The following is a 276,036-nucleotide window of genomic DNA, read 5'->3' on the forward strand; positions in this document are numbered from 1 at the left end:
TGGCCAAACAGTTCTAATTTTGTTTCATCAGACCAGACATTTCTCAAAAATTTTTCCTGAGGTCTTGGCTGATTCTTTTTGATTTTCCCATGATGTCAAGCAAAGAGCCACTGAGTTTGAATGTAGGTTTTAAAATACATCCACAGGTACACCTCCAATTGTCTCAAATTATGTCAATTAGCCTATCAGAAGCTTCTAAATCCATGACATAATATTCTGGAATGTTCTAAGTTGTTGAAAGGCACTGTCAACTTAGTGTATGTAAACTTGTGACCCACTGGAATTGTGATATAGTGAATTCTAAGTGAAATATTCTGTCTGTTAACAATTGTTGGAATAATTACTTGTGTCATTCACAAAGTAAATGTCCTAACTGACTTGCCAAAACTATAGTTTGTAAACAAGAAATGTGTGGAGTGGTTGAAGAACGAATTTTAATGACTCCAACCTAAGTGTATGTAAACTTCCGACTTCAACTGTAGATAGCTATTACACTCGCATCTGTATCCTCTCACTCTCTGTTTAAGAGGACTTATTCCAATGAAATGCTCAACTCGTAATGAGACTAAATTGGACAACTATTAGTAACTAAATAGAGAAAAGATAAGTTACAGTTCTGAATGGAGAAAAGATGATTCTCAATTAAGCTAGACTTTTGTAGAAATGTTGAACAAATGTATATTGTCTTTGAAGAGGTGAAATTACATTAATCAAAGACAAATCCTGGAGAAAATGTGCTGAAAGCACTTGAGCTTGAAATGCATGCATCACTTTTTCTCCCCCCACACATATAGGATTTATTTAAACGATTCTGTCGGCTTCTCTCTCTCTCACACTTTCTCTCTCTCTCTCTCTCTCTCTCTCTCTCTCTCTCTCTCTCTCTCTCTCTCTCTCTCTCTCTCTCTCTCTCTCTCTCTCTCTCTCTCTCTCTCCATCTCTTCCTTTCTCTGCCCTTCTCTCTTTCCCTTTCTCTACATGTCCTCTCCCCCCTCTCTCTCCCTGTTTCTCTCTCCTTTCCTCAGTCTACCACTCTTTTGCTAGGCATTGAGTGAGTGTCGTAGATACACCGCCAGTCCTGGCCTCATCAGGGCCGTCCATTTAAAGCTAATCATGCATGTGAGTGCGTCAGTATTGCAGGGACCAGCTAGCTCCTCTCTCTCTCTGGGGGCTATCTGTGCCTTAACAAGGCACTTCGGCGTGACGATTGTGTTTGCGCAGGGGAAGATGGGAACTGAACAGACACGGATGGGCAAGTTTGATGAAGGAGCGTTTCCCAACATCTCCTTTCAGAAAAGAAAGAAAGAGAGAGAGAAAGAGAGAGACGGAGGAAAGAAGGAGAAAGGTGGGGTAGGGGGCTTTCTGATGATTAATTATGTTTGGGTTTCCCAATTAAAATGGAAAATTACTGTTAATCAACCTGCCAACTTGGTGTGCTGCGGTGAAGAATGGTACCAACGTTTTACATTACATGTACAGGAGGATGTACAGCAGTGAATATCACTTAAAGAAAAATGAATAGTAGCATACACACACATCATAATTCTTCAAATGGAATTCTTATTCAAAATGACAGTACATTATGCACTGAAACTGTAGAGATAAATATATATAAATTGTGCCGTGGGCTAATTCAAACAAAGCATTGCTATGCAAATGGACTACAACAATAGCAGTGACATGCTGAATGAACATAGGCCATGAGGGAACTGAGAAGGAGACACTTTCCTGTCCCCATCTCCCCTGGCTGGGCTCCCTTGTGTGAGAACGTCACACACACATACATGTGCACACACACACAAACATTCATACAAGTGTGCAGGAAAAGCTGATGAAGACAGAGGGGGGAGAGGGGGAACAGAGGAAGCAGTGTAACTCAGGTACAGTAAGAGGAAAGAGCGAGAGAGGAGCCATGTTGAAGTATAGCTCAGAAGGGAGAGGGAGAGAGGGAACATAAGTATAGCTCACACATGAAGAGAGAGGGAGAGAGAAAAAGGGAAAAGAAGAGAGCTGAAATCACAGAGGAAGAGAGGAAGAGTGAGACAGGGAGCTGTAGCAGATAGTAGCCCATGTGTGCAGTGCGGTGCTGAGGAGGGGATTGGGATTTGAGGAGGGCCCCAGTAGACCCCTGAGGCTCTGTACTCCTCCCTTCTCCTCAGCAAGGGGCTCAGGGAGCACTCAGCCCAGCATCCTCCCTCCCACTGGCAATTTGTTTTCCTAACCCACCAGAGCCTGGTGCTACCACTAGCACTACCACTACCGCTGTTGCTACTGCCCCTCTCTCTCCCTTTCTCTCTCTCTGACTTCTTCTCCCTCTCTCGCTCTCTCTCAGTCAGGGCCCTTCTGGGGAGCCCAATTAGGGCCGTCTCCCCCACACGAAGATCTACCCATGACTCCCCGCTTCTCCTCCTCGTCTTTTTTTAATCAAATAAGAATCCTCTTGAGGCTAGTCCTTGTTTTAAGGAGACGGCATGCTGAATTAAATTTTAATTAAGGAAATGCTAGCCTTTTAGAAGACATCGGAAATGAATGGAATTGAGAGGGTGAGTTGAAAGCCACCCAGCAAGCATTGTTGGGTGCTTGTCTGTGGGAGTGTTTGTGTGTATGTGGGGGGTGGAATATAAATCATATTATAGTGCCATTATTGGTTCAAGTAGAGGTTCATCATTGGAATAATTTGATAGATTAATGTCATATCATATTTCATTACTATATATCAGACAGAAATAAAAACAAATATTCTGTGGGATAAATATATATTATTTTTCTGGTACTTACTAAATATGTCAACAAAGTTAATGGACTAACATCAAAGATGGAGGTTCATCCACTCTCTCTACCTGGTATTGTTTAGTTTCACTGTAAATTGAAACGGTATCAAGTATGACCAGTGCCCTTCTCTGGGAATACGTCGCCATCTACTGACAATCATGTGAAATTACTATTTAGCTGAGGTATATAATATCCTTCTGTCAGAGATAGCTAAACCACTTAGTATATGTATTAATTCATTAACATATTTTCACCTTCCAAAAAAGCTTTGTTAATGCACGGTACTTTACCTTGGCATTATCTTTCATTATCTCTGCAGAATCTAGGAGTTCCCTCACCCTAATTTTGGGATGGCAGGTAGCCTAGTGGTTAGACCGTTGGGTCAGTAACTGAAAGGTTGGTAGATTGAATCCCTGAGCTGACAAGGTACAAATATGTCATTCTGTCCCTGAACAAGGTAGTTAACCCACGGTTCCTAGTCCATCATTGTAAATAAGAATTTTAACTGACTTACCTAGTTAAATAAAAATGTACCTTCTGTAATAGATCAAGCTTGTTCTTCTAGGCTGAGGTTTTGCCATACGCTTACAATTATTACATCTCATATCTCCACAATTGTTTAGGGGGAAGGGGTCAATTTCAGATAGGGTCTGTATGTCAATTTCACAGTTAGCAACCGCAATTTAATCACCGGGGGGCGCTGAAGGCCTGACTGATAGAGTGGCCTAAAATAAATTGAGCTGGCCAAAGCCCTATGACGACAGTGAGCTTCAGGTGGATCAGGTAGATCAGATGGATCCTTTCCCCCTGTCAGGGAATTAGTCAACACAGACAAAAGATTCACTTAGAAGGGTCTAATAATAGGGACTACACTCAAAGATGCGCATACTTTCACAGGGCTTGTCAGGACCCGGTTACGAACCCGGGTCTCCGGAGTGAGAAACAGTCACTAAACCAACTGAGCCACGAATAGTCAGCAGAAACCAGAAGATGAGGCAGACACAGCAGTACTTGAGACGGTGTATTTAATGAAGTAAAAAGTGAAGTTCTTCAGGAAAACATGTAACTCCACAACCTCAAAAGGAATTCCACAAGAACAAAGGTAATCCTCCAAGACAAAAAGGTAAATCCACAAGGTGGAAGGTATAGCACAAAAAAGCCTCAAAAGATACTTAAAAACAAACAAACAAGAACAAAAAACAGAATTCCACAAGAGAGTCCACCAGGATCAACAAGCGTTCACAGAGTACTAGGGCTGGGTGCTAACATACAAACACAGAGCAAAGAACTGAGGAAAACAAAGGGTTTAAATACAATCAGGGGAAACGAGGCACAGGTGCAAATAATAATGGGGATCAAGGGAAAACAAAAGGTCAAAAGGCACAATGGGGGCATCTAGTGACCAAAAACCGGAACAACCCTGGCCAAATCCTGACAGGGCTAAATTCTAATATGAGAGACACATATGCAAAACTTGGATTTTTGTGCAAATGTGAGACCTTGTCCCTGTCCCTAAGCCCTTATTTCTCCTCTGAAAGGAATGCCATTTGGCCATTCGGCAAACACTCCCCTGAGTCAGATATAACTAGAGTACATATTGTGCATGTAGCCCTACATGCAGTAGGTGGAGAATTCTAGAAGTGATTGACATGCCTGGTAGTCTATGATGTGAATACAGTGATTGACAGGGCTGGGAGGAAATGGAGGAGGACCTTGAGGGTGCAAGAATAATGCCTGGAAGGAGTCCAAGTCATCTGTGTTAGTGGAGGAATGCAGTGCCCATGGCACTGTTGCCCCTTGAGATCTTGACTCCTCGCCGCTCCCTCTGCTTGGAGAAGCACCCAACATGGACAGAACCCTCCATTGGCCCTCCATGAATATCCTCACCCTGGTCCACACAAAGTCATGCCAGGGGCCACAGCAATAGGACATTCTCCACAGTCTTCAAAGTCTCCCCAAACCCATTCGTTACACGAGCAAATGTTATTTTACTGTACACACACGCACGCACGCACGCACGCACGCACGCACGCACGCACGCACGCACGCACACACACACACACACACACACACACACACACACACACACACACACACACACACACACACACACACACACACACACACACACACACACACACACACACACACACACACACCTATATATCACTCAGCTAAAATAGGCCTCTCTTCTGTGGAGATGAGTTACTGCCGTCTGACACAACAATGGTCACCTGTTTTCCACACAAACATATAAAGCGTCGCCAGCACAACAGCAATCCATATCTGTACAACTGAGGTCAATAGGAGCTATTTTCTCGCTTGACCGTTCAGTTTGAAGGGCTTATGTTTCTATCAAGAATCTGGTGTTTGGCTTATACTACCCAGACACATCTGTGCTGCCAATAGTGAAATACTTTGGTCCCAAAATACTATTTCAGAAACAAATGTTGAGCTGTGAGCACAACTGAATTGCTTGACAAAAGTGAGCTATCTTGAGTGTGCAGCTGACTTCAGCTGTGTCAATGTTATTTAATGCAGTCATTGCTGTAGTGGTTGCTCAATGCTCAACTCTCTAAAGAAATATCTTAGGGGGTGATTATAATGTTTAATTGTGAGACAATGCAACAGTTTAGTGTTCAACAATGCCTGCTATGACCTCAGTGCCCTTATCCGATCCAGTCATGGTGTCCAACCCTCCTATTAGTGAAAAGCCCCACCACAGCTGTTCAAAGCCTCTCCTTCCACACAAACTAGACAAGGGCATCAATTCATTACCGTGGTAATCTAGCGGGCTGAGATGCGGCGTTGCACATGTCCTAACTACACTCTTCGAGAGAAAAAAAACACTATCTAGGAGAACCCTTTAAATAACTATTTTTGGCTCCAAGTAAGACCCTTTTGGGTTCCATGTAGAAGCCTTTCCACAGAGGGTCTACATGGAACCCAAAATAGGTCAATCTGTAACTAAAAAGGGTTCTCCTATGGGGACTGCCGAAGAACCCTTTTGGAACCCTTTTTCTAAGAGTGTACAGGACCAGTGAAGTCTGAGGCATTCTCACATATTTACAACTACCCATAACCCCCCTCCAGCCCCCTCTCAAGGATAGGTGCCAGGTTTGAACTTCTAACCGTGTCCCCTGCTTCTAAGATAGTGTGTCACATAAACTGTTCAGAGCCACAGCACCCCTGCATGGGTCAATTACAATGGGTGGCTGGGGGCGGTGGGTGTTAGTCCTCTATATGGCTGGCATGCCTAGGGTAATGTCTAAACATAGTGCAGGTGGGCAGAAGAGCCAAGTGTTTTGCTATATAAGTAACCAGGGTCACTTTTTAGTGTTCTCTCAAGAGTAAGTGAACAACTGAGAAACTCCTAACACAATGGTAAGAATGACACCTCCTTCACTCTCTCCTCTCAACTTGTCTCCATCTTCACCTTGAGGTTAACTAGGTGTCTCACTTCTATGGTGTCTAGGATGCTGAGAGTTCTTGGAGTAGCTAAACTTACTTCAGAAGTAGACAGCTGTTAATGTTTTTAAATGCATTTATTCAAACTCTATTAATAGCCATGTAGTTTTGTGACTGGATGCTGTGTTCTGTAGCTCAATGTAAGATGTTCATAGTTTTTGTTGTGCATTTGAAATACAATCCAGTAAATGATGACCTATTATTTTTTATGAAATATAACAGTAATTATATTATTATTGTTATATTACTGTTATATTACATGATACTGTCAAAACTTCATAATGTCACTGTATGCAATCTGTATCAAAATGTATGCAAGCTGTAGCTATTCATCATAACATCAAATAACTTGTCATTTTCCTGTGTACCGATGTAGGATCTTATTTTGATCAAACTGTTGCAGGAGAACTTTACATTGAAGGACATGTAAACATTTGTAGTGTATTTTAGGTTTAAAAAGACTTCTGACTTCTGACGTTCAGAAATGTCTAATTTCAACTTTTAGACTTGATTTTCCCTTACGAAAAAAATTATGAACCCCAACAATAATGTCCATTAATTATAATCCACATACTGTAATAATTCACATTTCCTGTTGCTGTAGGATTATTTTCCTGCTGTAGCAAACTGTCTTAAATTAAGATCCTACCTCTGTATCTCAGGCACCCAAGAAGGCAAAGAAGAAGGCAGCAGAGGCCAGCTCCAATGTGTTCTCCATGTTTGAGCAAGCCCAGATCCAGGAGTTCAAGGAGGCTTTCACCATCATGGACCAGAACAGAGACGGTTTCATTGACAAGAGTGATCTGAGGGACACCTTCTGTGCTCTGGGTGAGCTAAGGCTAATGTTAGTAACTCTGGAGATTTCCCTTTGCATTATAAAAGGGGTGGGTGAGGTTATCATCCTTGGAGAAGTAGTTGCGCAAGGGATAATCAACAAGGGCTATGCGATCTATGGAGAATAATGAACGTGAGTGGAACTAACCTTCCACGGAGATGCATTTTTTTTTCTCTCCAGAGAACGCATAGAGACCCGGGTTGACTATCCCTTGCGTAACTACTTCTCCTTGGATGTGGCTACAATTTAACACATTTGGCGCAATAAATGCGTTAATTTGCTGGATGAAATGTGTTCGACATCCACTGAAGTAGCTAGCAAGCCAATCAGACAGCTACAGTAGTTACCTTGGTAACCAAACAGACTTGCTAGTTTAGCTAACCAAACCATCAGCCCTAACTTGCTTTTATTAAAACCGAATTCAACAATGACAATGTTTCGATTCGAGTTTTGCTTTCAAAAGCAGCTCTAACAGAACATGTAAGAATTAACTATAGCCATTGAATTCTAGCCTGCTGATAGCTACCATGCATAGGTGTGCTAATGAGTATGCACGACGCAACGTGCAGTGCCTGGATACAGAAGTAGCTAGCCAGTTAGCTTGGGTGCTTGACTGCCATTGTGAGGTCAGAACGTTCGGGTCAACCCTACACATCGGCCATGCGTTCTGAACGCTCAGAGAGCGACACGTTTTGATTTTAGGAACAGACAATCTGACAGCACAGTTGCAGTCACCAACGCTCTGGATAACATAACAGCCTAACCAGCTCTGCTAGGGCGAGTAATGTTCAGTGAGCTGTTTATCAACTTTCAAAGCAAAATTACTTCCCCATTGTTCCTCAACTGTAGTGTATTATATACCATTTTGTTGCTCTGAGTCTCTACTTTTATCCAATGTAAAAAACACCATTTCAAATGTTGCTACATAAGATGGATTTGAGCCTGTCGGTCACATATTGGCCATATACAGTACCACAAACCCTCCGTGTTGGGTCATGCATAAGAACAGCCCTGAGCCATGGTATATTGGCAATAAACCACACCTCCTCTGGCCTTATTGCCTAATCTTGAATGCTGATTGGTTAAAACCGTATTTCAGCTGGTGTCAATTCCACAAGTTACCACTGGCTAAATCTGTGACATTAAAATGCCTGTTTACTCTGTTCAATTTTACTGCACAATCCACTGCCTCATCAGCCCAGCCAAGCAATTTATAAACTTGATCTCCATTATGAAAAGCATCTAGACATTATCTCACATTTCTTTTAGACTAACATCTAGTTTTCAACAGCAGAGATCTGTATTAAACTTGCTGTCTATCTCTCCAACATTTGCAACATTGTTTCAATATTCAAATTCGATTTCCAACTGTCCCATAGTAATGACGGTGTCGGGAGTCAGGATGAGACAGACAGGCAGGCAGCGTTTCTCAGCCAGTTGAAATCATGAATCTGCTGCATCCTTTTTATGGATATATACAAGGAAATAAAACAAAACGAAGTGCAGCTAGTTTGCAGTCTTTCCAGCTTCAGTTTGAAGTAATCGTGTTAGCTGTGTTGTTGGCTAGGTCTTCTGAACAAGTGTCCTGAGGAGTGAGAAAATGTTCACGCCTCATTAGCTCATTGTTATGGATGTTTATCTTGTGGAAGGATGAAATAGTATGAATAAATTAATAAAAATAACGTTTTTAATCAATAATGTCAGTCATTATTTGAATATGTTGGTAACCCGTTGTATAACAGTGATAACAACACCCGTGCCAGTAGGTCCTCCAAACACCGGCTTATCGGGCAGTATCACTTAATTATAAACGGGTTATCAGCGTAATTATACCAGTAAATACATGGTATATGGTCTGATTGATATACCACGGCTTTCAGCCAATCAGCATTCAGGGCTCAAACCACCCAGTTTTATAAAGTAAAATAATGCACACTATAATGCCCTTTAAGCCAATCAGAAAAAAGTATTCAACAATGCCATGGTTTAGAGTAGTTTAACACACCCTCTCTCCTCCAGCTATCTCCAATGAGACTGTTCTAAAATGTATTTAGAGAATGACTGATCCAAGCAACCATTTCTGACCATAAGACCTGTGCTGCTGTACTTTCCCACTTTCCCCACCTGTCACGCCCTGACCTGAGAGAGCCTTTTTATGTCTCTATTTTGGTTTGGTCAGGGTGTGATTTGGGTGGGCATTCTATGTTTTGTTTTCTAGGTTTTTATGCTTCTATGTTTTGGCCGGGTATGGTTCTCAATCAGGGACAGCTGTCTATCATTGTCTCTGATTGGGAATCATACTTAGGCAGCTTTCTTTCCCTGCTATATTTTGTGGGTAATTATCTTTGTTAGTGGCACTATAGCCCTGTTAAGCTTCACGGTTGTTTTGTTATTTCTTGTTTTGTTGGTGACATTTTATATAAATAAAAGAAAAATGTACGCAGACCACTCTGCACCTTGGTCTCCTTCCAACGATGGCCGTGACACCACCTGGTCATGTGAGTGATCCCAATTAACTCTGACCTGTATCTCTTCCTATCCTGTGTGTCTCTGCAGGCCGTCTCAATGTGGGTAATGATGAGCTGGACGAGATGCTGAAGATGGCCCCTGGACCAATCAACTTCACCATATTCCTTTCCATGTTTGGCGAGAAGTTGAAAGGTCAGGCAACACCCCTGTATGGCCGACTAGGGCTTGCACATGTCATCGTGCATCACATGTAAACAGAAGCATTATGGCTAGTTAATGCTTTACAACAATCATATATTCAGACAGACATTAAGAACTAGAATTATAATGAGGCAAATTACTACGGTATTTTCCTTAGTGACCTTTTCCCACGGTGCACTGTTTAGACAGACCAGCTTTATGTCTGAAACATGTGTCTTCTCTCAGGTACTGATCCTGAGGAGACCATTATTAACGCCTTCAAGATCTTCGACCCCGAGGGACAGGGAGTCCTCAAGGGAGAAGAGTAAGGATTTTATGAACTCTAATAACATCAAACATTGAACCAGTACCTGTAGCTCTTTTCTCATAAAGTTTTCATTCAATAGGGTTTTCTGTACATTTGTTAAGCCATCCCTTTAAATACGGTGTACCTTTTAATTAGATTTGTCAACAGACTCAAAATAATACATTGAGAGAACTGGGTCAGAATATAGGGATCAATAAAATAAAGCCATCTATACATATTCATCTCCGTTTCCGCACCAACTGGTAGATAGTCTGATCATCTAGATTATTTAGCCACATTTTTGGTTTCGGAAAGTAACTCAGGTCTGAATCAGGGTCTACAGATGTAGGATCTTAATTTGATCACACTTTTGTTGCTTAACATTTTCCTGCACAGCAGGAAATTCACACTTTGTAGTGTACTTTAGGTTTTAAAAAGTCCAAGTTATAATTTCCACTTTAAAATGTCAGACTTGATTTGCCCTAATGAAAAATGTATCAACCCCTACAAAAAAATGTCCATTCATTATAATTCATATAATAATTCCTATTTCTGTTGCTGCAGGATTATTATTAGCCAGTTTGCTACAGCAGGGGAAAAAATTAAGATCCTACATCTGTAAGTCATTAGCTACACTCTTAGAAAAAAGGGTAATTTGGCTGTCCCCATAGGAGAACCCTTTTTGGTACCCTTTTGAGTTCCATGTAAAACCCTCTGTGGAAAGGGTTCTACATGGAACACAAAATGGTTCTTCAAAGGCTTCTCCTATAGGGACAGCCAAAGCACCTTTTTTTTCTAAGAGTGTACTACAGTAAGGCTGTAGATTAATTATTTTATATGATTCGATTCTAATCTATTGAATCTCTCTTTTGTGAGTGCTGATAATTATCCATCAGTGATAGCGTCGTTAGTTTTATAGTCATGGATTATTGTAGAGCAGAGACCTTTTCTTGTAGAATGTTGCAAGTGTTTTTGGAAATAATTAAGGAAGAAAGTGTAACTCCTTGGGGTCAACTCTGTTAAAATAACACCCTGTCGCGTTTGATGTGCTGTACCTAACGAATCATAATTTTCCCTTCCAGGATCAAATATTACATAATGTCTCAGGCGGACAAGTTCACCGAAGCTGAGGTAATGTCCTTCTCTCAGGTTTCTGAGGCTCAGTGCGATTTGGGTTTGGAATCAGTTTTCAGCTGTGCTAACATAATTGCAAAAGGGTTTTCTAATGATCAATTAGCCTTTTTAAAATGATAAACTCTGATTAGATAACACAACGTGCCATTGGAACACAGGAGGGATGGTTGCTGATAATGGGCCTCTGTACGCTTATGTAGATATTCCATATTGTAGCTGTTTCCAGCTACAATAGTCATTTACAACATTAACAATGTCTACACTGTATTTCTGATCAATTTGATGTTATTTTAATGGACAAGAAATGTGCTTTTCTTTAAAAAACAAGGACATTTCTACAGTCGGTGACTCCAAACCTTTGAGCGGTAGTGTACATGTAGGTGGAGTTATTAAAGTGACTATGCATAGATAACAACAGAGTAGCAGCGGTGTAAAAGGAGGGGGGCAATGCAAATAGTCTGGGTAGCCATTTGATTAGATGTTAAGGAGTTAAATGGCTTGGGGGTAGAAGCTGTTTAGAAGCCTCTTGGTCCTAGACTTGGTGCTCCGTTACCGCTTGCCATGTGGTAGCAGAGACAACAGTCTATGACTAGGCTGGCTGGAGTCATTGACAGTTTTTAGAGCCTTCTTCTGACACCGCCTGGTATAAAGGTCCTGGATGGTAGGAAGCTTTGCTCCAGTGATGTACTGGGCCGTACGCACTACCCTCTGTAGTGCCTTGTGGTCGGAGGTTGAGCAGTTCCATACCAGGCAGTGACGCAACCAGTCAGGAAGCTCTCGATGGTGTAGCTGTAGAACCTTTTGACGATCTGAGGACCCATGCCAAATCTTTTCAGTCTCCTGAGGGGGAATAGGTTTTGTGGTGCCCTCTTCACGACTGTCTTGGTGTGCTTGGACCATGTTAGTTTGTTGGTGATGTGGATACCAAGGAACTTGAAGCTCTCAACCTGCTCCACTACAGCCCCGTCGATGAGACTGGGTGCATGCTCGGCCCACTTTTTCCTGTAGTCCACAGTCCTCTCCTTTGTCTTGATCACATTTAGGGAGAGGTTGTTGTCCTGACACTACACGGCCAGGTCTCTGACCTCCTCCCTATAGGCTGTCTCGTCGGTGATCAGGCCCACCATTGTTGTGTCATCGACAAACTTAATGATGGTGTTGGAGTTGTGCCTGGCCGTGTAGTCATGAGTGAACAGGGAGTACAGGAGGGGACTGAGCACACGTCCCTGAGGGGCCTGTGCTGAGGATCAGCGTGGCAGATGTGTTGTTACCTACCCTTACCACCTGGGGCGGGCCATCAAGAAGTTTAGGATCCAGTTGCAGAGGGAGGTTTAGTTCCAGGGTCCTTAGCTTATTGATGAGCTTTGAGGGCACTGATGTTAAACACTGAGCTGTAGTCAATTAATAGCTTTCTCACATAGGTGTTCCTTTTGTCCAGGTGGAAAGGGCAGTGTGGAGTGCAATAGAGATACCACGTCCTGATAATCCATCTGGCCCTGTGGCCTTGGGAATGTTGACCTGTTTCAAGGTCTTACTCACATCGGCTGCGCAGAGCGTGATCACATAGTCTTACGGAACAACTGGTGCTGTCATGCATGTTTCAGTGTTATTTGCATCGACGCGAGCATAGAAGTAGTTTAGCTCGTCTGGTATGCTTGTCACTGGGCAGCTCTCGGTTGTGCTTCCCTTTGTAGTCTGTAATGGTTTGCAAGCCCTGCCACATTTGACAAGCGTCAGAGCCAGTGTAGTACGATTCGATCTAGAGCACTGACCCATTCTAACTATATATGTACAGGAATCCTATGTACTTACAGTGACCTAATGCAGTACTACTGAGTCCCTTGGAGACCATGGCATTTCTTTCTTAAAAGCACATGGATGTGTTCACAGATATAACTCACATTAATATTGCATGTGTGTTTACCATGGCTTGTTTTCATAGCATAAAGCAAAACCATGAGTGGAGATTCCTGTCTCATCCAGGCTTACTCAAAGAAGGCCTTATCCTGACTTGACATGCATGTGTGTTCACTTTTATTTAAACTAAATATACACCCCAAATTCAGCTCAAAGGGCTAAGTTAATGTATTGTTTCAACCCATGACCTAGCGTGACCGTTGTGTGCTTTACTCGTCTAGGTCGAAGACATGTTCACAAACTTCCCCCTGGACGTCGCCGGCAATCTGGACTACAAGAACCTGTGCTACGTTATCACCCACGGAGAGGACAAGGAGGCGGAGTAAAGGAACCAATCACAACCTTCAAATCACCAGACCAATCACCTCTGACAGCCAACAACACATCATCACCCTTTCCACATCTCACCATTCTGACAATAAAAACATAGTAAAAAGGACTATGGCGTTGAACTCCAAGATGAAGGTGTTGAAAGTGAAGAGTTGATTGGGGTCAGAGGTAATGCTTAACAATGTATTCTATATACGGTGGGAATAGCCTTTTGCATATTTCAGACACCTTCAAGTCGCAGGGGTTCACAGAGGTTAAGGGAAGAAGAGTGCCATAGGAATACACAAAACACCATGCTTCAGATTGCCCTTACATAATATGAGTTTGGTGACTGATTCAGATTCATCCTTTGTCCATTGTGTTACAGTACATCACTGTTCACAGTATTTATGGAAATTCATAGGAATTTGAGACTCCGATAAGACGAGCAGCAAGCCAAGGTACATTACATTGTGCATGTAAAATACCACAAGTTATACTGAAGATCAACATAAGACAGGTTCTTACATAACTTATATCTACTCAAATGAGGTACAATTTAAAATAAAAAAATATTAAGGCAAAAATCGTCTAATTTGTGTCTTAAAATAGGCTACATTTACAATTCCATATGTTCACTAGAGCCATATCAATGGTGCAGAAAAAAATGAAGACAAATCCCAATCAGTCAATATTATAGTGAATTTTATGAAAAGAACGTTCTTCAAAATACTGGGCCAAGTCAAACAAACAAAAACCTTTTTTAAAAAAGGGGGAACGTACTGTAAAACTGAACCGTTTTCAAAGATGAAGAAAAACTGAAACTCACAAATGAAGTAATGAGTCATGAAATTGTCAGAGACATGCTGTAGGGAAATACATAACAGTTGAGCTGCAATAATAAACTGGTTACACACTCTGCAAATGAGTTGGCAAGGACTCCACACCCAATATAACAATGGTCATATGAGAGCATCCAACACAACCACATTCCATCTCCAATCCACCAGACGTTTATTCTATTCAACCTATTTATACATGTGGTTTTCAACAGGTGAGTTAATAACTCCAGACTGAAAGAAAAGGTGAAGCTAAAAGTAAGATCAACGGGTCAAACGTTATTTTACAGTTGGCTATTCAACAGTTTCACCTGCTTCACCAGCCTACTTGTTGAAACAGGACTTTCAAAGCAAAAGCGCTACCTAGTGCTACAACAATTAATGTTACCTCAAACCATGTGAGGCAATGTAATCTGATATCAACATGCATGTCCATCTGCTGCAATGATATGCATCAGTGGCAGATACAATATCCCCTACTGCATCAGATACAAAATCATTACTATAAATATAAAACCGAAACAAAACCAATTTATTTCCCTGTTGTGTTCAAATCAAATTCAAACCATTCAAAAACCGAAAACAAATCTTGTAAAAAACAAACAGATATGATTTAAAATCAGTCATGATATTCTTACTGAATACAGATACAACTGTAATATATTTATCCTACTGGCTATAGTATCTCCTTTTACCCTTGGTAATCCTACAGTTCCCAACAGGAGTATGTCATTGAGAATATGCACATGTTGAGACCAGTACCAGCACCAAAGTTACACAATTACATTTAAATAACATGACTACGATAATGACACAGTACTAAAAGTCAATGTAAAAAAAAAACATTATAAACAGGCCAAATTCAAGGATCTGAGTAAGAATTCTGTGATTCATGAGTATTGACTGGTCATCCACTCTGACCCAGAGAACACATGGTACATCTATCTCAATCTCTTACCCAATCACTGTTCGTATACAAACCATGCTCTACTACACCCCTTGGCAGGACCATCTATTTGCCCCTCCTCCTCACTCTTTCCTCTCCAATCAGCTTTCTGTCTCCTGTGGTGAGAGAGTGGAGCAGGGTTTGGGGTCCTGCCCTTTTGTTTTTAAACATGGGCACCAGGTCTGACAGGATGTCCAGGCCAGAACCAGATTCTAGTGGGTTTTGTGAGAAATTACCAAAGAGAGAGAGAGAGAGAGAGAGGGAGGAAAGGATTGGGGATGGAGACAGAGTGAGATCAATTTAATCTCACAACCAGGACTCTCCAATACAACATAACTTGTCACTGACAGACACAGTGATTGCTTGGAATTGGACGCTGTTGTTTTCTGAGTAAGGGTGTGTGTCTCTCACCGTGAATGCCGATCATGTGCTCCAGAATGAGAACCCTCTCAGCCAGGATCTTCAGAGCCTCTCTCAGCTGCTGCAGCCCCTCCCCCTGGACAGAAACACATCACTACATCAAGTTCAGCTATCAAGTTCAAATTCAGCTTCCATCAGGAACTATATGTGAAGGTCTAATACATTTATCACAGAACAATTACGGTATAATGTATAACTACTAAATACTACTACTGTGCTACTATTATGACTGCTTTTTCATAAGAGTGAGGTATTGCAAATGTGTCTCTGTGGACTATTAAATCATATAGAGGAAATGTGTAGGGTCACCTCAGCCTGGGTATCTTCTGGCTCACCCTTTGGCCCTGGTACACCCTAAAGACAGAAACACAAATGGAAAAAACACAGGTGGTTGGCAAAGATAACAATTTGTATATATGTTTAAAAGCAATCAACTTTTGTATCCTCACTGTGTACTCACTGGCTGGCCATGTTCTCCCCTGAGTCCTGGGGGTCCCTGTGAGGAGACAGACGCTGTATGAGCGATATCATGTATAGACTGTACATAGTGTGGAATTCCCATAAAATAGAGTCATCTTTATTCAAGATGGTCACTTTAAAGGCAGCCAAACCTCACCCTTTCACCGGAGTCTCCTTTAAGCCCACGATCCCCAGGCTTGCCTGAGGGACCAACACCAGCCTGGAACACAGAGATAGAATTTCTTGCACTATTCTCCCATTGACATCAATGTATGATTTACAAAAATAACAAACACATACAGTGGGTTCCGGAATTATTGGATCCTTTGTTAAACATGAGATACTAATAAAATTGCTCAGAGAAAGAGATTGTGTTTAACAAGTAAGAAAGACATCTCAAAAAGATAGTGGTCTAAATGATTAGATCCTCTGTTTTCGAAACTACAGCCACTGGCATACCAGACATCCCTGCAGCCCTCGCAAGGCAGGGGGGCCCATGAGCTCTGGGAGCCCATGCACCTGTCATCAATGTCAATTTTTATTTATTTAATCAATCATTTTGACAGTAACCCTCCAAAAAGTAATTAATAAACCTTTCTAATTTCCATATGTACTAGGAAGCTAAGAGTTTGTTTCTTGGGCTTCAGGAATGTGCCTGAAAAAGTGATTCAAATTTACTGATTTAAAGTAAGGGGATGTCGGTGAACAAATGCCATGGTCAAGGCTACAACGGTGCCCGTGTAATTAGTAGAGTTTATTCAGGTGTTCAAAACTGAGAGACTAATTTTTCATAGGTAGTTATTTAGTTGTTTTAGGTGCAATATTGAGTCGAGTTTTAGTTGCAATATTCCATTATTGCTGGTATATCTTGGCATGCTTCATACAAGACTACGTTTAAATTGTGTGCAGCGCAATGGACATACACTTAGTGTACAAAACATTAGTGTACAAAACATTATGAACACCTGCTCTTTCCATGACATAGATTGTCCAGGTGAAAGCTATGATCCCTTATTAATGTCACCTGTTAAATCATTTTAGATTAAGGGGAGGAGACAGGTTAAAGAAAGATTTTTAAGCTTTGAGGCAATTGAGACATGGATTGTGTATGTGTGCCATTCAGAGGGTGAATGGGCCAAAAACATATTTAAGTGTCTTTGAACTGGGGTATGATAGTAGGTGCCAGGCGCACTGATTTAAGTGTGTCAAGAACTGCAACCTGCTGGGTTTTACACGCTCAACAGTTTCCCATGTGTATAAAGAATGGTCTACCACCCAAATGACATCCAGCATCCCTGTGGAATGCTTTCACACCTTGTAGAGTCCATGCCCTGACGAATTGAGGCTGTTCTGAGGGCAAAGGGGTTGCAACTCAATATTAGGAAGGTGTTCCTAATGTTTTTTACACTCAGTGTATAATGCACAATGTCTCAGGAAAGTCTGGGTTGACTAGCCGTAACATACATGTAAATCCGAGACCCTGAAATGAGTATGATATGTTATGTTTGGTTATATAAGATACTAGGTCACTTAAGGCAAAAACGAAAGGAGGGTGGTTGGTCAGAGTGGATGGGTGGGCGTATAATGCGAACGTCTAGCAACCCAAAGGTTCCGTGTTACATTACATCTCATTACAGACAACTTTAGCATTTTAGCAACTACTCACTACTTTTTAGCTACTTTGCAATAACTTAGCATGTTATCTAACCCTAACCCTTCCCTCAACCCTAAGCATAACACTTTAACCTAACTCCTTACCTGAACCCTAACCTAGCTAATGTTAGCCAACTAGCTAACGTTAGCAACCTATCCACCTAACTAACGTTAGCCACAACAAATTAGGACTCGTAACATGTCATACGTTTTGCAAATTCCGTAACATATTGTACGAATTGAAATTCGTAACATAATATACAAATTGTAATTCATAACATACATGAATTGTAATTCGCAACATATTAAATTCATTGTAATTCATAATTCGGTTGTTGGCTTTCATCAACAAGGCAACTCCTATGACTAATTGGGAATGGGACGCAAACGTAGAATTGATCACCCTGTCGCTGGCCGCCTTTGGGGAGGGTGTATAGTGTGAAAGGCTGAAACACCCGAGGAACCAAAGGTACACTACTGACGATGCGCTCCCCAAATTTCACCAGGCTCACTGTTCATGAAGTCTTGGAAGTGCTTGCACAGATAGTAACATCTCATCCTGTGTTCTTGGAATCGTAATATATCTTATGTAATGGATGATGGACATCCACATATTAATGCATACCATAAGAAACGTAACATATCATACTAAATGGAGTGTCGTGGCTTTACCTTTACAGAATAATATGCAATGCTTTGACCACGTTGGAGTTGGCAATACTTAGTATAAAAAACAGTCTTCTGAGAGAAAGAAAGAGAAAAAGAGACACAGACAGAGAAAGAAGCAGCAAGGAGGACTTCAGGAGACCAGGGGAGTCCCTCAAGTTGGATTTAATTTACCTTGAATATTGCAGCCCATTTGTGTAGGCTATTAGCCAGAAAAAATTCGGACTACTTTTCCCCCTCATTATTAGGCTATTTGATGTGTAGTTTTTACTACAAAGTTGATAAATAGCAGCTAAATACGGAAGGCTATACAATGCATTCAGAAAGTATTCAGTCCCCTTGACTATTTTCCAAATCCTTATTCTAAAATGGATTCATTTTAAAACAAAATTCATCAATCTACACACAATAACTCATATTGACAAAGCAAAAACATGTTTTTAGATTTTTTGCAAATGTATTGAAAATTCAATTTAAAAAATATCACATTTATATAAGTATTCAGGCCCTTTACTCAATACTTAGTTGAAGCACCTTTGGCAGGGATTACAGCCTCGAGGCTTCTTGTGTATGATGCTACAAGTTTGGCACACATGTATTTGGGAAGTTTCTCCCAATCTTCTCTGCAGATCCTCTCAGGCTCTGTCAGGTTGGATGGGGAGCGTCACTGCACAGCTATTTTCAGGTCTCTCCAGAGATGTTTGATCGGGTTTAAGCTCTGACTGGGCCACTCAAGCACATTCAGAGACTTGTCCCGAAGCCACTCCTGCATTGTCTTTGCTGTGTGTTTAGGGTTGTTGTCCTGTTGGAAGGTGAACCTTCACTCCAGTCTGAGGTCCTGAGCGCTCTGGAGCAGGTTTTCATCAAGGATCTCTCTGTACTTTTCTCTGGTCATCTTTCCCTCGATCCTGACTAGTCTCACAGCCCCTACCGTTGAAAAACATCCCCACAGCATGATGCTGCCACCAATATGCTTCACCGTAGGGATGGTGCCAGGTTTCCTCCAGACGTGACACTTGGCATTCAGGCCAAGGCCAATGGTTTCATCAGACCAGAGAATCTTGTTTCTCATCGTCTTAGTCCTTTAGGTGTCTTTTGTCAAACTCCAATCGGGCTGTCATGTTCCTTTTACTGAGGAGTGGCTTCCGTCTGGCCACTCTACCATAAAGTCCTGATTGGTGGACTGCTGCAGAGATGGTTGTCCTTCTGGAAGTTTCTCCCATCTCCACAGAGGAACTCTGGAGCTCTGTCAGAGTGACCATCGGGTCCTTGGTCACCTCCCTGACCAAGGCCCTTCTCTCCCGATTGCTCAGTTTGCCCCGGCGGCCAGCTCTAAGAAGAGTCTTGGTGGTTCCAAACTTCTTCCATTTCAGAATGATGGAGGGAACTGTGTTCTTGGGGACCTTCAATGCTGCATAATTGTTTTGGTACCCTACCCCAGATCTGTGCATCGATACAATCCTATCTCCGAGCTCTACAGACAATTCCTTTGACCTCATGGCTTGGTTTTTGCTCTTGAAATATTAAAGAAGAGCTGCATGCTCTAGGAGCTCAGATGCAATAATTTAATAACCTAATATCCAACATTTCGACAAACAAGCTGTCTTCATCAGGGTATAATGACAAACACTGCAGGATGACTAGTTTATATAGTGTCAAAGGACACACACAGGTGTCTGTAATCATGGCTGGGTGTGGCCTGATAACATTGGTTAATTCTCATATATTAAAATAGCATTCAAAAAACATAAATGATTGCATACGATCATAGATACAATTTGGCTACATAAGCCTACAAATATTTACAATAGCAAAATCACAAGAATGGCTTCAGATCAAAGTCTAACATGCACTGTCAACTGTGGGACCTTATATAGACATTTACCGCAGGTGGAATCCAATCAAGTTGTAGAAACATTTCAGGAATGATCAATAGAAACAGGATGCACCTGAGCTCAATTTTGAATCTCATAGCAAAGGGTCTGAATAGTTATGTAAATAAGGTATCTGTTTTTTAGTTTTAATAGATTTGCAAACATTTACAAAAACCTGTTTTCGCTTTGTATTATGGGGTATTGTGTGTAGATTGATGAGGTTTTTTAAAAATGTAATCACTTATAGAATAAAGCTGTAGTCAAGGGGTCTGAATACTTTCCAAATGCATTGTATAGTTAGAGATAGTAGACTACACTGTATATTGAAACAATCCCCAGTAAGCTATTGTTTTGAGGATGGACTGATTGTCTTATTTGGCATTAATAGATAGAAAGTTATTGTGCATAATACCTATCTAGGGTGGGAGAGAGCACGAGGACAGCTCATGTAATGCAGGGGAGGGTGCTGGAGTATTGAAAACAGGGGATCCAATACAAATGTTGTATTACTTGTTAAACAAAATCTCTTTCTTTGAGCAATTGTACTAATATAAAATAATATAATTGTTTAAAAACAATTGTATACAATGTAGCTCAGTATGTTTTTTTTGCTAATCTTTATCAGGGGATCTTATAATTTAGGACACCACAGTCTCAAATTAGGATTCTGCTGCAGGATGTACATGAAAGTCCAATGTTATACATACGTTTCTCCCTGGGGTACCTGGGTTTCCAGCAGGCCCTGTGGGTCCCGGACGGCCTCAGGAGTTGGAAAATGGAGATTATAGTTTTCCAAAATATTCTGACAATATCCACTTAAAGGTCCCACTTGGTGATTAGCTGATATGGGGAAGTAGTATTATATTTTCCCCTAACTAACATTATGACACTATTATCATTATGACTTCATGGTCATGCCAGCGGGGGTGTCAGTGTTTATACCTGGGGGACCAGGGGATCCGGTGGGGCCTGGGGGACCGGTCACAGCTCTTTGGTTGTTCTGTGAATGGAGTGCAGCTTCTTCATCTGTAACCAAAACAAAAACAGCCATGGGTTAGGTGCAACAGGTGCTCACTGTGCTCTAATTACATACTACATGTATGTACTACATGTATGTACTGCATGTATGATCTTCAAGTTTGAGTTAAGAGTACTTCCAATGTTTACATACTGTAGCTCTGGTGGTATTTTGGGTTGTGAATTATTGTCAAACATTGGAGATGATAGGTTGTCTTGGTTGGTTGTCACTGTGGGTGTGTTGTGAGATAGTGCCACACTCATCATTTTCATTGGTTGAGGTAGGGATCAGAAACTCTGGTTAGTTCAGTATTCCACTGCAGAGAGGGATCATTAGGATATTATTGGGAGCAATGCCACTGGAACTAATTTCTGGTGCACTATAAACTTGTCTAAAATAGACTAAATTAGACTACTTCCTGTAGTGATCCCCCCCCCCCACACACACACCACTCAACTAAAACAGGCCTCTCTCTCTCTACTTCTCCTCCTAACCTCAAAATACCTGCAACATTGAGGTTTGACTTGACAACCTCGCCTTGCCGTTTATTGAGCAGTTTCTGGCTCCGAGGCGGCCCAGGGTTTCCAGACTCAGGCTGCTGTGCTGACAGGTTACAAATTGGGTCTGATTTACAGCAGGCAGACTGCAGCCAGAGCCCAGGTTTAAACAAAGCCAGCCCACCACAATAATAATATACAGCTTTCCATGACATCCGAGTGGGAGCATTTTGCCCTCTGCTGGTCAAAACGGGGAAATGCCTCAGATGGAGGTCAATGGAACATGTCTATAGACTTCTACAATTTACAATTTTACAGTCCATAGATTTTAGCCAAAGTCCTCTATTAAATGTTACAGCATGAATTAATAAGGCCTACATATTCTATATGTTTCGTTTCATGAGGTCATTGTCTCTCTAACACTCATACATTACTACCACTGACTGCCCTCCTCCCCTAGTGTGCATATTTATTTCCGGATGGAACCATTATTCACTATTAGACTTCACATGTCTCACAGATAATAGTACTACAGGAACAAGGTGATAAGGCCACTCCAGCATTACAGGAACATTCTAGTCATCCATACAGCAGTCAACTGAAATCTGTCTGAACGATCATTATCAACTTTATGGTGACTCACTATTGACTGATAAGATATGTATTTTTGCAATGGAGACATTATCGGGTATTTGGATCCACTAAAACCTACATGATAAAACCTAGATTACTTTTTCCATGGTCTTGTGAGGGCTCAGTATATATTATAGCTCTTGGCAGACCGGTTGCCTGTTGTCCATTGAGGGTTCTTCGTGTAGGAATAGAGCATTTTAACAGGCAGAGATAGGGCTGTTCCACTGATGGACTTCCCAGATATGGGACACCTGGTGAGACTACACTTTGCATGTCAATTGGCTTTAACGGTGTCATGACATATTTTTCTTTCTTCCATAAAATGTTCCACAGGTGTAAGAGGCTTGTGGAAATAGGTGGGAGAGTAATGCCTTCCAATATTATAAATTGATCGTTATCAGTCATTTACTATTGAAACAAGGTCTCCAGATATACAATATGTTTGGCAGATGGCCCTGATGTTACGTGGGGTGGACTCAGATGAGGAGACAGGGATAAGGTAACTAAGGTATTTATTGAAAAGTGGGGGGGGATGCGGTGCAGGCCAGGGGGAGCTCGGGCGGGTAGCAGGAACTGAGGCTGCGGCAAGGGGAGTAGGGGCAGGGTAAGCAGGTCCGGAGCGGAATCCAAGGAAGCAGTAGAGTGAGGGTCCAGGGCAGGGAAGCAGGACAGACGAGATGAAGGACTGGCGACAGGGACCAGAGTCAGAGCGGACGGAACTGTAGCAGAGAGAAAAGCAGTGTCAGGCTAGCGAAAAAAGGAACAAACAGCTTGAAATGTAGACTGACTGAGCAGAGGCTATGATCTGGCAGCGTGGAAGTGGCAAATCTGAGTATTTGTCAAGGTCTTGATTATGGAACAGGTTGCAGCTGGTGGGGATCTGCTCTGACTCCAGCATACCTGTCTCCACTCACACAGTCAGATACACCCACACAGAGAGAGGGAGAGACCACTGGGGGAGTGGTGGCAGGTTAGGGAGACATAGGATGAGGTGTAGAGGGCATGGCAGATGTAACAGCACCCCCCCTACGCCCGACCAGGCTTATCTGGGTGTAAGTTATGGAAATCCCGTAAGAGTGAATGGTCCAGAATGTGACGGCGGGGCTCCCAGCAGTGCTCCTCAGGCCCGTATCCCTCACAGTCCACCAGGTACTGCCAGCCGCAACCCTGACGGCGCACGTACAGAAGCTGCCGGACAGTATAGGCAGGATGGACATTGATGAGCCGAGGGGGTGGAGGAGCTACTGCAGGAGGAGACAGGACTGGAGCAGACAGGTTTAAATCAGGGATACATGGGAGGTAGGATGGATCCTGAGAGTTTCAGGCGCACCGCAGAGGGGTTAATGACACGGTTCATCTCAAAGGGACCAATGAATCGGGGCGAAAGTTTATTCGATGCCACTTTCAATGGCAGGTCCCAAGAAGAGAACCATACCTTTTGGCCTGGAGAGTAGACTGGAGCTGAGGCACGGCGACGGTTGGCTTGGGACTGGGTCCTGGCAGAGGCACAGAGAAGAGCAGCCCGGGCCTTCCTCCAGGTATGATGACAACGGCACATCTGGTCATGGACAGAGGGAACCGCAACCTCTTGGGCGGGGAACAAGGGAGGTTGGTAACCCAGAGCACACTCGAAAGGTGACATACCTGATGAGGCGTTGGTTAGGGTGTTGTGGGCATATTCAACCCAGGGTAGCTGGGCACTCCAGGAGGAAGGGTTAGCAGAAGTCACGCAGCATAGGGCAGTCTCAATCTCCTGGTTGGCCCATCCGGTCTGGCTATTGGTCTGGCCGTTGGTCTGGGGGTGATATCCAGAAGACTGACATTGATACCAAGAGCTGAACAGAAGGATCTCCATATCTGGGATGTAAACTGGGGTCCCCTGTCAGAAACGATGTCAGTGGGAATGCCATGCAGACGAAACACTTGGGATACCAGCAGGTCCACAGTTTCCCTGGAGGACAGGAGCTCGGAGAGGGGAATGAAGTGAGCCGCTTTGGAAAATCTGTCAATAATGGTGAGAATGAGTGAGTTACCGTTTAATGAGGGAAGGCCAGTGACAAAGTCCAGAGCTATGTGTGACCAGGGGAGACTGGGTATGGGAAGGGGGTGAAGCACACCGGAAGTGGGTCTAGTGGAGGTTTTGTTCCGGGCATAGACCCAGCAGGCTGAGACAAACTCCCGGGCATCTCTCTCCATGTTGGGCCACCAAACGCGCTGCCGCAGGAAGGTTCCGGTTCATACCAGGGTGACAGGTGAGATGGGTAGAATGGGTCCACTGAAGATCAGAGCGAACAGAATCAGGAACAAACGGAGCATTTCTAGGACCGTTACCCGGGTCAGGCTGGTTTTGCAGGGGCTGGCGGATATGAGACTCGATCTCCCAGGAGACGGAGGCAACGATGCAGGTGCAGGCACAATGGAATCTGGCTCGGAACCAGTGTGGTCGGCGGTAAACTGATGGGAGAAGGCGTCAGGCTTGGCATTCCTAGAACCGGGGAGATAAGTGAGTGTGAAATTGAATCTACTAAAGAACAAGGCACACCTCACTTGCTGGGAGTTCAGACATTTGGCAATCTGGATGTAGGACAGGTTTTTGTGGTCTGTCCACGCGATGAAGGGGAGTACAGAGCCCTCCAGCCAGTAACGCCATAACTAAAGAGCCTGCTTAACTGCCAGGAGTTCACGGTTACCAATGTCAAAATTATTCTCTGCAGGTGAGAGCTTATGGGAAAAGAATGCACATGGGTGGAGCTTCTGATCAGAGGGGGAACGTTGAGACAGAACAGCATCTACCCGGTGTTGGAGGCGTCCACCTCCATGATGAACTGGAGCTCTGGGTCTGGCTGAGTGAGGAACGGAGCGGAAGTGAAGCGGCGATAGGGAAGCGGCCTCTGCCTCAGTGGTCCAGCTGAACAGAGTAGAGGTGGAGGTGAGAGGGGCTGCCAAACGGCTGTAGTTGCGACTGAAACGTCTGTAAAAATGGTCAAACCCCAGGAAACACTGTAGCTACTTCAGGTTTGAGGGCGCAGGCCCCTCTGACTGCCATGAGTTTGGCAGGGTCCATACATAACTCCCCCTGTGCAATAATATAACCCAGGAAAGACAGAGGAAGCATGGAACTCACATTTCTCAGCTTTAACATAAAGCGTATTCTCCCACAGCCACTGGAGAACGTGTTGCTGGTGAGCCTCTGGGTCCTTAGAAAAAAATCTGAATGTCATCCAAATTGACAAAATGAAGCATCCAATCACATCCCTCAGCACATCATTGACTAGGTTCTGGAAAACAGCAGGGGCGTTAGTAAGACCAAAAGGCATCACCAAATACTCAAAGTGGCCAACTGGTGTCTTAAACACAGATTTCCACTCGTCCCCCTCTCTGATGTGGACAAGATGGTAGGCATTCCTGAGGTTGAGTTTGGTGAACCTCGTGGAACCATGGAGGGGGGCAAAAGCAGAACTGATGAGTGGCAAAGGATACTTGTTCTTCACCGTGATATTATTCAGCCCACGAAAGTCTATGCACAGCTCCAGTAACCCATCCTTTGTATTTACAAAGCAAAAACAGCACCGGAGAGGATGAAGGCCTTATAAGTCCTGCATCCAGGGAACCAGTCCATAGCCTCGTGCTCGGGGCGAGAGAGGTTATACAACCGGCTACTGGGGAGAGGAGCTCCAGGCAGGAGGTCAATGGGGCAGTTGTATGGTGAATGAGTAGGCAGCGACAGGGTGTGGTGCTTGCTGAAAACAGGAGCTAGATCGTGATACTCAGGAGGAACTGTTGACAGGTCTGGAGGTTCTTGAATGGACTGGGGCACAGACAAGGCAGGGGCAAGGGCAGGATGTAAACAATTAGAGTGACAAAATTAACTCCAAGTGGTTACCATTCTGGCGATCCAGTCGATTTGAGGGTTGTGCAGCTTTAACCATGGATGGCCAAGAATCAGGGGAGATTGAGGGCAGTCAATTATGTGGAAACTGATCCTTACCGGGGTGGTTTCCAGAGAGATGCAGGATGACAGGGACGATTCTCTCCCAGACATGGACGAGGAGCTGTCCGTTGAGAGCGTTGGTATCGAGGGGTGAATCGAGTGGAACAGTGCGCAGGCCCAACTGGGTAACGACACCACGGTCTAGGAAACTCTCGTCGGTGCCCGAGTCGATGAGAGCAGGCAGAGGAAAGGCTCTGCCACACGAGGGTGCCATTAAGCAGGGGTCTGGGGGTAGATGGCCATGGTGATTTGGCTCAACAGTATATCCCCCACTACTGCTGAGCCACCTCTTTTGCTGGACACAGGGAACAGGTGGAGACAAAGTGACCAACCTGGCCACAGTATAGGCAGCTCCAAGTGCTGATTCACAGCTGCCTCTCCTCCGGAGAGAGACGGGCCCGGCCGAGCTGCATGGGTTCAGGTTCTGGAAGAGACTTGGGAAGGGAGGCAGTCGGGAAGTAGAACAAGGCGATGAAGCAGATGTTGTTATGGGTCATGCAACCTTACCTGCCCTCTCCTTCCGACGCTCACGGAGATGGTTGTCGATGCGGATGGCGAGAGAGATGAGCTCATTGAGTCCATCAGGCTCATCCCTGGACACCAACTCGTCCTTGATGGTCTCAGTGAGAGGGTTCTGGAATGCTCCCTGAAGGGCCTACTCATTCCAGCCGCTCTCAGCGGCAAGGGTGCGAAACTCGACCGCCATTTCAGCGACACTATGGGAGCCTTGATGGAGGAACAGGAGTCATTTAGCGGCATCCTTACCGCTGACAGGATGGTCGAAGGCTCTTCATCTCCTCCGTGAATCTGGAGTAGGAGGAGCAGATGGGAGTCTCTCCCACACCGCTGTGGCCCAGGGACGTGATGCTCCACGGAGGCAGCCAATCAGGAAGGAAATCTTGGCCCGTTCACTAGCACAAGAGTAAGGCTGTTGCTCAAATACTAGTGAACATTGTACCAAAAAAGCTCTGCAAGTTCTGAGGTTGCCATTGTAACGCTCGGAAGCTGGAACAAACGGTTCACGGGGTGGAGGAGAAGGACTAGGGGCTGGTTGTGAGCTCTGGGTGAAGGTTCGGTCCTGCAGGTCAGAAAGGCTCCATGTAAACTCCTTGACATGCTCCAGAAGGGTTCTCAGGGCTTGGTCATGTTGCTCGAGTAGGGCGCCTTGGACAACAAGGGTTTGGTGGAGAGGATCTAAGCCTGCTTGGTTCATATCTTTTGGCCAGAACGTACTGTTACGCGGGGTGGAGCAGGTGAACCCAAGTGCAGACTCAGACGAGGAGACAGGGATAAGGTAACCAATGTATTTATTGAAAAGCGGGGGGAGATGGGGTGCAGGCCAGGGGGAGCTCGGGTGGGTAGCAGGGAACCAGGAACTGAGGCTGCAGCTGGGGCAAGGGGAGTAGGGGCAGGGTAAGCAGGTCCAGAGCGGAATCCAAGGAAGCAGTAGAGCGGGGGTCCAGGGTAGGGAAGCAGGATTGACGAGATGAGGGACTGGTGACAGGGACCAGAGTCAGAGAGGACGGAACTGTAGCAGAGAGAAAAGCAGCGTCAGGCTAGGGAAAACAGGCACCACAGGAATAGCAAGATCTATGTAGGAACAAATGGCTTGAAATGTAGACTGACTGAGCAGAGGCTACGATCTGGCAGTGTGGAAGTGGCAGGGCTGAGCATTTGTAGAGGTCTTGATTATGGAACAGGTTGCAGCTGGTGGGGATCTGCTTTGACTCCAGCATACCTGTCTCCACTCACACAATCAGATACACCCACACAGAGAGAGGGAGGGAAAGAGCACTGGGGGAGTGGCGGCAGGTTAGGGAGACACAGGAGGAGAACGAGAGGGCGTGGCAGGGGCAGATCTAACACCTTAAATAATGGATATTTCAAATTGTCCTAAATGTCAAACTGTCAATGGCAAGAAAGAGGTCAAAAATCACACAAGACTCCTGAAACACTTTCAGAATGAAACATCAGTCATACTAATGAATGTGGTATCCCTATAGGGCCTATGGTTTACATTTCTTTCTGTAGTTCTTGACTTAAATTCATTGGTGTAGCAGGCATACTTACACTGGCCCAGCTCCCTCAGACCAAATGCATCTGCTCTGTGAGAGAAGGAAGAGGCTGGCCCCAGAGGCCCCGCTGGCCCAGGTACACCTCTCTCCCCTTGGGCTCCTCGCTGGCCCTGGGGCCCTGTGGGAGCCAGAGCACAGGCAGCCTCAACACAACACAACACAACACTGTCCTTACACATCTAATGTGTGAACATGCACATGTGCAAGTGTCAAACTGCTTTGTACCTTTATATTTGATTTAACCTTTATTTAACTAGGCAAGTCAGTTAAGAACAAATTCTTATTTACAATGACAGCCTACTCCGGCCAAACCCGGACAACGCTGGGCCAATTGTGCGCCGCCCTATGGGACTCCCAATCACAGCCGGATGTGATTCAGCCTGGATGCGAACCAGGGACTGGAGTGACGCCTCTTGCACTGAGATGCAGTGCCTTAGACCTCTGCGCCACTCGGGAGCCCCAAGTGATAGTGTATGGGTGAGATACAGAGGTGGGGGGAAGACTTATACCTCTGGGTCCCATGGGTCCAGGTTTCCCTGCTAGGCCTGTCTCTCCAGTGCGTCCAGGGGGTCCCGCCACACCTGGGAGTCCAGCTGGCCCTGGGAGGCCTCTGGCTCCTTGGAAAACAAACGATTTAACAAATCTGTCAGAATTCCACCCGATTCAGACACTTCTTTAAACATTTGGTGCACTTTTCTGAAAATCTATAACACAACAGAGTCAAACAGTTGCCATATAAAACTATGGAGGAAGAAAAGTGAATAGTTAACCATCGGAGGTTCAGTGAGGTCCTGCTGTAAAGCGCCTCACCTGGTAGTCCGATTGCGGGGGGAGTGATGGGGGTGGGTTTGGGTGCTCCCAGTCCCACCTCGTTATCTGATGACCCATCTGGGGAGTATCTGAATAGGAGAGGTGGTGATCCCGCCTCCTCCAGCAACACAATCTGACACAAAATGAAGGAAGATTAGTGTTCAGTCCTGTTGAGATAGGAGCTAGATTTTTGAGAATATCAGGTCTCATTACATTCATGTACTGTATGTAATACTGTTTTAATGACAGGTTTGGTTGCTGCAAGATTACCTTGGATTCCAGCATACTCAGTCTATCATTCATATCAGCATAGCCAGTGCAGTTCATACACTCTAAGGAGAGAGAAAGAATGAGATATAGGTAAGTAAAGTAATAGAGTGTAGCATGTTGCTTCAAGTTAGAGATACTAGATTAACTCTCAAGTTGGCAAAAACAGGTAAGACTCACATCTTTGTCCTTTCAATCCATCCATACCAATTAATGGTGCATCAATGTGCAATAATGCAATTCCAATAGTAGGAAACATCAGAAAAGACAGGCTTGGTTTCGCATAAGAAGACACACATTTCCTAAGCCAGACTACCACAAAAGAGAAAACAAACACGCACTGTGTTGGCCCAGACTGTGTTGTTTGTAGAGAGAGAAGGTTTATGTAGTGGCTGAGACATTATGAAGTGAGCCAGTCAAAGCAGAAGCACATTTCCAAGGTGACACAGGATGGATAGACAGCAACCTCCCGTTGCTTAGATGACATATGGGCTGGAAAGAGGGAGAGAGAGTAGGGTGAGAGAGGTGAGAGATGGAGAAAAAGACAGAAAGAAAGAAAGAAAGATAGATAGATAGATAGATAGATAGATAGATAGATAGATAGATAGATAGATAGAGGAAGAGTGAAAGAGAGAGACGTGAAGCTTTCCTGGCAAACTCCCTGACCATTTATCTTCTCTCTTTGCCTGAGAAAAAACCCTTCCCTTCTCCTTTGCAAATTCTACCAACTCCTGGCCAAAGTGTCCTTCTCTGTCAGTCTGACACTTGGCATATGCCATGTGTTCAGACTGCACTGCCACTCTGCCCCGCTCCAGTGCCCGACAGAGACACCAGCCACAGATAAAAACATCTGCTAAAGTCACTTTGGAATATAAATGGAATACATGATATATTTTATTATTATATTATACAGTGCCTTGCAAAAGTATTCGGCCCCCTTGAACTTTGCGACCTTTTGCTACATTTCAGGCTTCAAACATAAAGATATAAAACTGTATATTTTTGTGACGAATCAACAACAAGTGGGACACAATCATGAAGTGGAACGACATTTATTGGATATTTCAAACTTTTTTAACAAATCAAAAACTGAAAAATTGGGCGTGCAAAATTATTCAGCCCCTTTACTTTCAGTGCAGCAAACTCTCTCCAGAAGTTCAGTGAGGATCTCGGAATGATCCAATGTTGACCTAAATGACTAATGATGATAAATACAATCCACCTGTGTGTAATCAAGTCTCCGTATAAATGCACCTGCACTGTGATAGTCTCAGAGGTCAATTAAAACTGCAGAGAGCATCATGAAGAACAAGGAACACACCAGGCATGTCCGAGATACTGTTGTGAAGAAGTTTAAAGCCGGATTTGGATACAAAAAGATTTCCCAAGCTGTAAACATCCCAAGGAGCACTGTTCAAGCGATAATATTGAAATGGAAGGAGTATCAGACCACTGCAAACCAAGAACTGGCCATCCTTCTAAACTTTCAGCTCATACAAGGAGAAGACTGATCAGAGATGCAGCCAAGAGGCCCATGATCACTCTGGATGAACTGCAGAGATCTACAGCTGAGGTGGGAGACTCTGTCCATAGGACAACAATCAGTCGTATATTGCACAAATCTGGCCTTTATGGAAGAGTGGCAAAAAGAAAGCCATTTCTTAAAGATATCCATAAAAAGTGTTGTTTAAAGTTTGCCACAAGCCACCTGGGAGACTCACCAAACATGTGGAAGAAGGTGCTCTGGTCAGATGAAACCAAAATGGAACTTTGTGGCAACATTGCAAAACGTTATGTTTGGCGTAAAAGCAACACCCTGAACACACCATCCCCACTGTCAAACATGGTGGTGGCAGCATCATGGTTTGGGCCTGCTTTTCTTCAGCAGGGACAGGGAAGATGGTTAAAATTGATGGGAAGATGGATGGAGCCAAATACAGGACCATTCTGGAAGAACCTGATGGAGTCTGCATGGTTCAAAAATAAACATATCCAGGTGTTAGAATGGCCAAGTCAAAGTCCAGACCTGAATCCAATCGAGAATCTGTGGAAAGAACTGAAAACTGCTGTTCACAAATGCTCTCCATCCAACCTCACTGAGCTCGAGCTGTTTTGCAAGGAGGAATGGGAAAAAATGTCAGTCTCTCGATGTGCAAAACTGATAGAGACATACCCCAAGCGACTTACAGCTGTAATCGCAGCAAAAGGTGGAGCTACAAAGTATTAACTTAGGGGGCTGAATAATTTTGCACGTGCAATCTTTCAGTTTTTGATTTGTTAAAGTTTGAAATATCCAATAAATGTTGTTCCACTTCATGATTGTGTCCCACTTGTTGTTGATTCTTCACAAAAAAATACAGTTTTATATCTTTCTGTTTGAAGCCTGAAATGTGGCAAAAGGTGGCAAAGTTCAAGGGGGCCGAATACTTTCGCAAGGCACTGTATATTATACATTGATTATGCTTGTGGACGTGCTTATTAATAAGTGGCCTAACAGTTGTGTTTTTTCCTCCAGTTCTCTTAGTAATGAATGTGACATCAGTGTGAAGGTGGTCTAATTCATCACCTTGTTCTCAGCTCATTAGGAAGGTGTGGTGTGTGCTGGGATTGGGAATCATGGAACATTGCAGACCTGAGGTGGGATGCCAAGAGACAGACAAGGGAATGTGACGACTTTATCAACAGATCAGAAAGAGACCCTAAAACACATTATTACACTGTTTGAAAATGTGTCTACACTGTTATTTTAAACTTAAATCCAATTGAAAATTTCACAAATCCAATTGTATTCACAATTTGTTTTTAGGAAGTTTAGTTGCTGTCATGTACACAAAACACTGCAGTTCATGAAGATTGTTCTAAGCATAGGCCTGGCATTTTCTTGATCAACCACAAGGATATTGTCAATTCCCAATCCTCTCTCCATGGCTATGTTTTCAATCTTGTAAGAAATATAATTCCTACATACAGTATCAGTAGATTAAGGAGACAAAGGAGCTGATCGTGGACTACAGGAAACAGAGGGGCTAGCATGCCTCCATCCACATCGATGGGGCTGTAGTGGAGAGGGTTGAATGCTTTAAGTTCCTCTGTGTCCACATCACTAAGGAATTAACATGGTCCACACACACCCACACAGTTGTAAAGAGGGCACGACAGCACCTCTTCCCCCTCAGGAGGCTGAAAAGATTTGGCATGGGCCCTCAGATCCTCAAAAATGTCTACAGCTGCACCATTGAGAGCATCTTGACTGGCTGCATCACCGGTTGGTACAGCAACTGCAAGGCACCCGACCGCAAGGTGCTACAGAGGGTGGTGAGTATGCCCCAGTACATCACTGGGGCAGAGCTACTTGCCTGCCAAGACCTCTATAACAGGCTTTGTCAGAGGAAGGCCCCCCCAAAATCACAAGACTACTAAACAAGACTGCTAAATAGCTAACCAAATGGCTACAAGGACTACCTACATTAACCCTTTTTTACACTAACTCTCTTGCACACACTGACGACACACACACACACACACACACACACACACACACACACACACACACACACACACACACACACACACACACACACACACACACACACACACACACACACACACACACACACACACACACATAGTTAGAATGGGTCAGTGCTCTAGATCGAATCGTACTACACTGGCTCTGACGCTTGTCGGATGTGGCAGGGCTTGCAAACCAATACAGACTACAAAGGGAAGCACAGCCGAGAGCTGCCCAGTGACACGAGCCTACCAGACGAGCTAAACTACTTCTATGCTCGCTTCGAGGCAAATAACACTGAAATGGCCATGTTCTGTTATAATCTCCACCCGGCACAGCCAGAAGAGGACTGGCCACCCCTCATAGCCTGGTTCCTCTCTAGGTTTCTTCCTAGGTTTGGCCTTTCTAGGGAGTTTTTCCTAAACACCGTGCTTCTACACCTACATTGCTTGCTGTTTGGGGTTTTAGGCTGGGTTTCTGGACAGCACTTTGAGATATCAGCTGATGTACGAAGGTCTATATAAATACATTTGATTTGATTTGAAACATGCATGAGAGCACCAGCTGTTCCGGAAGACTGTATGATCACGCTCTCCGCAGCCGATGTGAGTAAGACCTTTAAACAGGTCAACATTCACAAGGCCACAGGGCTAGCATGACGTGTACTGCGAACATGCGCTGACGAACTGGCAAGTGTCTTGACTGAGATTCTCAACCTCTCCCTTTCCGAGTCTGTAATACCAACATCTTTTAAGCAGACCACCATAGTCCCTGTGCCCAAGAACACTAAGGTAACCTGCCTAAATGACTACCGACCCGTAGCACTCATGTCTGTAGCCATGAAGTGCTTTGAAAGGCTGGTCATGACTCACATCAACACCATTATCCCAGAAACCCTAGACCCACTCCAATTTGCATACCGCCCCAACAGATGGAACTCTTCCAAGTCAAGGTAGGCTTTTGGTTTATTCATTTATTGCCATCAGGGACTGCCGGTGTAACTGTTACTGACTACACACTAACGTTACTGCATGATTATAGTGGGTTTACTTACACATTAGTTTTATTAGCTATGTTGACTAGGATGGTACTTTAGCTAATATAGGGATAACAATGTAGGTTGTGTGTATGACATGCTTTGGCATGGAAAGGTTATTTTGACTGGTCACATACAGCTGATGTGTATTTCACTGTAGTTCACAAACGAAGGGAAAAGGTAAGAGGAGGAGAGTGTATAATGGCAAGAAGGAATACAACGTAGCTGCTAAGAAAATTAACTGTGATTATTTTTTTTTATTTCACCTTTATTTAACCAGGTAGGCCAGTTGAGAACAAGTTCTCATTTACAACTGCGACCTGGCCAAGATAAAGCATAAAACAACAACACAGCGTTACACATGGAATAAACAGACATACAGTCAATAACATAATAGAAAAGTCTATATACAGTGTGTGCAAATGAGAGAAGATTAGGGAGGTAAGGCAAAAAATAGGCCATAGTGGCAAAATAATTACAATTTAGCAATTAAACACTGGAGTGATACAGTAGATGTGCAGAAGATGAATGTGCAAGTAGAGATACTGGGGTGCAAAGGAGCAACAACAAAAAAATAACAATATGGGGATGAGATAGTTGGATGGGCTATTTACAGATGGGCTATGTACAGGTGCAATGATCTGTAAGCTGCTCTGACAGCTGATGCTTAAAGTTAGCGAGGGAGATATGAGTCTCCAGCTTCAGTGATTTTTGCAATTCGTTCCAGTCATTGGGAGCAGAGAGCTGGAAGGAAACGCGGCCAAAGGAAGAATTGGCTTTGGGGGTGACCAGTGAAATATACCTGCTGGAGTGTGTGCTACAGTTGGGTGCTGCTATGGTGACGAGGGAGCTGAGATAAGGTGGGGCTTTACCTAGCAAAGACTTACAGATGACCTGGAGCCAGTGGGTTTGGCGACGATTATGAAGTGAGGGCCAGCCAAGGAGAGCATACAGGTCGCAGTGGTGCGTAGTATATGGGGCTTTGGTGACAAACCGGATGGCTAACCCTGCATCCAATTTGCTGAGTAGAGTGTTGGAGGCTATTTTGTAAATGACATCACCGAAGTCAAGGATCGGTAGGATAGTCAGTTTTACGAGGGTATGTTTGGCAGCATGAGTGAAGGATGCTTTGTTGTGAAATAGGAAGCTGATTCTAGATTTAATTTTGGATTGGAGATGCTTAATGTGAGTCTGGAAGGAGAGTTTACAGTCTAACCAGACACCTAGGTATTTTGTAGTTGTGCAAATATTCTCAGTTGTAGTTGTCCAAATAAGTCAGAACCGTCCAGAGTAGTGATGCTAGACGGGCGGGCAGGTGCGGGCAGCGATCGGTTGAAGAGCATGCATTTAGTTTTACTTGCATTTAAGAGCAGTTGGAGGCCATGGAAAGAGAGTTGTATGGCATTGAAGCTCAATAGGAGGTTAGGTAACACAGTGTCCACAGAAGGGCCAGAAGTATACAGAATGGTGTCATCTGAGTAGAGGTGGTTCAAAGAATCACTAGCAGCGAGAGCGACATCATTGATGTATACAGAGAAGAGAGTCGGCCCGAGAATTGAACCCTGTGGCACCCCCATAAAGACTGCCAGAGGTTCGGACAACAGGCCCTCCGATTTGACACACTGAACTCTGTCTGAGAAGTAGTTGGTGAACCAGGCGAGGCAGTCATTTGAGACACCAAGGCTGTTGAGTCAGCCGCTAAGAATGCGGTGATTGACAGAGTCGAAAGCATTGGCCAGGTTGATGAATATGGCTGCACAGTATTGTCTTTTATCAATGGCGGTTATGATATCGTTTAGGACCTTGAGGTGAACCCATGACCAGCTCGGAAACCAGATTTTGCATAACGAAGAAGGTACGGTGGGATTCGAAATGGTTGGTGATCTGTTTGTTAACTTGGCTTTCGAATACCTTAGAAAAGCAGGGTAGGATAGATATAGGTCTGTAACAGTTTGGGTCTAGAGCGTCTTTGAAGAGGAGGATGACCGCGGCAGCTTTCCAATCTTTATGCATGATCAGGGGTGTATTAATTCCGCCGATTCTGTTGAAAAACTTTTATGAAACGGAAGCAAACAAAACTCGGATAAAAATACCTGAATCTTTCCAATAGAAACTCTCATTTGCAACTGTTGGACTAGTGATTACACCTAAATAAGCTAGATGCATGCAAGAGTGTGCAAGGCGGTATAGAATGTGTCACTGCCTGTCCATGTGTCACTGTCTGTCATCCCAAATGTTTCTCTCAACCTGTGTGCACCTACATATTAAACTTTCATTCATAGGCTAAGTTGTTGCAACGTCATGATGGTTATAGGGAAAATTTGATTATCATGTAGTAGGCTTAACCTATCAATGTTATATAGAACTGGGTGAATGGTATATGAATAACAGTCATCCAACATGTTGTAATGGAAATAAGGTCATCATAAACTCAAACGTTCATTAAAATACACATGCAGGGTATTGAATTAAAGCTACACTCGTTGTGAATCCAGGCAACAAGTCAGATTTTTAAAATGCTTTTCGGCGAAAGCATGAGAAGCTATTATCTGATAGCATGTAACACCACAAAAGACCCGCAGGGGACGTAAACAAAATAATTAGCATATTCGGCGCTACACAAACCGCACAATAAAATATAAAACATTCATTACCTTTGACCATCTTCTTTGTTGGCACTCCTAGATGTCCCATAATCACTATTGGGTATTTTTTTTCGATTAAATCGGTCCATATATAGCCTAGATATCGTTCTATGTAGACTGTGTGATAAACGAAAAAAAATAGCGTTTCATAACGTAACGTCATTTTTTAAAATTCAAAAAGTTGACGATAAACTTTCACAAAACACTTCGAAATACTTTTGTAATGCAACTTTAGGTATTAGTAAACGTTAATAAGCGATCAAATTAATCACAAGACGAAGTGTTTTCTATAGGGATCCATCTTGAAATACTGTCCGTGTATTTCTCAACCAAAATATCCGGTCGGAGACCGGAAGAAATGGGCTGTCTCTTGTTCGTTTGACCAAGACACAAATCCTAGGCAAATGACAAGACTGTTGACATCGTGTGGAAGCTGTAGGTACTGCAACCTCAGCCATATTTAATGTCTTTCGCCCATAATAATGGGTTGAAGCGGCGGATGGATATATTTTTCCACTTTCAGTGATCAGATTTTCCTGCACTTTTCAATGAAACGCATGTTCTGTTAAAGCCACAGCCGTGATTTCATATGCATATACTATATTCATATGCATATACTATATTCCTGGCATGAGTAGCAGGGCGCTGAAATGTTGCGCGATTTTTAACAGAATGTTCGAAAAAGTAGAGGGTAGACTGAAGAGGTTAACCTGAGAGTGTCGGGTAATCACAGTGAGTTTATGCAGTTCCTGCCCATCCAATCCCACCTGTGGTGGTTCCTGCCCACCTGTGGCATTGGGGTTTTCCTGGCTCCAAAGGCAGGCACAATCCCCTGATCGACTGGGCTATAGGTTCAATCCTGGGTTGGAGCCCATTTTGCCATGGGCATTGCCTGAAGTTGGCGCTGCCTGCCCCGGGACGTTTTCCTGCAGGCTTGGAAAAAGCCACGAACCTCTCTGCCATTCCCGCGGAGTACCAGGACCTCCGGGAGGTTTTTAGGTCTGTGAAAGCGTGCTTCCTTTGCATCAGACCTATGACTGCGCCATCAACCTTCTCCCGGGCACAACACCGCCTCAGTGGCGGTTTTATTCCCTGTCAGGTCTGGAGACCAAGGCGATGGAGACTTATATTGAGGACTCCCTGGCTGCAGATGGTATCCATCCTTCTGCCTCCCGCGCCGGCACAGGGTTCTTCTTTGTCGAGAAGGTCAAAACCCTTCATCCGAGTATCGACTACCGGGGCCTGAATGACATCACAGTTAAAAAACGTTACCCGCTTCCACTCCTTGCCCCGGCTTTCGAGCTTCTCCAGGGGGCTACCATCTTCTCCAAGTTGGACCTCTGGAACGCCTACCATCTGGTATGAATCCGGGAAGGGGATGAGTGGAAGACCGCCTTCAACATGGCTAGCGGACACTATGAATGCCTGGTGATGCCATTCGGACTGACCAACCCTCCTGCTGTGTTCCAGGCCCTGGTACATAACGCTCCCCAGGTCATGTTGAACCGGTTCGTATTCCTCTACCTTAATGAGATCCTCGTGTTTTACCACTCGGCTCAAGAACATGTCCTCCATGTCAGACAAGTCTTCTAGCGTCTTCAGGAGAACCAGCTGTACTTCAAAGTGGAAAAATGCAAATTCCATCACTCCACCATCTCCTTCCTGGGGTACATCATTGCTGCAGGCAACATCCAATTGGATCCTGAAAAGGAGAGAGCGGTGGTGGATTGGCTGCAACCCACCTCCAGAGTGCTGTCGCAACGCTTCCTGGGGTTTGCCAATTTCTACTGCCAGTTCATTCGTGGCTACAGCACCCGGGATTTCCCCCTGTCAGCACTCACCTCTCCCAAGGTCCTGTTTACATGGTTTCCAGCTGCAGACCAGCCATTCTTGGACCTCAAACACCAATTCACTACCGGCCCCATCCTAATCCATCCTGATCCGTCCTGGCAATTCATGGTGGAGGTCGAAGCCTCGGACGTTGGAGTGGGGGCTGTCCTGTCCTAGCGTTCGGCCCAAGACCAAAAGCTGCATCCTTGCGCTTTCCTCTCCCATCGTCTCAACCCCACGGAAAGGAATTAAGACGTAGGTAACCGGGAAATTCTGGTGGTGAAGATGACGTTGGAGTGGAGGCACTGGTTGGAGGGGGCGGAACACCCATTCATATTATGGACAGATCACAAGAACCTGGAATATCTCCTCACCACCAAGCGCCTAAACTCCAGGCAAGCTCGATGGACCCTGCTATTCACCCTATTTAACTTCATCATCTCCTACCGCTCGGGGTCCAAGAATGTGAAGCCGGAAGCGCTGTCACGCCTCTATTGCCCCACTGCTACACCATTGACCACAAGGAATAATTACACAGTAAACAAAGAATAACAATGACGTACAAAATAAAATGGCTATATAAAGGGAGATACCTAGTCAGTTGTACAACTGAATACATTTAACTGAAATGTGTCTTTGCATTTAACCCAACACCTCTGAATCAGAGATGTGCGGAGGGCTGCCTTAATCAACATCCACATCTTCGGCGCCCAGGGAACAGTGGGTTAACTGCCTAGCTCAGGGGCAGAATGACAGATTTTTTACCTTGTCAGCTTGGGGATTCGATCCAGCAACTTTTCAGTTACTGGTCTAACTGCTGAATCGAATCCCCGAACTGGACTTAGGGGTAGATGTAACATAGTAAATGTAAATCCGAGACGCTCCAATTGGTATGATATCTTATGTTTCTTATGGTATGTATTAATGGTATGCATTAATTTGTGGATGTGCATCATCCATTTCATATGATATGTTACGAACTACAATTCGTATGATATGCTACGAACTGCAATTCGTACAAAATGTTACGAATTTCAATTTGTACTGTATGTTGCGAATTTGCAAAACGTATGATATGTTACAAATTCCAATTTGTCATGGCTGACGTTAGCTAGGTGGCTAGATGGCTAACACTAATGTTAGCTAGTTGGCTAATGTTAGCTAGGCTAGGGGTTAGGGATAGGGGTTAAGGTTAGGGCTAAAGTTAAGGTTGGTAATTGCAAAGTAGCTCAACAGTAGTAAGTAGGTGCAAAGTTGCTAGATGGGTTGCTAGATGTTCATCTTATAAATTGTTATTGAACAGGCCTTTCTAATTGACCTGGCCGGGGTATCCTGGAATGTGATGGACCTCATCCCGTCAGTAGAGGATGCCTGGTTATTCTTTAAAAGTGCCTTCCTCACCATCTTAAATAAGCATGATCCATTCAAAAAATGTAGAACTAGGAATAGATATAGCCCTTGGTTGACTCAAGACCGGTCTGCCCTTGACCAGCACAAAAACATCCTGTGGCGTTCTGCATTAGCATCGAATAGCCACCGTGATATGCAACTTTTTAGGGAAGTTAGGAACCAATATACACAGCTAAGGCTAGCTTTTTCAAACAGAAATTTGCATCCTGCAGGACAAACTCCAAACAGTTCTGGGAAACTGTAAAGTCCATGGAGAATAAGAGCACCTCTTCCCAGCTGCCCACTGCACTAAGGCTAGGAAACACTGTCACTACCGATAAATTCACAATAATTGAGCATTTCAATAAGCATTTTTCTACGGCTGGCCATGCTTTCCACCTGGCTACCGCTACCCCGGTCAACAGCCCTGCGCTCCCCACAGCAACTCGCCCAAACCTCCCCCACTTCTCCTTCACCCAAATCCAGAAAGCTGATGTTCTGAAAGAGCTGCAAAATCTGGACCCCTACAAATCAGCCGGGCTAGACAATCTGGACCCGGTCTTTCTAAAATTATCTGCCGAAATTATTGCAAACCCTATTACTAGCCTGTTCAACCTTTCTTTCGTATCGTCTGAGATTCCCATAGATTGGAAAGCTGCCACGGTCATCCACCTCTTCAAAGGGGAAGACACTCTAGATCCAAACAGACCTATATCTATTCTACCCTGCCTTTCTAAGGTCTTTGAAAACCAAGTTAACAAAAAGATTTCCATCCATTTCGAATCTCACCGTACCTTCTCCTCTATGCAACTTGGTTTCCGAGCTGGCCATGGGTGCACCTCAGGCACGCTCAAGGTCCTAAACGATATCATAACCGCCATCGATAAGAGACATTACTCCAGCCACTTTAATAATGGAAATTGATGGAAATTGATTTTAAAAAATGTATTACTTGTCACGCCCTGGTCGAAGTATTTTGTGTTTTTCTTTATGTATTTGGTCAGGCCAGGGTGTGACATGGGTTTTTGTATGTGGTGTGTAGCTTAGTGGGATTGTAGCTTAGTGGGGTGTTCTAGGAGAGACTATGGCTGTCTGAAGTGGTTCTCAATCAGAGGCAGGTGTTTATCGTTGTCTCTGATTGGGAGCCATATTTAGGCAGCCATATTCTTTGGTTGTATTGTGGGTGATTGTCCTGAGTGTCTTGATGTCCTTAGTCTGTGTTAGTTTGCACCAGTTAAGGCTGTTTCGGTTTTCACTACGTTTATTGTTTTGTAGAGTTTGTGTTTTGGATTCGTGTTACGTTGTGTAAATAAACATGGATCACAATATACGCGCTGCAGTTTGGTCCGACTCTCCTTCACCATTAGAAAACCGTGACATTACTAGCCCGTTTAAACAATGCCACTTAATATAATGTTTACATACCCTACATTACTCATCTCATATGTCTATGTATAAACTGTATTCTATATCATCTACTGCATCTTGCCATCTTCATGTAATACATGTATCACTAGCCACCTTAAACTATGCCACTTTTATGTTTACATACCCTACATTACTCATCTCATATGTATATACTGTACTCAATACCATCTACTGCATCTTGCCTATGCCGTTCTGTACCATCACTCATTCATATATCTTTATGTACATATTCTTTATCCCTTTACACTTGTGTGTATAAGGTAGTAGTTGTGGAATTGTTAGGTTAGATTACTCATGGTTATTACTGCATTGTTCAAATCAAATCAAATCAAATTTTATTTATATAGCCCTTCGTACATCAGCTGATATCTCAAAGTGCTGTACAGAAACCCAGCCTAAAACCCCAAACAGCAAGCAATGCAGGCGTAGAAGCATGGTGGCTAGGAAAAACTCCCTAGAAAGGCCAAAACCTAGGAAGAAACCTAGAGAGGAACCAGGCTATTTCTGGAACTAGAAGCACAAGCATTTCACTACTCTCGCATTAACATCTGCTAACCATGTGTATGTGACAAATAACATTTTATTTTATTTTATTTGACATTACTGTGCAGCCGTATTCATCGACCTGGCTAAGGCTTTCGACTCTGTCAATCACAACATTCTTATTGGCAGACTCAACAGCTTTGGTCTCTCAAATGATTGCCTCGCTTGGTTCACCAACTCCTTTTCCGATGGAGTTCAGTGTATCAAATCGGAGGGCCTGTTGTCCGGACCTCTGACAGTCTCTATGGGGGTGCCACAGGGTTCAATTCTCGGGCCGACTCTCTTCTCTGTATACATCAACGATGTCGCTCTCGCTGCTGGTGATTCTTTGATCCACTTTTACGCAGATGACACCATTCCTCTGGCCCTTTGTTGGTCACTGTGTTAACTAACCTCCAGATGAGCTTCAATGCCATACAACTCTCCTTCTGTGGCCTCCAACTGCTCTTAAATGCAAGTAAAACTAAATGCATGCTCTTCAACCGATCACCTGCCTGCCCGTCCAGCATCACTACTCTGCACGGTTCTGACTTAGAATATGTGGACAACTACAAATACCTAGGTGTCTGGTTAGACTGTAAACTCTCCTTCCAGACTTACATTAAACATCTCCAATCCAAAATTAAATCTAGAATCAGCTTCCTATTCCTATTAAGCATCCTTCACTCATGCTGCCAAACATACCCTTGTAAAACTGACCATCCTACCGATCCTTGACTTCGGCGATGTCATTTACAAAATAGCCTCCAACACTCTACTCAATTAATTGGATTCAGTCTATCACAGTGCCATCCGTTTTGTCACCAAAGCCCCATATACTACCCATCACTGCAACCTGTATGATCCCGTTGGCTGGCCCTCGCTTCATACTTGTCGCCAAACCCACTGGCTCCATGTCATCTACAAGTCTCTGCTAGGTAAAGCCCCGCCTTATCTCAGCTCACTGGTCACCATAGCAGCACCCACCCGTAGCACGTGCTCCAGCAGGTATATCTCACTGGTCACCCCCAAAGCCAATTCTTCCTTTGGCCGCCTCTCCTTCCAGTTATCTGCTGCCAATGACTGGAACGAACTGCAAGAATCTCTGAAGCTGGAGACTCATATCTCCCTCACTAGCTTTAAGCACCAGCTGTCTGAGCAGCTCACAGATCACTGCACCTGTACATAGCTAATCTGTAAATAGCCCATACAATCTACCTCATTCCCATACTGTATTTATTTATTTATTGATCTTGCTCCTTTGCACCCCAGTTTCTAAACTTGCACATTCACCTTACGCACATCCTACCATTCCAGTGTTTAATTGCTATATTGTAATTACTTTGCTGCCATGGCCTATTTATTGCCTTACCTCTTATCCTACCTCATTTGCACATGCTGTATATATATATTTAACTGTTTTAATGATTGTATGTTTGTTTATTCCATGTGTAACTCTGTGTTGTTGTATGTGTCGAACTGCATTGCTTTATCTTGGCCAGGTCGCAGTTGCAAATGAGAACTTGTTCTCAACTAGCCTACCTGGTTAAATAAAGGTGTAAAAAAATATTCAAACACGCAACCTTATATTCCCACCCTGACCAACCACCCTCCTTTACTTTTTGCTTTAAGTAACTGTGAGCGGACCAAGTAATTGAGCGTCACTCTAAAGCAGAAAGGTGGAATAAATGAGTCAGGAGTAGGTTTTCTTGATTGAACACAGTTCTCTATTGAGGGCATTTGGTCAACACAAACACTCCAACATAATTAATGAAAATCTCCCAAGGAAAAACATACATCTTCTTCTCCAGATGAAACAGGAACACAATACTATTATCTTTAAACTATAACAAAAGTCACGAGATTGTCACCATCTTAGTGGGTCTTCATGGATAGCTCCTCTGTGTCAGTGGCCATCTTACAGAGATAGTCCCCCCCCCCCCTCCTCTGCTGGTTCCATACTCTCTCTTATAGGCGAAGGAGAATATGTCATTCGTACCGTCAGCTGTGCTTAATTGCCTCTGGTTACCTTGTCTCCTATGCCTTGTTGGGCTACTATCTGCGAGCCCAGCCTGCCCTCTGGTGGTCCTTCCACATCACCTTCTGTCTTGTGTAATCATATCAAAGGTAACATATCATGCTAATTTGAGTGTCCCGGATTTATGCTTACAATGTTACATTTAGTCTATGATAGCAGGCTGTTATGTGTGTGTTTGGTGGAGCTCTGTGGTGGCCTTGGCAGGTTCCATCAGAAGCCTGTGATCTTGAACAGTAACATGACATTCACACACTCAAGCTGCCTCTTGCGTTGATGCAAAATCAAGCACCGAAGACACATGTGCAACTTCCCCCTCCCACACACATTCAGATTGCTATATAATGACTGCCAGGAGGCCAGTACAGACAGAATGGGGATATTTCTCATGGCATAGATACTGCAATAACAGTGTAAGTTTGTTTTACTCACTGCTTTAGCACACTCTGCCAACCCTAATGTCCTTATTGTGTCTGAATCCTGGCTTAGGAAGACCACCAAAAATTCTGAAATTTCCATACCCAACTATAACATTTTCCGTCAAGATAGAACTGCCAAAGGGGGAGGAGTTGCAGTCTACTGCAGAGATAGCCTGCAAAGTAATGTCATACTTTCCAGGTCCATACCCAAACAGTTCAAACTTCTAATTTTAAAAATTAATCTCTCCAGAAATAAGTCTCTCACTGTTGCCACCTGCAACCGACCCCCCTCAGCTCCCAGCTGTGCCCTGGACACCATTTGTGAATTGATCGCCCCCCATCTAGCTTCAGAGTTTGTTCTGTTAGGTGACCTAAACTGGGATATGCTTAACACCCCGGCTGTCCTACAATCTAAGCTAGATGCCCTCAATCTCACACAAATCATCAAGGAACCCACCAGGTACAACCCTAAATCTGTAAACAAGGGCACCCTCATAGACGTTATCCTGACCAACTGGCCCTCCAAATACACCTCCGCTGTCTTCAATCAAGATCTCAGCGATCACTGCCTCATTGCCTCATCACTGTCAAATGCTCCCTAAAACACTTCTGTGAGCAGGCCTTTCTAATCGACCTGGCCCGGGTATCCTGGAAGGATATTGACCTCATCCCGTCAGTTGAGGATGCCTGGTCCTTCTTTAAAAGTAACTTCCTCACCATCTTAGATAAGCATGCTCCGTTCAAAAAATGCAGAACTAAGAACAGATTTAGCCCCTGGTTCACTCCAGACCTGACTGCCCTCAACCAGCACAAAAACATTCTGTGACGGACTGCAATAGCATCGAAAAGTCCCCGCGATATGCAACTGTTCAGGGAAGTCAGGAACCAATACACGCAGTCAGTCAGGAGAGCAAAGGCCAGCTTTTTCAAGCAGAAATTTGCATCCTGTAGCTCTAACTCCATAAAGTTTTGGGATACTGTAAAGTCCATGGAGAAAAAGAGCACCTCCTCCCAGCTGCCCACTGCACTGAGGCGAGGTAACACGGTCACCACCGATAAATCCATGATAATCGAAAACTTCAACAAGCATTTCTCAATGGCTGGCCATGCCTTCCTCCTGGCTACTCCAACCTCGGCCAACAGCTCTGCCCCCCCGGCAGCTAGCCCAAGCCTCCCCAGCTTCTCCTTTACCCAAATCCAGATAACAGATGTTCTGAAAGAGCTGCAAAACCTGGACCCGTACAAATCAGCTGGTCTTGACAATCTGGACCCTCTATTTCTGAAACTATCTGCCTCCATTGTCGCAACCCCTATTACCAGCCTGTTCAACCTCTCTTTCATATCGTCTGAGATGCCAAGGACTGGAAAGCTGCCGCGGTCATCCCCCTCTTCAAAGGGGGAGACACCCTGGACCCAAACTGTTACAGACCTATATCCATCCTGCCCTGCCTATCTAAGGTCTTCGAAAGCCAAGTCAACAAACAGATCACTGACCATCTCGAATCCCACCGAACCTTCTCCGCTGTGCAATCTGGTTTCCGAGCCGGTCACGGGTGCACCTCAGCCACGCTAAAGGTACTAAACGATATCATAACCGCCATCGATAAAAGACAGTACTGTGCAGCCGTCTTCATCGACCTGGCCAAGGCTTTCGACTCTGTCAATCACCATATTCTTAATCTAATGACTGCCTTGCCTGGTTCTCCAACTACTTTGCAGACAGAGTTCAGTGTGTCAAATCGGAGGGCATGTTGTCCGGTCCTCTTGCAGTCTCTATGGGGGTGCCACAGGGTTCAATTCTCGGGCCGACACTTTTCTCTGTATACATCAATGATGTTGCTCTTGCTGCGGGCGATACCCTGATCCACCTCTACGCAGACGACACCATTCTGTATACTTCTGGTCCTTCCTTGGACACTGTGCTATCTAACATCCAAACGAGCTTCAATGCCATACAACACTCCTTCCGTGGCCTCCAACTGCTCTTAAACGCTAGTAAAACCAAATGCATGCTTTTCAACCGTTCGCTGCCTGCACCCGCACGCCCGACTAGCATCACCACCCTGGATGGTTCCGACCTAGAATATGTGGACATCTATAAGTACCTAGGTGTCTGGCTAGACTGTAAACTCTCCTTCCAGACTCATAATAAACATCTCCAATCCAAAATCAAATCTAGAATTGGCTTTCTATTTCGCATCAAAGCCTCCTTCACTCACGCCGCCAAACTTACCCTAGTAAAACTGACTATCCTACCGATCCTTGACTTCGGCGATGTCATCTACAAAATGGCTTCCAATACTATACTCAGCAAACTGGATGCAGTTTATCACAGTGCCATCCGCTTTGTTACTAAAGCACCTTATTCCACCCACCACTGCGACCTGTATGCTCTAGTCTGCTGGCCCTCGCTACATATTTGTCGCCAGACCCAGGGCTCCAGGTCATCTACAAGTCCATGCTAGGTAAAGCTCCGCCTTATCTCAGTTCACTGGTCACGATGGCAACACCCACCTGTAGCACGCGCTCCAGCAGGTGTATCTCACTGATCATCCCTAAAGCCAACACCTCATTTGGCCGCCTTTCCTTCCAGTTCTCTGCTGCCTGTGACTGGAACGAATTGCAAAAACGGTTGAAGTTGGAGACTTTTATCTCCCTCACCAACTTTAAACATCTGCTATCTGAGCAGCTAACCGATCGCTGCCGCTGTACATAGTCCATCGGTAAATAGCCCACCCAATTTACCTACCTCATCCCCATACTGTTTTTATTTATTTACTTTTCTGCTCTTTTGCACACCAGTATCTCTACCTGCACATGACCATCTGATCATTTATCACTCCAGTGTTAATCTGCTAAATTGTAATTATTTGCCTACCTCCTCATGCCTTTTGCACACAATGTATATATACTCCTTTCTTTATAAAAATAAATAAATTCTACTGTGTTATTGACTTGTTTATTGTTTACTCCATGTGTAACTCTGTGTTGCTGTCTGTTCACACTGCTATGCTTTATCTTGGCCAGGTCGCAGTTGTAAATGAGAACTTGTTCTCAACTAGCCTACCTGATTAAATAAAGGTGAAATAAAAAAATAAAAAATAAAACATCCTTTTACTGTTACAAAAACATGCTGTTGGTTTTTGTGTGGTTGTCATGACTGTGGAAGGGCATCAACGTCTGCAGCAGTTGGATACAGAATGGAACCCTTTCTAACTTTGAAAGTCTCTCTTGCTGCATGTCTACTAACAACTCAAGGATTATCTTCAAGTAGCTCAAAATCTGTAAGATTTGAGTTCCTCCTAAAAATGCGATTGTTTTGGCTTTGGCGTGCCATTAGACTCTCACATAGGCAAGATACATGACTACCTGAGCATCCTATAGCAGCCATGCTAGAGGAACATCTGTCAAGAAAGTCGTATGCTTCAGTAGCTATACAGTAACCAACACAAGAGTCAAGAGTCAGGAAGAAAGGTGACAACAATGCCCCTAAAAGAGGTGACTCACTTGAGATGAAGGGTTTGATACTGACATGTCCATTACTTTCACTGGTAACAACCCAACAAGAGCTATTTGCTTTAGATTAGCTGGTTGATTCAAGGTCCGACACTCATTTGGTTCCTATCACTCATATATAATGTGTCATGAAAGGCACTCTGTGTGATTCACTGTAAGAACATATTTTTTATAGGTTATTTTCCAACCAATAAAGGTATACTTCTACCTTGAGTGATTGTCTACAGTCCACACACATGGTTACCTAGACAGTCTGCATAGAAAAGTTCAAAGAAAGAGACAGGACAGGAGATGCTGTTTCAGCACTAAAAGAGTAGGCATTTTGGGCCTAGAGAATGAAAGATAGATGAGCAAAAATGACAAAAACTGAAGTAGGGCGATTGGTTGGGGTGGGTGGGCGAGTTCCAATCTCATGAATGACAACTTTTAGCTAATTAGCAACTTTTTAACTACTTAGCATGTTAGCTATTCCTTCCCTTAACCATAACCCTAACCTTAACCCTTTTAGCTAACCCTTCCGCTAACCTTAACATTAACCCTTTTAGCTAACCCTTCCCCAACCCTAACCCTTTAACTTCTTAAGGTATAGGGGGCAGCATTTTCACTTTTGGATAAATAGCGTGCCCAATTTCAACTTCTTGCTACTCATACCAAGAATATAATATATGCATATTATTAGTAGATCTGGATACAAAACACTCTGAAGTTTCTAAAACTGTTTGAATCATGTCTGTGAGTATAACAGAACTTATGTAGCAGGCAAAACCCCGAGGACTAACCGTTCAGATTTTCTTTTTTTAGGTCTCTGTCTGTTCACTGTAACACTGTAACACTGTTGAGAGTTGCGCAAGCCTTACCTATCATACGTTTCTGTAAAATCATAACATATTGTACGTTTTCCAAATTCGTAACATATAATACAAATTGTAATTTGTAACATTATCATACAAAATGTTTGATTGACATCCACAAATTAATACATAACATACAAAATGCATTTTTTTTTTTTGATCTAGCAACTTTTCAATTACTGGCCCAATGCCCTAACCACTAGGCTACCTGTCACCCCCTAACATATCATATTAAATGGAGTGTCTCGTATTTACGTACAGAATAATACAAAATGCTCTAAAACCAGGTTGTGATGAGAAACCCTCAGCCATATCCTGACCTGAACCACAGAACCTCCTCCTGCTGCTGCCTCACAGGTCGAGGGTGGGGGCCAGGATGGGCAGAAGTGAAGAAACTGGCTCCACAGAATAGGAACAAACTTCAAGAGTCAAAGGCTGTAATTTGGCATCATACCTTTGTTAGGCAGACAAATTTCAGTGCCAGTACAATATAATTTCAACTATAGGATTTCCCCCAAATTCCTATGACTATATGAGGAAGATACCAATCAGAAACAGTCTTGTAGACGGATAACTTATCTTCCACACCTGATAGTATTTTTCATCTCATGCGGTATAGCTATTAGGGTGGATCCATCTCGTCTTTTAAAGCCGTTATGCTGCATAGTCCTGTGATAGCTTTACCTCTTGATGTATTTTGTTTTGTTTGTCTTACTTTGTTACAGATACTGTACAGTAACTGTACACGTCTCCTCCTTTCTTCCTCTTCCAGAGTAAGAGATTTATGAACTGTTGACCTTGATGGTGCTTGTCGATGCTCCATGGCTCTGAGGGTCAGGTAAGTCTATAAGGGTCGCATTTCAAAAGATGAAGTGCGCCTAGAGTCCAAGATCCTGGCACTGACTGTCTGGTCTAAACCCAGGCGTGCTTTTCCTAAGATATAGTGTATCACTGGGTAAAGGTCTACTTTCAGAACACTGGACAGGGAAGAGGTGGTGGAAAATACAGATGTTCTCTTCAGTCAGCAGTGAGAGAGAGAGAGAGAGAGAGACCCCCTGAAGACAATGAAGTATGCAGACCCAGAGAGGTGAATACTTTTTCCAGATGGATATCTGGGGTTGGAGGACCCATTGGAAATCATTGCCAGCAACTTCACTGCTTTGCAAGAGGCAGTAATCAGACAATAAGGACAGTTGACGATTTAAAATGTAGACACCACACGCATGCACACATCACACATATGCCCATACGCACACACACACCGACATGAATAGAGGAACAGATGAGTACTTATTAAGCATCGTCAGGGTGAAAAGTGCATTTCAATACCCTCAAAACTCACCACACTCATGGAACAAACACACAGACACATAGTTGTGTAGGAAGAGGTTTGTGGAGATGTTGCTTTACAGTTCAGGGCATAAAAACACCAGCATGAACCCTGTCTCCCTCATCGATAAAGCTGGGCTAATTATAATAATAATAATAATAATCTCCCAGACAAAACAAATGTTCTTGTCTACAACATTTACAGTGCCTTGCGAAAGTATTCGGCCCCCTTGAACTTTGCGACCTTTTGCCACATTTCAGGCTTCAAACATAAAGATATAAAACTGTATTTTTTTGTGAAGAATCAACAACAAGTGGGACACAATCATGAAGTGGAACGACATTTATTGGATATTTCAAACTTTTTTAACAAATCAAAAACTGAAAAAGAAATTGTTCTTAACTGACTTGCCTAGTTAAATAAAATGTTTTTAAAAAGATACAGGGTACTTTTAATGATAATTTTGTCAGCAGACTCTCTAGAATAAATAGAGAGAACGGGTTCAGAATATACGAGTTTGGAGGGTACTATGGTGTTAAATGCTGAGCTGAAGTCGATGAACAGCATTCTCACATAGGTATTCCTCTTGTCCAGATGGGTTAGGGCAGTGTGCAGTGTGGTTGAGATTGCATCATCAGTGGACCTATTTCGGCGGTAAGCAAATTGGAGTGGGTCTAGGGTGTCAGGTAGGGTGGAGGTGATATGGTCCTTGACTAGTCTCTCAAAACACTTCATGATGACGGAAGTGAGTGCTACGGGGCGGTAGTCGTTTAGCTCAGTTACCTTAGCTTTCTTGGGAACAGGAACAATGGTGGCCCTCTTGAAGCATGTGGGAACAGCAGACTGGGATAGGGATTGATTGAATATGTCCGTAAACACACCAGCCAGCTGGTCTGCGCATGCTCTGAAAGCGCGGCTGGGGATGCCGTCTGGGCCTGCAACCTTGGGAGCGTTAACACGTTTAAATGTTTTACTCACCTCAGCTGCAGTGAAGGAGAGTCCGCATGTTTTGGTAGCGGGCAGTGTCAGTGGCACTGTATTGTCTTCAAAGCGGGCAAAAAAGTTATTTAGTCTGCCTGGGAGCAAGACATCCTGGTCCGTGACTGGGTTGGTTTTCTTTTTGTAATCCGTGATTGACTGTAGACCCTGCCACATACCTCTTGTGTCTGAGCCGTTGAATTGCGACTCTACTTTGTCTCTATACTGACGCTTAACTTGTTTGATTGCCTTGCGGAGGGAATAGTTACACTGTTTGTATTCGGTCATGTTTCCGGTCACCTTGCCCTGATTAAAAGCAGTGGTTCTCGCTTTCAGTTTCACGCGAATGCTGCCATCAATCCACAGTGTCTGGTTTGGGAATGTTTTAATTGTTGCTATGGGAACGACATCTTCAATGCACGTTCTAATGAACTCGCACATCAAATCAGCGTATTCGTCAATGTTGTTGTTCGCCGCAATGCGGAACATATCCCATGATGGAAGCAGTCTTGGAGCGTGGAATCAGATTGATCGGACCAGCGTTGAACAGACCTCAGCGCGGGAGCTTCTTGTTTTAGCTTCTGTCTGTAGGCAGGGAGCAACAAAATGGAGTCGTGGTCAGCTTTTCCGAAAGGAGGGCGGGGGAGGGCCTTATATGCGTCGCGGAAGTTAGAATATCAATGATCCAAGGTTTTACCAGCCCTGGTTGCGCAATCGATATGCTGATTTGTTAAAATCCCCAGCTACAATGAATGCAGCCTCAGGATATGTGGTTTTCAGTTTGCAAAGAGTCAAATAAAGTTCATTCAGAGCCATCGATGTGTCTGCTTGGGGGGGAATATATACGGCTGTGATTATAATGGAAGAGAATTCCCTTGGTAGATAATGCGGTCGACATTTGATTGTGAGGAATTCTAAATCAGGTGAACAGAAGGACTTGAGTTCCTGTATGTTGTTGTGACCACACCACATCTCGTTAACCATAAGGCATACGCCCCCGCCCCTCTTCTTACCAGAGAGATGTTTGTTTCTGTCGGCGCGATGCGTGGAGAAACCAGCTGGCTGCACCGATTCCGTTAGCGTCTCTCGAGTGAGCCATGTTTCCGTGAAGCAAAGAAAGTTACAGTCTCTAATGTCCCTCTGGAATGCTACCCTTGCTCGGATTTCATCAACCTTGTTGTCAAGAGACTAAAAAGATGAGTACGCCGTTTGGATAAGGGGATTGTAAATATAAATGGCCTTATGATCGCTGAAGACAAATGTGAAACCAGTCATATGGCAGCAAATTGAAACATATCAGCATCTCTCCTTATGAAATGCTGGCCTTATAACTTGGGATGAAATTTGGAGACCCAACCTGTAGCCATGTGCTAATGACAGTATTGTGCGAAACCTACCAGTTGATTTAGGATTGCTAGAATGTTTGAATTATATGCTCGTACTTTCACAGTATTTTTTACATTTTGTACTGTGTTAAATATTAGCCACTATCGGTAGCCACCATTAGTTATACCCACATACATGTATAATTGTCACTGGGCCTCCCGAGTGGCGCACTGGTCTAAGGCACTGCACTGCAGTGCTAGCTGTTCCACTAGAGATTCTGTGTTCAAGTGCAGGCTCTGTTGCAGCCGGCTGCAACCGGGAGACCCATAGGGCGGTGCATAAGCAATCGTCTGGGTTTGGCGGGGAGGGATGTCCTTGTCCCATTATGCACTAGTGACGGGATGGGTAGACATTTCTAATTTTGACAGAAAGTGGTTTCATTTCAAGTTAAAGTGTACTGTTAGCTAGCTAATGTTAGCTGGCTGGCTCGCTAGCTAACATTACATATTTGATCCAACTCTACGCAGACGACACCATTCTGTATACTTCTGGCCCTTCTTTGGACACTGTGTTAACTAACCTCCAGACGAGCTTCAATGCCATACAACTCTCCTTCTGTGGCCTCCAACTGCTCTTAAATACAAGTAAAACTAAATGCATGCTCTTCAACCGATCGCTGCCTGCACCTGCCCGCCCATCCAGCATCACTACTCTGGACGGTTCTGACTTAGAATATGTGGACAACTACAAATACCTAGGTGTCTGGTTAGACTGTAAACTCTCCTTCCAGACTCACATTAAAAATCTCCAATCCAATGTTAAATCTAGAATTGGCTTCCTATTTCGCAACAAAGCATCCTTCACTCATGCTGCCAAACATACCCTTGTTAAACTGACCATCTTACCGATCCTCGACTTCGGCGATGTCATTTACAAGATAGCATCCAATACCCTACTCAATAAATTGGATGCAGTCTATCACAATGCCATCCGTTTTGTCACCAAAGCCCCATATACTACCCACCACTGCGACCTGTACGCTCTCGTTGGCTGTCCCTCGCTTCATATTAGTCACCAAACCCACTGACTCCAGGTCATCTACAAGACCCTGCTCGGTAAAGTTCTCCCTTATCTCAGCTCGCTGATCACCATAGCAGCACCCACCTGTAGCACGCGCTCCAGCAGGTATATCTCTCTGGTCACACCCAAAGCCAATTCCTCCTTTGGCCGCATCTCCTTCCAGTTCTCTGCTGCCAATGACTAGAACAAACGACAAAAATCTCTGAAACTCGAAACACTTATCCCTCACTAGTGTCATGATTGTCTTGATCAGGTCAGGTTACAGGAGACCACAACCCTACAGATTATCTCTCAACCTCAACAGAGGAGGAGAGATCTAGGCATCTGATGATGCGGGAGGTTTTATGGCCCCTCACGGCTCTGGTAAATCTCAGGCCACAGACAAATTCCTTTGTCCCGTTACTATGGAGAACCAGCCTCAGAACATTAAACATGAAATAAAGGGACTTTGGAACAATGGTTTCCATCAGCCACAATGGTGGTCATGACGATAGATGGACTATGAAAATGTATGTAATTTTTGTTCTGTTATTAAAGGTTAATAGATGAAGTTATTACGAAAACATTGTAATGTGAAGGGTTTTCCTAGTATATGTTTGATGTTTATACATTGTACGTTGCATGGAAAATATCCAAATCAAAGAAAATGTTTTGGGGAAGATGAAATGTTAAGTTAGTTGTCTAAAATGGGATTTGAGAAAAACCTAACCCTTGCCTCATTAACTTGGTACGCCCAGAGAATTGCCCTTCTTGCTCACTTCTGACCCAAGGGTATAAAACCTGTGAGTATAGAATTTACAACAGGACTACGTGACCCCAGCTGCAGCAGGGTCTGAAAAAGTCAACCAACCCAGAACGCAACGCAAGTTTGAGGACAAAGAAATCCTTTTCTACCCAAGCTACGGATGAGTAGCTGTGTCTAAGCGGGTGAATTCAAGTCGAACCACCTAGCCTCCATCTCAAATCGAATCGTGGTATCTAAAGGGTTTCATTCCTATGCTGTGAGCTCTGAGCTACAGAGCTGTCTGTCCTCAGAAGACCCCTTCCAGAGAAAGGGGTGAGGGAACAGACTCCTAAGCCAAAAAGGACATTGACACAGGGAGGACGAGCAGGGAGGTGCGCAGGAGAAGTGTGTCATCGAACAGCGGAACGGTCCACGCAGAGAATCCCCACGTAATTACACCATTGTCTTCTGACCCACAAGAGCGGCAGTTTGAGGCAAGGCTAGGGTTAAAATAGCATAGCTGACAAATTCACCCAAATGTCTATTTCTTGTGTACTTCTTTCTGTTCTCTCTCTCTTTTGAAATTCCCATTGTGGGTAACACGCGCCATAGCGTGTTGGCCCGTTATACTAAGTTCTAATCAATAGCCTATAATGTGTTTTGTCTATGTGTATCTTTTATCATCATTTTAGCTTTTCAGTAAATAAATAAATATTCAACTAAGATTGGTGTGGTGCGAATTCATTAGTGGGACCCGGGTCCGTGCAGATTCAAGGGCTATATAACGTTCAGATTATGAGACTGATAGAGGAAACTGGTTAATTAGCGGCTGTTGTAAAATTGATATTCTGTCACGTTCTGACCTTAGTTCTTTTGTTGTGTCTTTGTTTTAGTATGGTCAGGGCGTGAGTTGGGTGGGTTGTCTATGTTAGTTTTTCTATGATTTGCTATTGTTTGGCCTGGTATGGTTCTCAATCAGAGGCAGCTGTCAATCATTGTCCCTGACTGAGAACCATATTTAGGGAGCCTGTTTTCTATTGTGTTTCGTGGGTGATTATTCTCTGTTTTCTGTTGTGTTTCTGCACCAGCCAGAACTGTTTTCGGTCGTTTCTCTTTGTTATTTTTGTTATTTCCGTGTTCATTCTAATAAATATGGACACATACCACGCTGCACCTTGGTCCTCACCTTCTTCCACCAACAATGGCCGTTACATATTCTGATATTCTTTGAGTTAATTTGGGAAATAGAAACTCAATAAAAACTAGTTTTCCCATGGTGCCCCAGGTTAATGAGTTAATAATTGTTTGATTCAGTTAATCACGTCATTAGAAACTTGTAATCATTCGGTGAGCAACAGTTGTCACATTAACTAATACAACGTCACAACACTAGCTTTAAGCACCAGCTGTCAGAGCAGCTCACAGATTACTGCACCTGTACATAGCCCATCTATAATTTAGCGCAAAAAACTTCCTCTTCCTCTACTGTATTTATTTATTTATTTAGCTCCTTTGCACCCCATTATTTATATTTCTACTTTGCACATTCTTCCACTGCAAATCTACCATTCCAGTGTTTTACTTGCTATATTGTATTTACTTCGCCAACTTAGCCTTTTTTGCCTTTACCTCCCTTATCTCACCTCATTTGTTCACATTGTAAATATACTTATTTTTCTACAATATTATTGACTGTATGTTTGTTTTACTCCATGTGTAACTCTGTGTTGTTGTATGTGTCGAACTGCTTTGCTTTATCTTGGCCAGGTCGCAATTGTAAATGAGAACTTGTTCTCAACTTGCCTACCTGGTTAAATCAAGGTAGCTAGCTAGCTTCACAAAACTCTCCACTATGCGAAGTATCCATTTCAATAGAATGTCACTGCACCAACTGTTGATAGACAGTTAGCTGGTGAATTCGCTCTGGCTTTCTACTCCAATTTCAAATAATGGGTGAGATAGTCTAGCTACCAATATTTTCTGGCATTACACGTTTTTAATTTTGACATAGTCTTTTAATTTCAAGTTAAAGTGTACTGCTAGCTAACATTAGCTGGCTGGCTCACTAGCTAACGTTACGTGTATGATCTTATTAGTCGCATCTCAGAGACATTTACTTGACTAGTTATAGCCTAATGTTAGCTAGCTGACATTGAACTTGGTTGTTTAGCTACCTGCAGATTCATGCAGGGTAGTAATGTCATGAGTTGGGATTATGGTTCATTGTTTAGCTAGCTAGCTACATGTCTGACCAAAATACTCCACTATGCAAGTGTCCATTTCAATAGAATGTCACTGCAACAAATGTTGATAGACATAACGTTAGCTGGAGAATTCACTCTGGCTTTCTCTTCCGATTTCAGACCACAGATAAAATAGTCTAGCTAGCTACATTCTCAGATATTACACATTTCTAATTTTTACATAAAGTATTTAGGGTAGTAACGTCATGAATCGGATTATGGTTCATTGTTTAGCTAGCTAGCTACATGTCACTATGCAAGTAACCATTTCGGGTGCATTCGTAAATTCAGTCTGGCCATTTACTCCGATTTCAGAGCACTCTCGTCAGTGTGCCAGAGCACAGAATAACTGATGAATTTATGAACAGTCAACACCTGTTGAATATGGCCGGCATCAGTAAACGTCAGCAAAAAAGCATAATTCAATTGTTGCCAGCAGCACAATTACAGTCACCAATGCTCTGGATAACATGAAAACAGTCTAAGCAGCTCTGCTAGGGTGAGTAAAATGGTCAGAGTTTGGGTGGGGGCTAAAGCTTAAGAGGGTGTGAACAATGCTGAATGGATGTAGATAAAGGAGAGCTCTCCAGTAGGTACAAAATTATTCAAAAGCCATTTTATCAAAAGTGAGGTTACACATTTATCAACTTTCAAAGCAGAATTACTTCAACATTGTTCCTCAAATGCAGTGTATGATATACCATTTTGTATCTCTGTGTCTCTGCTTTTATCCAATGTAAAAACACAATTTCAAATTTTGCTACATAAGACCGAATCAAGACGGTTGGTCACAAATGTCAAAAGTCTGAATTGGGCCCCATTGTTCTTGATCTACTATATTACTGCATTATGCACCACCAGTTAGCATAGAGTGGTGGTATCATCTGACTGAGTCAAGAGTCAGAGATGGAAACTGAGGTGGGTGGATCTGGCAGACTTTATCCTGGTGAGGGGAGACCTACCTGCTCGGAGCGTTTGACACATTTCTCAGCTCGAACGCTCAAAAGTATGTCAAATTTTAAATGCTCAAAGGAATGAATGATTCCATGCCTCATGTAATTCAGACCTCATGGTACTGCGCAGGAACATGGGGCATATGTTCTCACTTACGGTCCTTATAAGGTTCACAACCTACGCACTATACGTACGGTACTCACACAAATCTTTAATAAGAGTGCTTAGTGTTTAAGAATAAGATAGATGGACTGTTGATAAGGCTGTGTGTGCTATCTGATTAAAACAGTCTAGGCGTGAGTCATGTATCTAGACCTTTTTTAAAAGCTCCATAATTAAATGAGCCATAGAAAAGACATAGAAACATAGACATATAGACATAGAAATGTCACTGCAAAGTATTCACAGTGTTGAGTTACTCGACAGACGGGTATGCCAGCTGTCTTCCGAAGTATCCCATTCCAAACAGTTGCTTATAAAGGACATGTGGCAAAATGATGGCAGATTCTGGAATTACAGTATTACTTGAGTTTGAGGAATGTGGCTTGATTAAACTGCTGGCTTAGTTAGAGCTCTGCAATCAGCTGGCATGTGGCTGAATGCTAAATGGAGCTTGCCAGAAGAATAGGAGTGGCCAGCCCCCACCTCGCTTTCACCCCTCCCTCAGCAGTCAAGTAGAGTTGAACCTGGGTCTTCTCAGTCTCCTTAGTTCTGGCAGATTTACAGTGTCACAGTGGGTCAAGTGTAGGCACACAGTGGGTCAAGTGTAGGGACACTTCCTGGTGGACTGACTGTCAATTCTCCAACACACTCATGCAAGGTGGCTCAAGGAGTCAAAGTGATTCCAGTAAAGAGTAGCTGTGGACAGATGTGCTTGGAGTTTTGGGAAAGCATTGCACAAAACATATCTGAACCCTAGTTGAGGATACATATGCTAAAGTAAAAATGTGTCACAGGATACTTTTAGCAGTCATTCTTCACTCCAAGTCCACTCTCCCCACTTTGATGGAAAATGGAACTTGAAGTCAAACCACAATAAGTAATTGTGTCCTCCTTTCCACATCGGTATACAGTAGTTTCCTACAGTGGGCAGCTGCTTCTTTTATGTCCTCATCATCCACACAACATCCACAATTCTCATGTTTCCCACACTACAAGCCCAAGCAAATAACACCAGGGAGAAGATTTGATCAGACAGCTATCACAATGAGCCTGCAGAAGTTTCTGGAAAAACAGGTGAGCCAAAGACTGTCTGGATGAACACCATACTCCTCTAAGCGGGACTAACCGTATCCCGAAATACCTGCCCCAAGACCTCCTTTTACAGCTGGCCATGGTACAGTAGCTCTTGCTCAGCTACTGTTGGTCATCCAGGGCCCAGATAACTCCTACAGGGTGTGCTTGTTGTCTCAGGCTCAAAAGACCAGTGGAGCCATAGGGGATAGTGTGAGTGATGAGTGTAAGTCCCACTCCGAACCTAAACATGAACCCTTAACCTCTAGGGAAGTGAGCTGGATCCCTCTCTTATGGCCAGTGTGTCTACCTGTCCCATTCAGCTGTCCTCTACCATTTCCTGTTCTGCATTCCCCTGGGCTCGAAACTGTCTATCCGTCTGTCTGTCTGTTTTGTTTTCACATTCCGTGTCGCAATGTGTCATGCCATTCCGTTTAGATTACCACTTACAGTACCAAAGCTGATATCTATTGGAAGTTGGATGCAGTTGGATGCACAGCTGACAGAGACATAATGAAACAATTTATCCTCTCCAGTCTAACTAGACCTCTCACACGTATGCGTACGCATGTTGATTTAATCCACTATTATTATACAATGTAGAAAATAGATCAAAAATATAGAAAAACCCTTGAATGAGTAGGTGTGTCCAAAAATGTGACTGTGACTGGTACTGTATGTATGTATGTATGTATGTATGTATGTATGTATGTATGTATGTATGTATGTATGTATGTATGTATGTATGTATGTATGTATTTATGTGTACAGTACCAGTCAAAAAGTTTGGACACCTACCCATTCAAGGGTTTTTCTTTATTTTTACTATTTTCTACATTGTAGCATAATAGCGAAGACATCAAAACTATGAAATAACACAGAGCGATTCATGTAATGACCCCATTTTTTTTTTTACAAATCAAAATATCTTTTATATTTTAGATTCTTGCCTTCATGACAGCTTAATATTCAAGAAAAATACAAACATGGTTCTTGCAATCAAACCACTGTTTGTGCGCATGAACATGGTATATATACAGTTCATTAATAATAGTATGCTAATGTATGTTTTTCCTTAGGTAGGGCTAATGTCTGTGTATGTTTTCCCTGCTCTTATCCATCAGTAAGTTGCAGGATGCCAGAGATGTGTAATTCATGTGAATAGAGGAGAATGTTCTCAGATGTTAAAATAGCCATGATGTGTGATATGGAAATAATCAGCATCATAATCAATACACTTGAGGACAAACAGAAACAGAGTTTTCATGCCAGATCTCGCAGGCAAGGTGAAAGGGTGTGTGAGTTAACCATGTTCCATCTGGAGTGCATTAATGAACTACAAACAAATCTCCACTGAAACCACAATACCAGACAAACACGTCTCTTCATTTTAACTCATACACCCAAATGTATGTGGCTGTACATGTGCCTAAACTACAGAGAAATGTATGGTTCGACATGAGCCAATGCAACCTAACATGATCCAGTCTTGGGAAGTCTGTTTGCCAAAACCATTAAACACATTGACCTGAAAAACAACAATGGGGACTGAACATATGTAGATCTGGGTTTCATGACAGAGTTATCATTCACTTCTAATTACCTTGAGGGGAAAACCCTTGTTCACCTTGAAATGTAATCATACATTTTGACTGTTTAAGCTTCCACGTATACAATCACTCAACATAGGAATAGCAATAGAAAATGACTCAAAGCCATAAAACACAGGTGAAATACATTGAAAAGACAGAGTTCACAAAGCAACACCAGGGGTGGATGGATACCTGGCAGAGCACATGGGCAATGAGGAGCACTGGGAATGTCCTGGCACAGCCCCAGTTGAACTCTTTAACTACAGCCCCATTACTGTTTTAGATAAAGACTACAAAATATCCCGCCAGAGATAGGCATCAAAAAGGCTGTGTCGGAAGGTGAGGGAGGGAGGGGGAATCATGGTGGAAGGGGAAATGAGAACCAGGCCCCCAGTGATGGGATTTACCCTCCAGTCTCACAACAAGAGGGGATGGAAGAGCTAATCTGGACCTTACATAAACACTGCCTGGTTCTATCTACAACACACCCTAAGATCACTGCTGGAGAACTCCATTAAAACCCCATCAGCAACTAAAACAGCAGACAGCAGTTTTTCAACAAAACACACACATTTAGAGTTGATGATCCGTGTATCTCACAAAAACTACTGCTTACAGTCATTGTGGTTTAAAGTGATGATAACCTCTTGATAGGCTTGTCTGTGATCAGAGAGTTAAAAGGAGTTAATTGGTAAAGATGGGATCTGCTGGTGTCAGATGTCCATGTTGGTCTCTTATGGCATTGAGGAGGAAGTGGCCTGCCTGGGGCTGTTTGAGGGCTGGAGCTGACCAACTCTCCATGGGTCATCCTTACAAGCAAGCCCTTTTTCCAAATGGTTTTCATAAGACTACCTTTTCCGATAAAGACAAGTGAGGAGAAACCAGTGACCATGACTGCACGGTCCTGTAAGTGCTCAGGGATGCCTCCTTCTTTTGGCAGGAGGAGCCATGCTGTAGCAACACAGGAGACTCGCCACAGGCAATCTCTAAACCTACTGACAATGTTCTGCCTCAGATTTATTGCTTTATAATGGGATACCATCCCCACTGGTTATTACCACAGACAGAGACTCAGGCTCCAGCTTTGTTAGCATACTTTTTCCCAGCTGCCCAAACAATCTCGTGAGAGACTCGGGTGTGCAACAAACTGAGTTAAGTGGCAATTTAAACAAATGTAGTCGGACTTTATCCGCTGTTTGATTTATGGAGCCAGTCAATACAATAGCGGTGAGTGGAGGCTGGGATGGTATGGCAGGGATGCAGGGGCTGTGGGGATGCTGTCACTGACAATCTGTGCCTGTGGATGTGAGGTCTGCAGACAGACCCTGCATTGACAGAATGCGTCATTGGCCATAAAGTCATAATGAGCAGTGAGAGCAGTGAGCTGGCTTACATGGACTGCTGTCTGGGAACTCCCCAGCACACAGACAGATTAACAGTCTGGTTATGACTGAACTGACTCCCATATTCAGCTCTTACTGGTCCACTTAGCCAGAGGGAAGATGAGAAGATGGGATCAGGACAGAGAGAAACAAAGAGGGGGAAGAAGAGAGGAAGGATATACTACAGACCATGATATAATTCACACAAAGACGAAAACACAGAAAGCACATACTGAACACAATGAATGCACTTGGAGTCATTTAGTTCCTCTTGTCTGCAATGTAATATATGCTTAGCGAAAGGTCGATCAGATGGAAGTAATTGTCAAATGGTCCTTACCTAGTGTACACAAAGTTTGCTGCTTCAGTGTCTTTAGATATTTTTGTCAGATGTTACTATGGAATACTGAAGTATAATTACAAGCATTTCATAAGTGTCAAAGGCTTTTATTGACAATTACATGAAGTTGATGCAAACAGTCAATATTTGCAGTGTTGACCCTTCTTTTTCAAGAACTCTGCAATCCACCTTGGCATGCTGTCAATTCACTTCTGGGCCACATCCTGACTGATAGCAGCCCATTCTTTCATAATCAATGCTTGGAGTTTGTCAGAATTTGTGGGTTTTTGTTTGTCCACCCGCCTCTTGAGGATTGACCACAAGTTCTCAATGGGATTAAGGTCTGGGGAGTTTCCTGGCCATGGACCCAAAAGATTGATGTTTTGTTCCCCGAGCCACTTAGTTATCACTTTTGCCTTATGGCAAGGTGCTCCATCATGCTGGAAAAGGCATTATTCATCAGACCCCACACATGAATGGTCTCGGGATGCTTTACTGTTGGCATGACACAGGACTGATGGTAGCGCTCACCTTGCTTTTTTCCGGATGCCCAAACAATCGGAAAGGGGATTCAGAGTCCTCAGCAGTCCAATCCCTGTACCTTTTGCAGAATATCAGTCTGTCCCTGATGTTTTTCCTGTAGAGAAGTGGCTTCTTTGCTGCCCAACTTGACACCAGTCCATCCTCCAAAAGTCTTCGCCTCACTGTTCATGTAGATGCACTCACACCTGCCTGCTGCCATTCCTGAGCAAGCTCTGTACTGGTGGTGCCCCGATCCCACAGCTGAATCAACTTTAGGAGACGGTCCTGGAGCATGCTGAACTTTCTTGGGCTCCCTGAAGCCTTCTTCACAACAATTGAGCTACTCTCATTGAAGTTCTTTATAATCCGATCAATGGTTGATTTAGGTGCAATCTTACTGGCAGCAATATCTTTGCCTGTGAAGCCCTTTTTGTGCAAAGCAATGATGACGGCACGTGTTTCCTTGCAGGTAACCATGGTTGACAGAGGAAGAACAATGATTCCAAGCACCACCCTCCTTTTGAAGCTTCCAGTCTGTTATTCGAACTCAATCAGCATGACAGAGTGATCTCCAGCCTTGTCCTCGTCACCACTCACACCTATTTTAATGAGAGAATCACTGACATGATGGTCCTTTTGTGGCAGGACTGAAATGTAGTGGAAATGTTTTTTGGGGATTCAGTTCATTTGTCTGGGAAGAGGGACTTTGCAATTAATTGCAATTCATCTGACCACTCTTCATAACATTCTGGAGTATATGCAAATTGCCATCATACAAACTGAGGCAGCAGACTTTGTGAACATTAATATGTGTGTCATTCTCAAAACTTTTGGCCACGACTGTACACAGACAGAGTCAATATATTAACAGTTATGTTTGTCTGGCCTCCAATTCAAATCTAAACCTTCAAGAGAAAACAAGAAGATGTCCCTGACTTGGAAATAATCAGCTGACATTGCGCTGTTTACTATTTTGTGTGCTTAAAAGATACTTTGAGCAATTTTTCCCAGTCCATAGTTGAAGTGTGTCAGGGGGTGATACCCATAACTAAATAAATCCTGTTGAATAAAAAAAACATAAACTTTAGCCACCGTCCAAGAGGTACTGGTGACAACCCACTGGGAGGATTAACTTGAGGTCATGGCCACAGTGACCCACTCATCTCAGATTTGAGAGGAACTCCAGGGTCAAGGTGCCTCCCACCCATCCATCCCAACACTGGCAGACAGACCCTACATATCATGTATGCCTGAACTATCGGATTTGGACCAGGGCCATAACTTGAGGGTCTTTTTACCTTGCTCCATTACAGTGTCATCCCTATTCTTTCTTTCTCTCCCTCTCGTAACTCATATTCCTCTCTTCCTCACCCCCTTAGCCACCTTTTGACAGGCCAGTTCCTCAGTGACGAGGGCAGGTCATGCCATCCTGTTCAGCTCCATATGGATGCAATTATTCCAGGCACTTTGACCACTTCAAAAAATGTTAGCAGACATATTTCCAAAAGTTAAGCAAACATTGAAAAAGACACCTTTGTTTCCCACAAGTACATTTGATCATATCTTACGAGACTGGCTGAAATTCATCAACGCAAAGACATTAATTCTGACTCAAATGGGGTCAATAGCAATTTTTTAAATGTAAAGCGGCTGACTGATTCAACATTATAACCTTGACTTTTTCAAAATGTTGTTGTGTTATAGCCTGCATTTAAAATGTATTATATTGAGATTTTCTGTCACGGGCCTACACACAATACCCCATAATGTCAAAGTGGAATTGAATAACTGAATAAAAAAACGAAAGCTGAAATGTCTTGAGTCAATAAGTATTCAAACCCTTTGTTATGGCAAGACTAAATAAGTTTGCTGAACAAGTAACAGTAAACTGCATGGACTTGAATATCCCTTTGAACATGGTGAAGTTATTAATTTGCATGCGCCGAATACAACAGTGAAATGCTTACTTACAAGCCCCTAACCAACAGTGCAGTTTAAAAAGAATAATGCTAAGAATGAAAGATAAAAGTATTTTATTTAAAAATATATATTTCACCTTTATTCAACCAGGTAGGCTAGTTGAGAACAGAGTAGTAGTGAGAGTGAGTAGTGATGCTGGAAGGGTGGGTAGGTGTGGGCAGCGATCGGTTGAAGAGCATGCATTTAGTTTGCTTGCATTTAAGAGCAGTTGGAAGCCACGGAAGGAGTTGTATGGCATTGAAAACTTGTCTGGAGGTTAGTTAACACAGTGTCCACAGAAGGGCCAGAAGTATACAGAATGGTGTCGTCTGCGTAGAGGTGGATCAGAGAATCACCAGCAGCAAGAGCGACGTCATTGATGTATACAGAGAAAAGAGTTGGCCCAAGGATTGAACCCTGTGACACATCCATAGAGAGTGCCAGAGGTCCAGACAACAGGCCCTCCGATTTGACACACTGAACTCTGTCAGAGAAGTAGTTGGTGAACCAGGCGAGGCAGTCATTTGAGAAACCAAGGCTGTTGAGTCTGTCGATAAGGATGTGGTGATTGACAGAATCGAAAGCCTTGGCCAGGTTGATGAATATGGCTGCACAGTATTGTCTTTTATCGATGGTGGTTATGATATCGTTTAGGACCTTGAGCGTGGTGCACCCATGACCAGCTCGGAAACCAGATTGCATAACGAAGAAGGTATGGTGGTATTCCAAATGGTCGGTGATCTTTTTGTTAACTTGGCTTTCGAATACCTTAGAAAGGCAGGGTAGGATAGATATAGGCCTGTAGCAGTTTGGGTCTAGAGTGTCTCCCCTTTGAAGAGGGGGATGACCGTGGCAGCTTTCCAGTCTTTAGGGATCTTGGTTAGGGCAGGTTGGTTAGGATGATATCTATGAGGGTGCCCGTGTTTACGGATTTGGGGTTGTACCTGGTGGGTTCATTGATAATTTGTGTGAGATTGAGAGCATCAAGCTTAGATTGTTGGATGGCCGGGGTGTTAAGCATGTCCAAGTTAAGGTCACATAACTGTACGAGCTCTGAAGATAGATGGGGGGCAATAAATTCGCATATGGCGTCCAGGGCACAGCTGGGGGCAGAAGGTGGTCTAAAGCAAGCGGCCTGTGCTCTGTGCTCAAATTGTTTGGGCACAGACCCGAAGAGTAAGATAGAACTCTGCAGGCTGTCCCTGCAGTAGATTGCAACTCGGCCCCCTTTGGCAGTTCTATCTTGTCGGGAAATGTTATAGTTAGAAATGGAAATTTCAGGGTTTTTGGTGGTCTTCCTAAGCCAGGATTCAGACACGGCTAGGACATCCAGGTTGGAGTGTGCTAGGGCAGTGAATAAAACAAACTAAGGGAGGAGGCTTCTAATGTTAACATGCATGGCTTTTACGGTTACAGAAGTCAACAAATGAGAGTGCCTGGGAGTGGAGCTAGGCACTGCAGGGTCTGGATTAACATCCACATCACCAGGAATAGAGGACGAGTAGGATAAGGGTACGGCTAAAGGCTAAAAGAACTGGCCGTCTAGTATGTTCAGAAGAGAGAGTAAAAGGAGCAGATTTCTGGGCACGGTAGAATAGATTCAAGGCATAATGTACAGAGAAAGGTATGGTAGGATGTGAATACAGTGGGGGTAAACCTGTGCATAGAGTGACGATGAAAGAGATATTGTCTATGTAAATATCATTTAAACCAGGTGATGTCACCGCATGTGTGGGAGGTGGAACTAAAGTGTATTGAGCAGGGCTAGAGGCTAGAGTGAAATAAGGCAATAATTACTAACTAAAACAGCAATGGACAAGGCATATTGATGTTAGGGAGAGGCATGCGTAGCCAAGTGATCATAGGAGTCCAGTGAGTGGCTTCAGGCAGCTAGCGGGCTGGGGCTAGCAAGCTAGCAGAAGTGCCTTTGAGGGACGTCGCGACAGAAGAAAGACTGTTGTGGCCACCTCGTGCTGTGATGTCGGCAGACGTATCAGCAGGGCTCTGTGTGGTAAACCAGGCCAATTGTTAAATTAGGTATAGTGGCCAAAGAATTTGTCCGATGGGTCTCTTAAGCTAATAGTCCGATGTGCTCTAGACAGCTAGCGGGCTGTGACTAGCAGGCTAGCAGATGGGCCTAGCAAGGCTAGCTCCAGGCTAATTTGTTATTTCTTAGGGACAGAGACATTAGCCAGGAGTGGCCACTCAGATAGCAGCTAGCTAGCTGCGATGATCCAGGTGAGAAAAAAAAGGTTCAGAGCTTGCGGTAGGAATCCTAGATATGGAGAAAAATGAGTCAGATTTGCTCTGGTTTGAATCGCGCTGTGCCGACTGGTGAGAGAAGTCTGGACTAAAGCTGTAGGTTTTAAATCAACTTGTGAATGTTATTGAATACAGCTACAGTATGGGAGAGGGGCTCCCTCTGCATGATCCCCCCTTATATCTTAATGTAATGACATGATAAAATTATTAGATAAACCCTAGTTTATCGAATAACCCACTTATGTCAATTGATATTTCTGTATGTTATTTTCAATAAATTTGCAAAAATGAATAAACATTTTTTTCCCACTTTGTCATTATGGGGTATTGTGTGGATGGGTGGATAAAAAATCTATTTCATCCATTTTGAATTCAGGTTGTAACAACAAAATGTGGAATAAGTTAAAGGGTATGAATACTTACTGAAGGCACTGTATCTGACAGTCACTATATTGCCCGAGCCAGTGATTTGTGTACAATTTCACTTAGTTAGCTACTATACAAATATCATTCTGTTACATACATGACCACGTTTCTACCATGATACATCATTAAATTAGCCAGTACTTTGTCAGTGTAAGGGGTATTTGGTTGCACCTGGAATTCAAGCTACTGACTCATACCACTGAATGACATTGAGAGAAGTCTATTACGGGTGTTTCCCAGGGATATCGCACTGCCTTACAGTCTGTGGATGGGAGTGGTGGGTGGGGGAGGTTAAGTTAGCAGGACGTGAATCAAAACAAAGCGGTTGGCATATTTCTGTGAGAGCAGCTCCAGCTCCACTGCTGAAATCTGGTCACTGTAACCCAAGCTGTGTCTGGGAGAGGGGCTCCCTCTGAGAAAACCAACCCGCGTCCCAAGGGGGCTCAGTCTGTCCAAATATTTTACCAAACACACAGATAAGTGCCTGGAGCCTGCAGACAATCACAGAACATTGCTTTCTCTGCTTGCTTCCACTTTCAAGGGACGGTTCACTCAAAATACACGCTTTGACATAAAGTCGCAATAAAATAGAATAGGAAAAGTATGAAAAATTACTGCGCTCCCTCTTCAATATCTTTGCTGTCCACATGGGGTGGGAATGAAGACACAGCATCAAAGAAAGTAGAAAACACCTTAAACTAAGTGATTCCGCTTTAGATGATGAATCATTTAATCCAAGAAGTGGCCAGATGTTCTCAAGCCATGCTGTAAAAGTAAGGGGACCCCTCTTTCAAAGACGTATCATCCAAATACTTCCTTTGGTCACAACAAAGGCTGTGGTGGGTTTTTCTGGGTCTCATTCCTTCTGTTGACAAACGAATTCCAGGCTGGAAAACCAGCCCTCCATAAGTCAGATCTGCTGCCACTCGGAGCAAAACACAGACAGACAGATGCAGTTCAGAGCCATGCCAATGGCTCACCTCATAAGCTCCCATCCTTTAACTGACGACGTGCTTCAAGTCAGCCAGGTCAGAGCCTTAGTTGTTTATAAATGAGCCACATGTCTGTTTGAAGGGTGTTTTGGGGTGTCTGGAATAGTTTACAGTACATTCTTAGACTCTCCTGACAATAGTTGTGCTCCTGGAATAACAATAAAAATGTTTATGGGTACTTGTAGATTAATCATTTTAGCATGTTAGGTCTCTATTCTTAGTGTCCTCAGATGCACACTTGCTTGGTTTTTCTAAAGTTCAGACTCTCACTATGGGGATGATTTGCTTCCTTTGCTTGTTGAGTAGGGAGATGTGGATAATTGATGATGCACTGGAGGAAAGTAATCACCTTGTTCCCTACTATGGATTCAAGGAACCTGTCATCATTTACAGTGCCTTCAGAAAGTATATATACCCCTTCACTTATACTTTCTGAAGGCACTGTAAATTCAAATAACAATTCACCACAAAGCCTTGGTTTTAGAGAAGGAAAGCAAATGATTGTGGCAGCGTTCTCAAGCCCCTGTCATGAAAGCCAGAAAAAAAACAGTCAAGTGAAATATTACAGACCCAATGCTAATTTCTTTCACCTACTCATTCAAAAGATTTTTCTTAGTAAAAAATATTATGTTATACATTGTAGAATAATAGTGAAGAAATCAAACTATGAAATAACACATATAGTAACCATGTAGTAACCAAAAAAAGTTTTAAACAAATCAAAATATATTTTAGATTCTTCAAAGTAGCCATCCTTTGCATTGATGACAGCTCTGCACACTCTTGGCATTCTCTCAACCAGCTTCACCTGGAAAGTTTTTCTACAGTCTTGTAGTTCCCACATATGCTGAGCACTTGTTGGCTGATTTTCCTTCACTCAGCGGTCCAACTCATCCCAAACAATCTCAAATGGGTTGAGGTCAGATGATTGTGGAGGCCAGGTCATCTGATGCAGCACTCCATCACTCTCCTTCTTGGTCAAATAGCCTTTACGTAGCATGGAGGTGTGTTGGGTCATTGTCCTGTTGAAAAACAAATGATAGTCCCACTAAGCGCAAACCAGATGGGATGGTATATGGCTGCAGAATGCTGTGGTAGCCATGCTGGTTAAGTGTGCCTTGAATTGTAAATGAATCACCGACAGCGTCACCAGCAAAGCACCCCCACACCATCACACCATCACACCTCCTCCTCCATGCTTTGCGGTGGGAAGCACACATGCGGAGATCATCCGTTCACCTTCTCTGCGTCTCACAAAGAACCAACAAATCTCAAATTTGGACTCAGCAGAACAAAGGACAAATTTCCACCAGTCTAATGTCCATTTCTCATATTTCTTGGCTCAAGCAAGTCTCTTCTTATTATTGGTGTCCTTTACTAGTGATTTTTTTTCCAGCAATTTGACCATGAAGACCTGATTCACACAGTCTCCTCTGAACAGTTGATGTTGAGATGTGTTTGTTACTTGAAATCTGTGAATCATTTATTTGGGATGCAATTTCTGAGGCTGGTAACTCTAATGAACTTATCCTCTGCAGCAGAGGTAACTCTGGATCTTCCTTTTGTGTGGCAGTCCTCATAAGAGCCAGTTTCATCATAGCGCTTGATGGTTTTTGTGACTACCCTTGAAAAGACTTTAAAAGTTCTTGACATTTTCCAGATTGACTGACCCTCATGTCTTAAAGTAATGATGGACTGTCTTTTCTCTTTGCTTATTTGAGCTGTTCTTGCTATAATATGGACTAATATGGTATTTTACCATATAGGGCTATCTTCTGTGTACCACCCTTACCTTGTCAAAACACAACTGATTGGCTCAAATCCATTAAGAAGGAAAGAAATTCCACAAATGAACTGTTAACAATGCACACTTTTTAATTGAAATGCGTTCCAGGTCCCTACCTCATGAAGTTTGTTGAGAGAATGCCAAGAGTGTGCAAAGCTGTCATCAAGGCAAAGGGAGAATCTCAAATATAAAATATATTTTTTGAGATTCCATGTGTTATTTCATAGTTTTGAGGTGTTCACTATTATTCTACAATGTAGAATAGTGAAAATAAAGAAAAACCCTTGAATGAGTAGGTGTGGTCAAACTTTTGAACTTTTTCCCTTCCAAACATCAAGTTCTTATTGCAACATGGGTAATACATCTATCGTCTGATTCATCAACAAAGACTGTTTCCTTTCCTACTGGTTAAAGTCTGACACTTTGATACAAAGTGCAATTGAGGTGTCTCAACCTAATGACGACCTTATCGTTAAAAATTCGGCACAATATAACTATATTTTTCTTTCTTTCCTATAAAATCTGACAATTACCATGTTCCTGCAACATGCTCATCTTGACATGGACTGGCAGTCAGGGCCGGTTCCAGGCATAAACGGCCGCTTAGGGTCCCCTGAGTTCCTTTATTTTAGGAACTCTGTTGGGGTCTCAACTTACTATTGAGAGTAAGCATCGTAGAATACACCAGGTGCAATTTCAAAGTCACTGACAGTCACTCAATTTGTCATGTCAGCTAACCATTTTTTTATTGGTAGTTAGTCTAGCCAGCTGTCTAAACTTGTAGCAATCATGGCCGAATACTGACTGGCATGCAGGGCCAGGGGTCCCCATTGATTTCGTCAGTCATTTTCACTCAGATATAATATTAACAGGGCATAAGTCATGCAGAATTGCAGGAAATTTGCATCACAACGGAAAACATGTCTCTCCACCCCATGGCAAAATGAGTGAATTGCATGAAATGTGTTATGAAATGTTAAAGTTTTCTCAACGCTCCATGGACACATTTGTAGAATCGCAGAAAACTTTCAGTAAAACTGCAACATTTTCTCTACGCCCCATGGCAAAATGTGTAGATTTTCAGGAAATTAACTATAAAATGTAAATGTTTCTGTCCACCATCAAGACGGGGGGCCACTATAATGTTTTCCTGTGAGGTGGAGGGTCCTCCAATCAAATCTTGTTTAGTACTGCAGCGCCAGCTGTGCCATCAGAGACTCTGGGTTCGCGCCCAGACTCTGTCGTCCGTGGGGCGACGCACCGTCTGGCCTAGCGTCGTCTGGGTTAGGGAGGGCTTGGCCGGTAGGGATGTCCTTCTCTCATCGCGCACCAGCGACTCCTGTGGCGGGCCGGGCGCAGTGCGCGCAAACAAAGGTTGCCAGGTGCACAGTGTTTCCTCCGACACATTGGTGCGGCTGGTTTCCGGGTTGGATGCGCACTGTGTTAAGAAGCAGTGCGGCTTGGTTGTGTATCAGAGGACGCATGACTTTCAACCTTTGTCTCTCCCGAGCCCGTACGGGAGTTGTAACAATGAGACAAGATAGTAGCTACTAAAAACAATTGGATACCTCGAAATTGGGGAGAAAAAGGGGTAAAATTCAACAACAAAAAAACAAACAAAAAAAGTATAGAGCCAGCCCTGCTGGAAGTTCATGAGAACACTTGCTTATGAAGTCCCATCATATTCTCCCTGTTCAATGTTCCAAAGATGACTCATCGTGATGACTCTTCTCTTGACCAGCTGTTTCCATAGGCCAGTGAAATATGGGGTACAGCAGCTGTGCATGCACTACCACACACACACACACACACACACACACAGGGAGGCAGGCTTCAAGGCCAGATGACACACCAGCCGCCCAGCGCATGACGACAACCTGAGGCATCACAACCCGGAGCCTGAAACAACAAGGATGCGCTGGTTTCGATTAATGTAATGCTCCCTGGGAGCGAACAATCTCTGAAACGACTGTGTCGATAGAGTGGGAGGGAAGAGACCTCCTATTCCCAGATGATGTCATTTCTTTACCTCAGAAGCAAATGCTTTCGGGATGAAGATGGGGAAGTCATGTGGGTATTGCCACATAAGTTGGATGACTTCTGCAACTGTGGCTTGCCTATCCAGGGATATCAATGCCTCCTGAGCACTGACCCTGGGGTGCTTTGCTTCAACAGCTCTTTGCACTTTTTCAAGTCACGATGGAGTTTTGCAACAGGTATGTGTGCAGTGAATGTGTATGGCTTCAACGCCTCATTTTCCAGGAATACACATTATACTGTTCATACAGGTTACAAATCTCTAGTCTCTGCATTTCCATCTCCTCTCTATCTCCTCTCTTTCTCTGTTGATTTATACCTATACACTGCCTTTAGAAAGTATTCACACCCCTTGACTTTTTCCACATTTTGTTGTGTTACATGCTGAATTTAAAATGGAATAAATTTAGCTTTTTTTGTCACTGGCCTACACAGACAATACCCCATAATGTCAAAGTGGAATTAATCTCTTCAAAATATTTCCAAATTAATAAATAATGAAAATCTGAAATGTCTTCGAGTCAGTAAGTATTCAACCCCTTTGTTATGGCCTAAATAAGTTCAGGAGTAAAAATGTGCTTAACAAGTCACAAAATAAGTTGCATGGACTCCCTCTGTGTGCAATAATAGTGTTTAACATGATTTTTGAATGATTACTTCATCTTTGTACCCCACACATGGACTTTACAGTCCCTCAGCTGAGCAGTGAATTTCAAACACAGATTCAACCAAAGACCAGGGAGGTTATCCAATGCCTCACAAAGAAGGGCACCAATTGGTAGATGGGTAAAAATAAAAACTGCAGACATGGAATATCTCTTTGAGTATGTTGAAGTTACTAAATACACTTTGGATGGTGTGTCAATACACCAGGTCACTACAAAGATACAGGTGTACTTCCAAAGTCAGTTGCCGGAGAGGAAGGACACTGCTCAGGGATTTCACCAATGGTGAATTTAAAACAGTTACAGAGTTTAATGGCTGTGATAGGAGAAAACTGAGGATGGATCAATAACATTGTAGTTACTCCACAATACTAACCTAATTGACAGAGTGAAAATAAGGAATCCTCTACAGATAACTTGGCACTAAAGTAATACTGCAAAACATTTGTTTTGTTTGGGGCAAATCCAATACAACACATTACTGAGTACCACTCTCCATATTTTCAAGCAGCGACCATGGCTGCATTGTGCTATGATATGCTTGTAATCGTTAAGGACTGGGGAGTTTTTCAGGATAAAAAAGAAACGGAATGGAGATAAGCACAGGCAAAATCCTAGAGGAAAACCCTGTTCAGCCTGCTTTTCACCAGACACTGGGAGATGAATTCACCTTTCAGCAGGACAATAACCGAAAACACAAGGCCAATTCTACACTGGTGTTGCTTAACAAGAAGACAGTGAATGTTCCTGAGTGGTCGAGTTACAGTTTTGACTTAAATCTACCTGAAAATCTATGGAAAGACTTGAAAATGATTGTCTAGGAATGATCAACAATTCATTTGACAGAGCTTGAAGAATTTTTAAAGGAATAATGGGCAAATGTTACACAATCCAAGTATGAAAAGCTCTTAGAGACTTACCCAGAAAGATTCATAGCTGTAACCACTTTGTCATTATGGGTTATTGTGTGTAGATGGGTGAGAAAAATCAATAAATGTAATCTATTTTGAATTCAGGCTGTAACACAACAAAATGTCGAATAAGTCAAGGGATATGAATACTTTCTGAAGGCACTGTATACAGTATGCCATTTAGCAGACACTTTTCTCCATCGTGAAATTTTCGTATGGGTGGCCCCAGCGGGAATTGAATCTACAATCCTGGCAATGCAAATGCCAATCTCTACCAACTGAGCTTGACAGGACTACTCTCCCATCTCTCCCACAGGACGACAATACACAACTCAAAATTGTGCTGCTGCCAGGGTCCCTCACCTCAAACTGCAACACGGCTACACTGGAGCTTTCCAGACCGACATTTTATACCTTTGAACATTTTTGAGTCAGATAACTTAGTTTTTTTCTGACTAGCAGTAATTTTCTTCACCAAAATAAACAGATCAAGTCATGCATGAAAAATATGATATGATATCTGATTGCCATGGTTGAGATCCTACAGTATAACATTACATTACATTTAAGTCATTTAGCAGACGCTCTTATCGTATAAGACCTGTGGAGTACACAGCCATGTGAATGATTGCAGAGATGGAGATGTTTGGTGGTCGGGCCAGTAGCAGATGTTCATGACTCAGGGATGAATCCTAATTCATGAGTGCTTGAAGTGCACACAAATCTCCCAATGACAGAGAAGCCATTTGCTTGTGTGAGAGGGTGTGTGTGTGTGCGTTTGTGTGTGCGTGCGTGCATGTTATAGAGCTGAACTTCCTGCCCTGAGACATCCAATCCCTGGGGTTCCTAGTCTGTGAAGACATCTGCTATAACAGAGGTAGAGAGTGGCAAAGTTTGGGTAGGGGGGGTAATGGAGGGAATGGGGAAGACAGGGGAGAGTAGGGAGGATTGGTACATTAACAACAGATGGAGCGTATGACCTTGGTTTCCCCTGAAATCCCAAACAAGGCTGGACCCCCAGTAGAACAGACCAGTAGGGCCCCGGGGGATCACTATACCGAGGGCCGCCCCACACCGCCACAGTCTGGCTCTGTTTACCCATTCACAGAGAGAGCACATCCAGTCAGTGAGAGGCCCCTCTCCAGATGGTGTGTGTGTGTGTGTGTGTGTGTGTGTGTGTGTGTGTGTGTGTGTGTGTGTGTGTGTGTGTGTGTGTGTGTGTGTGTGTGTGTGTGTGTGTGTGTGTGTGTGTGTGTGTGTGTGTGTGTGTGTGTGTGTGTATGTGTGTAACCGCACAATGACTTGCAAATACAGTACGACAACAACATATTGTTTTTGTTACAATTGTACACTATCAGAGTGCAGCATACTCAGTGGTAGCCAGTGGAACACCAAGATAGAAACGATAGATAGCGATCTCAGTGGTAGCCAGTGGAACACCAAGATAGAAAAGATAGATAGCGATGCATACAGACAATCTTTGAGAATAACATAGACACAAAAAGTGGAAACCCCTGTGAGGACATTCTTCATTTAGACTTTGACCCATTACAACTTTATACTGGTATCTGCAAAAACAATTCTGCCATTAACACTCATTTCACATCTTCATAACATTGCTTTCCTTCTGACTCCTCAGAGTCAGCACAAAGGAGGGTCATCGCCAGTCCTATGTTGAACAGAGCTCCAGTCTGAAATGGGGAGCAGAGCCATGTTCTCTGTATTAGACACCAGTCATAAATTAGAGACCTTGGTCTCAATTGGACTCCCTTTAAAAATAAAGTTAAAATAAAATCCATTAAATTAACTCTGAACCACCATATCGGTTACAGAAGAAATACTGTGTCTTGATCCATTAACCCCTTGCCCGATGTGAACTTACGATAAGGAACATTGTCCCAAGAAAAAGCAGAACAGTGAGTCCAACCAAGAGGGAGGACAAGTAAGTAAAATCTGGTTCAGTGACTATTCCTATCTTCATTACACCACAGTCAGGAGATTAAATTAACTAAACAAACCACAAAAACAAAATGCCCAGTCTAGAATACAGTGCATGAGTGGGTGATGATCGGCCATTGTTTTTCACCCTGTGATTTTGATGTCATACAGTACATAGCAGGGAGTTTAGGATTAAAGAATGTATGAGGTACACAAGGGGACCACTGTTTTGACTGCAGTGCCCTTGGGGTATTTCTACCTCCAGCTCACCAGCTCTCTGAGTTTAAAAGGTAGACAGATAGATAGACAGACGAACGGGCTGAAGGACGGGCGGACAGACACAGGTACAGATGTAGGATCTTAATTTGACACAGCAAAATAATCCTCAGCAACAGAATTTGAACGTTTAGTCCATAATGTTGCTTGATCAGTGGTTAGGTAATTAGCTGGCCAAAAGTAGGCTACATGAAAAGTGCAATACTGTTCATATAACCATGTGTTAGTGTGGGCTTTTAGTGAATTTATGTAAATCACGAAGCTCATCTACATTTGCAGGAAAATGGTCAGCATCAAAAGTGATGAAATTAAGATCCTACATCTGTACAGTGCTCTACTCACCCTCTTTGCAGTCGTCTCCCAGGAAGCCTGGGCAGCACCTCCACTCCAGTGCTGTCACCTGGCGAAACGTCAGCCTGTACATGGGCCGGACAAGGGTCCTGTAACTGAGAGAAGATGATAGTCACTGACGGGTAGCACTGTAGCACTGGGGCACGTGTTCACTTCACAGACATCATTAGAGGTCTTCACACTGACATCAGTAACATTACTGTAGGACAACCTTCACAGACATCATTAGAGGTCTTAACACGGACGTCAGTAACATTACTGTAGGACAACCTTCACAGACATCATTAGAGGTCTTAACACGGACGTCAGTAACATTACTGTAGGACAACCTTCACAGACATCATTAGAGGTCTTAACACTGACGTCAGTAACATTACTGTAGGACAACCTTCACAGACATCATTAGAGTTCTTAACACGGACGTCAGTAACATTACTGTAGGACAACCTTCACAGACATCATTAGAGGTCTTAACACGGACGTCAGTAACATTTCTGTAGGACAACCTTCACAGACATCATTAGAGGTCTTAACACTAATGTCAGTAACATTACTGTAGGACAAACCTTCACAGACATCATTAGAGTGCTTAACACTGACGTCAGTAACATTACTGTAGGACAAACCTTCACAGACGTCATTCAAATCCTTTACAAGGGAGAGAATACACTGACCTCTTTACACTGGGAATGACTAAATCAAAATATGTTTAATTCATCTGTAACATAGGGATAAAATAACAATGTCGATCCAAGCTTAACACTATGTCTGAATACCCAGAGCCCATTAAAGTAGTCTTTCTGGAAGACATAGAACAATGGAATGCAACCACACAGTTACAAATCACACACATCTACAGTATATGATAAACGGCTATGGTCTTACATCAGTGTCTTTTCTGGGAGCAATGGCACACCTGGGAATACTGGAATGGGAATGGGAAAAATCCTATTCATATGCCTTAATGGTGTATGACTTGCTGCCCTGCGTGGTGTTCTAGGGAGTAAATCTGCCTTCTTCGACCAACAAAACAATTAATAAAGAGCATTTCAATGGGGGTGAATTATCAGTCATTAGACTGTCTGTAGTCAAAGCTGGATAATATAAACACATTATAATTATGACCCCTTGTGCAACATCCGCCAGACTCTTGTCCAGCTGAACTGAAACCAGAATCAATGATCTGATCTTTTCCCTCAAGAATGCTTTGTCTTCAGGAGATGTAGAATTATGAATCTGAAGGCACCAAAATGTAGTGGCAGCAAAATGTAATGGCACTTGACCCATAGCTATCCTGAAGGCAACCTGGAAATGGTAGCCACCAAAGCTTTTGGCTCAGCAAGATGGTTTGTTACCTTATACGCTACTACAACCCATTATGATTTATATCTAGCTTGATGACATGAGTGGATATTCCCTAAACTCAATATGGGTCCCAGCAAAACACTGAAATCATAACACTTCATGTCTGAGGTTGTAATTGCCGCTGCATGACAATCAATCTGCATGAAGGGCCTGTGGCGGTGAGTGAGTGAATGCCATTCATACCTGATGAGGTTAGAACAGGGTCCTGGCCACCGGCAACTCTGAAACACTCGCTGTACTAGCGTCTCCGTCCCGTTGTGCACTTGGCATGACACAGTCTTCGACACTGTGTACTGACACCAGTTCCTACCAAAGGAGACCACAGGGAGGCAGAGTTTTAGCGTGTGTGTGTCTGTGTGTGTGTGTGTGTGTGTGTGTGTGTGTGTGTGTGTGTGTGTGTGTGTAATAAAGCATTTTTTATTGCAATTGTTATTTTATTGAGGAAAACTCTCTGGCAGGTCCGCTTATGTCAATTGAGAAGTTTGGAATATCAGGACAAATCTAGTAAGACATTAAATAAATGTGTTCATATTGTCATAAACTAGTGTTGAGAGACAATGGGCAATTTCTAAGTAGTCTGCTCCATTAATTCATTCCAAATCAAACCAGAGCCACATCTTAATGCTTTGTTTCATTATTGCCAGTACTGCTTTTAATTTCATTATTCATAGCAGGAATTGCAAGTTATATACTTTTGGTTACTTTCTTGTTTTTTATTTAACTAGGTAAGTCAGTTATTTACAATGAGCGCCTACACGACGCTGGGCCAATTGTGCACAGCTCTATAGTACTCCCAATAATGTCTGGTTGTGATAGAGCCTGGAATCGAACCAGGGTGTCTGTGGTGAAGCCTCAAGCACTGAGATGCTGTGCCTTAGACCCCTGCGCCACTCAGAGCTCCCCACAAAATAGATATTTCTATTTCTATTTCATGTTTATCCTTGAACAACAACTTGAAATCATAATAACTATTCTGATGAATACATGAGTGACTTCATTAGGTTTTCATTTAGGCTACTTATTTGCTTGAGGTCCACTTACCTGCGAGCCGAGTTGGTGCCTGCAAGGGGTCCAGCAGTGTGTTCAGTGTGGATGCGTTGCAATGTCACACCTGGAAACTGATAGACAAACCCGGTCCCTTGTGACAGACTGGGTGAACACATCCAAATACAGAGAAAGCTCAAAATTATTGAAGCTGTCATTGTCTGCGAATTTATGGTTCCTTTCGAGTGATAGTTTGAAGTGTATAAAGTTTGGAGACGGACGTCTTGGGAAGGCAAAGCCGCAGGGAACGAATATAGCGTCCTAATTTGTCATTAAAGTAAATTAATTCCATATAAATCTGCAACGTCGTGAGACATTCTGTAGTGTTCTCCTGGTCCCTGCCTTCGTCGTGTTAGGCGTTTGCCTTCCAATTCTGGAGGGAATGTATACTGTCTGCAGCAGCGTGCGCGCTATATGCAGCCGTTTTTGCGCAGAGCCTATTACCGCTCAGTAATGTGGAACGGATAAAGTTCACCACCATCAACAGAATATATAGTGGTAGGCTAGCTATTCGTTTTACATGTATGGAATAGGAAGCCGTATCAAACCTTATCCATACATAATTTACGAGGCACCAACATAAACTAACAAGTGCGTAAATTCAAATCAAATAGTGATGCAAATCATATCGGTTTAATTGATCAAAAAGTGTAAAAAGTAGCAATAGATCTGAAGGAAAGAACTAGTATAGGCAGGTAGGGGCCTAGAGTAAGAGTGCATTTACACATTGTTACATAGTACTCACAACCAGTATAATCTCCCGTGGGCATGTTTTACTTCTGGGTTACAGAGATTACAAGTAGTATAATTGTCCCCAACAATGAAATCGGGGATGGGACTGTGGATCTGACTCTATCCATTAGTTGGCTATCTGACGGGACATCTCAGACAGCACATGTGTCCCATCATGAATGAAAAGCGTTGCCTGAATCAACGAGTCTCCATGGTGATGGATAAACTTTACATCAACGGGCAACTGTATCGAGACTCTAGAGTAACTCCCTGGCTATTTTAATCCAACTGTATCGGGACTAGTGTAACTCCCTGGCTATTTTAATCCAACTGTATCGGGACTCTAGATTAACTCCCTGGCTATTTTAATCCAACTGTATCGGGACTAGTGTAACTCCCTGGCTATTTTAATCCAACTGTATCGGGACTAGTGTAACTCCCTGGCTATTTTAATCCAACTGTATCGGACTCTAGATTAACTCCCTGGCTATTTTAATCTCTCTAGATTAACTCCCTGGCTATTTTAATCCAACTGTATCGGGACTAGTGTAACTCCCTGGCTATTTTAATCCAACTGTATCGGGACTAGTGTAACTCCCTGGCTATTTTAATCCAACTGTATCGGGACTCTAGATTAACTCCTGGCTATTTTAATCCAACTTTACTAGTGTAACTCCCTGGCTATTTTAATCTGTATCGGGACTCTAGATTAACTCCCTGGCTATTTTAATCCAACTGTATCGGGACTCTAGATTAACTCCCTGGCTATTTTAATCCAACTGTATCGGGACTAGTGTAACTCCCTGGCTATTTTAATCCAACTGTATCGGGACTAGTGTAACTCCCTGGCTATTTTAATCCAACTGTATCGGGACTAGTGTAACTCCCTGGCTATTTTAATTCTATGTTCAAATCTGTGTTTGTGTTTTGTAGTGTATCATGACAACTTCAACTATAATGAATACTGATCTCCACTACAATGAATACATGATCTATTCATCTCCACAGGGTTTCATATAGCTCAGGTGAATGTACAGTATGTAGCCTTCCTAACACAATACATGAGGTTTTCAACTTGGTCGACATAAATAATATCCATATTTTAGCTTTGACCGAAACGCATTTAGATTGTATCTGTAGATGATGGGCAAATTAACATTATATGGTCTACTTTGAAGGAATAGGAATGGTGTGGGTGTAGCACTGTACATTCAGAATCATATTTTTATTGTATATATTTATTTAACCTTTATTTAACTAGGCAAGTCAGTAAGAACAAATTCTTATTTACAATGAAGGTCTACTAAAAAGCCTCCTGTGGTGATGGGGCCTGGGATTAAAGAAATACATTTAAAAAAATACAATATAAATATAGGCCAAAAAACACATCACAACAAGAGACACACAACACTTAGGTCTCACTTAGGTCTTAGGTCTCTCTACATAAAGAGAGACCTAAGACAACATAACAAGGCAGAAACACAACATGGTAGCAGCACAAAACATTGTAAAAACATTATTGGGCAATGTCAACAGCACATAGGTCAAGAAGGTAGAGACAACAATACATCATACAAAGCAGCCACAACTGTCAGTAAGAGTGTCCATGATTGAGTCTTTGAATGAAGAGATTTAGATAAAACTGTCCAGTTTGAGTGTTTGTTGAAGCTCGCTCCAGTCGCTAGCTGCAGCGAACTGAAAAGAAGAGCGATCCAGGGATCTGTGTGCTTTGGGGACCTTTAACAGAATGTGACTGGCAGAACTGGTGTTGTATGTGGAGAATGAGGGCTTCAGTAGATATCTCAGATAGGGGGGAGTGAGGCCGAAGAGGGTTTTATAAATAAGCATCAACCAGTGGGTCTTGCGACGGGTATACAGAGATTACCAATTTACGGAGGAGTATAGAGTGCAGTGATGTGTCCTATAAGGAGCATTGGTGGTGAATCTGATGGCCAAATGGTAAAGAACATCTAGCCGCTCGAGAGCACCCTTACCTGCCAATCTATCAATTATGTCTCCGTAATCTAGCATGGGTAGGATGGCCATCTGAATCAGGGTTCATTTGTCAGTTGGGGTGAAAGAGGAGTGATTACGATACAGGAAACCAAGTCTAGATTTAACTTTAGCCTGCAGCTTTGATATGTGCTGAGAGAAGGACAGTGCACCATCTAGCCATACTCCCAAGTACTTGTATGAGGTGACTACCTCAAGCTCTAAACCCTCAGAAGTAGTAATAACACCTATGGGAAGGCTGGCATTCTTCTTACCAAACCACATGACCTTTGTTTTTGGAGGTGTTCCGAACAAGGTTAAGGGGAGAGAAAGCTTGTTGGACACTAAGAAAGCTTTGTTGTGGAGCATTTAACACAAAATCCGGGGAGGGTCCAGCTGAGTATAAGAATGTATCATCTGCATATAAATGGAAGAGAGAGCTACCTACTGTCTGAGCTATGTTATTGATGTAAATTGCGAAGTGCGTGGGGCCTAGGATTGAGCCTTGGGGTACTCCCTTGGTGACAGGCAGTGGCTGAGACAGCAGACTTATATATATATATATATATATATGGAGGTCTGGATTTGGAGTCACACTGAACATTAAAGTGGAAAACCACACTACAGGCTGATCCAACTTTGATGTAATGTCCTTAAAACAAGTCAAAATGAGGCTCAGTAGTGCGTGTGGCCTCCACGTGCCTGTATGACCTCCCTACAACGCCTGGGCATGCTCCTGATGAGGTGGCGGATGGTCTCCTGAGGGATCACCTTCCAGACCTGGACTAAAGCATCCGCCAACTCCTGGACAGTCTGTGGTGGATGGAGCGAGACATGATGTCCCAGAAGTGCTCAATTGGATTCAGGTCTGGGGAACGGGCGGGCCAGTCCATAGCATCAATGCCTTCCTCTTGCAGGAACTGCTGATACACTCCAGCCACATGAGGTCTAGCATTGTCTTGCATTAGGAGGAACTCAGGGCCAACCTCACCAGCATATGGTCTCACGAGGGGTCTGAGGATCTCATCTCGGTACCTAATGGCAGTCAGGCTACCTCTGGCGAGCACATGGAGGGCTGTGCGGCCCTCCAAAGAAATGCCACCCCACACCATGACTGACCCACCGCCAAACCAGTCATGCTGGAGGATGTCGCAGACAGCAGAACATTCTCCACGGCATCTCCAGACTCTGTCACGTCTGTCACATGTGCTCAGTGTGAACCTTCTTTCATCTGTGAAGAGCAAAGGGAGCCAGTGGCGAATTTGCCAATCTTGGTGTTCTCTGGCAAATGCCAAACGTCCTGCACGGTGTTGGGCTGTAAGCACAACCCCCACCTGTGGACGTCGGGCACTCATACCACCCTCATGGAGTCTGTTTCTGACCGTTTGAGCAGACACATGCACATTTGTGGCCTGCTGGAGGTCATTTTGCAGGGCTCTGGCAGTGCTCCTCCTGCTCCTCCTTGCACACAGGCAGAGGTAGCGGTCCTGCTGCTGGGTTGTTGCCCTCCTACGGCCTCCTCCGCGTCTCCTGATGTACTGGCCTGTCTCCTGGTAGCGCCTCCATGCTCTGGACACTACGCTGACAGACACAGTAAACCTTCTTGCCACAGCTCGCATTGATGTGCCATCCTGGATGAGCTGCACTACCTGAGCCACTTGTGTGGGTTGTAGACTCCGTCTCATGCTACCACTAGAGTGAAAGCACCGCCAGCATTCAAAAGTGACCAAAACATCAGCCAGGAAGCATAGGAACTGAGAAGTGGTCTGTGGTCACCACCTGCAGAACCACTCCTTTATTGGGGGTGTCTTGCTAATTGCCTATAATTTCCACCTGTTGTCTATTCCATTTAGACAACAGCATGTGAAATTTATTGTCAAAAAGTGTGTTATCCAGGCAGAAAAGAGAAATTGTCAAAATAATGATTTCGATTCAGAGAAATAACAAAATTGAATTATTTATCTGAGCAAACCAGAAAAATTCCATATAGAAATTCAAACAATACTTTAAAACCATTTTCATATAATACGTAGGAAAGTTGTGCTGGACTATGGTAGATGAAGAATCAATCTATCTTTTTAGACTGTTTAACTGGTCAATATGTTCAATATGGTCAATATGTTTAACTGGTCATATGTGAAAATGTGATCGTATTATAAATTGTATTTTAATGTTTAAGGACTCTTGGAAGATTAGTCCAAATGAGGACTAAAAGAGATCCTAATAAAATGTATGGGCCATGACTCATACAGAATATCTTTAATTACGGTCTAGAACAAAACAAGCACATTACAAACGAAAACATTGGATCACTGTAGGATGTAGGAATATTAATAATACTGTATAAACATAAAAAATATGGCAACATAAACAAATCCCTTGACTTCTGTCATTGCTTAGTCTGAGTATATCCATTGCACATTACCCTGACCAAAAACTTGAATCAGTTAGTTAGTTATCGCCATCTTGTGGTCACAGTATATCATTGCCTCTGTGGTGAGTTCCAAGACAGCCTGTCCACTCCAACTGTGTCCCCCCTCCCCCCTTCAATCACCTGCACCTTCTCAGGGTCAAAGCTCCAGTACTGCTGCTCCTTGAAGTATACCTGTCCATCAGGGTGGTTGGGGGCCCTGTTGGCCCTCTGGGGGACGCCCCTCCAGTTCTCCAGGCTGCGGGGTAGTATGAGTCGGGCATCAGGGTCCCAAAGCACAAAGTAATGCTGGCCTTTAAACACCACCAGGTGGCCCAGGTGGCGGTAAGTGAAGGACTGGTCAGGGTGTCCAGGGAGGCCTAGCTCACTGCTCCTCAGGGGGAAGCCTGGGTCCACATCGCTGCTAGAGTAACGCCACACTCGCCTGCCTGGAGGAAGAGACGCAAGGAGAAATGTGCTGGTGGTGTGAGATGTGATATTGCAATGCAGCAACATAAATAAGGACACAAACTGAAAATTCTGTGTAAAACATTTCTGCTATGATCTGACTGTATTCTGTATCTCGAACTTGAACACGAACCCCAACTGTGATTCAAGACAGTTATTACTGTAACAAGAACAAATACTTTCTGGTACATTTATTGCCAGTTACTTGTGTCTTCATGTGCAGACTACCTTTGAAAAAGTATAACTTATTGTCCATATTTGGGTAAGCAGCTGCCTCAATAGTGAGGGGTAGTCCTGGCCAGCGGTTCTGCAGAGGTAGAGGGGAGCTGGTCTGGCCTGCAGGAAACACAGTCCAGAACAGGCTCCCACGGAATACTAGGCTGGTACAATATTGGTCTGCAAGGTAATATAACATGGAAGCTTTACAGGTATAAGAGTATATCACTGTCTTCAGAAGTCAATGAGGAATTCTCAACCTACTGTTTACGTAAGCTTATGTCCCAAAATAGTCATATGCCAAAATCCACCAGATGTGGATTAGTCTTGTTTGAAACCACAACTCTTACCCAAACCTTGCTTCTAACCTCAGTATTTTTTTTTATTTTTTTATTTCACCTTTATTTAACCAGGTAGGCTAGTTGAGAACAAGTTCTCATTTGCAACTGCGACCTGGCCAAGATAAAGCATAGCAGTGTGAACAGACAACACAGAGTTACACATGGAGTAAACAATTAGCAAGTCAATAACACAGTAGAAAAAAATGGGCAGTCTATATACAATGTGTGCAAAAGGCATGAGGAGGTAGGCGAATAATACAATTTTGCAGATTAACACTGGAGTGATAAATGATCAGATGGGCATGTACAGGTAGAGATATTGGTGTGCAAAAGAGCAGAAAAGTAAATAAATAAAAACAGTATAAAAACAGTATGGGAATGAGGTAGGTGAAAAAGGGTGAGCTATTTACCTATAGACTATGTACAGCTGCAGCGATCGGTTAGCTGCTCGGATAGCTGATGTTTGAAGTTGGTGAGGGAGATAAATCATCAAATCAAATCAAATCAAATCAAATTTATTTATATAGCCCTTCGTACATCAGCTGATATCTCAAAGTGCTGTACAGATAAAAGTCTCCAACTTCAGCGATTTTTGCAATTCGTTCCAGTCACAGGCAGCAGAGTACTGGAACGAAAGGCGGCCAAATGAGGTGTTGGCTTTAGGGATGATCAGTGAGATACACCTGCTGGAGCGCGTGCTACGGATGGGTGTTGCCATCGTGACCAGTGAACTGAGATAAGGCGGAGCTTTACCTAGCATGGACTTGTAGATGACCTGGAGCCAGTGGGTCTGGCGACGAATATGTAGTGAGGGCCAGCCGACTAGAGCATACAAGTCGCAGTGGTGGGTGGTATAAGGTGCTTTAGTGACAAAACGGATGGCACTGTGATAGACTGCATCCAGTTTGCTGAGTAGAGTGTTGGAAGCCATTTTGTAGATGACATCGCCGAAGTCGAGGATCGGTAGGATAGTCAGTTTTACTAGGGTAAGCTTGGCAGCGTGAGTGAAGGAGGCTTTGTTGCGGAATAGAAAGCCGACTCTGGATTTGATTTTTGATTGGAGATGTTTGATGTGAGTCTGGAAGGAGAGTTTGCAGTCTAGCCAGACACCTAGGTACTTATAGATGTCCACATATTCAAGGTTGGAACCATCCAGGGTGGTGATGCTAGTCGGGCATGCGGGTGCAGGCAGCGATCGGTTGAAAAGCATGCATTTGGTTTTACTCGCGTTTAAGAGCAGTTGGAGGCCACGGAAGGAGTGCTGTATGGCATTGAAGCTCGTTTGGAGGTTTGATAGCACAGTGTCCAATGACGGGCCGAAAGTATATAGAATGGTGTCGTCTGCGTAGAGGTGGATCAGGGAATCGCCCGCAGCAAGAGCAACATCATTGATATATACAGAGAAAAGAGTCGGCCCGAGAATTGAACCCTGTGGCACCCCCATAGAGACTACCAGAGGACCGGACAGCATGCCCTCTGATTTGACACACTGAACTCTGTCTGCAAAGTAATTGGTGAACCAGGCAAGGCAGTCATCCGAAAAACCGAGGCTGTTGAGTCTGCCGATAAGAATTTGGTGATTGACAGAGTCGAAAGCCTTGGCGAGGTCGATGAAGACGGCTGCACAGTACTGTCTTTTATCGATGGCGGTTATGATATCATTTAGTACCTTGAGTGTGGCTGAGGTGCACCCGTGACCGGCTCGGAAACCAGATTGCACAGCGGAGAAGGTACGGTGGGATTCAAGATGGTCAGTGACCTGTTTGTTGACTTGGCTTTCGAAGACCTTAGATAGGCAGGGCAGGATGGATATAGGTCTATAGCAGTTTGGGTCCAGGGTGTCTCCCCCTTTGAAGAGGGGGATGACTGCGGCAGCTTTCCAATCCTTGGGGATCTCAGACGATATGAAAGAGAGGTTGAACAGGCTGGTAATAGGGGTTGCGACAATGGCGGCAGATAGTTTCAGAAATAGCGGGTCCAGATTGTCAAGCCCAGCTGATTTGTACGGGTCCAGGTTTTGCAGCTCTTTCAGAACATCTGCTATCTGGATTTGGGTAAAGGAGAACCTGGAGAGGCTTGGGTGAGGAACTACGGGGGGGGGCGGAGCTGTTGGCCGAGGTTGGAGTAGCCAGGCGGAAGGCATGACCAGCCGTTGAGAAGTGCTTATTGAAGTTTTCGATAATCATGGATTTATCGGTGGAGACCGTGTTTCCTAGCCTCAGTGCAGTGGGCAGCTGGGAGGAGGTGCTCTTGTTCTCCATGGACTTCACAGTGTCCCAGAACTTTTTGGAGTTGGAGCTACAGGATGCAAACTTCTGCCTGAAGAAGCTGGCCTTAGCTTTCCTGACTGACTGCGTGTATTGGTTCCTGACTTCCCTGAACAGTTGCATATCACGGGGCTATTCGATGCTATTGCAGTCCGCCACAGGATGTTTTTGTGCTGGTCGAGGGCAGTCAGGTCTGGAGTGAACCAAGGGCTGTATCTGTTTTTGGTTCTGCATTTTTGAACGGAGCATGCTTATCCAAAATGGTGAGGAAGTTACTTTTAAAGAATGACCAGGCATCCTCAACTGACGGGATGAGGTCAATGTCCTTCCAGGATACACGGGCCAGGTCGATTAGAAAGGCCTGCTCACAGAAGTGTTTTAGGGAGCGTTTGACAGTGATGAGGGGTGGTCGTTTGACTGCGGCTCCGTGGCGGATACAGGCGATGAGGCAGTGATCGCTGAGATCCTGGTTGAAGACAGCGGAGGTATATTTGGAGGGCCAGTTGGTCAGGATGACGTCTATGAGGGTGCCCTTGTTTACAGAGTTAGGGTTGTACCTGGTGGGTTCCTTGATGATTTGCGTGAGATTGAGGGCATCTAGCTTAGATTGTAGGACTGCCGGGGTGTTAAGCATATCCCAGTTTAGGTCACCTAACAGAACAAACTCTGAAGCTAGATGGGGGCGATCAATTCACAAATGGTGTCCAGGGCACAGCTGGGAGCTGACGGGGTCGGTAGCAGGCGGCAACTGTGAGAGACTTGTTTCTGGAGAGAGTAATTTTCAAAATTAGTAGTTCAAACTGTTTGGGTATGGACCTGGAAAGTATGACATTACTTTGCAGGCTATCTCTGCAGTAGACTGCGACTCCGCCCCCTTTGGCAGTTCTATCTTGACGGAAGATGTTATAGTTGGGTATGGAAATCTCTGAATTTTTGGTGGCCTTCCTGAGCCAGGATTCAGACACGGCAAGGACATCAGGGTTAGCAGAGTGTGCTAAAGCAGTGAGTAAAACAAACTTAGGGAGGAGGCTTCTGATGTTGACATGCATAAAACCAAGACTTTTTCGATCACAGAAGTCAACAAATGAGGGTACCTGGGGACATGCAGGGCCTGGGTTTACCTCCACATCACCCGCGGAACAGAGAAGGAGTAGTATGAGGGTGCGGCTAAAGGCTATCAAAACTGGTCGCCTAGAGCGTTGGGGGCAGAGGATAAGAGGAGCAGGTTTCTGGGCATGGTAGAATATATTCAGGGCATAATGCGCAGACAGGGGTATGGTGGGGTGCGGGTACAGCGGAGGTAAGCCCAGGCACTGGGTGATGATGAGAGAGGTTGTATCTCTGGACATGCTGGTTGTAATGGGTGAGGTCACCGCATGTGTGGGGGGTGGGACAAAGGAGGTAACAGGGGTATGCAGAGTGGATCTAGGGGCTCCATTGTGAACTAAAACAATGATAACTAACCTGAACAACAGTATACAAGGCATATTGACATTTGGGAGAGACATACAGCGAGGCATACAGTAATCACAGGTGTTGAATTGGGAAAGCTAGCTAAAAACAGTAGACGAGGCTAATCAGCTAGCACAACAAACAGCAGGTAAAATGGCGTTGACTAGGCAACTGGGCCGACAGATAAAACAAACAAGCAGAATGGAGTACCATGATTAATGGACAGTCCAGCGTGCGTCAGCTATGTAGCCAAGAGATCAGTGTCCAGGGGGCAGCGGTGGATGGGCAGGGAAGCTGGGCTGGCGAGTGTTATCCAGGTTTTTTTTTTTTTCTTTTTTTTTTTTTTTAAACTAACAATGACTAAATAGCTTGTAGCTAGTTAGCTGGTTAGTGTCTGGAGGTTCTTGAGTGTGTCATAAAAATAAAATAAAAATTAAAAGTGATAGCGATTCCGTATCACAGTGGGTGAGGCAGGTTTCCGGAAGGTATAAACAAAATAAAAATCAAAGAGAGATAGAAAGTAAATGGGTTCAGAGTGTTTGGGATGCAGTGAGTCAGATGGTTAGCAGGCCTGTGCTAACAAGCTAACAGTTCGTAGGCCCGGGCTAGACAAGCTAGCCGTTAGCAGGCCGAATTAGCAAGCAGGGAGATAGCGAGGGCTAGAGAGCTAACCTTTGGGGGACGTCGCGATGGGGTGAGTCTGTTTATTCCTCTTCTTGCGGTGATATCGACAGACCGGTCGTGGGCCCGGGTAATTGTAGCCCAGGAGTATGCTACAGGAGCTCTAGTACGCTGGGTGAGCTGGAGACACAGCGTTTCAGAAAGCTCGCGGGCCTTGGCCAGCAGATGGATCTTTGGCGATAGTACAACTTCCAGTTGTGTGACAGAGAATCATTAATTTCAATTCTTTTTTAGCCATTTCAGCATGGTCAGATAGTGACTACGAGTTCAGTCTTACCCATGGTGATGGCATCAAAGAAGCCCCTGCAGTATGGAGGTGGGGTGGAATCAGGCTCCCCAGTGCACCCTTGGGACAGCTCCCAGTCCTGCAGGGCAGAGCTGAACACCTGACCAGGCAACTGGACTACCTGACCACTCCCTATAGAGGACATTCAATTACAAAAAGGACAGTAGCTTTAGTAATGTATAAGCTTTTATGACTATACAGTACATTATATACATGCATATTCTTCCATGTTACTACAATAGACCAAGTGCATCTGCCAAAAGCCTGACTTATTCATGTACATTACGTCTGACTACCCAGCTTTCTGCAATGGACAAGTACAGGTATGACCTACATACCTGTTTCAAAGCAAGTTAGAGAGTTACACGAAAGATACTAATTGGCACGCCATATCATTGCAGCATGGAAAACCCAACACATCACGGATGACTGAGTGCTGAGATACTGACAGCTGAGCTGACGTTTGATTTACTGTATTCTGATGCCAAAATAAAAATCAAAAGAGCCAAATTATTTTCCGATGCCCCTGAATCGCAGACACAACGTCTCCTTTGATTTGTCTCCAGATGTTGCCCCCCCGTTCTGTTTGGAAAAAGTTGAGCAAACAATTGTGTAAAGGTCTGATAAAATCGGTATCCCTAAGGAGAGCAAGACAAAACATGGGGAGATAGTTTGTCTGGCTTCTCCCTGTTTTACTGTCTAAGTGGAAATGTTGATGTACAGGGATGTTGCTTGTTGACTTTGGTGTGACTTTGAGGGGACGAGAGGATGGGAAAAAAAGACTGATAAACACTGTCTCCAGCTGCTGGAAGCCTGGCTCTGTGATATAGTGATCTCTGGACATCCCTTTGGGTAAAGCATCAGAGTGGTCAGATGGAAGAATTGAGTCTATAGAGTAACCTATGCTACCGGGTGTGATTCCCTCATTGGTGGAAAAAGTACCCAATTGTCAAACTTGCGTAAAAGTAAAGATACGTTAATAGTAAATGACTCAAGTAAAAGTCACCCAATAAAATACTAGTTGAGTAAAAGTCTAAAAGTATTTGGTTTTAAATATACTTAACTATTAAAAGTAAATTGAATTAATAAAATGTACTTAAGTATCAAAAGTAAAAGGTAAAATAATTTCAAATTCCTTATATTAAGCAAACCAGACAGCACCATTTTCTTGCTGTTTATATTTACGGAAAGCCACTCCAAAAGTTTCTTGTTAACAAACGATAGTTTTGGAAAGTCGGTTAGGACATCTACTTTGTGCATGACAGAAGTCATTTTTCCAAAAATGGTTTACAGACAGATTATTTCACTGATAATTCACTGTATCACAATTCTAGTGGGTCAGAAGTTTACATACACTAAGTTGACTGTGCCTTTAAACAGCTTGGAAAATTCCAGAAAAAGATGTCATGGCTTTAGAAGCTTCTAATGGGCCAATTGACATCATTTGAGACAATTGGAGGTGTACCTGTGGATGTATTTCAAGGCCTACCTCCAAACTCGGTGCCTCTTTGCTTGACATCATGGGAAAATCAAAAGAAATCAGCAAAGACCTCAGGAAAAAAATTGTAGACCTCCACAATTCTGGTTCATCCCTGGGAGCAATTTCCAAACGCCTGAAGGTACCATGTTCATCTGTACGAACAATAGTATGCAAGAATAAACACCATGGGGCCACGCAGCCATCACACTGCTCAGGAAGGAGACACGTTCTGTCTCCTAGAGATTAGCGTACTTTGGAGCAAAAAGTGCAAATCAATCCCAGAACAACTGCAAAGGACCTTGTGAAGATACTGGAGAAAACAGGTACAAAAGTATCTATATCCACAGTAAGACGAGTCCTGTATCGACATAACCTGAAAGTCCGCTCAGCAAAGAAGAGGCCAATGCTCCAAAACAACCATTAAAAAGCCAGACTACAGTTGGTAACTGCACATGGGGACAAAGATCATACTTTTTGGAGAAATGCCCTTTGATCTGATGAAACAGAAATAGAACTGTTTGGCCATAATTACCATTGTTATGTTTGGAGGAAAAGGGGGAGGCTTGCAAGCCGAAGAACACCATCCCAAATGTGAAGCACGAGGGTGGCAGCATCATGTTGTGGGGGTGCCTTGCTGCAGGTGGGATTGGTACACTTCACAAAATAGATGGCATCATGAGGTAGGGAAAGTATGTGGATATATTGAAGCAACATCTCAAGACATCAGTCAGGAAGTTAAAGCTTGGTCACAAATTGGTCTTCCAAATGGACAATGATCCAAAGCATACTTCCAAAGTTCTGGCAAAATGTCTTAAGGACAACAAGGTCAAAGTATTGGAGTGCCCATCACAAAGCCCTGACTTCAATCCTATAGAAAATGTGGGCAGAACTGAAAAAGTGTGTGCTAGCAAGGAGGCTTACAACCGGACTCAGTTACACCAGCTCTGTCAGAAGGAATGGGTCAAAAATTCACCCAACTTATTGTGGGAAGCTTGTGGAAGGCTTCCCGAAACATTTTTCTTTTTGACCTTTTATTTAACTAGGCAAATCAGTTAAGAACAAATTCTTATTTTCAATGACAGCCTAGGAGCTGTGGGTTAACTGCCTTGTTCAGGGGCAGAACAACAGATTTTTACCTTGCCAGCTCGGGGATTCAATCTTACAACCTTTCAGTTACTAGTCCAACGCTCTAACCACTAGGCTACCTGCCATTTGACCCAAGTTAAACAATTTAAAGGCAATGCTACCAAATACTATTTGAGTGTATGTAAACTTCTGACCCACTGGGAATGTGATGAAAGAAATAAAAGCTGAAATAAATCACTACTATTATTCTGACATTTCACATTCTTAAAACAAAGTGGTGACCCTAACTGAACTAAGACAGGGAATTTTTACTAGGATTAAATGTCAGGAATTGTGAAACTGAGTTTAAAGGTATATGTACTTCCGGCCATTTTCTTGTCCTGCTAAGCATTCAAAATGTAACAAGTACTTTTGTGTGACAGGGAAAATGTATGGTGCAAAAAGTACAGCACTTTTCCTTGTAATAAATGGGATGGCTTTAGCCACACTTTTAATATGAAAATAATCTGTCCTTTAGCTTTTTCTAATTGAGGCTTTGTATACTGTTTGACAGAGTGATTGGACACTATGGTGTCATGGTGAATGATAGCACAGCAGATGGTAAAGGGTTAAACAATCGGATGCTGATCCAATCTCTAGTCAGAGTTGTGGACTAAGTTCAATATAAGGTCTCAATGTCATTTTATCATAATTTTATCAAATGCTCTCAAAGATGGCGTAGCAGTGCAGACGTGTTTTGTTCGTCCTCTCGTGGACTTTTGTATTTTTTTGTCTTTTTTGTATATATTTACATTTTATTTTCAATCTCTTCTCCATTTTAGTTAAACTATACCTTCCGGTAACCTGTCTCACCCAATGTGATACGGAACCGCTATTATTTGTAATTTCTAGACCTTATAGCAAGAACCACCTAGCCATCAGAAGCTATCCAGCTAATTAGCTACAAGCAATTTAGTCATTGTTAGCCACTGCTAGTGGCCTTTACCTTCTGCACAGGTACCAGCCCTTTTTTTTAGCTTGGATAATACTCGCCAGCCTACCAGTAACGGACTGTCTCTCCACTACAATTCCAGATTCCTGCCGTAATCCCTGGACCATTCTCCTGATCTTCACAGCTAGCTAGCACCCACCAAGTTACCCAGTACTGAAGCTATCCATGAGGCCCACCTCCCGGCCTACTCAGTTGTTCACCCGGACTCCACCAAAACACGTCTAGAACACACTACTCCACCGGATCCTTGCCGTAAGCTCTGGACCTTGGCACCGGATCCCCGCTGCTACCGAGTGGCTATAGTGGCTAAACGCCCCTGCCCCGAAGCTAGCACCAGTTAGCCGTGAGCCAGGTGCATCTCCCGGATAGAAAACTAAATTACCACAATACCTCTTTCGCCATCTGGCTTGGATCCTTAGTCGACACGGCGCCCCGCCGCACCACCACGACAGGTCTGTCGACAAATACTCCATCCTCTGTGCCTTCAACCGGCCTCCGTCGGACGTCGGAGCAGACGCTTCTACTAGCCCCGGGCTACTAACTTTAAACGCTGTGTCGCCCGCGTGCTAGCGTAGTAACGACTACTCCGCGGCTTCCCTGTCCCATCTATTGTTGCCCCCTGGACCCTATGATCACTTGGCTACATAGCTGATGCCCACTGGACTGTCCATTAATCACGGTACTCCATTCTGTTTATTTGATCTTTTGTTTATCTGTTGGCCCCAGCCGCGAATTCAGGCTGTGTGTGTAGTTAACCGACCCTTCTCTGCCTATTCATCGCCATTTTACCGGTTGTTGTTTTAGCTGATTAGCTGTTATTGTCTCACCCGTTGTTGTCTTAGCTAGCTACTTTATGCCTCGCTGTATGTCTCTCTCATATGTCAATATGCCTTGCATACTGTTGTTTAGGTTAGTTATCAATTTTTTTAGTTTACAATGGAGCCCCTAATTCCACTCATTATACCCCTGATACCTCCTTTGTCCTACCTCCCACACAACCAGCTTATCCAGAGATACAACCTCTCTTATCATCACTCAGTGCCTGGGCTTATCTCCGCTGTACCCGCACCCCACCATACCCCTATCTGCACATTACGCCCTGAATCTATTCTACCACGCCCAGAAATCTGCTCATATTATTCTTTGTCCCCGACGCTCTAGGCGACCAGTTTTGATAGCCTTTAGCCGTACGCTCATCCTACTCCTCCTCTGTTCCTCGGGTGATGTGGATGTAAATCCAGGCCCTGCGTGTCCCCAGGCACCCTTATTTGTTGACTTCTGTGATCGAAAAAACCTTGGTTTCATGCATGTCAACATCAGAAGCCTCCCTAAGTTTGTTTTACTCACTTGCTTTAGCACACTCTGCCAACCCTGATGTCCTTGCCATGTCTGAATCCTGGCTTAGGAAGGCCACCAACAATTCTGAGATGTCCATACCCAGCTACAACATTTTCCATCAAGATAGAACTGCCAAAGGGGGAGGTGTTGCAATCAACTGCAGCGATAGCCTGCAAAGTTCTGTCATAATTTCCAGGTCTATACCCAAACAGTTTGAACTTATCATTTTAAAAATGAACCTCTCCAGAAATAAGTCTCTCCCTGTTGCCACCTGCTATCGACCCCCCTCCGTTCCCAGCTGTGCCCTGGATACCATGTGAATTGATCGCCCCCCATCTAGCTTCAGAGTTCGTTCTGTTAGGTGACCTAAACGGGGATATGCTTAACACCCCGGCAGTCCTACAATCTAAGCTAGATGCCCTCAATCTCACACAAATCATCAAGGAACCCACCAGGTACAACCCTAAAACCGTAAACATGGGCACCCTCATAGACATTATCCTGACCAACTTTCCCTCCAAATACACCTCCGCTGTTTTCAATCAGGATTTCAGCGATCACTGCCTCAGTGCCTGTACCCGCAGTCAAACGACCACCCTTCATAACTGTCAAACGCTCCCTAAAACACTTCTGCGAGCAGGCCTTTCTAATCGACCTGGCCCTGGTATCCTGGAAGGATATTGACCTCATCCCGTCAGTCGGGGATGCCTGGTCATTCTTTAAAAGTAATTTCCTCACCATCTTAGATAAGCATGCCCCGTTCAACAAATGCAGAACCAAGAACAAATATAGCCCTTGGTTCACTCCAGACCTGACTGCCCTTGACCAGCACAAAAACATCCTGTGGCGGACTGCAATGGCATCGAATAGTACCCATGGTATGCAACAGTTCAGGGAAGTCAGGAACCAATACACGCAGTCAGTCAGGAAAGCAAAGGCTACATTTTTCAAGCAGAAATTCGCATTCTGTAGCTCTAACTCCAAAAAGTTCTGGGACACTGTAAAGTCCATGGAGAACAAGAGCACCTCCTCCCAGATGCCCACTGCACTGAGGCTAGGTAACACGGTCACCACTGATAAATCCATGATAATCGAAAATTTCAAGAAGCATTTCTCAACGGCTGGCCATGCCTTCCTCCTGGCTACTCCAACCCCGGCCAACAGCTCCGCTTCCCCCGCAGCTACTCGCCCAAGCCTCCCCAGCTTCTCCTTCACCTAAATCCAGACAGCAGATGTTCTGAAAGAGCTGCAAAACCTGGACCCGTACAAATCAGCTGGGCTAGACAATCTGGACCCTCTCGTTCTAAAACTATCCGCCACCATTGTTGCAACCCCCATTACCAGCCTGTTCAACCTCTCTTTCTTATCGTCCGAGATCCCTAAAGATTGTAAAGCTGCCTCAGTCCTCCCCCTCTTCAAAGGGGGTGACACCCTAGACCCAAACTGTTACAAACCTATATCCATCCTGCCCTGCCTATCTAAAGTCTTCGAAAGCCAAGTTAATAAACAGATCACTGACCATTTCGAATCCGACTGTACCTTCTCCGCTGTGCAATCCGCCTTCCAAGCCGGTCACGGGTGCACCTCAGCCACGCTCAAGGTACTAAACGATATCATAACCGCCATCGATAAAAGACAGTACTGTGCAGCCGTCTTCATCGACCTGGCCAAGGTTTTCGACTCTGTCAATCACCGCATTCTTATTGGCAGACTCAATAGCCTTGGTTTTCTAATGACTGCCTCGCCTGGTTCACCAACTACTTTGCAGACAGAGTTCAGTGTGTTAAATCGGAGGGCATGTTGTCCGGGCCTCTGGCAGTCTCTATGGGGGTGCCACAGGGTTCAATTCTCGGGCCGACTCTTTTCTCTGTATATATCATTGATGTCGCTCTTGCTGTGGGCGATTCCCTGATCCACCTCTACGCAGACGACACCATTCTGTATACTTCCGGCCCTTCCTTGGACACTGTGCTAACAAAACTCCACACGAGCTTCAATGCCATACAACACTCCTTCAGTGGCCTCCAATTGCTCTTAAACGCTAGTAAAACCAAATGCATGCTTTTCAACCGTTCGCTGCCTGCACCCTCCCACCCGACTAGCATCACCACCCTGGACGGTTCTGACCTAGAATATGTGGACAACGATAAATACCTATGTGTCTGGCTAGACCGTAAACTATCCTTCCAGACTCATAATAAACATCTCCAATCCAAAATCAAATCTAGAATCGGCTGTCTATTTCGCAACAAAGCCTCACTCACGTCGCCAAACTTACCCTAGTAAAGCTGACTATCCTACCGATCCTCGACTTCGGCGATGTCATCTACAAAATAGCTTCCAACACTCTACTCAGCAAATCCCTGAAGTTGGAGACTTTTATTTCCCTCACTAACTTTAAACATCATCTATATGAGCAGCTAACCAATTGCTGCAGCTGTACATAGTCCATCTGTAAATAGCCCACCCAATCTACCTACCTCATTCCCATACTGTTTTTATTTTATTTTCTGCTCTTTTGCACACCAGTATCTCTACTTGCACATCATCATCTGCTCATTTATCACTCCAGTGTTAATCTGCTAAATTGTCATTATTCGCTCCTATGGCCTATTTATTGCCTACCTCCTCATGCCTTTTGCACACACTGTATATAGACTTTCTTTTTTCTACTGTGTCATTGACTTGTTTGTGTTATTGGCTTGTTTATGGTTTACTCCATGTGTAACTCTGTGTTGTTGTCTGTGTCACACTGCTTTGCCTTATTTTGGCCAGGTCGCAGTTGAAAATGAGAACTTGTTCTCAACTAGCCTACCTGGTTAAATGAAGGTGAATATTTTTATTTATTTTAAATGTCCACTCCCTCATGTAATCTTGTTTCTTCCTCTACCTGACCACTGATTGTTACCTCCACATGTTTTCTCTTCTACTCTAATTTTTGGGCATGTAAAGTGACTGGTTCAAAATCAAATTCCAATCTACTTTTTAATGGCTTGTTCCTTGCTCAGTGTGGAGTATGCCTACACACCATAAAGCTGCTGTACAGCAGTGATGTCATCCCAGCTCAGCAATGTGGCTTTCCCCAGCTTCTAGTAGTAGGGGGACATGAGAGCATGATGCACAGGAGAGTAATCCAGGCCCAGCGTGTGGCCCACCTCGTGGGCAATCACCATGAACAGGTTGTGGCCCTTACAGCCGTTCAGTGTCCAGCGCTCTGCCATGTCAATGTGAGCCTCCCCTCATGAAGAAGTCATGCGCTAGGGCACCTCCTGGGGGTAAAAACAAAAACATAGAGAGGTTTCAGTGGTGGTAGAGAAGCTTCCCAAAACAACCTCTTGCCCCACCCCCTCAAACTGCAGATCTGAAGGAGTCAGGCATGTTTAAGAAATACGGTGGAAGCTTCTCGACTCCCATTTTCAGGCTACGTGGAACCATCACCATGTTTTTTATGACTATCAGGTCCCTTTAGATCTCAAAATAATTAAGCAGTAGAGGCTAGGGGCTGTTCTCAGACCAGGCAAGACGAATCTGTAAGCAAGTGAACATTGTGACAGCTGAGGCTAGTTCCGAAAGAGATATTTCACAGCTGAAACCAATTGGTCTTTGGAAATTGCCCTATTTGAAAATGCCTTCTCCTTTCCTTCAGGTAAACTATGATCTGTCAGGATTCAATCAAAATGTCAAACCCCTACTAAACCTTATACTGTTATACTCCCCACCTGAACCATCAAAGGCGTTGCCCATGCTGTCATTGTGCTCCCCCTTGTAGAAGGCCAGCCGAATGTCAGCTGACCCCTGGGTGACCTCTTTTGAAGGTCAGGGCCAACACCTTGCTCCACAGCTGAAAATACTTTTGTACGGCTAGGGCCTCCTGACCCCGAGAGGGGTTGCCAGGCCAGTTCACCACCCGGTAGGTCAGGTGATGCTTCTGCCACCTCCCGCCTGCAGAGAGATGAGATGGATTGATTAAAATAGAGGAGCAAGGGGGACTCATGACAAAGAAGAGTAGTTAAATGGGTCACTAGCCCCCGGTGATGGGATCGCTGTTGTGCTGAGTAAGATTCAAATTGTCATTCATGCAGCTGGGAGATAGGAGGACAAGAGGGAACGAGGAGACAGAGAGAGATAGAGAGATGGACAGAGATTGCACATTTCAGGAAGTGGGAGAATGGTTCTAGATCCACTATTACAGTAATGGGAATGTGAGTGTTTGATTTTTAACAAGGGTGAATCCTTTGGATAAGAGCAAAGAGGGTCATGTTTATCACATTACTTGTGGTTTGAGCTAAATTAAATGCAGACACAACTTTAGAAAATGTAAACAACTCAGAAGAGCTCCTGCTGTGTAGGATTTTTCTGTGTGTCAAAACAACTCCATGTATCTGTAATATGAGAAAAATAACCTTGTAAATTGAACGCAGCTGAGGCCTTGTGTCCCAATAAGACACATTCATTGAGCAAGACCAAAAAAAACACAAAGGTGGGAAGAGTTGGTCTTCTTCACCTATAGGCATGATGAGTTGATGGTGCAATTGTCACGCCCTGATCTGTTTCACCTGTCCTTGTGATTGTCTCCACCCCCAGGTGGCGCTTATTTTCCCCAATGTATTTATCCCTGTGTTTCCTGTGTCAGTTTGTTTTGTATGTTTCAAAGTCAACCAGCGGTTTTCCTGTTCACCTGCTTTTTGCATTCTCCTTTTTCTAGTCCTTCTGGTTTTGACACTTGCCTGTTCTGGACTTTGTACCCACCTGCCTGCCTGCCACTCTGTACTTCCTAGACTCTGATCTGGTTTTGACCTTTTTGCCTATCCACAACCGTTCTCTTGCCTACCCCTTTGGATTAATAAACATTGTAAGACTCCAACCATCTGCCTCCTGTCTGCATTTGGGTCTTGCCTTGATAGCAATAGCGTGTTTCTCTCTGGTTCTCAAACATGACTTCTGTCGGCTGCCCTCACTAAATGGATGGATAGAAAGATACAACTTTCTTCCTTACCACACTAAGATTTGAAAGAATGCCACAATGTTCTTCCTCTGAAATGTACAGTATCTTGCCCATTGACATTACTGTTAAAATTCCATAGTTTCATCTGGGACAAAGACAGTGCCTAACTTGCATAAATTGTCTTCCAATATCCAGTTCAAATTTAGGCTCCAGGTCAAATAATACCTTCAGGTCAAATAAAACTTCCCTTTCCAGTAATTGCAGGTGGCAGCTGTCAGGTATCAACTAGAGGCTGGAAAAGTGGGCAGTATGACGCATTCTTCTAGTGTTATCCAATCACTCCAGGGGCTGTGTGGAATGACACATTTCTCCATCCAGACCACCAGCACCCTGTTACCCAAAACCAGCTCCATTTACCACTGAGCATGTAGGCTTATCTCGCACACTGTGAAGATGTGTCGGACAGCCTCCATATGAGCCTGAGCAGCTTACAGGAGGCTTATTGGAGAGAGTGAATATCTTAACCATTTAGGCAGTGGTTCTCAGAGTATATCTAATTTAAAATGTGCTCCCCGGCACACAAGTGGAGATTGGATAATTCCCTAAAGTTATAAATGGCTGTGTGTAGATAGCCTACATACTACACTGCCTGGGACTTAAGAGTTAAAAAAATGGAATGTTTACTTAACCTTTTTAACTAGGCAAGTTGGTTAAGAACAAATTATTATTTACAATGACGGCATACCAAAATGCCTCCTTCGGGGACGGGGCCTGGGAGATATATAGATTATTTTATAAATACAATAAATATAGGACAAAACACACATCGCGAGACAACACTACATAAAGAAAGACCTAAGACAACAACATAGCAAGGCAGCAACACATGATAACACAGCATGGTAGCAACACAACATGGTAGCAGCACAAAACATGGCACAAACATTATTGGGCAAAGTAAACAGCACGAAGGTAGAGACAACAACACATCATACAAAGCAGCCACAACTGTCAGTAAGAGTGTCCATGATTGAGTCTTTGAATGAAGAGATTGAGATAAAACTGTCCAGTTTGAGTGTTTGTTGAAGCTCGTTCCAGTCGCTAGCTGCAGCGAACTGAAAAGAAGAGCGATCCAGGGATGTGTGTGCTTTGGGGACCTTTAACAGAATGTGACTGGCAGAACTGGTGTTGTATGTGGAAAATGGGGGCTGCAGTAGATATCTCAGATAAGGGGGAGGTGAGGCCGAAGAGGGTTTTATAAATAAGCATCAACCAGTGGGTCTTGCGAACATCTAGCCGCTCGAGAGCACCCTTACCTGCCAATCTATCAATTATGTCTCCGTAATCTAGCATGGGTAGGATGGTCATCTGAATCAGGGTTAATTTGTCAGCTGGGGTGAAAGAGGAGCGATTACGATAGAGGAAACCAAGTCTAGATTTAACTTTAGCCTGCAGCTTGGATATGTGCTGAGAGAAGGACAGTGCACCATCTAGCCATACTCCCAAGTACTTGTATGAGGTGACTACCTCAAGCTCTAAACCCTCAGAGGTAGTAATAACACCTGTGGGAAGACGGGCATTCTTCTTACCAAACCACCCGACCTTTGTTTTTGGAGGTGTTCAGAACAAGGTTAAGGATAGTGAAAGCTTGTTGGACACTAAGAAAGCTTTGTTGTGGAGCATTTAACACAAAATCCAGGGAGGGTCCAGCTGAGTATAAGACTGTATCATCTGCATATAAATGGATGAGAGAGCTTCCTACTGCCTGAGTTATGTTGTTGATGTAAAATGAGAAGTGCGTGGGGCATAGGATTGAGCCTTGGGGTACTCCCTTGGTGACAGGCAGTGGCTGAGAAAGCAGATTTTCTGACTTTATACACTGCATTCTTTGAGAGAGGTCGTTAGCAAACCAGGCCAAAGACCCCTCAGAGACACCAATACTCCTTAGCCGGGCCACAAGAATGGAATGGTCTACCGTATCAAAAGATTTGGCCATGTCAATAAAAATAGCAGCACAGTATTGCTTAGAATCAAGGGCAATGGTGACATCATTGAGGACCTTTAATGTTACAGTGACACACCCATAAACTGAGCGGAAACCAGATTGCATACCCGAGGGAATACTGTAGACATCAAGAAAGCCAGTCAGTTGATTATTGACAAGTTTTTCCAACACTTTTGATAAACAGGGCAACATAGAAATAGGCCTATAACAGTTAGGATCAGCTTGATCTCCTCCTTTAAATAAAGGACGAACTGTGGCTGACTTCCAAGAAATGGGAACCTCCCCAGAATGGAGAGAGAGGCTTGGTGACGATAAGGGCAGCAACCTTAAAGAAGAAAGGGTCTAAACCATCTGACCAAGATGTTTTTAGGGGTCAAGTTTAAGGAGCTCCTTTAGCACCTCGGTCTCAGTGACTGACTCCAGGGGAAAACTTTGTAGCGGGGGAGGGGAAAAAGAGGGAGGAGTATCAGGGATAGTCGCATTAGAAGGGGTGGGAGATGAGGAAATATTGGACGGGCAAGGAGTCAAATAGGAATCCTGACTTAATGAAGTGGTGATTACAGAGCTCAGCCATGTGCTTCTTGTCAGTAACAACCACATCATCAACATTAAGGGACATGGGCAGCTGTGAGGAGGAGGGTTTATTCTCCAGGTCTTTAACCGTTTTCCAGAACTTCTTGGGGTTAGACCCACAGAGAGAGAACTGCTCCTTAAAGTAACTAACTTGGCCTTCTGGATAGCCTGAGTGCACTTATTTCTCATTTGCCTGAACGATAGCCAGTCAGCTTGAGTATGCGTGTGCTGAGCCTTTCGCCAAATTCAATGCTTGAGGTGGAGTAACTCTGCAAGATCACGGTCGAAATATCGGCTGAACCTGTTTTAAAATAAGGTCCAAGCGTCTTCGACAGAGGGTATCAAGCTGATTCTATACCATTTTACAGAGGCTAGTTCATTAAAGTTTTTTAGCAAGCGTCTATGTCAAATCAGGACAGGTCGTTTCACTGAGCAGCCATTACGAACACAGGCTGTAAAACAGTGATCACTAAGGTCATTACAGAAAACACCAGACTGATACCTATCAAAAATGGCGCCGGAGGAGATGGCCGCCGTTTTACAGTCTCCTAACCAATTGTGCTATTATGTAATAATAATAATAATAATTATTATGTGTTTTTTTTCGCGATATTTGTAAATTATTTTGTACATAATGTTTCTGCAACCGTATCTTACGGAAGAAAAGAGCTTCTGGATATCAGGACAGCGATCACTCACCTCGGATTAGACAAAGATTTCTTCAACAACAACAAGCAGGACTCACACAATATTCTCCAAACACCCCACAGGGAAGACATCCCAATTATTCGCAAAAGGAAGCGACGCAGAGGATGAAGAGCCGGATGCCTCGTCCAGACCCGCAGAAGACAACTAGGAAAGCTGCAGTTACCGTCAATCTTACTCGCCAATGTGCAATCATTGGACAATAAACTAGACGAGGTAAGATCACGAATATCCTACCAACGGGACATCAAAAACGGTAATATCCTATGCTTCACGGAATCGTGGCTGGATATTTAGCCAGCGGGATACCCGCTGCACCGGCAGGATAGAACAGCACACTCCGGTAAGACTAGGGGGGGGCGGTCTGTGCATATTTGTAAACAACAGCTGGTGCACAAAATCTAAGGAAGTCTCTAGAGTTTGCCCACCTGAAGTAGAGTATAATGTGACTAACTGCAGGCCACACTACTTGCCTAGAGAGTTCTCAGCTATACTTCTCGTGGAAGTTTATTTACCACCACAGACAGATGCTGGCACTAAGACCGCACTCAGTCAGCTGTATAAGGAAATAAGCAAACAAGAAACCACTCACCCAGAGGTAGCGCTCCTAGTGGCCAGAGACTTTAATGCATGGAAACTTAAATCAGTTCTACCAAATCTCTATCAACATGTTAAAATGTGCAACCAGAGGGGAAAAAAAATCTAGATCACCTGTACTCCACACACAGAAGCGTACAAAGTTCTCCCTCGCCCACCATTTGGTAAATCCGACCACAACTCTATCCTCCCGATTCCTGCTTACAAGCAAAAATTAAAGCAGGAAGCACCAGTGACTCGGTCTATAAAAAATGGTCAGATGAAGCAGATGCTAAACTACAGGGCTGCTTTGCTATCACAGACTGGAACATGTTCCGGGATTCTTCCGATGACATTGAGGAATACACCACATCAGTCACTGGCTTCATCAATAAGTACATTGAGGACGTCGTCCCCACAGTGACTGTACGTACATACCCCAACCAGAAGCCATTGATTACAGGCAACATTCGTACTGAGCTAAAGGGTGGAGCTGCCGCTTTCAAGGTGCGGGACTCTAACCCGGAAGCTTACAAGAATTCCTGCTATGCCCTGCGACGAACCATCAAACAGGCAAAGCGTCAATACAGGGCTAAGATTGAATCATACTACACTGCCACATGCTCGTCGGATGTGGCAGGGCTTGCAAACTATTACAGACTACAAAGGGAAGCATAGCCGCGATCTGCCCAGTGACACGAGCCTACCAGATGAGCTAAATCACTTCTATGCTCGCTTCGAGGCAAGCAACACTGAGGCATGCATGAGAGCATCAGCTGTTCCGGACGACTGTGTGATCACGCTCTCCGTAGCCGATGTGAGGAAGACATTTAAACATGTCAACATACACAAGGTTGCGGGGCAAGACGGATTACCAGGACGTGTGCTCCGAGCATGTGCTGACCAACTGGCAGGTGTCTTCACTGACATTTTCAACATGTCTCTTATTGAGTCTGTAATACCAACATGCTTCAAGCAGACCACCACGGTCCCTGTGCCCTCGAACACAAAGGCAACCTGCCTAAATGACTACAGACCTGTAGCACTCACGTCCATAGCCATGAAGTGCTTGGAAAGGCTGGTAATGGCTCACATCAACACCACTATCCCAGAAACCCTAGACCCACACCAATTTGCATACCGCCCAAACAGATCCACAGATGATGCAATCTCTATTGCACTCCACACTGCCCTTTCCCACCTGGACAAAAGGAACACCTATGTGAGAATGCTATTCATTGACTACAGCTCAGCGTTCAACACCATAGTACCCTCAAAGCTCATCACCATGCTAAGGATCCTGGGACTAAACACCTCCCTCTGCAACTGGATCCTGGACTTCCTGACAGGCCGCTCCCAGGTGGTGAGGGTAGGTAGCAACACATCTACCACGCTGATCCTCAACACTGGAGCTCCCCAGGGGTGAGTGCTCAGTCCCCTCCTGTACTCCCTGTTCACCCATGACTGCATGGCCAGGCACGACTCCAACACCATCATTAAGTTTGCTGACGACACAACAGTGGTAGGCCTGATCACCGACCACAACGAGACCTGGCCGGAGGAGGTCAGAGACCTGGCCGGGTGGTGCCAGAATAACAACCTATCCCTCAACGTAACCAAGACTAAGGAGATGATTGTGGACTACAGGAAAAGGAGCACCGAGCACGTCCCCATTCTCTTCGATGGGGCTGTAGTGGAGCAGGTTGAGAGCTTCAAATTCCTTGGTGTCCACATCAACAACAAGCTAGATTGGTCCAAACACACCAAGACAGTCGTGAAGAGGGCACGACAAAGCCTATTCCCCCTCAGGAAACTAAAAAGATTTGGCATGGGTCCTGAGATCCTCAAAAGGTTCTTCAGCATCGAGAGCATCCGATCTGGTACGGCAATTGCTCGGCCTCCTACCGCAAGGCACTTCAGAGGGTAGTGCGTACGGCCCAGTATATCACTGGGGCAAAGCTGTTTGCCATCCAGTACCTCTACACCAGGCGGTGTCAGATGAAGGCGCTACAAATTGTCAAAGAACCCAGCCAGACTGTTTCTTCGATTAGGGAAATCAAGCTTTTGCTTTGCTGAACATAAACATGCAATACATTTAGATAAATATTTTAAATGAGGCATGCTTTTCTTCTCCAAATATTGGGTAACTCCCAGTGCCACTGTGAAAGCAGAGGCATGCTTTCATGCAACTGCAGAATGGGAATGGCAACTGCAGAATGGGACTCACCTTTGGTAAAGCTATGTCAACACAACACCTCAAAGACATTTTCACTGAGAATGTTTTTCCTAAGATTTGGTATTCTGAGAAACAATTAAGTAAGTACTCAAAGTCTATGAAAAATGTACATAACATCTCCTTTAATTACAACCAATATATTGTAATCAATCGTTAACCTCACTCGATTAAATGTTTCCCTCATTTAAAATTATTACTGTAAAGTTATTTTCCTGGTGGTTGAATGATGCCAGGCTGATTCTACCTGAGAGATTTGTTGACATCAATATCATTGTGTTGGTGATCCTCCTCCTCCTTTAGGTATCCATACTTTTCCTGAAACTGCTACTCAGGAAAACACAGAACATACAAACAAATTCAGAATGTGTATCACACTCTCTCCTGGACCATTGACTCTTTTCAAGGTAAGGAAAGGGAACAAAACAATATAAAGTAATTGAGCAATTTGTGTGGACTACAATAAGTGCTTTAGAATACCATGGTCAAGACATCTGGCCTGGAGAGAAGAGATGAAAGCTTAGGGGCTGGTATGAAAGAACCTGAAACATCATTAAGCACTGAGTAAATGCAGCGGAGGACTCAAATGAAGGCTAAGTGGTCTAATCAGCCTAGTTTATTGGGACCTCGCTAACACAGCATATGCTAATATCAGAGATACCATTGATACGTTTCTTACCACTGACAGAGATGTTTGTGGTGAAGGAACAACCCGCCATACTTTTCCCTGACTGGATTGATTAGGCCACAAGGGCCGACAGCCAGCGCTGTTCCCATGAGCAGCTGGGAGCGCGCAGAGTGCATTGTGGGATGGGATGTGGCACTCCTGCCCTGTTCGGCAGCTGGGTGATGATGGGCGACACTCCCCTGAGCCTTCTGTGGCCTAGGTCCCAGCAGGTGTATCTCACTGATCATCCCTAAAGCCAACACCTCATTTGGCCGCCTTTCCTTCTAGTTCTCTGCCGCCTGCGACTGGAACGAATTGCAAAAATCTCTGAAGTTGGAGACTTTTATCTCCCTCACCAACTTTAAACATCTGCTATCTGAGCAGCGAAACGATTGCTGCAGCTGTACATAGTCCATCGGTATATAGCCCACCCAATTTACCAACCTCATCCCCATACTGTTTTCATTTTATTTACTTTTCTGCTCTTTTGCACACCAGTATCTCTACTTGCACATGTTCATCTGATCATTTATCACTCCAGTGTTATTCTGCTAAATTGTAATTATTCACTCCCTCATGCCTTTTGCACAAAATGTATATAGATTATTTTTTTCTACTGTTATTGACTTGTTTATTATTTATTGTTTACTCCATATGTAACTCTGTGTTGTTGTCTGTTCACACTGCTATGCTTTATCTTGGCCAGGTCACCTTTGCAAATGAGAACTTGTTCTCAACTAGCCTACCTGGTTAAATAAAGGTTAAATAAAAAAAATGGCTGCCTAATGGAATCCAGCCAGCACAGCTGGATAGAGACTAAATACTAGAGAGAGTGGCCTCTGCATTGGACTGGAACTCCACAGAAAATTGTCATTGCAAAGAAAACAAGGCTGGATCTACAGCAGGCTAAATGATCAATTCCAACAGACACATCCAAAGATACCTTGCACCATTGTTTGACCAGAGTGCCAGGGCGAAATCCTAATTTGAGATCAAGTGACGGGCATGCTTCTCAAATTAAGATTCAACCCGACAATTTATGAGTTACAAGTCAGTTCTCTGTTCACTATGCTCTTCGGAATTTGTGTGACCAAAAACGATTATTGCTGAAAATGGGCTGTACTGTACTGTACTGGGAAGATTTAGCAATTTAACATTTTAAAAACAAAGCCAGACCACAAAGAACTCACAGAGTAGCCTAGTTGCTGCTCAAAAGCTACAAAAAGGAGTGAAGTAAAGTGAAGAACCATGAAACTGGGACCGACATTTTATGACACAATGTACATTTTAAGTCTTTGTCATTTAGCAGACGCTCTTATCCAGAGCGACTTACAGTAGTGAGTGCATACATTTTAGTACTTTAGCCGACAGACATTACAAGCGACTGACATTACAAGCGTGATTCAGAAATTACAAAGAGAGATTAAGGATACTATAGTCATCCCGTTTGAATTGATTAACTACAAAATGGTAAGACGTGTTTTTATTTGAATTCTTGTGCCGCACTACCCAAACAAGCTTGTTAGCTAGCTAGCTTTGGTCCAACGTTATGCTCTCTTAGAAGTTCAAAGACATTCAAAGTTCCTTCATAGAAGCCGCTCCTCCATAGGTATAATTCTGTGGGCCTAATTCAGATAATGCATGTCTTAACAAGATGCCCAGCACTTCAATAGAAGCCTCCTCCTCAACCCTCTGTCACTCTCACGATATAAACCGTTACTTTTTTGTCACGCCTGCTCCCGCTCCCCCTCCCTGGCGCCTGTTTTTGCTTTGTCAATATGGATTATTGTGTGTAGATTGATGAGGGAAAAATATCTATTTAATACATTTTAAAATAAGGCTGTAACTTAACAAAATCTGGAAAAAGTAAAGGGGTCTGAATACTTTCTGAAGGCACTGTAACTCAACATATTCTCAAAAAGCATACAAAGGCTGTGTGTAATTAACAGTATATGATTATTTTATTCATTGTGATGGGGATAATTGTGTAAGTGTCGAGCCTGCTCCTGTTCCTCCTCGCTGGCACTCGAAGGCAACAGGTGCCCCCAGCATTACGCACTCCTGCCACCATCATTACGCACACCTGCCTTCCCCTGTCACGCGCATCAGCAATTATTGGACTCACCTGGACTCAATCACCTGTGTCATTACCTTCCCTATATCTGTCTGTCCCCAAGCTCTGTTCCCCACTTCAGGATTAATTGTCGTACGTCACCAGTATGTTGACGCTGTTCCTGTCTTGTTCCATGTCTCTTCCTTATTGAATGTTGACTCCCCGTACCTGCTTCTCTAATCCAGTGTCGGTCCTTATAGAATCCTGAAGCCATCAAACGAAGCATCGGGGAGTGCTGGCTTTCCAATTGGTGCTGACGTCACGTCCAGGGGCCGCCGCCGATGGAACTGGGGGTGCCTATAAGCCAGCTCGTCAGGCTTCCATGCCCTAGCTGACTTGAGAGGTTTTCTTGTCCCGGTTTGCTCGGCAGGTGCCCATCTCATGTCCGGCCTCAGCCGGATCACCAGGGTTTTACGCCTCGCCAGGCATCTACGCTTCAGCCAGCTCATCAGGCTCCCATGTTCCAGCGCTTCGTCTGAACTTTAACACGTTTTTGGAAATATAAGGAACATATCTTTCATATCAGTGAGAAATCATTTTCAAAAAACAAAAGGTTAAATTACTACACACCTTTTACACAGCCATATTTCCATTTACAGCAATTATGTACGGAAAACAGTCGGAAGACAGAGTCGACTACATGTGCTAATTAGCTATCTGCATCTCCAAACACCTGTATGTAAATAGAAGACAGACGCAACAAATGCATTGTCACAGAAAAATACTGTCAGCTGCAACTGTTAACCGGTTAAGTATGTGTTTATTTACTGTTTGAGAAATTATTGTGGTGATTTGAAAGTGGAGGGCTTTATGTTTCTAGAACCGTACCACAATTGAGAATCAATTTTAGCTTAGTTTGAGTATTTGGCTGTTTTAGCTGGCAGAGACAATTCGTCTCTAAACAGAACATGTAAGGTCCTTGGATTATAAGGTGTAACGTTAGGCTCCTTTTCCTTTAGTCCATTGTTGAGCAATGTTTACCCCCAAATGTTGTAAAGATTTTCAGAGAGCTAGCCAAGCAGTGAGGGAAGCAGACTCCATAGTAGTCTGATTAATCAGGCTGTAATACACAATTAATACACAATTAATTGGTATTACCATGCCATGACAATGAAAATTGTATATTCTGAATCAGGGGAGGATGGAGAAAATTATACACCAATTCCACTGTTCCTAGGCCGTCATTGAAAATAAGAATTTGGTCTTAACTGACTTGCCTAGTTAAATAAAGGTAAAATCAAATGTAAAAAAATTCTCCATACTCCTCTGATTTTGAATATTCCATTTTCATTGGCATGTTTGGTTCTCTGATAGGATGGAGGACCTCCTCCGGAATTTGTCATAATTACTAAGTCTATGGAAGGGGGTGAGAACCATGAGCCTCCTAGGTTTTGTATTGTCAATGTACCCAGAGGAGTACAGAAACTAGCTGTCCTCTGGCTACACCATAGTGTTAATTTTTTTTTAGTATAGTTTTCACTAGTTTTCACTATTTAGTAATGTTTCACTATTTTTATTTTTAGGAATTTCACTGAGGAGGTTGGTCCTCTCCTTCCTCCTCTGAGGATCCTGCACTGATATAGGTTAATGTTTTACCTGTAACGCCTTGGCAAGAAAGGTTGGTGGGACCTGACCCTCATAGCAGGAAATTAAGAAGTAATAATATGGTAATAATTAATGTGCTTGCTAAAGGTACTACTGTTATTCCCCATACTAAACTACATACTACAGCTGAAGCAAGCACACACACATTTCTTCAAGAAATACCTTTCTACACCTTATTACTTTTTACAACATTTCCTGCTGTAAGACTATAAAGAACTGTGTTATTATTATTTTAAATGGGTTTCCTGATGTTATTTTTGTGTTTTTTATTTTCATTCTTTACCATTGAATACTGATATTGATTTGTCTTTTAATGCAATATAAATAACATTATTTGCCCAGATGAATTGCTGTTGAATACATTGTTACATTTTACATTTGCATAAAGCATTTTTATTCTGAAAATGTAAAGTTGTTACACCTGAAAGTTCACTGAAGCAAATGGTCAGCTGTCTAGTATTTGCTGTTGAATAAAATGCCCATTTGAAATAGTTGACAGGCCTAGTTTACCATTGAAGACCATTCACCGTACAGAAAGTAAACTTTATGTCAATAAAGAGTATTTTAATATCCATAATGTTTGAGCCTGTCGAATGGATATATGAAGACATGTCAATTTCCCTAACCCACCAATCACAGACGGTTGCGTGCGTCAACACAGCGAAAGGGGGCGGTCTGTTGTCAACATTTTTGCAGCGCTTCGCAGTGAAGGTAAGTAGGGTCGCCTAATGTTAACTTTCTAAAAAAAGTTGAGGGAGCAAGATACATATTTGGTGTGGATAAACTGTGTAGCTACGTTGTCAAAGATAATGTCAACATTGCTGCGGATTTAGTTGACCAATTTGACCTCATTTGGCTATCAGATTTAGCTTGCATGCTAACTGATAAGCTAATGACTAAATCTACTAGTTAGCTGTCCAAAGAGCGCTGACCTGCAAGTTACTCCTCAGGTCAGTCATCTTTCTATCTAGCTATATTTTGAATTTATTTGGGTTATTTTGATGTAGAAAGTGTGACGAGAAGAGGATAATGATCAAAGCATGATGATGGAAAATAGGTTAGTAGCTAGCGCGTTAGCCACTTTGTAGCCATAGCCCTTGGTGTTTGAGTGCAACAAGTAGCTAAGAAAGATGACTGACCTGAGGAGTAACTTGCAGGTCAGCGCTCTTTGGCCAGCTAACTAATAGCTTTAGTCGCTAGCTTATCAGTTAGCATGCAAGCTATAAATAGTTTTTTAAAATGGTACCTTTATTTAACTAGGCAAGTCAGTTAAGAACAAATTATTATTTTCAATGCTAACGTTAGTTGACAGCTCTTTCAGGCTAGATGGCTATGCTTGCTAGCTGACTGGCCACAAATATGTCAACACTGGTTTACATGAACCAACTTGTTGATTTAGCTAGCGACTTAGTTTATCATTAGTTTTTTATCACATCTATTTTGACGACCTACAACAATTGTCTTCAGCCATAGTTATCCAGACATAAATACTTTGATGTATGAACAAGAACTCAAATTCAATACCTAGTGGTGTTTAGTATCTACCTACGTAGTTCTCACATCTAATTGAAATTAATTGAGCTGCCTGCCATCTGCTTTGACTTTACATGCCCCTAGATTAAGTGATAGTTACAGCTAATCCACACTGCAGGAAAACCAATATACTCAAATTTGACTAATCTTGTTGCCTAATCATCTAGCTAACTCCATCCACCTATAGTCTTACAGGGGTAGTATAGTCTTTTCAGAGATTTCAAAAGTTGTGACACATTTTTTACTTACCACAGCAGCTGATAGAGCTACCATGGCCTCTTCGGGGTTTCGGGGTGACGTTTCCCATGTGCGTGGCGGCCGTGATCCCGTCTTCTCTGAGGCCATCAACCAGAAGATGCGTGTCCCGGACCGGCTGAGAGTGGGGCCAGGCATGGGACAGGGAGGGGAAGAGGCGAGGCAGGGGCGTGCTGAGCGTCCCGCTTCCTATAGCATGCACATCCCAGAAAGGCTGTCTCTCACAGGTGGGTGCATGTCTGGTCTGTAGGTAGGCCTATTAATAAATACAAAACGGGAGGTATTTTATGTGTCTTAAGTTAGAAGTGGAGTTGGGATAGAATGGAGACCGGTCAGAAGAACAACTCCTTTAGACACTTTACAATGCTGGATATAAAGCTCTTTAGATGTTCTCAAGATTTGAGTTGGAGCAGTCATGGGAGCTTTGTGTGAGTTCCTTTCATATCTGTGTTCTGATACCTCTGACTTAATAATAGATGCCCCGGACATGAGCCCCCGTCCACTGTTCACGCCATCCAAGCACAACTCAGCCCTCCCCCTGGGGCTTGCATGGGAGGCACAGCAGCAAGGTGCCTGGGACAGAGACCCCTACATGAGGGAACCAGTGCAGGTATGTGAGACTGCAGACTGGACTTTTTGTTTGGGAACAAGTTGTCTGACAATAATTGGATGAATGTAGTGTGACTGATGCATGCAGTGTTAAGCCATTGCTCAGAATATCATTCTTCAGAGCTGTTTAAATTATTCAATATGCAGACACCACCTGGATTGAAACATTACCAGCAGCTTCCATCTGGTCCTACCCTCACCATCTAACTCATGTTACTCTTTCTCTCTCCTGTGACAGAGTCCCCTGCGGAGGTCCTACAGTGACCAGGCTTTTGGCAGGAGTGATCCTGACACCCCCACCTCCAAACAGGCACTGCACACCCCCACCTTGTAAGTACAAGACACATTGGATTAAACACGAATTAACTATTTTTGGGAAGCCTGTGATTGTCACTATAACAATCCAGCTCTTTCCTTGGACCAGCGAGGGGGGTTACATGTCCAACGCTTCCTGATAAGCCGAGAAAAAAAGCTCCCAAAACACATGGTGCTGAATATTTTCAGAACACTTCACTTTAAAACACAACGTTTGTTGGTTTTATCACCTTGTGTATGAAACAACTTGGCTGTATGTAAGCATAGTAGCATTATTTTGACCCTTGTTCAGTCTTTCAACACAACGCTTGCCTGCCCTTTCAAACCTGGAACCTTCCAGAAAGGCAAAGGAAAAGTTGCATTGTCGGCTTGGGACATTCTAAATTCTATTGACTTTGCACTGCCTGAGGCCCATACTGCTATGTCCTCCTCCTTTTGAGTTGTGTTTCCAGCGGAGGGAGACAAAACATTGGTTCCTCTCATATCTAGCCTCTCCAGTTGCCTATACAGTTGAAGTCTGAAGTTTACATACACTTAGGTTGGAGTCATTTAAAACTCGTTCTTCAACCACTCCACACATTTCTTGTTAACAAACTATAGTTTTGGCAAGTCGGTTAGGACATCTACTTTGCATGACACAAGTCATTTTTCGAACAATTGTTTACAGACAGATTATTTCCCTTTATAATTCACTGTATCACAACTCCAGTGTGTCAGAGGTTTACATGCACTAAGTTGACTGCCTTTAAACAGCTTGGGAAATTCAAGAAAATTGTCATGGCTTTAGAAGCTTTTTAGGCTAATTGACATAATTTGAGTCAATTGGAGGTGTAGCTGTGGATTTATTTCAAGGCCTTCCTTCAAACTCAGTGCCTCTTTGCTTGACATCATGGGAAAATCAAAATAAATCAGCCATGATTCAGAAGAAAAATTGTAGACGTCCAAAGGTCTGGTTCATCCTTGGGAGCAATTTCCAAACGCCTTAAGGTACCACGTTCATCTGTACAAATAATACTACGCAAGAATATACACCATGGGACCACGCAGCCATCATACCAGTCAGGGAGGAGACTTGTTCTGTCTCCTAGAGATGAACGTACTTTGGTGCGAAAAGTGCAAATCAATCCCAGAACAACAGCAAAGAACCTTTTGAAGATGCTGGAGGAAACGTGTACAAAAGTATCTATATCCACAGTAAAACGAGACCTATATCGACATAACCTGAAAAGCCGCACAGCAAGGAAGAAGCCACTGCTCCAAAACCGAGCAAGCCGAAGAACACCATCCCAACCGTGAAGCTTAGGGGTGGCACCATCATGTTGTGGTGCTTTGCTGCAGGACGGACTAGTGGACTTCACAAAATATATGGCATCATGAGGAAGGACAATTATGTGGATATATTGAAGGAACATCTCAAGACATCAGTCAGGAATTTACAGCTTGGTTGCAAATGGACAATGACCCCAAGCATACTTCCAAAGTTGTGGCAAAATGGCCTAAGGACAACAAAGTCAAGGTATTGGAGTGGCCATCCCAAAGCCCTGACCTAAATCCCATAGAGAATTTGTGGGCAGAACTGAAAAAGCGTGTGTGAGCAAGGAGGCCTACAAACCTGACTCAGTTACACCAGCTCTGTCAGGAGGAATGGGCCAAAATTCACCTAACTTATTTTGGGAAGCTACCTGAAATGTTTGACCCAGGTTAAACTATTTAAAGGCAATGCTACCAAATACTAATTGAGTGTATGTAAACTTCTGACCCACTGGGAATGTGATGAAATAAATAAATAAGCTGAAAGAAATCATTATCTCTACTGTTATTCTGACATTTCACATTCTTAAACTAAAGAGGTGATCCTAACTAACCAAAGACCAGGAATTTCAACGAAAAAACGGAGTTTAAATGTATTTGGTTAATGTGTATGTAAACTTCCGACTTCAACTGTATGTTGGTTATATTTGAGGCAGCGTGAAGCCAGGCAGATGGTCAGTCATGTGAGTCAATTGAAGTTATGTGGTGTATGTGGCCTTGTCACAATGCTTGGTAACAGTTGTGCCCCTCTCTGTCTAACCTCTGTTGTGGTGACCCTACCCACCCCCACCCCTCCCTTGTGACTGTTATAGTCGTGGCGGTGCAGGACGCCCCCCTAAGCACTCCGCTGCTGCTGCAAACCCCCTGCCCATGCCCCTGGGGCTCCCTGCCATCCCACCCAGCCACCTGTCCCCAACGACCATGCTACAGGCCGCCAAGGAACTGGGCCAACAGGCCTCACAGCGCCTCCTGCAGACTGTCACACAGAAATACAGGTTAGGGGCAACTCCTACCTTCTCTGTCCTGAGTGACCCCTGCCTACCCACTCCTAAACAAATTGCACCTAACTTCCTTCCATTCCTTCCTTGCTTTGGCATGCATGTCTGTCATTACACTACTAATTCAAATTTTCCTCAAGATATGGATTCTGTCTCAAAGCCTTTGCTTCGAGATAAGGATACATTATTTTCTTCATGATAACTTCCATTACTCACAACTTTTGTTGAATCATAGTGTTAATCAATTACTGATTAATCCTTTACCTTGATGAACTGTCCCGAAGCACTCTAAACTCTGCTTGTCACTTCTCCCTGCTTTGCTCTTGCTTTGGGTAGAAGTTTCCAGTAGGCACAGATCTTGGATCAGCTCACCCTCCCATAATCCTAACCTTCGCCTTTACAGACAATGGAGAAATGACCTTAGATCAGCGGCAGGGTAGCCTAGTGGTTAGAGCGTTGGACTAGTAACTGGAAGGTTGCAAGTTCAAACCCCCGAGCTGACAAGGTACAAATCTGTCGTTCTGCCCCTGAACAGGCAGTTAACCCACTGTTCCTAGGCCGTCATTGAAAATAAGAATTTGTTCTTAACTGACTTGCCTGGTTAAATAAAGGTAAAATAAAAAAATAAAATCCATGGGACAACTTCATCCTACTACTGCTTTATGCTGGCTTTTGTTGTCCTCTGGTTGCTTTTTCCTCTTTCTGGATCCCTCCCTGTTGTTTCTCTGCCTTGTTTTGAAGGCCCCTTTGCAGACTGTGGTCTCTCCCTGGTTTAAAGGTTCAGTTATCCTGAACATCCTACGACTGCTGTGGTCGAGGCACCCCCTGTGTACGTTGAACCAGCCAGGAAAAGGTGACAAGTTCTGGCAAGCCATTTACTGTTATTGGGTGTGTTCCGGGGTTCGAATAAACCCTGTTTTCAGAAGCCTAAAGTATTTAATTGTGGTGTGTGCATTGTGCCATTTACATGTATCCCTGTGTGTGTGGTTGGCAGTGCCATGCAGGACTCCTGGATGAGCCCAGATGATGAGGGAAGTGCCGCAGCTGTGGAGTTCATCGTACTTAGGAGACAGGTAAGCAGGCTAATTACCCCCTTACTGTTAGTGTTGCTGTACTATTTGGTTCAGTCCATGCCGCCAGGTTGAGTAGCCAGTGTTTTACCAGTAGATGGAGCCAGAAGCCATATCTTCTATATTTTCTTCTGGCCATTGTTGAGGCACTAATATTGCTTGTGTTATGGATACTTGTATGTTGTATTTATGTAATGTGTCTTTTCTCAAACAGGCTCAGAAATCGAGGCCATCTTTACACTACGCCAAATGCTTTGTAAAAATAATCGGTTACTTACAGTATAATGAGTAAGATGGCACCGACAGACATGGCAGCTCTGCTTATAGCTCCTCAGCAACTTTGCAGTATTTTGTTTTTGTGTGGGTTATTTCTTACACTATTAGCTCAGAATGTTTTTTGTGTTATTACATACAGCCGGAAAGAACTCTTGGATATCAGAATGGCGGTAACTCACCAGCATTACGACCAGGAATACGACTTTCCCGAATTGGATCCTTTTTTTGCACACCCCAGGGCAATTGAACTTATCCCAGAGGCTGCTCCAAGACGCTGCTAGCGGTGAAGACTTCTCGTCCGACTCAGAAGGGAGGCACACCATCCACCGCTTCCGAGTATATTACTCGCTAATGTTCAGTCTCTGGACAATAAAATAGACAAGCCCAGGACGAGGATCTCCTTCCAGAGAGACATCGGGGACTGTGGCATACTTTGTTTCACGGTATCATGGTTCTCTCCGGATATACTGTCTCCGTCCCTACAGCCAGCTGGGTTCTCAGTACACCGCGCAGACAGGAATAAAGAACTCTCCGGGAAGATTGGCGGTGGTGTGTTTCATGATTAACCACTCATGGTGTGATTTGTGATAACGTACAGAAGCTCAAGTCCTTTTGTTTACCCAACCTAGAATACCTTACAATCAAATCTCTCCCTATCCCAGTCTGCTGTCCCCACTTGCTTCAAGATGTCTACCATTGTTCCTGTACCCAAGAAAGCAAAGGTATTACCTCTCAAGAGAATTCTCTTCGGTTATAGTCACAGCTGTGTATATTCCTCCTCAAGCCGATACCACAACGGCCCTCAAGGAACTACAATGGACTTCATGCAAACTGGAAACCACATATCCTGAGGCCGCATTTATTTTAGTAGTGGATTTTAACAAACCAAATGAGGAAAACACTACCTAAGTTCAAGCAATACATTGACTGCAGTACTTGTGCTGGGAAAACTCTTGACCACTGCTATTCTCTCTTCCGGGATGCCTACAAGGCCCTCCCTTCGGCAAATCAGTTCACGACTCCATTTTGCTCCTCCCTTCCTATAGGCAGAAACTCAAACAGGGAGTACATGTGCTAAGGACTATTCAACTCTGGTCTGACCAATCAGAATCCATGCTTCAAGATTGTTTTGATCACGCGGACTGGTATACGTTATGGCTAGCCCCGGATAATATCGTTGACCTGTACACGGACACGGTGACAGAGTTCATTACGAAGTGTATAGATGTTGTTCCCACTGTGATGACCAAAACCTACCCAAACCAGAAACCGTGGATAGATGGCAGCATTCACACTAAGCTGAAAGCGCAAACCACCTCATTTAACCATAGCAAGGTGACTGGGATTATGGACGAATACTAACAGTGTAGTTATTCCCTCCGTAAGGCAATCAAACAGGAAAAACGTCAGTACAGAGACAAAGTGTAGTCGCAGTTCATCGGCTGACACAAGACGTATGTGGCAGGGTCTACAGACAATCGCGGATTACAAAGGGAAAACCAGCCACGTCACAGACACCGACGTCTTGCTCCCAGACAAGCTGAACACCTTCTTCGCCCGCTTTGAGGATAACACAGTGCCATCGACACAGCCTGCTCCCAGGGACTGTGGGCTCTCATTCTCCGTGGCCAACATGAGTAAGACATTAAGCCTGTTAACATTCGCAAGGCTGCCGGACCAGCCGGCATCCCTAGCCGCGTGCTCAGAGCATGCGCAGACCAGCTGGCTGGAGTATTTACGGACATATTTAATCTCTCCCTATCCCAGTCTGCTATCCCCACTTGCTTCAAGATGTCTACCATTGTTCCTGTACCCAAGAAAGCAAAGGTAACTGAACTGACTATCATCCACTTCTGTCATCATGAAGTGCTTTGAGAGGCTAGTTAAGGATCATATGACCTCTACCTTACCTGAGACCCTAGACCCACTTCAATTTGCTTACCGCCCCAATAGATCTACAGACGATGCAATCACCATTGAACTGTACACTGCCTTATCCCACCTGGACAAGAGGAATACCTATGTAAGAATGCTCTTCATTGACTAGCTCAGCCTTCAACACTCTAGTACCCTCCAAGCTTATCAAGCTCGGAGCCCTGGGTCTGAACCCTGCCCTGTGCAACTGAGACCTGGACTTCCTGAAGGTCTGCCCCCAGGTGGTGAAGGTAGGAAACAACACCTCCACTTCACCGATCCTCAACACAGGGGCCCCACAAGGGTGTGTATTCAGCCCCCTCCTATACCCCCTGTTCACCCATGACTGCGTGGCCACACACAATCCTCCAACTCGATCATCAAGTTTGCAGACAACACAACCATAGTTTGCCTGATTACCAACAATGACGAGACAGCCTACCGGAAGGAGATGAGGGCCCTGGCGGAGTGGTGCCAGGAAAATAACCTCTCCCTCAACGTCAACAAACGAAGGAGCTGATTGTGGACTTCAGGATAAAGCAGAGGGAGCACGCCCCTATCCACATTGACGGTACCGCAGTGAAGGTGGAAAGCTTACAGTTCCTCGGCGTACACATCACTGACGATCGAAATGGTCCACTCACACAGACAGTGTGGTGAAGAAGGCACAACAGCACCTCTTCAACCTCAGGAGGCTGAAAAAAGGTGGCTTGGCCCCTAAGACACTCAAACTTTTACAGATGCATACATTTGAGAGCATTCTGTCGGGCTGTATCACCACCTGGTACGGCAACTGCACCAATCGCAATCTCAGGGCTCTCCAGAGGGTGGTGTGGTCTGCCCAGCGCATCACCAGGGGCACACTCCCTGCCTTCCAGGACACCTACTACACCCAATGTCACAGGAAGGCCAAAAATATCATCAAGGACATCAACCACCCGATCCACGGCCTGTTCACCCCGCTATCATGAAGGCGAGGTCAGTACAGGGCATCAACGCTGTGGCCGAGAGACAGAAGCTGTTTTTCAATCTCAAGGCCATCAGACTGTTAAATAGACATCACTAGCCGGCTAACACCCGGTTACTCAACCCTGCACCTTAGAGGCTGCTGCCCTATATACACTGCTCAAAAAAAGAAAGGGAACACTAAATTAACACATCCTAGATCTGAATGAATGAAATATTCTTATTAAATACTTTTTTTGTTTACATAGTTGAATGTGCTGACAACAATCACACATTATCAATAGAAATCAAATGTATCAACCCATGGAGGTCTGGATTTGGAGTCACACTCAAAATTAAAGTGGAAAACCACACTACATGCTGATCCAACTTTGATGTAATGTCCTTAAAACAAGTCAAAATTAGGCTCAGTAGTGTGTGTGGCCTCCACGTGCCTGTATGACCTCCCTACAACGCCTGGGCATGCTCCTGATGAGGTGGCGGATGGTCTCCTGAGGGATCTCCTCCCAGACCTGGACTAAAGCATCTGCCAACTCCTGGACAGTCTGTGGTGCAACGTGGCGTTGGTGGATGGAGCGAGACATGATGTCCCAGATGTGCTCAATTGGATTCAGGTCTGGGGAACGGGCAGGCCAGTCCATAGCATCAATGCCTTCCTCTTGCAGGAACTGCTGACACACTCCAGCCACATGAGGTCTAGCATTGTCTTGCATTAGGAGGAACTCAGGGCCAACCGCACCAGCATATGGTCTCACAAGGGGTCTGAGGATCTCATCTCGGTACCTAATGGCAGTCAGGCTACCTCTGGCGAGCACATGGAGGGCTGTGCGGCCCCTCAAAGAAATGCCACCCCACACCATGACTGACCCACCGCCAAACCAGTCATGCTGGAGGATGTCGCAGACAGCAGAACATTCTCCACGGCATCTTCAGACTCTGTCACGTCTGTCACATGTGCTCAGTGTGAACCTTCTTTCATATGTGAAGAGCAAAGGGAGCCAGTGGCGAATTTGCCAATCTTGGTGTTCTCTGGCAAATGCCAAACGTCCTGCACGGTGTTGGGCTGTAAGCACAACCCCCACCTGTGGACGTGGGGCCCTCATACCACCCTCGTGGAGTCTGTTTCTGACCGTTTGAGCAGACGCATGCACATTCGTGGCCTGCTGGAGGTCATTTTGCAGGGCTCTGGCAGTGCTCCTGCTGCTCCTCTTTGCACAAAGGTGGAGGTAGCGGTCCTGCTGCTGGGTTGTTGCCCTCCTACGGCCTCCTCCATGTCTCCTGATGTACTGGCCTGTCTCCTGGTAATGCCTCCATGCTCTGGACACTACGCTGACAGACACAGCAAACCTTCTTGCCACAGCTCGCATTGATGTGCCATCCTGGATGAGCTGCACTACCTGAGCCACTTGTGTGGGTTGTAGACTCCGTCTCATGCTACCACTAGAGTGAAAGCACCGCCAGCATTCAAAAGTGATCAAAACATCAGCCAGGAAGCATAGGAACTGAGAAGTGGTCTGTGGTCACCACCTGCAGAACCACTCCTTTATTGGGGGTGTCTTGCTAATTGCCTATAATTTCCACCTGTTGTCTATTCCATTTGCCAACAGCATGTGAAATGTATTGTCAATCAGTGTTGCTTCCTAAGTGGACAGTTTGATTTCACAGAAGTGTGATTGACTTGGAGTTACATTGTCTTGTTTAAGTGTTCCCTTTATTTTTTTAAAGCAGTGTACATAGACATGGAATCACAGGTCACTTTAATTATGTTTACATAGTAATTTCATGTGCATATACTGTATTCTATTCTACTGAATTTTAGTCAATGCCACTCCGACAATGCTCATCCTAATATTTATATATTTCTTAATTCCATTTTACTTTGAGATCTTTGTGTATTGTTGTGACTTGTTAGATATTATTTAATAAGAATCATTGTCCTCATCCCATCGGTTGAGGATGCCAGATCATTCTTTAAAAGTAATTTCCTCACCATCTTAAATAAGCATGCCCCTTTCAAAAAACTAAGAACAGATATAGCCCTTGGTTCACTCCAGACCTGACTGCCCTCGACCAGCACAAAAACATCCTGTGGAAGACTGCACTAGCATTGAATAGTCCCCGCGATATGCAACTTTTTAGGGAAGTCAGGAACCAGTACATGTAGTCAGTTAGGAAAGCAAATGCTAGCTTTTCCAAAAATAAATTTGCATCCTGTAGCTCTAACTCCAGAAAGTTTTGGGACATTGTAAAGTCCATGGAGAATAAGAGCACTTCCTCCCAGCTACCCACTGCACTGAAGCTAGGCAACACTGTCACCACCGATAAATCCACGATAATATAGAATTTCAATAAGCATTTCTCTACGGCTGGCCATACTTTCCTCCTGGCTACCCCAACCCCGGCCAACAGCTCCACAACACCCGCAGTTACTTGCCCAAGCCTCCCCAGTTTCTCCTTCACCCAAATCCAGATAGCAGATGTTCTGAAAGAGCTGCAAAACCTGGACCCGTACAAATCAGCTGGGCAAATCTGGACCCTCTATTTCTAAAATTATCCACCACCATTGTTGCAATCCCTAATACCAGTCTGTTCAACCTCTTTCGTATCGTCCGAGATCTCTAAAGATTGGAAAGCTGCCGCGGTTGTCCCCCTCTTCAAAGGGGGTGACACCCTAGACCCAAACTGTTACAGACCTATATCCATCCATTTCTAAAGTCCTCGAAAGCCAAGTTAATAAACAGATCACTGACCATTTCGAATCCCACAATTCTCTGCTGTGCAATCCGGTTTCCGAGCTGGTCACGGGTGCACCTCAACCACGCTCAAGGTCCTAAAAACGATATCATAACCACCATCGATAAAAGACAGTACTGTGCAGCCGTCTTCATCGACCTGGCCATGGCTTTCGTCTCTGTCAATCATCGTATTCTTATTGGCAGACTCAATATCCTTGGTTTTTCTAATGACTGCCTCGCCTGGTTCAACAACTACCTCTCAGACAGAGTTCAGTGTGTCAAATCGGTGGGCCTGTTGTCCGAACCTCTGGCAGTCTTTATGGGGGTGCCACAGGGTTCAAGTCTCGGGCCGACTCTCTTCTCTGTATATATCAATGATGTCGCTCTTGCTGCGGGTGATTTCCCTGATCCAACTCTACTCAGACGACACCATTCTGTATACATCTGGCCCTTCTTTGGACACTGTTAGCAAACCTCCAAACGAGCTTCAGTGGCATACAACACTCCTTCCGTGGACCCCAACTACTCTTAAATGCTAGTAACACAAAATGCATGCTTTTCAACCGATCGCTGCCCGCACCCGCGCACGCCCGACTAGCATCACTACTCTGGATGGTTCTGACTTAGAATATGTGGACAACTACAAATACCTAGGTGGCTGGCTTGACTGTAAACTCTCCTTCCAGACTCATATTAAACATCTCCAATCCAAAATCAAATCTAGAATCGGCTTCCTATTTCGCAACAAAGCCTCCTCTCACGCCGCCAAACGTATCCTCGTAAAACGGACTATCCTACTGATCCTTGACTTCGGCGATGTCACTTACAATATAGCCTCCAACACTCTACTCAGCAAACTGGATGCAGTCTATCACAGTGCCATCCGTTTTGTCACCAAAGCCCCATATACCACCAACCACTGCAACCTGTATGTTCTCGTCGGCTGGCCCTCGCTACATATACGTCGCCAGACCCACTGGCTCCAGGTCATCTGTAAGTCTTTGCTAGGTAAAGCTCTTCCTTATCTCAGCTCACTGGTCACGATAACACTCACCAGTAGCACGCGCTCCAGCATGTATATCTCACTGGTCATCCCCAAAGCCAACACCTCATTTGGCCACTTTTCTTTCCAGTTCTCTGCTGCCAATGACTGGAATGAATTGCAAAAATCACTGAAGTTGGACACTTCTATCTCCCTCACTCAACATCAGCTAACCGATCGCTGCAGCTGTACACAGCCCATCCAATCTACCTACCTCATCCCCATATTGTTTTTATTTACTTTTTTGCTGTATTGCAGACCAGTATTTCTACTTGCACATCGATCACTCCAGTGTTAATTTACTAAATTGTAATTACTTCGCTACTATGGCCTATTTATTGCCTTTCCTCCTCACACCATTTGCGCACACTGTATATAAACTTATATTTTTCTATTGTGTTATTGACTGTACGTTTGTTTATTCCATGTGTAACTCTGTTTGTCGCACTGCTTTGCTTTATCTTGGCCAGGTTGCAGTTGAAAATGAGAACTTTCCTACCTGGTTAAATAAAGGTGAAAAAAATTAAGAAATGTATGTGTTGAAAATACCAATTTTTTTACATAGTCAACTTAAACACAGCTTTGACACACACACTTATGCCACCAGGGGCCTTTTCATAGTCCCCAAATCCAGAACAAATTCAAGAAAACGTACAGTGTTAAATAAGGCCCTTATTGCGTGGAACTTCCATCTCCTATTGCTCAAATTAACAGCAAACCTGGTTTCCAAAAACAGATGAAGCAACACCTTGCGGCACAACGCCTCTCCCCTATTTGACCTAGATAGGCTACATATCAATGCATACACACAAACTATGTGTGCCTTTTAAAAAATCTGTAGTTCTGTCTTTCAACTGTTCTTGTCTAATGATGTTCTGTATTATGTTTCATGTTTTGTGTGGACTCCAGGAAGAGTAGCTGCTGCTTTGGCAACTGCTCATGGGGATCCTAATGAAATACCAAATATTACTGCACTTTTGGAACTAGGAACACAAGCATTTTGCTACACCCGCAATACAATCTGTAAATATGTGTATGTGACCAATAAGATTTGATTATAACAGATCCGCACCGTTCTCTCTCGTGTCCAGGTGGTAAAGATGAGTCGTCGTCTGGCGGGTCTGGAAAGGCAGAATGCTGAATGCAGACAGACGGAGCTGGTGCTCTTCTCCCTGCTCCTTTCTGCCTGCCTGCTCAATGGATGGCTCTGGATACGCAGATAACAGACACATGTCATTCAAACAGCCCACTCATCTGCACTACAACCCTCCAACCAGCTACTTTGCTCAACTCTGCATTACACATCCACTCAGCTGGGTATTGCAGTGCACTTATTTACATACACATGTTGGTGTTAGGTGCTCAGCATCTATTGTTTAAAATGCCATCTCTTCCCTCATCTTTCTTTCAAGGCCAGGGGAGGAAAGGAAGCTGTTTGGACCACTTAAGTAGGGGCAGTTCATCCATTTTTACATGTGGCCTTATTTTCACTCTTTCTGTTGTCGTTGATTCCCAAACTTGTAATTGTTTTATTTGTTTCCTTACAGAGAAAATTGGTTGTCATCACTTGCCATTGACTATAATGCAATATCCAAATATGTTGGAAGCATATTGGAAAACACTCTAAAACACTCCACATTACATAAGAGTACCATTCTGAATGTCTCTTTACTCAGTTTTTTAAAAAGTCCACTGTGCCATAAATCCATGTTTGATTCTGTTTCTGTTTACAACAAAAATATGGATTTATTGGGATAGTGAAATAAATAAATATTGAGCAGAAACAATTTAGAATGGAATTTTTACGTGATATGAAATTTACAATTTCTCTCATATAATATATATTTAATAAACAAACTGGGGATCAACTACAAGCACAAAGTGAAAATAAGTAATTTAAATGTAAAAATCAGGGAACTTCCCCTTAGGACTGAGGATTGAATGAGGGTGTTGAGAGTTAGTGTGCAAAGGTCAAATAAAATAAATGACAATGCATTGTCAAGGTGGAGGCTGGCCAATTTCAACATAAACAGGGATTGATTCATGCATCAAGGATTGGCCGTCTGACCTGGACAGCTAGTGTTTACCACGGCTGGAGGAGGTGATGGTGTTACTGCTGACGTTCTGCTACATTCTGGTGGCTAGGTTGGATAATCAGATTCACGTCATAGGTCTGTCAAAACACAACTTGTAACATTTGAATGTAGTTGGTAGTCTCTTCCCATAGCCCCTGTATCTGGGGGTGGATCGCCATAAGTCAGTTGGTAACTGGTCTGAAGTATCAAGAAAACCATTATGGCATGATTTAGTTGGAACTTTTCAGAACTAAAGAAGCCTAAATTGTAATCAGTTGCAGACAGTACATAGGTAATAAGGTTCTAAGACCTACACTATATATACAAAAGTATGTGGACACCCCTTCAAACTCTTTCAGCTACACCCGTTGCTGACACGTGTATAGAATTGAACACACAGCCATGTAATCCCCATAGACAGACGTAAAAATCGTCAGTCCTCGGTTGCAACACTCACTACTGAGTTACAAACTGCCTCTGGAAGCAACGTCAACACAATGAAATGTGTTTCCATGGCCAAGCAGCCACACAAGCCTAAGATCACCATGCACAATGCCAAGCGCCAGCTGGAGTGGTGTAAAGCTTGCCGCCATTGGACTCTGGAGCAGTGGAAACGCGTTCTATGGAGTGATGAATCACATTTCACCATCTGGCAAACCGACAAGACTAATCTGGGTCTGGCGGATGCCAGGAGAATGCTACCTGCCTGACTGCATAGTGCCAACTGTAAAGTTTGGAGTAATAGTCGGGCTGTTTTTCATGGTTACAACTAGGCCCCTTAGTTCCAGTGAAGGGAAATCTTAACGCTAAAGCAAACAATGACATTCTAGACAATTCTGTGCTTCCAACTTTGTGGCAACAGTTTGGGGAAGGCCCTTTCCTTTTTCAGCATGACAATGCCCCCGTGCACAAAGCGGGGTCCATACAGAAATGGTTTGTGGAAGAACTTGACTGGCCTGCATTGAGTCCTGACCAACCACATCGAACACCTTTGGAATGAATTGGAACGCCGACTGCGAGCCAGGCCTAATCTCCTAACATCAGTGCCTGACCTCTCTAATGCCTGAATCGAAGAATGTCCCTGCAGCAATGTTCCAACATCTAGTGGAAAGCTCTCCCAGGAGAGTGGAGACTGTTATTGCAGCAAAGGGGGGGACCAACTCCATATTAATGTCCATGATTTTGAAATGAAATGTTTGACGAGCAGGCGCACACATACTTTTGGTCATGTAGTGTATATTTAATCAAGACTTCAGTGGCTTGGAACTTAAGTTTATCCAATGAAATTATATATGCAGTCATTTTTTCAGAAGTCAAATTATGTTAATCACAATGAATGTACATGTTGCACTAATTTATTGCATGGGTTTTATTTTTAAACTTTTGACGTTGCACAGGCTTTTCTTGTACATGTATTTAATAAATTAGATTTGATATAATGTTGAGTGAGGTTTGTGTTGTCTGTTGGGTCTTTCAACTGCTTGCACCTTAGTCTAGACCACCCAATTTAAATACATGTGTAGTAAACATTCCAATAGAGCATAATGCACAGAATGAACATGAGTCGCATTGTATATTTATTTATTTAAAAAATTAAATTAATTCTAAACCAAGAGAACTCACTTTCTGAAACATTTGGAAAGTCATTATTTGGAACATTGTCAGGAGAACATCATAGTGAAACCACACAGAAACGGCATGAGATGATTTTTGTAAAAAAACAACAATCTTGATTAGAATTAATTTAATTCAACATGAATGGCGATTGTACAGCAGCTTCTATTGTATTGACTTTGTGAAAATGCACCAAAATACTAGAAGACATTGCATCTTTAAAGATAGTTGGTGAGTTTACCAGTACCATCTTCAACTTGATTGATCACAAACATTAATACAAAGTTGGATGAGAATCATTCCCATCACAAGACTGATAAGGCAGGTCTGCAGGCACTTACTGCTCACTTTGTGACTTAAACTTGTAAATGTTAAACACTTGTAACATGAGAGAAGTTGTGAAATTGTCTGTTGTTTAACAGTCATGGATACAGCACATTGTTTGGCTCCTGGCTCAGAACACAGAGGGCCTTATGATTTAGGGTTGGAATTTGAAGCAAGACTCAAGGACTGGCCTTCGGGTGGGACAACAAATAGTTGCCATCAGAACAGATTAAGTGGAATACCTTTGCTTTAAGAGTTTAATTAATTTAAGTATAAATAACATCTTCTGAAGCTTCAGGTACAGGCTGGTACAGTCCCTGATAATGGGGACTTTGAAATGTCCATATGACTGTCAGTCACACCACGAGAGAACATTTAATGCTCTCCCAATATGTTGAATATTAAAATCCATTGTCCTTTTTAAAATGTAACCATTGAACATTTTTGATTTACATACGGTAAAACAGCAAGTGCAACTGATAGCCATCCAATGAGCCTAAGCAGGGATGGATTACCGAACAGGCACGCAGGGCATACCCACTTCCCCAAAAAACAAAAAATGCATTTGGGGGGTTGGGGCCCCCAAATAGTATATGATAGCAAAATGTGTAGAATTGTAGGAAATCTGCAATGTTTTCTCTGTGCCTCTGTGTAGAATAGCAGGAAATTTGCTTTAAATTAAATGTTTACCCCCTTTTCTCCCCAATTGTTAGTAGCTACTATCTTGTCTCATCAGTACAACTCCTGTACGGGCTCGGGAGAGATGAAGGTTGAAAGTCATGCGTCCTCCGATACACAACCCAACCAAGCCGCACTGCTTCTTAACACAGCGCGCATCCAACCCGGAAGCCAGCCGCACCAATGTGTCGGAGGAAACACCGTGCACCTGGCAACCTTGGTTAGCGTGCACTGCGCCCGGCCCGCCACAGGAATCGCTGGTGTGCGATGAGACAAGGATATCCCTACCGGCCTAACCCTCCCTAACCCGGACGACGCTAGGCCAATTGTGCGTCGCCCCACAGACCTCCCAGTCGCGACCGGTTACGACAGAGCCTGGGCACGAACCCAGAGTCTCTGGTGGCACAGCTGACGCTGCAGTAAAGCGCCCTTAATCGCTGTGCCACCCGGGAGGCAGGAAATTTGCTTTAAAACAGCAAAATCTTCCCAGACTCATGTCAAAATGTGAACAAAAGCACGAGATAAGCTATAAAACAGCAAAAAAAAAATCTCTGCCCCATGGCAAAAAGTGTAGAATTGCAGGAAATTAGCTTTAAAACGGCAACATTTTTTATTAGCCTCATGACAAATGTGTAGAATAGCGTTATAAATGCCCGGAGGTCGGTGCCCCAAATGCGGTAGTCTGGCCTGAGCCTCAGCTGAAGTGTAACATAATAGAGCATTCAACCTCAGTCCCCACTCCCAGGGTCCATTGTCTATCCTGGACAGCCAACTTGACACTAGACAGGGAGAAAATGCCCACCTGTGCTGCAAATGTTACATTTTCAAAAACTGTGTGCTTTTCATTCAGTTACAACACTGACATAGTTCTCTTAAACACTGGCCTACTAGCATCAGCCAGGTTGAAGAAATGTAGATATGAGGGGACAGTTTGTTTGAGCAGGGGAAGTTCAATTTGTTGAGACACATTGTTGACCTTTTTTTTTCCTTTTTTAAAAATGCCCCCCTTGTAAACTTTTGAAACTACATACAATAGTGGGTTCAAGCCAGGTGACCAGCTGGTGGAGTGTTTATTTGGTCCCATATTTTTGGCTTTGGATTGGAAATGTTCACAACTGCTACCTAGATTGTGATGTGGGTGAATATTTCAAAGTCACTGTTAAAAAGTTGCTGACGTGATATATTATATGATCGTTGTCTGTAAAACGAACTATAGATAAACTCATTCTGTTACCTTTGGTAAAAAGCAAGGGACGTGCAGTTATGAAACTGTCTTGGATTTCAACTGCTAACACTATTTTATCACCACATAGGCTGCACACAGCCAGACCATTTCTGATCTTTTGCCCATTTCAATTGGTCAAAAGACCAATTAATGGAAAAAGATCAGAATTGGTCTGCTTTTAAACACAGCCATATAATGTCATATACAGTGCATTCGGAAAGTAGTCAGATCCCTTCCCCTTTTCAACATTTTGTTAGGTTACTGCCTTATTCTAAAATTGATTAAATAAAACTTTTTCCTCATCAATATGCACATACATTATGACAAAGCAAAAACAGGTTTTATCAATTTTTGCAAATCTAATAAACCTAAAAAACAAATACCTTATTTAAATAAGTATTCAGACCCTTTGCTATGAGACTTTAAATTGAGCTCAGATGCATCCTGTTTCCATTGATCATCCTTCAGATGTTTCTACAACTTGATTGGAGTCCACCTAGGATAAATTTGATTGATTGGACATGATTTGGAAAGGCACACACCTGTCTATATAAGGTCCCACAGTTGACAGTGCATGTCTGAGCAAAAACCAAGCCACAAGGTCGAAGGAATTGTCGTTAGAGCGCCGAGACAGGATTGTGTCGAGAAACAGATCTGGGGAAGGGTACCAAAACATTCATGCAGCATTGAAGGGCCCCAAGAACACAGTGGCCTCCATCATTCTGAAATGGAAGAAGTTTGGAACCACCAAGACTATTCCTAGAGCTGGCCAGGCCAAACTGAGCTATCGGGGACAAGGGACTTGGTCAGGGAGGGGACCAAGAAACCGATGGTCACTCTGACAGAGCTCTAGAGATCCTCTATGGAGATGGGAGAACCTTCCAAAAGGACAACCATCTCTGCAGCACTACCATTCAGACCTTTACGGTAGAGTGGCCAGACGGAAGCCACTCTTCAGTAAAAGGCACATGACAGCCTGCTTGAAGTTTGCCAAAAGGCACCTAAAGGACTCTTAGACTATGAGAAACAAGATTCTCTGGTCTGATGAAACCAAGATTGAACTCTTTGGCCTGAATGCCAAGCGTCACGTCTGGAGGAAACCTAGCACCATCCCTATGGTGAAGCATGGTGGTGGCAGCATCATGCTGTGGGGAAGTTTTTCAGCGGCAGGGACTGTGAGATTAGTCAGAATCCAGGGAAAGATGAACGGCTCAAAGTACAGAGAGATCCTTAATGAAAACCTGCTCCAGAGCTCTCAGGACCTAAGACCGGGGCGAAGGTTTACCTTTCAACAGAACAATGACCCTAAGCACACAGCCAAGACAATGCAGGAGTGGCTTCGGGACAAGTCTCTGAATGTCCTTGAGTGGCCCAGCCAGAGCCCAGACTTGAACCCGATCAGAGAGACCTGAAAATAGCTGTGCAGCGACGCTCCCCATCCAATCTGACAGAGCTTGAAAGGATCTGCAGAGAAGAATGGGAGAAACTCCTCAAATATAGGTGTGCCAAGCTTGTAGCGCATACCCAAGACAACTCGTGGCTGTAATCGCTGCCAAAGTGATTCAACTAAGTACTGAGTAAATGGTCTGAATACTTATGTAAATGTAACATAATTGATTTTTTTGCGAAAATCTCGAAAAAACTGTATTTACAGTTGTTTTTTTTTCATTATGCAGTATTGTGTAAATTGGTGAGGGGAAAAAAACTATTTAATCCATTTTAGAATAAGGCTGTAATGTACTTTTTTTTCAAGTCAAGGGGTCTGAATACTTTCAAATGCATTGTATATAAACAATGCCAATCAAGCTTGTAAATTAGAAGGACAGGTAATTACCAGAATGTCTGTTCGTTGCATAAACTAGAAGTTAAAATCCCAACGGACTATTTTAGGCCTAAAATAATTTGAAGCAAGTTTGGGCGGAAGAATCTAACCAAACCCAGCCAGACTGGAATGAATTACACTTAACAGGTATGGTGGAGAACCTTATAACTGAAGCATAGGCACATTGGTGAACACCAAACCTCTTCTACTGTACTTCAAAGAGACAGACCCCATCCAGTGGGGTCACACATGCAGCACATTGGACCACAGTAGAAAGGTGTGATTCTCGCTCCCCCTTGTTCTCCACTGTGACATGTGAGGCTGGGCCCCCAATACTTTAAACAGTGCATTGTGGTCCTTGGCTGGCTGTGCCATGTAACCGAATGGCTTCTAAAAACCTATTCCATTCGGTTCAGTTAAATGATACACATGCCATACACACAGTATCTAAATACAGTATTTACAGGTTAAAATAATGTTTTGTAGTTTACAATATATCTTTGATTACCCAAGTGCCACATCTAACATTGGTGAATAATGTACTACCACACATAAATAAGAATACCTAAGTCAGACTAAATGTTAAAAAACAACGTTTTGAAACACACTCAGAAAAATAAGTAGTGCAATAAATGCAATGAATGGTAGCCAAGAAATTTGGTCCAAGGGGGCTAGTTAACCAATAGCCTCCAGCAACACTGTACAAGAGAGTTAATTGATCATTCTGATGACACTAAAACCTCCTGACTCAAACTGTACGTGGTATTAATTAAAACACGGTATTGTTCATTAAAAACACATCTAGAAAAATAGTGCATTTTAACACACCCTAGTTAAACACCAGACATCTATTTAAACACCAAACATATATTTTTTTTAATGAAAAAAAAAGTAATCCTTCACCTATTTTGAAAGTGTGTGTATGAAGGTGTTTGTGTGTGAGTGAGTGTGTCGATAGTGCACAAACACACTTGTCCTCCCATCCTGTCCTGTCCTGTGACCTATAGAGGCCACGGTTCAGAGGTCAGGGGTTGAGTTTCAGATGAGGACCTCCACCATGTCGTTGTCCAACTCCTGTTGGGAGGCTGATGGGGGCTGGGGGTGGGACTGCACAGGGGCGCGCCTTTCCAGGGTACTGCTATGGAACACAGGCACATCTACAGACAAATAGGGAGAAGGTTAGTCAACTGATCAAAGGGAATGTCTACCCCCAAAACAAAGACATCATAGTCCCCAATCCCCATATAGATCACTACTCTTGACCAGAGCCACATACAGTGCCCTCAGAAAGTATTCATACCCCTTGACTTATTCAACATTTTGTTGTGTTACAGCCTGAATTCAAAATGGATTAAATAGATTTTTTCACCTCACCCATCCCCTACACACAATACCCCATAATGACAAATGAAAAACATGTTTTTAGAAATTGCAGCAAATTTATTGAAAATTAAATACAGAAATATATAATTTACATAAATGTAATACTTTGTAGAAGCACCTCGGGCAGCAATTACAGCTGTGAGTCTTTCTAGGTAAGTCTCTAAGAGCTTTCCACACCTGGGTTTTGCAACATTTGGCCATTCCTCTTTTCAAAATTCTTCAAGCTCTGTCAAATTGGTTGTTGATCATTGCTAGACAACCACTTTCAGGTCTTGCCATAGATTTTCAAGCAGATTTAAGTCAAAACTGTAACTCAGCCATTCAGGAACATTCACTGGCTTCTTGTAAGCAACTCCGTTGTGTAGATTTGGCCTTGTGTTTTAGGTTATTGTCCTGCTGAAAGGTGAATTAATCTTACCGTTTTTTGGTGGAAAGCAGACAAACAGGTTTTCCTTGAGGATTTTGCCTGTGCTTAGCTCCATTCGGTTCATTTTTTTCCCTGAAAAACTTCCCAGTTCTTATTGATTACAAGCATACCCATAACATGATGTAGCCACCATTATGCTTGAAAATATGGAGAGTTGTACTCGGCAATGTGTTGTATTGGATTAGCCCCAAACATAACACTTTGGATTCAGGACAAAAAATTGTTTTGCCACATTTGTTGGAGTATTACTTTAGTGCCTTGTAGCAAACAGGATTCACATTTGGAATATTTGTATTCTGTATAGGCTTCCTTCTTTTTACTCTGTCATTTAGCTTAGTATTGTGGAGTAACTACAATGTTGTTGATCCACCCTAAGTTTTCTCCTATCATGGCCATTAAACTCTGTCACTGATTTAAAGTCACCATTGTCCTCATGGAGAAATAATTTTCCTTCTTCTCAGGCAACTGAGTTAAGAAAGACACCTAACATCTTTGCAGTGACTGGGTGTATAGGTAGACCATTCAAAGTGTAATTAATAACTTCACCGTGTTCAAGGGGATATTCAATGCCTATTTCTACCAATAGGTGCCCTTCTTCACGAGGCATTGGAAAACCTCCCTTGTCTTTGTGGTTGATTCTGTGTTTGAAATTCACTGCTCAACTGAGGGGCCTTACAGATAATTGTATGTGCAGGGTACAGAGATGAGATAATCATAAAAAATCCTGTTAAACAGTGTGACTTGTTAATAGTGACTCCCCATCCCGCATGCGGGAGCGTAATCATCGCCTGACACTAATTAGCATAACGCAACGGACATAAATATTCCTAGAAAATGTTCCTATTCATGAAAATCACAAATGAAATATATTGAGACACAGCTTAGCATTTTGATAATCACCCTGTCATCTCAGATTTTCAAAATATGCTTTACAGCCAAAGCTAGACAAGCATTTGTGTAAGTTTATCGATAGCCTAGCATAGCATTTTGTCCAGCTAGCAGCAGGTAACTTGGTCACAGAAATCAGAAAAGCAATCAAATTAAATTGTTTACCTTTGATGAGCTTCGGATGTTTTCACTCACGAGACTCCCAGTTAGATAGCCAATGTTCCTTTTTTCCAAAAGTAATATTTTTGTAGGCAAAATAGCTCTGTTTGTTCTTCACATTTGGCTGAGAAATCGCCCGGAAATTGCAGTCACGAAAACGGCTTCCAAATTAGGTCCATAATATCGACAGAAACATGGCAAACGTTGTTTGTAATCAATCCTCAAGGTGTTTTTCAAACATTTATTCGATAATATATCCATCGGGACAATTCGTTTTTCAGTAGGACCGATTGGAGTAATGGCTACCTCTGTATTTTACGCGAGAATCTCTCTGGGAGCATCAGGTGACCACTTGCGCAATGTAGCCGCTGACGGGTATTCTTCAACATAAATGCGTAAAACTACGTCACAATGCTGTAGACACCTTCGGGAATACGGAGAAAGAGTAATCTGGTTGATAGCCCATTCACTGCTCAATAGGGACGCATTGGAACGCAGCGATTTCAAAACATGAAGCACTTCCGGATTGGATTTTTCTCAGGCTTTCGCCTGCAACATCAGTTCTGTTATACTCACAGACAATATTTTTACAGTTTTGGAAACTTTAGAGTGTTTTCTATCCTAAACTGTCAATTATATGCATATTCTAGCATCTTGTCCTGACAAATTATCCCGTTTACTACGGGAACGTTTTTTTTCTCCAAAAATGAAAATACTGCCCCCTAGTCACAAAAATACTGCCCCCTAGTCACAACAGGTTTTAAGCATGTTTTTACTCCTGAACTGATTTACTGTTGGGCTTTCATAACAAAGGGGTTGGATACTTATAGTCTCAAGACATTTCAGCTTTTCATTTTTTATTCATTTGTAACTTTTACATTATTGGGTATTGTGTGTAGGCCAGTGAAATTGTTTTAAACAAATGTAATATTCAGACTAACACAACAAAATGTGGAAAAAGACTAGAAGTGTGAATACTTTCTGAAGGCACTATAAGTAGTGCACTCTAAAGGGAATAGGTGATTTTCCTTAGAGAAAATAATATCCAGCACACTATATTTGATAGGATGTTTGACCCCAAATTACCCATCCAGAGCATCTGACCCACTCTTGCTTATCCACTTCCCCTCCAGCTACTGTATTGGTTTCATAACTCCACTTCTTTATATGGTTGAAACAAATTTGTAGTTCTTGGATTATTTCTTGAATTAGTCTCGCAACACGTCAAAACAGATTTGAAACAAAAGTGTATTTGTTCTTGGTTAGATCATTTTCCTAGAAACGATTCAGGTCAGTCTATTGCCTGAAGTGATGGGCCACACTGACAATCACAAGTGTTGTTTGCCATTCTGCAGTGTTAGCACTGCACATTGCAGCTGCATCCTCGTGAGTCAGGTCTAATTCAACGTTTATATTTCTCAAATTGCAGACAACAAACACTCAATATTATCTGGGTCTGACTCTGGACCCTAGTTAAAGGCTATAATTAAAGCCTATAATTAGGACCTGTGGTCAGGAAAAACCCCTGGCCCTACTTGTGTCCACAGCAAACTACACTAACGTGGAGCTTTGACTAAAAACGTATTGAATGTAATATACTAGAACATAGCCCTAAAGCTGGCAGCCTGCCCTGTCCTACTGTACCTGCGATGCGGTCTGGTATGTAAACAGGGCTGGGGCTAGAGAGTCGGCTTGGCAGGGTCATGCTTTGCATGGCTGGGGTGCTGGGCTTGCTGCTAGCCTCCTGACCCTGGCTCTGGCCCTTGTCTGTCTGAGTGCAGCTGTCCCTGCTGCCTGTCTTAGAGTGACCCCCTGTCAGGGGCAGGACCGGAGAGGGAGATGACGAGATGGACTCTGTCTTCAGAGAGTCAGTACGGTACTCTGGACCCAACAGAATTCCTGAGGGGAGAGAACAGAGGAAACCTGTTAGATATGTGGTGGTGCTGGGTTACCCATGACAAGCTCTCAAGTTTTTTATTCATGCACATGGAAGCAAGTTGAAGTAGATAGTAACACACAGTACATTCAGAATACACACAACAATTAAACAGCATTCATTCAGTACCTACTGAAAATTTAAAATCTGAGTGAGCCAGCAGCACTGCACCATTGCATAATATTTAACTTCCCACCCTCCTTCAAGACCACCCGATTGTTATTCAGCCTGATGATTACTACTGAACTGTACATTCCATACCCACAGCTGACGACCATTCATGTCCTTGACACCCTCCATACCCCTTTGTCTGTCCATCATCACGTTCTGACTAACACATCTCAGAGGCCTGTGAATCAACTTCCTGTACTCTCCCTGCCCTCTTCCTCTGAACCAGACTTCCAGCTGTTGTCCCTCTACCATGCATCTGAAATGACAACCTATGCCACTTATAGTGCAGTACTTTTCACAAGAGCCCTAGGCTGAGTCTAGTCAAAAGTAGTGCACTATATTGTATATAAGGAATAATGTGTAATTAGAAATCGCTCCTCAAGTCTGCAGTTCCAGCATCTACCCCACTCAATTCAAATATAAGAAGGGAAAACTTAAAAAGCCTTTGTTACGTGGCACATCACACAACATAACATGAAAACCAATAGCATTTGCACCCAGGCTGCCCTTCCAGCTGCTGTCCTTGCGCTCCTCTGTGATGGGTGAGCTGCTGAGGCCAAGGCTGTGGGAGAGCAGGCCCGAGCCCCCCGTGTTGGCGATGGACATCAGGGACTTGGAGGGACGCATGATGGACTGGGCGTCCCGGTCCTTGTTGGGATCCTTCCTGGAACGCTGATGGAGCACCTTAATCATGGCATCCTTCTCTATGATCTGGGCGTGCAGGTTCTTGATCCTGTGGGATGGGACATGAGTACACTTATTCAAATAAAAGGAAGTACAACATCCTGTAATGTGCAGAATGCATTACATGTACCGTAAAGACTTCTATTGTGTTCTGTATGATCAGTAAGAACAATGGGAGTTATAGTCTGGGTTTGACTGGGGTCATGGTTGCTTTGCTGTACTGAGGTTATGGGGGTAGGGTAAGTGGGTGTGTTAGGCTGTTAAGGATAGTATCTGTATAGTGGTCTGTACAGAATATATTTAATATTATATCAAATTGAAATGCTTCCACAGTCATTCCAAAGATCAAACACACAGCTATTTACCTGCTTTCCATGTCTAGACAGCGGCGGTTGGCCATGAGGATTTCCTCCTCCTCCTTCTGGATACGAGCCTCCACTGACAGCTGCTGCTCATAGCTGCTGCTGGGGGAGTGGCTTATCACCGACGACAATGTGTCCCTCTGGGTGGCGACAGAGGCGGCGGCGTCCAGGGCAAACTGCCTCATAACGCTCTCCTCCAGGTATTTCTGCTCCCATTTGGTCATGTCTGCCTCCAGAGCCAGGATTCTCTCCTCTTTCTCCCTCAGGTGCTCCATCAGGGCCGTGGCACTGTACTCCTGACCACTGCTGCTGCTCTGGGAGCCACCTTGTCTCTGGATGGGGGGAGTGGAGACAATGGGGGTGGAAGGTATGGTTGTCAGTAAACCTCAACTATTCAAGAGCTCAACTGCCATCCAAGTGAGGCATCAACTTGCAGTCACAGGCACTTATGCATTTGTAATACACACAATTGCTGTCTAAACCATGGCCCCAGGGGTACGCGGAATGCAGTCGCGGTACGCCAAATAAAAATGTTATTCACATTTTCAAACAGTCCATTTAGATTTTCCAACGGGGCTATACATTTGGGTGATGTTTTTTTCTAACCTGAGTAGCCTTGTTTCACTGCCAAAAATAAAATGAAACCATCTAGTGTTCAGCGAAATAACAACAATGTCAAATACAGGCAGGAGATGTTTTGAAACAATCACTGCTTCGCATACAAGCCAGTGAATTCTATGCGTTACACATGGATGAGTCAACAGACGTGGCGGGCCTGGCACAGCTCCTGGTGTATGTCCGTTACAGCTGGATGAGTCAACAGACGTGGCGGGCCTGGCACAGCTCCTGGTGTATGTCCGTTACAGCTGGATGAGTCAACAGACGTGGCGGGCCTGGCACAGCTCCTGGTGTATGTCCGTTACAGCTGGATGAGTCAACAGACGTGGCGGCCCTGGCACAGCTCCTGGTGTATGTCCGTTACAGCTGGATGAGTCAACAGACGTGGCGGCCCTGGCACAGCTCCTGGTGTATGTCCGTTACAGCTGGATGAGTCAACAGACGTGGCGGGCCTGGCACAGCTCCTGGTGTATGTCCGTTACAGCTGGATGAGTCAACAGACGTGGCGGGCCTGGCACAGCTCCTGGTGTATGTCCGTTACAGCTGGATGAGTCAACAGACGTGGCGGGCCTGGCACAGCTCCTGGTGTATGTCCGTTACAGCTGGATGAGTCAACAGACGTGGCGGCCCTGGCACAGCTCCTGGTGTATGTCCGTTACAGCTGGATGAGTCAACAGACGTGGCGGGCCTGGCACAGCTCCTGGTGTATGTCCGTTACAGCTGGATGAGTCAACAGACGTGGCGGGCCTGGCACAGCTCCTGGTGTATGTCCGTTACAGCTGGATGAGTCAACAGACGTGGCGGGCCTGGCACAGCTCCTGGTGTATGTCCGTTACAGCTGGATGAGTCAACAGACGTGGCGGGCCTGGCACAGCTCCTGGTGTATGTCCGTTACAGCTGGATGAGTCAACAGACGTGGCGGGCCTGGCACAGCTCCTGGTGTATGTCCGTTACAGCTGGATGAGTCAACAGACGTGGCGGGCCTGGCACAGCTCCTGGTGTATGTCCGTTACAGCTGGATGAGTCAACAGACGTGGCGGGCCTGGCACAGCTCCTGGTGTATGTCCGTTACAGCTGGATGAGTCAACAGACGTGGCGGGCCTGGCACAGCTCCTGGTGTATGTCCGTTACAGCTGGATGAGTCAACAGACGTGGCGGGCCTGGCACAGCTCCTGGTGTATGTCCGTTACAGCTGGATGAGTCAACAGACGTGGCGGGCCTGGCACAGCTCCTGGTGTATGTCCGTTACAGCTGGATGAGTCAACAGACGTGGCGGGCCTGGCACAGCTCCTGGTGTATGTCCGTTACAGCTGGGTGAGTCAACAGACGTGGCGGGCCTGGCACAGCTCCTGGTGTATGTCCGTTACAGCTGGATGAGTCAACAGACGTGGCGGGCCTGGCACAGCTCCTGGTGTATGTCCGTTACAGCTGGATGAGTCAACAGACGTGGCGGGCCTGGCACAGCTCCTGGTGTATGTCCGTTACAGCTGGATGAGTCAACAGACGTGGCGGGCCTGGCACAGCTCCTGGTGTATGTCCGTTACAGCTGGATGAGTCAACAGACGTGGCGGCCCTGGCACAGCTCCTGGTGTATGTCCGTTACAGCTGGATGAGTCAACAGACGTGGCGGGCCTGGCACAGCTCCTGGTGTATGTCTGTTACAGCTGGATGAGTCAACAGACGTGGCGGGCCTGGCACAGCTCCTGGTGTATGTCCGTTACAGCTGGATGAGTCAACAGACGTGGCGGGCCTGGCACAGCTCCTGGTGTATGTCTGTTACAGCTGGATGAGTCAACAGACGTGGCGGGCCTGGCACAGCTCCTGGTGTATGTCCGTTACAGCTGGATGAGTCAACAGACGTGGCGGCCCTGGCACAGCTCCTGGTGTATGTCCGCTACGTTTATGGGGGTCAATTAGGGAAGACATCCTCTTCTGCAAACCACTGGAAACCAGGACAACAGGAGAGGATCTTTTTAAAGTACTGGACAGCTTTGTGACATCAAATGGACTTTGGTGGTCAAGAGGTGTTGGTATCTGTACTGATGGTGCAAAAGCCATGACAGGGAGACATTTACATTTACATTTAAGTCATTTAGCAGACGCTCTTATCCAGAGCGACTTACAAAGACATAGTGGAGTGGTAACGTACGTACGTACAAGCAGTTGCTCCCAACATCACTTGTTTACACTGCAGTATCCACTGAGAGGCTCTTGCTGCCAAAGGAATGCCTGACAGCTTGAAAGATGTTTTGGACACTACAGTAAAAATGGTTAACTTTATTAAAGCAAGGCCCCTGAACTCTCATATTTTCTGCACTATGCAGAAACGCTTTTACAACATACACAAGTGCGCTGGTTATCAAGGGGCAAAGTATTGACACTTTTTTTTTTTAATTGAGAGACAAGCTTAAATTTTTTTTTACTGACCATAATTTTCACTTGTCTGACCGTTTGCATGATGACGAGTTTCTCACAGGACTGGCCTGTCTGGGTGATGTCGCCTGAATGATCTGAATCTAGGATTACAGGGACTTTCCGCAACTGAGGCTGTGATTAAGAAGTTGGAGCTCTTCTCTGTCTGCATTAACAAGGACAACACACAGGTCCATCATTGTAAGATGTTTTGTGTGCAAATGAACTCAAGCTTACGGACAATGTCAAATGTGATATAGTGAAGCACTTGAGTGAGTTGGGTGCGTAATTACGCAGGTACTTTCCCGAAACGGACGACACAAACAACTGGATTCATTATCCCTTTCATGCCCTGCCTCCAGTCCACTTACCGATATCTGAACAAGAGAACCTCATCAAAATTGCAACAAGTTCAGTGAAAAGTGATTAATCAGAAGCCACTGCCAGATTTCTGTGTCTAAGTGTCTGTGTTAAGACACTGATGCCCGTTGCAACCACATACCTATGTGAGTGAGAGTGTATTCTCAGCCCTCACTAGCATGAAAACTAAATACAGGCACAGACGGTGTGAAAAATGATTTCAGACTGAGACTCTCTCCAATACAACCCAACATTGCAGAGTTATGTCCAGCCTTTCAAGCACACCCTTCTCATTAACCTGTGGTGAGTCATGCACCATTTTTGATGAACAAATAAGGTTTTATATGTAAGATGGTTAAATAAAGAGCAAAATTATTGATTATTATTATATTATTATTTGTGCCCTGGTCCTATAAGACTTTGCTGGGTTGTGACAAAAACTGACCTCATTCTTATGTTAAATACATGTATCATATAGTGTGTGTGTGGCAGGCTTACAATGATGACAAAAAACAACATTTGAGAGTATGTTGACCCTGGTTCTAGAGGGGGTACGCAGCTGGAGGTTGAACGTTTGAAGGGGTACGGGACTATAAAAAGTTTGGGAACCACTGGCCTATGGCAACACTGGCTGGTAGAGAGGCAGGGCTCCAAGTCTGTCTGTCGTCTTTGTTGACCAGGCAGTCTGTCTTCTCCCAAAGGCTTGACTGGAATATACATATGGCTGCTCTTCCTCTTTCTCTCCCTCCGCAGACAGAACCTCTGATGTTCTGTCAGCTGCAACATTTCCCCCACATTCCCAGCATCCCCCTGGCCTGAATGACCTGGCCGCGCTTAACTGATAGGAAAACATTCTGTGGTGCTTCGCTTGGACACACAGGAAGAGACGATGGAATTTATGGAAGAGAACATTTTGGGAGAGAAAGAGCCTGAAATTCTGGGTCAGGGCGCCCCGCTAACGCTGACTGCAGCTGAGACACTGCTTTGTTTCCGTGTCTTTAACACACCATGTGTGTCTCACCTGCTGCATGCGCAGTGACTCCAACTCCCTCTCCAGCCGCGTGCGTAAGCGGTGCTCCAGCTGCTCTCTCTTCTCACAGGCAGCCTGGAGCTGGGCCAGGGCCTGCTGCATGCGCTCCACCTTCTCCACATACACCTGCTTCTTCTTCAGCTTCAGCCAGGGAGACAAAACACACAGACAGGATGTGGTCAGGGCACAGAAAGGAAATAGACAGGAAGTAGGGAGTTTGCATTTCATTCCAGAAACCTGACTGGGTTGGTGAAAGCAATACTTTCACCTTCTTTGTGCCACAATATAATTGCTGTCAACTATTCAGTCCTATTAGGTATTTGACAATGAGTGAAATACGACCAGGGAGGAGACAGGGAAACAGGTGCCCCCTTTCGTCCAAACAACCCCACCCAGTGACCAACCCCAACAGCCCACTCCAAGATAATGCAGCTATTGTGTACCCGATGCCTATGTCTCAAAGTCCCTCTGCACTGCAGCCCCTTTGAACTGCAACAGGAGATATAACTGTGGCTCCACTCAATAGACTGATTTAGCTCAGGGAGTCTCTCTGTAAAGAAAGAGAGGAAAAGAGAGAAAGAGGGAGAAATAGAGAAGCATATACAATGTTCCCACACAGAGGAGAGAGAGAGCAGGCGAAGAATCTGGCCCTGTTCAGAACTTTCATGGCAGATATAAAGCTCAAACTCGACAGCCTTTGTTCGGGGAAACAAGCAGGCGTTTGTGGTGGTGCCGGGCAGAAGAAGTGGAGCAGCCCTGTGCTTTTTAGGACACTACCGGTTCGTTTCCTGCTCCACTCAGCCCACTGGCTAACTGGCCCTCTGGGCTGTGGCCAGGCTATTTCAGACACATTACCAGCCAACAAACAGAACCTACCAGCCAGGGGCATCAATGCTCAGAGCAGCTCCAGTTTTCCACAGGGGAGTTCTGTCCAGGCCCACACAAGGTCACAGAGGCCTTTTGCATTTCTCTGGCCTCTAGTAGGCTAGACCAGGGGCAAGGCTGGGGTGATTTACCCTCTAGTCATCAGGGACAGCTATCTGCTCACTGTAGTGGGACATACTGATCTTATCAGAATCACTGACTTCTGAGGGAAGAAACTTCAAAGACGAAGGATCTTTATTTGGGGGATTGTTTGTGGTTTTCACTGTTTTGGATCTGAGGACTAGTAGCAGTTGCTTCGTTAACAAGAAATGATGTTTTGAGTCAATTTAAACCCACTTTGCAGTCTTCCATCTTACCCTTTTAACCAGTGCAAACCAACCCCATGGATCACAACTGAAAGCATACCAGAACAGACCCTGTCTTCAGCCAATAATGTAATCAATACCAGGTGATAGGATGGATGACATTGTGGTTCAATATTGACATTATCAGGCTATCAAGCTCAATGGTGACACAACCAGAGGAAGACAGGGAAGATAGCTAGATTATTTTACGCTCAACAGAAAGTCATGCCTATGCTTGTCCATCAGGGGGCATAAATATATCCCCGAACTTAATCTGTCGTGGACAGATTCTCGTGGACAGATGAAACGGCGAGGATCTGTCAAGGCTCACAGAATTATGTGATTACGAGCAGCAGTATTTCCTGGTTTGGGGTTTTCGTTGTTGATTATCTGGACGAATCAGGATTGGGTGAAAGTGGTACTTAAACTGGTACAGTGATTTTCAAGTCATGTGAGCATGATAAGTGGTTTCCACTAGATTCCACAGCCACAAAGTCAAAATGGTCTATAGTAAAATTCATGAAAACAGACATTTGCTTTTTGGCCATGATAAACATGGGTGAAATTAACGGAAGGGGTTTGGCCGAGAGTTTCCGTTTGCGAGGGAGGAGACTTCACTTCCTTCCTTTCCACAAAGGTCGTCATAATTGTTATTGACATCCCCCCCAGAAGAAAAAAGGAATTGACAAACTTTGGTGAGAGAACTTGACTTCTGGATAACCGAGATTACCTCAAGCTCAATCAACTGAACTGATGCCAGGATGAATTCAAGTATCCAAGACATTTCTGATATCACCTATTCATGAAGCAAGTGAGAACATTATGATACATAAAGCTTGTTAGACTAAGTCAGATCCTCACCTCCTCCTCTAGTTTGACTACTTTGGCCTGGGCATTGTTGAGAGCCTGGTCTCTAATCTCAATGTGTCGTCTCTGGTCGTCCGTGGTGGAGCGCAGGGCGTTCAGCTCTATCTCCAGCTTCTCCTTCTCACGCACCGTCTCTTTGTCTGGGAGACACATACACAACACACTGAGGACTAGCCCTCTGAAGAAGTGATATTCCTTTCATTTACTAAAGTAGTTATGTCATGAGCTTACTTTTTGCTCTGATGAAGGTCTGATGACCGAAAGCTCAGCCTAATACATTTAAAATTGTACATTGATACTGAGTGTGCGAAGGTTCCTTTTCATTAACTAAACATCATAAACAAATGTGTTTTGTGTGTGTGTCATTTTTGTTAAATGCCCAGTGCAGTCAAAAACATGATTTTCCTGTGTTGTACATACACTGAGTACACAAAACACTGTATAAAAATGTTTAATGACATAGACTATCCAGGTGAAAGCTATGATTCCTTATTGATGGCACTTAAATCCACTTCAATCAGTGTAGATGAAGGAGAGGAGACAGTTGAGACATGGATTGTGTATGTGTGCCATTCAGAGGGTGAACAGGCAAGACAAAATATATAAGTGATATATAAGTGCCTTTAAACAGGGTATGGTAGTAGGTGCCAGGCGCATCGATTTGTGTCAAGAACTGCAACGCTGCTGCGGCTTTCACGCTCAACAGTTTCCTGTGTGTATCAAGAATGGTCCACCACCCAAAGGACATCCAGCCAACTTGACACAACTGTGGGAAGCATTGGAGTCAACATGGGCCAGCATCTCCATGGAACGCTTTCGACACCTTGTAGGGTCCATGCACTGACAAATTGAGGCTGTTCTGAATGCAAAGGAGTAGGGAATACTGTGATATTGTGACATTTATGATAATGCCCTTAAAGTTTAAGAGCTGTTTGAAAAGACAGTGACATTTCTGCCTGTTTTGGTGGGATGGAGTTTTGGCCTGCCTGGTGGTAAATTAGTTAATAGACCAATATGAAAGAGAGTTCCAAACCTCTCTGCCAATAACAGATAGTTTTAAGGTTTCCCCTCCCCACTCAAACCACTCACAGACAGTCCTGGCAAAATGTATCTTTGCTAAGAAGCTATTTTTGTTTATTTTGGACCATTTTAATTTAACACAATCACAGGAAGGTACTTAATTGTTAACCAGAAATGATTTGATATTGAGATAAGAATAGCCTCATTGGACCTTCAAAAACAGTGACTTGAATGACATTTCTAGTGGATATGTAGTGTTCTACAGTACATGAACCCCAGACCCTTTGCCTGTCCTTACTGATGAGGCCACACAGAGGTATGTTCAGACTGGATGTAGAATGTTGGAGAGGCCTGGCCTGGTGTTCCCTGGTAGCTGTGTTAGTGATGTACTCACTCTGGGTGAGTAGCTGAGAGATGGTCTTACGGTTGTCTTCCGATCCCTCACACTCCTTAGCAGCTAGCTGTTTGTTGGCAGTTTCCATGCGCTCTGCAACAGAGAATGTCATTGCCAAAGTCAGGTCAGAGCCAGCCTGAGGGTCTAGTGGCCAAAGAGACACACTGTGCACACTCAAATGCCCGTGAACACACACATACATGCAAACTTGTGTGTGCGTACACAAAGGCATACCCAAATATGCTCTAATTCTCATAAATCAAATCTTTGCAGGAAATTAGATCATAAAATGGCAAGACAACATGTTAAAACTGGGGAATTAAGCTCCTTAAAGAACACACTGTTAAACTCCTTGCAGAGTTGCACATTCAATGTGGTCAGCCTCTAGTTAATATGCATGCTATGCATGCTATGTATGGGGATTTTGGTGCTATTAAACAGCTCAAACAGAATTTCGACATACAGCTCTGTGATTGTGTAAATGTAGCCATACAGACAGCGGGGCCATGGATTAATGTGAATATGGAGGTGGAGGGAATTCACAATCCCCCGAAGCGAATTTAATAGGCCTGGACTCGGAGTCGATGTGGAACTCATGTTCTTAAGATCCAAACTTTCGTTCCACGCACATAAAAGGCCTTGGGGCCCGGTTGCTCAGCAAAATGGAGCAAACAAAAACAAAACAATAACTTTACATGCACACATTTCCCCGCAGAGGGAGAGGAGGAGGTCCCCATTCTCTAATGGAGTCACGAGAAAATTGGCCTGAAACAAAACAGGCCATTATTTCTGGTCCAAACGTTAAAATAATATTTAGTTGAGTGTTAAGTTAACCAGGCTGGGCCATGAAACATCCAGAGAGCATTCCAGAAACAAATATTCAGTTGTTTCATTTCCATTCCCTGTGTTTCTCAAAACACAACAATGAGTGGGGCATACATTTACGCTAAACCCCCAAAAGTGAAGCAAGATATCAAGGCTGCCAATACGATAGGAGAAAAAAAGAGAGGAAGGAGAGACCTAAAAAAATGTTTCTATGTGATTTGTTATAAAAGCATGGAATCTCCCAATGGACCCGGTCTGGGCAGGGAGTCATGGACCCAATCTTGGTAGGGAGCCATGAATGGAGTTTTTTTTCCTCCCCTCTGTAGGACTGAAGAGCTTAGTGAGGTAGAAACTAGAGACATGAAACTGCCCCCACCCACTGTGCTTCAGCTCAGAGCTTCCTACAGAAACAGAGAGTGAAGATTGGAGCTCGAAGGGTCTTTGGTCTGCTTTATAGTAAGTTATGAAGTTGAGACTTTGGACTGCCTGTAAACACTAACATATCCCATTGATTGATCATATTGATTAATTGACAGATCTAGCAATTGATTGCTCTTTTACGTTTACTTTTTCTCTATGCCACAGTAAATGCACAGTAGTACAATAACATTTATTTTTTAAAAACAGTTTCAACATCACAGCTCGTAAACCGCACCAGGCAAAATTTGTGAAAGCTGTCCTCAGAAAATCTATTCAAATCAAACATACCAGTGCAATCAATACAAACCCAACACAGCTTCTGAACATTAATAAATATTACTGAACAAATATGCAGGCAATGCTGTTGAGGTATGCCAAATCTAATGCAGAAAGGACACACCACACACACTTTTTCCTACTAAAAAGTTGTTTTTTTCCCCCAATAAATGTAGTATGGAATAGATTTCATCTACTGCCATAAATCCATGAACAGGTATCCTTTGAACATTAAGCTATTATTTTGACCAGCAGGGCCTGGTAACCTACATAATGGATATGTATGCATGCCATGGACATTCCAGCTGAATGTGACCTCTTACCTCTGAGGTCCCTGTTGAAGTCGTGCAGCCTGCGCACCTCCAGCTCCAGCTTGTTCCTCATGGTTTTCTCCAGAGCCTCCCTTTTAGTGGATGACTTGGCCAGGTTTTCGTAGGCCTCCGAAACCAACGTGATCTCTGTCTCCAACTGACCAGGGAGAGAAAGGGAAGAGAGAGAGAAGAAAGGGAAGAGAGAGAGAAGAAAGGGAAGAGAGAGAGAAGAAAGAGAGAGAGAGAAGAAAGAGAGAGAGAAAGAAGAAAGAGAGAGAGAGAGAGAAAGAGAGAGAGAAGAAAGAGAGAGAGAGAAGAAAGAGAGAGAGAGAAGAAAGAGAGAGAGAGAGAGAAGAAAGAGAGAGAGAGAAGAAAGAGAGAGAGAGAAGAAAGAGAGAGAGAGAGAAGAAGAAAGAGAGAGAGAAGAAAGAGAGAGAGAGAGAAGAAAGAGAGAGAAGAAAGAGAGAGAAGAAAGAAGAAAGAGAGAGAAGAAAGAAGAAAGAAGAAAGAGAGAGAAGAAAGAAGAAAGAGAGAAGAAAGAGAGAGAGAGAAGAGAGAGAAGAAAGAGAGAGAGAGAGAAGAAAGAGAGAAGAAAGAGAGAGAAGAAAGAAGAAAGAGAAGAAAGAGAGAGAAGAAAGAAGAAAGAGATAAGAAAGAGAGAGAAGAAAGAAGAAAGAGAGAAGAAAGGAGAGAGAAGAGAGAGAAGAAAGAGAGAGAGAGAAGAAAGAGAGAGGGGGAGAGAAGAAAGAGAGAGAGAGAGAGAAGAGAGAGAAGAAAGAGAGAGAAGAAAGAGAGAGACAAGAAAGAGAAAGAGAAGAAAGAGAAGAAAGAGAGAGAAGAAAGAAGAAAGAGAGAAGAAAGAAGAAAGAGAGAAGAAAGAGAGAGAGAAGAGAGAAAAGAAAGAAAGAGAGAGAAGAGAGAAAAGAAAGAAAGAGAGAGAAGAAAGAGAGAGAAGAAAGAGAGAGAGAGAGAGAGAAAAAAAAGAGAAAAAGAAGAAAGAGAGAGAGAGAAGAAAGACAGAGAGAGAAGAAAGAGAGAGAAGAAAGAGAGAAGAAAGAAAGAGAGAGAGAGAGAGAGAGAGAGAGAGAGAGAGAGAGAGAGAGAGAGAGAGAGAGAGAGAGAGAAGAAAGAGAGAGAAGAAAGAGAGAGAAGAAAGAGAGAGAAGAAAGAAAGAGAGAGAGAGAAGAAAGAGAGAGAGAAGAAAGAGAGAGAAGAAAGAGAGAGAAGAAAGAGAGGAGAGAGAGAGAGAGAAGAAAGAGAGAGAGAGAGAATAAAGAGAGAAGGGAAGAAAGAGAAAGAGAGAGAGGGAAGAAGGGGGGGGGGGGATTATGCCCAATTCCAAATCCGCCCCTAGCCACTTCTGTGGATTTAAAAGGATTAGATGAATTTAAGTAATATGGAAGAAGAGGGCAAGGTGGAAAAATAACCACACTGCTTGTACCCAACCAAACCTTTCAGATCTACATGAAGTGCCCAACCTAGTGACTTTCAGGGTTGTAACAGATTTTTTTTAAACAAACTATAATCCTTTATGTTACTAGCAAAATAGTGTAATCTGATTACAGATACTTCTGAAAAAACTAGATGATTAATTTAAAATTCAGAAATTATTTGACACCTTTCTGTTTTCTCAATGACATTCAATTCAACATTGAAAATAATGCATACATTTAAGTTTGTTTCTGCCTGAGTGAGTGACCACAAATCACATTATGATGACACACCAAATGCATTTGATGGATCGCAGGAAAAGAGCAGTATGGCTTTTGTAGGCTAAAGTCCAAGTTATGTCTTCCAATTGTGGTCTAGCCTACGGGCGATATGGATATCACGTATTATTGATATCTAGGCTACATAGCGCATTGATGTGATTCACACCGCTGCTCTCTCATTTAGCTATTTGTGCCTAAAGCTGTTGCGGGGACCGCATTACCTCCACACCGGCAGTCATGAGTCATGACCGCAGTCAAATTCCACGTAACCATTGAGTTACTGTAATCTCCTTGTATGTACTTGGTAGTACCCAACTAGCTAACAACCGTCAGGTCGCTAATGCCCTGGACCCGGTTTCCCAAAAGCATCTTAAGGCTATGTTCATCGTTAGAACCTTCGTATGAGCATCATTAAATCCGAGCGATTTCAAAAAACTATACATACTTAAGTTGCTATTGAAAACGCTCTTTATTTAACAACTGCGTCAGATCACTCGTAGAACAGTTAAGTACTTGTTGCCCTTCCGCGTCACTTTATACAGAGAAGATCTCTGCTAAACACAAAATCAAGATGTTTATCTGTCTTTCTGTGACTCTGATAACTTCAGAGATAAATGTGACAGTGACTACAAATACAAAGTTGCCTATTTCTTTGCATAACAAGTGAAGGACATAAAGACGTTTCAAATGAAAAGCGAAACGACTGTATTAAAAGATAAATACAGTATAGGCTACATAGACCTATATATTTGAATAATAGTGAAATAAATGTCATGTCATGTTCATTTAATTTAGCTTTTTTGTGCTATTTATGCTAACGTCCATTTATTTTTTATGGTTTGCCAAATCTTGATTTAGTGCCTTATTATAGGGTAAACATTAGAATAAGCTGCCTCAATATTTGTAGCCATATGTGATATAGCTATAGGAGCTGATCCATCATCAGTATTGTCGAATAATTAGAATGTTAAGGTAAGATTGGAAAGGTAGAACGCGGATCCGAGAGCAGTGCTTTCTTTCTTTCGATCCTATCAGTATCCACACATGCCTCAACGACGCACTTAGCGAACACTCTCTCTGTGTGGTGTTTGGGAAACGCATGTTACATCTTCAGCCGTTGTTAAAACACTCGATTTGCCCAAGTTCCATCGCTATAGGGAAACCGGGCCCTGGTACTCTATTGTCCCTCTAACATCAATGCAAATGCAATCGAAAAATCACATCAAACACCCACACCACTGTGCGTTTCCATCTCCTCCTCTTTCCTCCATTCCTTTCTTGAGTGAGAGGGGCTGTCAACTGTTTAATGAAATATGTTTTGCTGTGAAAACATGTTACTATCGATATTCCCGAACAGATTCCACTTGGTTGCCCAAATTAAGCATGGGGTAGCTGTAGGAACAGGGTTGGAGAGCTCATGGCATAAATAGTCTGGGCAGAATATCACACTACCTGTAGCGCATTAAGAGGCTGCATGCTTTAGTGACTGATGGGACAAGTGAAACACGTGTTCTTATAAACCCAGATATGTCTATAGCTCTGCTATAAAACCGGAGTAGCCTACCCGGCATGATTGAAAAATGAGTGCATACTATATGGATGACATGTATTTTCCCCACTGCAACTGTTCCTGACATTCTAAATATGTTCCTGACATTCTAAATATAAACTCATTTTACATACGGTATCAGTCAAAAGTTTGGACAGTCCTACTCATTCAATGGTTTTTCTTTATTTGTACTATTTTCTACATTGTAGAATAATAGTGAAGACATCAATACTAACATAAATACTATGAAATAACACATATGAAATCATGTAGTAACCAAGAAAGTGTTAAACAAATGAAAATATATTGTATATTTGAGATTCTTCAAAGGAGCCACCCTTTGTAAAAAAAATAAAGAAAACCCCTGGAATGTGTAAAAAGTTCAAAGTTTTGACTGGTACTGTATTAATAAAGGCAATATTTAATTGATAAAAGTCTGATAGGTGAAAATATGATCACATGAGAGGCAAGGAACCGACCATAAGCTTTTGTTGTAACTTTTTAAAATCATCAATAGCCTATACTCACATCTTGCAGCCCTACAGTTACAGTTGAAGACAGAAGTTTACATACACCTTAGTCAAATACATGTAAACTCAGTTTTTCACAATTCCTGACATTTGATCCTAGTAAAAATTCCCTGTTTTAGGTCAGTTAGGATCACCACTTAATTTTAAAAATATGAGTTGTCAGAATAATAATAGAGAGAATGATTAATTTCAGCTTTTATTTCTTTCATCTTTCATTCCCAGTGGGTCAGAAGTAATACATTCAATTAGTATTTGGTAGCATTGCCTTTAAATTGTTTAACTTGTGTCAAACATTTCAGGTAGCCTTCCACAAGCTTCCCACAATAAGTTGGGTGAATTTTGGCCCATTCCTCTTGACAGTGGTGTAACTGAGTCAGGTTTGTAGGCCTCCTTGCTCGCACACGCTTTTTCAGTTCTGCCCACAAATGTTCTATGGGATTGAGGTTAGGGCTTTGTGATGGCCACTCCAATACCTTAACTTTGTTGTCCTTAAGTTATTTTGCCACAACTTTGGAAGTATGCTTGAGGTCATTGTCCACTTGGAAGACCCATTTGCGACCAAGCTTTAACTTTCTGGCTGATGTTGCTTCAATATATCTACATAATTGTCCTCCCTCATGATGCCATCTATTTTGTGAAGTGCACCAGTCCCTCCTGTAGCAAAGCACCCCCACAACGTGATGCTGCCACCCCTTGCTTCATGGTTGGGATGGTGTTCATCGGCCTCCCCCTTTTTCCTCCAAAACATAACGATGGCAATTATGGCCAAACAGTTCTATTCTTGTTTCATCAGACCAGAGGACATTTCTCCAAAAAGTATGACCTTTGTCCCCATGTGGATTTGCAAACCGTAGTCTGTTTTTTTCATGGTGGTTTTGGAGCAGTGGTGTCTTCCTTGCTGAGCGGCCTTTCAGGTTCGTCGATATAGGACTCATTTTACTTTGGATATATATACTTTTGTACTGATTTCCTCCAGCATCTTCACAAGGTCCTTTGCTGTTGTTCTGGGATTGATTTGCCCTTTTCGCACGAAAAGTACATTAATTTATAGGAGACAGAACGCGTCTCCTTCCTGAGCGGTGTGACAGCTGCGTGGTCCCATGGTGTTTATACTGGCGTACAATTGTTTGGGTCCACCATTTTTTTTCTGAGGTCTTGGCTGATTTCTTTAGATTTTACTATGATGTCAAGCAAAGAGGCACTGAGTTTGAAGGTAGGCCTTGAAATACATCCAAAGCTACACCTCCAATTGACTCAAATTATGTTAATTAACCTATTAGAAGCTTCTAAAGACATGACATCATTTTCTTGAATTTCCCAAGCAGTTTAAAGGCACAGTCAACTTAGTGTATGTAAACCTCTGACCGACTGGAATTGTGATACAATGAATTAATCTGTCTGTAAACAATTGTTGGAAAAATGACTTGTGTCATGCACAAAGTAGATGTCCTAACCGACTTGCCAAAACTATAGTTTATTAACAAGAAATTTGTCGGAGTGGTTGAAGAAGGAGTTTTAATGACTCCAGCCTAAGTGTATGTAAACTTCAGACTTCAACTGTATATGTTTTGATTTCTAAGACATTCTAAGGTTTGCATCATTCACAACTAAAGTTGCCAAATAACTCAAACTCGTATAGCGTATTGGACCTGTTTCAAAATATCCCTTTTACACTCATATCTACTTCATATGAGCACTGACTCCGGAATGGGAAAATATATACTTTATTCAACGAAGTGAAATAATATTCTTCGTATAAAATCATATAAAATAATGGCACGGGACCTATAAGCATATCTTGTCTGTGAAATGAACTTGCCTACAGCCTATGGCACGGTGCATACCCAGATAACATGCAGTAGGCCGAATCACATTCTGTTCTTCTGAAATACATTTTCTTTATATCATAATGTTTCTCTAGACCTGCCTAAAAGAAATACTGGATTGAATGTGATGGTGTATATTAAATGGATTTATTAGACTTTTTTCAATGTAGATATTCCAAAGGCGTGTTTCAGTGGCTTGAATGCGAAGGCCTGGAGATGCTAAACGTGTTTGTTAATTAACCATCAATCAGTGGTGGAAAAAGTACCCAATTTTCATACTTGAGTAAAAGTAAAGATAACTTCATTGAAAATAATTTAAGTATAAGTGAAAGTCACCCAGTAAAAGTCTAAAAGTATGTGGTTTTAAATATACTTAAATATCTAATATCTAGTATTTTAACTTTTTGATTTTTTTATTTAACTAGGCAAGTCAGTTAAGAACAAATTCTTATTTTCAATGACGGCCTAGGAACAGTGGGTTAACTGCCTGTTTAGGGGCAGAACGACAGATTTGTACCTTGTCAGCTCGGGGGTTTGAACTTGCAACCTTCCGGTTACAAGACCAACGCTCTAACCACTAGGCTACCCTAGTAAAAGTACAAGTAAAAGTATAAATAATTTCAAACTCCTTATATGAAGCAAACCAAAAGGCACCATTTTCTTGTTTTTTTAAATGTACGGATAGCCAGGGGCACACGCCAACACATCATTTACAAAGGAAGAGTGTGTTCAGTGAGTCCTCCAGATCAGAGGCAGTAGGGATGACCAGTTATGTTCCTTTGAGAAGTGTGTGAAATATACTTTTTTCCTGTTGTGCTAAGCATTCAAATTGTAACAAGGAAAATGTATGGAGTAAAAAGTACATAATTATCCTTAGGAATGTAGTGAAGTAAAAGTAAAAGTTGTCAAAAATATAAATAGTAAAGTACAGATACCCCCCCAAATTACTTTAGTAATACTTTCAAGTATTTTTACTTAAGCACTTTAGACTACTGTGGTCAATTACTGAGACTGGCATGCATTTACAAGACGATAACCGGCTGACCAAATTTCATGACCGCAGTAGCCCTATTTGCGCCTTACGGATTGTGGTTGTTGTGGAAATGTATATGTGTATTTTTACCCAATGTTGAATTGGAGTTGAATTATTTTCATCATGGACAATTTCCATCTATACTGAACAAAAATATAAACGCAACATGCATTACAGTTCATATAAGGAAATCAGTCAATTTAAATAAATAAATGATGCCCTAACCTATGGATTTCACATGACTGGGCAGGGGCACAGCCATGGGTGGGCCTGGGAGGGCAATCAGAATTATTTTTCCCCCACAAAAGGGATTTAATTACAGAGAAATAGTCAGTTTCATCAGCTGTCCGGGTGGCTGGTCACAGACGGTCCTGCAGGTGAAGAACCTGGAAGTGGAGGTTGAGCTGGAGGCAGGGCTTTCTCCTATAGAGCTCCATTTTTATGGAACGGTCTGCCTACCCATGTGAGAGACACAAACTCGGTCTCAACCTTTAAGTCTTTACTGAAGACTCATCTCTTCAGTGGGTCATATGATTGAGTGTAGTCTGGCCCAGGAGTGGGAAGGTGAACGGAAAGGCTCTGGAGCAACGAACCGCCCTTGCTGTCTCTGCCTGGCCGGTTCCCCTCTTTCCACTGGGATTCTCTGCCTCTAACCCTATTACAGGGGCTGAGTCACTGGCTTACTGGGGCTCTCTCATGCCGTCCCTGGAAGGGGTGCGTCACCTGAGTGGGTTGAGTCACTGATGTGATCATCCTGTCTGGGTTGGTGCCCCCCCCTTGGGTTGTGCCGTGGCAGAGATCTTTGTGGGCTATACTCAGCCTTGTCTCAGGATGGTAAGTTGGTGGTTGACGATATCCCTCTAGTGGTGTGGGGGCTGTGCTTTGGCAAAGTGGGTGGGGTTAAATCCTTCCTGTTTGGCCCTGTCCGGGGGTGTCCTCGGGTGGGGCCACAGTGTCACGCCCTGGTCGAAGTATTTTGTGTTTTTCTTTATGTATTTGGTCAGGCCAGGGTGTGACATGGGTTTTTGTATGTGGTGTGTAGCTTAGTGGGATTGTAGCTTAGTGGGGTGTTCTAGGAGAGTCTATGGCTGTCTGAAGTGGTTCTCAATTAGAGGCAGGTGTTTATCGTTGTCTCTGATTGGGAGCCATATTTAGGCAGCCATATTCTCTGGTTGTGTTGTGGGTGATTGTCCTGAGTGTCTTGATGTCCTTAGTCTGTGTTAGTTTGCACCAGTTAAGGCTGTTTCGGTTTTCACTACGTTTATTGTTTTGTAGAGTTTGTGTTTTGGATTCGTGTTACGTTGTGTAAATAAACATGGATCACAATATACGCGCTGCAGTTTGGTCCGACTCTCCTTCACCATTAGAAAACCGTGACACACAGTGTCTCCTGACCCCTCCTGTCTCAGCCTCCAGTATTTATGCTGCAGCAGTTTGTGTCAGGGGGCTAGGGTCAGTTTGTTATATCTGGAGTACTTCTCCTGTCCTATTCGGTGTCCTGTGTGAATTTAAGTGTGCTCTCTCTAATTCTCTCTTTCTCTCTTTCTTTCTCTCTCTCGGAGGACCTGAGCCCTAGGACCATGCCTCAGGACTACCTGACATGATGACTCCTTGCTGTCCCCAGTCCACCTGGCCGTGCTGCTGCTCCAGTTTCAACTGTTCTGCCTTATTATTATATGACCATGCTGGTCATTTCTGAACATTTAAACATCTTGGCCATGTTCTGTTATAATCTCCACCTGGCACAGCCAGAAGAGGACTGGCCACCCCACATAGCCTGGTTCCTCTCTAGGTTTCTTCCTAAGTTTTTCTTAGCCACCGTGCTTCTACACCTGCATTGCTTGCTGTTTGGGGTTTTAGGCTAGGTTTCTGTACAGCACTTTGAGATATCAGCTGATGTACGAAGGGCTATATAAATACATTTGATTTGATGTGATCTGTGGCATTGTGTTGTGTGACAAAACAGCACATTTTAGAGTGGTATTTTATTGTGCACCTGTGTAATGATCATGCTGTTTAATCAACTGATTGATATTCCACACATGTCAGGTGGATGGATTATCTTGACAAAGGAGAAAGGCTCACTAACAGGGATGTAAACATGTGTGCACAAAATTTGACCGAAATAATCTTTTTGTGCATTTGGAACATTTCTGGGATCTTTTATTTCAGCTCATGAAACAGGACTAACCCTTTATATGTTGCATTTATATTTTTGTTTAGTATAGTTTTTCACATCCAAATAGCACTTTTCAGTAGTGTTCAAAACATGACATTCTGAGAGCAGCATTTATGAGCTCCAATCAGTCCTCCATAACAACAAAATCCTAGGCTAATTAGTCCTTAGTTTTGGGGTTATGCTCAGGTATAACAATTTGGCTAATCTATATTTCCAAGTCCTATTCTTGAAGATCAAGGGGTATTAAATTAATTTATATAGCCTAATCGTATTATTATTGGCTCGACGACTCATTGCGAGCTCACAGAACAGGGCTCCGGGCAGCCGAGCGGAAATGGAGGAAAACTCGCCTCCCTGCGGACCTGGCATCCTTTCACTCCCTCCTCTCTACATTTTCCTCCTCTGTCTCTGCTGCTAAAGCCACTTTCTACCACTCTAAATTCCAAGCATCTGCCTCTAACCCTAGGAAGCTCTTTGCCACCTTCTCCCCCCCCCTCCTCCCTCTCTGCAGATGACTTCGTCAACCATTTTGAAAAGAAGGTCGACGACATCCGATTCTCGTTTGCTAAGTCAAACGACACCGCTGGTTCTGCTCACACTGCCCTACCCTGTGCTCTGACCTCTTTCTCCCCTCTCTCTCCAGATGAAATCTCGCGTCTTGTGACGGCCGGCCGCCCAACAACCTGCCCGCTTGACCCTATCCCCTCCTCTCTTCTCCAGACCATTTCCGGAGACCTTCTCCCTTACCTCACCTCGCTCATCAACTCATCCCTGACCGCTGGCTACGTCCCTTCCGTCTTCAAGAGAGCGAGAGTTGCACCCCTTCTGAAAAAACCTACAATCGATCCCTCCGATGTCAACAACTACAGACCAGTATCCCTTCTTTCTTTTCTCTCCAAAACTCTTGAACGTGCCGTCCTTGGCCAGCTCTCCCGCTATCTCTCTCAGAATGACCTTCTTGATCCAAATCAGTCAGGTTTCAAGACTAGTCATTCAACTGAGACTGCTCTTCTCTGTATCACGGAGGCGCTCCGCACTGCTAAAGCTAACTCTCTCTCCTCTGCTCTCATCCTTCTAGACCTATCGGCTGCCTTCGATACTGTGAACCATCAGATCCTCCTCTCCACCCTCTCCGAGTTGTGCATCTCCGGCGCGGCCCACGCTTGGATTGCGTCCTACCTGACAGGTCGCTCCTACCAGGTGGCGTGGCGAGAATCTGTCTCCTCACCACGCACTCTCACCACTGGTGTCCCCCAGGGCTCTGTTCTAGGCCCTCTCCTATTCTCGCTATACACCAAGTCACTTGGCTCTGTCATAACCTCACATGGTCTCTCCTATCATTGCTATGCAGACGACACACAATTAATCTTCTCCTTTCCCCCTTCTGATGACCAGGTGGCGAATCGCATCTCTGCATGTCTGGCAGACATATCAGTGTGGATGACGGATCACCACCTCAAACTGAACCTCGGCAAGACGGAGCTGCTCTTCCTCCCGGGGATCTCGCCATCACGGTTGACAACTCCATTGTGTCCTCCTCCCAGAGCGCTAAGAACCTTGGCGTGATCCTGGACAACACCCTGTCGTTCTCAACTAACATCAAGGCGGTGGCCCGTTCCTGTAGGTTCATGCTCTACAACATCCGCAGAGTACGACCCTGCCTCACACAGGAAGCGGTCCTAATCCAGGCACTTGTCATCTCCCGTCTGGATTACTGCAACTCGCTGTTGGCTGGGCTCCCTGCCTGTGCCATTAAACCCCTACAACTCATCCAGAACGCCGCAGCCCGTCTGGTGTTCAACCTTCCCAAGTTCTCTCACGTCACCCCGCTCCTCCGCTCTCTCCACTGGCTTCCAGTTGAAGCTCGCATCCGCTACAAGACCATGGTGCTTGCCTACGGAGCTGTGAGGGGAACGGCACCTCAGTACCTCCAGGCTCTGATCAGGCCCTACACCCAAACAAGGGCACTGCGTTCATCCACCTCTGGCCTGCTCGCCTCCCTACCACTGAGGAAGTACAGTTCCCGCTCAGCCCAGTCAAAACTGTTCGCTGCTCTGGCCCCCCAATGGTGGAACAAACTCCCTCACGACGCCAGGACAGCGGAGTCAATCACCACCTTCCGGAGACACCTGAAACCCCACCTCTTTAAGGAATACCTAGGATAGGATAAAGTAATCCTTCTCACCCCCTCCCCTTAAAAGATTTAGATGCACTATTGTAAAGTGGCTGTTCCACTCAATGTCATAAGGTGAATGCACCAATTTGTAAGTCGCTCTGGATAAGAGCGTCTGCTAAATGACTTAAATGTAAATTATCTGAAGTAGAAAGCAATGGGTTAGAAGAAGCCTACATAACCAACACATAAAGTAAAATGCAACATCCATTTATGGCCAGCTATGTAAACTCTAACATTGACTTATTCTGCAATAGATGTTGTTCAATCAGATTTTATGACTTTGTGGCTGTGCCAGCTATTAACCTGTGCATCTTAAGGGGAAAATAATCTAAAAGTAACTGAAAGTATTCAGATTACGTTACAGAGTTTGGGTAACCCAAAAGCTATGTTACTGATTACAATTGTGGACAGGTAACAATTAACTGTAACAGATTATATATAGAAAGTAACCTACACAACCCTGGTGACCCTGCCTCACATTTTAAATGTGTAAACAATCAACTTTTTACCTTCTGCAGCTTGTTGACCTTATCAGAGCACACCACCATCTCCTGCTTGAGCAGCCTGTTCTCTTCTGACAGCATGTCCACCATCTGCTGGGCGCGTGCCAACATGGTAAAGGGGTCTCCCTGGGGGTGAGGGTAGTGCTGGGGAGGGTGGCCCTGGGATGACTGGGAGTGGTACTGTTGGTGCTGGAGTTGTTGTTGTTGCTGCTGCTGTTGTTGTTGCTGCTGCTGCTGTTGTTGTTGCTGCTGCTGTTGTTGAAATTGGTGGTGCTGCTGCTGGTGGTGGTGCATCCTGGAGGTGGAGCCGTATGGGTCGTGTGGGAAGCCGTGGCCCCTCTGAAGTGGAGGGTGAATGGCCCCAGGGCAGTACAGGTCTCCCTGGTGTGATCCAGGGCCCTGGGGGCTTCGGGGGCCCATGGAGGCGTAGGGATCCCCTTGGGGGTGGGGGGGTGTGTGGGATGGGTGAGAGGCACTGTGCAGACTATTGAGGGTGGAGGACTGGGCTCGGGACAGAGAGCCCACAGAGGTGACAGAGGAGGTGGGGCTGTGGTGATGGACAGATCTCTGGGAGTGGACCGAGCTCTCCTTATTGGATCTGTGGACACGACAGCCAATCAGAGAGGTTAATATGAAGAAGGGAATGTCAGTTGGTTTACCGTATGACTTTATGTGGGTCTCCAACAGTCCATAGATAGAAATGATGATACTATCTTAGTGCTTGTTTTAGTATACAACAAAACATATCACCAGGCAAAACATATACAATGATACTATCCATTTACTATGGTGATTCACCTGCCATACACCAACAAGTCTGGGTTTTTTCCAACTGACAAAAAAAACAATTGTGAACCACTTTGGAAATAAGAAAACATTCCTGTGTCTATAAGGGACGTCATCAGAGTGCGAACAATCATGTCGCCACAGGTTTTAGCTGATGATAAAAATTCTGCGGTACTCATCTCTGTTTGCCAGTGATTTACTTGAGGTAAACGAATAAGCAAGGAGGAGGGAAAACAGGCAGAACAGGATCTCTATCGCTTCTATCCAGACAACTGGCTCTGGCTCTGTTTCTATCTCTGTGTGTCTCTCTCTCTTTCTGTGTGTGTCTCTCTCTCTCTCTGTGTGTGAGAACCAACAGGTGTTGGAGACATGCCTTACTCCTCAGCCTTCCAGCTAATCAATAAACCTGCTCACCTCAACAGACAGTCAAGTAGGAAGGCAAGAAGACAGGCAATCAGGCTGGCACGGAGGTAGGCAGGTAGAGAAGCAGGGAGGTAGGCAGGTAGAGAGGCAGGCAGGCAGGCAGACCGGCAGGTAGAGAGGCAGGCAGGTGGGTAGACAGGTACAGTGAGGAAAAACATTTGTTGATCCCCTGCTGATTTTGTAGGTTTGCCCACTGACAAAGAAATGATCAGTCTATAATTTTAATGGTAGGTGTTTTGAACAGTGAGAGAAGCATGTCAAAAATGTTATAAATCGATTTGTATTTTAAGAGGGAAATAAGTATTTGACCCCCTCTCTCTCTTAAAGGGAGTTCTCCTAATCTCAGCTTGTTACCTGTATAAAAGACACCTATCCACAAAAGAAATCAATCAATCAGATTCCAAACTCTCCACCATGGCCAAGACCAAAGAGCTCTCCAAGAATGTCAGTGACAAGATTGTAGACCTACACAAGGCTGGAATGGGCAACAAGACCATCGCCAAGCAGCTTGGTGAGAAGGTGACAACAGTTGGTGCGATTAATCGCAAATGGAAGAAGCACAAAAGAACTGTCAATCTTCCTCAGCCTGGGGCTCCATGCAAGATCTCACCTCGTGGAGTTGCAATGATCATGAGAACTGTGAGGAATCAGCCCAGAACTACACGGGAGGATCTTGTCAATGATCTCAAGGCAGCTGGGACCATAGTCTCCAAGAAAACAATGGGTAACACACTACGCCGTGAAGGACTGAAATCCTGCAGCGCCAGCAAGGTCCCCCTGCTCAAGAAAGCACATATACAGTGGGGAGAACAAATATTTGATAACCTGCAAAATCGGCAGTGTTTCCTACTTACAAAGCATGTAGAGGTCTGTAATTATTATCATAGGTACACTTCAACTGTGAGAGACGGAATCTAAAACAAAAATCTAGAAAATCACATTGTATGATTTTTAAGTAATTCATTTGCATTTTATTGCATGACATAAGAATTTGATCACCTACCAACCAGTAAGAATTCTGGCTCTCACAGACCTGTTAGTTTTTTTAAGAAGCCCTCCTGTTCTCCACTCATTACCTTTATTAACTGCACCTGTTTGAACTCGTTACCTGTATAAAAGACACCTGTCCACACACTCAATCAAACAGACTCCAACCTCTCCACAATGGCCGAGACCAGACAGGGTGTAAGGACATCAGGGATAAAATTGTAGACCTGCACAAGGCTGGGATGGGCTACAGGACAATAGGCAAGCAGCTTGGTGAGAAGGCAACAACTGTTGGCGCAATTATTAGAAAATGGAAGAAGTTCAAGATGAAGGTCAATCACCCTCGGTCTGGGGCTCCATGCAAGATCTCACCTCGTGGGGCATCAATGATCATGAGGAAGGTGAGGGATCAGCCCAGAACTATACGGCAGGACCTGGTCAATGACCTGAAGAGAGCTGGGACCACAATCTCAAAGAAAACCATTAGTATCACAAAAGGCCGTCATGGATTAAAATCCTGCAGAGCATGCAAGGTCCCCCTGCTCAAGCCAGCGCATGTCCAGGCCCGTCTGAAATTTGCCAATGACCATCTGGATGATCCAGAGGAGGAATGGGAGAAGGTCATGTGGTCTGATGAGACAAAAATAGAGCTATTTGGTCTAAACTCCACTCGCCGTGTTTGGAGGAAGAAGAAGGATGAGTACAACCCCAAGAACACCATCCCAACCGTGAAGCATGGAGGTGGAAACATCATTCTTTGGGGATGATTTTCTGCAAAGGGGACAGGACGACTGCACCGTATTGAGGGGAGGATGGATGGGGCCATGTATCGCGAGATCTTGGCCAACAACCTCCTTCCCTCAGTAAGAGCATTGAAGATGGGTCGTGGCTGGGTCTTCCAGCATGACAACGACCCGAAACACACAGCCAGGGCAACTAAGGAGTGGCTCCGTAAGAAGCTTCTCAAGGTCCTGGAGTGGCCTAGCCAGTCTCCAGACCTGAACCCAATAGAAAATCTTTGGAGGGAGCTGAAAGTCCGTATTGCCCAGCAACAGCCCTGAAACCTGAAGGATCTGGAGAAGGTCTGTATGGAGTAGTGGGCCAAAATCCCTGCTGCAGTGTGTGCAAACCTGGTCAGAAACTACAGTAAACGTATGATCTCTGTAATTGCAAAAAGGTTTCTGTACCATATATTACGTTCTGCTTTTCTTTTTTTTTCCAATTTAAAGTTTTATTAAGTTTTCTTGTTTTTCAATCAACCAACAAAACACATTCCACATTCACAGATGTGACAGGCTTAAAAAAAAGAACATAAAAAAGTTACAAAATATAATAATAATACATTTGAAAAAAATACAATTAAAATAAAAGATTAAAATATTATTTTTTATTTTTTTCCTTGGTGCATATATATATATATATATATATATATATATATATATATATATACACACACACATATATACACAGATATATATGTGTATATGTATGTATATATATATACATATATATATACATATGTGTATACATACATATACACATATATATATATATATATATATATGTGTATACATACATATACACATATATATATATATCTGTGTATATCTGTGTGTATATATACACATATATACATATATATATATATATATATATATATATACATAGATATACACACATATACATATATATATACACACATATATATATACATATATATATACATATATACATATACACATATACATATATACATATATACACATGTATATACATATATATACATATATATATATATATACACATGTATATACATATATATACATGTATATACATATATATACATATATATATATATACACATGTATATACATATATACACATGTATATACATATATATATATATATACACACACACACACATACATACATACATACATACACGCACTCAAAAAACAACATATATAACACTTGCAGCAGCACTATCAAGGTTCTTATTAGCTATTTCTAGCCTTCGCTGAGACGACGAGCCAATAATTCGTTTTTTGGTTTTACAGCACCTTACACAACATGTATCTGCACATTTCCCTAGTCACCCCGTTCACTCTGTCCAGTTTGAAATATCATTGAATATTGGAGACCAGAGTCGATCAAACTTGGGCTGTCTCTTGTGGAGGTCATAAGTGAGCTTTTCAAGAGGAAGAAAGTCAACAATCTGGTCAATCCACATTTTAAATTTAGGAAGGGTATTAGAGGCCCACAATAGAAGAATACATTTCTTAGCAAAGTATGTAATAGTCATAAGCAAATTTTCTCTGTTAGAATCAAGAACAGAATCTGGCAATCTCTCTACAGCTCCAAAATACATGCAATATAGGTTCCCACTTTCAGAGGTACATCTTTTACAGTTAGGAGACATATCTGTTTTCATTCTATGGAGTCTCAAAGGAGTATAATAAAATGTGTACAAAAATGTGTAATTAGATTCTTTCATTTTTACATTAGTAGAGGTGCAGTATACCCTGTTGCAAACCTCAGCCTATAACTCATCACTGATAGTCAGACCAAGGTCCTTTCCCCAAATTATTTTCAAAGGAGTAAAGGAGGAGCCTCCTTTCTCAGAAAGGAGTCTTTTGATGTAATATATTTAGCCTTTAATGGATTGTGCTGTGACAAGAAGGGTTTCAACTTCATTCAGCTGAGTTCTAAACCTCCTCTTGGAGGTAAATGAGGAAATTACATGTCTAATTTGAAGATATATTTTTTTTAAATGGGATCTTGGCACATCAAATTCCCTGCAGAGCTCTTGAAAGGATTTCAGTGTAGTGGTTTTCTGATGAAATAGGTCTGAAAAGGTCCTGATTCCTAGAGTATGCCAAAGATTAAAGTTGGCATCCTTCAGGGCTTTTGGCAAGTCTGGGTTGCCTACTATAGGCGAGTGAGAACATATTTGGGAGGAAATGCCCAGGTATTTCTTACAGTCTCTCCACGCTAGTAGGGTGCTGTAAATCATAAAGGTTTTGGCTATGTTGCCCACTTCACTAAAATTATTAATGAATATAATTGAGCTTAAGGGCAATGAACCACAGGATTGGGCTTCTATCTGAATCCACGTTGACTCTTGTCTGTTTGTGATCCATGTTAGCATGTTGCAGATTTGGGCAGACCAGTAGTACAATTGAAGGGAAGGGCAAGACCACCCTTAGATTCAGGTTTCGATAGAGTGGAAAACTTGATCCTGGGTTTTTGATTGCCCCATATACATTTGGTGATGCTTTGGTTAGTTGTTTTGAAAAAGGCAACTGGGAGATAGCATGGGAGCAACTGAAATAAGTAGTTTAGTCTAGGGAGGACGTTCATACGGATGACATTAATTCTTCCTACTAAGCTAATTGGGAGGGAGATCCAGGTTTGGAGATCGTTCTTGGTTCGATCCAGGAGTGGAAGATAATTTTCCTTGAAAAGGCAATTCAGATCTGGTGTTATGAAGATCCCAACGTATTGAAACCCCTGTGTTTTCCATTGGAAAGGTCATAGTGTCTTCATAGAGCTGGTGAGTGTAATATTGAGAGGGCAGACAGTGGATTTGTTCAAATTGATCTTATAACCTGAAAACTTGCCATACTGAGCAATTGCGCCTAAAATGAGAGGGAGGGATTTCTCAGGGTTGGATATGTAGAGCAAGACATCATCCGCGTGAAGCGAAATCTTGTGCTGCAGGCCGCCTGCAGAAACACCCATAATACTTGGATTGCTCCTTATCAGCTCTGCCAGAGGCTCTGCTCCCAACAAGTAGAGTAGGGGGGACAGCGAGCACCCTTGTCTTGTGCCCCATTCCAGAGGGAATCTGTCAGAGTTCAGTCCATTAGTAGTCACCATGGCATTTGGATGAGAGTATAGTGATTTGATCCATTTAATAAAATTTGGGCCCATATTGAACTTTTCTAAGACTGAAAACAGAAAGCTCCACCCCATCCTGTCAAACGCCTTCTCAGCATCCAGTGAAGCCAGCAGGACAGGGGTCTTCTGTGCGTTTACTTGATCAATAATATCAAAAAGACAGCGAATGTTATCAGAAGAGTATCTGTCTCTAATAAATCCAGTTTGGTCCGCTTTTATTATTTTGGGAAGAAGAGTGTTTAGTCTTTTGGCGAGCAATTTGGTAATTATTTTATAGTCGAAATCCAACAAGCTTATGGGCCGGAAGGACGAGCAGGATGGGGGGTCCTTGTCCTTTTTTAGCAACACTGTAATGCGAGTTGTGTGCATTGATTCTGGGAGAACTCCGTTTTTGCAAAAATCCTCCAGCATTGGCATGAAGATAGGGATGAGCTGGGGCCAAAAAGCTTTGTCGAACTCTCTGGGGTATCCATCTGGGCCTGGGGACTTATTAGGTGGCATGGAGGTAATTGCCTCCAGGACCTCCTCAGGAGTGAAGGGGGAGTTGAGATCTTCTTGGTCGGTCTCTGATAGTTTAGGTAGCGAGATTCCCTCTAGGAAAGAGTGGAGTTCTGCCTCCGTGTGTTTTCTCTCAGAGGTATATAGTTTGCAGTAAAAATCATGAAAAGTTAAATGTATATTTTTTGGGTCATATGTGACCTCGTCCTCTGCTGTTCGGATAGCCATGATTGTACGCTCTGACTGCTCCTTTTTTAATTGGTAAGCAAGCAATCTACTGGGCCTATTGCTATACTCATGGTATTTCTGTTTAGTAAAGAAAACTTCTTTTTTTTATCTCCCGAGTGTAGTCCAAATTCAGTTTGTCTTTGGCTGCTTTAAGATGACTCCAGGAGGTGCTGTCTGGGGAATGTTTATGTATTTTTTCACAGCATTCCAGCTCCCTCTCAAGATTTAGCCTGTGTGCTTCCATTGCTTTTTTCTTAGAGGAAGCATATGCAATTAGTTGACCTCTTAGTGTGGCTTTAGCAGCACCCCACATTGTGGCCGGAGAAACAGATGAATCTTTATTGTCTTGTGTGTAGTTGTCTATTCATGTAGTTACCAATGTATGGAACTCGTCATTTGATAGCATGGAGGTGTTAAAGTTCCAGCTCTTTGACCTCGGGATGTTTTTGCAGAGGTCAAAGCGGAGGTGGACAAAGGCGTGATCTGAAAGTGCTATGGGTCCGATTGTACAAGTGGCTGAATTTATGAAACTCTTTGGGATAAAAATGTAATCTATACGGGAGTAGGTGTTATGGACATTAGAGTAGTATGTATAGTCCATAGATGAGCTATTATTCTCTCTCCAGATATCAGTCCCATCTCTTTAGTAAGAGAGTTCAACATCTTTGCAGATCTAGGATTTGTGGTGGGGACTTGAGATGATTTGTCTAGGGTTGGGTTAAGGGTACAATTAAAATCTCCGGCCACCACGCCAAAGGAAACACAATGCTCATTGAACAGGGTTATCATTTTTGACACGAAGGCAGGAGTATCTGTGTTAGGGGCGTATATGTTTAAGATAGTAATTGGTTGACCATATAGTGACCCAGTTATCAAAATAAATCTCCCCTCCGGATCAGATATGTTTTTGTAAATTATGAATGGAACATTTTTATGGCTAAGTATGGCTGTGCCTCTACTGTTTGATTTGAAAGATGAGAAATACACCTGTCCCACCCAAGCGGAGTTTGGCATGTTCAGCATCACAGAGGTGTGTCTCTTGTAATAGCGCGATGTCTGCTTTTTCCTTTTTTAGAGCACATAGTATTTTTTTCCGTTTTATTGCATGACCTAGACCATGGCAGTTCCATGTCAATAGATTTAAGGTACTAGTCATCGTCATCGAACAGTAATCGAACTTTAGTGCAAGTCATCGCTCAGTTGGTAGAGCATGGCGCTTGTAACGCCAGGGTAGTGGGTTCGATTCCCGGGACCACCCATACGTAGAATGTATGCACACATGACTGTAAGTCGCTTTGGATAAAAGCGTCTGCTAAATGGCATATATTTTTATATATATATATATATATATATATATATATATATATATATATTATCGCTGGGTAAAAGTGGATAGTAGTTACAGCTGCAGTCACATAAAAGGAAAATAAATGGTGTACATAAAATAATAATCTCTGAACACCCCAGCCGAGTTCCCAAACAACTCGACACATCCCGTTGGATCTATTACCCCCCCGCTCAGTCTCAATTCTGTGTTCCGAAAAAAACAAAAAAACGGGAACAGTTAGCAAAGCACAACGTCTCCCTCTCCCCACCAAAGAAATGCCTCATCCTCTCCACCCCGCATTGAGTAAATGACACAGTAGCCCCCATCCAGACCACACTAAAAGAGGGAGAAAAATAAAATCAATAGCCCAGCCTACATCTACCTCCCCAAGGGACATAGGGAACCACAAGTAATAATAGCAACAAAAAAACAGGGAAATAAATGTAGGCTGAAACATTAGTAGGCCTTGGTTAGGCTATAGAGCCCATCCCTGTCAGCTAAAGGAAAATAAATATAAATTGGACGGCTATAATGACATTTAGCGGGTGGGTCTTTGGATATCGGCTATATGTTGTCTTACCTCCTTTAGTAATAGCATTAATCGCATTTAGTCATTGGTCCGTTTCTCATTGACCAGGATTGTTTTTCAAAAAACGTTTTGCCTCTTCGGGAATTTTGAAGTGTCGCAAGGCTCCTTGGTGAAGAATCCTGAGCTCGTTTGGGTATTTGAATCCCCTGAAGATGCCTCAGTCAATTGGGTATTTCTTCACATTCGTCAAACTCTCGGTGCTTTCGGCGTATTCCAGCTGACAGGTCCTGGTGTAAAGCGAGTTTGGCGTTTCCCACTGTGATGGTGTTGTTTTTCGCTGCTTGTAGGACTCGTTCCTTGTCGGTGAATCTCAGGAAACGTATGGTAATTGGGCGCGGTGGTTGTCTGGCTGCTGGTGGGGGCCTCAGTGCTCGGTGAGCTCTCTCGAGTTCTATGGGCCTGTCGGTGGACAGGTGGAGCCACTCGGGAAGTTTGTCTTGCAGGTAGCGGATCAGTGACATGTTTCCTTCTTCTTTTTCGCCCAGATTGAATAGAACATAATTATTCCTTCGCCCCCTGTTTTCCAGGTCCTCTGTTTTCTCTTCCAGATGCTCTATTTTCTTTTTAGCATATGATATTGTCTCCATGGCATCTGTCAATAAGTTTTCCATGGATATGGTTATCTTGTTATTGATGTCAGGCAAAGCGTTTTCCAGGATTGTCACCTTGCCCCCTATCGCACTGAGCTGAGAGTTAATGGCATCTAATTTAGTGTTTAGTTCTGTACGTTGGGATCTCAACTCAGAAAGGATGTCTTCGACAGAGTGCGAGGTTGGCATTCGCTGTGCCTCTTGCTCCTGGCTAATGGCGCTGGCTTTTTCTGAAGCTAGCTTCTTCTTGGAGGCTTTTTCCGTCGCTAATGCTCGAGTCCGGGTAAAAATGTCACCTGTCGTGTCACCTTTTGTAGCCGCCATTACTTTTTTTTTACTAAAGCTAAATGAGTTTGAACTTGGAGTGGAGGTATTATTAGGAATTGGAAACTACTTGTGCGGAGCTCTTAGTTCATGCGGCCATATCGTTCAAGGGTCACGTGATCCCCCCCCCCCAAGTTCTGCTTTTCTGATGTGTCAAATACTTATGTCATGCAATAAAATGCAAATGAATTACTTACAAATCATACAATGTGATTTTATGGATTTTTGTTTTAGATTCAGTCTCTCACAGTTAAAGTGTACCTATGATAATTATTTCAGACCTCTACATGCTTTGTAAGTAGGAAAACCTGCAAAATCGGCAGTGTATCAAATACTTGTTCTCCCCACTGTACATGCCCGTCTGAAGTTTGCCAATGAACATCTGAATGATTCAGAGGACAACTGGGTGAAAGTGTTGTGGTCAGATGAGACCAAAATGGAGCTCTTTGGCATCAACTCAACTCGCCATGTTTGGAGGGGGATTTTTTATTTATTTTTTAAACCTTTATTTAACTAGGCAAGTCAGTTAAGAACAAATTCTTATTTTTTTAGTGCTGCCTATGACCCCAAGAACACCACCCCCAATGTCAAACATGGAGGTGGAAACATTATGCTTTGGGGGTGTTTTTCTGCCAAGGGGACAGGACAACTTCACCACATCAAAGGGACAATGGACGGGGCCATGTACCGTCAAATCCTGGGTGAGAACCTCCTTCCCTCAGCCAGGGCATTGAAAATGGGTTGTGGATGGGTATTCCAGCATGACAATGACCCAAAACACACGGCCAAGGCAACAAAAGAGTGGCTCAAGAAGAAGCCCATTAAGGTCCTGGAGTGGCCTAGCCAGTCTCCAGACCTTAATCCCATAGAAAATCTGTGGAAGGAGCTGAAAGTTCAAGTTGCCAAACGTCAGCCGTGAAACCTTAATGACTTGGAGAAGATCTGCAAAGAGGAGTGGGACAAAATCCCTCCTGTGATGTGTGCAAACCTGGTGGCCAACTACAAGAAATGTCTGACCTCTGTGATTGCCAAGGGTTTTGCCACCAAGTACTAAGTCATGTTTTGCAGAAGGGTCAAATACTTATTTCCCCTCATTAAAATGCAAATCAATTTATAACATTTTTGACATGCGTTTTTCTTGATTTTTTTGTTGTATTCTGTTTCTCACTGTTCAAATAAACCTACCAATTAAAATTATATATAGACCAATGATTTCTTTGTGGGCAAACTAACAAAATCACCAGGGGATCAAATACTTTTTCCCCTCACTGTAGGTAGGTAGACAGGTAGGCAGACAGGTAGTTAGGCAGACAGTAGGTAGGTAGACAGGTAGGCAGACAGATAGTTAGGCAGACAGTAGGTAGGCAGACAGGTAGGTAGTTAGGTAGGTAGGGAGCAAGGCATGTAGGTAGGTGGTCCAACAGATAGGTAAGTATGTAGGTAGGTAGGTAGGTAGGTAGGTAGGTAGGTAGGTAGGTAGGTAGGTAGGTAGGTAGGTAGGTGGGTAGGTGGGTGGGTGGGTGGACAGGTGGGTGGGTGGGTGGGTGGACAGGTGGGTGGGTGGGTGGGTGGACAGGTGGGTGGGTGGGTGGGTGGGTGGGTGGGTGGGTGGGTGGGTAGGTGGGTGGGTAGGCAGGCAGGCAGGCAGGCAGGTATGCAGACAGGTAGGTAGGTAGGTAGGCAGGCAGGCAGGCAGGTATGCAGACAGGTAGGTAGGTAGGTAGGTAGGCAGGCAGGCAGGCAGGTAGGTAGGTAGGTAGGTACAAAGGCATGTAGGTAGGTATGCAGACAGGTAGGTAGGTAGGTATGTATGCAGACAGGTAGGTAGGTAGGTATGTATGCAGACAGGTATGTATGCAGACAGGTAGGTAGGTAGGTAGGTAGGTAGGTAGGTAGGTAGGTAGGTAGGTAGGCAGGCAGGCAGGCAGGCAGGCAGGCAGGCAGGCAGGCAGGCAGGCAGGCAGGCAGGCAGGCAGGCAGGCAGGCAGGATGATATATGAAGGACAGGTAGGTAGCCCTCCAGCACTGTGTGTGTAGGCAATGACCCCGATTATGACTGAAAGTCACAGAGTTCAAGGGTAAAAGCCTAAATCACCCCTAGGAATGTTAAAGAGAAGGTCTCAATCATGTTAATTCATCCCAAAATACTCAAGACTAGAGTTGGGCAGTATACTGTATATACCGTATCCCGGGGTGTTTTGAAATACCCTCTGTGTAATTTTCCAATAACGTCAATATAGTTCTTGTTTTCTAAATGTGATTATTTGTACTTTTTAAGTAAATACCTGCAGTCAACTTGTGCACTAAGTAATAGATGAAGCAGATTGCGTAATTTTTCATTATGATGCATACTGGTACTAGTTTCTCATACAGCAGTTTTAGTAAGTCACGTGTGTTTATTTACAAAAAAGCACAACGAGCAAAACAGATGCTTTGTGAGGTGAGTCACTCCTGCAGCGCAATTTACAGTGTCTTCAGAAAGTATTCATACCTCTTCACTTATTCCACATTTTGTTGTGTTAGTCTAATTTCAAAATGGATTCAATAGAAAAAATGCCTTATCAATCTACACACAATAACGACAAAGTGAAAACATGTTTAAATTCTCATCACAATTCTCTCTATATGGTATAGTTTCTGCTCTGACATGCACTGTCAACTGTGCGACCTTATACAGACAAAGTGTGTTTCTTTTTAAATCATGTCCAAACAATTGACTTGGCCACAGGTGGGCTCCAATTAAGTTATTGTGACATCTCAAGGATGATCAAAGGAAATTGGATGCACTTGAACACAATTTGGAGTGTAATAACAAACAGGTGTAAATTGGATATTTCTGTATTTCATCTTAAATAAATCAGCAAACATTTCTAAAAACATGTTTCCACTTTGTTATTATGGGGTATTGTGATGTCATTATGGGGTAATGTGATGTCATTATGGGGTAATGTGTGTAGATGGACGATTATATATATTTTTCTACCATTTTGAATTCAGGCTGTAACACAGCAAAATGTGGAATAAGGGGTATGAATACTTTCTGAAGACACTAAGTAAGGTGACGAAGTTACAAGAAAATCACTGCAAATTTTTGCCAGCTATATATCTTATTCAATTAACTATGTAAGATTTGCCAAATAAATTCTCGCCAGCTGTGTTTTGCTAACTTGCTAATGTTAACTAAGATGTTTGGTGCAATATATCAAGTGAAAATGTGTATGAAAACTAGTTGTCTATCATTGAATAACAAAACACTTAATTGAAGAATCTCTACTGTTGACCAAACATAGACGAAGGGCCGTAGACTTCGGCAACCGAACTTCGGCTTGCCTCAAGATTTTTTTTGTTCGTATAGACGGAAAAAAAACAGAACACCAAAACAAAAATGTCACAATTTTGTAATAAGCTTTAGTAGTTAATGTTTGCATTTGATCATTAGCATTTACCTAGCATTCACTATGGGAATTCCTTAGTACTTGTTAGCATTTCTTTAGCATTCTGGTAACTGACGTTTTATAAAAACTTTTTTGACGTTAGAAAATTTTTTTTGCCCCTTGTGTGCACTGCCAGTAATACTGTATATCCCAGAATTGCATAGGCACGGTATGAAGGTATGTAAATCTGGATACCATCCAATCCTACTCAAGACGCAGCAGGTATACGAATTGTTGAAGCAGAGACTTTAAATAAATGCAGTAAATAGACATTCCTTAGCCAGCAGACAAGGGGCAGTCTGTCTCTCTAGGGCCATGGTGGGGGAGTGTGTGTGTTTCTCAACTGAGTCAGGTGTGCGTGATTCAACTGAACAAGACAACGGGATCAGATTTCTTTAACTATATTCTGGTAGCCACATCAACAACATGAAATTAAAGTTTGATACGATAGTAACAGTGATACAGCTCAGACAGACAGGATGTTCACTCGGACAGTTAGACACACAGTGAGTCAGTACGGAGTGAAGTGTGTCCATCTTACTCACCTGAAGGAGCCGTACTCTGGTGGAGGCTGGTAGCGGACGTGTGGCACCTCGTTCCTGCCCTGGTCCCTGGGCCGATGCTCCTGGTAATAGTGCCCTCCTTGCTCCTGATGCTGCGGCTGCTGTTTGGAAGGGGAGCCCGTGTTCTTGAAGGGGTAGTCAGGTGGGGGGCCCCGATGCTGTGCTGAGGGCTTGTAGTAATCCCCCGGGGGACCTGGAGGGGGAAGCTGGGGGGAAAGGGGGGCACTGGTGATGGGGGCGTGGGCCTTCACCCCGCTGGTGGCCAACGAGAGCTGCATGAGGCGCTCGGAGAGGGAACGTACGTGACCCTGCTTCAGGTCCTTGAGTCCGTCGTCCTGATGCACTTTCCCCCGGTGCTCAGCCGCTGCACCGTTGGACGCCCCTCCGTACGCACCTTGCCGTTGTTGGTTGCAGCTGTCACGTAAAACGCAGCGCCCACTGACGGAGGCAACTGTTGTTGTTGTTGATGTTGGTGTTGTTGATGTTGCTGGTGGTGCGGGTGGCCCCGGAAATACTGCGACTGCACCTTGGCCTCCTCGTAGGTGGGTAAGTCCTCGGAGTTGGGACCCTGGCTGCTCCCTCCCCCACCACCACTCATTCCTCCTCCTCCACTACTACCCCCGCCGCGGGAGCCCAGCTTCTCCACGCCACTGTCTGCCTGCAGCTCCTGTCCCTGAGGCTCCTGCCGGGCGATGTGGGGCACCATAGAGTCGTGCCGTTCATCGTTGGGCCCTCCATGGCCTGGGTAGCCCCCGCTCACCCCACCCTCCTGCTGCTGCCTCTGCTGCTGCTGTTGATGTTGCTGCTGTTGCTGCATGGCCAGCTGGTAGTTGCGTCCCTCACCATAGCGCATCTGCTCCTGTAGGAGTCGCTGCAGGACGGTGTTGTTGCTGCCGTTGCTGGACGTTTCGTCGGCCACCGGCCTCATTTCAGTTTCCCGAAGACCACGCACCTCATGGAAAGATGAGCTGCGCCCGCGATCGATGTTCCCTGGGAGAGGGTAGGGTGGGACAAAGAAGGGTGGGTGAGGTGAGGAGGGGGATGAGTGGAGAAAGGATTGAAGAGAGGGGTTGAGATGGAGAGAGGGTGAAAACAGGGTGGGGAGAGATGGAGAGGGGGAAAAGAAGGGAGAAATGTGGGGGGGAATAGAGGAGACAAAGTCAGAGAACACACAAGCCCTTTACCAACGACCCCTAACACTCATCATGAGAGTCATAGCTGAGCATACTGAACACTAGACATGAGTGATGTTAAGGTGAAACACATAATGGAGATGAAAACAATGACAAAGGGACTGAACCACCACTATGCTCTGAGAAACGTAAAGAAGACGTGAACCCCTCCTGCAACTACTCAAGAGGTAGTTCAGACCAAACCAGAAAAAAGCATATCAAACCAAAACTCTTAACACTGTGACAGCTGGGTAGCATTGGAGGGGTTATTATCGGTTTTAAAGGCCAAATCTGGTGCTTACAAGTGCCGGTTTCTAAGGCTTTTTGGAGCCAAACTACAAATATGACACCATCGTCAGCAGAAATACTGATTTATAGTCAGGCCAAATTGGTCACCCAAACGAACCGATTACATGGTACTTAATCCCAGAGTCAGAGCGTTTAGGACCACCCAGGTGTGTATACTGTAACCCCACTCCCCTTGTGCAGGACAGGAGAGAACATCTGATTATTACTGTCAACATGCAGTGTGCACTACTATCGGCGAAATTAATCATGACCATTTTTACACACCCAACTATTTTTATCATTACCCGGCAGATAATTTGCAAAATGATTGATTCAAAAATCAAAACTCTTTTATCCCAAGCTAGACATGTGATTGGTAGACATATGACAATCATACAGTAGGGGAAGGCACATGTGTTTTAGTAAAAACATACAAAGTCAAAGTAGAAACCACCCAGGGCATGTTAGCCGTGAATTAGCTAACATGCCTGCAGGTCTAAATCAAACACACTCATTTCCAGAGAGTGTAAATTTATACTTTAACTACATCCAATAAAAAGCCACAAGCAAGTGTTACGCTTAAAGGGCTTCACTAGGTTTAGGAGTTCTTTTGAAACTGACTTCCTCAATGTTTTGGGGGTGGGATTTCAAACTGGGTTCTATGGAGTGGTTTCCACTGACAACCTTGAATGCCATTAAAGAGAAATGGTGGTTAAAGATAAAGAGGCACCATCTACAAAGTAATGAAGAAGGTGAAATTATTACATCTATTGCTTTCTGATATTCTTCTCATTCTCAAGGAGGATGAAGCTTTTTTCCGAAACATCTGTGGTAAATAAATATATATAAAAAAGTCAGCTTTGGGGTCATCCGCACGCAGGGTTCTCTTCCAAGTCGAAGAAGGAAAAGAGAGAGAAAAAATGAATGTCACAATGGTAGTATACTCTCCCCGACATACTTCGACTGCTATTTCCTGCCGCTCTTCCCCCAAATCTTCTCCTTTCTGACTCCCCCTCTTCAGAACCAACTAGTACCAACAAGGACAATGGACAAATGGAGGATGGAACAGAAACAAAACAAAAAACTGAAAATAAATGTGGAGACAAATGGAGGATCCACTGGTATGACAGAGGGAATTGTTTTGTCTAGGCGAGACACAGTGACTTATGGGTTGTTTAAAGGCTGCTGCCTGCCTGCCAGCCACACAGAGAAAGCAGGGAATCTGACAGGCAGGCAGCACACTGGACCCCGAGCAGGCGTTTCACATAGTAGTCTCTACTCTGTACAAATGCTACATTATGAAATGACATTGGCATTCAGAATCGTCTACTTCTATTCAATCAAATTCAATAAGTGGTAAAACTACTACTGTGCCAGCAGAAATGTTAGGTTGCTTGAAATCAAAACTCAGTCATACTGTACTGGCTTGTTTAAAATCTGCTCAATAACTTTTCCTCTACCCCCCACCTCTGTGATTTCATAACCCCTGCAATCTAAATGCGGAAGACACATTTCAGTTGAATGCATTCAGTTGCACAACTGACTAGGCATCTCCTTTCCCTTCCCTTCTATATCTCCCTAGACGTATCCGACTCCCTCCCCCTGGTCACCTACCTGTGTGGTTGCTCTCACCGCACTCCTCCGGCACCGCTCTGACTAGGCTCTGCTGCTCATGGTGCTGCCGCTGTTGGGGGGGGGGCAGGTTTCGAGATGGGTGTCTCCAGGGGGTCCGGTGGGGGTCTCCTCCTGGTCCTGTAGCGTCACCAGTTCCTCCAGCTGCTCCAACACATAGAGGCGCTGGTCCACGTCGCTTAGCCCCAGCCACTCTGCAACAGGAAGAGCCACTCTCAACCAACCAACCTTAACAATGGGGGTGGGGTCCGGTATGCACGGCCGCAGGAGCCGCACAGGGGAAGAGGAGGGGCGGGGATTTTGGGAATGTAAAATAGGGGACACTTTCAGTGAAGTCTTTTCCTCTTCTGGTTCGGCTCTGAGCAGAGACCGAGGGCCAGAGTGAGCCTTGCAACATACAGCTGTGTGAATGTCTGGGCAGGTTATGGGAAGTAGGGGTGTGTGTGTTCAGTGTTGTGATTGTGTGTGTGTGTTTTCAGTGTGTGTGTGCACACGCACCTGTGTGTGTGTGTGTGTGTGTGTGTGTGTGTGTGTGGGTCAGCCTTTCGCTGGAATCAAACACAGGATGTGAGGATGTGCAGGGTTCAATCAGAACAGAGAGAGAATGGAGAGCTGAGCTGCTCTTGACAAAACAAGACAACTCCCATCTCTGTGTGAACCAGAGGTGATTTTCTGGACACAATCTTTCCTGGCGACGTTACCGAACATTGGTGTTATTGTGAAACCCAGTTTGGAGTCGGCAGACTCAGCCACAGAGAAGCAGTTACAGCTAAAACAAGAGTTCAAGTGCTTGGAACAACAACATTGAAAGAGAATGTCAGATTAAATGTTCTTCACTCTCTGTCAAAAGACGTTTGGAAGTGGGTGAAATCCCGGGGATAGTAGAATCCATTTCTGTTGATGTTTGACTGACTCGGTAGCCATACAGCGCACACACATGCACACATACACGCACACACCGACACGCACACCACCCTTCCTCTAACACAGCGAGAGCAAGCTTTGGATTCTCAACCCCCCACCCCACCCCACCCCACCCCCCCCCCTCCCCCACAAAGACACATACAGTACATACATTTGCAAAAACACATACAGTACCAGTCAAGTTTGGACACACCAACTCATTCAAGTTTGTTTCTGTTGAATAATAGTGAAAACATCAGAACTGAAATAACACATATGAAATGATGTAGTAACCAAAAAAGTGTGAAACAAATCAAAATATATTTTAGATTCTTCATAGTAGCCACCCTTTGTCTTGATGATAGCTTTGCATTCTCTCAACCAGCTACACCTGGAATGCTTTTCCCACAGTCTTGAATGAGGTCCCACATATGCTGAGCACTTGTTGGCTGCTTTTCCTTCACTGCAGTTCAACTCACCCCAAACCATCTCAATTGGGTTAAAGTTGGGGGGTTGTGGAGGCCAGGTCATCTGATGCAGCATTCCATCACTCTCCTTCTTGGTTAAATAGCCCTTACACAGCCTGGAGGTGTGTTGGGTCATTGTCCCGTTGAAAAACAAATGATAGTCCCACTAAGCACAAACCAGATGGGATTGCGTATCACTGCAGAATGCTGTGGTAGCCATGATGGTTAAGTGTGCCTTAAACTCTAAATAAATCACAGACAGTGTCACCAGCAAAGCACCCCCACACCATCACACCTCCTCCTCCATGCTTTTCAGTGGGAACCACACATACAGTGATCATCCGTTCACCTACTCTGCATCTCACAAATATACAGCGGTTGGAAATAAAAATCTCAATTTTGGAGTCATCAGTCCAAAGGACAAATTTCCACCTGTCTAATGTCCATTGCTCGTGTTTCTTGGCCCAAGAAAGTCTCTTCTTCTTATTGGTGTCCTTTCCTAGTGGTTTCTTAGCAGCAATTCAACCATGAAGGTCTCTGAACAGTTAATGTTGAGATGTGTCTGTTACTTGAAATCTGTGAAGCATTTCTTTAGGCTGCAATTTCTGAGGCTGGTAACTCTAATGAACTTATCCTCTGCAGCAGAGGTAACTCTGGGCCTTCCTTTCCTGTGGCGGTCCTCATGAGAGCCAGTTTCATCATAGCGCTTGATGGTTTTTGCAACTGCACTTTGAAGAAACTTTCAAAGTTCTATGACATTTCATTTATCTTTGCTTATTTAAGATGTTCTTGCCATAATATGGACTTGGTCTTTTACCAAAAAGATCTATCTTCTGTATACCACCCCTACCTTGTCACAACACAACTGATTGGCTCAAACGCATTAAGAAGGAAAGAAATTCCACAAATGAACTTTTAACAAGGCACACTTGTTAATTGAAAAGCAATCCAAATGACTATCTCATGAAGCTGGTTGAGAGAATGCCAAGAGTGTGAAAGTTATCATCAAGACAAAGGGTGGCTATTTTGAAGAATCTCAAATATATTTTGATTTGTTTAACACTTTTTTGGTTACTACATGATTTCATGTGTTATTTCATAGTTTTGATGTCGTCACTATTATTCTACATTGTAGAAAATAGTAAAAGTAAAGAAAAAACATTGAATGAGTAGGAGAGTCCAAACTTTTTGACTGGTACTGTACATTCATGTGAAAACAAATGTAGACACACAATCACACTCTTAATAGGTCAGTATGAGTAAGACAATCAGTATCACAACAAGGACTAATCACCCTCCCCTTTGAAAAATGACTTCCAGATGGTCCCGTCATACTCCCTCCCCTCCTCACCCGTCTCCCCCCATTTGCTGATGCTCAAATTGTAAGTTCCTTGACTGTTTCAAATAAACAGTTTATTCTGTAGCCAGAGCTGGCCACAGTGCATTCCGGTTGCTCCTCAGATAGAGGTCAAAGCCACTGGGACAACTTACAGGGATACCTGTGTGTGTGTATGTGTGTGTGCATGCTTGTGTGGGTATGTGGGTTATGTCAGCCAGCATACCTGAGCTAGCCTGGGTCTCAGCAGTACCTACAGAGCGCAGCTATGACATTCACCTCAACACTCACACGGTTTGAAATTCCACTATCAGGATTTGAGCAATAACATTCAATTTCATTGCTCACATCCATCCACCTAGTTTGAAATACCACTGCCATGATGTATCTCAACTGCAACTTCACACAAAGTATTAAAAAGGATCACATACCAAGGGAGCAGTAGGCTACAATGAAATATCATGAGATATTCCACAGAACCAAAACAATGCCAAGAGATCCAGCCTGCTTTGTTCAATCCAATTTTCCCACAGAGCAGCTCAGTAAAGCAGTTAACACTGCTCTCAGCTTGTACCTTCGTTCTGCAAGAGCTACCACGGCACACCTCTCTCTCTCTCTCTCCTCCTCCTTCCCTCCCTCCCCCTCGTTCCAGCAGGTGGGGCTGCGATCGGGAGGACAGGTGAATCTGTAGGCCCTCCAGGATCTCGTCACACCCTCATACCTGAGCGCTGGCGTAACTGCTCCTTTACACCGTTTACCATTAGCCCGCCCAGCCACCTGCTGCTTCACCACACACTTCCTCTTTAGAGAGGGCCTGCGCACACAGGTTCAGGTTTCCGCTGGTCTTAGATCAGTGAGTCATGGGCAGGCAGGCCCACAAAGTTGGAAGGGATGGGAAAGCTGTCCTGGAGTTAGTCAGTCTCTCTACAAAAACCATAAAGGGAGAGGGAAGAGAGAGAGGGAGGGAGACAGACAGACAAATAGAGTTTGAGTGTGAAAGAGAGAGAAAAAGAGAGTGAGTGGATTTGAGTGTAAGAGAGAAAGAGAACGTAATATAGCAAGACAACAGAACTCCCTCCCTCTCTCTGAGAGATCCATTTAATTAAAATGGCATCATTCATTGGTAGCCAGCCATGTTCTCAGTGGTAAAGGTTTATGACCAGTGTCACCTCAGTGAAACATACAGGTAACTGCCAAAATAAAAGGAACACCAACATAAAGTGTCTTAATAGGGCGTTGGGCACCACGAGCCAGAACAGCTTCAATGCACCTTGGCATAGATTCTACAAGTGTCTGGAACTCTATTGGAGCGACACGACACCATTCTTCCACGAGAAATTCCAGAATTTGGTGTTTTGCTGATGGTGGTGGAAAAAGATGTCTCTGGTGCTGATCCAGAATATCGCATAAGTGTTGTCCATGTCATATGGTTACATCGTTTTCATGCTCATCAAACCATTCCGTGACCACTGATGACATTTGAATGGGGGCGTTGTCATCCTATGGGGGCATAGTCATGGCAGCCTAAATAAAGGCCAAAATAATGGCCTGCCCAGCATTTTTATACATGACCCTAAGCATGATGGGATGTTAATTGCTTAATTAACTCAGGAACCACACCTGTGTAGAAGCACCTGCCTTCAATATATACTGAACAGAATTATAAACGCAACATGCAACAATTTCAAATGTTCTACTGAGTTACAGTTCATATAAATCAGTCAATTGAAATACATTCATTAGAACCTAATCTATGGATTTCACATGAATACAGATATGCATTTGTTGGTCACAGATACATTAAAAAAAGGTAGGGGGTGAGGATCAGAAAACCAGTCAGTATCTGGTGTGACCACCATTTGCTTCATGCAGCACGACATCTCCTTCACATAGAGTTGATCAGGTTGTAGGTTGTTGATTGTGGACTGTGGAATGTTGTCCCACTCCTCTTCAATGGCTGTGCAAAGTTGCTGGATATTGGCAGGAACTGGAACGCGCTGTCGTACACGTCGATTCAGAGCATCCCAAACATGCTCAAAGGGTGACGTCTGATGAGTATGCAGGCCATGGAAGAACTGTGATATTTTCAGCTTCCAGGAACTGTGTACAGATCCTTGCGACATGAGGCCGTGCATTCATGCTGAAACATGAAGTAATAGTGGTGGATGAATGGCACGACAATGGGCCTCAGGATCTCATCTCTGTGCATTCAAATTGTCATCGATAAAATGCAATTGTGTTCATTGTCCATAGCTTATGACTGTCCATGCCATAACCCCACCGCCACTATGGGGTAAACTGTTGACATCAGCAAACAGCCATACACATGGTCTGTGGCTGTGAGGCCCGGTTGGATGTAATACCAAATTCTCTAAAATGACGTTGGAGGCGGCTTTTGGTAGAGAAATTAACATTTAATTCTCTAGTAACAGCTCTGGTGGACATTCCTGCAGTCAGCATGCCAATTGCATGCTCCCTCAAAACTTGAGACATCTGTAGCATTGTGTTGTGTGACAAAACTGCACATTTTAGTGGCCTTTTATTGTCCCCAGCACAAGGTGCACCTGCGTAATGATTATGCTGTTTAATCAGCTTCTTGATTTGCCACACCTTTCAGATGGATAGATTATCTTGGCAAAGGAGAAATACTAACAGCGGTGTAAACTCAGTTTTACACTCAATTTGAGCGTATGGAACATTTCTGGGATCTTTCATTTCAGCTCATGAAACATGGGACCAACACTTTACATGTTGCATTTGTATTTTTGTTCAGTGTATCCCTCGTTTACTCAGTTTTCCATTATTTTGGCAGTTACCTTTCTCTCATCTGAGTGAGTGAGGCCTTCAGCCTTTAGCCTGATGCCAGATCTGTGTAGAGAGACTGTTTCAAACTCTGCTCCCAGCTTCAGCCAGCAATTAACCGGGAGCTTTGAGATACGATGATATACAGTAGTAGCTAGCTATATTTATTATGAGCTGCTCTTTCATATTTTTAATGGCGCCAGAGGTTGCACTGTCTTATGTAAATATTTGCCTTCCATGTGCAAGTTTCCCAGCGCCCCTGCACACAGCCTGTTTATTCTTCTAAAACACCAGAGTGGGGTTAACAGCAGAGAGGGGGGACTTCCACAGGAAAGCAAGGAAGAACAAGACATTAAGAGTGGGATAGATGGGTAGAGAAAGAGAACGAGAGAACGAGAGAACAGAGACAGAGACAGACAGACAGAGACAGACAGAGAGACAGAGAGACAGACAGAGACAGAGAGACAGACAGAGACAGAGAGACAGAGACAGACAGAGACAGACAGACAGACAGACAGACAGACAGACAGACAGACAGACAGACAGACAGACAGACAGACAGACAGACAGACAGACAGACCGACAGACCGACAGACCGACAGACAGGAGACGGCCCCTGACTAACATCCCCGGACATTAAGGTTGACGTTCAGACCCTTTTCCCCTCAGGAGACATACTGCAGGATATACACACTGGGTCCTGAGAGCACCACACACACACACGCATACATTTTTGCTTATACACACACAGGGGTCCTGGGAGAACATAATACACTCCACCCCGGACACACATACCCCACCACGGACACACACACACATTTTCCCTGGAGGGTGACACTACAGGTTACTTACGGGGTCCTGAGAACCCATCACCCACCACTAAATACACCACATACACACTATGTTTTCCCCAGGGGAACCATGAATAAGGGCAGTAGGTTAGATTAAGATGATTTAGTGTCTATTCATACCAGGAATAGAGCCAGAGGCAGACATGGGTTCAAATACTATTTGAACTCTTTCAAATACTTCTAGCATTTGATTTAGCCTGACTGGACTGCCATGCAAGCAGAGTCTTCCATTGGTTTCACTGCAACAAAACCTCAATCAAGCAGCCAAAGTATTTGAAAATAATTTCAAAAGTTTTTAAACCCAGCTCTGCCCAGAGTTGGGGGCTGGGAGACCAGGATGGTACGCAAACGCTTAACCCGCGTCACTCCCCTGAGCCTCATAAGAGTCCCAGTCACTTTTTCTCAGAGGGAACTCCCACACGGCTCCAAATACACATGTACAGTTGATGTCGGAAGTTTACATACACTTAGGTTGGAGTCATTAAAACTTGTTTTTCAACCACTCCACAAAATTCTTGTTAACAAACAATAGTTTTGGCTAGTCGGTTAGGACATCTACTTTGTGCATGACACAAGTCATTTTTCCAACAATTGTTTACAGACTATTGTTTCCAACAATTGTTTCCAGATTATTTCACTTATAATTCACTGTGTCACAATTCCAGTGGGTCAGAAGTTTACATACACTAAGATGACTGTGCATTTAAACAGCTTGGAAAATTCCAGAAAATTATGTCATAGTTTAGAAGCTTCTGATTACTAATTGACATCATTTGAGACAATTGGAGGTGTACCTGTAGATGTATTTCAAGGTCTTATCTTCAAATACAGTGCCTCTTTGCTTGACATCATGGGAAAATCTAAAGAAATCAGCCAAGACCTCAGATAAAAAAATTGTTGACCTCCACAAGTCTGGTCCTTGGAAGCAATTTCCAAATGCCTGAAGGTACCACGTTCACCTGAACAAACAATAGTACGCAAGTATAAACACCATGGGACCACAGTAAAACGAGTCCTATATCGACATAACCTGAAAGGCCGATCAGCAAGGAAGAAGCCACTGCTCCAAAACCGCCATAAAAAAGACAGACTATGGTTTGTAACTGCACAGGGGGGAAAACATTGTACTTTTTGGAGAAATGTCCTAAATATGGAACTGTTTGGCCATAATGACCATCGTTATGTTTGGAGAAAAAAGGGGGAGGCTTGCAAGCCAAAGAACACCATCCCAACTGTGAAGCACGGAGGTGGCAGCATCATGTTGTGGGGGTGCCTTGCTGCAGGAGAGACTAGTGCACTTCACAAAATAGATGGTATCATGAGGGAGGACAATTATGTGGATATATTGAAGCAACATCTCAAGACATCAGTCAGGAAGTTAAAGCGTGGTTACAAATGGGTCTTCCAAATGAATAATGACCCCAAGCATACTTCCAAAGTTGTGGCAAAATGGCTTAAGGACAACAAAGTCAAGGTATTGGAGTGGCCATCACAAAGCCCTGACCTAAATCCCATAGAAATTTTGTGGGCAGAACTGAAAAAGCGTGTGCGAGCAAGGAGGCCTACAAACCTGACTCAGTTACACCAGCTCTGTCAGGAGGAATGGGCCAAAATTCACCCAACTTATTTTGGGAAGCTACCTGAAACGTTTGACCCAAGTTAAACAATTTAAAGGCAATGCTACCAAATACTAATTGAGTGTATGTAAACTTTTGACCCACTGGGAATGTGATGAAAGAAATAAAAGCTGAAATAAATCATTCTCTCTACTATTATTCTGACATTTCACATTCTTAAAATAAAGTGGTGATCCTAACTGACCTAAGACAGGGAATTTTACTAAGATTAAATGTCAGGAATTGTGAAAAACTGAGTTTAAATGTATTTGGCGAACACCGAACCCAAACCGGCTGCGCACGTGCTCCATCGTGCATACATTTATTTTGTACCCCTACACCAAGCGCGATCACGACACGCAGGTTAAAATATCAAAACAAACTCTGAACCAATTACATTAATTTGGGGACAGGTCGAAAAACATTAAACATGTATGGCAATTTAGCTAGTTAGTTTGCACTTGCTAGCTAATATGTCTTATTTAGCTTGGTTGCTGTTGCTAGCTAATTTGTCCTGGGATATAAACATTGAGTTGTTATTTTACCGGAAATGCACAAGGTCCGACAATGAATCCACACATAAAACGGTCAACCGGTGTGGTCAGCCTATAAGGTGTATGTAAACTTCCGACTTCAACTGTAACTGTAGACGGCAGATAACAGTGTCTAAGTTCCCCTCTGGTTCAGGTCCAACCAGTTGACTCTACCTTTGTAGAGAGATGGGCCTGAAGGTGTTGACTGTCATTGTCCTGTATCTGTTTTCTGTCAACTGCACACTAACAAATACAGCATAGTAGCATACTTAGCCCGAGGCAACAACAGTCACATTCCGGAGAACAGAGAGGGTAGGAGAGGAGAGGTGAGAAAAGGAGCTGGTGAACAACATTCCAGGGAATGTGTGTGTTTTAATCCCAATATGGCAACCAACTCCTGACACTGACACACACACACACACACACACACACACACACACACACACACACACACACACACACACACACACACACACACACACACACACACACACACAGGGGGAGAGAGAGATCAGGCAACTGACCCCAAACAACCCTGTAGCTAAAGTGTTCTGGCCCACTTCACACACATGCACAAAACACACTCACGGTCATCTTTCTCGGGGAGTGCTTACATAACAGCGGAACATTAGTGGAAAGTATCCAGTGGTTTAATGAACTCCAGAGAGCTCTTCCACGTCAACTTATTGTAGGACAAGATAACACTGACAATATTGTTATGGGAAAGAGGAGAGGGAAGGGAGAGGAACAGGGAGGGAGGGAGGGAGAGAGAGGGACGAGGGAGAAGAGGCTATAATACAGGAGAGAAATATGTAGGGAAGGTCACAAGAAAGGCATGAGGGGATGAAAAAGAGGAAGGGGAAGAGAAGGGGGGGAATGTAGTGCAGAGTAAGAGAGAGAGAGCAAGAACGCGAGAAGAAGGCAGAGAGAGAAAGAGAGGAAGACCAAGAGCAAGAGAAAGAGATAGATCGGGGGAACTGGGGAAAACTGAGAAACACATGGCAGGAACCAAGCAGGAAATGCAACATTCCAATCTAGAAAGGCCGCCCATCTCCCTCCCTCCCTCTGTGGCGGGAGAGAGCATGAAGCCCACTCTCCCTCCCTCCCTCCCTCCCTCTGTGGCGGGAGAGAGCATGAAGCCCACTCTCCCTCCCTCCCTCTGTGGCGGGAGAGAGCATGAAGCCCACTCTCCCTTGGTGTCCATTACTCTGGGGTCTGGCCTGGGAGATTCTCCCACAGCAGCACAACTGGGGAAGACAGAACCAGGTCAAGAAACTCTGACACACACACATACAACCTGTACGATCTTTCTCGCTCTCTCCCTTTACCTCTTTCCATATCCCCTTCTCCTTCAATTTTCTCTACATCCCTCACTCCATGGCTGGCCGTTGCCATGTTTAATATGAGGAGCTGGAACATGTTCCATTAAACATTGGAAGGGCTGGTTGAAAAGGCAGCAAAAATAAAGAGAAAGAGAGAGAGAGCAGTCTCCACAGGGTCACATTACTTCACTCCAGTGAGGATACTCATGGAATAATAAGGCGGCCATTGTTTGGATAGAGATGGGCGTCCGACCAGCTCTCTGTCACAATACCTCAATCTGTCAATCAGCGCCCTTCACTTTGCCTTTCAAAAACAGCAGCACTGTGCCAGAGTATTCCCCTAATTCAGTTTGACCTACATATCAGAGGCATATCAGTTTACTGTTTTTCTGAAAGTCCTTTGTTGGGGAGAGAAGGAATTCAATAACTCTTCATTTTAATGACTCAAATCTCCAGTTCTGGTTGGTCAGGGAGGGTTTGTGGAGCTAACAGAGGGAAAGTGATTGTATCTGACTGTTTGAAGACCTTTGGCCCTCTCCCTAAATGAGAAAAAGTCGTCATAATCGGACCAAACCTGGCAGCAGCCATTTTGACAAAGCTGACATGCTTCCTCTCTCTGGAGCCCTTTCATTCCTTCTATTGCTCTCTTTTGCCAACTCAATCACAATCTCTGTAATGTGGTTTCATTCTCTCCGCAACACACACAAATGTTCCTGATACAGGCCCAACTTTCAGAAACACAGCAAACCCCCTCATCTGCGCATATACAACTTCCTAAACCCCTTACCACATGTGCGCCACACACACACACACACACACACACACACACACACACACACACACACACACACACACACACACACACACACACACACACACACACACTCTTAATGGGAAGCATGTGCTGTAGAGATGAGAACCCTCTTCATCTCCGTCACTCTGGCTGTGGATTGATTTGGCCTTCCTCTACTGAGTAATGGCAGGGACAATCCCCCCTCACATCTCTTCCTTCACTCTCTCTTCACCCCCTTTTCCCCTCACTTCACCGCCGTCTCCGTCACCTTGCCCCCTACACCCTCTCACCCCTCCCCTTTATTTACCCCCTCGCCTCAACCCTTTCTGGAGCAGCAGTGGTAAGAATATCACCCCCCCCATCTCTCTGGTCCTATAATGCCAGATTTACAATACAACGATCAATCACAAGACTGACAGCAGAGGGAATGACTCAGACTCAATGCTCCATCTTACTCTGTCCCAGTAGACAATGAAACTACCACTGACATACATCACACATTATATGACTATATCGCTGGAAAACGTGCTTTTGATTAGAACTTCATCTGGATTCAGGAGTGAGTGAGATCATCCCATGACAGCAATGGGAATGTGATCGGGTCCTTGACAGGAAATGTTCATGTGTCCAAAACAAACTCCATCTGGAAGTGGAGCAGGACCAGGGTATCAGAGCAGGGAAGTGCTAGGATGGTTTCGTCCCACAACACTGATACTATACTGAGAGTGACACGTCCGCCTGGAGACCTAGTGAATGAATGGTCCGGGGTGTATGTGTGTAAATGAGTGAGTGTGCATGTGTCTATTTGTGTGTGTGTGTGTGGCCATGCCTTTTGCATTATCCCCCTCACCCCTACCTCCCATGAGTTCCAGGAGTCTGTCTCCCACACTGTGACACATTCCAGAGTGGTAGTGGCGGTCTGTTCCCTCCCTGGGGTTAGCAGGTACATTGCCCTGGCTCCAGTCACAGGCATTGGGTTACCCAGCCTCCCACTCTCCCAGCACCAAGGTATGCAATGGCTCTTTTAATAGGCGCACAGTTCATGTCCCTCCTAAACGGTTACAGTATCACACCACCCATCGGGAAAAAGGAGTAGGAATGAAGAGCACTTCTTCTGATTCCTGCTGGGGGATGGTGGGTCATCGAGTTGATTTCAACAGGTTGTGTGTGTGTACATGTGTGTGTGTGTGTGTGTGTGTGTGTGTGTGTGTGTGTGTGTGTGTGTGTATATGTGTCTCTCTGTGTATGTGTGTCTCTCTGTGTGTGTGTGTGTGTGTGTGTGTGTGTGTGTGTGTGTGTGTGTGTGTGTGTGTGTGTGTGTGTGTGTGTGTGTGTGTGTGTGTGTGTGTGTGTGTGTGTGTGTGTGTGTTTGTGTGTGTGAGAGAGAGAGAGGAGCACTGTGGCTCAGAGGGTGTTAGTAATTCACTGAAGTTGCATTGTCATTCATTAATGAGTGTAGTGATATTATTAAACAGATTGTGGATAATCTGCATCCATTGAGTACGTCGTGTGAGCTCAGAGGAAAACAATAGACATTTGGGTTATTCCTAGGCTGAGTAAGCAGACGGGACTTTGGGCCTCCTCTACAGAAGCGAGGGGGGTATGAGGGGCTCAGATTGATAGGAAGTGACTAAGGAGTATGGAGATAGAAGGGGAGGCTGAGGGGGCAAGCAATTACATAGAGAGACAGCACTACAGAGAAAACGAGAGAGGAGGCGGAAAGAGTAAGACAGAGAGAAAGGGAGTGAGTGGAACAGTCAGACATTCCAGTGCTGTGAGTCAATGGTGCTAGGCACTGCTTTGGCAGACACTTACCACCACCTATACGACTCAACAAAGGCCCCAGGCTCCCTATTGGCCCAGGCAGGGCCACCATACAGAGAAAGGAAGGGGACAGGACACGGGAGGGATAATCAACACTGGTTCAGATCCAAACACACACTGAGAACAGACAAGAGACCAGAGCAGGTCATTGTTCTTTGTCATTTGAGCATTTCTTGGAATCCTGTCAAACGGCAAGAAACAAATCCCTGTACTGGCCCTCTGGTTAAAGAGAATAACCATGGCATTCCCTCTGGAATGTATCTTAACAAACAAACACTTTCAACGGATATGGACTCTGGTTGGCTGGCAGGTCTTTGATGTAATATGACTATATTTCAATGGGTTAGGTATGAATTTGGTAGGTGTAGGCCTAGTATCATTGAATTTGATATAAGATTTTTTTTAAATGAATGAAATAAATCCACTTCCCTCAACATCCCGTAAGGATTAGATCATTCCATAAGGCTTTGTGGCAAGTGGGTCAATTAAGAAAATAAGGGTACATATGTTAGACTGTCACTATTGTGTAATCAAGAGTGGACTAAACAGAACAATCCACAACTTCCCTTTAATGGGGAAACAACAACTCCATCTCATATTTAGCTTAGCATGACAATCCATGTTCTTAACCCTGGGCAACATGGGCTTGGGAGGCTCACAGGGATATTGGTATCCACAGTACTCCACATATCAGTTTTTTTTACTCAAAACTATTACATAAATGCACTGTAATTTAAGCTGCACAGACTTGGTTCATCCAGCTATGCTCTGCAGATGTCATAGTAAAAATCCTTGTAGACCCTATGTACCACACTGGAGTTGTGTTCTGATTTTGAGCAGGTCCCTGATGAATCTGTTATTACAAAAAAGGTCCCTGGCCCAAAATGTTTACAGACGTACAGTTATGAATATATCTACTGTTCCCTGGAGGAGGGAACGAGTTATAACATACTATGGGGGAGTCAGCGACAAATCATACTAATCACCTGAAGAAAACTGAAATCACGCCCAATGGATGCCGAGCCAACTCTCGGAAGCCCTGCCTTCTTGGCTATAATACCGGGGCTCACATTAATTTCCTCAACTCAGTACAGCTCTTCAGAGAGCCCAAACCCCCTGCTCCAAAAAGGGGTTACAGAAAGATAAATGTGCAACCTGCGCACTGCCTAACACCCACTCCAGAACCCAGCCAAAATAACACTATGAGCCAAACTGGTAGCGGTAACATCCAAGCGATAATACCTCACAAACGTATGTGGGGAACCCCAAATCCCTGCAGCACAGATAACACCAATCGTCATACCCCTGAACAGTGCCCAAGAAGCCACCACACCCTTAGTGGAGTGAGCATGCACACCGCTAGGCAACCCTTGTCCGTTGCGGTCATATGCCAGACACTGCTTAAAAAAGCTCCCTACCCCAAGCTGGATTAGCTAACAGACAAAAAGCTGTACACAAACGCACATATCCATGGTCCAATCCATATACGTGCATAATGTGCACAGCAGAGGCTCAAATGGAGGCTCACAAAGAGCGTCCAGGATCAACGTCAGGTCCCAGATCGGTGCCATATGCTTAGACACTGGTCTGAGCCAATGCATGTCATTCATAAACCGCAACCCCAGAGGATGAGACCCCAGGGTAGAGCTGTCAATCTCTACATGACACGCCGAGATGGCTGCCATATAAACCTTCAATGTGGAAAAGGGCCCTGGTCAAAAAGCTCTTGCAAGAACATCAAAATGTCCACCAAAGAGCTCTGAAAAGGAGAAACTCCTTGAACCTGACACCAACCCTCAAATGCGCGCCCCTTCTGTGTATACAACCCACCGACTATGGTCGTAATCATGTTCGAGGCTAAACTCCTGGCCGTCAAATGCAACCTTTCAGGGGCCAAATCCACAGATCCCATATCTGCAGTTGTGGGTGAAAAACTCTCCTGTGTGCGTGGGACAATAGATCCCGACGACACGGAACCCTCCACGGGTCCCCGCCCAACAGGTGGATAATTTCTGGGAACCAGGGTTCAGATCAACAGATCCTTCTGACAAACCCTCTCCACGGTGGCCTGAATCAGGTCCACCAAAGGAAACTCATAGAGCAGGATGTCCCTGATACACCAAATAATCCATTCCCAACGGAGAGCCCAGATCCCTCATTGAGAAGAACAGACAACAATTCACATTTCATGCTATGTGCAAAAAGCTACATCAGCCCTGCCGAACCGGTCCCATATTTGGGCAACCACCGAGGGGTGCAGTCTCCACTCAGTAGAGATAGGACCCCTCTAGAAAGTAGATCCGCATCCACGTTGAGAGATCTGGGAAGATACATCAACCTGGCGACGTTAAATGCATACGAGCAGATAACGGGACAGGTTTAGGAGAGAGAGAGACCCCGTCCCCCACTACCTGTTGATGTACACTACCGCTGTCCTGTTGTCAGACCTTACCAACCCATGCTGGTCCTCCAACATCGGCGCTGTTGACCTAATCCCTCTTTCCAAATAACCCACACATAGCACTCCCAATCCCAGTAAGGTTATGTCTGCCATGATCACCCTGCGGCCCATGTGAATACCCAGCAACAGCAGTCTCGGGTCCCTCCAAGGAGTCAACGCCCTTAGACATGACGCGGATACCTTGAGAAACCAATGGCAGTGGTGAGATGCGTCCAGACGCGTAGCAATCACAAAGCACTGAAACAAGCACATCAAGTCCCAAAAGCACCACAGCTATCAGAGGCCATCAGACCCAATAACCGCAGGTACAAGCGAAAAGGCACAGGGTGCCCCAGCCCAAGACCATAGATCCATCCCACTGTTCCAAGAACAATACTTACCTTGCAAGCCTTGAATGTCTTAAAAGGAACCACAAATCCAAAACAACAGCACACATGCTACATAGAATCGACCAAAAACCACAGAAAACCTGCAGTAACCAGGAAACTGTGTACTTGTGCGCTTCCATGGCAGCCCAGGGCTGAAGGCGACTGTTTGGGAAAAACACATGATTCGGAACCGAGTCCAGAACGAGACCCAGAAACTGAATGCGCTAAGCCGGAGTCAAACAACTTTCCTTGTGATTTACTATGAACACCAGAGTGGCAGTTCCCTCGACTCCACTACAACCAGCCAATCGTCCAGATAGGCCAATACTCTGATCCCCTGGCACCTGTGCCAAAGCCACACCCTCGAAATGAAACCGCTGTGGGGAGGATATATAGCAAATATGCATTCTTCAGATCTATGGATGCAAACCAATCGCTGGGACTGCTCTGTACTCCTGAAACATGGACCACCCGAATAGCCTGCTTTTGAAAGAGAGAGGCAATGTCCTCTCTCAAGACAAGAGCTAGGACCTCAGGGACCCTTGACATAATGCTGCCACGAAATGGAGGAGAACGCACAGCGAACTGCAGACCGTACACCTTTCGTCACTATCCTCATCCCCCATGGCAAAATTGTCTGCCACTGACAGAGCACGCTGCTAGGCACTACGGCAACCAGTAACTTTCCCACATTAACCGAAGCACTTTGGAGCACGGTTGCCACAGTAAATACGTGGGGAGGAGGGCCCAGGGAACACGTCCCCTCCCCTGGCCTCCAGCTAAGGTCGAGATGACTGCTTCTTTCCCCGCGCTACGGACGAATTCGCTTTCCACTCTGCTCTCCTTCGAACCAGCATGGCGTCTGTGCCAAGACGTCCAGAAGCACCAACATGGTCAAAAACAGAACTTGATGCCGTGAGCAACCCGCCTTTGGCCTGGACCCTTTCCTTCACACCTTGGGAACTGCCAAGCCACCTCCATGAAGATTTTTCCTGGGAAAAGGACCCGAAGAGCTGCATCCTGTTTTATTTTTTCCTCGAAACGGGCCTGTAAGGACTCCATAGCCGAGCCAAACAACCTTGTTGGAGAAACTGGCTCATCAAAATACAACTGCCTGTCCCTCTCAGGAATACAGGACAATGTCAGTCAGAGGTGGCGCTGAGAAGCTCTGAAACTGGCTTCCCCGTCTCCATGGTGTTATTCCGCTCCTGCAGCATATTGATATGATCCATCGGCAGCATCCACCCCTAGGTGATCTGCCGCTCTACGACACAGCTCCATCACTCTCCCCTGTCGAATCCAAAGCTGGGGTTTTAGGCTGCCCCGGACTGATGTCATCCGATTCACACTCTGGAAACCCTCCAGAGCCAAACAGGGATAGTATACCATCCCCACACTCTGAACATTGCCAGAGAAACCGGGATAACACCCAGGGCGGCAGCGTAGCCTAGTGGTTAGAGCGTTGGACTAGTAACCGGAAGGTTGCGAGTTCAAACCCCCGAGCTGACAAGGTACAAATCTGTCGTTCTGCCCCTGTTCTTAACTGACTTGCCTGGTTAAATAAAGGTCAAATTTAAAAAAAAAAAATCAACTAACCACCACTGCTGCCCTCTCCCGACCACACGGGAAGAGCCTTTGCCAGCAGCCCCAATCTTTCTCAATATCAGCACAACGCCCAATGGAAGTTTAATTTTTTCATTGTGAAACCACATGCCCCGGGGCACGGTCGGAGGTTCAAACTCAGCTGGTTAGCCTTTTTGAACATACCTGGCCATCTTACTCAAGCAAGGAAGCACTGGCTACACAAGCAGAGCAGGAAGTAGTTTGCTTTTAGCAAACACAAAAATGTATAAAGACCCAAAACTTGCAACATCTAGGGGGACGACTACTCTCTCCTCACTAGCAGAAACCTAAGTCGGAGCCGAATCTCTTAGTCTTTCCGTACTTGAAACTTTGTAAATTGCATGACACGTTCTTCGTTCAGGCGAGTGAAGAGCGAAGAATATAGGAAATGAATGCGAACCCTGGTATTATAGCCAGGAAGGCGGTGCTTCCAATGGCCCAGCTCGGCATCCATTGACCCATTCGTTTTCAGGTGAATATGATTAGTCATTGACTCCCCCATAGTATGTTCTACCAAGTGACCAGCTAAAAGGAAACCCCTGATGTAAAGCATACTTATAGTCTATAATGATACAAGTTATTTAACACGTTTAGTCTACATGTCCTTTCTCTGACTATACTAACCCTTCTTCTAGCTGAGACATTATGTGTGCCAGCCCAGCTATCCCCCTGACTACTACTAGCCTACCACATTCATGAGGAGCAGAGGGACATCTGTGAACCTACAGGGGATAACGTAATTTAACAGGAGTCTCCACACAGGCAAACAGAGCTACCCCATGGTATTACCACACAACAAAGGCTAGAGGTTGAACGTGAGTGAAGATACATGTAGACTGATAATATGCTCACACTGATAAGGTTAATTCATCTTGTTATGATAAAGTAGGAAATCTTTTTGAGGACCTCCACAAGCTAAATTAAATGGTCCCATGTCTATGTCTTTACTACTGTATAATATATGCATAATTAAAGGCATGCAATGTATTTATAGAAGGCAATGCTCAGAACTGAGCACAGGACACAACAATGCATGAAAGGTACAGTAGTCAATTACAGGATACATGGCTGGCTCATATTGAATGAATAAAGGGGGTGGGGTATTGTATTGGTAACTACTGAATAAACGTGGGGCAGGGCCACATATAACATTGTATGCTGTAACATAGTGTCAATGTACTGCTACAGTACATCACATTTGTCGAGAGAGCGAGAAAGAGTAAACATGGTCAATCCTTCCAGTGCCAATACAATCCCAATAAAAAGGTAACAACACACACACATCTGCAGACTGTCAAAGTCACCGTGTCAGGGTAGGCTGACACAGGTGTGTCCAAACATGAGCATCGTCTGATCACTGTTATTTCCACGGAAATGTCTACAAATGCATGTTGGACTACTGTTTAGCTCTCTACACAAACATACCTCTGGTAGCGTGACCAACAAATGGCCTATCCAATCATACACTTTCACAAGTCATGGCAAACAATATAAGCAAATGTTTACAGTAGTCTAGACTATTCCGTTATGTAGTCGTGTCTACCTTTCAATGAAACTTCACAGAGAAACTACTACACCACTGCTCCGTTGTTGACGTCCCTGCTCGGGTATTTCCAAAGATTCGATGAAGAGCGGATATTTTGCAAAATTTCCCAAACTATTCTAAAAAATGATGATACGACTAATCCATGTTACTTCACGGGTTTCCTTCGAATAGCATGCTACGTTTGCTCTTATCCAGATAATAACGCGTATGCGTCCCTTCCCATTTCAACTGCTTAAAACGTTGAGGAATATTTTTTTCCACTTGACTGCGCTACGAAGGGAATGCATAAAATAATGGCCCCCTTCTACAAACCGCGGCAGCAGTGTATGCATCTGAGACCGGGCAAGTGCAACCCCCAACCCCCTCATTGGAAATAAGTTTTCAGGAGGGAAATCCCTCCTTCTCCAGTCTGCTATAGGAAGTAAGACCATTTTGCCGGCTTTTCTGTTGGCTTTTGGAATCGTCGCTCATGCAATAACAAAAAAACGACAAAAGCCTTTTTTGTAAGTTAAGGTATCAACTCTGCGGGCCTGTCCCAAAGCCACTCCGGGACCGAACGGGTAGATGGTTGCTCCAGTCAATATTTTTACGCATCGTGTAGTTAGTTACCTACCCAATCAGTGTCTCTCCTATTTCACTTTATACGAACTTTTCGATGTGAAAATGGTTGCAAGAGTAAAATATATGTCCGTAAATGTACTGTATCTATATGAGAAGTTTCCATCTTTACAAACGCACATAGACTTGTGGTATTGTTCACCGGCTTTTATTAATTATTAATTAAGTCATCCTGTGTAGTACAGATGTGCCTTTATACCACAGGATAGAGACCGCTTTGGAAGTTGAAAGAGAAGGGCAATAAGCAGGTGAAGATAAACGAGTCTCCAAGCTTCAGTTTGAAATTGATAATGCATGGTCTGATGATTCAGACAAAGTCAAATATATACGGAGTTAAATTCCATGTATCTAAATATATGCATTTGGAAACGTAATGTCTCCAAGACAGGCATGCAACTTGTATGATGAGAGGCATCTCCCTCATCTGTCAATGATTGTGGTCCAAAGGTGCAATAGCAGCACATCTCAAATTCCTCTCCCAACTGTACAAATGCTACAGGCCAAGTCCATGTTTTGTAATCCAAACCAGCTTTACAGATACCTGGGAAATCGAAGTATTAGGCCTACACATGCCATTATTATTTGAGAATATTTTTTCCCTCAAAACACGAGGAGCATTATGGGGGAATAGCAACTGAGGAAATAAAACAATTCAGAGCCAAAACATATAATGTATTTGAATCAAGACAAAGTCAGAATATTCTACTGGGAGAGGAAAGTGAATTGCACCATGGAATGCCAAATGATTCAAATGTATTGATACAGTCTACTCCTGATTTCAGATAAGTGCACTTTAGATAACGGGCAATTCCACGATAATGGAATTATGCTTTGACTCAGATTTTTCACATTAAATTGTTTGCCAAACAAACCATACATCTCTATGCACAATAACTTCTTTACACACAAAAAAATCACATTATCACATTTACTGGAAATGTGCAGATGCAAAGTTTGTTAACAGAATTACAGTATAATCTCCTTCAGGTTTTTTATGCAACTACAAAACTCTTAAATATCTGTTCCGATTGATTTTCAAGGATGTCTTACTGAGCTCCAGTAGGTAAAGTGGATTTACATCCGGTAATGGAATTATGGTAACAGAATTACATCATTGGTCCCTGATCTGTAGTATATAGAAATGCATAACTATGGAAATTAATATAATTATCTTCATGGCGATGAATCCTGAATAGGTACACAAAGGTAGAAATGTGCAATATCTTTATTTTGCATACTTGGGTATTATTCTACACATGGGCTATTATTGTAATGAGCTCCTCCCCCAAACAAGACCACATGTGGTTGGTTCGGACCAGACGAAATCTGAAACAATCAGACATCTTCACAAGTTTGGACATCACAGTAAAGCACAGTAGAGTTCAGTACAGTAAAGTAGATATGTTGAGTACAGTACGATATACTCTACTCTAGTGTGCTCTACTGTACTGAACTCTACAATACTGCACTGTCGTAGCATGACTATCATTAAAGACTGTTATATTATCAAATCAATTATCTATGTGTAATTATTCCTTATGTGATTAAACTAATCATGTAACTTTAATTAACTAGGAAGTTGGGGCACCACGGGAAAATGTTTATAGAGTCTCTATTTCCCGAATTAACTCTTCAGATATTTTCATATCTTATCAATTACAGTCTTCTATTAAGTATTATTACCTCATCAATCTCATACCTGAATGTTGCAACGCCTTGGATATCTGCACGAACCCTAACATAAATCATGAATCAGCGATATACAAATTGGCTTAATTATTGATTTACTAACTAACTAATCAATCACAGAATTACATAAACACACAGTAGGTCATACATTGGTTACTAACATGACACAAAGAAAAATCCCTCGTGGACGAAACCGATATGATGCCTTGGTAGAGAAAGGGAAGGGGTGGGGACAGCTCAAAAGTGGGAAATTCAGAGTTGATAACTACACTCATGGAAATGCTAATACTTTGAACATGAACAACCGCTCATTCGAAAACAAATAGCAATTTACATATTTACGAGTGTATGCCTTTGTTGTCCCTCTCTGTGATCTCCAGTCTGTGTGCTGGATAGATTGTCGACAGAAAGTCTCTGGTTTGTCCACCAGAGATCAAAGTCTTTCGTAGATGTATCTTGTTATAATGGATACATCAGAATACAATTTGGTAATTCGACCGGATGCGTTTACCAGACTAAAGTACTTAAACAACTACAGCCTGAATAATTGTTCTTTAGTTTGTAGATTTCTTAGCCATTTCAACGTGAGAATGATCTCCCCATTCTCTGGCCTTGTCCTTTGGTAGAGTTGCCAACCATTTCAACATGTAGCGACAGCTGCCATGTTTTCTGGTCTAATGTCAATTTTGTCGGAAGTGGGTTTTATACTTAGTAGAAAAGGGGGCGTTCCATGCCGCAGTGTAATATCTGTGCTCACCGGGGCGTGGCCACTGACTGATCCTAAATTACTATGGAAAACTATTTTCATTTAGAAAACTAAGATCACATTGTTATCTTTCCAAAAGTATTCCTATACTCAATCATTTCTGTTTTCAACATTCAGATGCAAATCCCATAATTGAGATGTGTATACAAACAAAGAAACAGTAATGTTTGTCTCCTGTGCTTCATGAGGTCACCAATTGAAACAAGCTTGACATACCTTAAGTGTCCATGGACCACTCCAACTGCTTGTAATACAGAAATACTGTTCACTTATTCAACCTTTTGATGTCCAAGTGTCTCTGTGTTCAACAGTCACATTCCAATCTCGATACTACAGAGCCCGGAAGCAGAGTAGGATTGATCACCTTGTCGGCTCGGGTATTCGAATCAGCGACCTTTCGGTTACTGGCCCAACGCTCTAACTGCTAGGCTACCTACCGCCCCTCTACTCTACAGTAATGTAGTGTCCAAACTGGTTGGTGGAGTGAATTTTGCAGTTTTATAGCTTATGTCCTGGAATTCTTCAAATTTTGTCATGGGTTTCAAAGAAAATGTAATTTTCATGACATTCTATCCATTTTGCCATGTCTAATGTGTATTAATGTGATATTTGAGTGACTAAAAAATTACAACAATATAAATGGGATAAAAAATCTAAATAAAAATACATCAGCTGGACATGGGTTAGTTGATCTGGACATTTCTAGCTCTCTAAGGTCTGCAAAGACCAACATGACAAGAGGAACTGATGATGCACTACCCAATTTCAAAATTGCACCTTGTGCATTCTACTATTACAACTTCTATGTTTAAAGCCAGACTGAGTGAGTGGGGGGGCAATGTACAGTTACAAGAGGACAAGGCATCATACGGCGGTTCTGAACAAAATGAGCCGGTTTGTTTATTGTGAAGAAAAGTCGCTGCGGCACACACACCTGGATGCACTCGAGACTCATTTCTATGCGCACGAAAATTACCATCTGTTTCTCTGAATTGCCTTGTGAAAGCAGAGTACGCCCAGAACTCACTTCGTCACTCCTCCACCAGGCTGACTTCCTTCCATTGCGTCCTGGGGTATCAGCTGGCCCTGGCCCCGTGGCCAGACCGAGGCCCCTGCAGTGGACAAGTGGTTTCAGTGCACAGAGGAGCTTTGCAACGCTGCCCACGTGAGGCTCCAGCGTGCCATCCACCGCCAGAAGGAGCAGGTGAATGCCACCGCAGTAAGGCTCCCATGTTCCATCCTGGTGATCGCATCTGGCTCTCCACCAGGAACCTACTACTCCTGGTACTGTCACGCCTACTCCTGCTCGACGTTGCCGGTCTACTAACCACCGCCCCTGGCAATCATCATTACGCACACTTGCTCCCCATTATTACGCACACCTGGACCTCATCATCACCTTGATTACCTTCCCTTATTTAGCCCTCAGTAGCCTCAGTCATCAGACAGTATTGGTTTGTTTTCATTCACGATCTGTACGCTTCTCATGTTTTATTTATCTGCATTCTTCATTATCAAACTCACCTTCTGTACCTGCTTCCTGACTCACAGCGTATAGGTGACATATGGTTACTACTAATATATAGTAATATTTTTAGCTAAGAATATAATAAACAATTAAATAAACGGCAGATTTTATTGTCATTATATGCTAAAATATTTTGGAAATATGCACGGGTGGCTGGAGAGGCATCTCATTGTTTGAATGATGGCCCACGTCAATCTTGATACCAACTAAGACTGACTTCTTTATGAAACAATACAGCCTGGCTGGTTCCTGAGGATGAGAAAAAAGGAGAAAAAACAAGAGTTAATCTTCAGAAATAAGCATGAGTTAATCTGCCAAAACGAAGACAAAATGCTATGCATAATTATTATGATATAAATTATAAGAACAACTTACATCCAGTTGTCACTCGCAGGGAAAGAGAGATTCTCTGCCTCTGATAGTTAGGTTACTGCCAGACTGAACAAAACATAGAGACCTGTCACGACTTCCGCCAAAGTTGGCTCCCCTGCCTGTTCGGGCGGTGCTCAGCGGTAGTCGTCACCATCCTACTAGCCACTACCGATCCGTTTTTCGTTTGTCTGTTGGTTTTGTCTTATTAATTTCACCTGTGTGTATTTTAGTTTAATTAGCGTCCTTATATATAGTAGGTTGTCCCGCCCTTGTTTTGTGTGGGATTGTTTTTGTTACTCTGTTGTATGGTAGTTTTCGTGTGGTTATTCTCCGGACTATTTTGGTCCTGTGTTTGGGCTGGTCAATTGTATGCACCCTGTGTGTTGGCGTGACCGTTTTTGTGCGCCGGAGAATAAATTGACAATCTACTGAACCCTGCTCTCTGCGCCTGATTCCACCCACGACTCCTAGTAAATCATGACAGAATCCCGCACCTCAACAATGGAATCAGCAGGAGCAGCCGCGTCTCCTCTCCCATCGATGGAGGAGAGGGTCCTCCATCACACCAGCGTGCTTCACAGGATTGGTTCGGCCATGGACCAAATGATGGAGAGGATGGATCGATAGGAGAGGAGTGGGCTTCCCACCTCATCTCCAGCACCCCCTCCTTCAGCACCTCCTGTTCCTGCAACCACATCTGGCTCCGGGGCTCTTCGGCTGACGCTCCCACGGGAGTATGACGGAACGGCGGCTGGGTGCCAGGGTTTCCTTCTCCAACTGGAACTATACCTGGCTACCGTGCGTCCTGCTCCCTCCGGAGAGGTGAGCGTGAGCGCCCTCATTTCCTGCTTGACTGGGCGAGCCCTCGAGTGGGCCAACGCAGTGTGGAATGGTCCGGACTCGGCGAGGGATAATTACCCAGAGTTCACCCGCCGATTCCGAGCTGTGTTTGACCATCCACCAGAGGGTCGGGCGGCGGGTGAATGGCTGTTCCACCTGTGTCAGGAGACGAGGAGCATACAGGACTTTGCTCTGGAGTTCAGGACCTTGGCCGCAGGAGCAGGGTGGAACGACAGGGCCTTGATAGATCCTTTCCGATGCAGTCTCCGGGAGGACGCTGCACTTCCTAGGAGTCACGTGTATACATTGTCCCAGGAGGTAGCGATGGAAACATATGTTGCTGAATCGCTGGGACAGGGGTACATTCGGCCCTCCGCATCACCCGTCTCCTCGAGCTTCTTTTTTGTGAAGAAGAAGGATGGAGGTCTGCGTCCGTGCATTGATTATAGAGGTCTAAATTCCATCACAGTGGGGTTTAGTTACCCACTACCTCTCATCGCTACGGTGGTGGAATCATTTCACGGGGCGCGCTTCTTCACAAAACTGGACCTGAGGAGCGCGTATAATCTGGTGCGTATCTGGGGAGGAGATGAGTGGAAAACCGCATTTAGTACTACATCTGGTCATTATGAATACCCCGTCATGCCATATGGGTTGAAGAATGCTCCAGCCATCTTCCAATCCTTCGTAGATGAGATTCTCAGAGACCTGCTCGGGCAGGGAGTGGTAGTGTACATTGATGACATCTTGATCTATTCTGCCACACGTGCGGTGCATGTGTCTCTGGTGCGTAAGGTACTTGGGCGACTGCTGGAGCATGACCTGTATTGCAAGGCGGAGAAATGTGAGTTTTTCAAACAGTCCGTTTCCTTCCAGGGGTATCATATTTCCACCTCTGGGGTGGTGATGGAGGATGACCACGCGGTCATCCGTGCGTAATTACTACCGGAGGTTTACCCGGGGTTTTGGTCAGGTGGCTGCTCCCATCACCTCACTGCTGAAGGGAGGACCGGTGTGCTTGCGTTGGTCAGCAGAGGCGGGCAGAGCTTTCAGTCGTTTGAAAGAGCTGTTCACCAATGCGCCCGTGTTGGCGCATCCGGACCCCTCTTTAGCGTTCATAGTGGAGGTGGATGTGTCTGAGGCTGGGGTCGGGGCCGTGCTGTCCCAGCGCTCGGGCGTGCCACCCAAGCTCCACCCGTGTGCTTTCTTTTCGAGCAAGCTCAGTTCAGCGGAGCGAAACTATGACGTGGGGGACCGGGAGTTGTTAGCTGTAGTCAAGGCTCTGAAGGTGTGGAGACATTGGCTTGAGGGGGCGAAACACCCTTTTCTCATCTGGACTGACCATCGTAATCTCGAGTATATCCGGGCAGCGAGGAGACTAAATCTACGTCAGGCTAGATGGGCCATGTTTTTTTTACCAGGTTTCGGTTTACCATCTCATACCGGCCAGACTCCCAAAACACCAAAGCCGACGCTCTGTCCCGCCTCTATGATACCGAGGAGCGGTCCGTTGAGCCAACTCCCAACATTCCACCGTCATGTCTCGTGGCACCGGTGGTATGGGAGGTGGACGCTGAGATAGAGGAGGCCTCACGGTTAAAGCCGGCCCCCCCTAACTGTCCAGTGGGGACTCAGTACGTGCCGAAGGGGGTCCGGGATAAGCTGATCCGGTGGGCTCATACTCTCCCCTCCTCGGGTCATCCTGGCATCGAGAGGACAGTGCGGAGTCTTAGAGGGTGAGATTTTATGTCTCCTCCTGCTCAGTGTGTGCTGAGAGCAAGGCTCCTCGGCACCTGCCTAGAGGGAAGTTACAACCCCTCCCCGTTCCACAACGGCCGTGGACACTTATCGGTGGATTTTCTTACCGACCTTCCCCCGTCCCAGGGAAGTACTACGATCCTGGTCGTTGTGGATCGGTTTTCTAAGTCCTGTCGTCTCATCCCGTTGTCCGGTCTCCCTACGGCCCTGCAGACTGCGGAGGCCTTGTTTACCCTTGTCTTCCGGCACTATGGGGTGCCTGAGGACATTGTTTCTGATCGGGGTCCCCAATTCACGTCCAGAGTGTGGAGGGCGTTTATGGAGAGACTGGGGGTCTCGGTCAGCTTAACCTCAGGTTTTCACCCCGAGAGTAATGGGCAGGTGGAGCGTGTAAACCAGGATGTGGGCAGGTTTCTGCGGTCCTATTGCCGGGACCGGCCTGGTGAGTGGGCAAGGTACAGTGCCTTGCGAAAGTATTCGGCCCCCTTGAACTTTGCGACCTTTTGCCACATTTCAGGCTTCAAACATAAAGATATAAAACTGTATTGTTTTTGTGAAGAATCAACAACAAGTGGGACACAATCATGAAGTGGAACGACATTTATTAGATATTTCAAACTTTTTTAACAAATCAAAAACTGAAAAATTGGGCGTGCAAAATTATTCAGCCCCTTTACTTTCAGTGCAGCAAACTCTCTCCAGAAGTTCAGTGAGGATCTTTGAATGATCCAATGTTGACCTAAATGACTAATGATGATAAATACAATCGACCTGTGTGTAATCAAGTCTCCGTATAAATGCACCTGCACTGTGATAGTCTCAGAGGTCCGTTAAAAGTGCAGAGAGCATCATGAAGAACAAGGAACACACCAGGCAGGTCCGAGATACTGTTGTGAAGAAGTTTAAAGTCGGATTTGGATACAAAAAGATTTCCCAAGCTTTAAACATCCCAAGGAGCACTGTGCAAACGATAATATTGAAATGGAAGGAGTATCAGACCACTGCAAATCTACCAAGACCTGGCCGTCCCTCTAAACTTTCAGCTCATACAAGGAGAAGACTGATCAGAGATGCAGCCAAGAGGCCCATGATAACTCTGGATGAACTGCAGAGATCTACAGCTGAGGTGGGACACTCTGTCCATAGGACAACAATCAGTCGTATATTGCACAAATCCAGCCTTTATGGAAGAGTGGCAAGAAGAAAGCCATTTCTTAAAGATATCCATAAAAAGTGTTGTTTAAAGTTTGCCACAAGGCACCTGGGAGACACACCAAACATGTGGAAGAAGGTGCTCTGGTCAGATGAAACCAAAATGGAACTTTTTGGCAACAATGCAAAACGTTATGTTTGGCGTAAAAGCACATCACCCTGAACACACCATCCCCACTGTCAAACATGGTGGTGGCAGCATCATGGTTTGGGCCTGCTTTTCTTCAGCAGGGACAGGGAAGATGGTTAAAATTGATGGGAAGATGGATGGAGCCAAATACAGGACCATTCTGGAAGAAAACCTGATGGAGTCTGCAAAAGACCTGAGACTGGGACGGAGATTTGTCTTCCAACAAGACAATGATCCAAAACATAAAGCAAAATCTACAATGGAATGGTTCAAAAATAAACATATCCAGGTGTTAGAATGACCAAGTCAATGTCCAGACCTAAATCCAATCGAGAATCTGTGGAAAGAACTGAAAACTGCTGTTCACAAATGCTCTCCATCCAACCTCACTGAACTCGAGCTGTTTTGCAAGGAGGAATGGGAAAAAAATTCAGTCTCTCGATGTGCAAAACTGATAGAGACATACCCCAAGCGACTTACAGCTGTAATCGCTGCAAAAGGTGGCGCTACAAAGTATTAAATTAAGGGGGCTGAGTAATTTTGCACGCCCAATTTTTCAGTTTTTGATTTGTTAAAAGAGTTTGAAATATCTAATAAATGTCGTTCCACTTCATGATTGTGTCCCACTTGTTGTTGATTCTTCACAAAAAATACAGTTTTATATCTTTATGTTTGAAGCCTGAAATGTGGCAAAAGGTCGCAAAGTTCAAGGGGGCCGAATACTTTCGCAAGGCACTGTAAGTAATGAGTAATGCAAAGTATGTAAACATTATAAAGTGACTAGTGTTCCATTATTAAAGTGGCCAGTGATTTCAAGTTTATGTATATAGTGCAGCAGCCTCTAATATGCTAGTGATGGCTATTTAACAGTCCTCGATCTTCTGGATGATAGCGGGGTGAACAGGCAGTGGCTCGGGTGCTTGTTGTCCTTGTCCATTTTAGCCTTCCTGTGACATCGGGTGCTGTAGGTGTCCTGGAAGGCAGGTAAGGTAGTTAGACCCCGGTGATGCGTTTAGCAGACCGCACCCCCCTCTGGAGAGCTCTGCGGTTGTGGACAGTGCAGTTGCCGTATACAGCCCGTCAGGATGCTCTCAATTGTGCATCTGTAAAAGTTTGTGAGGATTTTAGGTGCCAAGCCAAATTTCATCAGCCTCCCGAGGTTGAAGAGACGTTGTTGTGCCTTCTTCACAACACTGTCTGTGGTGGACCATTTCAGTTCCTCAGTGATGCGTACGCCGAGGAACTTGAAGCTTTCCACCTTCTCCACTGCGGTCCCGTCGATGTGGATAGGGGGGTGTTCCCTCTGTTGTTTCCTGAAGTCCACAATAATCTCCTTAGTTTTGTTGACGTTGAGTGTGAGGTTATTTTCCTGACACCACACTCCGAGGGCCCACACCTCATCCCTGTAGGCCGTCTCGTCGTTGTTGGTAATCAAGCCTACCACTGTTGTGTCGTCCACAAACTTGATGATTGAGTTGGAGGCGTGCGTGGCCACGCAGTCATGGGTGAACAGGGAGTACAGGAGAGGGCTCAGAACGCACCCTTGTGGGACCCCAGTGTTGAGGATCAGCGGGGTGGAGATGTTGTTGCCTACCCTCACCACCCAGGGTCTCGAGCTTGATGACAAGCTTGGAGGGTACTATGGTGTTGAATGCCGAGCTGTAGTCGATGAATAGCATTCTCAAATAGGTATTCCTCTTGTCCAGATGGGTTAGGGCAGTGTGGTTGAGATTGCATCGTCTGTGGACCTATTTTGGCGGTAAGCAAATTGGAGTGGGTCTAGGGTGTCAGGTAGGGTGGAGGTGATATGGTCCTTGACTCGTCTCTCAAAGCACTTCATGATGACGGAAGTGAGTGCTACGGGGCGGTAGTCGTTTAGCTCAGTTATCTTAGCTTTCTTGGGAACAGGAACAATGGTGGCCTTCTTGAAGCATGTGGGAACAGCAGACTGGTACAGGGATTGATTGAATATGTCCGTAAACACACCGGCCAGCTGGTCTGCGCATGCTCTGAGGGCGCGGCTGGGGATGCCGTCTGGGCCTGCAGCCTTGCGAGGGTTAACACGTTTAAATGTTTTACTCACCTCGGCTGCAGTGAAGGAGAGTCCGCATGTTTTCGTTGCAGGCCGTGTCAGTGGCACTGTATTGTCCTCAAAGCGGGCAAAAAAGTTATTTAGTCTGCCTGGGAGCAAGACATCCTGGTCCGTGACTGGGCTGGTTTTCTTCTTGTAGTCCGTGATTGACTGTAGACCCTGCCACATACCTCTTGTGTCTGAGCCGTTGAATTGAGATTCTACTTTGTCTCTATACTGATGCTTAGCTTGTTTGATAGCCTTGCGGAGGGAATAGCTGCACTGTTTGTATTCGGTCATGTTACCAGTCACCTTGCCCTGATTAAAAGCAGTGGTTCGCGCTTTCAGTTTCACGCGAATGCTGCCATCAATCCACGGTTTCTGGTTAGGGAATGTTTTAATCGTTGCTATGGGAACGACATCTTCAACGCACGTTCTAATGAACTCGCACACCGAATCAGCGTATTCGTCAATATTGTTATCTGACGCAATACGAAACATATCCCAGTCCACGTGATGGAAGCAGTCTTGGAGTGTGGAATCAGCTTGGTCGGACCAGCGTTGGACAGACCTCAGCGTGGGAGCCTCCCGTTTTAGTTTCCCTCTGTGGCACCTGACCACACTACTGAACAGTAGTCTAGGTGCGACAAAACTAGGGCCTATAAGACCTGCCTTGTTGATAGTGTTGTTAGGGAAGAGCAGCGCTTTATTATGGAAAGACTTCTCTCCATCTTTGCTACTGTTGTATCAATATGTTTTGACCATTTTTTTTTTAAATTTCGATTTCACCTTTATTTAACCAGGTAGGCTAGTTGAGAACAAGTTCTCATTTACAACTGCGACCTGGCCAGGACAAAGCAAAGCGACAAAAACAACAACACAGTTACACATGGAATAAACAAACATACAGTCAATAACACACTAGAAAAAAAAGTCTATATACAGTGTGTGCAAATGAGGTAAGATAAGAGAAGTAAGGCAATACATAGGCCATACTGGCAAAATAATTACAATTGAGCAATTAAACACTAGATGTGCAGAAGATGAATATGCAAGTAGAGATTGGGTGCAAAGGAGAGAAAAAAACAGTATGGTGATGAGGTAGTTGGATGGGCTATGTACAGGTGCAGTGATCTGTGAGCTGCTCTAACAGCTGGTGCTTAAAGTTAGTGAGGGAGATATGAGTCTCCAGCGATTTTTTTTGCAATTCATTCCAGTCATTGGGAGCAGAGAACTGGAAGGAAAGGCAGCCAAATGAGGAATTGGCTTTGGGAGTGATCAGTAAAATATACCTGCTGGAGTGCGTGCTACGGGTGGGTGCTGCTATGGTGACCAGTGAGCTGAGATAAGGTGGGGCTTCACCTAGCATATACTTATAGATGACCTGGAGCCAGTGGGTTTGGCAACGAATATGAAGCGAGGGCAAGTCAACGAGAGCATATAGGTCGCAGTGGTGGGTGGTATATGGGGCTTTGGTGACAAAACGGATGGCACTGTGATTGACTGCATCCAGTTTGCTGAGTAGAGTGTTGGAGGCTATTTTGTAAAGGACATCGCCGAAGTCAAGGATTGGTAGGATAGTCCGTTTTATGAGGATTTGTTTGGCAGCATATATGAAGGATGCTTTGTTGCGAAAGAGGAAGCCGATTCTAGATTTAATTTTGTATTGGAGATGCTTAATGTGAGTCTGGAAGGAGAGGTTACAATCTAACCAGACACCTAGGTATTTGTAGTTGTCCACATATTCTAAGTCAGAACCATCCAGAGTAGTGATGCTGGACAGGCGGGCAGGTGCGGGCAGCGATCTGTTGAAGAGCATGCATTTAGTTTTACTTGTAAAGAAGAGCAGTTGGAGGCCATGGAAGGAGAGTTATATGGCGTTGAAGCTCGTCTGTAGGTTAGTTAACAGTGTCCAGAGAAGGGCCAGAGGTAGACAGAATGGTGTCGTCTGCGTAGAGGTGGATCAGAGAATCACCAGCAGCAAGAGCTGTATACAGAGAAGAGAGTCGGCCCGAGAATTGAACCCCATAGAGACTGCCAGAGGTCCGGACAACAGGCCCTCCGATTTGACACACTGAATTCTATCAGAGAAGTAGTTGGTGAACCAGGCGAGGCAATCATTTAAGAAACCAAGGCCATTGAGTCTGCCGATAAGAATGTGGTGATTCCCGGGTGGCGCAGTAGTATGTGGCTTGTCTGTCCTAGTCACTTGGTAGCTCACCATGTTGAGTTGCAATCTACTGCAGAGATAGCTTGCAAAGTTCTGTCATACTTTCCAGGTCTATGACCAAACAGTTCGAGCTTCTAAATTTGAACAATTTAAAAAATCTCTCCAGAAATAAGTTTCTCAACTGTTGCCACCTGTTATAGACCCCCCTCAGCTCCCAGCTGTGCCCTGGGCACTATATGTGAATAGATTGCCCCTCATGTATCTTCAGAGTTCGTTCTGTTAGGTGACCTAAACTGGGATATGCTTAATACTCTGGCAGTCCTACAATCTAAGCTAGATGCCCAGCATCTCACACAAATTATCAAGGAACCCACTAGGTACAGCACTAAATCCATGGGCACCATCATATATATTATCCTGACCAACTTGCCCTCCAAATACACCTCTGCTATATTCAATCAGGATCTCAGTGAATACTTCCTCATTGCCTGCATCCGCTATGGGTCCACGGTCAAACGCTCCCTAAAACACTTCTGCTAGCATGCCTTTCTAATCAACCTGGCCCGGGTATCCTGTAAAGATATTGACCTCATCCCGTCAGTCGAGGAAGCCTGGTCGTTCTTTAAAAGTAATTTCCACACCATCCTAAATAAGCATGCCCCTTTCAAAAAAAAATGTAGAACTGAGAACAAACATAGCCCTTGGTTCACTCCAGACCTGACTGCCCTCGACCAACACAAAAACATCCAGATAGCAATGTTCTGAAAGAGCTGCAAAACCTGGACCCATACAAATAAGCTGGGCTAGACAATCTGGACCCTTTCTATCTAAAATTATCCACCGCCATTTTCAACCCCGATGACCAGTCTGTTCAACCTATCTTTCGTATCGTCCGAGAACCCTAAAGATTGGAAAGCTGCCGCGGTCATCCCCCTCTTCAAAGGGGGTGACACTAGACCCAAACTGTTATAGACCTATATCCATCCTGCCCTGCCCTTCTAAAGTCTTTGATAGCCAAGTTAATAAACAGATCACTGACCATTTCAAATCCCAGCGTACCTTCTCCGCTGTGGAATCCAGTTTCCGAGCTGGACACGGGTGCACCTCAGCCTGGAAACAATATCATAACTGACATCGATAAAAGATTGTACTGTGCGGCCGACTTCAGCGACCTTGCAAAAGCTTTGGACTCTGGCAATCCCCGTATTCTTATCGGCAGACTCAACAGCCTTGTTTCTCAAATGACTGCCTCGCCTGGTTCACCAACTATTTCTTCAACGATGTCGCTCTTACTGCGGGTGATTTCCCTGATCCACCTCTACGCAGACGGCACCATTCTGTATACATCTGGCCCTTCTTTGGACACTGTGTTAACAAACCTCCAAACGAGCTTCAATGCCATACAACACTCCTTCCATGGCCTCCAACTGCTCTTAAAACACTAGTAAATGCATGCTCTTCCACCGTTCGTTGCCCGCACCCAACCACCCGACTAACATCACTACTCTGGACGGTACTGACTTAGAGTATGTGGACAACTACAAATACCTAGGTGTCTGGCTAGACTGTAAACTCTCCTTCCAGACTCACACTAAGCATCTCCAATCCAAAAATAAATCTAGAATCGGCTTCCTATTTCGCAACAAAGCCTCCTTCACTCATGCCGCCAAACATACCCTAGTAAAACTTAGGGATTGTGGAGCCTGAAACAGGGGTAAATCAATTAAATAAATACCATTCCAGCCAGGTTGGAGAAGATTGGAAATGTTTTTTTTTAAGTAAGCAGAAAGGGTCATTAACCTGTGGTTGAACTGACTCAACTTAGCTCTGGAATGTTCAGATAAGGCAGTGTGTGTTTTCTTAGGTTTTCCATTAGCTGGAACTGTCTGCTGAATGGTGATGGATGAAAATTTCAGAAGGTTTATCTCGAATTAACTTTTGAACTGTTGGGAGAAAGGTTATAAAATATTCTATGACGTCATATTTTGTATATAAACTGTTGTTCGTGGTTACATGGGAGCGCGCTCTGAGAATAAATACTAATATCTATTTTTGATAAGACTGGTCTGTCTATTTTATGCAAATAAGAATCTTACAAATGATCATAAAATAGACGAAGTGAATTCAATTAAAGAAAACATATTGGAATTATACCAACACCAGGGTCCCTGCTCATCTGCGTGAACATGCCTTAGGCATGCTGCAAGCAAGCTTGAGGACTGCAGATGTGGCCAGGGCAATATATAGCAATGTCTGTACTGTGAGACACCGAAGACAGCGCTATGGGGAGACAGGGCGGACAGCTGATCGTCCTCAGTGGCAGACCACGTGTAACACCTGCACAGGATCGGTACATCTGAACATCACACCTGTGTGACAGGTACAGGATGGCAACAACAACTGCCCGAGTTACACCAGGAACGCACAATCCCTTCATCAGTGCTCAGACTGTCCGCAATAGGCTGAAAGAGGCTGGACTAAGGGCGTGTAGGCCTGTTGTAAAGCAGGTCCTCACCAGACATCATCCACAACAATGGGCACAAACCCACCGTCTCTGGACCAGACAGGACTGGCAAAAAGTGCTCTTCACTGACGAGTCGCGGTTTTGTCTCACCAGAGGTGATGGTCAGGTTCACATTTATCATCGAAAGAATGAGCGTTACACCGAGGCCTGTACTTTGAAGCGGGATCGATTTGGAGGTGGAGGATCTATCATGGTCTGGGGCGGTGTGTCACAGCATCATCGGACTGAGCTTGTGGTCATTGCAGGCAATCTCAACGCTGTGCGTTACAGGGAAGACATCCTCCTCCCTCATGTGGTACCCTTCCTGCAGGTTCATCCAGACATGACCCTCCAGCCATACTGCTCGTTCTGTGTGCGATTTCCTACAAGACAGGAATGTCAGTGTACTGCCATGGCCAGCGAAGAACCCAGATCTCAATCCCATCCCACCTGTTGGATCGGAGGGTGAGGGCTAGGGCCATTCCCCCCAGAAATGTCTGGGAACTTGCAGGTGCCTTGGTGGAAGAGTACGGTAATATCTCACAGGAAGAACTTGCAAATCTGGTACCGTCCATGAAGCGGAGATGCACTGCAGTACTTAATGCAGCTGGTGGCCACACCAGATACTGACTGTTACTTTTGATTTTGACCCCCCTTTGTTCAGGGACACATTAGCTAGACAACTGTTTCACTATAAACTCAATGCTGCTATTGGTTTTACATTTCGTAAAGCCGCTTGTGTTTATTAACCAGGCAAGGGGTAGCTAACTAGAAGGCTGGTGGTGACTGGTTAGCTATGGGGAAGAACCGCTTGCACAATGTTTATAAGAGGAGGCAGAGGCTGTCTGCCCATACTCATTGCTTGCTCCCCTACAGCTCACCAGCTGATGCAGGCTGTGTGTGCCACATCCTCCCCACTGCTGAACTGTATTAAGTGAGCTCATCACTGAAAATCTCTCAAATCATAATCTTTTGCACAGCCCTCTTAATTGTCATATTTTAGTCAAATATTCACCTTGTTTTAGTAGTCTGAAAATATATTTTTTCCTTTACTTTCATTTTTTTCTGGTTCTATTATTTAGTCAGATATAGTCTCATCAATTGCCACTGAAAAATAGGTTTGACAAATATTTGAGTCACTATTTTAGTTTACAAAATTAAAAATGAAGGACACTGAAGTACAAATAAATAGTCACTTTTTTATGAACTGTTTTAACTGTTTTATTCTGTGAGGGTCTGAGGGTCACATGATTTGCAGTAGCTCGACCCCTGAAACCACCACTGGGTAACAACCATCTTACAAGCCACAGGATCATAGGATGGATGACATAACAGGGGGGAGAAACATGATTGAGACAATGGGGGCAACTGACACAGACATTTGTGTGAAAACAAATATAAAGGTCTAGATAGAGTTACAGCACATTTTTACGCTTGAAGGGTTGTAAAACTCCTTGGGCTGGCTGGCTATACAAGAGTAATACAAACAAACACAAGCAAGCACTCTTTTACACTGGCGACACAGATGACAAATTCCCACATTCCTGTATGATGACAACAGTTGTAGCTGCAGTTGACTGGTCTCTGAAAAACACAGCTCGAAGGAACATAAGTGCATATGAGGGAGTGAGGGTGGTTTCTGATGAGAATACCTCCACTTCCTCAGTGTGGAAACTGCTAATGGCAGATGTTGGGCACGTGTAGGAGCGAGAGAGATATTGCAGTTTGTGTCAGCAGTCTGTACAGTAGTAGACTAGAGAGCAGGGGTGGTGCTAGACAAGCACAGGGTAGGAAACTTAGGGAGCACTGTGCCTTGGGGGCTGGGTGGGTGTCCAAACTCTGGCGGGTGTGTTTTGTCTTCACTCCCACCTCTCCTAGGTGATGGGGATGGGGCTTAGGCGCTGCTGAGGGCATCCACACCGGGCAACACTTTACCTGTGGGCAGAGAGGAAGGACATACAATATGGTCACCGCAATACTGTTCCCTGAAAGAGGGAAATGAGGTACAACACGCTATGGGGAGTCACTCTTGCGACTTCGGTTGAAGTATCTACAATCATACCTGACAAGGCCAATGAAAATCGGTGCTGCGCTGGAAGCCCCGCCTTCCACAGGTGTAACCTCTGTTGCTCCTCAGAAGCAAAATGTGGTGGTGAAAAAGTAAATGGCTCAAAAGCTAAGGACCTGACTTTTGGGGCAAACTGAGTACAGGAAGGGTGCACAGATAATGCGTGGAGGTCCCCAACATGTTTAGCCGAGGCTCTGCCATTTCCCACATGACATGTTGAGATTGCGGCCATGTACACTTCTAAACGTGGAGAAGGCCCCACCCCTGCTCAAAAAAGCTCCTGTAGGAACATAAGGATGTCCCTCACAGACCACTGAAAAAGAACAAGCCCTTTCTCTCGGCACCAGAGCTCAAACGCTTTCCACTTGTATGCATATAGCCCTCTTGTGGAGGGCGCACTTGCAGACGGAATGGTAGCAATAACATTTTTAGGTAAGCCTCTAGCCATCAGATTGTTCCTTTCAGGGGCCAGGCCCACAGGAACCAAATCTCTGGCCTCACGTGTCAAACCTGCCCATGCACCTGGGACAATGATCTTCGTGAAACAAGGCTACCTGGGCCAACGGGCAGTCAAAATAATGAGTGAATGAAGCCCTCCCGGATCACTCTCTGCACATGGGCTGAATCAGAACCACTGGCAGAAATGTGTAAAGGAGGGTCAGAGGCCACTGGTGTAGACCCCATTTTGATGAAGAGGGCCCGCCATGGATAGCAGATCCGCACCCGAGTTGAGGCAAATGGGAACATGCATCACCCGAAGTGAGAGCAAATGCACACTGCTCCACAGCTACAGAGAGCAGGCCAAGATGAGGAGGGGATGGACTGAGTCCCCCCCTGCCTGTTGATGTACTGTATACCACCATCGCCATGTGGTTGGATCTGACCAGCATATGCTTGCCGACAAACGGGAGGTGCCTGAGCGCTAAGGACACGGTCAGAAGTTCCAGGTAATTGATATGTCGGGCTCTCTGACACTGTCCATACTCCCTAAATTGAGTAATCCTTGCACAGCGCTCCCCACCCTTGGGGGGGACGAGTCATGGCCATCTTGCGGGATAACACCTGGCCCATTAGACGGGGTTCTTTCCGATGGGCTAGTGCCCGAAGGCATGTTGGGGACACCCAAATCGACTGGTTTAGGTGGCGAGACGCATCCAATCGCGTTGCTAGCACCCAGCGTAGAACGGCTACACCAATAATAATCCCAGGGGAATGACCACTATGATAGAAGCCATTATACCCAGTAGGCGGAGGAACTGCCAAAAACTACATGTGCACCCTAACCAGCCTCTCTGGACAATAAAACGTCACCCAGCTGAGCAGCCGAAAAGTGACAGTGCTTGCTCAGGAGTGTAGGATTCGCATTATCCACATCCTTGTTAGCAAACGGTGATAGGTAGCCGGCTAGCTTGCCATCCACTGGAGGAGTGTGCATCAGCCCTGCCCCCTCCAGGTCCATGAAGGGGGCACACCCATGTAGTATCAGCTTAGCTAATCGCAGGTTGGACCAGGCTGTTGTCCATTCGTCAACGAAATCCAGATTCCAATTGTTTGCTTTAGTAATGTGAATCGTTTCTTTTCATACTGAGGTGAAGAGCGGAATAATTGAAGAAATTGATCTGAGCCTCACGCTTATCACCTGTGGAAAGCGAGGCTTCCAGTGAGGCGCGGATTTAATTTGCCTTGTCAAGCGTGATTGTAGATCCTTCAATCGAAGACGCAAAAGTGCAACTCCCTATAGTATGTTGTACCGAAGTTAACTGATTGAAAGGGAACTACCATACAGAAATGCAGTCATTTGTTGTTAGTCTGCTGTTGCATCTACTTACAGACACTACATCATGCCACCTTGCAGATCTGAAACAACTTAATGTGTGTAAGCAATAGGGAAGAAACTACATAGTGTCATGGGGTAGCGGTTAGGGGGTTGATTTTGAACTGGACATAGGTCAAAAGTCTGGATGAGACCGTGGTGACGTCACTCACCCTCCAGAAGCTCCAGACTGGCTCCGCCTCCTGTGCTGACATGGCTGACCTTATCCTCTGTGCCCCATTTGGCGCAGCAGGTAGCTGTGTCACCTCCACCTGGGCATCAACAAGACAACATGGGGTTAAAATTAAGGTCATACAGACCCTTCACTGTGATAGTGATCATTCACTACTATAGATGTGAGGAAGAAAGGGTGTTGGTATTTGGCGCCATCTAATGGTGAGAATGATAAAGAATGATGAAGAAAAACTTCCAATCAAAACGGCAGAGCAAGCATAAATGTATACATGTATTTATTTGCAAACATTGTCTCAGGTGCCAGGTGCCTGGTGAAAGACGTGCTTCATGGTAATTGTGCAAACAGTGGTAGAGGGTCTTACCGATGATTGTGACGCAGCCTGAGTTGGTGACCTCCACCACTTTGTCCATCAGGCTCTTGGTTCCTTTGGCGAAGTTCTCAAACTCAAACACACCCACTGGGCCGTTCCACACAATCTGCTTGGCTCTGCCTACAGCCTCTGCAAAGAGCTTGTTGCTCTCTGGTCCACAGTCCAGACCCTGGGGAGAACAGAGGGAGCGAGGGACACAGAGCTCAACCCCAGTTTTATGTATTGATCTACAATATCTACATAAAACCATCCTATATTTTATTTCACTATGAAAGTTATACAGTATATCAAATTGCTAGCTAGCACAATAACTATGGAAAATTCCCATGACCACCCCTCAAGAAGACAATAAAACCCAATTAGGGTTGTGTTCATTAGGTACCAAACTGAAGACAACGGACTGAAACTTGGGAGGGACTTCCCTGGACTTGTCCAAAGCTCATTTTAGTTTTCTGTTTCAAAATGTTTTCCTTTGCATGCCCTTATGAACATGACCCAGGTTGCTCTCCTCCTCACCATCCAGCCTGCGGGGATGCCAGCAGCCACAGTGGCGCTGCCAGTCTGGGCATGCTCGTCAAACTTCTCGGCGGTGATGAAGTCAACGGGTAGGTTGATCTTGACATTGTTCTTCTCAGCCTTGGCCATCAGCTCTTTGACGATCTTGGCGCCCTCCTCATCATACAGGGAGGTGCCAATCTGCCAGGGAAGAGAGGATCACTAATTTTTACATTTTAACTACAACCACCATGATATACACCACAGTCAATCATTGAACATATTTAACTAGGGGTCGCGTTAAAAGGATTCTGTATTTTTCCACACAGAAAAGGAAAGATAAAACATTTTTTTTTTCTCTTGCTGCATTTTAAAATCTGATTTTTTGATGGTCTGCATTTTTAAAATGCATATTTCTGAAAGCTATTGTGACCCCAGATTTAACTAGATTGTGCTGAGGCACGAGTGAGTTCCGAGTTACATTCAATCAAAGAGGTTGAAATTATGATAGAAACACAATTGGCCAAAAAAGGGGGCAGAATCCTCTCCATTTCTTCCACTCTTCTCCCCTCCAGTGTCTCCCTTAAACAAAGTATCATCTCCCTCAGCCCCCCCCCCCTGTCCTCACCTCCATGTTGTTGAGGACATTGAGGAAGGTGAAGGCCATGCCACCACCGATGATCATCTCATTGACCTGGTCCAACATATTATTGATCAGTTGAATCTTGTCCTTGACCTTCGCTCTGCACACAACAGAAAGAAACTATGAAAATACTGGTAAACATAGTAAAACAATGACATGAAGCTCATTTATTTGAATCCCATATCTATAATCCATTATAAAAACACACTGTTAAATAAAGGTCCAATTTAAAAAAAAATGTAACTAGGCAAGTCAGTTAAGAACAAATTCTTATTTTCAATGACGGTCTAGGAACAGTGGGTTAACTGCCTGTTCAGGGGCAGAACGACAGATTTTTACCTTGTCAGCTCGGAGATACGATCTTGCAACCTTTTGGTTACTAGTCCGACGCTCTAACCACAAGGCTACCCGACGCCCCATAGTCATAATGCAGTGTTATAAACACACATGGTAAAACTCACATGGTAAAACTCAGTTACGGAAAGGTTTCTAATTGAGGAAGATAGTCATTTTTTTGGTGTTACATTATTTGTTTGTTGTTTAATGAATTTAGAACTAAATCCTACCGCCTTTCATGCATTGTCGTGTGGCTTATTTATTAGCCAATTCCCATCAAATGTACTTTGTCAATGGCAGAGGGCCAAAAAGCTGAACTGCAGCAGTGAGAGAACCGGATTGGATATAGCGGTTGCACAATGCCTGGCTGAAATGGACTCCGACACTGGCCAATTTCAACATGTTTCCAACGGTAGCTAGCTGTGTGTGTGGCTCAACCTTCCCACTGTGCAAGGCTGTGAAGTGGCCAGTGATAAGGGAAGACTAGAATGCATGAGTACTGTCACACAGATTGTAATACTTCAAACAAACTTAACATAAACTAGTCCATTGCTGACATTAAAAATATTTTGCATATGTCAATCAAGTTTAAGACATTCATCTTTCAAAATACAGAAGGTAGGATGCATTTAGCATCCTATGATTCCAAATACTGGCTTTATTTCAAAAGATCTACATCTGGAAATCTTGATAGTCCCAAAATGTTTTGAATGTTAACAATGTCAACAATGGACTAATGAAACAAATACCAAAAGATAGTTTTTGAGTGGAATTCTCCTTTAACACTAGAATCTCTAGCTAAAGCAGTCATTTTGACTGCTCATGAAGGTAATTGTTTTAATAACTCTGCCATTTTTTAAAGTCCTGACCCCCTCTGTCCTTGACCTTTCCTAAATAAGTCTATAGAACACACTGCCATTGTTAGAATCTTATATCACAAACAGAATTGGAGTTCAAATCAAATTTGATGCGCCGAATACAACAGACCTTACTGTGAAATGCTTAGTTACAAGTCCTTAACCAACAATACAGTTCAAGAAATAGAGTTAAGAAAACTTTTTATATACAGTGGGGTAAGAAAGTATTTAGTCAGCCACCAAGTGTGCAAGTTCTCCCACTTAAAAAGATGAGGCCTGTAATTTTCATAAGTACACTTCAACTATGACAGACAAAATGAGAAGGGGAAAAAATCCAGAAAATCACATTGTAGGATTTTTAATGAATTTATTTGCAAATTATGGTGGAAAATAAGTATTTGGTCAATAACACTTTTATATACAATAATAATACTTTTATATACCCTTTGTTTTCAATGACAGAGATCAAATGTTTTCTGTAAGTCTTCACAAGGTTTTCACACACTGTTGCTGGTATTTTGGCCCATTCCTCCATGCAGATCTCCTCTAGAGCAGTGATGTTTTGGGGCTATTGCTGGGCAACACGGACTTTCAACTCCCTCCAAAGATTTTCTATGGGGTTGAGATCTGGAGACTGGCTAGGCCCTCCAGGACCTTGAAATGCTTCTTACGAAGCCACTCCTTCGTTACCCGGGCAATGTGTTTGGGATCATTGTCATGCTGAAAGACCCAGCCACGTTTCATCTTCAATGCCCTTGCTGATGGAAGGAGGTTTTCAGTCAAAATCTCACGATACATGGCCCCATTCATTCTTTCCTTTACACGGATCAGTCGTCCTGGTCCCGTTGCAGAAAAACAGCCCCAAAGCATGATGTTTCCACCCCCATGCTTCACAGTAGGTATGGTGTTCTTTGGATGCAACTAAGCATTCTTTGTCCTCCAAACACGACGAGTTGAGTTTTTACCAAAAATTTATATTTTGGTTTCATCTGACCATATGACATTCTCCCAATCTTCTTCTGGATCATCCAAATGCTCTCTAGCAAACTTCAGACGGGCCTGGACATGTACTGGCTTAAGCAGGGGAACACGTCTGGCACTGCAAGATTTGAGTCCCTGGCGGCGTAGTGTTACTGATGGTAGGCTTTGTTACTTTGGTCCCAGCTCTCTGCAGGTCATTCACTAGCTCCCCCCGTGTGGTTCTGGGATTTTTGCTCACCGTTCTTGTGATTATTTTAACCCCACGGGGTGAGATCTTGCGTGGAGCCCCAGATCGAGGGAGATTATCAGTGGTCTTGTATGTCTTCCATTTCCTAATAATTGCTCCCACAGTTGATTTCTTCAAACCAAGCTGCTTACCTATTGCAGATTCAGTCTTCCCAGCCTGGTGCAGGTCTACAATTTTGTTTCTGGTGTCCTTTGACAGCTCTTTGGTCTTGGCCATAGTGGAGTTTGGAGTGTGACTGTTTGAGGTTGTGGACAGGTGTCTTTTATACTGATAACAAGTTCAAACAGGTGCCATTAATACAGGTAACGAGTGGAGGACAGAGGAGCCTCTTAACTTCTTGGTGCTACCCATCCCGTTAGCGGGATCATTTTGTCTGCAACCGCTGAATAGCATAGCGCAACAGTCAAATAATATTACAAAAAAAATATTCATATTCATGAAATCACAAGTGCATTATTGCAAAACACAGTTTAGCCTTTTGTTAATCTATCTGTTCTCTCAGATTTTGAAATTATGCTTTACAGCGAAAGCAATCCAAGCGTTTGTGTAAGTTTATCGATAGCATAGCATAACATCATGTACACTTAACATCAGGAAGCTTGGACACGAAAATCAGAAAAGCAATAAAATGAATTGTTTACCTTTGATGATCTTCGGATGTTTTCACTCACGAGACTCCCAGTTACACAACAAATGTTCCTTTTGTTCCATAAAGATTATTTTTTATACCCAAAATACCTCCGTTTGTTTGTCGCGTTATGTTCAGAAATCCACAGGAAAGAGCAGTCACGACAACGCAGACGTATATTCCAAATAATATCCATAATGTCCACAGAAACATGTCAAACATTTTTATAATCAATCCTCATGTTTTTAAAATATATATTCGATAATATATCAACCAGGTGTGTAGGTTTTTCAATAACAGCGGGAGGAACAATGGCGGCTTTACTCAGTTGCGCAAAAACTCACTCTGAGAGCCCCCACCTATCCACTTACAATGTGATCCTTCACACTCATTTTTCAAAATAAAAGCCTGAAGCTATATCTAAAGACTGACACCTTAGGGAAGCCATAGAAAAGGGAATCTGGTTGATATCCCTTTAAATGGAGAATAGGCTTGCAAAGGAACAGAGATGTTTCAAAAGAGGCACTTCCTGATTGGATTTTCCTCAGGCTTTCGCCTGCAATATCAGTTCTGTTATACTCACAGACAATATTTTTACAGTTTTGGAAACTTTAGTGTTTTATATCATAATCTGACAATTATATGCATATTCTAGTTCCTGGGGCTGAGAAACAGGCAGTTTCAAATGGGTATGTTTAGCCAAAAACAAAAACACTGCCCCCTACACGCAAAAGATTAAAGAAGAAGTTACAGGTCTGTGAGATCCAGAAATCTTGCTTGTTTGTAGGTGACCAAATACTTATTTTCCACCATAATTTGCAATTAAATTCATTAAAAATCCTACAATGTGATTTTCTGGATTTTTTTCTCTCGTTTTGTCTGTCATAGTTCAAGTGTACCTATGATGAAAATTACAGGCGTCTCATCATTTTAATTGGGAGAACTTGCACAATTGGTAGCTGACTAAATACTTTTTTGCCCCACTATATATATATAAAAAAATATATATATATAAAATATTAACAAGGCTATATACAGGAGGTAACGGTACCGAGCCAACGTGCAGGGGTACAGGTTAGTCGAGGTAATTTGTACATGGAGGTAGGGGTAGAGTGACTATGCATAGATAATAAAAAGCGAGCAGCAGCAGTGAGGTAGCAGAGAAAATAATCTGACTTGGGTGACTGGAGTCTGAAAATCTATTGGGCCTCCCTCTGACACAGCCTAGCATATAAGACCTGGATGGCAGGAAGCTTGGCCCCAGTGATGTACTGGGCTGTACGCACTACCTGCTGTAGGACCTTACGGTCAGATGCCGTGCAGTTGCCATACCAGGCGCTGATGCAACCGGTCAGGATGCCCTCGATGGTGCAGCTGTAGAACTTTTTGACGATCATGCCAAATCTTTTCAGTCTCCTGCGGGGGGAAAAGGTGTTGTGGTGCCTTCTTCACGACTGTCTTGGTGTGTTTGACCATGATAGTTCGTTGGTGATGTGGACACCAATTAACTTCAACCTTTCGACCCGCTCCACTACAGCCCCGCCAATGTTAATGGGGGCCTGTTCGGCCTGTCTTTTCCTGATCAGTCCTGCCACCTCCGACGAGCGTCAGAGCCGGTGCAGTAGGATTCAATCTTAGTCCTGTATTGACGCTTTGCCTGTTTGATGGTTCGTCTGAGGGCGTAGTGGGACTTATAAGCGTCTGGATTAGTGTCCCGCTCTTTGAAAGCGACAGCTCTCGCCTTTAGCTCGGTGTGGATGTTGCCTGTAATCTATGGCTTCTGGTTGGGATATGTACATACGGTCACTGTGGAGAGAACAATGTCGATGCACTTATTGATGAAGCCGGTGACTGATGTGGTATACTCCTCAATCCCATTGGATGAATCCCGGAACATATTCCAGTCTGTGCTAGCAAAACAGTCCTGTAGCGTAGCATCCGCGTCATCTAACCACTTCTGTATTGAGCGAGTCACTGGTACTTCCTGCTTTAGTTTTTGCTTGTAAGCAGGAATCGGGACTATAGAATTATGGTCCGATTTCCCAAATGGAGGGCGAGCTTTGTATACGTCTTTGTGTGTGGAGTAAAGGTGGTCTAGAGTTTTTTCCCCCTCTGGTTGCATATGACATGCTGTTAGAAATTCGGTAAACCAGATTTAAGTTTGCCGACATTAAAATCCCAGGCCACTAGGAGCGCAGCTTCTGGATGACAAATTTCTTGTTTGCTTATGGTCTTATACAGCTTGTTGAGTGCGGTCTTAGTGCCAGCATTGGTTTGTGGTGATAAATAGATGGCTACGAATAATATAGATGAGAACTTTTGGTAGTGTGGTCTACAGCTTATCATGAGGTACTTTTCCCCAGGCAAGCAATACAACAACTTCTTTAATATTAGTTAAACAGTTTTATGAGGGCACGTCCTTTTTTGAATGGTTTTCCCCGTTGTCCCTCCTGACAGTAGGACCTGCTCCGCTCCTTCTCCTGATCGTGGAATGTGCCGTGCCCAGTTGATACATCACCCTGATCATTGCCTCAAAACTGAACCTAAACTAATTTCACACCTATAACAGATTAAATAAATGAAGTAAAGCGTGATGGGGAGAAAGGGGGAAAATGGGTGAGTTGATGAGTGAGGGAAAGCGGATGATGCATAATGATGTAATCACCAATTGTGTTGGTATATTCTAATTATTACCTCAAAATGCTGTGTACCCTTTATCAGTCCTTCAAATCCAAACAGTTTTATCAGTCTACTCTGGCTACTTGGAGTACACAGTGAGAGAGTGCATCATTTAAAATGTCAAGGAGACCAAGACGAATGGATGCACATACTGCGTTAGGGCTGCTACAAGATCTGAATGAACACGACTCGGGGAGGAAATTAATCTTGACATGGCTGATGATTATTCTTCAGATTCTGAGCCTCAGCCTGAATAACACAGAGGCCTAAGCGCAAAAAAGGCAGAACGGTGCACACTAAGCATGTGCCCGTGCCACTACCAAATGAAACAGTGAGACAGGAGCGAGGAAGGGACAGCACCGTTTACATAGAACAAGCCGGTGACAACGCTATAGGTCAATTATCAGCATAAAATCTCATCACTAAGAGCGCAGGTCCTACATCTCAAGCAAAAAACAACATCAGCAATGCACTCACCATCTGTCGTTGATAATGTGACATGGGCATGCTACAGCATTCAGGGACTGTACTGTGGCTAAGGCGCACACGGAGCAAGGAGACACTGCCTGGGATCAGACTGTTGATGAGCTGGAAGCATTCATTTCAATCCTGTGTGTCCGTGGACCATTCGGTGTAAAGAGCATCTATATGGAGAGCTTCTGGTCAGACATCTATGGGATACTTTTCTTTAGAGAAACCATGTCACGGGATCGCTTCAGAGAGATCATGCGTTACCTCCATTTTGATGACAAAGAAACAGACATTTGTCAATTCGTCATGGTATCCAACGTATAAATAATAGGCTGACTGCTGTCATATCGACACATTCATTATAATGCAATTATTGCTTTTGTGCTGATTTTCACTATTTATCAAGCACACTTGGCGCTTATAGTGATTTTAGGCTACTGATGTTTTCATTTGACCGTGCATCTTGCTGACCATGCGTCTTGGTGGTTGGGGTATCATTATAAAAAGCTGTCACCGTGTTGTAATACATTCTCTTTCTGTTTCATAGTTGTAACAAAGAACACTCCACAAATAAAATTGATATAAAACGTGGGTGTTTTTTGTGCTGCTAGTTGAAAAGCCAGTGCTCAATAGAGTGATACCAGAGAAGCAGATGCAGGCCTCTGGGTACTTTATTCCTAATTGATCACCGATGAGCTCTCCCAGCCCCATCCATATCCAGAGCCGTGGACCAGTTACTTACCCTCCGAGAATGGCCAGAAATGGCCTGGCTGGTTTCTCCAGAGCCATGGCAAAGTAGTCCAGCTCCTTCTTCATCAGGAAACCTGCAGCCTTCTGGGACAGGTTCACTCCAACCATGGAGCTGGGGGAGGGAGAGGCAGGTATGCAGGGAAGGGGCGAAAGGGAGAGGAAAAGCAGTGTGAAAAGCAAGGAGAAAAAAATAGTAATAGAGGTAGAAAGAAGAGAATAAGATTAAGGAAAGTAGGAGACACGGAGTGGCAATGAGTGATAATTGTTTAATAATTATTATTTTGAAGGACAATAATAATCACTCCACAGTAGTGTCCAGTGAACCTACCTGTGGGCTCTGTGTGCTGTGCCAAAGGCATCATTGACATAGACATCTCCCAGTTTAGACAGAGAGGCTCTGAAGGAATCAATCTGCTCCTGGGTTGCTTTGGTCTAGCAGAGAAAGGAGAGAGGATAGAACACATTGTTACAGATGGCAGAGAGCTCGGGTTACAACCAACAGGCTCTATTACATCTAGAATAGAGAGCTGTACGACCCATTGTGCGGTATACAGAGAGGCCTCATTTATTCATATAGATGGTATCAATGCCTAGTCATTCTTTGTGTGAAGGTATAGTTCATTTTTTGAAATTCAACAATATGACCCATATCTACACAGTGTACAAAACTTCTTTCCATAACAGACTGACAAAGATAAATCCAGGTGAAAACTACAGTCCCTTATTGATGTCACCTGTTAAATTTCCTTCAAATCAGTGTAGATGAAGGGGAGGAGACCGTTGAAAAGAAGGATATTTATGCCTTGAGACAAACCGAGACATGAATGGCACACTTACACCATCCAACGCACCGGTTTGAGTGTGTCAAGAAAAGCAACACTGCTTGGTTTCACACGCTCAGTTTCCTGTGTGTCTATCAACTACGGTCCACCACCCAAAGGACATCCAGCCAACTTGACAACTGTGGGAACCATTGGAGTCAACATGGGCAGGCATCCCTGTGGAACACTTGACACTTTGTAGAATACTGTCATGACTTGGCCTCCTGGATGGAGATCAAAGGTGCAGGCTAATCAAAGGTTTCAAAACCCCCCCTCTCCTGGGGGAGTTGGCCAGTTTTATGACTGTCATAAATACCTTGCAGGTACTCTCTCCCACTCTGCAGAAATGGAAGTTAAAAATCCCGTTGTTACAACAGAGAGAGACTATGCAGTACTGTAATATAAAAAGGTTGTACATTGAAACAATATTTCTAACGTAAATAATGTGGGAAATGGTTGGTGGGACAAGAATCCTATCAAATCAGTTATTGCGTTGTGATATAGTTAAGGACGGTATAAATAAATAACTATCTCTGAAAGTGTACGCATTCAAGGGGTCAGGTTTACATCTAAATGTTGTATAACTCATATGATTAAATAAACTATTTGTGAGAAGATGAAATGTGACTTTGAAATCATTATCATTTAGAAGGCTAGACTTTTGCCAAGTCAGTAACCACACCCATGTAACCACAGACATTGGGGCAACGTGATGGAACCGCCCTCCAAGGCGAGTGCTAGAACAGTGACCGACAGCGTGAGCTGAACTGTACGAAATGGTTAGAAACTGAAACTTTCAACAGAGAAGACAGACCAGTATATTGCCGGGTTGCTGCTGGCATGTAAAATGGTTCTAGCTGTACCCTGAATAAATCAACCATTGAGACCAGTATACGGACAGTGTTGAGCCGGATGTCACGAATGGGTTAGACTCTACCAGACCAGAAATTGTAAGACTCAAACTCTCGAGTTAAGAAGATAAAGACTACATGTTGCAGAGGGGAAGAACATTTTCCTCCCACCATTGTGTGGTACTCTGATGGATCCAGTCTAACGAACACTTCTAGAACAAAGATAATAGTTGTGGAAGTGGGCTAAGTACATTGTGACTTCTGGTGGACAACCAGAGACTTCTGTCAAACTACTCTCCACAGACTGCCATCTCTGTTGAAATCCCATCTCTGTTGAAATCCCTCGATCAAAGACGTACATATTTACGTATGTACATTGCATTTCTAAAACCCAAATGAGCAGTTGTTATGATGTTAAATATCCATATTTACCATGAGCGTAGTATTCAACTGTATGTACTAGAGGTCGACCTATTAATCGGAATGGCCGATTAATTATGGCCGATTTTACGTTTTCATAATCGGAAATCGGTAGTTTTGGGCACCGATTTGCCATTTTTATAAACCTTTATTTAACTAGGCAAGTCAGTTAAGAACACATTCTTACTTTCAATGACGGCCTAGGAACGGTGGGTTAACTGCCGTGTTCAGGGGCAGTACACTAGATTTTCACCTTGTCAGCTCGATCTTGTCAATCTTGCAACCTTACACAATAACGACCTGCCTCTCTCTCGTTGCACTCCACAAGGAGACTGCCTGTTACGCGAATGCAGTAAGCCAAGTTAAGTTGCTAGCTAGCATTAAACGTATCTTATAAAAAACAATCAATCAATCACTACTTAACTACACATGGTTGATGATATTACTAGATATTATCTAGCGTTGCATATAATCTGACTGAGCATACAAGTATCTAAGTATCTGACTGAACGGAGGTAGGCAGAAGCAGGCGCGTAAACATTCATTCAAACAGCAGTTTTGTGCGTTTTGCCAGCAGCTCTTCGTTGTGCGTCAAGCATTGCGCTGTTTATAACTTCAAGCCTATCAACTCCCGAGATGAGGCTGGTGTAACCGAAGTGAAATGGCTAGCTAGTTCGCGCGCGCTAATAGCGTTTCAAACATCACTCACTCTGAGCCTTCTCATAGTTGTTCCCCTTGCTCTGCATGGGTAACGCTGCTTCGATGGTGGCTGTTGACATTGTGTTGCTGGTTCAAGCCCAGGGAGGAGTGAGGAGAGGGACGGAAGCTATACTGTTACACTGGCAATACTAAAGTGCCTATAAGAACAGCCAATAGTCAAAGTTTAATGAAATACAAATGGTAGAGGGAAATATTACTATAATTCCTTTAATAACTACAAGCTAAAACTTCTTACCTGGGAATATTGAAGACTCATGTTAAAAGGAACCACCAGTTTTCATATTCACCATTCATGTTCTGAGCAAGGAACTGAAACGTTAGCTTTCTTACAATCGCACATATTGCACTTTTACTTTCTTCTCCAACACTTTGTTTTTGCATTATTTAAAACAGACAGCAAACCTTCTTGCCACAGCTCGCATTGATGTGCCATCCTGGATGAGCTGCACTACCTGAGCTACTTGTGTGGTTTGTAGACTCCATCTCATGCTACCACTAGAGTGAAAGCACCGCCAGCATTCAAAAGTGACCAAAACATCAGCCAGGAAGCATAGGAACTGAGAAGTGGTCTGTGGTCACCACCTGCAGAACCACTCCTTTATTGGGGGTGTCTTGCTAATTGCCTATAATTTCCACCTGTTGTCTATTCCATTTGCACAACAGCATGTGAAATTTATTGTCAATCAGTGTTGCTTCCTAAGTGGAAGTGTGATTGACTTGGAGTTACATTGTGTTGTTTAAGTGTTCTCTTTATTTTTTTGAGGAGTGTATTAAATAAACAGATCAAGCTAAAATATTCGGATATGATAAAAGGCCGACATTTGATCTTTTCAATTAAAGAAAAAGACTCACATGACAACAGAAACATTGTGATTTTAGAGACAAAGTAACAATAGCCTCTATGATTAAAGGGACCGGAGTCCATCTGTTACTGGGCTCTCACTATTATCATTATTTACATCATTCAAATTCACCATATAGGGGTATTGGATTGGATCCAACGTGGATCCCAACGAGACATCAAAATATTCTGGACATTCTTCCAAACACCGTTTTCCCGCACTGGCTGTTTTTGCATTGTGTGCTATAGGCCTATCACAACAGCGGTTTGTCACTTGACTCTCCTTCAAAATAATATTTCCTGGATCAGTTGATGATGGTCGACAATATCACAAGGCAGCTGGATACAGCTGGATACCAAATGCGCACCCAACAAGTAAGGTATATTAGACTATGCATAGCCTATTGAAGAACCACGCAAGTTAGGTGACTTGGTTAAAAGCATCTTTTTTAAGCGTGATATTGCAATTGCATAAATCCTTTGGATTTGTGTGCCCATGAAAAAGGGGTTTAACAGCATAGCCTAACATATCATTATGAACACAATCTAATACTCAGCAAAACTTTGTCCCACTGATGGCCCCCATAAGGGGTTGTGGGTGTCGTATTCAGATGATTGATATTTCAGAACATTCACACCTAGCCTACTGGACAATCAGCTCAGTTATCTGTACACTTTCCTGTGTGCAGTGCAGGTCAGTAATATTTCCCTCTCCTTTTCATATAAAACAATGCAACTGTTAGCCTATTGATACAGACTTTACATAGGCCATTATCACTATAGCCTAATACTCCAATTGATTGAAAGATTGTGTGCTGCCGACAAACAGCAGTGCAGTATTTCTAATAATTAGCCTAAACTGAATCCTAAAAAACTCCTTGTGCTGAATTAATGAATCTGCCCTGGCTAAAGCCAATGATGTTTGAGTATATTTATAATTAGACTTCATAGATCAAATTGAAAGAAAAATAAATGTAATTTATTATGTGAAAGTTTTTTTTTTCATTAATGAATGAATGTATTTTTTATTTTACCTTTATTTAACCATGCAAGTCAGTTAAGAACACATTCTTATTTTCAATGACGACCTGGGAACAGTGGGTTAACTGCCTGTTCAGGGGCAGAACGACAGATTTGTACCTTGTCAGCTCGGGGGTTTGAACTCGCAACCTTCCGGTTACTAGTCCAACGCTCTAACCACTAGGCTACGCTGCCGCCCCAGTATTAGTAGGCTTATGGATTACATTTTTCAAGTTATTCACCCAACCCAGTTTTATTTATTCTAAAAAGCATGCAACGAATGCAGAGCATTTTAATTTATTTTCTACAATATTTGGCCCATATGAACACATGTATTTTAGGGCTTAAATGAGCCAATATATGAGAGCCTTCAGGACAGGTTTAACTGATTTTACCCACGGAAAAGATATGAGAGCCTTTATGAGTTCCCCACGGAGCAACGAAGCCACCAGCACATGCATTGTCCCCCAGTTAAATCGCGCACACGGGGACGAAATTAACCAACATAAAATAATGCATTGCAGCGGTGCTTCGATTCTATGCAGTGTATCTATAAGATGGACAACCCACTACCCTTCACTCAAAATGTCAGCAGGTCAGGGCAGCACTGCGGCTGTATGAGAGGAGATGGAGGTGGTAGAAGTAGCCTCCTGGCCTTTGATTCAGGCACAAGCATAGATACTACAAAACTTATCCTATAAACCTATGCATTGACATAATACTCTCAGAGGTGCAACCTTCTTAAGAGCTGCTGTCTGTTATAGCGGATGATTCCTCTCGAACCTAGAATTTAAAAAAGGGCATGATTTGGGGGATTTTCACAACATTTAACCATACAAGGGTCCTTTGGAGGAAGGATTGCCAATTTTTCAATATATCGTTGAACATAATATATTCTACGGGCATATCGAAGTTCCAGAGTGGGATCTCTGCTGGTTTTAAAGTTACGGCCCATTTTATACAGAAAAATTGGCATAGTAGACAATCAATTTAACCAATCACAGCCCTCCTTTTACTTGTATCATTGCACATCCTGCAAAGGCAACCATTTTGAATCTATTTTCACATTCACTGTTGGTCATGCTTACAAATTGGATCATAACTAAAAGTAGCAGAAATCCTACTCTGGAACTTTGATTTGCCCGTAGAGTAGATCCTGTTCAAGAAAAATAAAAAAAAGTAATTTGGCAAAACAAATGCGTATATTTCAATATTAAGGTTTATATTTTTCAATAATCCTCATTTAATGTAAGAAATGTGCTATTGAAATCAAAATACTACTCATTTTACAGTGCAAGCGGTACGCTTCATATGACACCAATATTCCACAGGGATGCTGGCCCATGTTGACTCCAATGCTTCCCACAGTTGTGTCAAGTTGGCTGGATGTCCGTTGGGTGGTGGACCATTCTTGATACACATGGGAAACTGTTGAGTGTGAAAAACCCAGCAGCATTGCAGTTCTTGACACAAACCGGTGAGCATGGCACCTACTGTCATACCCCGTTTTAAGCCACTTAAATATTTTGTCTTGCCCATTCTTCCTCTCAATGGCACACATACACAACCCATGTCTCAGTTGTCTCCAGGCTTAGAAATCCTTTAACTGGTCTTCTCCCCTTCATCTACACTGATTGAAGTGGATTTAACAAGTGACATCGATGAAGGATCATAGCTTTCACCTGGATTCACCTGGTCAGTCTGTCATAGAAAGAGCAGGTGTTCTTAATGTTTTGTACACTCAGTGTCAACAATCCTCCCTACAAAGGATTACATGTGGTGAAAAATCCCCCAAATCATGGTATTTTTATGTTCCTAGTTTCATAAGGAATCACCCTAGTATGGATGTACTCACAGTACGTCTCAAACAGAAGAGGTAAGACACCATTTTCTCTACCCTGTTCTCAATCTGAAAACTATTTTTTTCAGTCAGATGTCTGATTGGTGACTCATGCCACTGTAAGCTTGGTTCTATTTTCTTCTCTGCTCTTAGCGGCCCTGCTGACGCTAACACCAAAGGATGGTGACGCAGCTGCAGCTTGGGCCTCTACAGGGCAGGAGTCCTCCATTTATGTAAATAGAAAAGGCCTCTGGGAATGGCTACTGCGGCTGCAGCCGGTGATATGCACCCACCTTGTTTCCGGAGGTGTCCTTGCCCTTGCCCTCCTCAGCAACGTGGAATCTCAGGTTCTCCAGGAGAATGACAGAACCCTCTGCGGGGTCGGCGCAGGCCTGCTCTACATCAGGACCCACACAGTCCTTCAGGAAGTGCACGTCCCTGAGAATGAGTGCAAAGCAAACACGTGCACATTTGAGTACTTTATTGGGCTCCATAATGAAACACTGACTAAGTACAAAGAATCCAAATATTTCCAAAATGACAAATCTGATTAATTAATTGGGACGAGTAATATTTCACTCGGCGTATGGTAATAGGCAGCTATGGAGGGCCATAGAAGGAGCCAGGAGGTCTCACTTGCCCAGCAGGCTCTTGAGCTCGGCGGCCACGGGCTCCAGGGAGAATTTGTCAGGCATGGGGTTCCCATCAGGACGACCCAAGTGGCTCATCAGCACCACGGCCTTGGCCCCATGATCCAGACAGTGCTTGATGGTGGGGACAGCAGCCTTGATCCTGGAACACACAGGTACAAAGTATGAGCAAAGGCTGGAATAGGGCTCCTATAGAATGACATAGCAGCATTTGGTCTAATAAGGTGTATTACTAATAGATGATCAAATTAAAACAAGCTCATTATTACCTCTGGTTGTTTGTGATTTTATGGTCCTTCATGGGCACATTGAAATCAACCCTGCAAAAGAGAAATGTCAAACATCCCTTTTGGACACAGTAATAGTGAATTGTGTTTTGAGCAGGGGTTGGAACCGGTTCAGGGAACAGAACAGAAAAATAACGACGTTGAAGAACAGAACCGAGAAAGAAAGTGATCTATACGGTTTCGGAACAGAACCGTTTTAAAAGCATCGGAACCAGTTAATAATGTTACTTTACGTTCAGGGTATTTTTTCCCCCAGTCCCACAAAAAAATGCAACAAAGCGCCTATGCAGAGCCCTCGCCATCACTCAGAAACGTATTCCAGTGTCTACATGCCTGCCAGCTGAAAATCTTTGCCAGTATGGTGTAGGCTACCTGTCCCTCCCATCCAAATATTTTTTATTAGAGAACAATGGATTAATTATTCAATGTTAGTTAACTACAAAAAGGTAAGACGTGTTTTTATTTTAATTCTGGTGCCTTTCTGCACACAAGCTTGTTAGCTACCTAGCTAGGTAGAGCTGGTCTAGCTCTCAAAATCTAGGCAGTATTATGTGTAATCTAATGGAACTGAGAGTCTTCCTATTATTAATTTCCTTCAACCAATCAGTCATTTGTGTCAGTGCAGTACACGTTGAGTGTCCTTCTCTAGAAACATGCTGAAAGTCTGTTTGTTTACAGAGAAATTGCATTGTATTTGGTTAAACACCATTGTCCCAACAGTTTGCTAAAAGCTGGCAGCAAGCTTATAGGTCTGCTGTTAGAACCAGTAAAGGCCGCTTTACCACTCTTGGGTAGTGCTGTTTGAATGAATGTTTACGAGCCTGCTTCTGCCTACCACCGCTCAGTCAGATACTTAGATACTTGTATGCTTGTATGCTCAGTCAGATTATATGCAACGCAGGACACGCTAGATAATATCTAGTAATATCATCAACCATGTGTAGTTAACTAGTGATTATGATTGATTGTTTTTTTATAAAGATAAGTTTAATGCTAGCTAGCAACTTACCTTACTGCCTTCGCGTAACAGGCAGTCTCCTTGTGGAGTGCAACGAGAGAGAGGCAGGTCGTTATTGCGTTGTTTAACGCTAGCTAGCAACCTGTAAGGTTGCAAGATTGGATCCCCGAGCTGACAAGGTGAAAATCTGTCGCTCTGCCCCTGAGAATTAGGCAGTTAACCCAACGTTCCTAGGCCGTCATTGAAAATAAGAATGTGTTCTGAACTGACTTGCCTAGTTAAATAAAAGGTATACAAAATAAATAAATCAAAGAATCAGCAAATCAGCGCCCAAAAATACCGATTTCCGATTGTTATGAAAACTTGAAAATCGGCCCTAATTAATCGGTCGACCTCTAGTTTGTACCATGTTTTGTGCTGCTACCATGCTGTGCAGCTGCCATGCTGTGTTGTCATGTGTTGCTATTGTGCTATTTTGTCGTCTTAGGACTCTATGTAGTGTTGTCTTTTGTTGTGATGTGTGTTTTGTCCTATTTTTTTTTATCCCATCAAGTCCCCACAGGAGGCCTTTAGCCTTTTGGTAGGCCGTCATTGTAAATAACAATTAGTTCTTAACTGACTTACCTAGTTAAATAAAAAACATTATGCAACCTATGGATTACAAAATACATTTTGAAATGTTCATGCGAGACAGGAGTCAGGATTTTTGGTTTCTGCGGAATTGGGACTGGATAGGAAAATAGCCTAGGCTCTAGGAAAGGAGAAGATATACATTTCCCCTCACGACTCCTTAAATTGTTAACAGACTTCATGTCTGACAGAGATGCCTATGTAGTAAATTGTGCATAGGCCTATCAAATGTATGACTGTCTGAAGACTCACAATGACAACTCAAAGAGTCAAACGTTATTTTATTGTGTATACTGTAGGAGTTTCCAGTAAGATTTATTTTAAAAAGTCAGTCAAAATAAATCATAAGAAATATGTTTTTGAAGTGTTTGTACTATATGTAGATGATATTTCCAGCGCTTTCTTATACATACACCTACTCATTCAAGGGTTTCTTTATTTTTACTATTTTCTACATTGTAGAATAATTGAGAAGACCTCAAAACTCTGAAATAACGCATACGGAATCATGTAGTAACCAAAAGCGTTAAAATCAAAATATATTTTATATGAGATTCTTCAAAGTAGCCACCCATTGCCTTGATGAGAGCTTTGCACAATCTTGGCATTCTCTCAACCAGCTTCATTAGGAACGCTTTTCCAACAGTCTTGAAGGAGTTCCCACATATGCTGAGCACTTGTTTGCTGCTTTTCCTTCACTCTGCAGTCCAAGTCATCACAAACCATCTCAATTGGGTTGAGGTCGATGATTGTGGAGGCCAGGTCATCTGATGCAGCACTCCATCACTCTCCTTCTTGGTCAAATAGCTCTTAGACAGGCTGGAGGTGTGTTTTGGGCCATTGTTCTGTTGAAAAACAAATTATAGTGGGCCAAAGCTTAAACCAGATGGGATGGCTTATCGCTGCAGAGTGCTGTGGTAGCCATGCTGGTTAAGTGTGCCTTGAATTCTAAATAAATCACAGTGTCACCAGCAAAGCACCCTGACACCACCACCACGCTTCACGGGGGGGAACCACACATGCAGAGATCATCTGTTCACCTACTCTGTGTCTCACAAAAACATGGCGGTTGGAACCAATCTCAAATATGGACTCGGATGAAAAGGACAGATTTCCACCGGTCCAATGTCCATTGCTCGTGTTTCTTGGCCCAAGCAAGTCTCTTCTTATTGTTGTGGTTTCTTTGCAGCAATTCAACCATGAAGGCCTGATTCACACAGTCTCCTCTGAACAGTTGATGTTGAGATGTGTCTGTTACTTGAATTCTGTGAAGCATTTATTTGGGTTGCAATTTGAGGCAGGTGACCAACTTATCCTCTGCAGCAGAGGTAACTCTGGGTCTTCCTTTCCTGTGGCAGTCCTCATGAGAGGCAGTTTCATCATAGCGCTTGATGGTTTTTGAGACTGCACTTGAAGAAACTTAACGTTTTTTAAATGTTCTGGATTGACTGACCTTCATGTCTTAAAGTAATGATGGACTGTCGTTTCTCTTTGCTTATTTGAGCTGTTCTAATAGGGCTACCTTCTGTATACCACCCCTACCTTGTCACAACATAACTGATTGGCTCAAACGCATTAAGGAAGGAAATTCCACAAATGCACTTTTAACAAGACACATCTGTTAATTGAAATGCATTCCAGGTGACTACCTCATGAAGCTGGTTGAGAGAATGCCAAGAGTGTGCAAAGCTGTCATCAAGGCAAAGGGTGGATATAATATATTTTGATTACAACATGATTCCATGTGTTATTTCAGAGTTGAAGTATTCACTATTATTCTAAAATGTAGAAAATCATAAAAATACAGGAAAACCCCTGGAATGAGTAGGTGTGTCCAAGCCTTTGACTGGTACTGTATAGATTAGTATTATTTTTTTTAATACACATATTTAACACCTTATTTTTCTTCGCACAAAACTACCTCCATAATGTTGGAGAATATAAGACCATAGATATGGTAGAAGAAAATAAAGGAAAAAAAAGTATTTTTTACCACCATCTTTGAAATGCAAGAGAAAGGTTTGTTATAGCCACTGTAGTTCCGATAGTGTCCACAAGATGGCAGCAGTGATTGTGCAAAGTTTCAGATGGATAACTTGGAGTATGACTGATCCTCAAGACTTTTAGTGTGAAGTCCCCATGTACATTTGGGCAAATCGTGAAGGAGATATTCGCATTCATATTCAATTTTTCTGCAAGAATATCGTCAGATCTGTATACTTGGACTTTGATTTAGCTTTCCAAGCATTAGTAGCCATATTATAAGTTCAACATTTCCAAAACAACCAGTTTTCATAACTTCATAACTCTGGATATCCTGAGAATTTTTGTACAAAATGAAAAGGCATGCTGTCGTACAAGGTTAGAAGCTACATTTTACGACATATACATGGTTTCCGGATACTCCCATAAAGCCCAGCTCATTGGCTATCTAGCTAGCTTTGTTTGACCCCGATTGGTGCTTATTTGACAAGATACAGTAGTTCAAGTGATGGCCGCCCCTCGTCATCGGCGTCCCATGAAGGCGTCGCTCTCTGACCAAATATGGTGTCCTATAGGATATACCACACCCCTAATGAGATAGTGAAGTCTTGTTACCTTCTAGGATCTCTGAGGAATAGATACGAACGTGATTTGACTCGTTATAACAAGGTTTAGGGTGAGATTTTCAGATTCCTTTCTTTGCAAATTAAACGAGTGGAAATACAAAAATTGATCGTGCATGCTATATGGACTTTTTTAGGATATGAAAAAGGATTTTATCTAACAAACACTTCAGGTTATCTCTGGGACCCTTTGGCCGATAAATCAGAGCAAGATTCCAGAATACAAGTACACATTTCACCTTCAGAGGTGAATTTATCAAACCTATCACGGTGAAAACTTTTGTTAGGAGCTCTCAAATAATAGCATGGCATTTTTTCACAGTAATAGCTACTGTAAATTGGACCGTGCAGTTATATTAACAAGAATAAAATACACTTCTATGTACCGACATTTGCGGTTACTCTAAAATCTGCGATCTTGACATAACGCGCTGAATGATTTACAACTGTCATTTCCTCATACCTGCAATTGTTTCCTTAACTACAGACTGATGAAGAAAGTTAAGGGAAGTTGCTATTCCTCAAAACGTTTATTGGAAATGTTCTTGCGTTATTTCTTATGTTTCTCCTTAAGCCAAAAGTTAAGAAATTCAAATCTTGATTCAAATCTTGAAAATAAAGCTCTTGGATTTGTTCTTCGAAATGTTCTTAATTCAAAGATAGCTAAACACTTGTCTTAAACTCAGGGCATTGAGACAATAAGCTAATGAAAGCAAATGAAAATGTATAATTCACTCAAACATCTGAAAGTTTAAGTATATTATTTGAAACTAAATAACACATTTTAGAACAGTAATCTCAGTATGGAATATGCTAACATGATTTCCATTGCCTGCTAGATAGCCAACTAAAAATAATTTGCCTAGTGAGAATCATTTTATGATATTTAATTGTAAATAGATTTTTTTGTAATAAATATAATGAAAATCATGAAATCTGAAGATATTGTTGAGGAATTGCACTTATGAACAAGCTTCTTAAGTTTGTGAGTAAGAAATGTTTTGTACATCTGGGCCTAGTCTGTCACAGCGTTGTAGCCATGCCACTTTCCACCGCAGATGCAGAAGGGCGACATAGGCGGATGTGGTGGATTGAGACGCAGCCCATTAAAAAAAACATCTCCATCTTAAACTAAGGAATTATGATGGGGACTGTGTTATGTTACTTAGATTGGCGCACCGGTGCATCAATAGACTAGGGGATTTAATAAATCCAACTATAGTATCCTTAACTAGGATTATTACATGCATTATCTGAATTAGGCCCACAGAATTATACATACGGCAGAGCGGTCTCTATGGAGGAACTTTAAATGTCATCGAACTTCAAAGTTGGTTAACGTTGGACCAGAGCAAACATTATCTAGCGAGCTAACAAGCGCGGTATGTCTGTGTGTGTGCGTGTGTCTGTGTGTGAGCAGAGCAGCATTAGAATTAAAAACGTACCTTTTTGTAGTTAATACATCCAAAGGGAAATGTGATAACTATAGTATCCTTAACCAGTATTGAAAAAGTAAATCCTTTTTTTAACACCTCTCCCTAATTTCTGAATCATGATTGTAATGTTGTCAGTAGGCAATATTTTCCAAACTCAGCACCGAGAACGAAACGCTCTGAATTTACAAACGGGCAATCTGACGACGCTCTGCGTTTACGAACACCCAGAGCACACTCTGGCACTCCAGATTTAAATTTACGAACACACCCTATGGCGAACACACCCTATGGCGAACAGTCACGTCATCCATGCTATTGTACGTAGTGCCTGTTGAAGGATGACACCCACATAAAGTACATTTCACGTATACACGTTTTATAACTAGAACATTTATTTTTTTTATGTTTATAGTTCGGTTGATATCTGCAATATTACTAACCCCCGGCCTAAAATGGCAGTTTTGGGCTCAGTTCAGGCTGCCAGATCAAGGCCGAATGACTCTCGCCTAGTCTCTACCGTCATTCATTTCGGACACGGGCCGGATCTGTCTGCCAGCAGTTTTAGATTTGGCATGCCGGAATCAGGCCAGATGTTGATGCTATCTGGGCTCCCGAGTGCGGATAGTGTTCACACCAGCCCAAACGAACCGAACTAAGGGGGTAAACCAACTGGTGTGAAAGCCCCGTAACGAATTGGCAGGCAACTCGGTAGCGCTCTTGTTACGAATCACCGTGGCAAAGATGGTCGCTAGCGATGGTATAATCTCCTTTCCACTGGCTCTTCGAAGTCACATAATTGGAACTCACCTCATGATCACGCGCTTCCCCTTTACGTCCACCTTGTCCAGGGTGAGTTTATTTGACAGCGACATTTTGATGTTTTACTTGCACCTGCTCTGCTGTGTTCCGATCTTCACCTCACTCTGCTGATGCCGGGTAGTTCCCGAATGAAATGACCTTAGCGCAGGGAGGAACTTCTGATGGACGGGACGTTAGCTTTGGTCAAAAGCTAATACGAGACTGCTGCATCAGCACTGTCATTGTGTTGTTCTTCTTCTACTTCGATGCGCTATAACTGCGGTTGGCATTCAATACATTTTGCATTACTGCCACCTACTACAGTGGAGTATAACTTGTATTTTGCTTAAAAAAAAGAAAATTATATTTAATCAACAAATGTCCTACCATCTAACCCTACACTCACTAAAACCCACCACCATATTCCACTATTTAAATATATCTTGTCCTACCTAAGGCCATCAGCCTGAAAGCACAGGACACCACCACTCAACACACCCTGTAACTCTTCTGAAGTCAAGTCTCCTACACACAAAAACCTCTCTGCAGCTGCCACCACAATCTCCATTTTCTTCTAATTACATTCCATACATGCAGTACAGTCGATAATCATTGCTATAAATGCTAAAAATACAATCTTACTGAATCATATATCACTTGTTGGCCTATCCCTCTGTACTGGTACAGATCTACTACTCATACCACTCCTCTCAGGGTCCCTCCCCCTTGACCCATTTTCCTCTTCTTTCTTCACTGCCTCAGCATACGACAACTTCTGCACTACTCTAACCCTGAAAACCTCAACCTGCCTCTCTTGCACGGGACATTTCTGATCCCCAGCCCCATGGGCACCCCTACAATTAACACATACCACTACTTTCCCCAATGCTACACATTCATTTTTTGTGTTTTTTTATTGAAATAAGTCAGTTAAGAACACATTTTTATTTACAATAACAGCCTACCCCGGCCAAACCCAGACTATGCTGGGCCAATTGTGCACCGCCCTATGGGAATCCGAATCACGACCGGATGCGATACAGCCTACCCCAGCCAAACCTGAAGATGCTGGGCCAATTGTGCGCCGCCCTATGGGACTCCCAATCACGACCGGATGTGATACAGCATGGATTCAAACCAGGGACTGAAGTGACACCTCTTGCATTGAGATGCAGTGCCTTAGACCGCTGAACCTACTTCCTACACACTGCTGCCACATGCCCATAAGCTTGACACCTGTTACAGCGTAATATATTCTGCACAAAAGCTCGTACGGGATAACTTATATTTCTAACATCACTTCATCAGGCAATGACACAACATCAAAACTTTAAAGAACAGACAACGACTCTTATGTTTCCTCACTCACGCCAGCCTGTGCGTCTCACCAAACGATGAGCATCACAAACACTGGGAATCTTCCCCTTCAGTTGGTCAACTTTCTCATTTACCGCTACCCCAGTAATCACTCCTTTTAATGGCACCCTTTTCTTGAGAGCAGAAAAATGCACATTTCTTGCCCCCATTAATTTAACACGGAGTGCCTACTCCCTCTGACCAGCAGAAACACAAACAATTACCACAAGACCACTTCTGGTAAACTTCCTCCGATTCCATAGCACCCAATTCTGTTTTCACCCACCCTGAAACCACAAATGGATCAGCCAAAAGGCAATGGTACACTTTTTCAAAGAATTTCAATCCTACCGTCACAGACTCATCTTTATCCTGACCCTCGGTGCAAGCCTCAGGCTCCGAGAACTACACCACACCTACCACCTCCGCTACTTCGCCCTCACTCACTTCCATTTCTCCTCCTGTCTTCAAATCCGGCGTACATTTTTTGCCATTCTTTTTTAACAAACTATCTCTCTTTTTTCTGCCATTTTTAACTGATTCAAGCACATGCTCTTCCGCCCTCCTCTGGCTCTCTTTTTCCCTCCATTCGTCCTCTGTATACCTCCCTGTATATATTGTTCTTTTTTACTGCTGTTCTTTAATTACTTGTTACTTTTATCTCTTATTCATATCTGTATTTTTTGAAACTGCACTGTTGGTTAGGGGCTTGTAAGTAAGCATTTCACTGCAAGGTTGTATACGGCGCATGTGACTAATAAAATTTGATTTGAAGTATACATCTCCTTATGATAATACTGCACTTTTCCTGACATACATTTTGTTCTTGCCTTGAAGGGACGCCATTTTCTAGGCCCTGCCATTGGGTTATGTCAGTGCCGGTCATATGAGCCCTGCCCTCCATTGAGTACATTGAGTCATAATTCCTATAAAACCTAGCGGTAAAACCCAGAAATGGTTCCAATAGTTTTTCTATCATTCCTATTTCCATAGGGGTTTTTAGAAATACTTCATACAAGGTATGTGTTTCGTGTAGGCTTACCTTGGTGTGACGTTTTGATAATTGGGCAAATCTCTCTCGGACAAGGTAACTTTTATCAATATATTCGCCTGTATATTCTCCCAAAAATGAAATGCTAATTAGCTGCTAATGTGGCTATCATACAGAACTACACATCCTGTCATAAGCTTTGACATAAGTACTCAAGACACAGGGTGAGAAAGACCTCCACATTTCTCCATGCAAACTTATCTACCCGTAGCAAGTAACCTACCAGGTCATCCAATGACTACACCTGGTTGGGCACGGCTGGCTTCCTCCACTCGCATTACACATCTGTACATCGAATATTGTGAACTGCCAAAATAGGCTGCATGGCTACACTTATGGGCTCCATGGAAGCATTGGCATGTGATAGAGAGAATCCCCTGGACACCAGGGCGGGCCCGCTCATTAGGCAGGATTAACCGGCCACCTATCAAATCAATCAAACTTTATTTGTCACATGCACCAAATACAAGTGCAGACCTTACTGTAAAATGCTTACTTACAAGCTCTTAACCAGCAGTGCAGTTCAAGAAGAGTTAAGAAAATATTTACCAAATGAACTAAAGTAAAAAATAAAAAGTACCACAATAAAATAACAATAACGAGGCTATATACAGGGGGTAGCGGTACTGAGTCAGTGTGCGGGGATATAGGTTAGTTGAGGTCATTTGTATATGTAGGTAGGGGTGAAGTGACTACAGTGGTTGCTCCACTAAAAGTTTTGTGATTATGCTGCAGGACATAGAGGTAATTTGTGGTTTAGTACAGTACCCTGTGTCACTACTTCATTGCTCCAGAACAGCGCAAGGGGGAGTTAGAGCACTGATTATGCTTTTGGGTCCCAAGGCGCTACTTTGTCTCTCCCGACCGGTCACATTGTAAAGTGCCTGAGTGGCACAGCAGTCTAAGACACTGAATCGCTGTGTTGCTACAGATGCTGATTCAATACCTGTACTGGCCTCGACTGGGAGACCCATGAGATGACTGTAGGTTTTTTGTTTCTCTCACTCTAAAAACAGCAATAAATCATTCAAAATAAGAAACTGGCTTTACTTACAAATTAGTAACAATGTCTCACCCCATGTACAAGAATGGCCTTTTTCTCGCTCATTTTACTTTATTTGAAAACTAAATAATCTAAAAAATATTGTTATTTTTTAAACAAAGCGATTATTATTCATTTAGAATTATATAAAGCCCCTTGGATATTCTCACAGATATATTATTAACCCTGTTATTAGCAGGACAATATATATTGGTCATTTTGGTCATGGCTCCTGAGTGGCGCACAAAGAGATTGCCTTGCAGTTCTCCAGCTGTATCCACTGAGGTCAATGTAAATAGTCCGGTGGCCATTTGATTAATCGTTCAGCAGTCTTATTGCTTGGGGGTAGAAGCTGTTAAGGAGCATTTTGGTCCTAGACTTGGTGCTCCGGTATCGCTTCCCGTGTGGTAGCAGAGAAAACAGTCTATGACTTGGGTGACTGGAGTCTCTGATAATTTTATGGGCTTTCCTCTGACACTGCCTATTATATAGGTCCTGGATGGCAGGTAGCTTGGCCCCAGTGATGTACTGGGCCGTACGCACTACCCTCTGATGGTGCAGCTGTGGAACTTTTTGAGGACCTGGGGACCCATGCCAGTCTTTTCAGTCTCCTGAGGGAGAAAAGGTTTTGTCATGCCCTCTTCACGGCTGTCTTGGTGTGCTTGGACCATGATAGTTCGTTGGTGATGGAACTTGAAACTCTCGACCCGTTCCACTACAGCTCTGTCATAATTGGGGCGTGTTCGGCCGCCTTTTCCTGTAGTCCACGATCAGCTCCTTTGTTGTCCTGGCACCACACTGACAGTTCTCTGACCTCTTTCCTATAGGCTGTCTCATCATTGTCTGTGATCAGGCCTACCACTGTTGTGTCATTAGCAAACTCAATGATGGTGTTGGAGTCGTGTTTGGCCATGCAGTCGTGGGGTGAACAGGGAGTACAGGAGGGGACTAAATACACATCCCTGAGGGGCCCCAGTGTTGAGGATCAGTGTGGCAGATGTGTTGTTGCCTACCCTTACCACCCGGGGGGCGGTCCGTCAGGAAGTCCAAGATCCAGTTGCAGAGGGAGGTGTTTAGTCCCAGTGTCCTTAGCTTAGTGATGAGCTTTGTGAGCACTATGGTGTTGAACGCTGAGCTGTAGTCAATGAACAGCATTCTCACATAGGTGTACCTTTTGTCCAGGAGGGAAAGGGCAGTGTGGAGTGCGATTGAGATTGCGTCATCTGTGGATCTGTTGGGGTGGTATGCGAATTAGAGTGGGTCTAGGATATCTGGGAGGATGCTGTTGATGTGAGCCATGACCAGTCTCTCAAAGTACTTTATGGCTACCGACGTGAGTGCTACAGGGGTGGTAATCATTTGGGCAGGTTACCTTCGCTTCCTTGTGCACAGGGGACTATGGTGGTCAGCTAGAAACATGTAGGTATTACAGACTCGGTGAGGGAGGGAGAAGTTGAAAATGTCAGTGAAGACACTTTCCAGTTGGTCCGCGCATGTTTTGAGTACACATCCAGGTAATCCGTCTGGCCCCACGGCTTTGTGAATGTTGACCTGTTTAAAGGTCTTGCTCACATCGGCTGCCGAGAGCGTTTTCACACAGTCATCCAGAACAGCTGGTGCTCTCGTGCATGCTTCGGTGTTGCTTGCCTCGAAGCGAACATAAAAGGCATTTAGCTCGTCTGGTAAGCTTGCGTCCCTGGGCAGCTCACGTCTGGGTTTCCCTTTGTAGTCCATAATAATTTTCAAGCCCTGCCACATTCGATGAGCGTCAGAGAAATTGTAGTAGGATTCAATCTTAATCCTGTATTGACGCTTTGCTTGTTTCATGGTTCGTCTGAGGGCATAGTGGGATTTCTTATAAGTGTCCGGATTAGTGTCCAGCTCTGACCTTTAGCTCGGTGCGGATGTTGCCTGTAATTCATGGCTTCTGGTTGGGAAATGTACGGTCACTGTGGGGATGACGACGTCGATGCACTTATTGATGAAGCCGATGACTTAGGTGGTATACTCCTCAATGCCATTGGATGAATCCCGGGAACATATTCCAGTCTATGCTAGCAAAAAAGTCCTATAGCGTAAAAAACAGTCCTGTAACTTCCTGCTTTAGTTTTTGCTTGTAAGCAGGAATCAGGAGAATTATGGTCAGATTTTCCAAATGGAAGGCAGGCGAGAGTTTTGTATGCATCTCTATGTGTTGAGTAAAGGTGGTCTAAAAAAAATGTCCTCTGTTTGCACGTGACCTATAGCGGCAGATTTAGGAGGGCAGCATTTTCTGGAGCTACCCTGACCAAGATGCACATCCAACAACAACAAAACCTTACATAATTATCCCAGTGCACCTCTCCAGGGTGCTGTTGGAGAGACATCGCTGTGGCGCTCCACCAACATTCAGTTTAAAAAAGTATCTAATATAAATCATGTAGCAGATATAGCATTTGGTAGAAATAGTATGTGACCCTTTTTGTAGCCTACAGGCTGCTGGTGATAAAATGTATGACAATGTAATGAGACGGACACTTTTTACATCATGCAAGTTTCTCCAATCAAATAGCCTAACCTAAATGGCGCCCAATCAAATAAAAAATGATTTGACAACAAACAACATATTCTAAAAACAAGACAGGTCAAAGTAAAAGGGACAATATGTAATGGACAATCAGGTTACACACAACTGCTGTCCAGGAGTTTCATCCCGTGGGCTAAATTGTCATGATCAGTGGTTTCAAGTTTGTATCAGTACATTTTTTACGAGTTGATCATAGCGAAAAAGAAAATACTTCTGCTGTGTAAGCACATTGCAAATAAGCTCAGGATAACTTTTCCTGATAGAGTTGGGTAGCTGATATTCAGAGCTTAAATAGCCACAATGATAAGTCACAGGAATCAGGACATACAGCGAGGGAAAAAAGTATTTGATCCCCTGCTGATTTTGTACGTTTGCCCACTGACAAAGATATGATCAGTCCATAATTTTAATGGTAGGTTTATTTGAACAGTGAGAGACATAACAAAAAAAATGTTATACATTGATTTGCATTTTAATGAGGGAAATAAGAACAGTGGGGCAAAAAAGTATTTAGTCAGCCACCAATTGTGCAAGTTCTCCCACTTAAAAAGATGAGAAAGGCCTGTAATTTTCATCATAGGTACACTTCAACTATGACAAAGTTAGAAAAAAAAAAAATCCAGAAAATCACATTGTAGGATTTAAAATAAGGGGGACCTTGCTGGCGCTGCAGGATTTCAGTCCCTCACGGCGTTGTGTTGCCAATTGTTTTCTTGGTGACTATGGTCCCAGCTGCCTTGAGATCATTGACAAGATCTCCCGTGTAGTTCTGGGCCGATTCCTCACTGTTCTCATGATCACTGCAACTCCACGAGGTGAGATCTTGCATGGAGCCCCAGGCCGACGGAGATTGACAGTTCTTTTGTGTTTCTTCCATTTGTGAATAATCGCACCAACTGTTGTAACCTTCTCACCATGCTGCTTGGCGATGGTCTTATAGCCCATTCCAGCCTTGTGTAGGTCTACAATCTTGTCTCTGACATCCTTGGAGAGCTCTTTGGTCTTGGCCATGGTGGAGAGTTTGGAATCTGATTGATTGCTTCTGTGGACAGGTGTCTTTTATACAGGTAACAAACTGAGATTCTTCTAGGATTTTAGAAAAACATGATAGTACAGATATATTCTTGACTAACTTTCCTGATTACATTTGACAAAGGCACCCCCTACCATTTGAAAGGTACATGAAAGGGGACACCGCAACAGAGTGCTGAAGTAAAAGATATTCAGTCAACGTTTGGTTTACATTTCATTTATTGATTACATGGGTAATGTCAGGACGGCAACAAGTTAAAAACATGGGTATCCATCTGTACAACCAGAATGTTTATAGGGATATCTGGAATAAGTGTTGTGGTCTGCTGTGGTCGATTTCTCAAGAGAGCAGTCTCAGTCCATTATTCTTCCGCATCCCTCCATGGTTTGGGTTGGACCTTCCCAACTGGAGACAGATTCCATGTGATGCCAGTTTGTGTTAGTACCTGAAAACGAGGACAGATGTTGAGCATCCCAAATAACAAATGAGTGTGTACACAGCAAGTTAGGATTTATGTTGGTGTGGGGAAAGAATAATACACCATGAAAGACGAGGCTATACAAATGTTATACACTGTTTTAGGCCTACTATAACTTGGCACAACAAAGATTTAAAAAATAAACATACAAATCCCCAGACTGACACACAGAACGCGAATCCTCCGACCATCAGGCCAGTGCCATACTTGGCATGGAATTCGGGGGCATGGGTTGAACTGAACCTCACAAGACGGGCACCTTGTCCTGCATTGAATAGATAAAACAAACATGTAGGGCCAAGGCACAACATCCACACAGTGAGTAAATGTCAGTGATTCAGAGGTCATGGGCCCTTGGTTATTTTGTATTTATTTAACCTTTATTTAACTAGGCAAGTCAGTTAAGAACAAATTCTTATTTACAATGACGGCCTACCCTGGCCAAACACGGACGACGCTGGGCCAATTGTGCGCAGCCCAATAATACTCCCAATCATAACCGGATGTGATTCAGCCTGGATTTGAACCAAGTACTGCAGTGACGTCTCTTGCACTGAGAAGCAGTGTCTTAGACCACTGCACAACTCGGGTTATACTGATAACACAGGCGTAAAATAATTAACAGGCTTCAGCATTCCAACTTCTCCGTTTTAGCACCCCAGGACTTCGCATGTTGGATTATTCAATTAAAAAGTCCCTCAGTATCTTGAGTATCTGCCTTTAACACCTAAATGCATTTGAGTATGTAAAAAAAAAAAAATGTTAAATTAGGTAGGCTAGCTCACTATAGACTGCTAGCTGTCAGATAGTTTAGCTAGGCTAAGTAAGGACAGTCACTTATAACACTTAAAAATAATTTCCAGTTTACAGAGATATTCAAACAGACACAAGATGAAGAAGCAGCAATCTATCCCTTTTAAACGATCTCTTACCGGAGACGTTCAGGGCTGCTTTAGCAAACCGAAGCATGTTGACTCGGGTTCGTAAAATGCCCTTGAAGACCAAACTGGAAGAACGTTTACGACAAATACCGGAAAATGGTTAAAAGTAACTCATACGCGCATGCGCATAATTTGCTAAACCTCGGTTAGTGCTATCTGAGATCCTTCGGACGTCCCTACCTTAAACCCTAATCCTAACCTTAACTCCTACTCTAACCTTAACCATAACCTTAACCATTTTACACTTCAACTTCAATGGGGTAACGTCAGAGTTGGGAAGTCCCAAGGGCGGTGGATAGCTAGGATCAAACATGATAAGCTATTTTTAGCAATTTTAGAAACTTTTTCTACTTCTTCAAATCAAATTGTATTAGTCACATGCTTCATAAACAACAGGTGTGGACTACCAGTGAAATGCTTACGGGCCCTTTCCAACAATGCAGAGAGAAAGAAAATAGATAAATAATACAAAAGTAAAACAGATAATAATAAAAGTAATAATAGATACACAATGAGTAATGATAACTTTGCTATGTTCAAGGGGTACCGGTACCGAGTCGATGTGCAGGGGTATGAGGTCATTGGTGTAGATATGTAAATATAACTTGGAATAAAGTGGCAGGTAGTAAACAGTTGCAGCAGTGTATGTGATGAGTAAAAAAGTTAGTTAAAAAAAAGGTAAATTGATGAGTAAAAAAGTTAGTTAAAAAAAGGTCAATGCAGATAGTCCGGGTAGCTATTTGGTTAACTATTTAACTAACTATTTAGCAGTCTTTTGGCTTGAGGGTAGAAACGATTCAAGATCCTGTTGGTTACAGACTTGATGTATTGGTACTGAATGCCGTATGGTAGCAGAGAGAACAGTCGATGACTTGGGTGGCTGGAGTCTTTTTTAGGGCCTTCCTCTAACACCGTCTGGTATAGAGGTCCTGGATGGGATGATGTACTGGGCCGTCCGCACTATCCTCTGTAGAACTTTTGCTAGCAGCAAGCATTTGTCATACCAAGCGGTGATGCAGCCAGTCAATATGCAGTTGTATAACTTTTTCAGGATCTGAGGGCCCGTGCCCTTTTCACGACTGTGTTGGTGTGTTTGGATCATGATAAATCCTTAGTGATGTGTACATCGAGGAACTTGAAGCTCTTGACTACACTACAGCCCCATCGATGTGAATGGGGATGTGCTCGGCCCTCCGTTTCCTGTAGTCCACAATCAGCTCCTTTGTCTTGCTGACATTGAGGGAGATGTTGTTGTCTGCCAGTTCTCTAACCTCCTCCATATCTGATGTCTCATCGTCGCGATCAGGCCTACCAACGTTGTGTCGTCTGCAAACCTAATGATGGCAATAGAGTCATGTGCGGCCACGCAGTCGTTGGGTGAACAGTGGGTCCAGGGTGTCTGGGATGATGGTGTTGATGTGAGCCATGACCAGCCTATCAAAGCATTTCATGACTACAGATGTGAGTGCACGGGGTGATAATTACTTAGACAGGTTACCCTGGCTTTCTAGGGCACAGGAACTATGGTGGTCTGTTTGAAACATGTAGGTACTGTATTACAGACTGGGTCGGGAAGAGGTTGAAAATATCGGTGAAGACACTTGCCAGCTGGTCACCGTATGCTCTGACTCACCGCATTCAATCTTAGTTCTGTTTTGACAATTTGACTGTTTTCGATGGTTCGTCAGAGGGCATAGCAGGTTTTCTTATAACCCTCTCCTTGAAAGCGGCAGTTCTAGCATTTAGTTTAGTGAGGATGTTGTCTGTAATCCATGACTTCTGGTTGGGATATGTACATATAGTCAATGTGGGGACGATGTCGTCAGTGCACTTATTAATGAAGCCAGTGAATGATGTGGTAAACACCTCAATGCCATCGGATGAGTCCTGGAACATATTCCAGAGAAACAGTCCTGTAGCTTAGCATCTGCTTCGCCACTTCCTGTTTGAGTTTTTGCTTGTAAGCAGGAATCAGGAGGACAGAATTATGCTCAGATTTGTTAATAGGAGGGCAATGGAGAGTTTTGTATGAGTCTCTGTGTGTGAAGTAAAGGTGATCTAGTGTTTTTTCACCTCTAGTTGCACAGGTGACATGGTGGCAGAAATGACGTCAAACGGATTTCAGTTTTCCTGCATTAAAATCCCCGGCCATTAGGAGTGCTGCCTCAGGATGACATTTTCTTGTTTGCTTATGGCCCTATACAGCTCATTTAGCCACTGCTCTTGAAGCGTTTAAGCAAGAAACACCAAACCAACATTGACATGTACAGACTTACTTAAATTAGATTGCTTGTGAAAAGATTGTTGATGCTATTTGCACTGTTTGAACTATAATCATTTTAAATTAGCATAAAAGCTCCATAGACTTCAAAGGCAAAATTGGGATTCACCGCTGCTCTTAATCCGTTTCAACTACAAACACCACCCCAACGTTGACATGTTCAGACTGACTCAATTTAGATGGCTTCAACACAGCTTTTTGCTACCATTTCATGAACTACAAAGCTTGTTGTATCTCAATTAATTTCAATGGCGGAGTGCAGGCTTCAACATTCTAAACTGAAATGACCGCCACAAAACTTTCAATGTTTGAAATGTTTATAAAAGGCAATTTTTCTCAGACCTGCAAATATGATGATAGATTCATTCAGTGCTTTCACTATAAAGGAGATCTTTCCACCCCTACTCTTGTCCACGGTGGTCTGCGAACCCACAACCTTCTATGAAAATTTCAGCGTTGCCATGTAATGGTTACAGGATGAAGAAAAGTTTCTAAAACTGCATATCTAAGGTTCTGGTCTGTCCAAGAAGTGAGGGTAAACAGTAGACATGTTCTCTGCTATCCACTTTGTTTTAATTATTATTTTGGGTATAGGGGAGGGTCACTTGTTTTTTTTCAACCGTTCAGGGAGGGTTTACATAAAATATATTTTGCTGAAGGTAGGGCCATCCATTTTAATTTCAGAGAGGTCCAATGTTCTCCATGTAACCAGTATTATAATGAAAGTTCACTCCCTAATATACTTCTCAAACTCATTCCACGGAGGGCCGAGTGTCTGCTGGTTTTCGCTCCTTCCTTGTACTTGATATTTCTACTACTACCATTATTTGCCGATTTAAACTCAACTCCACAATTTACGATGGAATTGTGCGGCGACTAGTGTGGGCGGACTGGAGCTCCAACGTCACATAAAAAAAATTAACAAAAACTTTGTTTTATTTATTTTGTTTATCTTTATTTAGTTAATTATTTGGACTGATATACAGCCAAAACAGTAGGTGGCGGCATGCACTTATATCATTTGTTTGCGGACCGCAGTAATATCAAAGAAGATCCCGTACAGTAGGTAGTGGCAATACACCAATAGGTGTAGTCTGCCCTAAAACTTGAATAAAGAAGAAGAATAAGAAACTACGGATTACATCACCCATAGAATAGCAAGCAATTACACAGGACATTGCAGGACCATTATTTCTGCCGTCACTACCACTACTACTAGTACTATTTCACAACCATAACTACTTCAAGACTATCAAGCACACCCCATTTACTTCAGTAAATGTCCTTTTCTAGTTATTCTTCATTGTTGATTTTGGCCGGTGTCCACTAGTTACCACAGCCACAAAGTCATAATTGCCCAGCTAGCACAGTGGATCTGGGCCATTCTGGCTGAGAGTCTGGGCACTCGGCTGAGAGTCAGACTCGCCCGACGTCATGTGGCCCAAGCCTGGGCTGCCTTAGGCAGTATTACTTATGGCTAGGATGCAGGGATTGAGTTCGGGCCGATTCCGGTGAGAGTTATCTGGCCCAAATGTATGACTTGATGCTCGGGCCGATTGGCAGATGATTACATCGGCTACTTTATATAATTAACATTTCATTATTTTTCCAAATTTTCAAATTGTTTCCGTGAGCAAAAAATACAATTAACATTCAAGTGAAATTCTGTGTAGTATTTTAGTATTTTGATACTTTGTGCAAGGCAATTGATAAGCATTAAAAACTTTGTGGCTGGAGCCTCCCGAGTGGCACAGCGGTCTGTACAGACACTGTACAGGCACAGACACTGTATCGCAGTGCAAACTGCGTTGCTTCAGATGCTGGTTCGAGACCCGTGCTGGCTGCGCCTGGGAGACTTATAAGGCAACGCACAATTAGCCCAGTGTCGTCCAAGTTAGGGGAGGGTTTGGCAGGCTGGGATGTCCTTGTCCCATTGCGCTGTAGCGACTCCTGTGGCGGGCCAGGAGCATGCTTGCTGACTCGTCACCAGGTGTATGGTGTTTCCACTGACACAAAATGTTTTTTGTGGATGGGTATAATTTGTATGTATAAAATGTATAATAGTAATATTTAAAATTACTAAATCGGGTTTTATATACATTTTGTATACATTTATTTAAATTTGCATTGGGCCGCTTCTGAGGGGATTCTGGTAAGATGCCGGCAAAGTCGGCTGAATTCTGTTAGAAGGAAAAGGCCCGATGTAAATGGGTCGATTCTGGGCAATCATTCATTTTGATTCCGGGCCGAGTCCGACACCCGATTCCGGGCCGATTCAATCAGTTTCGTCCCTCCGTAAGAAGGCCGCTTCTGGGACAATTCCTCATTGCTAGCTGGGTGGCTATATCATACAAATTCATGAAAATAAAAATTTGCTTTTGATCATAATTTAAGGTTATGGTTGGGCATAAGGTTAGCAGTGTGGTTAAGGTTAGGGCTAAAATCTAACTTTAACAAGAGAAATTGTAGAAAAGTATTTATGTTTCTAGTGTACAAATACCAAAGCTTTCCTGCTCTCGGCATCAGTGTCAGTTCTCAAGGATAATTTCCTTCAGGTGAATGAGAATTCTGGTCTCTGAATGGAGGTGTGGGTTCAAATCCCACTTCTGACATATACCTTTTGCCACAATATAAAAGAAAAATGTGCTCTTTGATAAACACATTTCATGCAATTCTACCACACTTTATATGGCTGGAGACATTAGCAGAAACTGTTGACACTAACAAACAGATCAATAAAAATGACCTTGTCTTGAATACAACCATCTACATACAGTAGGCTTAAGAAAAGGGGACAAACAACTAGCCTGAAGGAGGGCATTATTTTCCCCAAAAACTCGTCAATTTGTTGAGAACTTTATTCATAAGAGAACATTACAGCATCGGACAAAGGCCTCATGGGAGACCTGCTGTGTTGACTATTGATTTTTTCAGCCCAACAATAGATGAAATATGTATATGACACGAAAACACCTGAATGAAATAAACACAACCAAACCACAAACACAACCAAATAAACACAACCCTGAAGGTATACAGTGCCTTCAGAAAATATGCATACACCTTATTCCACATCTGTTGTGTTACAGCCTGAATTCAAAATTGATTAAATATATATTTTTCTCGCCCATCTACACACAATACCCCATCATGACAAAGTGAAAATATGTTTTTAGACATTTTTGAAAGTCTATTGAAAATGAAACACAGAAATATCTTATTTACATAAGTATTCACACCTCTTAGTCAATACATGTTAGAATCACCTTTGGCAGAGATTACATCTGTGAGTCTTTTAGGGTAGGTCTCTAAGAGCTTTGCACACCTGGATTGTACAATATTTAAACATTATTCTATTCAAAATTATTCAAGCTCCCGAGTGGCTTCCGAGTCGCTTCCGAGTCGCTCCCTAGTGGCTCCTGAGTGGCGCAGCGGTCTAAGGCAATGCATTTCAGTGTTAGAGGTGTCACTACAGACACCCTGGTTTGAATCCAGGCTCTATCACAACCGGCTGTGATTGGGAGTCACATAGGGATGCATACAATTGGCCCAGCGTCGTCTGGGTTTGGCCGTTGTAGGCTGTCATTGTAAATAAGAATTTGTTCTTAACTGACTTGCCTAGTTAAATTGGTTATTGATTATTGCTTGACAACCAAGTCTTACCATATAGTTTCAAGCATATTTAAGTCAAAACTGTAACTAGGCCACTCGGGAACATTCCCTGTTATCTTGATAAGCAACTCCAGGGGAAGATTTGGTCTTGTGTTTTAGGTTATTGTCCTGCTGAAAGGTGAATTCTCACCAGTGTCTGGTGGAAGGCAGACTGAACCAGGTTTTCCTCTAGGATTTTGCCTGTGCTTAGGTTTTTTATCCTGAAAAACTCCCCCATACTTAACGATTACATGCATACCCATAACATGATACAGCCACCACTATACTTGAAAATATGAGAGTGTTACTCGGTAATGTGTTGTATTGGATCATAACACTTTGTATGCAGGACATAAAATGTACTACTTTGCCACACTTTTTTCAGTATTACTTTTCTGATGGGCACCAGAGATACCTTTCTCTAATATTTCTGACCTAACCTCTGCCGAGTCCCCAACAACAGGTGACAGAGAGTGCCTGTGACGCGACTTCCGCTTTTGTACATTAACAGCGAAGACAGTACAGTTAAAAATTGCATTGTTTAGGAGTGGAAAGGCGAATTTAGTTATTGCACACACTTCACAGAGTAGGCGTTCCCTAATGGAAATATGCAAATATATGCTACAATGCACCAATAGGATCTCGCTAGTTCGTGCTTGGCACTGCCCACCTCTTTGCTTGTTCTGCCCACTATGACTCATTTGTTCGAGTTTGAAACGATGGGCTGTGGTCTATCTTGGTTTAGTTATAAAATCTTTGGTACAGTACAGTGGCGCTCAGTGCCGTTTAAGATGAGGGAGGTAAACCCTACAATCGTGCAGTACCGTTACAGTGTACAGTCAGTAAGCAGTTACACTAATGCACATGTTGGCACAAACACGTAACGCAAAAGTAATGATGTTTTCTTTTGGTTAGCTTTTGGAGACATTAGCTAGCACATACACATTTCCATGACATCACACTTATACATTGTAATTTTCAATTTACCTGATATTGACGGATGGCTAGCATTCGATGTCTGTGAATGTGTTGTCTTCTAGACAAAATATGAAATTCAATTATAATTGACTGTAGCACATATAAAGCACACACAACAGCTACCGGCAGTTTCATGATGACTGAAATTACAACCGTGGGATGAACGAGTGACACATTTCCGGATAACGGCGATCCATTTAAAATGAATTGATTCTTCCCTCACCCCTTGCCCTGCAAGAATCAACTCTTCATACTCATGACCCATACGTCACCACCCATCCGTAAGCACGCGCTCCAGCAGGTGTATCTCACTGATCATCCCTAAAGCCAACACCTCATTTGGCCGCCTTTCGTTCCAGTACTCTGCTGCCTGTGACTGGAACGAATTGCAAAAATCGCTGATGTTGGAGACTTTTATCTCCCTCTCCAACTTCAAACATCAGCTATCCGAGCAGCTAACCGATCGCTGCAGCTGTACATAGTCTATAGGTAAATAGCTCACCCTTTTTCACCTACCTCATTCCCATACTGTTTTTATACTGTTTTTATTTATTTACTTTTCTGCTCTTTTGCACACCAATATCTCTACCTGTACATGCCCATCTGATCATTTATCACTCCAGTGTTAATCTGCAAAATTGTATTATTCGCCTACCTACTCATGCCTTTTGCACACATTGTATATAGACTGCCCATTTTTTTCTACTGTGTTATTGACTTGCTAATTGTTTACTCCATGTGTAACTCTGTGTTGTCTGTTCACACTGCTATGCTTTATCTTGGCCAGGTCGCAGTTGCAAATGAGAACTTGTTCTCAACTAGCCTATCTGGTTAAATAAAGGTGAAATAAAAAAATATAAAAAATGATACGTCATCAGAAGTGTACACTTCATTTGAGGGCTGAGGGCAGAAAGTATGTATTTTACGTGTTTGGAATGCAGCCATGGTAGAATCTAGGTTGTGGCTTTAGATTTTGAGAAAATTAACAAATAAGGAATAATTTTTCTAAATGGCTGCACAGTGGCATCAAAACAGCGCCCTCTGTCAGTCATCAAGGGTTTATACTAATATTTTATATATAAACTAGATGAATTCCAGGGGATGCGGTTTTGGAGCCACCGTGCTTCCATCTTGGCACGCCGTTGTAAAAAGTCATTTGGATGCTATAGAAACGCATTTACTAACGTCTACATTTGTTTGTTTATTCTATTACAGACACCTTAAAGCGTACTTCAAAATGATATTATATGAGCTAAAGAAAATTTAAAGTACAAATGTTACTTTCCCCACTATAACAACAAAAAATAATTAATTTTGTTTTTGAAACATTTTAATAAAATACTGTAGATTTCCATTCAATTTAATTGGGGACAGATTTTCTAAAGAGTGCCAATATGGCTGACCGGTGGCTTCAAAGCCTCTCATTGGCCAATAAACATCATCAGCAATCTAGGGTTTTTATAATAGGTGTTGGCCCCATGTTTCATGAGTTGAAATAAAAGCTCCCAGAAATGTTTCATACACAATAAGCTAATTTCTCTAAAATGTTGTGCACAAATTTGTTTACATCTCTGTTAGTGAGCATTTCTCCATTGACAAGATAATCCATCCACCTGACAGGTGTGGCATATCAAGAAGCTGATTAAACAGCATGGTCATTATACAGGTTCACCTTGTGCTGGGGACAATAAAAGGCCACTCTGGCATGTGCAGTTTTTTCACACAACACAATGCCACCGATGTCTCAAGTTTTGAGGGAGCGTGCAATTGGCATAAACAGTTCAACAGAGCTGTTGCCAGAAAATTGAATGTTAATTTCTCTACAATAAGCTGCCTCCGACGTCGTTTAAGAGAATGTGGCAGTATGTCCAATCGGCCTCACAACCACAGACCACGTTTAACCACGCCAGCCAACATTTGGCTTTTTCACCTGCAGAATTGTCTGAGACCACCCACCTGGACAGCTGAAGAAAATGTGGGTTTGCACAACGAAAGAATTTCTGCACAAACTATCAAAAACCTTCTCAGGGAGGCTCATCTGCGTGTTCATCGTCCTCTCCAGAGTCTTGACCTGACTGCAGTTTGGCTCGTAATCGCAAATGCTCAACTTCGATGGCCACTGGCACTCTGGAGAAGTATGCCCTTCACGGATGAATCCTTGTTTTAACTGTACCGTGTGGGCGAGCAGTTTGCTGTTGTCAACATTGTGAACAAAGTGCCCCTTGGTGGCGGTGGGGTTATGGTACGGGCAGGCATAAGCCACGAATAGCAAACACAATTGCATTTTATCGATGGAAATTTGAATGCACAGAGATAACGTGATGAGATCCTGAGGCCCATTGTCATGCCATTCATCCTCCGCCATCACCTCATGTTTCAGCATGATAGTGTTGCACGGATGTGTACACAACTCCTGGAACCTGAAAAGGTCTCAGTTCTTCCATGGCCGACATGTTCCATGGCCGATCGACATGTACAACAGCGTGTTCCAGTTCCCGTCAAAATCCAGCAACTTCGCACAGCCATTGAAGTGTGGGACAACATTAAACATGTCACAATCAACAGCCTGATCAACTCTATGCGAAGAATATGTGTCACGCTGCATGAGGCAAATGGTGGTCACACCAGATGCTGACTGGTTTTCTGATCCACGCCCCTAACTTTTTTTTAAGGTATCTGTGACCAAGAGATACATATCTGTATTCCTAGCAGTGGCGGATTTAGGTATGGGTGACATGGGCAGCCGCCCAGGTCGACATCTTGCCAGGGGCAGCACGGGGCGCCCCGCACCAATTTTTTGGGAATGATGACATTTGTGCAATCGGTTTTCTATCGCTCATTTGCACGTCACGTCAATGATCTCATGTCAGCATCTGGGACTGTGGGTCAAATAATCTTGTCAGAGGGGGGTGCCCTGATTCTAGTTTGTGAGCTAGGCAGGCTACTGTCTGGGAAGGTCTCCCACTCATCGATAAGTACGAGATGGGGAGGGGGTGGGGGCAGGTTGACCTCAGGTCTCCTCACTGGAAGCCCGAGGTAGGGGGAGCGGGGGAATCTATCAAATAGCGCAACTCTAACTTTATACAGTACACTACAAAATGCTACCAAATAAACCACAATTCCTTCATAATACTGTGAATATATAGTTTCACAGACATATTGTTGCATTTTTTCTGGTTTGTGTGAAATCGTTAAGAATAATATAAAACCAGTCTGCACACCACCAAGGTGAATTGGTTAAGTCTTGACTCTGGGTTGACAGTGTTGGGGGATGGGTAATGTATTGATGCTCGAGTGCCAAATCAACACAAATGGATAAGAAAAGGTCTAAGCCATCAGGTGCCCAGTTAAGAAAAAAGGGGATAGAAGAAGAGGAGAAACGTCCAAAAGATAAAGGTATGCAGCTATGTCATCTCTTTATGAGAATACTATTATGCATGAAAATAAAATAGGCTAGTATAACACTTTTTTTTGCCTATGTTGCTTGCTATGATATTACACATAGGGTGACAATATATTTCAAACAGTTTCATTATGATTATGTGTGTAGCCTGCAGAAAAACGATTACAACCTAACTAGCCCATTTTTGATTTGGTTAACTTTCATTGAGGTGACATCATAAAGGTTTTCTGTGATTGTATTGACTAGGTCCTGAGCTGAGTGAGGGGAATTTACAATGCTGTAGGCTAACTTAAAAGACTTCTATATTATGCTGATATTTTGTATCTTTTGTGATATATTGAGTCTTTGGGCCTAGAATTAGCCAAGGAGGTTGTATGGTTCATTTGGTTTCTATTCTGAAAGTTTGATAAATTGATAAATTGTGCATAATGACATTTAATTGTGCAACAAATGTATTTAGGGTGTCAGACTCATATACTGTATTTAACTGCAAATTTAGGGGCACTTCTAAAATATTTTGGAACACCCTCTGGCACTGACCAGGATGAGGAGCCATCAACCTCCTCAGCCACACAGGTGTTTTCACAAATGTTGTCTGAGGATGAGGACCCATTTGCTTCCACTTCTCCCCAACAGGATTCTTCAGGTGTGTTTGTGTTCACACAGACATGTGTATATGTGTGCATCCCGGCATAACATTAACTAAATAAATAATTTCCCTTTTGCTTTAAGTTTCCATATTGTAGGTAATGATGGTTTTATTATTACTGGGTTTGTATGTGGGATGTTCCACCACTATAAACACTGTGAATAAAGTGTGTAAAGTAATGCCCATGTGCTCTCCTTTAGAAATGCCTGTAGCAGCATCCCCACCAAATCCTGCTGCTGAGGATGAACCACTGTCTACAGACACTGCTGACTGGCCATCAGTTCTAACTTACAGAATTCGGACACAACTAGTTTGGGGAGGACCAAGTGAGGTACCACCTAACTTTGTTTTCCCAAGGAATGAGAGTAATGAAAAAATCCCTAGAAGTTGGTTGGTGTATTCTGAAAGAAACAACAGCCTCTTCTGCTTCTGCTGTAAACTATTGTCTAAGAAGAAAATTAATTTAGCAAACTCAGGACTGACAGACTGGAAACATGCAAGCTCTTTGCTGAGTTCACTTTGCTGACTTCACTAGGGACTTTCACTGCTATGCAGATGACACACATCTGTACATTTCCATGAAACATGGTGAAGCCCCAAAATTGCCCTCGCTAGAAGCCTGTGTTTCAGACAGAAGGAAGTGGATGGTTGCAAACGTTCTACTTTTAAACTCGGACAAAACAGAGATGCTTGTTCTAGGTCCCAAGAAACAAAGAGATCTTCTGTTGAATCTGACAATTAATCTTAATGGATGTACAGTCATCTCAAATAGAACTGTGAAGGACCTCGGCGTTACTCTGGACCCTGATCTCTCTTTTGACGAACATATCAAGACTGTTTCAAGGGCAGCTTTTTTCCATCTACGTAACATTGCAAAAATCAGAAACTTTCTGTCCAAAAACGATGCATAAAAATGTACCGGATAAAGCACTAAATAAACTTCAGTTAGTGCTAAATACGGCTGCTAGAATCCTGACTACAACCCCAAAATTTGATCATATTACTCCAGTGCTAGCCTCCATACACTGGCTTCCTGTCAAGGCAAGGGCTGATTCCAAGGTTTTACTGCTAACCTACAAAGCATTACATGGGCTTGTTCCTACCTATCTTTCTGATTTGGTCCTGCCTTACATACCTACACATACGCTACGGTCACAAGACGCAGGCCTCCTAATTCTCCCTAGAATTTCTAAGCAAAACAGCTGGAGGCAGGGCTTTCTCCTATAGAGCTCCATTTTTATGGAATGGTCTGCCTACCCATGTAAGAGACGCAAACTCGGTCTCAACCTTTAAATCTTTACTGAAGACTCATCTCTTCAGTGGGTCATATGATTGAGTGTAGTCTGGCCCAGGAGTGTGAAGGTGAACGGAAAGGCTCTGGAGCAACGAACCGTCCTTGCTGTCTCTGCCTGGCCGGTTCCCCTCTCTCCACTGGGATTCTCTGCCTCTAACCCTATTACAGGGGCTGAGTCACTGGCTTACTGGTGCTCTTTCATGCCGTCCCTAGGAGGGGTGCGTCACTTGAGTGGGTTGAGTCACCGATGTGATCTTCCTGTCTGGGTTGGCGCCCCCCCTTGGGTTGTGCCGTGGCGGAGATCTTTGTGGCTTGTCTCAGGATGGTAAGTTGGTGGTTGAAGATATCCCTCTAGGGGTGTGGGGGCTGTGCTTTGGCAAAATGGCTGGGGTTATATACTTCCTGTTTGGCCCTGTCCGGAGGTATTATTGGATGGGGCCACAGTTTCTCCTGACCCCTCCTGTCTCAGCCTCCAGTATTTATGCTGCAGTAGTTTATGAGTTGGGGGGCTAGGGTCAGTTTGTTATATCTGGAGTACTTCTCCTGTCTTATCCGGTGTCCTGTATGAATTTAAGTATGCTCTCTCTAATTCTCTCTTTCTCTCTTTCTTTCTCTCTCTCGGAGGACCTGAGCCCTAGGACCATGCCTCAGGACTACCTGGCATGATGACTCCTTGCTGTCCCCAGTCCACCTGGCCGTGCTGCTGCTCCAGTTTAAACTGTTCTGCCTGCAGCTATGGAATCCTGACCTGTTCACCGGACGTGCTACCTGTCCCTGACCTGCTGTTTTCAACTCTATAGAGACAGCAGGAGTGGTAGAGATACTCTTAATGATCGGCTATGAAAAGCCAACTAACATTTACTCCTGAGGTGCTGACTTTCTGCACCCTCGACAACTACTCTGATTATTATTATTTGACCATGCTGGTCATTTATGAACATTTGAACATCTTGGCCATGTTTTGTTATAATCTCCACCCAGCACAGCCAGAAGAGGACTGGCCACCCCTCATAGCCTGGTTCCTCTCTAGGTTTCTTCCTAGGTTTTGGCCTTTCTAGGGAGTTTTTCTTAGCCACTGTGCTTCTACACCTGCATTGCTTGCTGTGGGGTTTTAGGCTGGGTTTCTGTACAGCACTTTGAGATATCAGCTGATGTACGAAGGGCTATATAAATCAATTTGATTCGATTTGATTTGATTTGACTTCACACGACAGCAGTCAAAAACACCAAAACTGCATGAAAACATGGAAAGAACTGGCAATGAGAATCAAAAAAGGGGAAACAATTGACAAGCATGAGATGGCACTGAGATGGCTGAGAGGACAAGATGGAGAGAGGTGTTGACACGTCTGACTGCTATTGTGCAGTCTCTGGCAATTAGAAATCTGGCACTAAGGGGACACATAGAAACACTGTACTCTCCATCAAATGGACATTTCCTCAAAGAGGTTGAACTGACGGCACAATTTGATCCAGTCATGAAAGAGCACCTTAACCGTGTCCAAAAAGGGACCTGGAGTCACAGCACCAGCTACCTTGGCCACCAAATACAGAATGAACTCATTGATTTGTTCAGCAGCAAGGTAATTTCAATAATGGTGAGTGACATCAAGTTGGAAAATGATTCTCTATCATTTTAGATTGCACCTCAGATGTCAGCCACACTGAACAGTTGTCAGTTGTGATTAGAATTGTGTCACCGAAGGAGCCCAAGTAAAGGAACATTATATGGGTTTTTTAGAGGCAGAAGAGTCCACGTTCCAACATTTGGCATCTATGATTCTCAAAAGATTAGAGGAGCTAAAAATGACTTTTGAGGACTGCAGAGGATAGTCTTATGAGAATGAGGCCAACGTGAGAGGCAAAAACAAAGGTGTCCAAGACAGACTCCTGGAAATGAGTCCAAGAGCTCTATTTGTGCCATGTGGGGCTCACACATTGAACCTGGTTGTGGCTGATGCTGCTAAAAGTTCTGTCGATGCCACAGGTTACTTTGGCATCTTACACAAACTGTACACCTTGTTCTCAGCCTCCATACAGCGATGGGCCATCCTGAAAAAACGTGGACATCAGGGAGGGTTAAGAGTGATGCCCTGAAGAAGCTGGAGGTTACATTTTTCAATGTTGTTGTGGATGCAGCAGCCTCAGCCCTTCAGGAAAGATTTTCCAGATTGGTAAATGTGGGAGAGAAGTTTGGAGTGCTGTCAACCTTCCAAAGTCTCTCAAATGAGGAGCTGACAGAAATGTATCCAATTTGTGGACTGCTCTCAGAATATGTCTTACTCTTCCAGTGACCGTAGCTGAAGCAGAGAGGAGCTTTTCAAAGCTTAAGCTCATCAAATCCTACCTGAGGTCCACCATGTCACAGGAACACCTTAGTGGCATTGCCGTCATCAGTTTTAAACATGCAATTGCTGGGAAGATTTCTTTAGAGGATGTTATTGATGACTTTGCATCAAGGAAGGCAAGAAAGATCCCAGTTTAGATGGCAGTTGTGCAATTTAGTTTGTGTGTTTCTTTTTTGAAGTGCAATAGTGTAATAATCACGTTCTCTTCTTTATAAGTGTGTTATTCAATTTGTGTATTTGTGTGATATAGGATTTGTGCAATTTAGTTGTATTTGTGTTTTTTGTTAGCATAGGGTAATAGTGTAACAATTCGATTCTCTTGTTTATTTGTATTTATGTACTACAATTTCTTTATTTGTCTTTGTTACTTCTTTTTGATATTTATGAGTCTTTCTTTGTATATATTTTGTCATTTATACCGTTTTAAATGTTATGATTATTTATTTGTTGTTCCAAATGTCTGAATAAAAATTACAGTTAGTGCAGAATGGTGCTTTTTTTTGTTTGTTGGCGGGGCGCTGAAGGGGGGTTGGCCCAGGGAGCCATACAATCTAGAACCGCCACTGATTCCCAGTCATGTAAAATCCATAGATTAGGGCCAAATTCATTTATTGACTGATTTGCTTATATGAACTGTAACTCAGTCAAATCTTTGAAATTGTTGCATTTTGTGGTTATATTTTTGTTCAGTGTACATCATTGGTTTAGACACATAATTATTCCACCCATTATGCCATCATTGATTTAAATGGGGCCGTCTGTTCTATTCATTCTATTTGTGTGCTCTTGTCTTCCAACATGGTGCCTGGTGTGGTTGCTAGGAAATTTGTGACGCATCTGCTACCCCTTCAAACAGGATTTGTAAAAAAAAAAAAATCGACACTTCAGAGAAAAGTAGGACATTGTGATAATAATGTAACGGAATTGTACCCTAAACCCCTTTTATTATTTCAGCCGAGTGTCATGCACAGAATCATATACGTCAGGAAAAACTACGCCTCTATGGGCATCGAGGCGATCATGCACATCATCAAGCAATACCTCACTAGCATCGTATTCAAATATTTGTCATTCGTTTACTGAATATATCTTGCCCATGACCAGCATTCACACACACAATAAAAAACTGAAAAATTGTCTTACAGTTTGATTATCCATTTGGGGAGATTTATCATATCAAAATATCAGTCTCATGATCACACAGACAATGACATTCCTTAGTAATGGATTTTGTAGTGTTCCCTTCCTGTGTCTACTGGTATTCAAGTCCAGGTTCTGGCCCATTCCTGGGAGTATTTGCCATGCCATACATAATGGATACAGGCAGCAGCCTAAGTTCACTTGACATTTTGAAAAAATGTGAGCTACAGTATGAACATCCCAAAACCTACTACATCCAGTGCAAGCCATACACTAGTAGTATGTGAAAATATCCAAACCAATTGTGTTATTACAAAGTCATGCTGAAAGTGAATGCTAGACTAAGTATATCAAGCATTATCTTCTCTAACGCATATGAGAAACACTATCTGCAGTACAGTCAGAGTATGTGATGTTTAGCTACACTAAGTGATGGATCACTCAGAATGGCCAAGTCAGACATTTTTTATGGATACTTTAATGAATACTCAAAAATAAAAAAAAATAAAAAAAATGGTGATAGAACATTATCATCTTCTGTGTAATTGAAAATCTGTGGTCAAAGATTACAAAAAGGAAATAAATTCATATCAAGCTACAGCTGTTAATTTCATCAACAAAAATAGTGATTCAAATATTCAAACACCTATTTTTCAGTGGCAATTGACAATACTTTAACTGACTAAAGAGACCCTGAAAAAAACAAACTAAACAAATGTGATTTTTCATTTTAGTTGACTAAAGTGGGACTATAATCTGACTACTACATGGATTGGACAAGAGTTTCTGGAAAGATTGAGAGCTTTTCAGTGATACGCACAATTAATATTTGCAGCACAGATGCTCAGGGCAGTTCTATACTGCACTGGGAAGGATGCTCCACATCCACCAAACACAGCCTAGCCTACATCAGCTGGTGAGCTGCGTGGGAACAAGCAATGAGTGTGGGTAGACATACGCTCCTTCGGCTCCGCCTCTGATTATACAGATGACTCTCTTGCGTCCCCATAGCTAACAAGTCCCCACCAGCCTTCTAGTAAGATACCCTTTGCCTGGTTAACAAACACAAGAAGCTTTACAAAAATAAAAGAATAGCAGCATTAAGTATAATAGTAAAACTGTCGAGCTATGTATCTCTCCCTTGAGTATAGAAACATTTTTGAATTTGTGGTCTCGCTCAACCCTCCCACTTCTCCCACTGCATTTTATAGCCAGGTTCTGAAGCCAACGTACTAGCCAAATCTCTTTTCCTCAGAGAAAACTACTTGATTCTAGCCATTACTGTTCAAAAGATATGACCCTTAATACCGGCGCAACATTTTTCTATTGTTTGGCATTTTACATTCATTAAACCAAAGCGGCCGTTCTTAAAACTAGGCTACTTGCAGACCAGACCTTTAACCATTTGTTAAGGCTACACCTTCAGTGATGTTACTTCAATAGCTAGTTATAGCCAACAAACTAGGGCGTGTCCAGCAGGTCAACATTCAGATAAAAATAGGCTAGGTAGAACAAAAATGCCTCTGACATGCTGAATAAGAAATAACGTTGACTAATGGAATTTCTATTTGTAACATTCAAGAATGCTTTGAAAATTAAAGTGGACCCGGTAACACTACCAAACATTCAATGGCACAAAAATAATGGTAAATGAGTAGCAAACAAGTTCACTAAATCCATCTTGCCACTACACTATATATCTGATTGGGTTAATAACGTTGAGTTAATGTGGACCCAGTGACTCAAACACTTGGACCAGGACTCGACCACTGGTGATTCGGACTCGAGCCGAACTTGAGGTTGAGTGACTTGACGATATCACTGGGTGAAATAGTCATTAGCCCGTTCTACATTTGGACATCAATGTGGCAGTGGAACGTTGATAACAGAAATGACACAACCAAGTGGCGGAGGAGCAACCAACCCATATTACTTTGCGGCATCATCTGGTGATTGTGTTACACACCCTCTCTGCGCTTGTGTGTGTCTGTTTTGCATGCAATGCTCAATATCATGTAGGCTCAATTAGGAATTTACACACCCAGATAACTGTTACATATGTTAGTCATATTTTTGCTGTTGGGAATATGTTATGCAGAAAAATGTTGGTAGGAAAAGTATATATAGATTTGTACACATGAAAGTCAGTTATTTATGTTTACTATAGGTTGAGGCAATACAAATGTGATGTGACTAAAACGAAAGAGCATTTAGTTGACTAAAATGGCCAACTGTTTCTAGAATTGACAATAACTAGACTTAATGATTATACAAATGACAAAAACGTGACTAAGGCAATATTTTAGTCAAAATGACCATCTAGAGAGCCAAAATGAACACTGAGCTACAGTAATAGATCCTCCAACAGCCTCTACATTACAACTAATACTACCTGTATAACTTCAAAGACAGTACAGTATTCAATAATTATTCTAACCTTTACCAAAATCAAGTGTATTTTAGGTTAATGAAGGTCAATGGCATATGCAATTAGCATAAGAGGTGGTCCATGACAATGACATAATACAAAAACCATACAGGAGAAAGCATTTCGCTCAATGGCTGCAACGGAAGGCAATATGCATAACATTATCCTGAAAAATTAAGGCATCTGTATTTTCCCTTGTGCATTCGTGAGTTCTAGTCCATCTTTTTGTCCTTGACCTCCTCGTCATCCGTGTACTCTGTGGGTTCTTCTCCAGGTTTCAGAAGTTTCCCAACGTAGTCATACTTTTCTGTGAAAGGAAAGATGAAAATTACTAAGTCCCTCAGGGACATTCAGACAACAGAGACCAACCATCTCAAGAACATGATAATCAATGGGTGGAGAACAGCCTTGTCCAAAAAAATAAAAAAAACAAGACTCCCATGTGTGGGTTTAAATTTAAAGCAGTATTCAATCTAACAGATTAATTTTGATGCAAAGTAGCATTATGTTATCCCCTGGCATGGTACCATATTTTTGTATGCGATGTAGCCAACTATCATTGCCAAGTTATACAAGAGGAACACAGTAGTTGACTTAGGCACAAAAAGACTGGACCACCACAAGACAAGTTATTCCCTGAAGCACAGACATACATTTTAAACACCAATAGTTCTACAGGTAATCAAAGCTGTTTGGTGCATCAACAACTTGCACTGTTGAGTGGATAGTGGGTGCGTGTTTTGTAGCAACTACTACCAACTCCTGCATCAACTCACGAGTGAACTGGGTCTCCCATTCATTGAGGCTTTCCTGTTGCATGGCGTTGAGGTCCGAGAGGTCGTCGTAGGTCTCTTTCAGGGCCTCCTTCTCCAGACAGAAGGTGGCCAGGCCCCTGGAGGCATCTTTACCAGCAAACACTCCATACGGACCCTCTGGAAAATATCACAGATTGATTTGAAATTCAGCCAAATATTTTATAAACTAAAATGTGATTGTGAAGACAAAATAGCAATTTTATTTATCTGCTAATTAAATTCCACATGCTCTCCAACATACATACAGCAGCTTACTGTAGTCTGGATGGCTTCAAAGATAAGCCCCCTAACAACAAGTCATCTATTCTAATACAGACGGAATCCTTTAAATGAGAGCTAGTACGGCTTTACAATATTCCTCAACAATACATTTTTTTGTGCAACCATATGGTCTTACTGAATTGAACATTCAACCTTTGTGCAAGGCATTCACCTGTGTCAACCTTTATTTTGAAATAGCATGAAGGCAACAAGCACACACCTCAATACAGACTGAGCAGATATGCAATTTCTATACATTTTAAAGAAGGGTGTTCTTCGGGGGTTGTGTGACAGTGCAGGATCAATCAACTTGGTGAGAGGTTAACGTTACATGCCATTGTGCCAACTCGGATGAACACGCCACTTAGCGTGTTGTGAAATTCGATTGCGGGTGATTCATAAAGGGGATGTGGCGTTTTAGAAGGTCGTAGTTCCAATGCAACAACTTCGAGATACAATAAAATACACATAATTCAATAGACAAAGTAACAAGTCTAAGAATAAAACTGACTGACCAGCAAGACAGTTAGCTACGGTTGCGCCAACCATTCATTTGAGCAGAAATAGCTGGTGTTACGCCACATGAGCACAAATCGCCTGCAACTTATTTTACCTGGACCATAGAATGTCTTTCCTCTGGTAACATCGAACACCTTTGAATTGACAGACATAAGAATTCTTGGATTTTGCAGGCCATCGTACGGTTGTAGCTCCGCTAACGTGAAATCTCTTTTCTTGAATTTAGGCAGAGGTTCCTCAACCTCGCCCATATCTGCAGGCGTGTCTCCGCGGAATATTTTGTACAAAAGAAATATGCAGAGGCCAAGCAGACTCAAATTCAACGGAGACGTGAACATTTCCTGCAAAACTCCTGGAGTAGTTTCATCTGCTCCCTTTGTGTCAGCCATGTTAATCGCTGTATGGTTCTTCTTCGGTATCTTCTTTGATAGAGTTAACGCGATTGGCATCCAATGTTTATGGTACACTACCGCCACCAGCTGGACGGGGTATTGAATAGAAACTTTTTTTTTTAAATCGGGAAACGTGGAAAACGACATCATACAAAACGTCAACTCTTTTTGTATGTTTTTAAAAATTAAATCATACTTCAATCACAGTCCACTCTAAAATATATCTCTACACATGCTCAGGGGCCTGTGATGGGGCTACATTCACTGACAGGATTTCTTGCACTTCCTCGGTTGTGAAATCACAGACCTAAAAAACATTTAGCAGCATTCACGATTCCCATTTTCTTAAACTTTTTCCCCGCTTGTGCTGTACAGTTTATGACCATTGCAATAAATAAGACATTGTCCACCTTTTTAACATGTAGCATTTCACTCTCTCAGTTGATGGGACACCTTCACTGGTTTTGGTGGCTCTACTACCATTGCTTTTACCCTGCTACTCGTTCCTTCCGATTTTTTCACCGCCTCCAGATAGGAGGCACGCTGGACACTCCTTACCACCTCATTCTCCTTCACCTTAACAGGACACTCCAAGAATTCCTGGAGATGTTCACCTCAACAGTTGCAGCATTTCCCTTCATCTGGCATACAATATTCTATCCTTCTGCACACACTTGACACATTACCAAATATTTTACATGCATGACAGGGGCTTGTGCACAAAAGCTCTTACAGGGTATCTCATGAATCCTAACTTTATGACAAGGAAGAGACTCATCACCAAAGAACAGTAGCATGGATGAAGTTAACTTCCTTTCTCCATCCACCATACAGGTGAATCAACATGCACCAACCACGCCATCAATGTCTTCAGTTATATCCTCTGCCTTTATTTATTGCACCACCCCAGTGTTCATATATAATATTTGATAGCAGGACTCTTCTTTGGTATCATGGCGTTCGCACACTTTGTTTGTGCATGCCACCACCTACTGTGCGGTACTGTGTGGTCAATTACTTTACATTGTGATACAAAAATAGAAAAGGAAGGAGGGAAAGGATAAAATTGCACCACCAACTAACCCTACACCTCTATACCCCCTGTCAATCTTCAATAGCGTTTACACAAAGCGTGCCATGACTATGAAAATGATATATGGATGGACAAAAATCCAATCCGATAATTTGTTTGTTCGACATGGTGAGATCTTTTTATGTATGTAAAATGAATTATGCGGGAAATGGCGGTGGGAACAAACTATGCAGAAATATTGATATATAGTGCCTTCAGAAAGTATTCAAACTACTTTACTTTTTTCACATTTTGTTATGTTGCAGCCTTATTCTAAAATGTATGAAATAAATAAAAATCCTCAGCAATGTACATACAATACCCCATAATGACAAAGTGAAGACAGGTTTTAGAAATGTTTGCAAATTTATTAAAAATTAAAAACAGAAATACCTTATTTACATAAGTATTCAGCCCCTTTGCTATGCTACTTGAAATTGAGCACAGGTGCATCCTGTTTTCATTGAACATGTTTCCATACAACTTGGACCTGACATGCACGGTCACGTGATAAATTAAATTGATTGGACATGATTTGGAAAGGCACACGCCTGTCTATATAAACTCCCACCGTTGACAGTGCCTGTCAGAGCAAAAACCAAGCCATGAGGATGAAGGAATTGCCTGTAGAACTCAGACAGGATTGTGTCTAGGCACAGATCTGGGGAAGGTTACCAAAACATTTCTGCAGCATTGAAGGCCCAAGACACAGTGGCCTCCATCATTCTTAAATGGAAGATGTTTGGAACCACCAATACTCTTCCAAGAGCTGGACGCCCGTCCACGGGGGAGAAGGGCCTTGGTCAGGAAGGTGACCAAGAACCTGTTGGCCACTCTGTCAGAGCTCTAGAGTTCCTCTGTGGAGATGGGAGAACCTTCCAGAAGGATAACCATCTCTGCGGCACCATCAATCAGGCATTTATGGTAGTGGCTAGACGGAAGCCACTCCTCAGTAAAAGGCACATGACAGCCCACTTGGAGTTTGCCAAAAGGCACCTAAAGACTCCCAGACCATGAGAAACAAGATTCTCTGGTCTGATGAAACCAAGATTGAACTCTTTGGCCTGAATGCCAAGTGTCACATCTGGAGAAAACCTGGCACCATCCCTACGGTGAAACAGTGGTGACAGCATCATGCTGTGGGAATGTTTTTCAGCAGCAGGGACTGGAAGACTAGTCAGGATCGAGGCAAAGATTAATGGAGCAAAGTACAGAGAGATCCTTGATGAAAACCTGCTCCAGAGCACTCAGGACCTCAGACTGGGGCAAAGGTTCACCTTCCAAAAGGACAATGACCCTAAGCACACAGCCAAGACAATGTAGGAGTGGCTTTAGGACGAGTCTCTGAATGTCCTTGAGTGGCCCAGCCAGAGCCCGATCGAACATCTCTTGAGAGACCTGAAAATAGCTGTGCAGCAACACTCCCCATCCAACCTGACAGAGTTTGAGAGGATCTGCAGAGAAGAATGGGAGAAACTCCCCAAATACATGTGTGCCAAGTGTAACCGGTGTGAAATGTCTAGCTAGTTAGCGGTGCACGCTAATAGCATTTCAATCGGTGACGTCACTCGCTCTGAGACCTTGAAGTAGTCATTTCCCTTGCTCTGAAGGGCCGCAGCTTTTGTGGAGCAATAGGTAATGATTCTTAATTTTCTTAATTGAAGGCAGCTGTTGATGTGTTCAGAGGGTCCCTGTTTCGAGCCCAGGTTGGGGCGAGGAGGGGGACGGAAGCAACACTGTTAGTTAAGCTTGTAGCGTCAAACCCAAGAAGAATTGATGCTGTAATCGCTACCAAAGGTGCTTAAACAAAGCACTGAGTATAGGGGCTGAATACTTCTGATATTTCAGTTTAAAATTTTGTATAAACTAACAAACATTAAAAAAAAAAAGTTTTGCTTTGTCATTATGGGGTATTATGTCAAGGGGTCTGAATACTTTCTGAAGGCACTGTACAAACCATCATATCGAAGTAAACTTGTAGTCACGCGATGACATGGTGTGTGGTCCTCCCACTACGACTCGAGAAACCATGCAGTTTAAAAGTAACACATGGAATAAAATACCCAAGAATGGAGCAAAAGGAACACCAACGTGAGATTGCTATTCAATGACTACAGCTCAGCGTTCAATACACTAAGCTGAGGACCCTGGGACTAAACACCTCCCTCTGCAACTGGATTCTGACGGGCCACCCCCAGGTGGTAAGGGTACATAACACATCTGCCACTCTGATCCTCAACACGGGGGCTCCTCAGGGGTGCGTGCTCAGTCCCCTCCTGTACACTCATGACTGCATGGCCAAGCACGACTCCAACACCATCATTAAGTTTGCCGACGACAACAGTGGTAGGCCTGATCACTGACAATGATGAGACAGCCTTTTGGGAGGCGTTCAGGGACCTGGCAATGTGGTGCTAGGTAAACCACTCTCCCTCAACGTGATCAAGACAAAGGAGATGATTGTGGACTAAAGGAAAAGGAGGACCCAGCACGCACCAATTATCATCGATGAGGCTGTAGTGGATGCAGGTTGAGAACTTAAAGTTCCTTGATATCCACATCACCAACAAACTATCATTTGCATTGTCCCCACCCCACCACCCATTTTTATGCTGTTGCTACTCTGTTTATTAGGGGCGGCAGGGTAGCCTAGTGGTTAGAGCTTTGCGGAAGGTTGCAAGTTCAAACCCCGAGCTGACAAGGTACAAATCTGTATTTCTGCCCCTGAACAGGCAGTTAACCCACTGTTCCTAGGCTGTCATTGAAAATAAGAATTTGTTCTTAACTGACTTAAAAGGTAAAATAAAATATACAAAACAATTAACAATGCTCTACCTACATGTTGTCATATATACATATATTCATACACATAGCTCATATAAAGCACATATATTTAGGTGGCTTTAGTGCCCTCAGGCTGCTTTAAGAGCCTGTTTGTGACCATAGGATTAAAGCTTGCACAACACACCCCATGAGCGCCAAACTAATCCGCCTGACTCAAGTCATTGCACGTACCCCTGCCAAAACAGGAACCAACACACACACCCAGCCATAAACTGCCCCTCTCAGTTCCCCTTCTCACGACTCCTTGACACACAGACATTCCATCGCACGAACACACACACACCTCACTCCCCTCGCTACTGGTCGGGTGCCCAGAGCAGAGGAATCTGCTGTGCACCAATGGGGCTCCTGCTCTGGCTAGAGCAGGCCCGCCTTCAACTCTTCAGGACCAGTCAGAAGACCAACACAACAAGACTCTACCTACATTATTCCATGTATAAAATCTACTGTAACCTCTGTATAGGCCCCTTTTCAGCTGACTCCTTACTGAGCCATATGACTAGGTCCGTGCACACTAAAACTGCAGGACAAGATATATTTTGACTAAATAAACTGCCTTTTGTTACAACTGAAATCCACTCTGTCCAGCGTCCATGATTTGGTCTCAACTCTCCAGTATTTGAACACCAACAAAACTTGGTAGCAGAGGATGGTTTTCTTCCTGAATTAGATCCACGATAGGTCGGTGTGAGAGGCGAGACAAATCATCCGGTTCGAATCAGACGGAAGAGTGACCTGTAGTCCAGACCTCCAACCATTCGACTTGCCTCAGGAAACTGATCAGAGATCTCAAACAAAAGATAAGCAGAGCCTGTTAAATCAAAATCTGCATATTGTATCTTAGCCTACAACCAAATTTTGATCAGTAGTACTGAGTGCGAGTATGAATCATTGCTAAATTGCTACTAAACTGTTGAAGGCATAGTTCAAAAGATATCTTGTGCATAATAGTACCTTTTATGATTTGTTAATGTGTTGACTGAATGAATAAATGAACTGAAATCTGCATAGAAAACCGTCCTATTTTGAATAGGTTGTGTAAGAAGTGACGTCAGGTAGAATTAATATAACCAGATTTGACGTTCCGCGATTTTGTGACTGGGGATGCGGTTGTGCCCAATTCAGAGAAAACATTTGTTGGGGAATAATTGCCATACTGTGAATACATAAACGGTGTAATATTGACGGCCGCTGAGCCAAATACTGTTCTTACCAGTCGCCGAGCTGTGAATTAACCCAGCCACCGTGCTAAAATACTGACTGTTTGCCTTTTCCCTCTTTCTGCGGTTGGTATTCCCCAGGAGATAACAATTGTCAGAATAATTCAATAGAACCGCTTGAATTTGCTCATATATTGTTCCAAGAGGTGATTGCTGAATTATTTTTAGAAAGTATTTAAATAATTCGCTGAACAACTTCTGGTTTTCCAAATTCTATCGGTATTTCCTAAAGAGATAGAATTACTCTGACAATTGTTATAGAACCGCCTAAATTCACTAATATATTGTTCCAAAAGGAAATCGCCGAATCATTTCTAGAAAATACCTAAATAAATCGCTGAACAAATTCAAATAAAATACCGGAGAAACACACACGTAACTGCCACCACATTACTGGTAAAATCTTTGTGTGCGAGGGTGGGGCGCAAGAGATAAGTCTGAGCCAGCACCACAAATACATCACTGGTCTCGATCAAGGACGGGCTAAGTATACAAAGATAGAAATAAACACCACACAGTAAGGACTGACTAAAACCTAGATAACGCATTAAACACATTATCAGACAAATTAGATAAAATGTCTTCAGCCACCACGCCCAAACTCAAATTCAATGAATATTTAGATCAGAGTATGATTGATAGAGCGGGAGGGAAAGAACAGTATGGGAAAGTGAAGACAGTGTGGAAAGACAGTGTGGAAGGGGATAAGGTTCAAATGGACACAAACAGGTTATTTTAGCGGGGGACACCCTACAGGGGGGAAACTCCAATCTATGCAGAGAGAGCTAGAGGACGCAGTAGAGAAAGCAAGAGCGAGTGAGACGGAGGAACAGGATACACATGTTCAAAAAAAGAGGGCACAAGAGAGAGAGAGAGCGAGCAGAAGCGGAGTTGAAAATAGGGACATGGGCGATAGGAGAGAGTAGGAGGGTGCTATAAAAAAAATATATAAAAAAACAAAAAACAAACTCGACATGACGTGTGTGGCCTCAGCAGAGACCAAAACTCGAGAGTTTACCCACAGTTCCCCAAGTTGCCAACACCAGCACGGCGTCTGCTCCTCCCTCACTATACCCAGAAATACCAATAGAGGTGGTCCAACCTCCACCATACTCAATGGGGCATAATCAACGAGGCCCATCTCACAACCCATTCAATGGGAACCCTTTCCTCACCGGGACCCAGCCCGCAATACAGGCCCCTCTTTTAAGTGTACAGGAAGGCCAGCTAAATGGGGCTATGAGTTTCAGAATAACAGGAGGGCAGATTATGTGTGAGCAAATCCCCACCACCAGCACTCCAGGTCCAGGGAACACCTCCCAGCAGCAGGAACAACAATGCAACTCCGGGGCTTTCCCTGGAACCGGACCCCTCCTGATAAACCTCGGAGGGTCAGAGGGCTCTCTCACGAGCCTGAAAAGTATAGATGGAGGGGTGCGCTTCCGCTTCCCCTCACAACCTAACCCCGCCTACTTCCGAGAGTGTTCCCCGACCAGCCTCCAAGCTGAGGAAGGATCCTGCCAGAGCCAGGTGAGCCAGGCAACGGAAAATGATGAGGACAGTAACAGATACGCACCCACCGGTGTAGAGGTTGAATACGAGATACAAGACCTAAGACAACTAAATAAATCCATAGCCCTAGCAAGAGAATTGATGGGCGTCGGAGGGGAAGGGATGGGTGAATACCACGTCTGTCCGGCAGGCTGGACTGAGAGCTAAAGGAGTGACCGCTAGAGAACACTGGGACTCTGAACGGGGTGGAGCCAGCATGTATCCCCTACGCCCAGCAGCTGATCCACACTACTTAGAGTACCAACCTTGGAAAATGACTGACCTGACCACACTTATGGAACAAATGCCCAGTCTGCATGGAGGGGCCTCAGCCTGGCTACTCCAACGTCAGACTCTGACCTCAGATCTGAATCTCGGCCTGGGAGATATGAAAGCACTACTAGCCAGAGCCACCAACCATGGCACCATGAACGGCATCATGACAGCAGCCGACCTCGGAGCCCAGCCACCCACCCTGCCCCTAGATCGATTCAGGACCGTCCTATGGGATAAACTGCGCAGAGCTTACCCTACTGAAAGGAACCATGCCACCCTGTCCTCTAAGAATTATGATGATGCCACTCCTGCCGACGCCCACACTGTCCGAAACCCAAGAAGTGTACTGGCTAAAATGCCTACCCACAGGGCCTGCCACCCCTCACATCCAGTTTAAGTTCAACCAACTGAAAGCTCAAATCTACACTCTGCACCCATATAAGACTCCCCAAGCTGAGACAGTGATGACTGCCCCTACACTGAAGACTGGGACGAAAACATGATGCACCTGACCCCACCTATCAGGTGTTGTACCATTGTGTGTGGCCCAGAGGGGGTGGCAGCACCGGTCATCCTACGACCAAGGAACCTCCATGCACCCCTGACCTGGACGGCTGAAGCATCAACAGCTTTTGCACTCCTGAAAACAGATCTATCAGCAGCAGCAGCGCTGATTGCACCCGACTACAACAAGTTCCATTTGGATGTTTCTGAAAATGAAGGATTCACCTCAACCGTTCTTTTCCAGAAACAAGAGGGGGAGAGAAAGGTATTGATGGAGGTACGACAGACAACATGTCCCAGATACGTTGCTGCAGTAGCAAAAGCTATTAAAAAAAAACAGCTCACCTCGTGATGTGTCATCCATTGGAGATCCACACCCATCATGGCGTCGCTGCGTATCTGATGAGTAAAGAATTCACGTTCAGTGCTGAAAGAAAAACCAAGATCCAGAACAAATGCACTCAGTCACATATCACGTTTGTTAACACCGACAAAAATATGGCAGATGCACTCAACGCAGAAGGACTGCCTCACTCTTGTGCAGAATGAGCGGCACAAGAACTAAAACTGAGACCAGACCTGAAGAATGAACCACTGACCAATCCCGACCAATGGCTGTACACTGATGGCTGCTGCTACAAAGGAGAAGGAAACATAGCAGCCTATGCGGTGGTGCAGCAACTCCCAGACGGCTCACACGTCACCCTTGAATCAGCCATCATCCCTCAACCAGCATCTGCCCAATTAGCTGAAATCATCGGATTGACGCAGGCCCTCAGAGGAAAAGGAAAGACTGCATATCTATACAGACTCAGCCTATGCCCATGGAGCAGTCCACACTGATGGACCCAGAACTTTTACGAGAAGCACATGGCCCCACACACGAAGGCAAACTAAAGACCCTTCAAAAGGTCTCACACATCTGGTGGCACCCTCACATGAAAAAATATGACTGACTTATTTTGTGACGAATGCAACATATGTGGCAGCCACAACCCAAAGAAACCATATCAAAACACCAATGGGCTCATACCCAGTACCTAATGCATGTTTTCAGGACATTAGTATAGACTACACCGACATGGGCCCCGACAATGTATCTAAAGGCAAACGCTATCTCCTAGTTATGGTAGATAGGTTCTCCAAATGGGTAGAAGCAATACCAACAACAAAGGGGGATGCTAGGTCAGTCGTTAAGTGGCTACAAACCAAACTAATACCCAGGTATGGCATCTAAAGACAAAATCAGATCTGAAAATGGCTCACATTTCAGTAACAAACACCTAAGACAGGTGGAAGAAAGATTTGGCATAACACACAGATTCGGTTCTGTGTACCACCCCCCGGTCCCAAGGTCTGGTGGAACGCCAAACCAAACGCTGAAAGCTAAGATAGCTAAAGCATATGCAGGTTCGAAGTTGACATGGGTTGAAGCCCTGCCTCTGGCGTTGATGGCCATGAGAGCCTCACCAGGAGTAGGCACCCATCTCTCTCCCCATGAGATAATGACTGGAAGAGTCATGCCTGGTCCACCAAGGGAGGGAGGTCATATGCCCGCTCTTGATGTACAACAAATTGTAATGTCTGATTATGTGAAAAAACTGATGGTTCTCTCTGCAGCACTCTCTACCCAGGTTCACAAGGTCCAGGAGGGGGAGCTGCCGGGGGACACGCCACCACTGAAGGTAAAGGTTGGTGACTGGGTGAGGGTTAAAGTCCACAAGAGAAAGTGGCTGGAACCCAGGTGGACTGGACCGTATGAAGTGAAGGAGGTTACTTCACACTCAGTCCAGGTCAAAAGGTAAATCAGGCACACCTTGGCACCACCTTACACATTGCACTCCAGCCCCAATTCCTTCTAGAACACTGACTGAAGTCAGAGCTGATTTGAACAGCCTAAATTTGATTTCAAATCAAGAAATTCCTGACTCAGGTAATGGGGCATCAAACCCCTCTAACCCTGATAAAGGAACCTCACCCAGTTAAAGGGATATTTCTCTCTCCCTGGGCAAGGCTAGGAATATCTGAACCATTGTTTGTGATATTCCTACTGATATTTGGAGTAACCCTAGGCACTCTCACATGGTTAATAGAACAACAAACACATACTAAAGCATCAACTCCTCTCACCCAAACCCCTATCCCTGATACCATTCCTAGCACCACTCCCCTCTATCTCACACGCACCAAACGTAGCACTACACCTACAGACCCACCATGCACACAAGACAAGGTTAGAAGCACCACCTTATGTATACCCACGAATGCAACCACCACTATTGCACTACCTTGGGGGACAAGAGGAATGGGAGGGGACTGACAGCTCTTTCATACACCAGGTATGACTGGTACATGACAAAAGGGAAAACCTATGACGAATGGACCTGGCAAAATCTGGTGGCTGAGACTGATTATGACTGGTCAAGCTGTTCCTCTGGTCAGACAGTTCTTGAATGGAGGAGCAGATTGTCTCTGACCAGGACCAGTACCGGTTTTCAATTAATTATCCGGGCCCAACCCAGTAAGGGCTGTCAGGATTTTTGGGTCGCTCCATATGTAGGCTCTACTGAGACAAAGGTATTTTGGCAAGTACAAATCTGCTCTGTGGAAAAGGGTCAGCCCACAGCAATTCATGTAGGAGATGACAAAAACAAGACTGTCTCTGTAGCTCAGGGGACAGGAGTCTGGGGTCCTGTAACTGTGGTTTCCACTCCCACCTCCCCTGATGACACCATACTCACTACCACTGGAATTTCTGGGTTTTCCAATAATTGGCTCTTATTGGCTGAACAAGCAGCCAACACAACCTTGCAAAGCTGTGTTGTGTGCATGGGAGCCAGGCCTCTGCTTCGCATAGTGCCGGCAGTACTGACTGATGACTGCCTACTGCCCCTTATGAATAAAGGCAACCCACCCGCCAATTGCTCACAATGGGACACGGTTTATCCAGTAGTCTCCGCTATTGCTAAGAAACCCACATTTTCCTCTAAGGTGGCTAAGGCTAATTTCACATGCATCAACATGACAGGTGGAGGACGGTCTCTGGGACAACTCCCTGCCAGTTGGTGCACTCACACTCATGACATTACAAGTTCTTTTAAACAAACTGGGCTGTTTGACGGACTTCCCCGGAACACCACTGGAGTTTGTACGCTTGTTAACCTTCTGCTGCCAATATGTTTACCCCATAGGCGTCCAAGATCTGCTCACCCGCGTACAAGCCCTGGGTCCTGAAATTTGGCCTACCAGGACCAAGCACACGGTGGGCCCTTCAGCTGGGGACCCAACTTACATTGATGCAATTGGCGTCCCCAGGGGGGTACCAGATGAGTATAAACTCGTTGACCAAGTGGCTGCAGGCTTTGAATCATCTATTTGTTGGTGGTGTACAGTTAACAAAAATGTAGATCGTATTAACTACATTCATTTCAATGTCCAAAAACTAGGCAATTGGACTCAGCAAGGATTCGAGGCCGTACATGGACAACTGGCAGCAACATCATTGATGGCTTTTCAAAATAGAATTGCTGTTGACATGTTATTGGTGGAACGCGGTGGCGTTTGTGCCATGTTTGGGGAACAATGTTGTACTTTCATTCCCAATAACACAGCAACTGATGGTAGTCTTACCGTTGCCCTAGAGGTTCTTCACACACTTAATGGTAAGATGAAGCACCACTCCGGAGTTGACACCTCTATGTGGGACTCCTGGATGAATGCGTTTGGTAACTATAAGACCCTGATCTTCTCTGTCCTAGTGTCCGTAGCTGTTTTTGTGGCTATCCTAACTGTGCGGTTGTTGCTGTATTCCTTGCGCTCGCACATTAGCCACTAGAGTGATCACCACTGCCATTACCCCATTGCCCAGCGACCAGACCCACATGTACCCGCTTTTGGCGGTTGATGACCCTGATGAGGCGTTTCCACCTTTCCAGGAACCCCCTCTTCCTGACTACTCCTCTTGGCCACTCCAGGTGTAGCACTTGGAGTGGCCTCCTTTTTGTCCTTGCTTATTTACCTCGCTTCGCTGCATACTTTGAGGGGGCTTCTTGTTTTCGTTATATCCTCCTTCTCGTTTCTGCTATAGTTTTCACGTCTTAAAAGACGTGAAGAGGGGGATTTGTCATATATACATATATTCATACACATAGCTCATATATCAAGCACATATATTTAGGTGGCTTTAGTGCCCTCAGGCTGCTTTAAGAGCCTGTTTGTGAACATAGGATTAAAGCTTGCACAACACACCCCATGAGCTCCAAACTAATCCGCCTGACTCAAGTCATTGCACGTACTAAACTGCCCCTCTCAGTTCCCCGTATCTCACGACTCCTTGACACACAGACATTCCGTCGCACGAACACACACACACACACACACCTCACTCGCTACTGGTCGGGTGCCCAGAGGACTCTGCTGTGCACCAATGGGGCTCCTGCTCTGGCTAGAGCAGGCCTGCCTCCCAACTCTTCAGGACCAGTCAGAAGACCAACACGACAAGACTCTACCTACATTATTCCATGTATAAAATCTACTGTAACCTCTGTATAGGCCCCTTTTCAGCTGACACCTTACTGAGCCATATGACTAGGTCCGTGCACGCTAAAACTGCAGGACAAGATATATTTTGACTAAATAAACTGCCTTTTGTGACAACTGAAATCCACTCTGTCCAGCGTCCATGATTTGGTCTCAACTATCCAGTATTTGAACACCAACAATGTACATCTTACCTCAATTACCTCCACTAACCGGTGCCCTCGCACATTGTACCGGTACCCTCTGTATATAGCCCTTCTACTGTTATGCTTTTGTTGATCCTGAAACATGTGTTTCCAAAAACACCACGCGGAAAGAACTTTCGCTAAGTGCGTCATCGGAGCATGTGTCGTTACTGATAAGATAGAAAGAAAACAGCGCTGCTCTCTGATCAGCTTCATCCATTAAAATCTTAAATTAACATTAGAATTATTACACAATACTGATGACGGATCAGCTCGTTCAGAGATAATACCACCTACGGTTACAAATATCGAGGCAGTTTTTTAGT

The 276,036-nt window shown here is 43.8% G+C and overlaps 7 protein-coding genes and 1 pseudogene across 14 annotated transcripts; 2 read left to right on the forward strand and 6 right to left on the reverse strand.

The window, feature by feature from the left end:
- Nucleotides 1–6,010: 6,010 nt before the first annotated feature.
- LOC118390039 (myosin regulatory light chain 2, ventricular/cardiac muscle isoform-like) lies at nucleotides 6,011–13,518 on the forward strand. Its single transcript, XM_035780180.2, has 6 exons — nucleotides 6,011–6,153; nucleotides 6,900–7,065; nucleotides 9,629–9,733; nucleotides 9,968–10,046; nucleotides 11,111–11,159; nucleotides 13,301–13,518. Exons 1-6 carry the CDS (start codon nucleotides 6,151–6,153, stop codon nucleotides 13,403–13,405), a joined length of 507 nt encoding a protein of 168 aa, XP_035636073.1. The 5' UTR covers nucleotides 6,011–6,150; the 3' UTR covers nucleotides 13,406–13,518.
- A 558-nt stretch (nucleotides 13,519–14,076) lies between these two features.
- LOC118390037 (collagen alpha-1(XXVI) chain-like) lies at nucleotides 14,077–79,123 on the reverse strand. 4 transcript variants are annotated; one of them, XM_035780178.2, is made up of 14 exons: nucleotides 78,432–79,064; nucleotides 77,574–77,696; nucleotides 76,017–76,114; nucleotides 29,540–29,601; nucleotides 29,270–29,402; nucleotides 28,969–29,076; nucleotides 28,455–28,577; nucleotides 21,188–21,271; nucleotides 20,953–21,005; nucleotides 16,210–16,272; nucleotides 16,054–16,089; nucleotides 15,903–15,947; nucleotides 15,585–15,669; nucleotides 14,077–15,385 (listed from the first exon to the last, which is right to left on the reverse strand). In XM_035780178.2, the coding sequence occupies exons 1-14, from the start codon at nucleotides 78,590–78,592 to the stop codon at nucleotides 15,240–15,242; spliced, it is 1,320 nt and encodes a 439-aa protein (XP_035636071.1). In that variant the 5' UTR covers nucleotides 78,593–79,064; the 3' UTR covers nucleotides 14,077–15,239. The 4 variants fall into 4 exon arrangements, with proteins under 4 accessions (XP_035636071.1, XP_035636070.1, XP_052385815.1 ...); XM_035780177.2 differs by having other exon boundaries at nucleotides 76,017–76,120; nucleotides 78,432–79,056; XM_052529855.1 differs by lacking the exons at nucleotides 76,017–76,114; nucleotides 77,574–77,696; nucleotides 78,432–79,064 and adding an exon at nucleotides 36,738–37,006.
- A 4,517-nt stretch (nucleotides 79,124–83,640) lies between these two features.
- On the reverse strand, nucleotides 83,641–106,126 carry LOC127906223 (matrix metalloproteinase-28-like; annotated as a pseudogene).
- A 4,112-nt stretch (nucleotides 106,127–110,238) lies between these two features.
- Nucleotides 110,239–126,140, forward strand: LOC118390040 (mitochondrial fission factor-like). Of its 4 annotated transcripts, XM_052529857.1 has the most exons (9): nucleotides 110,334–110,546; nucleotides 111,384–111,611; nucleotides 111,861–111,994; nucleotides 112,232–112,323; nucleotides 114,432–114,614; nucleotides 115,396–115,470; nucleotides 115,612–115,690; nucleotides 123,091–123,133; nucleotides 123,712–126,140. In XM_052529857.1, the coding sequence occupies exons 2-9, from the start codon at nucleotides 111,401–111,403 to the stop codon at nucleotides 123,759–123,761; spliced, it is 867 nt and encodes a 288-aa protein (XP_052385817.1). In that variant the 5' UTR covers nucleotides 110,334–110,546; nucleotides 111,384–111,400; the 3' UTR covers nucleotides 123,762–126,140. The 4 variants fall into 4 exon arrangements, with proteins under 4 accessions (XP_035636074.1, XP_052385817.1, XP_052385818.1 ...); XM_035780181.2 differs by lacking the exons at nucleotides 110,334–110,546; nucleotides 123,091–123,133 and adding an exon at nucleotides 110,239–110,307; XM_052529856.1 differs by lacking the exon at nucleotides 123,091–123,133 and having other exon boundaries at nucleotides 110,338–110,546.
- Nucleotides 126,141–126,259: 119 nt separating this feature from the next.
- Nucleotides 126,260–177,860, reverse strand: LOC118390041 (angiomotin-like). Its single transcript, XM_035780190.2, is given in 14 exon segments — nucleotides 126,260–131,515; nucleotides 134,860–135,114; nucleotides 135,820–136,055; nucleotides 136,372–136,700; nucleotides 140,780–140,929; nucleotides 142,879–143,024; nucleotides 144,299–144,391; nucleotides 146,143–146,287; nucleotides 157,645–158,236; nucleotides 171,270–171,637; nucleotides 171,640–172,277; nucleotides 173,706–173,774; nucleotides 174,362–174,573; nucleotides 177,660–177,860. Coding segments are annotated over 11 exon segments (3,009 nt in total). The 5' UTR covers nucleotides 172,216–172,277; nucleotides 173,706–173,774; nucleotides 174,362–174,573; nucleotides 177,660–177,860; the 3' UTR covers nucleotides 126,260–131,396.
- A 31,828-nt stretch (nucleotides 177,861–209,688) lies between these two features.
- On the reverse strand, nucleotides 209,689–235,154 carry LOC118390042 (phosphoglycerate kinase). Of its 2 annotated transcripts, none has more exons than XM_035780191.2 (11): nucleotides 234,903–235,154; nucleotides 228,448–228,498; nucleotides 228,165–228,320; nucleotides 227,822–227,966; nucleotides 221,344–221,447; nucleotides 221,008–221,127; nucleotides 214,052–214,166; nucleotides 213,445–213,624; nucleotides 212,920–213,097; nucleotides 212,536–212,634; nucleotides 209,689–210,416 (listed from the first exon to the last, which is right to left on the reverse strand). In XM_035780191.2, exons 1-11 carry the CDS (start codon nucleotides 234,965–234,967, stop codon nucleotides 210,376–210,378), a joined length of 1,254 nt encoding a protein of 417 aa, XP_035636084.1. In that variant the 5' UTR covers nucleotides 234,968–235,154; the 3' UTR covers nucleotides 209,689–210,375. The 2 variants fall into 2 exon arrangements, with proteins under 2 accessions (XP_035636084.1, XP_052385819.1); XM_052529859.1 differs by lacking the exon at nucleotides 234,903–235,154 and adding an exon at nucleotides 234,105–234,123.
- Nucleotides 235,155–242,141: 6,987 nt separating this feature from the next.
- Nucleotides 242,142–243,520, reverse strand: LOC127933114 (cytochrome c oxidase subunit 7B, mitochondrial-like). The gene is made up of 3 exons (XM_052529860.1): nucleotides 243,352–243,520; nucleotides 242,569–242,684; nucleotides 242,142–242,386 (listed from the first exon to the last, which is right to left on the reverse strand). Exons 1-3 carry the CDS (start codon nucleotides 243,386–243,388, stop codon nucleotides 242,303–242,305), a joined length of 237 nt encoding a protein of 78 aa, XP_052385820.1. The 5' UTR covers nucleotides 243,389–243,520; the 3' UTR covers nucleotides 242,142–242,302.
- A 16,042-nt stretch (nucleotides 243,521–259,562) lies between these two features.
- Nucleotides 259,563–263,550, reverse strand: LOC118390043 (membrane-associated progesterone receptor component 1-like). Its single transcript, XM_035780192.2, has 3 exons — nucleotides 263,222–263,550; nucleotides 262,309–262,464; nucleotides 259,563–261,839 (listed from the first exon to the last, which is right to left on the reverse strand). The coding sequence occupies exons 1-3, from the start codon at nucleotides 263,514–263,516 to the stop codon at nucleotides 261,745–261,747; spliced, it is 546 nt and encodes a 181-aa protein (XP_035636085.1). The 5' UTR covers nucleotides 263,517–263,550; the 3' UTR covers nucleotides 259,563–261,744.
- Between the last annotated feature and the right edge of the window lie 12,486 nt (nucleotides 263,551–276,036).

The sequence above is a fragment of the Oncorhynchus keta genome, chromosome 11, assembly GCF_023373465.1.
Source record: "Oncorhynchus keta strain PuntledgeMale-10-30-2019 chromosome 11, Oket_V2, whole genome shotgun sequence".
NCBI classification, from domain to species: domain Eukaryota; kingdom Metazoa; phylum Chordata; class Actinopteri; order Salmoniformes; family Salmonidae; genus Oncorhynchus; species Oncorhynchus keta.

Excerpts from the sequence above, each read along its gene's own strand:
- LOC118390043 (XM_035780192.2), bottom strand. The coding sequence starts at position 263,516 with ATGGCTGACACAAAGGGAGCAGATGAAACTACTCCAGGAGTTTTGCAG. Across the intron at positions 262,465-263,221 it reads AAAGACATTCTATGGTCCAG|AGGGTCCGTATGGAGTGTTT; the intron begins GTAAAATAAGTT and ends GATATTTTCCAG. Across the intron at positions 261,840-262,308 it reads ATGGGAGACCCAGTTCACTC|AAAAGTATGACTACGTTGGG; the intron begins GTGAGTTGATGC and ends TTCCTTTCACAG.
- LOC118390037 (XM_035780177.2), bottom strand. The coding sequence starts at position 78,592 with ATGACAGCTTCAATAATTTTGAGCTTTCTCTGTATTTGGATGTGTTCA. Across the intron at positions 29,602-76,016 it reads GGGAGACGACTGCAAAGAGG|AGTGTATGAACTGCACTGGC; the intron begins GTGAGTAGAGCA and ends CTCTCTCCTTAG. Across the intron at positions 15,670-15,902 it reads CAGAAGATACCCAGGCTGAG|GGGGAGGGGCTGCAGCAGCT; the intron begins GTGACCCTACAC and ends GTTTCTGTCCAG.
- LOC118390040 (XM_035780181.2), top strand. The coding sequence starts at position 111,401 with ATGGCCTCTTCGGGGTTTCGGGGTGACGTTTCCCATGTGCGTGGCGGC. Across the intron at positions 112,324-114,431 it reads GCACTGCACACCCCCACCTT|TCGTGGCGGTGCAGGACGCC; the intron begins GTAAGTACAAGA and ends TGACTGTTATAG. Across the intron at positions 115,471-115,611 it reads GTTGAACCAGCCAGGAAAAG|TGCCATGCAGGACTCCTGGA; the intron begins GTGACAAGTTCT and ends TGTGGTTGGCAG.
- LOC118390042 (XM_035780191.2), bottom strand. The coding sequence starts at position 234,967 with ATGTCGCTGTCAAATAAACTCACCCTGGACAAGGTGGACGTAAAGGGG. Across the intron at positions 221,448-227,821 it reads AGGACACCTCCGGAAACAAG|ACCAAAGCAACCCAGGAGCA; the intron begins GTGGGTGCATAT and ends TTTCTCTGCTAG. Across the intron at positions 210,417-212,535 it reads CAGTCTGGAGCTTCTGGAGG|GTAAAGTGTTGCCCGGTGTG; the intron begins GTGAGTGACGTC and ends CTCTGCCCACAG.
- LOC118390039 (XM_035780180.2), top strand. Across the intron at positions 9,734-9,967 it reads GTTTGGCGAGAAGTTGAAAG|GTACTGATCCTGAGGAGACC; the intron begins GTCAGGCAACAC and ends GTCTTCTCTCAG. Across the intron at positions 11,160-13,300 it reads ACAAGTTCACCGAAGCTGAG|GTCGAAGACATGTTCACAAA; the intron begins GTAATGTCCTTC and ends TTACTCGTCTAG.
- LOC127933114 (XM_052529860.1), bottom strand. The coding sequence starts at position 243,388 with ATGCTTCGGTTTGCTAAAGCAGCCCTGAACGTCTCCG. Across the intron at positions 242,685-243,351 it reads AGCAGCCCTGAACGTCTCCG|GACAAGGTGCCCGTCTTGTG; the intron begins GTAAGAGATCGT and ends TATTCAATGCAG. Across the intron at positions 242,387-242,568 it reads GTGTGTCAGTCTGGGGATTT|GTACTAACACAAACTGGCAT; the intron begins GTATGTTTATTT and ends CCTCGTTTTCAG.